Below are 221,502 nucleotides of genomic sequence, written 5' to 3'. Positions count from 1 at the left end.
ATTTTGTTTTCAACTCAAAAATTAGAGAATACAATGATGGTGGTAATGAAAGATTGTACACTGAGAGATTATCAATGCGTAAGCTGTTATGAAAAATAATCACGTCCCTCATTTCATATTAATAGTGCAATATAATCTATCTATCAGAAGGATTGGGTCGTGGCAATTCCACATCAAGAGCGAGTCCCGGGGGGTTTCACGGATGAAAATCAACTGTGCTTTATTGTTTAAATTTTTTTGTTTAAAATTCTATTTACTTTTACTAGTCCAACCCCACTTTACTTGCCTATTTTCATGCCGCTCTTACAGTTCTTCTTGTGTCCCACAGTTATACAATATCAAATTATTCTCTTCCACGAGCTTCATACAATACCGCTCAATCTCTCTAAGATGATGGAAGATGAGAGCTACAACAATTTGCCAAATGGGGTCAGCACAGGAAGCCCTGAAAGCCCTTGCTTAAAGATATCAAGCAGCAGCAGCAGCAGCAACAACAATAGCAATAACAAAGAACAAGATCGCTTTCTGCCTATAGCCAATGTGGGAAGAATCATGAAGAAAGTGATGCCTGCGAATGGAAAAATCTCAAAGGACGCTAAAGAGACAGTTCAGGAATGTGTATCAGAGTTCATCAGCTTCGTCACGGGGGAAGCCTCTGATAAATGCCAAAGAGAGAAGAGGAAGACCATCAATGGGGATGATATCATATGGGCAATCACGACCCTAGGGTTTGAGGATTACGTGGGCCCTTTAAAATGTTATCTCCAGAAGTACAGAGACATAGAAGGAGAGAAGCTTAATATTCCAAAACAACAACGTTCTGAACATAGGCTACACCACCACCATCACCACCAAGACCAAACAAATAATAGTAATAACAATAATAATTTACCTTTAAGTAGTGTATATTCTTCCGCAAATCGAATTTCTCAGCCTCCCTATGTGCCCACTGGCCAGCCATATTCCCTGCCTTTCTCTCCTAATTCTATCAAACAGGACCAGATAGATTCCGTGGGGCACTGGTAAAACCCATATAGTCCTATTTTCGAGGAAATTTTCAATCTGCTTGTTATAGATAGGTATACATGTATGAAATATTTTGTTACGTTTACGTGAATTAATACTTGAACAAAAACAAGTTTGCCTCGTTTTTCCATAATAAAGAAAAAGATTAGAAGATTTGAATTTGTCTTATGTAAATCATGGCTAGCATAACTTGGGGCAATCTATATATCTGACCAAAGTCGACATTATCAATTTTCCTTCTCCAGCGAAGCATAAATGTATATATATTATCCCATTAGATGATAGAATATATTGTAAATTCATTGACATACATGCATGTGATGATTTGATCAAGTGAATACATGCAGCTCTTTCTTGGAAATTATCTGTGAGATCTTAGTGATGACGTTAACAAGTATAGCTGCAAGAGATTATTATTACGATATTGCCTTCAGCCACAGAACAAGAACAGGTTTTATCTCTGAAGGAATATTAAAATAAATAATATATCGAATAAAAAGAGTCAAGTTAAAGTCTCACTAAATCCAGACATAGAAAAATCTACCCGATTTTCCACACGAGTTTAAACTATAAAAGTGTAGATTATAGTGCACAGCAGATGTATCAAAAAGTGAGGAAGAATGAAAGTAAACTAGATAATTGTTTACTTTGGGATGATTATACCTCTAACCTCTGATCACTATTTATAGTGAAAGGAGGCCTCCGTATACAAAAAAGATCCACTAGGCATTAATTCACTTCATTATGGTTGAAATATGCTAATTGAAATAATCATTATTATTATGATAGAAAATCATTTTTTTTAGTTATTAATCAGACATTAATGCCAAATTTTGGTCAACTTATTATGTTAGGAGTTATGACTTATCATAGGCGAAAATTAAATTCAAAATTCTAACAATTTTTTTATCAAATTAACTAGTCTCTCTATTCAGTGATAAAAAAGACCACCTTTAAATATTGTTGGTTGAGAGTAAAGACAAGTATGAAGTACTACTTGTGAACATTAAATATTGCATATATGCCATCCTTATGTGAAATGAGGTTCTTAGGATCATCATGCCATTAATTCACTAAACTGCACAAGGAGAATCACATTTAATGACTTTTTAAAAAAATTATTCATAAATAAAGACTAACAATAAATCGTCATTTTGGGAGAAAAAAAACAAGTCTTCATCATCATTGTGACAATAAACCATTTCATATTGATCCTTTTTTATGAATAATTCTTTTGGAAAGTCCTTATATATGATTCTCCATAACTTCTAGCTAATTAAATTACTGGCATTTTCGTATCGAAGCCATATTAGAGCAATTAATTAAGTGCCCTGAAAATTTCTCTTTACAATCGTTACTCTCCTTCATAGCCTGACACATAACACAAAGATTAATGCTGCCCTGACCGATCCGCACAACCTCCAAATTTTAATGCCATATTCAAAATGCATCTGTTCAAAGCCAAATAATTGCGGTGCACGTGAGAATTGCATTCTTATTTATCCTATTTCAACATGTCATCTTAAGCCGATTTGAATGGCATGTATCCTCGCTCAAAACGAAAAATATCGTTACTGCATCAATTTTGAACTAAACTCACATGAAAGAGTGGATAAATGATTGCATCAGATAGTATATGTGTATGCCGTATTCATATATAAAACTCAAAGCATGACTTTCTTTTGCGCTTGTATACATACATGGGCATGGGTGTATATTGAATTCAATCTTAAGTAAATTTATAGCTCTTTATTAGACTAGTCAGTATTTTAGAATGATCAAGCATTGTTTATTTCTTAAATGTAACAATTGACTTAAAGAATTATGGGGAAATGACATTTTGGGACCAAAAGTTGATAGAATTAATTCCAATTTAGCATAGAGTCATATTTCTCTTTTTATAATGAGGATATTTTAGTAATTTTCTTATACTCAAGTTATGAAAGAAAACCTTAATTTGGTCATGATTTGGAATTTCTAAATCCGTTGGTCCTAAAATGAAATTAATTCAATCTTCTTTTGATTCTCAAATGTTATATCCCCAAGAATTATTGAATAAAATAAGTTGGAATTTTTTAAAAAAATCTGGGTGCATCTTAATGTCCTGAACTAGTGAGGAAAAGTGGGTTATTGGCCACCGTCTGGTCAACTTCTTGGAGAGAACAAGAGCATGCATATGCATTAGCTCCTATTCTCCTCAGATTCTGCTTAAATAATTGCTGCCTTTCTGCTGTGAATGTTTGTGGCCCCTAACTTATTCGTGGTCCACCCTTTACGAGAGATTCGCCAAATATTGCACTCGGGACGATCTTATCAATTAAAATCTTTCAAATGCATAAAACATGCATTGAGTAAGAAAAAATTTAAAATGGCTCTGTATTATCCTTCCGTTTAGATGGAAAAAATAGTTAAAAAAAAACTATGAAGAAAAACTCCTAAAATAGTTTTAAAAAAATACTGTTTAATTTTTGGAAATTGATCTTCCCTTCCATTTTTTTTATTTTCTATTCTCTTCTTACTTGTTCCTTTATCCAAACCAAGTTCATAAGCATAAACTCTCGCTCCTGATTTGGGGGTGATCAATTTCATCCACATCTTTTGTCAGACGCTTAGTAATTAATAAGCCAGAATTTTATTCGTTTGAATAATTATTTAAGTGCGTCAGCGGATATTTTAGCACAGAACACTGTAAAGTATTTGCATCAAGTGGGCACTCACTTATATACAGGATAACTGCATTCGTCCGATTGTGAGCATGCCGTATCAACCGACTAAAGACGAGCCAAGACTAGCACAACGCAGTCTAGCTGGCACGTACCCCCATGACATGACACCCAGGCGACTCGAGCAAATTCTAAAGAGCAACTAGAACGAGAAGAGATCACGTAGTTTTCACAAGGAAGCTATGCCGAGTTTGGAGATTGCTGAGAAGAGCGAAGCCAGAGGATGAAGCTTTCGAGGGTGTCAACATCAGCTCTGTAATGCTTCTGAGTGAAGTCAAACAAATCTGACCATTTGAAGTCTGGGTACTTCCTTCCTTCTATCTCTGTTTCCATCAGATTTTCTGGTGCTCTCACTGTTTTGTCGCCTCTTGGGCTCACGAAGTACACCAGTGATCTCCTCTCTTTTTCTGTGTGTACCAATGCCCTGTGCAGGCAGCTCTTGTATCTTCCATTAGACAGCGCCTAACACACACACCCCAATATACTTAGATTAGCTTAAGTAATTAATAATTAAACCCCCCACCCCAGAAAAAAAAAAAAAAAAAAGCCAATCTCTGTAACTGAAAATATAACAAGTGAGTGCGAATAGTTATGTCCTTATTAATATCTAATATCTGTAGATCAACTTTTCTTTCTTTCACATAGGTCCAAATTACAGAACACGTCTCTGATAATATAATAGCCCATATCAATATCACATCAAGCCTTTTGTTTTCCTTTCAGTTAATAATCCCATCATGATCGAGGGCCATGTTGTTATACCTGAAATAAGCAAATGTTTTTGATAGAGGAACATGCCCATAAAAAGCTGATATGTCAATTCAATAGTATGAAATCATGCTATCTAATTTTGATCTGCAATTAATGTTCCGTTAATATAGTGTAATTATAATAAACATAAACGAAATTAATTATTTTAAAACAAACTAATATGTGGTTCTCGGAAATTTCTGCAGGATCAAAATCAAGACCAAATCTTGCTTTACCCCAAACAGGGGCTTAGCCGTTTGTGCTCAATTTTTTAAAATTTCAAAGACATCATTTATTACACATGATGCATTATGCTCGTTTGTTTTCATCACAGTTTCTACTTTTTCCTATCCCACCAAGGAAAATGTTGAAAGCTGCCTTCAACATGCCTTGACAAAGCTTGTCTCTTCTAGTTAGTTTCAGACAAAGGTGAATTATTTGTTTAATATCTCCTATCCTGTACTGCATGTGTTATGAGCTGCATGCTAATTGTGAATTTGTTACTTTCCTCGTACAAAAAAAACGTGACTCTGTATAGCCTCAGGCCTATGGGTCAGGCCGGCCTTGCACAGGAACTTTGTGGACACACAGCACTGTAACAGATCAAGAGACACAGGCGATATGTACCAACATAAATGAAGAAGAAAAGGCTTACTGGTTGATGCATGTACCATGAAAGTGTCGCCTATGTTTACGACGAAGGCGTCGGGTCGAGGACGAACAGCGAGCCATTTGCCTTCTGAAAGAACCTCTAAACCTCCAACTTGGTCTTGGTGAAGAATGGTCAATGAGATGGGGTCAGTGTGAGGGCCAGTTCCAAGGGTGAGGCTTGAGCTATGACAAGGTGGATAATAGTTGCACCTCATCAACGACGAACCATCTTCAAAAAATTTCCTATAATATAAACGATCCATTCCCAGACCAATGGCCAACAGTTCCATGATTATGAAAGATAGTTCCTTCATTGCTTCACAGTACTTTTGATACACCCGCCTATTATTCCAAAACAGCACAGACGTGTCATTCCAAGTTGATCAATAATGAAAATATATAGTTGTGGTATAGGGAGCGAGGACATCTTATATCGATAAAAACAAGAAAATGATTTGGTTCGCATGTTCCGTAAAGCACTTTCTGTGGGCTACGGTTGTCGTGAGTGGCAGGCCAAAGTAAATTTCATAGATCTCGGCGGAGCATGAGTGGGAACAGAAATAAGCTAGCTAGCTAGCTAGGATCCGTCTACCGTGCTCACGTGCTCATCAGTGTGACATTGTATTAACCATTCAGATTTTAATTTTGTTAGTCCAAATTTAAAATATTATTTTATATTTATTTAAATAAAATTTTATAAAAATTATTATTTTATTTTTAATTTGATTTAAATTTAATATAAAAAATATAATTTGATATTAAAATTTTTATAGTTTATTAAAATTTGAACTGTGCATCACACGTTTGAATAATCAATATATAATAATTATAAAATTTTAGTATTAAATTAAATCTTTAAAATTAAATTTATGCCAAATTAAAAATAAAATAATTTATTAAAATAATTTTATAATTTTTATAAATTTTTGTTTTAATAAATATAAAATAAAATAATATTTTAAATTTGGATAAATATAGATAGTTTAGACATCACACTGATGATCATAAGTCAGTTCCGCTAGCTAGGCTTTTAAAATTTATCTGCGAAACAGTTTTTGTCTGTTTTCCGCTTTCCCCCAGAAATTAGGGCGACTTAGTTTTAACTCGCGTCTGTACTTCGAACAGTAGAATGAATTATCGAAGTAAAAAAAAAAAAAAACAAGAAGTTGGCAAAAACTGTGATGGAAAAAAGTGGCATCATACGTGTGATGTTAATATATACTGAGATTCATTGAGCTTACCCCGTGTTTTCGAATTTTTCTCCTAAGACGGACTTAAAGTAGTCCACGATTTCGGAATCGGAACCGTCGTTTTTGTGATGATACTGAAAAGAAAACATCTCTTTCCATGGCAACTTCGATGAGTAGCGATCTGCATGAGCACCTGAGTAGCCGCATGCGCTTCCAGGTTTCCTCCTTGCACTGAGCTTCTGGTCGATGGGAAGCTTGAAAATGGAGTCGAATTCATCATGAGCAGCTCGAATGAGCTCCGGGTCGACCCCGTGGTTCGTGACTTGGAAGAACCCGTGCTTCACGCAGGCCATCTTCACAAGCTCAGCCGCACTGACTATGGTCGCCTCGTCGCCTCTCGTGAACCCACTCAAGTCTACGACGGGCTCGTTGAGCTCTTCATGTTGGGACGTTCTAACCAAGTCCCCAGAAGGCCAAACGAACTCGTCGGGCATTTTTGGTTGCTTTCGAAGCAAGTCAGAGTAGAAAATCAAAGCCCCATTAGGTTCTTCCGATGCAGGGTTTAGCAAGCTAGTGGTGGCAGCGTCAGCACTAGAAGCCATTATGAGAGACATTTGGACTTGCACAGACCCCTTAGGGGTCATGGGAGGTTATATATAGAGCTTGTTTTGAACTTACGCATCACCTATCAATGATCCTGTTTCACATGTACCGAGACCCGAGGTAGCCATGTCATTATTAGACACCAATAAAATAATACACATATTGTCATTTCTTATTTTTTTTAAGCCAAATATTGTCATTTCTTTAACAAGTTTGTATTTTATAATTATTAAAATAAAAATTATAAAAAATAATAAATTTATTTTATTATCAATTTGGACAATATAAATTTAATCTTATGATCTAATTTAATATTAAAATTTTTTATAAATTAATTATTTAGAATTGCTCTGGACAGTTCAGTTTTAAATTTTTTAACTCAATTTAATATGTCAATTTAGATATTATATTTATTTTTAATATTATTATTACTAAAATAAAAATTTTCAAAAAAATCAAAAAGTTTAATGTTAAGTTTAAACTATTTCACATACATCTGGACAATAAATTAATAAAAAAAATTTTATTAAAGTGGATAGTCATTATTTTTTTCGTATCAGAATAAAAATTAAAATGTCTACATTAAATCTGTGTTATTCATACGGTTGGTAAGATAGATTTATTAAAAAATTATATATTTTTTTATGTTAATAAATATTAAATGAAAGAAGTAAATAAAACTTGTCTGGACGGTCCAGATGAGCACCACCCAAACCAATTCCCATTATTCAGGGCCATCATCTTGTTTGTAACCATGTCAATGACAACACCGTAAAGATATTGAGTGATATCCGTCTCACCTAGCTTACAGAAAGCATGGCTCGCGTCATTTGGAAAAGGAAACCGAAAGCGAGGGTATCACATATAAAATATTTCACATACATCTGGACAATAAATTAATAAAAAAAAATTTATTAAAGTGGATAGTCATTATTTTTTTCGTATCAGAATAAAAATTAAAAATGTCTACATTAAATCTGTGTTATTCATTACGGTTGGTAAGATAGATTTATTAAAAAAATATTAATTTTTATGTTAATAAATATTAAATGAAAAAAGTAAATAAAACTTGTCTGGACGGTCCAGATGAGCACCACCCAAACCAATTCCCATTATATCAGGGCCATCATCTTGTTTGTAACCATGTCAATGACAACACCGTAAAGATATTGAGTGATATCCGTCTCACCTAGCTTACAGAAAGCATGGCTCGCGTCATTGGAAAGTGAACCGAAAGCGAGGGTATCACATATAAAATTTTTAGATATATCCATCGATTTATGATTAAATTTTTTATAAATTATAAGTACGTAATGTAATTTTTTTCAAAAATATGTCGTATTTAATTAATTATAATAATTTTGGTTTGATATGAGGGGGCGTCGTAAAAGATATATTGAGTCAATTAGGTAAAATATTACTCCCTCCATCCTAAATTATAAGATATTTTTAAAGAAATTTTTCCTTCTCAAAATATAAAATATTTTAAATAAATTAATATTTTATTAAATGCATCAATTTTAATATTTTTTTCTCTCTATAACTAATTTATGTTCATTTTATTTTCAATATATTAAATTATGAGTATTTTTAAAATTTTATATTTTTTTAAAAAAATTATTAAGTGTATCTAATAAAATTATTAATATGAAAAAAAGGTCGAAGGGAATGAATAATTAATGTCGGAGATAGGTGGAAGCCGACAGCTGAGACGAGTGGACGCCCATCCTTTAGTAGTCCCTTCCGTCACTTTGATCTCTTGTTTCATACAAAGGAAGGAAGGACATCGCCAATATGAGTATACATATCACCATGCAAATATTATATTAATTTCTTCGAGCCAACATCCTCTCGGTTTCACTTCACATGCTTTACTCGACCTCCCACGTGTTAGAATCCTTGTAAGATAGTCCTCGTCTTGATACCAGTCCCTCAAAAATCAAATATCAAGAATCTAATAAACATATTCCAAACAAAAAAAAAATTAACCTTTATGATATGTGAGAGAGTTTTTTTATACATACAAACTCAATTTTCTTGTTGAGACTCCCGATTAAATACTCGTAGCATCATCCTAATTTATTGAAGTATCTAGATGTTGTATATACTGCCAAATATTGCTTCCTGGAGTTTCTCACATCCGTGTACATTGATTGACATTGAGCATACTACTATCGTAGTTGCTTGCATGGACAGCTTTTATTACACGACGCACATCGAGGATGTATACAGCCCCTCAGTTTGTCTTCTTGGTCATCTTTAATTTTAACCCCCTCCCCCCGCTTCTTTCTTCTCACTGGCTTCTTCAAAAGTTACCGACAATAAATCCGTCATGAAAATCATGAACTTCCTCGTGACATAGAAATTAGGAAATGCGACAAACATATGAAGATTCTTCCCCGATGTCTTTTAAAAGATCATGGCAGATTTAGAAGATAATTTCGACGAGAATCAATTTCCAAATTCCAAGACACGTTGTTTTTGTCTGGCAAAAAATAAATAGACTCGTTCCTGTTCAGGGAAAAGTAAGATAGAAAAGGAGGCAGCACAAACACATAATGATTCACGTCCTCTTGGGGTCATTTAATTGACCATCTCCCTGTATAATTCAGCGAATTATCTATATCGTCACGAACTATACAGGAACAGTGATTTATTAACTTTTTATTGGTGGAAACATAAGCATCATATATGTAGTTTGGCAAATCAGCAATCATGCAATGGTTTAATTTTGGCATCACTTAAAATTATGCCATTTGTGTGGTGGTGTGCTTGTGATATTTCTGAAACCAAAACTTGAAGGTCATTAATTACTAATCTCTGATCTGTATATTTACGAGCCATGTCCCAAGTGTTGGTCTAATTCATTGATGATGGCGAAGAGCTAGTGAGCTTGCCGTCTGTTGTATGAGAGGCATGGGGCCTCTCTGGAAAATACTGATTTTTTTTAAAACTATAAGAGAGTGGTCAGGAAGCAACCATTTTGTCCATGGCCTCGGAAGCCCAGTTCCGCCTTTTTCATTTTATTTTTCAATTTCCAATTAATTTAATAATTTCTAGCTCCATTCCAGGGAGTTAACTCGTCAATTCAGTCTCTTGAAGAATTGTTAATCTGTGGGGTTTGATTTTCTGAGTTTATTACTTTTATATTTTTAACTTATAAAATTATATTAGCTCACTCATAAATTCAAATTAGATACAAACTCAATTAAATTTGTGAATTAACTCTTCAAGTTTACTATTTTTATATTTTTATTTTATAAAATTATGTCAACCCCACTAATAAACTTGAACTAGGGTGAGCTTAGTTGAACTCTTCAATTTTTTAGTAAGTTGAGTGAGTTAGGTATATACTATGTAGAGCTTAGTTTATAAAAATAGTAGGACCCAACTCAAAAAAAAAAAAAATAAACATCAAAAAGCAAAAAAAAAAAGTTGATAATAAAAAAAAAAAAAAAAAGAAATACTAACATAAGTTACCCATTTTAATTTAAATTTATAAGTTGAATATAATAAACTATATGAATTTAATTTAAATCATTTATATTTTAAATATATTTAAGTCAAATTATTATCATTTTGTATTTAAATTATTTAATTATATATTTTAATGACTATCTATCAATGAAAGTAAGCTCTTACGAGTTTATTATTCAAGTTTATGATTCCAGTTTATCTCAATATTATAAGTATAGTAGTCAAACTCTCAAGTTGACTTTTTGAATTTAACATTATATATTTTTAACTCACAAAATTGTGTCAAATCACTCATAAACTTGTGTTAGATACAGACTTAATTAAACTCACGAGTTTACTATTTTTACATTTTCAACTTACAAAATCATGTTAAATAATTCATAAACTTAAATTAGATGCAAACTTGATTAAACTTGTTAAGCTCGTTAATTTTTTACCTAGTTAAGCAAGTTAAGTATATATTCTATAAAACTCGATTCACAGAAGTGATAGAACATAGTTCGAATAGAAAAAAAAAACCTTAAAAAGCAAAAACTAATATTAATAAAAAATAAAAATAACAAAAATGAGTTTTCCTATTTTGAATTTTTTATGTTTTGTATAATAATCTATTAATGTAGATGATTTCAATTTTAATAATTTATATTTAAAATACATTTAAATCAAATTATGGTGATATTTTATATTTTAATTGTTTGATCATATATTTTTAATATCTATTTATTAATAAAAATAAATTCTTATAAGTTTGCGATTTAATTTTCTATTTCTATAATAAATTTACTTAAACTCGTGAGTTTGACGATCTTCACAAGTTTAATTGAGCTTATAAATTTAACAACTTTATTCTCAAGTTTTGGCTTTTTAACAATTTATTCTTACATTTAAAAAATTAATCTTTTTGAACAAAAAATAAATAAAATAAAAATATGAAAAAATAAAAAAAATCTATAAAAAATATTTAATCTTATAATAACAACTCCCTCATTGCCTTTTTTATAAAAGTATTTTTTGAGGAGTTAGATATTTAAAAATGTAATATATTTTCAGTCTTTGAAGTGTAATCATTGTCTTTTTTTTAAAAATGCCTATATTGATAATGATTTTATATTTATTGTAAGGTGTTTAATAGAGGTAAGTATAAAAAAATAGGGTTAGTTAAAAAGTAAGTAACAAATTTATTAAAATGTAAAATTTAATTAAAAATACTTTATATTTTTTAATAAAAGAAGTAAATCATAACAAGGTCAAAAATTAAAGTATAACTAAATATTAAGGAATCAAAAGACTAAAATTCAAGGAATTCATTTCTAACAAAAAATTAGACGAATTCAATTGTGGTCAAATCAAAACTACATTGCTAAATAATTAATTTTTAATCTATATATTTTTATATCACTTTAATTAAAATAAAAGAATTTTATGCAATTATATCTCTAGATTCTTTATTTTAAATAAAGTAAAATATAATGATTTCCTTTCAAGGTTATTAAAATTACATACTCCCCTTATTTAAAAATATAAGGTATTTTTAGTCTTTCAAGGTATAATAATTACCTTTTTTTAAGTGTCCCTATTGATAATGACTTTATATTTATTGTATGGTGTTTAATAGAGATAAATATAAAAATATAGGGTTAGTTGAAAATAGGTAACTATTTTATTAAGGGGTAAATTTGATTAAAAATACTTTATATTTTTAAATAAAAAGAGTAGATATTTTCTCTACTTTAAAACCTTACACTTCAATTTAGTTGTTAATATCGTTTGAAATATTTTGTTTAAGGCACCAAGATACTTTATTATATTTACTAAAATCCATGAAAAAATTTAAAATGATTAATTTGCCCTCATTTAAAATTATTATTATTATAAAGATTGAATTGTATCAATGATTATCTTTGAGTTTTTATTTGTTTGACTTAGCCTTAGATGTTTTGATTAAACATATTGAATAGGGCATTTTACGCTTTTCGTGAATGATATAGTTTTATTGTGGGGATATGAGAAGAGATTAATTATAAATTTAAGTTATGAAGGAGGACATTAGAGTTAAAGGTTTTTGCTGGATAGGAGTAAGACAAAATATGTACATTATAATTTTGATTAAGAGGTCAATGAGTAGTAATTGTGATAATAAAAAATTTAATGGAGATATTGCACATAAAATATAAGTTAGGTGATTTAATTGAAAAAAATTAAATAAGTTATTTACGATCGTAAGGTATCTAATAAATTTAAAAGAAAGTTTTATCAAACTATTGTAAGGCTAGTAATATTAGATGGTAGTGAATGTTAGACTTTAATAGGACAACAAAAGTATAAAGTTAGAGCAATAGAAATAAGAATATTGAGATAGATGTACGAATATACACATCAAGACAAAATTAAAAATAAGCTCACACGTGAAAAAGCGGGCGTTGCATCTGTTAAAAGAAAAATGATAAAAAATTATTTAAGATGGTTTGACTATGTACAAAAAGACCACAGGAGCACATGTGAGGAAAGTAAAACAAATGATTTTGAGTCTAGTCAAAAAAGATAGACGAAAGCCAAAAAGAACACATTTAAAAGTTGTTGATCTAAACCTCTTAATTAATAATATTTTTAAAAATTTAATAAATGATAAAATATAATGACATCGTATAACCTATATAATTAATCTCACATGATGGAATAAGGTTTATTGTTGTTATTATTGTATTAATTTACCCTCATATATAATCTAACACCTTCTCTCCCCCCAGTTTTAAAAATATTATGGTTATATTTAGTTATTTACGTTACATTTTACAAACTATTAAAATTAATAAATATAAAATTATATTAAATTAATAAAATAAATAGAAATTATATTAATTAATTTATACCACATTATATTAAATTAAAATTATTTTTGACAGTACAATTTTTAATTTATTAAAGTCAAATTATTGTAGCTAGGTTTGAAATATTTTTTTATCAACTTATATATTTAAAATTTAAAAATTTACTATAAAAATAAGTTTATTTATATTTAATATTATTTTTCTAAATTTTATATTATAATTATTGTTTGAAAATTTAAATCACTCTTAAGTAACATTTATGTTAAAGAAGGATATTTTAGTTTAAAATATATGATTTAATGATTGGGTAGATGAAATATATATATTATATAAATTTTAATTTTAAGAGAGGTTTACATAAATTTTAAAAATAAAAAATTAAAATTAAAATAAAATAGTACAGATGTTGGTGTATTTTACTCCATTAGATATAAGCGATGGGTGAGTGGGGGGTTGGAGAAATGATGATGGGGACAATTCACGTGGATGGGATATCTTTATATCTCATCGTTGGGTCATAATGCCGCATCACCCGTTCTCTTTCTTTTGGTCTCTGAATGTCAATCTGGATGCTTCGATGCGTCATCGTTCCCCTCATTGGGCCTGATCACCACGTGTCCCGCACGTGAATGCCACCACGCTTGGCTTCTCTGGCATCATTTCATTGCTCTGCTTTCATGGTCTCCCCAAATATGTCCCTCCCTCGAGGCTCGACACTGACTTCTGATTGATCCGCGATATCGTCATCCCCATGACCCGGTCCTCGTTCTCTCTTAAATTATTCATCTAATAATAATTTAATTGTATTGCATGAAATTATTTATCCACGATATATTCTTCTCAAAACGCTACGCCAAACTCATTACATAAATACCAACTTTAAAGTATACATACGCAAATGAAACTAAAAAATTTTCTCGTGGTAATGCAACTCTTTTTAAGGAAAGTGAAAGAGAGCACTTGAGAGGCGTTCTTACAGTTCGGGAAGCTGTTAAAAAAAACATAATTTCAAGTTATTATATTTTGTTAATATTTTATTATTGATCCTTATATTTTTTAATATATTCAGTTCATGTACTTTTATTTTTTATTATTCTATGTCCCTCTATGAGAGCAATATAAAATAATAAAAAATAAAATATATAAATTAAAAATATAAAAAAAGTACAGAGATTAATATCAAAATGTAAATAGAGTATATGAATTTAAAGTTATATATTTTTTTTAAAAATTATTCTAAACAACATACAATTCCAATTTAGCAAGACATCTTTAATTCCCAAACCCCCCCCCCCCAAAAAAAAAAATTTACTCAGCAATTTGGTCTTGACGAACAAAGCAAATTGGGGTCTAATCATCGGCTCAATGCATTTGTCATCCACACGGACGGTCATGCCCATGCCCCAAGACATCGATCAATCAATAAGCCTAATAAGACACTTTCCATTTAAAAAAAAAAAAAAACAATTTCTCGTCGGCTCTCCGCCTTTCCCTCGCCACCTCGATTATCATATAAATTAATTAACAAACTGCATTCACCTTTTTCTCTCAATTCTTCAGTTCCTTCGTGATCGATCAGTTGAATCAGCTCAGAAAATTTTAAACTTCAATGGCAAATCAGTTTCCATTGTACTGCCCCACCTTTTTTTTTAGCATGATAGAAATCCGAGTTTAATGTTCTTCTCAGATGTGTGTTACCGTTTGTTTTTAGGGAGAATTATTCTGAAATTCTACACAACATATATGAATACCACAAAGCCTATTGATAATTTCAAACTTGATAAATAAAAAAAAATAACAACTAAAAAATTTATCAGCATCTAACTATCAGTTTCTTTTACTCATCATTTGTCATGACAAAAAGGGCACTGATCAGTTTGAGTAGGTAATGATAATACTTCATGTTTTCTGAAATAAATACCTGGCGAGGGAATTGGAAAAAAGAAGAAGAAGAAGAAGAAGAAGAATAGCATGTTTTTGTCTTGGCCATAGTAGATAAGCAAGACTAGGGATACAGATGTCCACAACAATTTTGGAGGATATACTGTATTTGAAATTGCCTACGGCTCCAAATCTTTGTGGGATCCTCAATTATTCCTCATCCGAAAGCCATTTTAGAATTGATCGATCTGTCCTTTTCTTAATGTGATCAGTAGCTTAATTATTTGATGTCCTATTCTTATATTAGTTAAATTGAGAATACAATTGCAATCGTAGTTTATGGCTAAAGCTGGAACTTCCTTTTGAAGAATCTCCCGTATCTATTGCTAGGGAGTTTGAAGCACAATAAACTCCCAAAGTAGAAGACGTCATATTAATATATTCGCCTCCTGTGGTTCCTTGATATATAAGAAATTCTTAGAGCCTTCACGTAGCATATGTCCTATGTCGAGCATAAAAAGTTATATAATTTTGACTAATTATTTTTCCCATGTAATCCATAGGACAAATAATAAATTAATTTTGCAAGGAAATTTTCTCATTCTTAATTTTTAATATTAAAAATATGTGGAGAGACGTTAAAAGAATAATAACAATATTGATACAACACCCACTAAGTCGTGTGAGAAAATATTTAAAGAATTAAAGAGTACTACATACTAAAAGGATTTAGACCTGTAAATGATAGAGTTACTTATAGATTTCATGCGACATATTACATGAACTGACGCGTTTTCTTACATGTTGTAAGGATTCTAATGTAAGTTGCATTGTTAACGGTTGATGAATACGGTGCGATTATCTTTTCAAGAGAAAAATCGGTTACTTATATCTTTATTGGTTTTTATGAGTCGTCCGGATTTAACTTGCCCAATTTTATTATTATTATTACTTTTTTTATGTTGTTGGCCATGGTTCGATGATGTTGGTTGGAAAATGATAATAAGGGCATGTTTGGCAATATGTTATAGAAACATTTTTTTATTTTTCAAACAAAAAATTTAAAAAAAAAAAATATTATTATGGAGAATAAAAAAACGAAAATATCTTTTAAATATTTTGAGATTATTATTTTAGAGAATAAGGGAGGATGGAAAAAAAAACTTATTTTTATTATTTTTTTATTCTCAAAACATGTTTTATAAAATATTAATTTTTAAAATAATAAAATAAAAATAATTTTAAACATGCCCTAAATTTTTTCCCAATGCAAGACAATAATTCATTGAGAAGTGAAATCGACTAATTCTGGACCTGAACTTTCGGCCCATCTCCAGATATGTACCAGAAGAATAAATGTCTGTTTCCAACCCGACGAGTCCATTTTTATTTTTAGAAGCTATTGACTTCAGAGTTTAAGACCCCGAAAGAATAAAAAGAGCTTTTAACTACTTTTTCTCTGTTTATCAGTCAGATGGCTTCAAGAAAACACACACGCGGCTGGTTAAAAACAAAACAAGGCAGGCACTTCCCTATTTTTTTTTTTTTTAAAAAAGAACATACATGCAAGCAGCCAAGACAATACATAGAATGTGGGCCCAAAAAAAGACTACACATAGCATGAGGGGGAAAATCCAGTTCTGCGAAGAATTTATTTTTTTACATTCACTACAGTTTTTAATGTTTAATAATATTATATTTGTTTTGTTGAATATAAAAAATTAAATGAAAACTAATTCTATCAATGTTTAACTTTTGTCGTTGCTTTTTAATTTTTTTTTTAAAAAATTATTGCCACTCCACTTCTACCAATGCGAGTGAAATTTATTACGGCAAACAATAAAGAATTAAATGCTTGCTACTTTTCTCAAAATGCAGATGATGATTTAAAGAATTTAATTGTTGATACTTTGGGAATAAGAGGTACAGATGATCTTGGGAAGTATTTGGGATTGCCAATGGTGTGGCGTAGATTGAAATCTGAGGCTCTTGCGTTTGTGAAAAATAAGATGAGGGTGAATTTACAAGGTTGGAAACAGAGACTATTATCTTTTGCTGGCCGTGAAATATTGATAAAGGTTGTGGCTAGTGCAATTTCAATTCATCTTATGGCATGTTTTAAATTTTCAAAAAGGTTTATGTAGAATTGGATGGGATGGAATCTAATTTCTGGTAGGGTCAACAGTAAAATGAGGACAAGATTCGTTGAAAAGCCTAAAAATCTTTGAGTAGACCAAAGGAGGAAGGAAAGGAAGCATGGCATCCTGAGGGTGGTCTAGCATTTTGGAAAGTAGAGATCTTCTTAAGAAGGATCTTTGCTAGAAAATTGGCAGTGGTGTTTGTGTGAATGTATTTTTGAATAAATAGGTGCCAGAGGCTAACGGGCATAAATTGTCATAGATGAATATGCCTGTTGAGTTAAAGGAATTGAAAGTCTCTTGTGGTATTCATAATGGCAAATGGGATCTGAGTTTGTTGGAGGGATTGATTAGTATGAAAGAGAAGGAGCAAATAAGAATGATCCAAATTGCCATTAGTGAACAGTGCCGATAAATATATGTGGTTGGGAAGTAAAGATGGGACTTATTCAATGAAGTTGGGATATAAAGTTGTTGTGGAAGAGGGAAAGGGTTGTGTGGCTAAGGATTTGAGTGGATCTCATGTGATCTTTAAGGAGGTTTGGAAGGGTATTTGAAGGGTTAAATTGCCTCTAAAAATTCATCATTTTCTTTAGAGAACAATGAATGGTGCTTTGGCTACTAGAGATTATTTGTTTATGAGAAAGTGTGCAAATGATCATGGTTGTCCTATATGTTATGAGAATATTAAGACAGTGGAGCATATGCCTATTTTTGTGTCCATGGGTTAAGTTGTGTTTGTTTGGCTCCCCTTTATCATTAAAGTTTGGCAAGTCGGATGTGAGCAAATTTGATAGATGGTGAGAAGATTGGGCTGTTGGGAAGGATGGTTTAGATGATTATGCAATTGCTCTTTTTGCTTCTATGTGTTGGATGATCTAGAAAGCCAGATGTAGTTTTTTGTTTGAGAATGTTGAAGTTGATGCTGAGTTGTGTATTAGGAAGACTATTGGTTTGATTGATGAATTTTGGTCTTCAATAAAAAGACAAAAAAGGAATGTACAGGTGCCTGGGTTTATTGCTAATAGGGCATCTAAATGGATTAAACCAGATTCTTTTTATGTAAAGGTGAATGTGGATGGGGTGTACTATGCAAAGGAAGGAAAGGCAACTATTAGTTTGGTTGGAAGGGACCATAATGGGCAATATATGGGGGGTCTGGGGAAGTAAATGACTGTTACTTCTACATTTATGGCAGAATGCTTGGCTTTATTAGAAACTTTGCAAATGAAAGATTTGTTTAGTAATGGTAAGGTCTTTTTTGAAACTAATTGTTAGGAATTGTACAGAAGAATGCTGGCTAGAGATGTTAAAGGATGCGAATGATTTTGTTCTAATATTTTGTTAAAGTGTTTTGAATTGTGTGATACTGATGTGAATTGCTTCTTGTCCTTGGTTGCTCGTGCTAGTAATGATGTTGCAAATTGGATTGCAACTGATGTTATAAGGGGCATGGTACCGCAAGGATGGCTTTTTGAGCCACCATCTCCTTTGGTTAATGTGATGGTAAGGGATCTACAAGGCAAAAGCAGTAAAGCTAAGATTTTGTTTCTTTTCTTCTGGTTTTTGAGGTTTTAACTAGGTTTTAATTGCTTTGCTTTTCTTTCCTTTGTTTGTATTCCTAGGCTTTGTTGCTTTTCTTTCTTTACAGGGAATTAGTGTGTGTAATTTTTTTTGATGATATTAATAAAATGGTCTATTTTTTGCTAAAAAAAATGCTTGCTACTTAATGAATGAGGTAACAGAAAGGGCATGTATAATATATTTTTTCCATAATAATATAATGCTTTAGGGTTCTCCAGCAAAGGTATTATGAGCTTATGGCCCTCTCAAATAAGTCTATATTCATTTTGTTTTTAGGATTGAGGATTATTTTTATCTTTTAGATTACCGGACATTCGAAGTTTAATTATAGATTAATTTTTTTCCTCAACGTGATTTCCTCTCTGTTACCCCTTATGTTGTTAGCTATCTTCATTTTCATTTGTGTGTGGACCTACCATTTTTAAATTTTTTATAATAAAATATTAAAATGCATGCCCCACCTACTTCTATCCCCTCTCTTCTCCCACATTCTCTCTCCTGTTACATTCTCTCTCTCCTTCCCGCCCACCTTTTGCAAGTCGATGCTCTTCCTATTTTCACCGTTGGCCATCTCCCTCTACTCCTCAAACAAACCCCTTACAAGTTACAACTACCACAAGCTCATGTCCTCAATCAACCCATGGAAAGAAGATATTCACTATCTTCCATGGCCCCAACCTCCAATAAGCTCGTGAGTACATTACCTATTTACTTGAACATACAAATGAAACTTAGCGGTAACCACGAAGATGGCAAGGTTGATGAAATTTGTCAGAGATGAGAGATATACTAAAGAATGATTGAAAAATGTCATATTTAGTATTAAGACAAACGGTAGATTATATATATAAAGAAAATAAATAATACAATAATGATTAATAATAATTATATAATAATATCAAATAATATCTCCTAATAATGATTGAGATATATACACAATAATAATAGAAGATAGTTAGAGAATATTCTAGATAACATCCTCTCTCGAACTTAAGATGGCTTGATAGAGAGTCACTTAAGTTTGTTTACTAGAAATTGAAAGCTGCCTGGATGAAAAGATTTTGTAAACAAATCCGCTGATTGATACTTGGTTCGAATTGGAATAAGTTGAATGGTGCCTCGAACAATATGCTACCGAGTAAAGTGACAGTCAATCTCAATGTGTTTGATCTGCTCATGAAACACATCATTTTGAACAATCTTGATTGCAAGTTGACTATCACAATAAATATTTGTGAAGAAGCTCTGAGATGCTCTCAATTTATCAAGTAACTAATAAAGCCAAAGTACCTCGACGATAGTGTTTTCTAGTACATGATATTCCAATTCAGCATCAGAGTAAGAGGTTAATATTTGCTTTTTACTTCTCCAAGAAATAAGGGAATGACCAAGAAAAATACAGAAACCTATTATAGATCATCGATCAACTCGATCACCACCCCAATCGGCATTAGAGTAAGTTTGTAGCGCAAAAGAGGAGCTAGCAGAGAAGTAAAGCCCATCATATAGAGGCCTCTAATATCTCGAATGATCTGAAGAATTGCTACATAATGAGTTGTGTGAGGCTCAGATATAAACTGGTTGACAACACAAACTACATAAGCAATGTTAGGAAGGGTGGCAGCAAGATAGATAAGGCCCCCAATTAGCTAGTGATAACAGATAAGATTATCCAATAAGGTGTCATCAGTAGAAGTGTAGTGAACATTTGGTTCGATATGAGTAGTTTCAACCACATCATCCAAAAGGTGAGCTTAGGATATCAAATTAGTAGCATACTTGACTTGAAAGAGAGATATACCATCACTCTCATGATACCTCGAGCCCAAGAAAATAGTTCAATTTGTCAAAATCCTTCATTTCAAATTACTGGCAGAAGTATGTCTTGAGCTCATCAACTCCCATATCATCATTACTTATGATAATCATGTCATCAACATATAATAGCAAGTAAACAATAATTGTTCTAGTTAATTAGCAATCTTCATCATCAATTATGCATAAAATAATATCAACAAAAAGAGGCATACAGTAGGAATCACAAGTTCCTATGCCTTTGCCTCAAGTACTTTTCCAATCTCTTTTTTGGAGCTAGTGCCTGTAAAATATTAAATATGGGTGAGTATAACTATTCAATAAATAAGAAGAATCTAAATTATGCATATGCAGGTCAAACTAATTAAGCTATGCAAAGTACGCAATTACAATTCACATATGCAAATAAAACTATATCACATCACATGATATTAGATATGCATGATCAAACACCTCTTATCTCTTTCATGTATTACTGACTGAATTCTTAGATTAACAAATTCAATAGGACTAAGTTTATGTGATTAGCCTAACCCAAACTCACCAATTGTGAAAAGCTCTTTACCAAAGGTGCTGTACTTACTCTCAGACTATAAATTTTCCTATTTTCAAATTCACTGTGGTGTCTTAAGTCTTATCTATCACCCAATTCGGGAAATGGTTAAAGACTGAGAGCTTAGATAACCTATGCTTATACACATTTTCGAGCAAATTTCAAGAAGACTCGATCCAAAACCAAATCACCGAAGCTACTCATAATGTTGGTTATATTTCAAATGGAAAATAAATCACTCCTCCTCTTTTAGGACAACCTCTCACCTAATATATGATCATGCAAAACTCATAGTATCACCATGCACACTAAATCACATAACATACATGCATCATCATAATTTATCATATGTTAGTGCAATATTCAAAATCTTCTTTTCAATAAATAGCTAACATCGCAACTTTAATTCCTTTCCCATTTATATAAATCAAGCCTCACCATGCATATGAGATTATTAAACAATAATTCTAGTTTGTCAATTTATAAAACATTTTTCTCATGTTTACAAACAACCGTAATTATTCTAACAAGCAATAACACAAAATAGAATACTCTAACTACCTCAAACATTTGAAAACTTAAAGGTTATCCTTAACAACTTGCTTACCAAGCTTGTGATGAGTTCAAATGATGTGTCACAAGGTTAATAAACAATTAGTAACAATCATTCATTACTAACAACAAACATACATATCACTTCCAACTCTTAAACTCACACTTATAAACTAAAATTCCTAACTTCAAGTTCAACCTTTCATCCAATAAGTTTATTAATTTTCTTTAACTATCTATTTAGCTCCCATTAACTTAAATAACAACTAACATATCATCCATCAATTTAAAATCTTACTTAAAGTGGCTAGGGTTCTTACAAAACTCTAAACCCAAACTCCCAACCTTATAAAATCTTTAAAATTAGATTTATAAAGGTCAAACAACTCCCATTAGTCCTAATAGAACTAATGGGTTTAGATTCATAGCCCTATGTCCAAAAATGTTCATCTCCCAACCCTTAAACCCCGACTCAAATTCATGTAGCAGGAAGAGGATGGGATAAGGAAGATATACTTTGGCGAGATCAAGCTTAAATTACCTTCAAAATGTTTAGAAGATGAGGCCCTAGCAAAAACAATGCCTCTTCCTTCACTGCTTCTTTATTTCTCATTTCCTCTTCTTTTTTGTTGTTCGCAACTCATGTACTGATTATTTACAATTTTGACCATCCATCATGACGGATGACGGGGCCTAATCCATCTGCTCTTCCGTTTTACGCTTAGGTGGCTTAAAACACCTCAAGACTAAATCCAAGAGCTGTAACCAGTATAAATAGGACCGTTAGCTGTCACTGACCTTCAACAAATCATTAAATACTCAATTTCATTTATTTAACCCTGTTAATTTATTTAATCCGGAAATTAAAATCCTGAATGTTAAAACATGCATGCTAGGTTCAGCTAGCTGGTACAAGGAAGAAATGACCAGGTTAGTCGTCTGATCTTTTCATATGCACAAAGCAACCATGCTGTACGCTAGAGTCGATGCTTGTGTTGTTTGCTTTGTATATTTGCAAGAGTTTGCTCGATTTGTATTTAATGAGTCGATGCGTAGTTTTGAAAAGATTGCCCTGTGATTATTAAAAAAAAAAAAATCTACATACATAAGTGAAATCGAAGCATCTCCAATCATCTAAGTCATGCATTAAAAATTCAAAAATATGTATTATATATATATATATATAGCACCGTCTTATTTACCAACTGGATCTGCATTAAGATACATACCTGACCAATTATTTTGTGCTCGATTTGTATATTTTTAAATGCCTTGTTAATTATCTCTTGGTAATGAACGAAAAAAATGTCATGGCCATACATTGCTTCATCCGCTTCTGGCTGGGGTTCGGCATAGGTGGGGACTACCCTCTCTCGGCCTTCCTCTTCCAAAATCAGCTTCGTTTCCCATTAACTGGTTTGCAAACACTTGCAGTGTAAAGCCAAGCCACAGTAGAACTCCAGGCTCTTGGTACTAGGAACACGAAGTGCAAGGAAGCCTTCCTCACGACTCTCTGTTTATCTCTGTTTTTTGAATAAAAAAACAGAGGTGGAAAGAGGAGGAGGGGGAGAGTGATGGAGGGAAACAGGACAGATGCTAAAAAACACGACCTCCCTCACGACTGGGCTGCAGATTCAAGCTAAACCCATCATTATTGCCTCTCTTCTTCATCTCCTCCTCCTTCTACGTCATCATTCCCACACGAATTCTTCATGAGCATGCCACGGTGACCGTAACCGTCGAGTTCTGCATATGCATGTCACTGTGAACAGAGCCAATGAGTGGCAGTCGCGGCCAAGGACCTGACTGTATTATCTCCAACCTGTTCTACCCTTGGATGGAGGAGAGAGAGGAGAGACTCCATCGTTTCACTCCGGTGACCTGACTGTGTCGCCTCCGACGGTTTTAGCCTCCTCGAGTTTGCATCCCCACAAGACTCTTCATAGGTCTCCAAGATCAAGGTTGACGGAGATCACTGTCTTTGCGCTGGTTCAGGAAATCAGAGCAGGAGAGGGAGGGTGAGAGGGAGGGAGGGAGAGAGTGGGGGAGGAGAGAGGGAGCAGAGGAGACGCCGGGAGGATAACAAAATACTCCACCGTTTTTTTTTAAGTTATTTTTATCAATCTTAACCAAAATATAAAAAATAAAAATATAAAAAATTTTAAATATATTTTTATATAATATATTTTAAAAGTAATATCATTTTTTGTACGATGGATAATTTTAAAAATATTTTTTAAATATTATTTAAAAATTACACCATAATTTATAATTTATAAATGAAATTAAATATATCTTTTAAAACATGCTTTATAAATAAGACAGGAGAAAGTATTAACAAAACAAATTATGAGGTCCGCTAACACAGCAAATTGGGAAGAAAAATGGGAGAAACACTTAAGTAGATTAGATATACTATATTATTTATGATCTATTTAATTAAAATATTTTTAGTAATTTAAATAAAATTTTGTATGATATTTTTAAATTGATTTTATTTTCATAACAGAATGTTAATTTAATTTCTTGTCTTTTTTTCTCTATTATTATTAATATCAAAATTAATTGATATTTAATACTATTTAAATATCATATTTTTATTGAACAAACTACAATGACATGATACATCCAATTTATTTAATTACTTCTTTAAAAAAAATAAAATGAGAGGAGAGATAATATTTAATATTGAAAGACTGTATTCACTTACAATTGAGTTTAGGATATTTAGTTACTTTTTCACAAAACTAGTCTTAACTTTTTTAAATTGAAAAAATATATATTTTGATCCTTATATTTTGTTTGTATTTTATTATAGGTTCATACACTTTTTTTCTAGTATTTTGGGTCTTTATACATTTATTTTTAAAATTTTAATCCTTAAATGAATAAAGTGTAAAAACTTTGGATAAACGTAAAATATTAAAAAATAAAAATATAAGAATTTAAAATATAAAAAAAATACTGAAACTTATAATAAGATAAGAGCAAATTGTAAGGATTAAAAAATATATTTTTTCTTTTAAATTTTTCCATACTGGTGCACATCGTTGATACGGTGCTGTGTCATCTGGATAGAAACTCTAGTGTAGAAGAATTGTATTATTTTCCCCCGTCCCATTATCTGTTTGTTCATCAGGTCACTCCGACGTATAGCGGGAATTTTGCGGGTACGACGCAACACGCAACTGCACGCTAGCGTTAAAGATAGCATTATCAAAATAAAAGTAAATCTCTTGTCACATAAAATTCAACTCAATATTCCGCAATCCTTTACTTGATTCCGCTCTAATCATACAACTCAATCATTGTTCATTAGCCAACGGCTGCTTCCAGGTGTGCTCGCTCCGGCTTTCGTGATTCGCACGTACAGACATTGTTCTTCTCGATCCTCTGGAAAGCATACTAGTGCTCTCCTCATCGTCTAACAATCCTGCTTGAAAAATTTCAGTGGAATTCCATCCAATTAAATTAAATTAAGATTAAATAATGGAAAGGCGTGATTAGTCTTTATTTGTACTTCCTCCCGTTCTATATACTCTTAAGTTACCTAGCAGAAGAAATTCATAATCTTTTTACGAAAAAGTAAAAAATGAATAGTAAAAGAGAAAATATTTTAAAAATGATGATGCATTTGTAAAGGTAAATTATAATTTTTTAAATAATATCAATAATTTAATTATTTTTTATATTTTTAATGAAATAGTTAAGAATAACTTATAAATAGTTAATAATTTTACTCTTGAATTTCTTAGAAGGAAAGAAATTGAGCAAAGTAAACAAACTTTAATAATACAAAATGGATAATGCGCCTTTTGCGACCCAATCAACAGGGGCATGTGGACTGTACTGTATATTCACAAAAGAAAAGAGTTCGACGAGTGCACGCATCTAAAAGGCTAATTAACCGAATTATTATTATATTATTATTATTATTACTCCTGGTCGACGGCTATGACCTTTCTCCTTGTCTCTCTCTCGGAAGCTGAGCATCCTGTCTTGCTTTCTTCTCAATCGTTTTGCAGGTCGAACAAACAGCTCAACAACAAAAAGCTGTCAGAAAACCAGAAGCTCCTCAATCGTTTTGACCTTCCTTTCTTCTTTCTCTAGCTGTTGCAGCCTCCATTTGCAGGTAACTTACTCTCTCCTCTCGCTGTTCATCTGCTTTCTACTGATTGAATCGAACTCAAACATATCGCAATGATCGCCGACACGTGATTTTGCCGTCCCATTAGCTTCGATCTTGTTTTTGAAGAATTTGCTTACGATATCTTGAGTCTGAATTGACGTCAAAGTAAACTCGATGAAGTTTTGATGTTGTGATTTAGATTATCCTGAGCAGTGTTGTGACTTGTGAACTTGTGGTCTGTGCGTATTAAATACGTGATTAATTCGCGAGGAAAATTTTAGCTATTGAGAAAAGTGGTTCGGATCCTTCCGAAATTCTAGCACGAGACTTTTAACTAAATTTCCTTTTACAAATACCTGAGATCAGAGTTCAAACTAGAAATGTCAGCTTAGCTACGTTTATATAGCGTAGCAAATGACCTGTAATAAACTTCTCAAGCGCAACATTTTTCTACTTGTTTGTTCTGCCTGCTTGGGAAGTTAGCTTGAGTGATTTTCCCCCGAAAAAAATTTTGCGTTTCAATTTGAGTTCTGAAACAAATTACTTAATAGTTTGACATGTGATTTCTCTTAGCAAAATGAGTCGTCATAAAGAATTCTGACCCGAATCAGGCTCGTCTTTGTGAAAAAGATTTGTGGCATGGAATCTTTCTGTTTAAGCTAACGTGAATATTTTCAAAATATGCCAGATGATCTCACTCAAATCCTGTAACTTTTCTTTCAATTTATCCAATTTAATTTATTTATTCTTGCAACGGGCAATTCTCACAATTGAACTCTTCTATGGTCTTATTCTCCCTTTTTAAATTCGTTTTGTTTTTTCCCGACCTATTTTATTTATTTACTTTTTGATACAGGTTAAAGAAGGCTTTTGCTATTATGGGTAATGCAGAGTCAGTGCAAGAAGAATCTCAGGATTATCTTTTTCGTGGATCGCCTTCATATGCTGGGAGCTCACTGAATACTGGATACGAACATGAATATACTGCTTCTTATGCTGGGACAGGGAGCTCAGTTAATACTAGCTATGAGTTTCAACAAACTCCTTATGCAGAAACTGGGGTTTCAACAACCACTAATTATCGACACAAACAGCAACATCGACATAAGCAGCAACCCACGCACATAGCTGACAATTTCAGTTCATTAGATGAGGTGTTTGCGGTTACTTTTGCTCACTGATTTGAGGAAGATAACCTGTATTAATTTCGGGATTACTTAGAAAACTTTTTTCTGATGCATGTATGAGAAACCTGTGAATCAATGAGTTTAACTCGGTCACATGTTAGGAAATCCTTGCAGCGCTTCCAGATGACCTCATGATAAACGTAGGTATTAGAAGTTATAATTATAGGCATTAAATAGGGTGCGACAACTTGAGAAGCATAAAAGGAGATGGCTCCACACGGAGAAGTTTATCTTGGTATAAACACAGTTAAATAACTGATAATATCACTATTAGGTCAGTTTGCTATGAAAGAAAGCTATAGGTACTGTGCTACTCTATAATTTTAGATTTTTTTTGAATATACTTGGGATTTTAATTATAACTTCTGTTGCACCTTCTTCCTACTAAAGAACATGACACACGTATTTCAGGTTGTATCTGCTTTAAGAGAAGCTGGTTTGGAATCTTCAAATTTGATACTTGGTATTGACTTCACCAAAAGCAATGAGTGGACAGGTTATTCATTTTAAATAAGGACCTAGTAATGCATATCCATTTACTTAGAATGAATGTAGAGAGTCACAGCTTGATAATTGCAGGCAAGTACTCGTTTAACCGGAAAAGCCTTCATTCTATTGAAAACACTCCTAATCCATATGAGCAAGCAATTTCTATCATTGGCCGTACTCTGTATTCTTTTGATGAAGACAATCTCATACCTTGTTTTGGGTTTGGAGATGGTGAGTAGCTGATCATGACGTTAATTTTGGATAAAAAGATAGTATATTTTTCCCCCCATTGATTTCAATTAATATGCTTTTGTAGCATCTACGCATGACCAGTATGTGTTCAGCTTCTATCCTGGTAGTCGTTATTGTCATGGTTTTGAGGATGTACTTGCACGCTACAGGCAGATTGTTCCATGCTTAAAGCTGTCAGGTTTGTTTTATAATGGACTTTCCTTTCTGCATTTGTACAGTTTAATTACGTTGAGATACTTGTAGAGGGAGAGAAAGATAATTGCTGTATGACCTGAAAGCAGGTTATGAGTTCAAAAATTGGAAATCCTCTGAACTGAGGTCTGTCAATATCTGATTGTAGTTAGGAACAAAGACCAAATTTGAGAAAATAGAACCTGTTTGAAGCTATGCTAATTTGGTACTTCATGTATGTTTAAACGTGAAATTAGAAAAGCTCATTAAACTATAGACACTTTGTTGACCTCTCACTGGTAAATGTCTTTTATAATGTATAACTTTTCACCCTTCTTTTAAATCCTTAATTGGCAGTTTTCTGGAAGCCGAACTCCCTTCCCTAATCTCTGTTACGAGTCATTAGATTCCTAAAGCATATAGCTATCTCTTCAAATTTTTCGTCAGACCTTAACTATGAAAGTTCCCTCCCTTATCCATAGGTCCAACATCTTTTGCCCCAGTAATTGATGCAGCAGTTGACATCGTGGAGAAAAGCAATGGTCAATATCACGTTCTTGTCATTATTGCTGATGGACAGGTTTGCTTTTTCTTTTTCAATCACTCTTCTGTTCCCGTAATCTTTTTTCATGGTACAATTTTAATGGTCCTTTTTCTTAATTCTCTTGTTTCTGAAATGTCTTTAATAGGTTACTAAAAGTCCTGGTGCATCACGTGGAGAGCTCAGTCCACAGGAACAAGCAACTATTAGTTCCATTATTTCTGCAAGGTAAGGCAATTTCCTCCGTAGCTATTTCTTTGATGTTGTTCACGGTAGCTCTCTTTGATGAGGAGCTTTTATGATAATCAGTCACTATCCTCTCTCAATTGTTTTGATTGGAGTTGGAGACGGACCATGGGATGAGATGCAGCACTTTGATGATAACATTACTCAGCGCCTATTTGACAACTTCCAGGTTTTTCATACTTCTATGGCCATTGGCAAAATACAAGTGTGTTTCTCATGACTTTGTCATTTGAGAAGAATTCTTTGTTGTTAAGTTTGACGGTATAGAATCAAGTAACTACGTTATTTCATTTTTAACTCTAACACCTCTTAACATCACTGAAGACTGAGAATATTCTTATAATTTAGTGCGTTCAGGCTTCTACCTCATGCCCTTTCTTAATTAAGTCCACTCCATCTCTAGGTTCGGGGGCAGTATGTCTCAATCTTCATTGATGTTTCCCTCCAAGGACATATCCAGTTAAAAAATCATATTTAATAGTACAAAAAGTGATGAATGAGGTTTGAGAATTGATGTCAATGAAGGAATTGTGAGTCGTTTAATCTTTATACTTGAAAAGTGGTAGGTTTATATCTCAATAAACGCTGGAAATTTCTTTAGCGTTCAATGTTCAAGGGTACCAACTTTGGTTTTGTTCTAATGATTATATTCTGCATGTTGTTTAATGAGATAATAGTAACGAAGTCTTCCTTTATCAGTTTGTGAATTTCACAAAGATCATGTCTGAAAACAAGGAGGCATCAAAGAAGGAAGCAGCATTTGCACTTGCTGCCCTTATGGAAATTCCAATACAGTACCGGGCAACCCTAAACTTGCCACCCGCCGAGTATGACATTGATTACAGTTTTGATGTATCATTAAAAAAAGCTATAATTAAGGATGACTAAGCATCTTTTTCTCCTGTTGCAGTGAACAATCAGTAGGTTATCGACGTAAACAGCCCCGGCCCCCACCCAAAGAAGTAATAGATCATGACAATGAAATAATGGCAGCTCCACACACGACAAACTTTGAATCAGTTGAACCCACAGCTCCAGCTGCAGTCGAATCAGTATGCTTTCCCTTCATGCTCTCCTTTCGCATGCTCTGGTTCTTGTTTAGATGACATGATTGAGACTTGATAAATGCCTTTCCTGTTCAAGGTATGCCCTGTTTGCCTAACTAATCCAAAGAACATGGCATTTGGATGTGGTCACACGGTAAGTCTGTTTATTCTTACTCTTGTTTAATGCTATGCTAATTTGGGGGAACTAAACTTTTTCTGCCACTAGTGAAATTTCCTAGTATGATAGACCAGATTATCTTCCCTAAATCCTGCTCAGACGATTACGCAACATATTAACTCGGACGCATAACATGTGATATAATTGGAAGGAACATCTAAAAAGCAATTTCTTTCTACTTAAATAGTTAAATGTAATTTTTTTTTTTGATGAAGTTCTTTTTAATTACAAACAAATGGTAAGCATCTGTAACACTATAATTGACCTCTTTTTTCCGAAAGGGGGGATATTTCTCCTGCAATATTTTGATCGAAAATCTTGATATTTGACAAACTATACCTAAATTCTGGTCCGAGGAGATGGGATGCATTCCACTTTGAGCGCACATGTTAAACAGTTGCCTGTTCTTGACAATTCTGACTTGCATGTTAACAAGTCTAATATTTATACCGTTGTTTCCAAAACAAGACTTGCAAGGAGTGTGGAGCGACGTTATCTTCGTGTCCGATGTGTCGGCAGCAAATCACAACCCGCCTGAGGCTGTACACTTGAAACAGTTCGGTTCACTATTCCCGTTACAATATTTGATATTTGTTATTAATATCACAGGATTTTGTGGATGTTCAAAATCCAATCATATCTTTCAGATTTTTCAATCTTTTTAGTATTATTTTGTGTATTTTATTTGATTTAATTGGTTATATCCGTGTCTATAAGTAGAAAGCACATTAATTATATTCTATACATTGAAATATGGAAACTTTCGATTCTCATTCTAGTTCTTTTGGGGGAAAAAAAACGAGCCATGAATTATAATTAACATGACATTGCTCTTTGGTCAGCTCTACAGCGAAATTGAGATAAAATTTATAGGTAAGTGTATCATGTCATCAGATAACAAGTTATATTATTCATAAGATAGTGATTTTTCCATCTTCTATACATGCTCGCATCACATTGTGCTAATTGTTCCCCTTCCGCTCTAGTCCCAACAGCCGTAGAAGGGAAGATCCACAAGATCACATTCTGCACAGCTGGCTGATTAATTTTGTCAAGAGGATTACAAATTATGCTTTGAAGCAGATAGAACAGGGAATTTGAAAGGGTTGAGTTTATTCAAGCTGATCTAAATAAATCTGACTTGAATAAACTAAAACCCAAACGAGCCTGACTATCTAAAAAGATTGAATAGCAAAGCTCGACCCGAATTCCACCTGAATACTCAAATTTTATTTTTAAAATTTTATTCTATTTTATAAAAATATATTAATATTTAAACTATGTATGAAATTCAAATATATGATATTTTAATATAAAATAACATAAAAGTTAAAAAGTTAATTAATATTTATTATATATATATTCTAAAAAAACAAAAATTTATCTAGGTGCATTGGGCTTGGCCCAAATTTTTTGAACCTATTTATGCAGGTTCGAACATTAAAAAATATCTGTTTTCCCAAGTTTTGTCCTAAGTTTTTTGAGCGAATTTAGAGTGACCCATCAAACTTAACCCAAATTATCAACTCTAGAAGCAAATAAGGAAATCATGCAGCGCATTCAATATAATCTCAGTTGTGCATCATGCTTTAAATATCTCAATTTAGGCACACTTGGATGTAGCAACCTAATAACCACTACTTCCAAAATACATGACATCTAAAAACCATATTTAATTCATAATAGAGGGCATTTCAGTAGTTTTTTTTTTAAATAATATTTTTCACCTATTTACCTACTTTATCCTTTTTAAAAAAAATATGCATATATTCTTACAAAAAAAATATACATATGAATTTCGATTATAATTATTAAGGTACTAATATAGGATATTTAATAAAAACACAAATTAAAAGATAAAGTCCCTCAATTAAAAAAATATAAAACATTTTTTTATAGTTTTAAGATATAATTAATGTATTTTTAAAAATGCTCATAATAAATAAATCACTATACATTTATTTTAAAATAGAACATCTTATAAAATATGAAAAGAATAATATTAATTTAAAGACAATTAACTACTTTATTAAAAACAAAAACTCAATTAAAGATGCCTTACAATTTTTAAAAGATAAAGTAAATTTTTTTAAGAAGTTAAGGCTTCATCTAATTTTTTTAAAAATTGTGAAATAATTACTAATACCTTAAATTATAATCTAGAGAATATATTATTTATAAACTTGTTTATGATGCAACTATTCCTTTCAACACTTGAAAATGATACATTGAAAACCCCACTACTAAAAATTAACCAACCATTAAATGACCCAGAAAATTACAAGACTATCAAAAATTACAAATAAATATAAAGACTTGTAACTTTTAACTTTGACCATTGCTAACCTAAAAAGGGTTAAAGGTCTTTTTTTTATACTTAATTGATATTAATCTTATAATTAAATACTCCATTTGTAATTTTATGATTAACAGTTAAAATTAACATTCTTAACTATAAGATATTTAATACACCATTTTCAAATGTCAAATGAAGAAATTGCATCATGAAAAAAGTTTAAGATGTTATATACTCTTAATGAGTGAATAATTAAAATGCTTTTCAACCCTATGAATTTTATCGGTGACTAGAACTCAAGGATGACAATATCTATATGCCAATAATACAATGCAATACAAATTATTTCAATTTTATTTGCAAGTTGCTTCCAATATTTTCACCAAAACCAAAAAAACCTTGTATCTCATTAACCAAAACCAAAAATTCAACAAGTTTCCAACTTACTTTATTAAATATATATACTTTAAAAATAAAATACTCTAATATTTAATGAGCTAAACGATAAAGAAATGCACAATAATTATTGAAATACTCAATAAATAGAATCAAAATAAATATTTTTTCTTTATCCTATAAATAAAACTAAAAAAGTACGTGACAAAAACAATAATAATAAATTCAGACCTGGATATAGAATCCTAGAAATTCCACCGGTCCAATTGCAACTTTGCTTCAGCCATATCTTTCTGTGCCTTTTTCCTTCTATAAAAAATGGGGCAATCTCGACTGAAAATAATACATTAGTTATTTGGGGTGATGAGAAACTGCAGCAGATAATTATTTTAGAAATATCAAGGAACCGTAACATAACATTTAGGGCTTGTTTACTTTCTATTTTTTAAAAATAGTTGCTTGTTTTAAAAAACAAAAAAAATTGTTTGGATAGATGTTATAAATTTAATTGTTTCTAAAATTATTTTTTAAAAAACAAAAAATAGAAACATCCTAAAACTCTTTTCATTATATTTTTTACTTTCAAAATACATATATGAATTATTGAAAACTACAATCACTTGACCAATCATCATCACAAGCCACCTTCATTAACTACTGACAACCATTACTATCTGGCCGATTTTTTATTCTGAAACTAGTTTTAAATTAACACAACCAAATGGATTTTCATTGTTTTGTTTTGAAAAATAATTTTAGAAACTGTATTGCAAGAGTTTTTGAAAACAAAAACCAAACAAATGCTTAATGACTGTTGTGGCAGAGCGGAAAGAACCACCAAGGGAATGGGGGAAATAACTAATTTCAGTTCTTGAGTATGGGAATGCTTCTGAAAGTCAAATAAAACTGAACAGTTGCAGCTATGTCGACTCGTGCCAACCAAGCTTATGTGAAGGCGTATATAAATTAACAAATGCATAAACCATTTTAACAATGAAAAGTACCTTGTGCAAAGAACATCCTGATGAAGGGAACCTTGGCATTCTTGACATTGTGTCCAAAGCCTCCCAAAAAGCGTCTCTAGATCAGAAACTGCAGCCACACCATTCATTTTGTCCAATAACATTCAAGCTTAAACCATCCAGAGCAACAAAAACGCTCTGAAATCGAACACGAGGGAGTTGAAATTGATGCCTACCTTGAGCAACTGTTTTGCAGTACAACTCTGCTTCCCTTCCCCTGCAATGCGAGCAGAGAGTGCGATCTCCATTGCTAACCCAGCACAACAAAGCAAATATTTAGAGTTCATAGCTAGTCCAAAAAATAGGAATATTTAAAAATAAAAAATAAAAAAGGAAGAAAAAAAAAAGTAAAATGTGACAAGACCTAAGACAAGCTGACATTTTTAGAACACAAATAAGATACCTAAGTAAAGCTTTGCAACCGATGCAAGTAAGCTGTTTCTTAGCAAATTTCATTATGCCACTGTTTGATGGCGTAGAAATAGATATGGATCTTGTGTGGCTTCCATGGAGAAGTTCCTTGCTAGCATTCTTCAAAATAGGCTCAAAAATCCTCAGAATTGGCTGCAACATGAACAATTTGCTCAGAAGCAGAAAACAAATTTAGAGGAACTCTGAAATAGGAGAAGAACCAACCTTGCTAATTTGATTCTCGAGATAATACTGAGGGTCTATTGGTATGTTGTTCTCTAGCACATAGATGGGATCTTCTGACTTTTCATAAGCCTGAAGTTCTTACATTAGTCTAGGTGAAGCCCAGCTTCAAAAACTTGAGAATATGTGGGAGGAGGGAGCAGGGGGAATAAGATATCACCTTGGCACCTTTTGCAGCTTTAATTATGACATAAGGTACTCGATCACCAACATTTGGAGCAGTGGCAGCATCTCGCTGTCAAAAATGAAATCGAGTAGGATATATTTACGGCCCAGAAAACAAAACTTACAATCTGAAGTTCTGAGCATGCCTTAAATGAATGATATAACTTTTTGCTTTAATAAATAAAGCATGCCTCCACAAATAGTTAATCCAATACTTAAATCATATCTAGTAAGATCTGAGAAATGAGAACATACAACAGCAACCATATACAATAAATTATTGATCTAGATTTGCTTTCATTTATGACACCTAGTGCATATGACTCGTTATTTTTTCTTCATCAAATTACAAAACTACAATGCTTTGCCTTTCCCCCTTCTTTAAGATTAAAAGGGGGCAAAAAAAAAAAGAAAAGAAAATGCAACAACTGTATTCAATTATGACAGCTAACCTTGCGCATCCTTTCAGCAAGTTCAACGTGAGCTGCTTTTACTTCATAATCATCTCCCGTCTTGGTTAAACCCTGCAAGGCAAACCCCATATCGCAAGTTCAAGACATCTACAATTTTACTTGTATGACACTCAAATGGCATGTTTGGATTTTTCACAAATGCAACAACCAATATGGAAAAGCACTTCCAGGTTCCAGCACCATTTAGCAATCACCCAAAAGACTTCCCACCTTTGTAATGACCAGAAGTGACAAATCCATGCGGTTCATAAGCAGATCTGAAATTGCATTCTTTACATGCTGGACTGCCCCAGGGATGTCCCTGTCAATCAGAATTTTGTGAAGGCAGTCATTGACCAGGTTCTTTACCAATAAACAATTATCTCTTCGAACTGTTTCAATCCCTGTTAAATGTAAATTATACCAAGAGTAAGAGGCATTTCAATAAAGGGACAGGAGCGTCCTAATAAAATTCGATGTTTACCTTTAGTGTCCATCTTGTCAAATTTGTCTGGTTTTGTCCAAAATAAACCAGCATATCTCTTCTTGCTAATTAGGAGATATGGATAGTAAACCTTCTCAAACTCTAGTTTGATGGGCTTCACAACAAAATCACAAGAAGCAGGTGAGTAGAAGCAAGGTAAGCAGTAGATGAAGCAATGGATTCTTTTGGAGTATGTATTTCTGCACGATGCTGTGCTTAAAACTGTAAAGACTGAATTCCAGAACTCAATAGACAAACTAAGATCAATATCACTTCAACACCTATAAATATAAACTTTTGCTGCAAGATCATGAATTGCTATGTCTTTACTCGTCTATGTATAAAATACCACTAGCCTAAGGGCTCAACTTCATTGCAGTATTGCACAAAAATCCGACTTTCAGAATTGATAATTGGCCAATCATTGTCTAGTAAATTCATAGAAGGTTCTCCATTGAGAGCACAGGTGATTCTAAAGAGGGCAAATTGAACTTTTCAAGATAATAAATAGATCCAATTAAACTGAAAGAAAAGACATTCAAACTTACAAGGAAAAACTTGGAAATAGTTCTAAATTTTACTCCATAAAAGAGCATAAAACTTACTTTAATGAAAGTTCCACTAATATATTCAGCAGCCTCTCTCCCTAATTTCATAGCCTCTTCCACAGAGGAAACACCAAATTGCACCATGACTGAATCTGTGTCACCATATATGACCTATTGGCATAAATCGCATTTAAAAATGAGTAATCTAACAGCAAAACTAGCAGAATCATGAGGCAGTAAAATAAAGAGCCAACTTCAAGAGAACATACGTAACTAATCCAGCTTGTATCGTATTATTATGAAAGGCAATGCCAACAAATTTCCAAATGTCATACCTCAGCATTGTGCTCATAACCATTGAGCGTTGTAAATTTATCCTCCACCAGTTTTTTCGTGTGCTCAATCATTTGCCGACCTTTACAGTGCATCAAATTTATGCAATCATCAAACTCTTCAAAGCAACAAAGGATAACTTTCACACAGCATAGCATCTAAAATTAACAGGCATACATACCATAGCTTGTTACACTTGAAGATATCTCTATGCAAGGTAACTGACCAACAGTAGCCCCTGTAAACCCATATACAGAATTTGCACTGACCTGGAAAGGAAGACAACTTAAAGTTAAAACACATCATTCTTAGTATTGCATGAGGGAACTGAACTATCACTCCGTTCAGAAGACAAAAATAACCATAAGCACAGGTTACCTTTAGAGCCAGCTGTCGACCATCCAGCACAGCCTTCTCTAGAGGATCTTTTGCCTCCTAAAGTAGATAAAAGCAAGATCGTTCATAAGCAGAAATAAAATGCAGAATCCTTCATAGTATATATATTACTAGAACACTACAGCTTAACAGAAGTGTTATGAATCTATGTCAGTATTTAAAAAATGAAATCAAAAAGGATACCTTCAAATCTGCTTTAGCCCTTCGACGGGCTGCTAATAACTCTTCAAGAATTTCAGGAAGTATTCCCTAAAGTAGGCAGAAATAAATTTCATTATGTCAGCACCTTAACATCACATTAAACATAAATAATTCTAAAAGTAATTGCGTTTTGATCATGGAGGAAGGGAAGAAGTAATACAGTCAATTACAGTTTACAACTGACTGACCTTCTGTAAATTTGATTTAACAAACGTTTCACCAGATGGAGTTTTGTTCACAGACTCTGGAGGCAGGTTGAGCTTGCGAACATCTTCTGGGGTCACCTTCGATAAGAATAGTGAACACAAAAGTTAACTCCCGTCATTGAGGAATTGAATTAGATTTAAGAAAAACAACTCATGTTTATGGTAGCAACTAGAGACAGGCAAAATTTACCAGAGAGCAGTAGCATAGATTATATGCCATCATAATAGATGGATACAAGGATGCAAAATCTAAAGTAGCAATTGGCTTTTCATAGAATCCAGCTCTTGCTTCCAGTACCTGCGGTGTTGAAGTTTCAAAACCATGTAAATTCTTGTAATTGATAGGCAACAATAGGGAAACTAAGACATCAAATGCAAATCGTGCTTACACTTGCTAACAAAACTCACAAGGTAAGTGCCTTTATGGCCATGAAATACAAATTATACATGAACATATTGTCTCATGGAATATGAGAGGAACAACTAACTAATAACTCTTGAGTCATGAATCAAGATATGTACAAGACTTTGAATAAATTCTGATGTTCCTTTACAGCCATGTGTCTAAATCTTGGGAGAACCACTCCCTAAAACTAGCTAGTGTGATTGTAAAGTTCAAGGTCCTAATACACTCCCCACCAGATTCCAATACATTAATGTGAGGACTCAAGCCCCATCCCTTGTGATTGGCCCCAACAGCCTGACTTAAAAAAAAAAAATGTTTGGGGGGGGGGGGACCAACCATTGGGAGAATAATACAGCATGCACCTTCTTATTCAAGTCAAAGAAATAATCCATAGACAACTTTTAGTGCATGTATTATGCATGGATGAAAAGTAGAGAACTTGTGAATATTTGCAAATTAACACTTCAAAAGAGATGAACTTACAGTGGCACCTTCATATGTTCCTTGGTCTGACCCAGCCTGTTTGACATTAGGAATAACCAAGTTCTTCTGTTTTGCCTTCCTAAGAAGTTGAGACAGTACCTGAAAGGTAAGAAAAAAGAAGCCATTGCTTTCCCAAATCCAACTCGTGATTGTTCAGCATATTTCCCAAAATATACAAGGGGGAACATAACCTTAATGCTTTGCCCTCTAGAAAGTAAAAAAGAAATCGGAACACCAGTTACTCGAGCCATCTCCACATAGTTATAAATAAACATCAATTTATCCAACAGTCGTTGAGGGAGATATGCATCCTGAAATCGAATAGCAAAATAAGAATTAGTCTCGTAAGTTTTTGTTCCATTTACTAATTATCAACTACTATTGTCCTTTGCATGCATTATCCACAAAATACAAAGCCATGTATACTATAACCGAATAAGGATTCAGTAGGGATTGCCAAATAATATTGCGTTTACAAAGTTTCTGCAGGTCAAAGAACCATTAAGTATTAAAACTTGTCAAGAGCAAGGGATGGAACTCAAGAAAATCCTTGTGTTGTTTATGGGATAGAACTGCAATATTCCATTTCACAAAGGATTAGATTAAAAAGATTGGGGAAAATCACTGTGAAGTCCCATTTAAGCATTCTAATTATCCAGAAGTCCCACCAAATGTACAAAAGAATATGAGGTCCCTTGGGACTTGGATGTAAATAAGATTTTTTGTGAATTGACCAGAATATCCCTGGTTTGTTAAAAAAAACAGATGCCCAAAAACAAAGAAACCATGGTCTACGGGAAGCATGAATACTGGAAATTAGGATGAGTAATTTGGAAACCACAGCCGAACCATAAGCTACCCATTTTACATCAAACACCTTTCTCGTTCCAATAATGGCCTCCCATTCCTCAATATCTCCCACATCCAGTACTTCATCCATGAAATTTCCTACAACCTTGAGTCCACTCTGATGCTAGTCATCAGACGGAGCAGAGTAAGCACTGCCAACTGCCACCAGCATGTGCGGCTCCAATGTATGGGAGGAAGGAAAAGGGGAATACCGGTCTAGCGCTACTCGAGCATGATCTGGGACTCATGCTCAGGCTGTTTCTGGGGCTTAAACCCTGGAAGCTAGCAGCAGAGGAAGTGGGGGATAGAAGCAGCTTAAGAAGTTGGGGCTGGAGTGAAGCTCTTGGGGGTCACAGCAGTGGGAGTTGCAGTGGCAGCAGCATGCAGCGCATTTGAAGGAGCACAGGTCACTGGGGTTGGAGGCAGAGGAGGACATGAACTCACCACAACTGTCAAGCACGTGGCTGCCAATGCTGGCAGTGTGGTTCTTGAGGCATTCCTTGTAGGACACCACCGTAGGTGGTGGTGGATGAGGCAAAGTGTGGTGGCGCTTGAGGGAGCCGCTGGAGAAATAAAGGAGGATGAAGATTTGAGGCCCATGTCTGAGAAATGGAATGGTATTTGGTGATGATTTCCCTTTTTAAAAAAAAAAATCAGAGATATTTTGGTCAATTTACAAAAATTCTCGTTTACATCCAAGTCCCAAAAGACCTCAATCATTTATGCATTTGGTGGGACTTCTGGGTGATTAGAATGCTTATAGGGGACTTCATAGTAGGTTTCCCTAAATAAAAAATATGGCATGGGGCTTTCTCTCAATGGCTCCCACTCCCCATGTTTTTCGTCTCCTGTATTATTCTTGTTTCTGCTCTTTCAGTTATACACCCTGGTAGGCAATGGCCCAACAGATGTGGTTTCATCAGCAAGTAATAATCTAGTGGCACACCATACATGCATTGAACTATAAGGATTTTAAAGACACACAAACTCCAACAAATTATGATTTTATCCATTCACACAGCTTGAAGATAAAGTGATACAAATGCTTAAATTCCTTAAACACTAAGCATTTCAAAAGTTCACACAATGTGAAGAAGTCAGAACCTGTTTGGTGCACTGAAGTCAATTTCTGAACAAAAAGAAAAAGAAATAGGAGATCGCAGAACCATGCAATAACCCTTGGTGTTGAAAAAATCTTCTCAGATTCAGTTAACGGTGGTGATTACATGCAAGACAGTGCCGTTATGGTGGCAGCATTATTGATGGCAAGAGTAGCATGGCTTCACGATGACAAAAGTAGTAGTACACAGCCAATGCTAGAGAGATGATACGATGTGATGGTGTCAAAGGTGGCATGACATGATGACAGCAGTAATGGCTTAATGGTGATGGTGATAGGAGCAAATGGATAAATTGTGTAGAAGAGTCAAAATGAGGAAGGATGAAGAGCTATTAAATACAAATAGATAATAAGCATTAAAAAGAAAAACAGCAGAAGAGGCAAGACCAACCAAGATATTTAGATTGGAACCAACATACAGACCTTCAAACAATACACAGCAAGGCGTCTCCTAGTATCTGCATTTCCATTCTGAAGATCGGATATAATTGAATGGTGAACATCCTCTTTCTGCAGTTCATGAATATGCAGTGATGTAAGCTAACAATTCACCTACAGCAATTTTTAAGCAAATGAAATATCCAGGAAAGGAAGGCGACTTGGAAGTAGCAAATGAAGATAATCCACATGTTTCAAGGGACAAAGAAAAGCTCAAGATGGAGAAAAAAATACATTGACATACAATACAATATCACAACATAAAATAATATACCACACAACAATTAACATAACACCTTAAAATAACAACTCCCTAATCCATCTCTACACCGCTACAAGCAAAAAGCCAAAGCAAAATTAGAGACAACAACAACAACAACAAGCCTTTATCCCACTAAGTGGGGTCAGCAACATGGATTGCAAGACGCCATTGTGCTCTATCATTTATTAAGCTTTTAGAAATATTATTAATTAAGAGATCACGTTCAACAACTTCCAAGAGTGTTCTCTTAGGCCTTCCTCTACCTTTCTTAATCGGACTCAAAGTTATATGTTCCACTCTTCTCACTGGTGCCTCCCTTGGTCTTATTTGTACATGCCCAAACCATCTCAATCGATTTTCTACCATTTTTTCCTCAATAGGTGCCACCCTCACTTTTTCACGTATGTGCTCATTTCGAATTTTATCTTTACGTGTATGTCCGCACATCCATCGTAACATTCTCATCTCTGCTACTCCAACTTTATGCTCTTGCTGTCCCGTTAGAGCCCAGCATTCACTACTATATAACATTGCCGGTCTGATAGCAGTACGATAAAACTTTCCTTTAAGTTTATTAGGCACCTTACAGTCACAAATAACTCCTTTAGCTTTTCTCCAATTAAACCACCCAGCTTGAATTCTATGTGAAATATCTCCACTGATTTCGCCATCATTTTGAATAATGGCTCCCAAATATCTAAACTTTTCCACTTGAGGTATAATTTGATCTCCCAATTTCACTTCCAAATTATTTTCGAATAGTCCTTTACCAAATTTACAATATAAATATTCCGTCTTACTTCTACTCAGACGAAAACCTTTCGACTCCAATGTCCTCCTCCATAACTCAAGTTTACAATTAACCTCTTCTCTTGTCTCTGCTATAAGAACTATATCATCCGCGAAGAGCATACATTTCGGGACTTCCTCTTGAATATGTTCCGTCAAAACATTTAAAATCAAGTTGAACAAATAAGGACTCAGAGATGATCCCTGATGTAATCCAATCTTTATAGGAAAATCCTTTGTTTGACCACTAGGCGTTCTTATACTAGTTTTTACCCCCTCATACATATCTTGTATGGTTTTAATATAAGCAATCCGTACTCCCTTTTTTTCCAACGCTTTCCAAAGCACTTCTCTTGATATACGGTCATAAGCTTTTTCCAAATCAATAAAAACCATGTGTAGATCTTTATCTTTACAACGATACTTTTTCATTAATCCCCTTAGTAGATAAATCGCCTCTGTAGTTGATCTACCTGGCATAAAACCAAATTGATTCTCAGAAATAATTGTCTCCAATCTCAACCTGTGCTCAATTACTTTCTCCCACAATTAGAGACAATAGAGACACATAGGGAGACAAAAGCTTTAAAATCCACTGCATTAGGTAAACACATCAATAGCTTATGCACTAAAATCTGAAACTTAATCTATGAACAATAAAAGATGCACAAAACATGGCCAACTGAATTATGGTTTGGGCCCGTTTCACTTTGGTGCCTATGGTTCAAAAGTTGACATTCTACCTCTATGAGGTTCAATTTGTCAAATTTCTCCAAAAATCATCTCCAGAACAATATTTGGAGAAATTAAGTATGCTGAATGAACACATAGGGAGAATATGGGAAGGGTGGGAATTGGTTCGGAAAAGAAGGACTAGGGATTTTAAGAAGGAATTGGAAGAAATATGAGAAAATTGGGGATGCCAAATTGATCAATAAGGCAAGAATTTCAGGAGTACAGGAATCAATTGGAAAAAGAGGAGCCGAAGATTTTGATATGAAATATGGAGAAATCAATAAATCAAATAGGATTTGAAGAAGAACCAAAAATAGAGTTTGGGGCCTGGTAGGAAAGAAAGGGATGTTAGCAGCTAGAGGCTTCAGTCTGAGTTTTTCAATCTCATTAAACTGAACTCAAGTACGGTCTTAAAGAATGAGGGTTTCTACTAATATTTACTGAAATTTAAGTACAGATCAGTCTTGTCTAACAGAGTTGAATCATACTATAAAAAAGTGAATATGGTCCAAACCTTGAGATTTACAGGAAAGTGTGGATTGCAGCTTCCACCAACAAAATCAATTAAGTCCTTTAAACTTCATAAATTATTGACTATCAACTAAAGAAAACCAAAAATTAATTGATACAATGTCAACAGAAGAATCTCACCTGCTCTGAGAGGAAGTGTGCTGAAACAGAATTCAATGAATAAGAACTCAGTTTGTAATCTCGCTGCATAGCCTGTACATAAATAGATAATTCATAATTTTTTTATTGATAAGTTGGATAAGCCAAGTACAAAGACAAAAAGAAAAACACTGTTGTAGCAGAACCTGGAGCAAGTCAAACTGAACTCTCCCTTCTATTGTAACCTCCTTGCTTTCCCTAGTCCCAAGCTGTCTACAACATCAAGGAAAGAAAACATTCAGAGTGATATAAAATAAGACTCAGCCCAAAAAAAAAAAAAGTAAAGTATAAACAAAGTGAGTCCAAAGTTTATAATCAATATAAAAGAAACAGAAGAGATGCAACTACACCTACAGTTACATTAAGATGTTCTCACTTCCACAATAGAGTCCTTATTTACATAAAGTTTATGTACTTATGACTAAGAAATAATAATTCCTTGGTTCACCAACCACAATAGCAGAAATGCAAGTTCTTTCATACCAAAAAAGGGAGGAAACAGAATTCAAGCAGCAGCTCCATAAGTAAACAAGATATATTATACTCACTGCCCCTTAAAAATATTCAAAATGGTTGACTATTTAATATAATAGAAGGATCACTGGAGAAAAGCAGAACCTCCAATCACACAAGAAAAAATACATTTACAACACTATCTTTATTGGCAGAAAAATCCATAAAATAAATAACTAATGGCAACAACTTGACAGAAGATGTTTATATCTCTTTACCTTGATGAGAAAGTTGTATCTTTTACTCGAACTCTACTGTTCCTGATGCGTCCAAGAATTGGAAATTCTGCTATTTTCAGGGCATCAGCTCTCTGAATAAGAAAAAAGAACAAATTATAGTTTAACAAAACTGGAAGGATAACCAAATGCACTGGATGTGTCTGCTAACAACCCTTAATGCCTTTTAAAAAAATCTCCAGGACAAGGAAGTAAATCACCTCAATAAGATATGGCAGGTCAAATTTGCAAATGTTATATCCAATTATAACATCAGGGTCCACTTCACGGATAAAATCCTGCCCAAAAAAATAATAAGTGAGATAAAAAGTGTGCAATAAAGAAAGGAGAATGCTCAACAATTGCATGATATCTGTTGAAAGTCAACAAACACAGCAGGGTTTTTTTAGGTCACTTATGCCATTTATTTATTTTATTTTTATTCCCTTTTATTATTTTATCCAGCCTAGGACTTGGTCACTGCTTTCTGCTATGATTTTATAAGCTTAAATCTAGATTGGATTCTCCTAGATCCTAGGCTACGCTGGCCAGCTGTGTTGCCTAGACATTTCTCTATTTAACCTAATGAATAATCAGAAAACAGTGCAGCTGATCAATATAGAGAACATAAACTTCATGGTACTAGAGCCAATTCCTTTTATACAAGTCAAAGACAAAAAAAAGGGTATCTTCTAACAACCTACTGATGGGGTTAAAAGCATTATAAATGATGTACAATATCATATACCATACAGGTCTCTATTAATAAATTAGCATATCTATGAGACTCACACTCACTGCAGCCAAAAGTAAAGATATGGATCAAAACAACTCAACCAACATGCTTTTCTAACAATGTTCAATCAACTTCAGGGGTATTATTGCAATCAGTATTCATATCCTTACTACACAACAGTTTTGATAAAATTCACAAGAATCATGAGGTTCTGAGGTGGCAAAGGTAAGATAGGGCATGAATAGTGTTCAAAGTTCAAATCATCCACGTGTAACAAAAAATAAATAAAGCAACCAAATACAAAAACAATACCCTCCATGCTAGCAGGACTTCTCTTTCTGTATCAAATGACATCACATCAGTGCCAACTATAGATGAACATGATTTAAGAGTCATGACATTACGAATAAATGGTTGGTCTTCTCCTTGCAATGTGACCAGGTTGGCAATCTAAAAGAAGAAAACAGGGCATCAATTCAAGAACATGAAGTTCATAGAAACTAGATTTATTCTTTGCGGGAGATGGACCTGAATAACAGGATCATGAGTAGGCTCCGGAAAATGGCCTTTGCGACCAGCACACTCAATATCAAAACTCAATATGCGAAAAGGAGCCATCTTTGAAAAATCCCCTTCTGGTGCATAGCTAATCAACTCAGAATACCTAGAACATTGTTAAGGGAGCAGAGAAAAAACCAAAAGTTTCATGAACAAAATACGATAGTGCTTTTGAGGAGAAAACAAGTAATAATGTCTCATGAATAAGGATACAGGCAGTCGAACTCTAATTGGCAATAAGACAAGTTCTTTGCTGTCTTCTTGTATTTTCCAGCAGGTATTTCAATCCAATTTCCACCAACTATATTGCAATCAATCATGAAACGAAGGGCAAACAGAACATTGCTTTCATATGTCATAAAGCTCTTCATGCCAAGGCCATCAATCTGAATGCCTCTGTCAAGAATACCTGCCAAAATTTTAAATTTTCATATTAAACAAATAAACTCACAAAGAACCTGCTATTTACAAAGATGACAACAAAAAACAACATAAACCGAAGCATGAGTGTCTAGATGGAAGAAATAATACCACACTTACTCTGTTATGCAGACCACAGTCATTCCATAAAAATCATAATAATTCATGAATTTATGACCAAAGGCAATAAATAGTGCAGCATAAAGCATCTTTCACATAATAACCCATTTTAGTATGCAATGAACTCGCACAAGTGTTATATTACAAATACTATAGATAATGTCTAACTTTACCTCTACAACTGGCAACCATTGTCGGTAGTGCAACTACAATTTTCAAAAATGGCTGGGTGTTCTGCTGCTGATAGTGCATAATACTCTTTCTCTGCACCATTTCAATACGACGAACAAATTGTGGCACTTTACTGTTTCTATTGGATTCTTTCATCCTCCCCTGGTGCATCCAAATCATGAAAATAAATGAAGGCAACTTATAAACAGAGCATAATGTTTCCCTTCAAATAATAAACCGAGTACCTCAAGGATTTTATGAAAACCAGAAATATCATCTGGTCTCATTCCAGGAGGGCAGTTGATGTAGAAATATGGTTCAAATCCATGAACATTGCAGCAAACACTATGTCCTAACAAACAAACAACATAAGAATGTGTTTCCACGATACATAATTAAAGGACAAACTCATTCAGTACAATAGTTAAATTCTCAAGCCAGAATGACTTACACAGGCTTTTTTTTTTTTTTTTGAGGTCACAAATACCTGAGTGTTTAGAGAGAACAAAATGAAGCTACAAATGGTTCATGCTTTCAAGGATGATATATAGACGCATTTTTATTGATAGATGTGATTGACAGTCTTTCATATAGCTTTCACACGTTAGTCACTTTGAAAAATATTGTAAATTGTGAAAAAGATTCCGTTTCAGGTAATATATACAAAAAAAAAAAAAAACACACACACACACACACATAAATGTATTCAGGGCAAAAATGTGAAATAACCAATATTCCTTGTTTTGAGGTATTGATCGCATTATATAAACTTCAAAACTACAGATGATGAAATTAAGACGAGATGATTTTTATAGTTGTGGTTTCTAAGTCTAGATTTGGCGCCTAAACTGAGTTTATTTTCAAATGCACAAAATATGACAATGCAAGTGCCTTAACTAGAAACAATGGCAAAAGTCCCTCGAGTATAAACAGATAAATCTCCAACTGCTGCCTTCGATTCCTTGAGCAAAAATTATTCAATCTGAAGAAACTTTGATAATGATCTAACCTTCCTTCGTAACTCCAAATATTCTAATAATAGCGGCTGCTCCAGATGAATTTGGCAACAATTCTTTATGACTCTCCCCGATGACATAATCTATCTCCAGCTGCTGAAAAACTAAAATCCGAATAGAAGAAATGATGAAACTCCACTGAGATAGAACCAAAACCTAGGAACTCGGCACTGGGAAATTCTCAGAAACTGTGAAGTTGCAAATACTCACGAATGCTACAAGATTGTGAAAGGTAATCGGAGGACAGATGCGGACGAGTCCATTTGGCAAAGCGAGAAGCGAGGGCCTGGCGTTGCTCAATGTCACGGAGGATGAGGGTCTCTTCGTCTACAGGGATAAGGGTTTCGTCAAGGAAGACATCCTCATCGACGAACTCTTCTTCCTGGGAGAATGCTTGACTCTTAGGCTGGTTAGCCGGAGGGGGTTGCGACGGCGGCGGTGGGCGTTTTCGGGTGCCGTTGTTCATGGCTGTTTACAGATGCTTTTTTTTGGGGGGGGGGGGGGGGGATGGTGACAGTGGAAAGGGGGGAGCCTTGGAGAAATGAGATTCCCGCCAGTTTTTGTTGGGGGATTTGCTCGTTCCCGCCGGGTTTTCCCGCGACTGCGAGCAATTTTACTGCTCAGGCCCAATCCGTGAGGATCTGCTGTATGGGTTATTTGGGTCGCTCGGCATAAATGTTAAATTACCTTCAATACGGGATAGCTGTGAATAACTAAAAACAAAAACAAAATTTTTTATAAAAATAAGCATAATGAATTTTTAAATCTTTCATGTCTAAATTATTAATTTAGTTGTTTAAGTTTGATCTAAAAAGAATACATACATACGCCTATATATATATATATGCTTCGTGTATATGTGTGTGTAATACAAGACATTGTTTTAATTGGCGGGTTATTGTAGAGAGTGTGTTCTTGAAAAATATGAACTTTATATATTCCAAAAGCATGTAAATATCTAAATAGTTCGTTGTAGATGCTTGGGAAGATTTTTTTTTTTTTTGACCAGCTTGGGAAGAGAATTAGAGACGATGAATATAAAGCATAAACCATATAGATTATATATCATCAAGTTCATTTCTATCATCCATTAAATAGCCATGAAAATCATAGAATCCAGGAAATGTTTATTAATTATTCTATTCCTTCTCGTTTGTATAAGATCTAATACTTCAATAAGTTAATAGCTTCACTGTCTTGGACTCCCTCCCTTCTACCAGTTTTGTTAATGTTCTTAAGAGTTTTACTAACTTAGATGTGTATGATTAAGAGAAGAATTGAACACCGTGAGATAGCTTAAATGGCATGATCCCCCTTAATGCAAGGGGTTGGTCAATCCCCCAGTAACTCAAATTTGGCCAACTAGTCAAAACCATAACATTTTTTATTATATTGCCCTTATTATCCCAACATATAATCAAAATTGTCATGATAATATGGGACTAGCCCAATTGATTACCATTCAAATAGCAACATATTTTAACTATGGTTATATGAAATTAACCATAATGGACAAGAAAATACTAATTTAAAGGTTTACTATGATTAAAATATTCAAAAGTTAAAATCAACAAACTATAAATCAAATGCACACTGCTATATAATTTATAAACAAGTAATTTAAACACTTTAAAGATCTAATCAATCAAACTTGTATTGAATCATAAAAGTAACAAAGGCGAGATCTTAAGTTTAGATCATTAAACACTTCAAAACAAAGAGAAAACTATTTTAAATTAGAGTTATAATATATATGAAAGCATGCGATACTAATATACTTAAAACTTTTGAAAATAAGGTTGAAAACTTCAAAAATTCACAAAGTGGGTTGTGTGCCATAGTGCATTGCACAACAAGTGACAACAACAACTATCAATTTGATAAATTAAAGGCCAAACTTTTTACACACCCTAAATATTTGTCCGATGTCTGATTGATGACATTTAGATGTTCATAGAAAACTCTTTCAATGAACTAATTAATGGCACTAGTTTTGTGTCTAAATTAATTCATATCAAGGAGATGGATACCCAAGCACAAACCATTCATATTTTCACACTGAAATACAACTAGGGTGTCCCAAGCTTAACTAATATGCCAAAAGTTCAACCTAACACCTAAATCACATTCAATAAACTCAAGATAGCATATGTAACACACCATATCATACCAATATCACATATAACACTATTTAAATCCTCAACCCCTTGATTTTAAAAATAACAAAGGGAGAAAATCAATATCAAATATCATCATAATATATTATAGTCATGCATAGAGACACATATATATGCACCAATATTTAGGCCCTGCCAAATACCTTAAAATTATACAACTCATACATCAAGGCCCAGAATATAATTTTCCAATTAATCATATAAATAGTGTGAGTATATAACAAAATATGCTATCCTAGTTTGCAATATCAAATTAGATTACACATATATAAATCAAAATATAGAAGCATTGCAGTACAAACAAATATTCCGATGCCTTTAGTGCTTTTTCTTTATCATACCCGAAGCTAGTGCTGGTAAAATATCAAAAGAGGGGTGCACACAACTACTCAATAACAAGGCAATGCAATTAATGCACATGCAAGTCAACTAATCATAGAAAATGCAAAGTGACATACACACATGTAACACAGTGATGTTCACATCATATACCATCATAGTCATGATCTTTTCAACCATGTGACAATGATAAATGAAATGCATGATCAATGACCTTCAAATACCTCTGACTAAAACCATGAGCTATTAAAAAAATAGGGTTGCATCCACATGGATAAACTAACCCAAGCTCTTAATCATGAGGAGCTATTTGATCGAAGATTGCTACACTTGCTTTCGAATCCCAGTTTTCCCTATTATCAAACCCTAAGGTGTCATCAACCTTGAACTAGTCTCATCAGGAAACAAATGAAGATGAGTTAGGTTCGAGTCTCTCAACAAATAGTGAGATAAGTAGCTAGCCTTCAATTTTCAGAGGGCAACTATATCACATGGATTTATACCACTCCTCCCCAAGGCAACCTCCCGCCAATCGTGATTATACAGTAGACATCGTAAACACGTAGCATGCCAATATTCATCTCCTCATGCTCAAGCACAATTTAACATATTACACACCATGGTCAACAAAATCATCATCTCATTATAAGTTATCATTTAATCTCATTTTACTCAAAATCACTTCAACTAACAATTTCAATGCCACAGTTGCAATTATAATCTCTAAAGAATAACCCGTGCCAGAATAAATATGAAAGCAAGTTCACAAATTCAAAATGTATTAAAAAAAACTATAATCAATACGCACAAGTTAGATCTCTCTGAGTTACCTTAAATTTTTGTGAAGTCAGAGGTTACCCTTCAATCACAATTTGTTACCTAAGCCAGTACCAAGCTCGGATAGTGTTCCAAGTAGTTAATCTACAATTAACAACGCTATCTATCATTAACATCACTAATCGTGTACCTATAACTTCCAATTTCAATACTGTAATCACCCATCAATCATAGCCTCTTATATTTAGTTGTAATTGTTAGGTATATCAACTCTTATTAGTTCTAACTAATTTCATTATGCCCAGCAACTACTACTAGTTGCTTCCAACAAGTATAACTATCACATTTATTACACTTTATCTTCTCATTTTATTTCATAAATGAGAGCCTACTACCAAACCATTACCTCTAGGTTTATATAACTCAAATAACTTCCATTGGCTCAATCTAAGTTGATAGGTTTGGATCTAAAATTTTAAGGTTTGAAATTCACTTTCCTATGGCAAACCCTAGCGATAAATTTAGTAAGACAAGAAGGGAAAGGAAGGTTGGAACTTACAAGACTTACATGAAATGATTAAGGCTCTAAACCTTCTCCTAAAAGCCAAGAACTTGTGCCCTAATAGAGCTACACGACTGCTCTCTGTCTCTCTTTACTCCTTCTTTATGTTTTTGAATGTTGGTATATCTGATTTAATCAAAAAATTGACTATCTGCCATGGCCATGGGCCATCCACCGCTTTGAATGGTATAGAGAAGGCAAACTTGTGTTTTGTTCATTCATTGGGCCTATGCGGCCCAATTCCACTTCGACTCAGTCTAAAAATTACAATAAAAGCCCAACAAGTTCATTAATCCTTTTAACATTAATATATAAATAAATTTTAAGGATGCTATATTTTACACAACAATCCAAACTAACAAATCACAAGCATCGCGAACCAACGTGAATATAACTCCTAAGCATTCAAATTCAAAATTCGAAAGACATGAGCATCATCCAACCAAGTAAACATAATTATTGAACATTCAAGTTTAAAATCTAAAAACTAATTACCTAAAGTCATATTTATCCTATCCATGTTGCATAATGTCTCACCCTATCCACTAACAATGATTGTAAACAATAATAGCCAGCATTGGTTAGTAAGTGAGAGCAAGTGAGAGTTTTGCTACACGTGATGGAATTTGAAGCGATACACTGCATATATACAAGAAAGACAAATAGGGTGCAAAAGCATGTTACACTTTTTTTTCATCTTGATTTATTGAGTTGTGAAAAATAGGAAAAAATTGGCGGACAAGTGAATCTCTTCCCCTCCATCAGGAGGCATTTTAAAGATCTTCTCACAAAACCAGCTGCAGGTTGCAATTTTGAATGGATTTTTGTTTGAGAATCAAATCAAAACAGGAAAAAATGTTAGTTCTAAAAAGGAAAGATGGCACAAGGACAAATTTTAAGAATGGAGAGCAACTGGTTCGGAAAGGGATTAGAGGAAAAATAGGTAAGATTAGCAAAAAGATGCACATCTTAACTCAAAACTTTAACATTTAAGTTTATAGGTCTAGCGGGACTTCCCGTGTTGTTTTAAGTCCATTCATGCTTGGATAAATAACATAACAATCTCCTCTCAAATGTGAGTCCACAAGCTCCTAATGTTAAAGGTGTCTTGGACACTAAGTCCTTACTCTTGGGACAACACAATTCTTATGAATTTAAATGGTACAACGTGCACAAGTCCATGCTTAGACTTCAAACATGTGTGTAAGAAATGGGCTTTCAAGTCTTGGATAAAACCGAGCTCGAATACCATTTGTTAGGAATGGGGAGCAATTGCTCGGGAATGGGGAGAGGAGAAACGGGCAAGAATAGCAAAATGACACTATATCTTAACTTAAAATTTAAAGACATAAGTCTAAAAGTCATTATTATTTATTAGTCATTAACTCCAACTTTATTTAATGTGAGAAATCTCAGGTCGTGTCTATTCTACTTACAATGAATAACCTAACAATCTCCTATTCAGTGCAAGTCCATAATAACAAGCCTTTCATATCAAAGATACCCTAAAACACCAATCCCTACCTTAAGGTCAGCCTTTTTTTTTCAGGCATGGAGCACACAAGTCTCTACTGTAGCTATGGCTAATCCTATTTTGGGATTTAAGTGCATGCATAGTAGTAAGCTTTTAGATCTCGGATAAAACCTAACTCTAATATCACTGGTTAAAAATGGAAAGTGATTGCTAATTGTTAGGCTGTTCAAGTATAAGTGAACTTAAAATGACATAGTAAGAACCTATAAACTTGAGTTTTGAGATTTTAAATTAAGATGCGGCTTTTTTCGTTAATCTTGCCTATTCCTCATCTTTCTTATTCTCAGGCAGTTAGCCACTCTCAATTCCTAACAAGTGTTATCAATATAAAATAAATTCATTATGTTTATTCAAATCCTTGTGAGTTATATTTATTCATCATACATATATTTATAAGTTGCTTCGTTTTTAACAATTCAATTAATCAGTTCTTTAGCACTATCTTAAAAAGAGACCTTGATCAAATTCAACAAATCAAAGGCCATCTTTAATCTCTCACTTATTCTCTGAAGTATGTATATACAAGAAAGTCATGAAAAAAAAAAAATAATCATATCATATTAACAATTAAATCCTCGCCTTTCCATTATTTTCCTATGGTAATTAGGATGCTTGCAGCTATTAAAAGTAGGACTGGCGGCCGGATGATACTCCGGCGGGAGCCTTCCGGACTTGAACCTCATACCACACGCATTGCACAGTGTCTTGGGCCCCTCAGGCCCATACCTCCATTGTGGCGTCTCCTCCGTTTCGCAGTGGCTGCACCTCTTGCTGTCCATCCCCACCGACCGTGGCGTCGTCCTCTTCCTCGACCTTTTCTTCTTCTTCGTAAAGCTGCTTACTGCGTCCCCATAAATTCTGACCCAATCTTCATTCACAGCTCCATTCTCCACAAGTTCATATGTACAAGGCTGGTCACTCCCAACACAAAACGAGCCTTTTTGGTTCCAACTAATAAAATCTTCGGAGAAGCTGGGGAACCATTCCCATTCCAAGCCTTCTAACGAGTCAGGAGGCACACACAGTTGGCTCTCTGAAACTTCATGAAGACTGGGCAAAATTGACGAGTCTCCTGGGTCGTGAAGGTCAGTAAAATCGAAGCAGTCCTCACCAACTGTCATTGATTATATCTACTCTAGCTTTGGTACAGGGTGCTTACATATTAGTGTAGAGAGGAGGGTGGGATATGAACAAATTTAAAGCGGTGATGAGGTACCTCCAAGATGGGGTTATCAATATTTGCTTTGTTGAGAAGTTTGTCTTGCGATACGATGATAATATAGAATCCGCTAGCCCATAAAATAAAATAAAAAACAAATAATGAAATCCACGTAAGCACGATCCAACGAAAGACCTTTTGTCAGATTAACGTGTAGTTACGTGACAATTCAATGCTATGCAGCTTTTCGTCGGTTCAAGTGACACCATATCTCCTGGCAATCTGGCTGCTACTCCTTTATCAGTATTTGTTTTAAATTTAAATTGAAAATATTTTATAACAAAACGATCTTTCTAGAAGGTGGCACTGTTTGAATTTGGGATTCATTTCTCACATTGTTAATAAAGCGGGTGGCCTTTTACTGTATCAGGAGTGAAATCAATATCATGGACTTGCATATAAAATCTAATTATACATGCCCTTATCCACCGTGATTATATTTCAGGCCCAAAAAAATCTACCGTGATTACATGACATATATTATATTAAGTCTATTCATAGTGATAATAATTAATTACTACTCCTGATTAGCGAAAAAGGGAGTATTAGTCAATGCATATAACAATATATAAATTCAAAATAATAATAACTGTAATTATAATTAGATTTTACTGGCAAAAAATTTTGACTAGATTTTATAATCATTTCATGCTATATCTTCCTTAAACTTTAATTCCCCTCACCTTTTTTATTTGAATTGTCGTTTGGAAGGTGTAAATCGCAATTCGCACGTTGTGAAGGAAAAAATCGCATATTCTTTATGCTGGCATACTTATTTACTTGATATAAAATCAATCTTATGATTAACCTAGGTTGGCCGTGGGTAGGGTTATGCAAGAGTCTTTCAATTCTGTCTGATCTAATTTAATTTGAGATAGTCTCAGTCTTGTTCGATCCGTATAGACAATGGTCCTTCAGGATCAAAAAAACTGAAAAGACCAGACTATTTTTTCGGGTTGGACTGGAAAGACTAGACATTTGAACTGTAGTCCAATCCTATTAATTTTTTTATTATAATTATAATTAATTTATTTTTAACAAATGTTTGAAGTGTAATTGATGCTAAGAAGATAATTGTATAAAGATTTGTTGAATTTGTTTCCAAATTGTTGTTGCAATGTAATGTTATTGAATTTTATTGAGTGCCGTTTTTGTTAAAGTTATAAATTTAAATTATTTGGACTATAACATAAATATTTTTTTCTTATTATTGAAAATTATTATGAATTTATTATTATAAATGTTTTTACTATATTAATTGAGTTTATTATGTTAAAATGGATTATTGCCTCTCATAGAATAAAAAGAGAAAAAAAAAGCTAAGTGAGTACTGGACTGACATGACCAATCTCATAGTCTTATGGACCAACTCCAGTTTTGTTAATTTTTGAGTTATTACTGGATAAGATCGAACTACGGGTTGCCCAACCTAATTTTTTTTATAAAAGAGACCGAACTTCAAATTAAGGTAAAGTTTAATACCGTCCTACTTTTTATGCAGCCCTAGCCGTGGGTGCTTTTTATAGTTATTTATTATTGTCTTCTGAGGGCTGGCCGTTTCATAAAAATAAAAAAACGGTTGGTATTCCGATTTTACTTTGCCTTCCATTTGTGAATATATTTTATTTCTCACTTTAGAGTTGGTTTTCTCTCTTTTTTTGGTCGAATCACTCTAGAGCTTCGTTGCATTTTTAGTTCAGTTAGCTTATTATATTTAGACATAAAATCCTATGACTTGAAATTAGAAATGGGAATTGGTATGGAGCCTTATATGCTTATTTGTACTGACGCTCAAATTCGCTTTGTATGAGTAATATTCTCAAACTACATACCCAAAAAAGGGGGGGAAAAAGAAATCTTAGAATACCTAATCATCACAAAGAGAACTCTAATTTTAAATTTCAATCCTCATTAAATAAAATAAAGAAATACAGGACATGTTTGATTCTTTTTTTTTAATATGAAAATATATCATTTGAGTAAGTATTTTGAATTTAAATGTTTTTAAAACTATTCTATTTAAAAAAATTGAAAATAACTGAGAGCTTTTTTTTTAATATACACTATATTTTATTTTTATAGATTAGTTTTTGTCATAGTCAACTACTATTATACACATAATCATTAACAATTAATGACCATTTTTAAAATTATTTTTAAATTAATATAATCAAATGGATTTTAATTTTAAAAATTAATTTTTAAAAATTGATTTACAAAATAGTTTTTAAAAATAAAAATAGAACAAAACTAAACAAACCATATTACACCCTTTTTACTCATCCAACGACCCTCCTCGGACCTGGGCATATTATCCATGTCGATTGAATCAGGATCACGTTGTATAACAAAAAACAGAATTACTAGCACATGAGTATTATTTATTATCAAAGAGTGCATTTTTGAAATGATCTAAAACGTTTTAATTAATGCATAGATTAATCTAAAAATTTTTCATCAGCTATCAATCGAATTCAACTCAAGGCCATGGAATCGGTTATCAATTCTATATTTCTCTTTGCCCCTCGGCAATTTTAACATAGGCCACGTTTTAGGCACATAAACTGTGGTAACATTGGTAACATGTCCACCATTGAGAATCCCAATTACTTTCAGGCTTCATTGCAGCAACGCACACCAGGAAAAAAAAAAAAAAAACCTCGAACACCCACCTCTGGTACATCACGGAAGAACCTTCCTCTTGATTGATCTTAAGCTAAACATTTCTATCCCCCAGTGAACATGAAAATTCGCCTCTGATCCGTCACGGAAGAACCTTCCTCTTAATTAGTCTCAATTTCTAGCCCCCAATGTGTGAACATGAAAATCCACCTCTGATCCATCACACACGAACGTGCTCTTAGTTAGCCTTAACCTCACAATTTATAACCCCCAATGAATGATTAAAAAAATGGAAGATGAAAAAGAAATTTGATGCTTCTCGTTCGCATTCACATAGATGCCTGCATCGAATCCCAGTTCTGGGCCACATTCTATATACATTGTCGCTTGTATTTTGTCAATCTGCTTGCTCGCGGGAGGGGCGTGCCTTGCATCGTACTTGCTCCTTCCTGAATCTGAGAACTCGTCCTCGCTAGCCGTTGCAGGGGTGATATTGGTTTGCCTTCCATGGGCGTTTTGGATAGTCACATTCTTATACCGAGTCTTGTCACGTACGTTTGGGTTTAGACTTGGAGCTGGTGGGGCGGCTAACTGTGGAGGAGGAGGTGGTGGGAATTTCATCGATGTCCCTAAGAATGCCAATGCAGGATCTGGTGAAGGGAATGATCAAGGTGGCCCTAATGGGTTGAATAGGGCACTATCTGTTACTTCCCATGAGAGTGAAATGCCATTGAATAGCTAAATGGCCTCGTGATTGTATTTGGATTTTGGCTCCCACTTGCGGCACCTACTTTTGCTGCCATTCAGGGGAGGCAATAAAGCCATTGCCCATTTCTTAATTTCACATGTTTGTTGTGATGGTTGGCCCATATGGTTGTCATCTTGAAGATGGCCTGCTCTGAATTATTAGTGCCTTGCAGTTTACACCTCCAGGACCTGGTTAAAAAGACTACGGGAATGATATCTATTCTAGACTAGAAACTGGAGTCCCCTTTTATTCAAAAAAAAAAAAGTATTTGAAATCTTCCATAAAAAAGGGGGATCGATGCATGAAACTTGTTTATTTTCAGTTTTTCAAGAGTTATGATTTGGTGGCCAAAAAAAAAAAAAAAGAATTGGAATTCTTCAGAGGATATGTTGAGCTGGAGTCAGAACTTTCAGCTTTATCGTTATTGTTGCCGAGGCAACACAACTCGCAAGAAAGTTTTAGCTAGGTAGATATCAAATAGCACATTTTCTCATAATTCACATAGCACAAATTTCAAGAGCTCTTTCTTTCCTGGTCCAAAAATTTGAATAGCTCTGTTTATGTTAATGAGTTCAGTTTCATACTTTCTCCTCCCATTCTCAGATCTCGGGCCATGAGACGTTTATATTACTCATTGTTAGAACATTACTTTATTAATTAAGGGATACTTTGTTCGATTGGTCGAAATAGTCGAATCAATTTATCCTCCAGGATACTGAATGGTTGAATCAAGAAAAAAAAAAAAAATTTACTTCGAATCAATTTTCTCTGGAGAGATGCAATGCGAAATGCATATCTCTTGCGCAACTTGATCGAAAATGCATTCCAAATTGGAAAAGTGCCTACGTATGCGTTCCAACAAATAGAATATGCTTAGTGACTCACTAGTCTTACTTTAATTTTCATTAGACATGAATCACTGATGACCAGTATAGACATAAAATCTCGAGTCTTGAAACCATGATATGATTCACTATGGATTCGGCAGGGTGTCAATTCGCCAAGTTTGCCCTCGCAAACGTGCTCCTGCTGACGGACCAAATGGCCGGCTTCGCGAATGAATTTGCACCCTAAACATTGCAAAATACTAAAACCAGAGTGATACATGGCTTTCACTGAAACTATAGACACGAATCTAGGTCAATAAAATGAAATTGTTATGCCACTAATTCACAGGAACAGAGCAATAATGTGAACTTTAACTACTTCACAGGTAATCCAAGAGATAGTCCACTCCAAAATTTTAGCTTTATCGTTATCAAATGCAAGGAAAAAGGGGCACAAGAGCTCAGTAACCAAAGAACTAATGCTAAAAGCTGTATAAACTATTCAGTTTGTTGACATTTTGGGCGGGGCAACGCAATGAACAGATTATGTTAGAATTTCACTAATCAGCTTACATGCCCCACATTGGGCAAAATAAAAGATATTGGCAGTACGTTAAGTGTTGAGGCACTTTCACATAATAGATTAGAATAGCCTTACGAAATGAATTCTCCTCCTGACTCAGGTTAAAGCAACCGGTATCCTAACCTTTCCTGTGGTCCTAATTGCAGTCGTGCGATGGCTCTTGCAAGCAAAATTTATTTATTTAATTTTTTTTGTAGAACTTATGTATGCCCTAATTTCCGTTATAAATGGTACCCCCTTGATCGAAGTTGAACTATTCTGGTCGACTTGATTCATGCTTTAGGTGCTAAGATTCACAAGCAGTTTGGAGGATAGAACTACTGTAACCACTCTGACGATAAAGCGCATAAGCTTCCTCGCTAGCTGTTGTGTTAGTGAAATTCACTAGCAGTCTGCTATGTATTTCTCTTTTTTGGTTTTTCTTAATAAAGTTTTCTATCCAAGGAAAAAAGGAAAAGGCTAAATCAAATTTGAAGACACGTTTAGCTGAATGGTAGAAAGGATATCTTTTGTTTGTTTTTCTCAGCCCCCATCTTCATTTTAGACCACTAGTTTATTCCATTTCACAAGCCACATCTGTCCATGGTTATCATGTCTTGGTGTTTGTTTACTAAATTTTATTCATCAAGAGCATAAGACAACCCAACCTTCACGATGAGGGGTTTGACAAATAATTAAATCAGCTCAATGCGAAAGAATCTCCATTCTATCAATATTTTCAACCTTTTCAAGATGTTCCTTCATTGAGTTCCTGTAAAGAATTCCCCCCCCCCTTACATCTAACTCAGTATCTGGTATTTTGTTAAGTGCACTTCTGAAATGAGGTCCAATCTGAAAATGATCCTCAGTTGATATTTAATTTTACAAAATGAAAAATGTCATAAGTTCCCTCATTCAAAGATAAATGATAGCAGAAAACTAATAGCTAGCTTTGGCCTGCAAGCACGACTCTGTCAATGCAAGCTAAGCATATTTGAGTAAGCTACTTTACCATGGCTTGATCAAGCCTTGGATTATAAGGACAATGAAAAAAAAAACAAGAAAAGAAAAAGAAACGAGAGGAAGTTGTGGTGCCCAACCTGCTTTCCTCCTCACTGGATATTTTAAATCATGCAGACATCACAGCTCACGCTCCACGGTTGGGGCAGACATTAGCAAAGTGAGACGGATCCCCACACACAAAGCACCTTCTACCAGATATAGGATCACCAGTTGCTGAAACAAAAGTCGCTGTAGCAGCATGAGGTCCATTCCAGCTCCCTCTACCTCGGCCCCCATTTCTGCTAGCATTAGATGTTCCAATACTATTTGAGCTAGTCACACTTCCTCCTCCAGTGCTATTATTGAGGTTATCCTCCCATCTGTGGGAAAAAAAGTAAAGTACTAAGGGCTTGTTTGTTTTCTGTTTTTAGAAACTATTTTTTGTTTTTGAAAATATAAAAATTTGCTTGGATAAATGTTTTTCATTTAGTTGTTTTCAAAACTGTTTTCATTTTTTATTTTAAAAACAAAAAAATAGAAACAACTTCAGCCTGTTTTCATTTTTATTTTTCTTGTTTTTAAAATATGCTACATTTGATTATTAGAAATTATAATTACCTTAACTAATTTCTATTATTAATCACCATAATTAACTATTTATAACCATTATTATCAATCCATTTTTTAATTCTAATACTGTTTTTTAATTGACATAACCAAATGGATTTTTATTTTATTTTGCTTTAAAAATAATTTTAAAAACTGTATTACAAAACAGTTTTTAAAAACAAAAAATGAAAATAGAAACCAAACAAGCTCTAAATTTCTATGAATTTCTGATCATGCAACACTTAAGACAGATTTAATTCAATTGCATGTAAAGCAAAGGGAATAATGTTGAAATGTTAATCATTCCATTCCCCTGTCTAGTCACTTGTCATAAAAATTTGACCAGTAACAATGCTGTTGTTGTGAAAATAATTTTCCGTAAATAAGCATTGACAAAGCTCCCCTCCTCCCAAAAAAGAGAAAGGAACTGTTTACACTACGCACTACAGAACAAGTCCAGTAACTTCCACTGATTGAAAATCTTCAAGATTTCCAACAAAGTGATTCCATCTCAAAAAACTACAACACGATCTTTCTTTACTTTTATTTTTTTCTTTAAAAAAAAAAAACCAAAGATCACAAATTCACTTACACAAAAAAGTTGCACTCCTGAGATGGACACGTGTAGAACTTCCTTCCCCGGTTATTTGATGTATTTGCAGTTCTCAGAATACATGGTATTCCACACGTATTGCATGAAATAGAAGCTTCCCCTGCAACATTAGAAGGTTTTCAAGAAGCCATGCCTAAAAATTCGACCTTTAAGGAGGCTACATTGAAAATAGAAGTAACACAGAATCCCAAGGATTCTAAGAGTTAATAAACTTCCATTTTTGCAGAATGAGTCAGTTCTAAATGTTAACATCCCAACAAAATCTATTTAAATGCATAGATATAAATTATAACCTAGGAAGAAGCAGGAATATGATACAAAACTCAACAAAGCATTAGCAATTAATGCTTTGGGCAACATGATTATAATCTATTGGCTTATCATGGATAACGTAGGTTGATTTGGACCACACGGATTGTTTATCTGGGCAGGCAAGTTGGATAAAGTATCACCAGTAATGCGTATCTCTAAGCCATCACAAAGGGAAAAAAAAAAAAAACCGAGGAATATCTTTCAGACTGTCTATACTGGAAAGAAATTTATACAACTGCACGTATCATTACCACTCTGTTGGTTCATTCCACGATGTCGAGCATTTCTGAAGCCTGAAGTATGTGAAGGACAATCATTGGAAAAATGTCCTGTTTCTTGACAGTACATACAAACTGCATGCCTCATGTTAGTCTGGTGAGCATTGCCGGGAGGTGCAGTTGATCCTCTCCCTCTTGCTGGAGAAGATGGTAAGCTACTACAATCATAATTCTCATTTTTTTTTCATGAGAAAAATGGAAATGGCAGCACAAAAAGAATAAACGAGCAACGCATCACTCATTTGTGGCCAAGCATTTTCTTAAACTTGTTTTTTTCTTGAAGATCAAGATGAAAAAGCTCCATATACAAGAATCTTGCTCTTAGAAAATACAAATTCAAGATAAAAAAATTTCCAAATACAAGAATCTTGTTCTTAGAAAATACAAATATACAAGTCAAATTTCATGGTCTCATTTAAAAAAATTTCCAAACACAAGAATCTTGTTCTTATAAAAGGTTTGTCAAAAACACTGAAACTGGATTAAAACTGCCATATGCATATTTATTGCCTGATGAGTTTTGTGCATGAGAAACATACAAATATTATTCACACATTGGTTTGATCAGACCTAATATAAATAAGGAAAAAAAGATGCTTAGAGGGTGTTTTGTACATGGAAAGCAAAAGCTTTTGATCTCCGTAGCAAAAAAATAAGATATGTAACATACATCATACCTCGTTATCATCATTTAACAGTAATTGTTCTTTTCTATTACTACTACTGCTACTATTTATTTATTTATTTATTCAAGGGCACAAAGAACATTTCCAAACTACAAAACCACCTTTTCTCTTTCCATTTCCTTTTCCGTCACATTCTTATTTGCATACCAAATGACCTCCAAGTTCAGTATACATAATTATGTACCTGGTACACGAGGACCAGTGCCACAGATTTCTGTCAACTGCGTGAGAATCTCATCACAGCCACCAATGCAACCTATCACACGTATTTTAGAAAAGTAAATGTTTCATTTGAAAAGTCTTAATCAAATCCTTAAATATCTTCATTTACTTTTGTTCCTGACTTCCTGGAGCTAACAATTAAGAGGCCTGTTTGTTCAAAAAAGAATCAATCTCGAAAAATTAAGTAGACTAAAAAAAGAAAGGTAGTTGTTAGTGTCTTAAAACTTTTAAACTCAATTGTTTCATGCATAAATAAAAACTATTGTGAAAGGACAACTCTACAAATCTGGTAACAAGCCAATTCATCGTTAGAAATTAGAATGTAGGTGCACCTACCCAAATGGTTGACATTGTAGTTTGGTGGTATTTCCAGTTGGCGAAACTTGAATTCAATCAGGTAAACAGGGCCTATAAATGTTATATTATACCATCAGTGAAGAAAACAAATTCTGAAACAAGAATCAAAATGACTCATTACTTTACATGCCACACGGATAAACAAAAAATATTTTGTGGGCTGCCTATTCATTTTACAATTCACGAACCAGGGCTGCAAGAGTTGCAAATATTGGTGGTCACAGTTGCTTCTGATACTGATCTTGGGAGCCAGACAGCATTCCTACACTGAGCAAAAGGTCAATGTTCTTTTAGCATCAGTTAGCCAAGAGAGAGAAAGGGGGGTGGGGAGGGTGTGGCAAGGGGAGAGATAGCCAGAGTGAGCTTTCAACACTTAATTGCAGAAGGGACCAAAAAGTAAGGAGAAGGTTTAGCACTAGCATATATTGAGTGCTGATGAGTGACAAATACTTACAAATGCATTCAGAATTTTATCTGAGAAAGCAAATGTGCCAAAAAGACAAAATTCACATGAAATATTTCAAATAAAAAGAAACTAAAAAACTTTGAGGAATTAACTTCAGAGCAAACCTTCATCAATGCAATATGGAAGAAAAGAACATTTTAACATGAATCAGATCAACGAGGAATTCAGCATCCATAATTTAGGTGAGACCAAATAAAAAATAAAGTTAAAGGAATCGAACAAAATACTAGTTATGACTTATGACTAAGGGCATAGAAAATGATCAACCAAGTTGATTAGGCACTGCACACAACAATAAAGAGAAACAAACACGGAACTTGATGGAGTCCCTAAGTTATGGGAGAGGAATTCATGTTCAGAATACATGCATCATAATGAGGAGATACTTGAATCATAGGATAATATAATTCTCGTAAAAACTGACCAAAGATCATGAGAGCAAATACTAAGGCAGTCCAAATGTAATGTCATGTCTATAGTATAATTATCACCCTTCATTTCTCCGTGATAATTTCTTTCTCTAAAGGAACACCATCCCCGGTCTACAAATTTGCAAGTTACTTGTGGGAATATTTGTCATTTATTGTAAATATAGTCCCTACTGTATAGCCTTTATTTGTATTTATTACGCTTTATTAGTAATTATTTTTCCTTTGTATATATAGCCAATAATATGTATCTGATGTGACTCTACTGCTGAACAGGTAAATATGCAGAAATAATAGAGATTAATGACCAATAAATCAGGAGAAATACTGGGGTTTGATAATAATAATTCCAAAAGGCTGAATCAATGTTACAAAAGACACTTCACCGATTCAGACAAACCCTATTCTCAAGTTACAGCCGGAACTCACAACAACCACTATGGAACCCAAACACATGCAATGCTATCTAAGCATGCCCTCTGGTTTTTGAGAGCCAGTCTCTCCCTTGAACAAAACCTAAAAGTAATGACTAACTCCCCAAATGAAACTAATGGCTACTATAATCCAAAAGCAAAGTGCACAGTCTCCCACACCAAGTTCTGCTAAAGCAGACCTAAAACCACCATGAGTAAATACTAGGTTTGACTAGCTTTCTCCTTAAGAGTAAGGAGAGCAAGGTCAACGTTCTGCCCCTTAGAAAGATGCTTTCCCTTTTCTTGCATTTTTCTGAACCTCCTCTTATAGGTTTTTCCAGCAAAACAGAGTCTATCAGTATCTCAGTATTATAATCAATAAGAAATATTTTTCTCTCAATTCCACATGGTATCAAAGCCAAGAGATTAGGGTTAGGGTTCTGTTAAGTTTTCTTTTTCTTTTTTCCTTTTCCCTTTCCAAACACTAGTTCATCCATCTCTTACCTGAAGAGTGACCAGACTCTGTTGTGCACCAAGATAGAGCCTCCTAGCTCTCACTGCTGACTAGGGGAGATGACCAGTCCCTGGTCAGCGTAACCCAGGAATGACAGGGCCATAGGTGGCATGTGCAAGCCACACTTGCCCTGCTTTGTGTCTCGATCAGCAACGCCAATCAGGTGTGTGTGGGCATGCGACGATCTTCCTCTAGCAACAATCACCTTCTCCAGCAACAATGGGCTGTTTTTGGCGTGATCCATGGATCTCTCACAGGTGGATTACTTGGATTGGCATTTGAAAATTGCACAAGCAAGTTGGACATGATTAACATCTATGATCCAACTTGAAGGAGAGTGTGGGAACATTCGCCATTTATTGTAAATACTGTCCCTAGTATATAGCCTTTATTAGTATTTATTAGCCTTTATTAGACTTAATTAGTAATTATTTTCCCTTCTTGTATATATAGCCAATATGTACCTTAGTATTATAATCAATAAGAAATATTTTTCTCTCAATTCCATCTTACTTGATGTAAAATACAAGCGTTCCATACCAGCAATCACAAGCATAGAAAAGTTGAAGTTTACTAAATTATAATAAAGGAATTCACAATGATAAGAACAAGAAAACCAACCTGCGGGAATCCCAAACATCCAACCATAAAATTTCCATCCTGGTAAAACGGTAGCATGAAATTTAAATCAGATTAGAAATTACATCCAGATTCATTAAACTAAACCATAAAACCATTCATTACCAACTGCCTAACTGATTTTCCGATTTATGATTGATCACTATTTATGTTAACTTATTGGAAATATCATAGCCATCCACCATAGGTAATTAGGAAAGAACAAAACCAACCATATCATGCTTTTAAAAAATCAGGTTAGTAATCAGAGCAGACTCATGAGTTCTGCCCCATTTATATGAACAGCCAAAATGCACAAGAACTGACACCGAGCATGGTAGCACTCAGGAAGGATGAATATGACATACCATTAGATTGAAGGATGACGTGATAGATAAAATTGGATGGATAGGTATCATATTGCAAAAAAACTGACTCAGGCAAACATTTCCATGAACGCAAAGTAAGCAATTAAAAAAGCATACTCGATTTTTCTTTAGCACCATGTCTGATTCTCGACAAAGCCCACATGGCCGAACAGCTATAACTTCTCCAGCTGCATGAATCTCATTGCTGCCAGATCTATTGGATCTGCATGGGTGTTTGGAGATGAATTGACATATTGGTAAAGAGTTCATGAGAGTGAATGTACATGAGATTATCACCTCTCAAAAAATATCGCCATGGCTTCTAGAAGTTTCACTTTATTCAATCTCGCCTGCATACATTTCCAGGTTATAATCCATTTAATAATCTGAGTAATAAGAAAAATTAATTAGGTATGTTACATGCAACAAAAAATGCAGATGCTATGCCAACCCACTTTTGCAAGTGGCTAAATCTAAGTTCCAAGGAAAAAGATTACAAGATATTAAGAATTTGAATGTTGCTTCCTACAAAAGCATTGAGATGTGTTGTCGGAAAAAATGACTTTGCTGCAACAAGCTAGGGAAAGTTGGTCCACCGTCCCACTTGGTAGAGAGGGAGGAAAATAAGTCCCTTCCCTTGATCTCTTTGCAATGTCTATTATATCCTTGTAATTAGACATGTGTTTTTGTGCTTGCACCTTGCACGAAGCTTAAGGAATGAGTCATATTGTTCATCATTAGCAAATATTGCACCTTGCTATAAATTTTATTATATATATATATATATATATTGATAAACATATTACAGCTCAGCAGTGTCTATCCTATATCTTATTACTTTAAAAACTAGGGCACAAGGTCATTTTATATTCTGAAAAACACTATTTTTATCCCATTTTCCATTCTATTCCTTCCCATTCTGTGTTCATCCTATCATAACAAATGACATGCAAGTAGTATAAATGATGGAGTAGAGATATCCAAAATGGAGGAAAATCAATACTTTAAGGTTCAGGAAGGCATCAGATATCCGGTAACTAAAGTGTGAGCTAAGCTAGGGAAGAGAAATGATGGATACTACTTTAAGAATTAAGCTTGTTGAGAAAAACTTAGGAAGAATTACAGCCAAGTTTCACACAAGAAAATTAATTATTGCAGGGTCCATTCACTACTAAACTAAACTGCATTGATAACTGATTGTGTTGTTAATGCAATTTAGTTCAATTGTCAATGGATCCTGTAATAATTAATTCCTGTGTGGCACTTCAATATAATTCTCCCAAAAACTTATGACACACTTGGATGTTGGAAAAGCAAATATTTCTTCCTCCAAAGGAATGCAAAGAGTAAATGATTAGTTTGATGTGTACTTTTCTATTAGGGAAAGACCTACAAGATTAAATGCAAGACAATGTTTCATGGTTTTTTTTTTTTAAATAAAGCAATGAATATTGCATGAATCAGTGCCTTCTTTTGATTTGACTTGAGTAAGGCGCATTTTTGTTTAACTTCTAAGGGAGTTATTATGGTTAAGAAAGGCTCAGATCGTCAACTTGGAAAGTATGCTAATTTTCTTGAACTGACCATAAATTATCCAACATCCACTACCATTCTGGTCTATAGATGAGAGTATAAAATAATTATTTCCACAATTAACAATAATATGACAAATGTGTAGTTTAATTAGAGAACCATAAAATTGTCTGAAAATAACATACAATTCTCTTGTTTTAATTTGAGAATTCAATGGGAAAGAAATTAAGAACTGCATATGAAACCCCCCAAACCCAAAAAAAAAAAAAACTATAATTATCCCTCTATGATGCTCCCTACAATTCTACCATCTTATTCATGGCGCTAAAGTATTCTGGTTGTCATTGGTAAGGCTAATGACTTGCTGAGAAGCCCAACAGGCCGATATTGAGGTTTGTTCTGTTGAGGTCTCACTAGTGAAAATTCCAAACATATAAACAGAAGCATAATAAAAGACCTCAAAATTTTAGGAGATTCAGTTAGACATTCACAAGAACAGGGGTATAAATATATCTTAAAACTGAAGCAGAAACTGAGATGAAGAGTAGTTTTTATTTATCACTTTAAATGTGATTTCTTTGGTGTAAGGAAAACCACCTCCGTAAATTAGAATTTCTACAAGCAATCATCCGTCTAGATGTTTACTAGCTCAATGCTAAACTAGATTCATGCTTTAGAGTAATGAATTTAAAATTAGGTTATCAGCAGGAGACTGTGGATTCCCTTAATATCCAAATCTTGGTAACAACTAACAAAGGAGCAAGAGCCAAATAACAGCTTACATCTAGGAAGCATGCTTTCATCTGCTGCAAGCTGCTTGCCAAAACATCAGCTTTGGTTTTATTACCTTCACTGACTTCTTTCATGTCACGTTCCATAACTGCTCTGAGATATGGTTTCCAGAGCTTATACCTGAAAAATAGGTTTTCCACAAATTGTTACCTTCTCTAAATAAGACAAATGCTCAACTAAATCAGTAGTTGGGGAGCATGCTGAATAGCTAATGTAAGAAAGCAAAACTAAGATTCGAACATAAGCTAAATAGCCTTCTCCTGACAAAGTATCTGGGTAACCAGGCATTGTATGACACGTGGGAAATGATAACATTGACAGGTTTTTATTTTTGAACTTTCAATGGTTGAATGACTGCCTTTCTAGGCTCCCAAAAAGGTCCAATCTTAGCACATCACAATTTAAGAAAATTAGGGCAGGTTCTATGGTAAATTGACATGGTTTCTTACTGTGGCCCGTGGGTAAGGATCTAACCAATGAGCTATTTAAAGGATGGTGAACAATTACCAAAAAAATGGGTTCCACGATATGCATAGAAGCTAAAGTTTCATGGCTAGTATCATATGCTCAATAGCTCCCATAGGCCCCCAATTGACATCCCCCCTCCAAAGAAGACAACTTGGTTCCATGATATGTATTGAAGCTAAAATTTTTGTATAATCTCCTAACTCAAGTTTTTTACATATTTTATATTTCACATAGACACAGTATTACTAAGTCAATTCTTGCCAGCAACAGGACTTAAAAAATTTATTACACCTAAATGGTGAATTTTATCATGAAAACTTGAAATATGCTAAATTAAAACAAGATCTTGGGATTATAGATAAGAACTTAACAATTAAAAAAAATTACTTACCCCATGTCATCATAGCCCATAACAAGTGCCTCACCCTGCAAGCATAGTCAACTTATGATTCTTGACAATATATTCACAGGAAAAGATATTGACATGCTTCATTATCTAGTTTTGATTGCTTGTGCCAAAATTAAACCTATACCTTTCAGAATTAGGTACATAATGACGAAACAAACAAAATCCTGTGATAAAAACGCTTGGGAAGATAATTTTCTTTTGGTGTTGACAATGAACCTATGGATAATTCTTTTTTGTTTTTTTTTTGGGGGGGGGATGATTTTTAGAATGGGGCAACCATAACCTTCTGCATGTTCTAAGAAATGCAGCTATATTATGTCATCCAGACACTAGGCTACAAAATCAATATCTCGCAATGTAACCAACCATTCTCCAAAGATCATCGAAGAAGAGGTAATGAGTATTTGTTTCTATAGACCTTACAAGCCTACTAAATCAGTTGGATGACATGCACATGTAGTGGGTCAAACCTGATTTGTTCAGTTCAAGAATGCTTTGACAACTGAATTATCATTTTTACCATTGCATAACAAATCCCTTCAACTGAACAGAATTCTTCATGGATGGCTAATAAATATTTCTCTATAAGATGAGCAAGTCAAGAAAATTATCCTACGAAACAAAGATCAATCAAGAAGATCAAGAAAATGTCTCAAATATTGACTTGAACTTACAAGATTAGTTGGTGTGAAACGAGTATTTGCATCCTTCATTGCATAAAACCGATCTAGAAGCTTCTTGATATGATCGTGCATTGTAGCATCTGTACCAATACCCTCCTTTTGAAATGAATTTTTAAAAAGCAACAAAATCAATATTCAATATAAAGAACATATAATTCTTTTACGGGCAATGGACTGTCAAATATTTTAATCATAAGGTCCAGTCTGCATCAGCTTCTCACCTGTCCATACAACTCAGTAGATCAGCTTCACTCAGAAGCGGTGGGGGCCTGGTCACTCGTGAATCAAGGGTCAATGTTGTTGGAATAAACTGCAATATCAATAGTTCTGAATGAATACTTGCTTTTCAATCATAAATACAACCTCCAGTTCCGCATATAATGCTGATGTAAAGTTCAAATTTCAAACCTGAAATTATAAAACAAATATTATAGAAAAGTATAGAACGAAATTGGAGTTATAATTCATTTTTTCCAAAATACCAATCCCCTCTCACTCTCTAGAGCTGAAAATAACTCCAAGCTGTTCATGTGCTGGATATATGGGTGTCATTATCAATAAAATATGCCTCATCACGATTTCATCCTATATTTTGACAATCACGCTTTCTTTGGTAGCCTTCATTCAGTCAAATTGACGCTAAAAAAGGATAAAAATAAAGGAAGAAGTGTTGGAAATTCCTCTCCTACCCTTTCTAATCTAGTCGACTTTGGCATCTAGATTCATTGATCAAAAGTTTGTTAGCTTGCTCCCTCAAATTTGGAGAAGAAATTATGTCACTGGTGACCTGAATTTATCCTTCTCATCATGTCATTAACAACATGATCATACTTCCTCTCTCCATTAACACTAATATTTCATTTCCCTTTTCCCCATCTCCAACATCTCATTTCCAATTTATTTTAAAATTATTTCTGCTTTATGGCATTTTTGTCCACCAGCTGTTTTCCTTGTGAGTGCCAGGCCTGTTGCCTCCGCTTATTATATATATATATATATTTGCCACCCATGTACTCTTTTACAGATGTGAAATATTCACAATAATTTTAAGCATCTTCCTCTATTTTTCCTGGTTTTTTTCCTTCAAGAAGGTTCTAAGAATCAGCTCTGTTAAATTTATTGGCAAGGTAAAATGCTTACTAAAATTAACTGAATGCAAAATGCTGTATACAACTATGATGTTATAACTTAAAGCAAACCTGTTGACCAACAGTATAAGTTGGAATCATTGCCCCACCCCAAGATTCAAATCGATAAACATCCAGGTAGTTCTTCTGATTCAATAAAAACCAGTCAAGCAACAACAATAATAGTCAGAACACCTGTGACGTACTGTTAAAACAACCAAAGAATGAGGATTAAAATAGAAAAAGAAAATATACAGTTTCCGCTTGACATAAAATTTTTAGATTCAGGATCACATCCCGATAGGATAAAAATCATAAAAAATCTACTATGTGTTAGTTTCAAAGATGACAGAAATCTCACCGCTAGTATCACCCTCCCAGATGCAGAAAACATTTCACCAGCTATATCAATTTGAACAGTGGTTTCAGCTCCTACAGCAGGCTGGGAGACACATGCTAAAAAATGGCGAACAACTAACTCATACAATTTCTGTGGTAAGTAGGAAAGTATGTGAATATTCAGGAGAAATGCAAGGTTTGTCACTTAAAAAGAAGTAACAGGCAGTAATATTTTACGTGATGATCCTGGCTCCATCTAGATTCTCCAACAGAAAACTTTGTGGGGTGAATTGGTGGATGGGCCTTGTCATCATGCCCCCCATTACTAGGGTTTCTCCAAAGTGATGTCCCAGGATCTAACAACCGTTGTGCATATGATCCCCACTCAGGATGCCCTTGTTGTTCTTGTACAATTGTCTGCAATTAGAGATGAAATAATCAAGAAAAAAGGTCAGTCACAAAGAAAAGCATATGGGCGAAAAATATATATATATATATATATATAAAGTTTAGAGAACTATAGCACCATTAAGTTCAGCAGGACAAATAACATCTTGGATACATGACATAAAGATTTGTTGGAGTTTAATGTTGGTTATCAACAGAGGCGGAGCCAGCGTGGACTTGGAGGGGGGCCAAATTTTTTTAAAAAAATATGTACGTTGGTTTATAGTTTTTAAGTTTTTTAAAAACAATCTTGTTATCTGAAAAAATTCATAAGATAATATCTATAGTTATAAAAAAATAAAAATAAAATTATTTCAAGTAAAATAATATATTTTACATATTAATTTTAGCAATATAAAGAATATATAAAAATTATGCTTATAATGTACTCTTAGATTTCTTTAAATTTTAGTATAATTAAACAAACATTAACCAATATGATAAGGAATTGAAATAATAAAAAAATAAACTTATTCAATATTTTTTAAATAAAGTTACTTTATATTCCCTCCTACCTACAATATAATTAAGCTATAATGTAGTGTAACAACTTTATTGTTAAGAAAAAAAATAGTTGAAGACTTATAGTATTTAAAAAAATATGTACATGTTTTCAATCGTACCCTCATTAAATGTTTTATATAAACATCTTAACAATAACTTTGATATTCAAATATATCATTTTTTTCAATAAAATAAAGATACAGTTGAAAAGGAATTTTAAAACTACCCAATGTCTTATATTTTTAATTGAGGCTTTTAAAATTTTCTTATAATATAAGACAGAGGGAGTATACACTAAATGTACTAACAAAATAAGATATGATATTTATGTGTGTGTCTATATATATATATATATATTGTGCATGCATAATCTATGAACCCCATTAGCCATGGCAACCTACTCCGTTGGTATATATCAATGTCCGAAAAATTGAGGGGGCCTTGAATTACTCCTAGGTCTGCCCCTGGTTGTCAAAGGCCTAACACAGCCTTCCTTCTTTATCTAGGCTTGGGATTGGTTATGAGAGAAACATAGACGGAGTTAAGTTCAGCAAAACAAAAAAGAATAAAAGTAAAACTCTTGTTTTTGACAGAAAAAGAGTACATCAGGTTACTTTAGGGTAAAAAACAAAGAAAAAGATATTGTTAACACAGTACAAATTGACTAATTCAAGCAAGGGCCTTAGAAGTTATAAGCAGTGATTAATCAAAATCATAGAGGCTTTCAAAAGCCAGATCTCCACTTACTTAAAACCATTAATTCCATTTCGTAAATGTATTTTATATAACCAAGAAAACCCATTTTTATAATACAGATTACCAGAACATATATAGACCACAATACGCATCAACCTTATACAAAATCTGAAAATCATACTTATGAGTTCCAAGTTCCGTGCAACATTCAAGGTGATAAGCACTTCATAATTCCTTTTCTCTTCAAAGACATTTCCTTTGTTCCTTTTCTTTTGGGTATATAACTGAACTGTAAAGTTCAAACAGCTTCTCTTAATGCCCATGTAAAAGAGAATGTTCTCAATAGTAAGAAAAAGCGGGTTGCATGCTCCTTTCACCAGCTCGGTTAATTTTTCACCATTAAATGTATCCCAACACTAACTCTAGTCCTCTCGTGTATGTTGTCCAAACTCAACTTGGATCTACAACAATAGTCATACATGCTGGGACAGGAGACAAAAAGTTACCCACATGCAAATCAGTCCTCGAAGAAAAGCTATCAGTTTCTGTGCGAGGATAACTGATGAAACCAGCTTGGTATAGTTCTTCTGCCACCTAAAAATAGTTAAATGAGGTGTGAGCAGGAGATACATCTATGAAAGTATCACACAATCAAAAGCCATTCAATGAAAATGTTGAAATTTGTGGTTAAAAGTTTAAAACTTAGATGTGGGGAATAGGAAGGTTTAATCACTTGCAAGCCAATGTACACAATGGAAGCCCTCTCCCAGGATCCCCTCTTAAATTTGTACTAAATCATAAACTCTTCACTTATGGATAAGGGATAATAGAGAATTTTCAAAAATTATTGTGAATCATTTAACATGCCAATTAATTCATAATACTTATCCTCCAATAGCTGATAAATCAAATAAAATAGAGAACTATATTGCACCATATCCATCAACCAATTCAAAGCATTAAAATAACTGCACAAAAAGCTTTGCTCATTTAACAAAGTTCGAAAGACTAAGATACATCCAAATAGTTGTCCAAATAATGAAAGACGTAGAAAAGCTTTATAAATACTGATAAACTAAGTCCTGCATCATTAACCAGGCATATACGCACGGAACAGTTTTTACATAAGATAAAAGTTTATAGCACATATTAGAGAATATCCAAATTACTTCCGTGCTTTGAGCATTGTTTTCTTCTTTTTTCAGTTTTGGTAATTGGCATCATCTAGAAGCCCATTCTTTCCTTCTATGTATCTTCAAAATCAGTAGTGTAAAGATAGCAAATCACATGGAATGGAGTTAATAAATTAAAGGAGTCGCCACTCATCAGTCATCAGTACAAAGAGAACTAGATTAAATGGATTCCCGATATCTCAATCACCTTCATTGTTTGTTCAGAACTCATCCGGAAGTATCGCGAAGCACGCTTCTCAAGCTCAATGGTATTCAGAGGATGAGGAGGAAACTTCAGCTTCTCCTGTTGTCTAACTTGCATGACCTGAATAGTAATTAATATTTACAATGAAACAATACTATGGATTCCGGACATTCACGGTGACAAGCTTAAAGCATGACTTACAGTTGCAGTTGGTTCATGAACACACATCTCATATATTATAACTGCGCAAGTATAATCAAACAAATGGCCCCGCCTGCCAAACTAATTCAGATTATATCCTGAGCCTGCAGTTAGAAAAAACTGACAAGAATTATAAATGCACCAAAAGCTTCATGGCTTACATCCAACTGAAATTAGCAATGCCTTCATCTGATTTATGAGAACAATTTATGGACCAAAACTCTTCTGGCTCATGTGCTTGTATCTCCCAGTATCGCTCCACAATAAATCCAAGTGTAGGGAACTGCAACCAACACAAACACTCAGGAGTATTAATATCTGCTTGAGCGTAAAAATCACAAACCTTCATTACATGTTCAAGGTTTCAACGGTGGCAAACCTGACAAGGACCATAACTCAAGACAAGATTTCTATCATCTGTAGCAGATTCAATTATGAAAGAATCTTTCATTAACATTGTTTGGAACCTGGTGAAAGAAGCACCAATACGAAGATCTATTTCCTGAAAAAAAAAAAAAATTGATACCATTCATAAAGATACGGTATGTGAGGATGGAAAAACACATGCCCTTAAAATTAACTATCAGCTTCTTATATTGCAGGTTATGGCAAATGAAATGCCACCAGATCATGTTAGTTGATTGTAAAAAGGCATGAACATTGAACTCTAATAAAATGAAAACTCAGCATTATGATTTTAACAGGTGACTTACTTGCCTAGCATCCACGGCATCCGCAAACCACTTGTTAGGCTCAACAAGATTCTGCACAGCTTGATGTATTTCCCTGTCATCGCATAGATCAAATGTCAGTCAAGGAGGTCGAATCAAGGCAGAAAAAGATTAAGTCTAAAGAAATAATGAATCATACTTGGTGTGGTCCTATTTATACATCACTTTCAACATGCTTCACTAGAATAAAAAAAAAAAACCATTAACCCTATTTTAAAATTTAATAAGATTTCACTTCTATCTTTAATAAAAACAAATAAAATTATTTTTAATAATTTTTCCCAAGATTTAATTTTATGGGCAAAAATGTAAACATAAACATAAAAAAATAGTAAATTGCCCTGTAAATAAAACAAGAGTAATAATTTTGATTTGTAACTGGTACGCTATAAAACCTGTCAATCAGGGCAGAAAAACGAGCCCTCTTTACATTGAGATGGCGATTTACTGCAATGCAGACTTCTACTACTTCAAATGCAATGTTTTCACCCTCTCTGTCGCAATCAAGCCAGAGAACAAGCCACTGGCATCTCCTTGCTTCCTCCTCCAGCGTCCTTTTAATGTCCTTTTTATCCTGAATTAACAGAGAAGATACGTTCAGTAAACTACTCTCCACGAACGACAGGAACAACACTTGCAGTAAATTACCAAAATAGAAACAATCACTAAAAGCCACGAGAATACGAGGAATGGAGTGAGACTGTAACAATAAAATAACAGAATTGTGAACATCTAAGACCTCGGGAACAAATTTATGGACAGGAGCATGGTAAAGATCAGCGGGGTCGCATGAGAGCCACTTGCGGTAACGCTCTTCGAATTCGAGTTCCATAAGGTGGCCAGTGACGGATGTGAAGAGCATGTGGCAAGGCTGGCCCCGAATCGCGTAGTTGAACTCGAAGATCTTGTTATAGCGGGAACGACCCTCCCTTACTCGCATGCCCTGGCTCCTCGAAAGTATAGCGGCAACAGACTTGGCCACCGACGGCTTCTCCGCCACGTTGAGTACGTTGATGGTGCGCCCGCCCATCGATTCGATTAGGACCGGACTGGGATTAGAGTTAGAGGATTATGGAGTTCGACTTCGAAGCTTTGCAATTCATGATTTTGCGGGAAAGGGGTTTTTGTGGGGATTGTTTTCCCGCCCAAAATTCCGGATTCAGGACGTGGCTTTTGCTTTAGCGTTAGACGGCACGGTTTCAAAATTAAAATTAACGGAAATGGGTTGGTACTCCGCATTTTAAAAAAATGAACTGAATGAAAAAAAATTCAAATGCTGCTCGCCCAGATTATAATGTTATCGCTATCTTTAATTTTAAATTCATTGTCTTATTAGTTATGAATGAAGATGAGAGTGTGGGCGAGTTTATACAGATGAATCAAGTTGAATGAATCATCAATCAACCACTCATTGTTAAGGGGTTGTAATTTCCTCGCCCCAATGGGCTTGTGAAATAACTAGAAAAAATTTAAAAAATGAAAAAAATTAATGAAAATAAATTATTACATCTAACCTCAATTGTTTTTTGAACCAATATCCAACCTCAACTTACCAAAACGTAACATAATTTAATTTAAAACGAAAAGATATATAAAATCTTTTGACAAGCAACATTAGAAAACATACCAGACTAAAAAATAGGAGAAAAAAAACGGAGAATTATACATAGGTCTCATCAGTTTTTTTAATAATTGAATTAAGGTAATTGATAATACAATAATTTTAGTTCAATTTTTTATAAATTTTATATTAATTAATTCTCTTGTAAATATTTCAACGTTATTCACCCCAAAAAAACCAACCTTGATAAAACTTGAGAAAATCATAATCAACTATTACTAAACAAAATTAATTGTTCTATTAGATTGAAAAATCCAAATGTAATTAAATTAAAATCTGTTGCAAAAAGAACAAATTATTCCTTATATGTATATATATTTATTTGGTGTGATAAGAAAATTAATTATTATTAAAATAAAAATAAGACATGTTTTTTTAAAAAAAACTTATTCACTAGATTGCAATGCTTCACCTTAATCATCAAGTTAATTTCTTAGAGTTGTTAATAAAAAAATTTATTTTTGTTAAAATAAAAATGAGATTTTTTTAAATCAAGGTTTATTTATCAAATCATAACACTTATCTCTTTTCACTATCAATTTACTTTTTGAAATTATTAATAAAAAAATTAATTATTATTAAAATAAAAATGAAATTCGTTGCCTTCCAAATGAGATTTGTTGTTAATAGAGAGTGTGTGTGTGGAAGACAGTTTTATCTTCTCATAGTAAATTTTAATTATGTGTAGATCCTTTTTTATTTTTATTTTTTTGAGCAGCAATTATGTGCAGATCCTTTAATCCAACCAATTAATATCAAAAATATTTGGTTCCGTTGATTAAAAATTCTGTCGATCGTTGAATGTGATCATCCCATAAAAGTTTGACGGCGCAGATAAACCACGTTCTCCAGAGCTCATAGATTGTGAACGGAGGATATAGATTGGACTTCCCCAAGCATGACGCCCCCAATGGCGATGATCTTCTTACTGTTGACCTTTCTTGCGATCTCTCAAGCACAAGATGCTGCAACTTCACCGGCTCCAACCGTCTGCATCATTGGCAGCGGCATCGGTGGCTCCTCAGTCGCCCACTTCCTCCGCAAGTACTCACCTAATTCCCCCCATCCTATCAAAATTCAGATGTTCGAGCGCAATGGACTCGTTGGGGGTCGCATGGCTACTGTGAATGTTGCTGGTGACACCTTCGAAGCTGGAGCTTCAATTCTCCATCCCAAAAACTTTCACGCCTTGAATTACTCCAAGCTTCTTAATCTTGAGTTCAAGGAGAAGGACTCATCTTCTGGTTCCTTGTCTCTGGGCATTTGGGATGGGAAGAAGTTTGTTTTTAAAACGTTCATAGTTGATTCCAATGTTCCCTTGCTCGATAAGCTCGTCTCACTTGTTAATTCGCTTCTTCTGTTCATCCGCTACGGCTTTTCACTTCTTAAAATGAATACTTTTGTTGAGGTGCCTCGGTCTTTCCTTCATATCTCTGAGATTCGATATATTTGCTTTAGTGGCGGTTTTTTTCTTCTTGCTGTAAATCTTCTACTCAACGTGTATAACCATGTCGTAATGCTTTCGTCTATTTGTTATTTAGAGTACCGTGGCTCGATTCTTAAAGTACTACGAAGGTCCAGCATCGAGACCTATTTTCGAGACTCCAGACGAGATGCTGAAATGGGCTGATCTGTATAATCTGACAGCCAGGACTTTGCAAGATGAATTGGTTGATGTTGGGTTGTCTCCCTTGTTGATAAAAGAACTTGTCACTGTAAGAGCTCTAATTATGCTATTTTCATATCTCTCATCCGATCTTTCTGTTGCTTAGTTGAAGTGCTGAGCTCAATGGAAACAACTTTTTTTAGGGTTGAAGTCTATTTTTGCCCTTGAATTATTTTCTAGTCTCCTAAATTTTTTGAAGGAGCAACGTGGCCTTCATAGTAATGTTGCCCCAACATTAAATAGGTAAATGTTGACTGTTGACTTTGATAACTTAAAATAAGTTTAACTCAAATCATAACATTGTTGGCCTTGGAGTGATGAAATCATGGTTATGTTGCCTCTAACATTAAGTTTGAATCAGCAAAGTTATCAGTTAACGTTTGTCTATTTAATGTCGAGCAACATTGTTATACTTAATTGCTTCAAAGGTAGCATTACGACAAAGAGTTTAGGACATTCCTAAAAAAATAATTCAGGAATAAAAATTTACTTAATTTAAAAAACAAACAAAAGAATGAAGTAACAGTATTGATATTTCATTCATCTAACAATTGAAGTACAAGTAATGTTAATGGTGCTGGTGTTGGTGGCACTACAGCGAGTGGATTGTTTCACCATAAAGGATGAGACAGCTGTTTTCTGATTCTGTAAATGCAGTATAAAATGGTGAACAATGTATTCGCAAGAAAATTCAATCTGGGAGCGAAGACCAGTTATATAAAGTTCATGACATAGGTGGCGAAAACTGAAAAGTGACGAGTCTATCAATATGGTAGTTCAATAACTTTATCTGTGTGCGTGTGCCTCACCGTGTTTATATTCAACTGTAGTACCAGTTTAACGGTTTCTGTGAAAGTATAATGTTGCTAAAGGACCAAAAATTTGGTATGTACAAATTCTCAAAGTCTTGTGAAGGTGTTGGGTATCAGTCTGCCCTTTTAAAACGGCCTGACCCTGAAATTGGAAACTATTGCTTGTGCAGCTCATTCATGTCCCATGTAAGTGTTGGTTCATTAAATTTAGAACTAGCAATTAGGGTTGGCCCTTGAAGTATCAAGGTCTAAACAGGCTAGTACTGTTGAGCCCGACAAGATTTTAGGGCTTTATTTTGCAAAGGCCAGTCTTGGCCCTTAGAGCTAAAGAACTGGCCCCGTGAGCCTTGGTCATATTTTTTTTTCTTTTTTCAATTTAAAAACCTAAAAAAATTTATAATCCTACAACAAGTTATTACATATAAGATTAAGTTTAGGAAAATAAATTCAATTAAATCTACACCACAACAATCAACAAATATGTAAAATTTAAACATCAAAATCTAATATCAAATAGTAACATCAAAATCAACACCAATAAAAATTAGACTTTGCTAGCATAATCAACAAAATCTTGAAGATTATAATTATCATTATTATCAATATTAATATAATTTTGTTCCTCCTTCTTGTGGAGCCTCCTTGATAGCAAGGATATTAAACTTTTAGTTAGTCTTTTATATTTAAAAAAAAAACTGAATCAATTTTAAAAAAATTAATAGGGCTTAAAGGGGCCAGCCTTGGCCCTTTTATTTTTAGACCCATTAGGGCTAGCTCTTTTAAACCTAAATTATCATTTCTTATCCTAAAATAATGGTCCAGCCCTTGTTATTTTCAGGCTTAAAAGAGTTAGCCTGATGGGTTTGGCCTTAATTGCCAACTCTAATTAAATTAAAGGCAAACAACTTGTTGCAACTTGGAGGTCAATTAAAACTTTCTTGTCATGTGGCTTTTCCATGGTTTTCATTGACAAAATAGTTGATACCCCTAGCTTTTTCAGTTTTGCTTGTGAAGTGAGATGTGGATGGCACGGTGCTTCCCTTTTTTGTATACTAAGTTGTCCAAGTAAGCAGCAGGGCTTGAGATTTAGGAAGACTCATCAGAATTGCATCCTCTTTATTTATACAGGTCATCACGCGAATTAATTATGGCCAGAGTGTATGCATCAGTGGGCTTGCTGGTGCAGTTTCTTTGGCAGGATCCGGTGGAGGATTATGGTCCATTAAAGGAGGCAACTGGCAAATGGCAGCTGGACTGATTAATCAGTCAGATGTTGCATTGCACCTGCATGAAGGAATAGAATCCATTGCTGACCTTGGAGATTTTTATGAACTCAACTCCACGAAGGGCAACAGTTATACCTGTGAAGTTGCTGTGGTTGCTGCATCTTTGGATGAGTCAGATATTCAACTAATTCCTCAGATATCAATTTCTAAAAGAAAAACACAGCATACCTATACAACTTTTGTCAGGGGCCTTTTGAACCCTGTAAGTATCTCGGGAGACAAATTTACTGAAATAATTGAATAAGGATGTTTTTTCCTCAGCGTAATGCCTTTTCTCTTCAATTCTAATTGCTTCAATTCCTAATAGTGATGTTTTGTGTCACGCGACATAAGGCATACTTTGGTCTCAGTGCGGTGGTGGGGATTCCAGAGCTCGTGGGCACAGTCGAGGATCCTGACCTTCCATTTTCTAGCATTTCAGTTCTCAAGAAGTATGATGCAAGAGATGCCACTTATAAGATATTCTCTCGTCAACCAATGTCAGACACGTTACTGGATAGCATTTTTAGGTAAATTATTATCAGCTAGTTGTTTAATTAGTAAAGTCATGCTACTGATCTGTGCAACAAAATCTGTTGTCTAAACCTGCTGACTTCCGGTCACAAAAGTAGTCTGGTATGTAATTTAACAAGTAATGAGTCCGTAAATCAAACCCAATATCATCTTTTATTGTGGTCAATCCCTGAGGTGCAAAACAAACAAGATGGAACCTAATGTTCACATTTTCTTGTATTCTGTTTCTTGTGCTCTGTGGATTTGAGATCTTCCCTCTTCCCTTGCCCGCAAAATTGCAAAGATGATAATAAAGAAAAGGGCTGAAACCAAATTCTAATTGTAACTCGTGTGTGTGTGTGTGTGTGTGGAGTAATTGTAACTCCTTTAAATTTTATATATGTATATATATATATATTATTTTAATGGCCGCTACTTGCAGTGTGAGGAAAAATACTATCAAGATAAACTGGCCTGCCTACCCTCTCTACCATGCCCCTGAAGTATTTGCACCATTTCTGTTGGATGGTCGGCATTTGTACTACGTCAATGCATTTGAGAATGCAGCTAGCACCATGGAGACAAGTGCTGTAGCAGCTGAGAATGTTGCCCGACTCATAGTGTCCAGATATTTTGCCACAATGTCTGTGCATTCATCAGAGTTGTCCACTAGCTCTCATGGAGGGGAATCCCATTTAGATCTGTAAATTGCAGTGATTGTACTATATTCTTAATTACATTGACTGTCATCAACTTTGTACATGGAAAATTTTGGACACCCCCCCTTCCCTTTTTGCAACAGAGTTTGTACATTTGACTTCTAAGGAACCTGTTCCCCCCAGTCAATGGGGACTCGACTTGTTTTTTGGAGCTTGCTTCCAGGCTGCACGCTTCACGTTGAAAGGAAAATTCTGCCCCCTTGGGGATTGGTATGATAATGAAGCTGAAGTAAAATCAAGATATTTTAATCGTTACATTTTGTGGGTTTAGAAATTCAATCAGATCTGATAAAAAAATTTAATAACGTTTCTATGATTAGATCAAATTTTGAGCTTTCATTTTGGAACTGAATTCATTTTCTCGTTTTACCTCATACCAAAACACAATATTTATCATCTGGACACTAGAATGGAACCCATTCATTAAATCACCGATTCTCTTAACATTCAATCAAGCCACAAGGGAGAATGACGACTTTGATAACCAGGCGTCTAGCATGTGGGTTTAATTCATCAAAAAATACGTTCCCCGTATATGATTTAGGATGAAATGGATGTATCATATATGCATGTCTGTTTGCATTAAATGTTACTGGACAAATTAAATCCTATCAGAATTCCAGTGATTTGATTGCACAGAATTTAGAGTTGATTTTGTGATGATAATTGATGCATGCGGATATGGAAGCCATGCGCTCCACCAAAAATTGCGCACGCGTGATTGAGCGACAAGGTTCTTCAGGCTGGCAATGGCTCCTCCAAAAGTGTTGCACCATGAAATCACTAGCATGGTTCACGTGATTATTTCCTTTATCACAATCTTAATTTGGTAACTTGTAAGCTTGGACATTGAAAAACAAACGCGGACAGGACAGGACACAAGGTCCCTAGAAGATGATACACAATCACGGAACTTGGAACAATCCTGGATTGAAGATGCTCGGAGATTGGAGTTGACAAGATCACTGGACGATGATGCGGAATCACAAAACTTGAATATCCATATACCTGAGTTTCGCATTTTATTTTTTTAATAACTAACAGATGGATTTAAGAAATAAATTAAAGATTTTAAACTAATAAATAATATTTTCATCAAGCATGCGAAAATAATCGTGTCTTTATTTCATCTCCTGAATACGTCAAACCCGCAACTAAGTTTCATGCATGATGTTATTAACTATATCAATTTTCTAATTTATAATAATTACACTCACATATTTGCATTTTATTTGATATTGACCTGCATCTTCAAAATAATAACAAGGTAAAAGCATAATTAACTATTAGATTATATATATTAATTTTAAAAAACTATTAAAATAGTTAACTGAACCAGTATTTGTCCGAAAAGTTTTCTTGATGCATGCAATTATTGCGACTGGAATTGGATAATTTTCGTGAGGATTTGTCTTTTTTTTTCTTGTCAACGTAAGGATTAGTTTATATCTTACAATCTTACTAATAACATAATTTGCTGGGAATTTTATACTCTGTGCTTGCTATGTGTTTTTTTACGGAAAAAAATGATAAATTGGTCCAATAAAATTAATTAATTAAAATTAAGTTTTAAGTATCAAATGAATTTATAAATTTATTCTTCAATTTTATAATGTAGTGGTAATAAATTTATAATTTATTTTTTAAATTTTAATACTTGAAAAATAAATAAATTTGTTTTTATTATTAAAATCTAAAACTTGCAACCTCCCTGTTTTACCAGACACGTTCGCATGTCCTCTGGATAACTCAACCAGAGGCCTTCTGGCTGTTCAGGGGTTCATCCTATGAAGCTGAAGATAGGGCATCGGTGGCTTCACGGTATCTTGCAATGGCTTTAACAAGTAGTTTCACCGTTCTACAGAACAGTCTTTCCCTGCGACGTGGTGGATGGATTTATGCCTCTCCAAAAAAATTCGTCTCAAATTTATGGTTCAGACCCAAATCATCTCTGGCCGCTCAAAATTGCAATCCCAGATGCAGTAGTGGTGAGCCCTCATTAACCAAGAGGAAGCTCAACCTTACCGTTGTGGCAACGTCGATATGGGGTTTGCCTAATGTGTCTAGTGCATTATTGGCTGAAGAAATGAAGCTGGAGAGGTACACTGATTCGAAGGAGGGTTTCACCCTCCTTAAACCCTCTTCTTGGATAAAGGTACTTGCTTATATCTGAATACTTTACAATAGACCTTTCATTATCTGTATGGTTAAGTATATCTTTGTTCTAAAAGAATCATATTTGTTAATAGGGTTGATAATTAACAGGTTGATAAAGCAGGGGCAACTGTGCTGTTTCAAGAGGCAAATATGGGAAGTAACAATATTGGGGTTGTGGTAAACCCGGTTCGCCTTGAAAGTCTTGACAAGTTTGGAAGTCCTAAATTTGTGGCTGATAAGCTTATACAATCAGAAAAACGTAAGGTAACTGTTTATTCCAATGCTTCTGTAACTTTTTGTCAATTCATGCCGTGTAATACTAGCGGCTGCTGAACTTGGTTGTGACGGGAAAACTTCTTTTATTATCCCTTTTCTAAACAGTATTTTTAGAAAGAAGAAGACGAATAAGAAGTTAAGGTCTTGATGGCTCCATAAATTAGCTATGCCAGATTCAATCAGACGGCAGATCAAAAATTCTATACTGAGTTTAACCATTGATTGCAGCTTTTTTATGATAAAAAAGTCATGACAAGTGAAAATCTCAATTTAACATAAATTCTTAGGTTAATGACAACAAAGAGCAGAAAAGCAAAAAATTGATCTCTGAAACTTCACCGAAGGCGCTGAAAATGCCTATTTGAAGTTCCAAGTAGCCATTCTGTTGTTTTCTGGTTCAGGAAAGTACAAAGGAAGCAAAGGTGATTAAATTTGCAGGCAGGTCAGGGGAAGGAGGTTTACCAATTTATGAATTTGAATATATAGTTGACAGCACCCGGGGAGGAATGAAGAGGATTTTTTCTGCAGCATTTGTGGCCTCAAAGAAGCTCTATCTTCTTAATATTGTTCACTCTGATAAACCAGAGAGTCCCCTTGACTCTTATAAAAGAGTGATGTTAGAGCAAGTGCTTCATTCTTTTGATGCGGCAACTTTGGCATGACTTGCTCCCAACTCAGTTCTCCTGATTTTTTTTTTTCATTCTATAGCTGCCAAGCACCAACACAGGCTCAAATTTTATTTGACAAGTATTTACAATCAGGCAGCCTGAAAATTTAATGTACATCTTTAACTAATTTCAAGGTATTTGTTATATGGCTCGATGTTTAAACTATCATTTCATATCAAGGATGACCCAAACTTCCTTTATATTCATTCCTGCATAATTTTTGTGCATATATGTACATTCTTTTCTTAGTCCTCAAAACTCCTGATCTCTCTCTCTTATATCCTTTTCTTTTTTTTTTTTTTCTTTTTGGCCAAAAGCTATCTCTCTTATATCACACACTTACACATCACATACCCACTGTTTTTCTTTCACTGACATGTATATCTATATATCGGTATTAAATATTTTTATCTATTATGTATATTTATTGCAAGTTGCATTGTTCAAAAGTTATAAACAATGCAACTTGATCTACTTGCGTCATTATTATTTTTTTGGAATATATGGCCATGGTAAAACCATGCAAAGAGACTAAAATCAGGTTATGTTAGAGGCCATAAGGCTTCTAAAGTCAGCAGGCAGTCTGTCATATAAGGTAATATCGAAATGATCCCTTGAAGTCTTGTAGGCTAGGAGGTCGGCGCAACAATTGGCTTGTCTGTAAATATGATCCAAAGTAATTTTTCAGTCCCTCATGGTGAGATTTCAAATACTTCTTAAAATTGTTGCAAGAGGGTGGCTTTGAGCGAAGTTACTTTTGATGAGGGAGAGAGTATCTATAAAATCGAAAACAAACATTCATTTTAGTAATCTTGACATTCTAGCATATGTTTAGACCTTCCAAAATCCCTATAAGCTTGGTTGTAATGCTTAGTTAATAATCAAGATTTTTAGTAAGTCCTTTGATCTAGTTTCCCTTGGCATTCTGATAAGACCTTCCAAAATAAACTCATGTCATTATTGAAATTGCATGTTACTGAAGAAAGTGTTCATTTATTTGGGTAAAACGACCAAGAATAATTTGTCACTCACTTTTTCCCTGCTTCTTATACGCACTTAAGGACATCCTGATGGCATAAAGTCATAAAGCAGCATACAAGTTATTTTGCAGCAGAAGCTGTTCTGAGAGACTTGGACTTAAGCTTACAAGCAAAGAGTAAAGCTTACATGATCCTAATTGCATGCTAATTAAGGAACTACTGCCCCGTTCACAAAATGGGTAAACTGAGGAGGAAGGTTTGGCACCTTTGTTTACATCTCTCTCAGTTCTCTTAACTCCTCCGTCCATACACTGTAACTCGAGTTTTTAGCCAAAACGTCTTTGGATACCTCCTTATTTTCAATGAGTTGGCCAGCATAATTTTCAAACTTCTCGATGTTACCCCATAAATAAGCCTGCTTGCATGTGTCAGTTTCGCTTCTGACGCTATCTAACCAGTCCCTTGCTTCTTCTACCCTTGCCCAGAAGCATGAATCTTGGGTCAAACTTGCAAAAGTGCTCCTCATATGATTTCCTTCCGCAGCAGTAGGTGTTTTTTCCTTCCACCATCTATCAAAAATTTCATACCTTCTCTCTCTACCATGCTGTATGTAATGCCCCTTGGTTCTGTGCATCCCTTTCCTGTAATACTCTGCAATATCCAGTGGCTCAACCAAGAGTTTATAGAATTGAGAAGAATTGGTCCATTTTCTACTCCTATCGAAGTCATAAGGTAGTTGATTACTTTCCAACATCTCAATTACGTTGTTCCAGAACCTGGCAAGTTTGAGACGGTTCATGTTAATTTTCATGCCCCTTCTTGAAGACCCCCTCCCCTTGAACGAGTCATAGTACCCAAGCTGGTCATCTGCCTTATCACACAGTGCTTTATACCATTCTATTTCAGCTCTGTAAGGTACAAACTTGGATAAGGTAACTGCTAGGCTAGCATGTTTCAGAGATGGTGAACGACCTAGTCTCCTTGCCATCCGTAGGCAATCCTTGACGGGTGTGGCAGCTGATCCCTGTTTAATACATGGAGTTTAATTTGTTAGGTAATTCACCTTCCTCACATTTCGTGTGTAATGGGAAAAGAGGCTGGTATATTTATGGTTTTTCCTTTGATGTTTGAACTGGGGGAAAAATTTCCCGTGTGGCGGTTCAAGTCTCCAATAATGAGAAAAGTTTTAGAACACTTTTTTAGGATTTACTATTAGATTTTCTAATAAAATCATAATAAGTATTTATTTCTTATAGCTTAAAATTGAATGATCAGAGTTGATAAAAAAAAATTGAATGATCAGATTGTTACGGAAAGAAATTTGCTTGTGATGTTTTATAGAAAAAGTTTTAACCAAACAGCCACATTTGTTTGTCCCAAAAAACACCCACATTAAAATTTACCCATGGCTCACCTATCCAGCACTGTTAAATTACCTGGCTGTCTATTCCTGAGGATTTCATAGCCAATTCAAGCCCAGCTTCATAGCTCGAGTCAGAAATGTTTTCCTGCACGCAGTTCCTCTTAAAGGCTTGCAGGGACAGATTATTTACGTAATCACCATACTTAGATGATCATCAATACTGCAAGCTAGAGAACTAGGTGCGAACATCAAATGCATCATCTGTATTACTGTTGTTGCACTATCTACACACAGTGCACCGATTTCTGAAACAAAGACATGGCTGCCAAATGGATAAAATGAAATTTGCGAAGATCCCTCTCCATCTAGTGTTGCTGCTGCACTCAAGCAAGCCATTACAGAGGAAAACAATTCAGCAATCTCTTGTTCAGAGATTTTAGCCTCAAGGCTTCGAAGTTCAAGTGAAGTCATGGACAGGTGCCAGAACTGGAGCAGGAAGTTCAGGTGAGCAGTGAGAGGAGGTTGCAAAGGAGCAAACAAGAGCCTTGGCATTATGTCATGCTTTGAGACTAGGTGACAGAAGTTGCCACACCATCTTTCTTTGAGAATGGCTCGGGACAAGGACTTGTTTCCCAGTAACGGCGAGCCAAATGTGGTGCACAAGACTGATATTTCAGACGATATGGATCGGAGGTAAGATAAAAACCAGAGTGTGCAAAGAGACGCTATGGCTCCTCCGAGGGAATGGCCAGTGATGACGATGGACTTGGCATGTGTGCTTTTTGTTATTGCAAACACCTGAATGGTAACATTTCAACGATTAATGAAGGTTGGTGATTAGAAATGATTAGAATAAAAGTTCAATATCAAGAATAATAATAGAGAGGAAGTAAGTTGTGCGTGTGTGTGTGTTTTTTTCCCCTTCATTAGTTAGCCTTAATTATTTGTCTGTCGTTTTTTATACATTTTTTTCCTGTGAAGTAAACCTAACTTTCTAAAAGGCTTTGCAATATAGGTCCAAAGCAAAGGTGTTATGGATTAGAGATATGTCAGTGCCTCGGTGGGGTCTCGTTGGGGAACATCTTGATAACTCAAGTCTTGGAGTCTTGCTCCCGAAATGTTGAACAAGGACTAATGCAGCTTATAACCTTGTGTAACGGACAGGGACGCTGCTCTCCCTTATTTGACCTAATTAATCAACTCACTGTATTGACTACTGACTATTGAGAGAATAAGTTGTAAGTAATTGTAATAAGAAATAGATTTAAGTTTAACTTACCCGATCACTAAGACTCGTTTCGGAGATGACATTTCTCACGTGCACAAATTTAACCGTTTTAAATTATCATTTTCAAATCCCGCTAAACCAGTCGGATCATCACATCGCTTGCTTGGCTATGACATCAAGACCGCAAATGCAACACCCCACCCCCCTCCCTCCCTCCCTCCCTCTGATAAATATATTTCAATCATTCTACCTGTACCATCCAACGAAAGAAGGGAGAAGGTTCTCTTAACATCATGCAATAGTGATTTCTAATTGTCATCCAGTAACCAAAAAAGAAAAAATGTCAGCAGTGACGAGTGTGGGGGGTCACCATGAATAGATGTTGATTGGCGTGTTATAAATTTCTCATCCTACATGACGACAAAGACAATAATAAGAACGGAGAATTATAACTAAAGAGAACTCAAAAAAATTATTTACAAATAAAAACTAACAATAAATTTAATTACAAAATATAATTTATATTTTTATTTTAACACTAATTTGTTTAGTATTAATTTTTGTTTGGAAATAATTTTTTTAGGGGACTTTGGATGTCATTCTTGCTAAAGGCAAGACGGGAGGTTTTGATTTGTTAATAGTATTGACGCTGACAGTTGCTCCGAGAATCACGGGTTTGATGCAGGCATAATATTTTGTAACCGTAGTGCAATGGAGCCTGTTTAAAACCTGAGAATAATTTTTTACAACAAAAAAATAAAAAAAATATGTTCAATAATGTGTTTTTAAAAAATATTTAAAAAAATTAAATATTATTCTAAAAGATAAAAAAATAAAAACAGCTTTTAGATACTATGAGATTATTATTTTAAAAAATAAAATACTTATTTTTATTATTTTTTATTTTTAAAACATTTTATAAAATATTAATTTTTAAAATAATAAAATAAAAATAATTTTAAATAGCCTCAATATCTCTATTATCTGCCTTTTTCTGGTTGCTTCAAGGACCATCTTAAGGTCCTGTTTGGTATAAAGTATTGAATTTTGTAGGATTGAAATGAGATTAGAAATGAAATTGGATTTGAAAATAAAGATTTAAATTCATGTTAAATGATAGACAACAAAAATTCGTTAAATGACCCAACTACCCTCATCTTCCTCCTCCTTGACTTCAACTTACGTTTGCTCCATCTTACTCATCTTCCTCCTTTTTAGCTTCATTCCTCACGCCCACAGTCTCTCTCTCACACACCCATGCTTGCGCTCGGTGCCACTACAACTGTCCTTCACTCAAGTCTCTACGTCGTTGGCGGTGGCCAACGAGCAAGCCAAATTTGGGTGAATGATTCAGGCCCGCGACTCCGTATCTCTAAATTTGCTAGTTCCAATGTTGCCGTGCTTCATCTTCCTAGTTCTAGCGTCATCGTTGTGCTTGTGTGTGGCTATGGAAAGCACAATGAAGGAGCTCGATGGATGGTAGTGGTGGAGATGTGAGGGGCGAGGGGTGCAGGGCAGAGGGAAAGACGATAGAGATGGGAGAGATGGAGGGTACTTTTGTCAAAAAATAATCAATCTCAAGATTAATTTTTCAGTATCAAGGGTGGGTAATATTGGGTAATCCCACCTAAATAGATTTAAATTTGAGATTAAAATTTTTATCCCCTCATACCAAACATAAAAATTTGGGATTGGTCAATGTTAATCAATCTCACTTCCTCGTCCCTTCGTGAGGGCCTTAAAACGCGGGTTCTGTTAGGGGCTGCATATGTGATAATTTTCAAAAAGTGTAGACGCTATTATTATTTTTCCCAGGGGGTGGGGGCAGGGAACACTGATGCACATCAAGTCGTTGGTCATCGTCAATGGAATGGCGATTGATCGTGACTGCGCTCGAGGGTCCACGCCCAAAATTTTATTTGCTTTTCGTACCCACTCACACCACAAACATGACCCACCACCACCACCATATTCATTGTCCGAACAAACACGCGAAGTAACTTTCGGGATTCAACCCCATCTTCGATTAGTTTTTTTTAATCATAATTAAGTTTTTTGAAAAAAATCATAAATATCAATTAAAATAATTATACATTCAGAAATTTTTATAATAAATAAAATATTTAAAATTTTGATGTAATTGTCAGTTTATATCAAGAATTTCTGTTTATTTTTTATCAATATTTATAACTTATTCAAAATTTTACAAGATTTTAATTATTATTAATTCTTTTCTAGAATTTTCATGTCATTCTTCCTTTCTTCTTTCTTTTTTTTTTTTTGGGACACCCTTGATAGGGAAGCAAATAATCACTTTAAAGTTTATTCCTTGTTCGGATGATAAGAGAAATTGAGGGGGGGGGGGAATTGGAGAACACAAAATGGATAGATGAGAAAATTTAAAAAAAAAATATGAACACTCCTTATATTTAAGTGGATAAAAGAATGAATAAATATCATGATAACTATAATACCTTTATATCAAAAAATATATATTTAATTTAATAATCTTTATAAAAATATATTGAAAGTAAAAGTTATATGAAAATTAACATTGTCAAAATAATTTAAAATCAAATTATTTTATAAAAATTACTGTTATTATATTTTAAAACCAAATAATTTAGTAAAAGTATGCTATTTTTTAAAATTAAATATAATAATATAAAAAATAAATTTCAATTCAGCTCTTGGCTTGTTGGTGAGGCCATTTTGCTTTCATTCATGAGTTCGGCAGTGAGCATATCTTAAAATAACATAAAAAAATAAATTATATATATTATATAATAAAAATATGAATGGCACGCATTTATAAAAATATGCAGTTTGTAGAGATGATGCAGACTTGCACAATACTAAGACAGAGCAACACGTGGCCTAAGGGTTGAGGTGAAGAATGGAAGGTGGAAGATGATGAAACAAATGCTCCTATATTGAATAATATGCAAATACAAAGAAGTAGGAGAGACGAAGGTAGATATGAAAGAAACATTCCTCCCAAAAAAATCTCTCCATTTGTAGAGAGAAAATTTGGGGAAAAAATATGATAAATTTTACACCTTATTTTTCCTTTCACTTTTTCTTGCTTCTTTTATTTGTCATCCAAACAAAAAAAAAGTTGTTTTTCTTTTTATTTTCTTGCCATGTTTTCTTTTCTTTTTTTTTTTTTCAAATTTTCTCTTCATCCAAACAAAGTTTAGGGATTGTTATGTTGAGTGAATGCTTAATGTATGAAAAAAAAATGCACGCATTTAAAAAAAATAAAGTGGATGCATTTTACGCTCATTTTTCACAAAAACCATTTTTCTATTCAACAAACATTTCCTAACAATTAGGATTTTTTGGTTGCATGCCATTTTACACGTGTTAGTATAATTCCTTGTTTCTTAACAAATACCACTTCGATGTGACCACAAAGATTATAATGATAGGGGTTGCTAAATTTTTTTCTCGCAGACATCGATTAACGTTTCGTTTTGTTAAGTATAATTATTTTCTTGGAGGCTTAAGCGCCTGTAAAACAAAACCTCCCCCCCGGGGGAAATATGACAACTTCTTCATTATGTATGTATGTATATTTTCGATGGGAATATTACACACTTATTTGCAGGGAGGTGTGGGTAGCTGGAAACTTAACACAGACTCGGTTTCGGTGCCTATAAGGTGATGCTTAGTATCAAAACACTGTCACTTCAGAATTAGCTTTTTTCTTTTCTTTAAACCACAAAGTTATTGTTATAATAACAAATAAATATTATAAAAATTATTATTTTAAGATTTAAAAAATAAATAAATTTAACTTGTTAAAATTTGACCTGAACATTTTAGATATGAACTTTAACCTTAATAGCTTAGAATTATATAATGAAAAAATGAGGGAAAAAATGATGTAAACAATTAAGAATAGAGGTTGAATTTAGCTAAATGAGTTAATTCCTCAAAATGTGACAAATTTGTTTAATTTTATGATGAAAGAAATGCCTGTATTTAATACCTGATCATGTTTTGAGCAAGATTATCTCTAATAGATGAACACCTTTGCAAATGCAATAAAAAAATATTTATTAAAATATTTTTAATTACAATTCTAATTTTTCATTATAATTCTAAACTATTTAGGTCAAAATTTATATGAATTATTCAGGTTATTTATTTCATATGAAAATAATAATGTTATAATATTTATTTATTATTAAAATAATAACTTTATGGTTTTAAAAAAGAAAAAAAAATTACTAACTATGAAGTATGGCACCACGCAATATTGGAGCTGAGCACGATGAGCACCAAAACCAAATCCGAAACTCCCAGGGTGTAAATTAAAGACGCGCGCGCGTCTTTGAAAGATGAACATAAAAACTATGCAAAGTTCATGATTCTTTACTCTGCATCTCCTTCCTGGTTAACCTCAAAGCTATCTTTAAAACCTTTCATTTATATATACAAGACCCTCAACAAATATATTCAGGTTCATTTTTTCAATCTATCTCAAAATATTAACCGTTCCGGTACACAAAAACACAGAAAAAAATTGCAGAAAATAAAACGATAACACGTTGAACATATATTATTTTTCTTTTTCTTTTTATAAACATATATTATATTTCTAATTATATTGACTTGTTCTTTCTTAATTCTTACCCCAGGCTCGCCCTCGTGAACAGCAAGTACTTCATACAGGCAGAGATCTAAAGGAGATAGAAGTATATCACTATTATGTACTAATTAATGAGTGGCACTGACTAACTTTTCTTCTTTCTATTTTAAATTTTGCAGAGGGTACCAAATTAAGGTTAAAGGCTTGGAAAGTTGCAAGGAAAAAGAGAGAAAGTCAAATGAAGAAACAGGGCGATTGTTGGGTTCATGCTCACAGCAGACGAAATTACGGCTTCGCATGAATTCCACAAATACGAAGATTGCATGCAGAGTCCAAAATGTATAGAGCAAAATCGAAGTAGTTTCTGAAGGATCAAACCTGGTTTTGGAATGAGTGGAACAAGGACCAGAAGAGATTAAGCATCCCTGCGTGCACCATCACCGGCTGATCTTCGCCTTCGGTATTTCGACGCGATGAAAAGAACGCCACGTCGCCGATGCTATCTAAAGCTACAAGGCTTCCCCAACTCGGATCCGTCCCGCCGGCCATTTGGACACTGGAGAAAGCAACATAAACGACGCCGCCTATTCGCTCCGTCACGAAACTCCATGGTGCGGCGGCGTTTGCCCGGCTGCACAGCTTCCATGACTCCGATAACAATGGCGTCGAAGCCAGGAACGTTGCCAGCATCTCGGTGGTCTCAAATCTGCCACAAGAAAAATAATCTTAAACAAAAGCCACTGAATATGTGCTTTCGGCTTTCGGCAATGATTTTGCTAGTTTGACTGAGACTGAGACTCGTGAAGGAGGGTTGAGCACTTACTTCGAAGCTTCGTCGGCATCCATGGAAATCGGAATAGTCGCTTTCTCTTCGTTGGAACCTCGATCTGGAGAGGAAGAGTGAGCCGGGAATGAATCAGTGAAACGATAATTTGCCGAGTTACGGTATTGCTCCATGTAGTGCGTCTTATTGAATTCGTCTGAACAGACATGTAGTGACCAGTGAGTAAGACAAGAGTCCTGTTCTAAGAGCAAATATTTTTTTGGCTACAATTGTAAGGGTAAATGTTACAGAGACTTTAAATCTATATTAAGTATATTTAAAAATAACTTATTTTACAAAATAATTATTTAAATCATTTGATTAGATATGTTTTAAATTTTAAATATTTTTAATTTATCTTCTATCTTTTAATTTGAGATTTCTTTCTTTATCTCTAACAGACTATTTAGGCCACTGAAATTTTTTATTGATAACAAATGTAAAACAGATTGAGTCATACAACTTGAGAATCAAAATCTTCATGAATCAATCAATAATTTTTTATTAAAATACAATTGATTGATAATAAATTAATTTATTGTATATGCTGGTCAACAAAAATTAATTTATTATTTGGAAATAGATCGGGATTGTGATTTACGTACAGATGACTTTTTTACATATTTGGAACATCTACAAAATGCAGTGGGTTAGATTAATATTCACAATTTTTTTACCATCCTTGAGTAATTGAACTCAATTTTCATCAAGTTATAGATTGATTTAATTTCATGTTTTTTTGGCAAAAAAATCACGCATTTTTAAAAGCTAAGCACAGTCTTGATCATATATAATGAACGTGATGATTAGGCAAATGATATTTACTAATTCGGGGCAGTTCGTGAACCGATTGAGACGCGGTTATTATTGGACGGTATACATGCCAGTAGTGTCAATTGCAGTGGAGATTTAAAAGATCGGCATCGCATCACCACTTGAGTCGTCAAGTCATCATCTTTCTTTTTGTGTATATGTACTTTTTTTTTTTTTTTGCATGATAAAGATGATCGGTTGGATCCCAAAAGCCATCGCCTCTGTTTTTTCTAAATTCCTTTTCAATTTGGTGATAATAATTATAAAAATTATCAATAGGTCCTTTATAAGAATTTTTATAAATAAATCTAATGAATTTGAAAGAATTCCCATGAAATTTAGTTTTAATTAGTTTACCACAAAAGATATACAGTGCAGATGTTTACTAGCTGTTATTGGCTAGTGACTGATAGATGTTGACTAGTTATCACTTAATCAACCAAAAAAATAATTTTTAAAAAAATTATTTTGATTGAATTATTCACATCAAACATCACAATTTTTTGAGTAAATATTCAAAATTTACAATTCAATCTTTATAAAGTCAATTTCTTACAATATTAGTGCATTAATATTTACAAATTAACTTCACAAATTTACAAGTTATATATCTTAACTCACAAGTCTTACTAGTAAATTCACAAACTTTAATTTATGAATATTCAAATATTAACATTACAACAGATTACCTCGTAAATGTAAGGAGTTTTGCTTATAAGTCTTCAATATTTACTTATTGGCGTGTAATATTTAACTTATAAACATTAATGTATTAATATTTTCATACAAATTTTTTTAAAATATTTATTATTGTCTAGTCAATGTGGGCCAGTGACAAGTTAGCGGTTGTCAGTGACTGGTTGACACTGGTTAGATGAGTATAGATTTGAAGACATTTATATTATTTTATATGATAAAATAATTACAATCAAATCTTATAAAATTTGAGTATATTTTAGATTTATTTATAAATAAAATTTTAATACGAGGCTTGTTTGTAATTTTGTATAAAAAAAATATAATTATTAATCTTTATAGTTTCACCAAGTGTTATTTTTATTTCCTTTTTCCCAATGTTTTTAGTAGAACTATGCAACAATCAATATAGGCTTGCTCAACGGGTTATCTATAGTCCTTCTCGTTTTGGGCATACCTGTGTTTAAGCTGTTCCAAAATGAGCTAGACTAACCTAGGCGGGCTAAAACAGGATTAAATCGGCCTGTTTTTTTATGAGTGTTTTTTTTAATAATCAATAAATGAGTCATCTGGCATGCACTTTTACCTTATATTTCAATACAAAAGTCCAAATATAATTAAAAAACAAAATTTAACAAATAGAAATCCAAATTTTTTATACGAACTAGTATCCTCCCCGAAAAAAGAGCAATTTAAAAGGGAAGGAGGGGAGATGATCAATCAGTCTATCATGCATGCTGAGCTAGAGAACACACAACCGTATATCGATAAGCTTCTAACAAATTTATCTTTAGAACTAAAGCATCCAAGTTTGAACAATAGTAGGATAAATTCCCAAATAATAAAAATAAAAAAGCCACAAATTAAGCGTTCAATTACAATGTTGTGTCTTCCATTCACAAAGGAGTTGAGAACTTAACGATAGTTGCCTAATTTTGAAGTGTTTTAATGTAAGCAAAACATATTTTTTACCATGGTATGTCTTGTGTTAAGTGGTTTGAATTATTTTCTACTATAATAAATCTTTACTTACCACGGCAATATTTTTATAAAGGAAGCGTCACTCTTTATTACCACGGCAGATTCATTTCTACCATGGTAAGTGTCTAGCATTACTAAAATAATTTATTAACCATGAAATTGTGAAAGATTAGTTCTAAAATTCATAGTTACAGTGAGCTTCAAAAGTTTAGATTTGGCCTTGACTAGGAAATTTTCACACCATGAGTTAGAGAGACAAGGGAGACAAGATGAGCAAAGCTACTACTGAACTCAAATTGAAGGTTGAAATTGGAGGAGGGATGACAAACAAGAAGACGAAGACGACTAAAACACATTGACTGATTGCACTACAACTAAAGAGGAGACAAAATGAGAGTCAAGTAGAGTAGAGATTGGAGAAGAAAGCAAGCGAACGAGCTTAACTGAAGACGAGGATAAGATTTGCTTAGTTGCTCCTTATGAGATTACAGCCTAGTGAGAGTCTGAGAAGCGAGATGCAAGTGCCAATTGCCTAATATGCAACTGTAAGTGTGAGATTGTAAGGGGTGATTGATGAGGGTTAAGGCCAAGGGTTTCTCTTTTGTCTTTTCTTTTCTTTGGACAATGACACCACATAAAATGCAACGTTGAAATGGAATTGAATTGAGAACTATTTTTTTTTTAATTGCTACTTGGGGTAAATGGGATATAAAGGGCAGCTTGAAAGGTAACTCGCAACTTGTCCTTCCTGTTTACAATAATCACAAGCCAGCTTGTATTTTCAGCCTGCTCATATTTTAAATTAATTTTAACCCTCTTGTTTGGACTTGAGCAAGGGCAGGTCTGTCGAGCCATAAGTTGTCTGCTCATCTCTAATTTTTAGTTGTTGTTGTTTCAATAGAATTGAGCGACATTTGTTATTTATGTATTTATAATTTTAATATTTTTAATCATTATAAGAACTGTAAATACTAAAAAATTATAGAGATTACAAATAAAATTTAATAAAATTATATGAATTGATTATTGAATTTTTTTTTATATGGGGCTAGTGTGTAATTTTTCATTAAGACTAGCTTCCAGCTCTGGTGACAATCTTTCCAATATCTCATGCCTTTTGTCACATACCCAGGCAACAAAATTAAAGGGGAAGAAAGTAAAGTTGTTAGTGCCTTTTGTACAAACGAAAAAGACAGGTGGAGGCATTTTCATGATGTTCCCAATTCCATTATATAATTCAAGCCTGCTTGTCCTACTGGCTCTATTATTTTTGGGATGAGCCATGATTTGGCATAGCCATCTCGGTAGGGGTTAGGGTATCAGAGGCCCGCCAGCCAGCTGCCTTCCAAGCCAGATAGGAACATCAACCTACTGTGATATTTTCATATTTTTAGTCACTATAATCACCGTCGTTGTCTCAGCACTCTTTCTCAACTCGTGGACATGTTAAAAGGTTTTAATCTTTGTTGAAATGTCAAACTTAATAAAACCAATGTCTACTCCAATTTAATTACAGCTTTCATCTTCGTTCAACGCAACTTCATTGAGAATCATTCACTTTTGAATATCATCAATGAATTAAAGGGTTTGATCATGAGATATTGGACTATTACTTATGCCAATATTTTTTCAAATAAGCAAGTAGATATCAAATTGATTTGCTTATCAAGTGTTAAATGTTAATCTTGCTACTACAATTTTTGCAGAACCACTCTTAAAGTATGAAAGTTTTTTAATGCTTTGGCATGAACTGATTTTTCCCTAAATGATTTTTATGGTCTTGTATTAAATTTTTTCATACCAAAATACCTTTTCATACTAGTTGGAGAAGTTGCCTAAAATGGTACCTAGTGGCCCAAAAACATAAGGAAGAATTACATACAGCTTACATATAAGAAAATCAATTATTAAAAGATTCATTAATAATTAAGAACATTAATAGTACAGTTTTAAATTAATTATTAATAAATTTTATAATGAATCTTAAACAAAAAAAAAAATTACTGTCGTCTTCACTCTGCACCATCACTTTTTATCTCTCTCTCACACACACGGGGTTCTAGTCAAGCGGTGGGCCGTGTTTAATCAATTATTGGCCGCGCATTGCCCCCAATTCCTGACGCGCATGCTAACACTGGCAAGTCACGCATGCGCATGGATTGTGTTGTGTTATTGTATATTACATATTTTTATTTATAAGATATTTTTAAATAAAATTATATATATTAATAAGATTTATTAAATATATTTTATAATCTTATTTTTTAAAATCAAAATTAAAATGTTTAAAACTGTCTTTCATTTAATACATTATTTATAAAATAATATTAAAGGGAGATAATATATGTAAAGAATAATATTAAAAATATATCATTAATAAAATATTGCTTTATAAAAATGTCTTATATTTTAAAATGGTGTATATTCTTAAAAAATATCTATAATTTAAAATAGAAGTAGTATATATTTGTTGGCCAACAATTGTGCTGTGATGTTATGCCCTGGCAACTTTTTTTATTACGGCTTCATTTTTAAGTTCCCAACCTTACTGCACGTCCTTCCTTTTTCATGTGACTTGACCAATTTCAGGATTGTCTTCCGATGTCAAAACCGTCTGAGTCAAGAAAAATATAGACAAATTGGTGACCATTTACTTTCTTCGATCTTCACTGAGCCGTATCCCACTAGTTAAAGTTAGAATTATTAATTTGGACAGGCCAGCTTATTAGAGAGATTAATTCGAATTGAGGTTATTCGTATCGTTCTTGAAATATCTTGCACTCTTTTAAAAAACTCATATAATTAAATTTGATCATAACTTTTTTTGGCCGACTTTGGATTGACCTGTTGGGTTTGATTAAAATTGCTAACTTTATATACATATAAAACTAAAAAATTCAATAGTTAAATTTATTTGGTTCGAGTCCAATTCAAATCAAACTTATTTAAATTAAATTTAAATTATTTTATATTTTAAAAAAATACATATAGTCAAGTCAAATTTTAATTTTTTTTGGAGTTCGGGCTGGCCTGAATTGCCATCAAGTCATGCCAAGTGTACACACGTGTATATGCCAGGCGTCCTTCTTCACGCAGCTGGTTTGGTGAGGAAACCAGCATATCATCACCAATATTATTTTTTGGATAGTTCTTAAAAAAAATATGATCCACAAAAGTAGTCTATGGGCTTTTGTTTTTTAAGCATACAGATTATTAAGGCCCACAGGAACAGCCTCCATGAAATAATATACAAGCCTCTCTGGCTTCAAACAGATTAAAAACCATGAAATAATTAATCGAGGTTGCCCCTGATAAAAAAAATACACACAGATAATTAAAAAAATCATATTAAAAATAAAAGGCCTGATATTACACACACGTATATGTAAAAGACTAATCGGATCTGATCACTTGAGTAAGCCAAGGCATGTTGGTACAGCCACGGCACTATTAATTTTATTTTATTTAATATTATTAACGTAAAGGATCGGATTCTTGCTGAGCAATTTTCTTCTAGGAAAAATTACAATTGAGTCCCATGCGTGAAACTTATCGACAAATAAATACTATAAAATTCAGAAAATATAGCTAAATTGTATAAGAATTAAATGTAATTTGAATTTGGAGTATAAAGATAATATTTTCCCTTTTAATTTAATGTTAAATTACAACTGTAACTTCACAATTGTAACAAGTGAAATTTAACTTGTAAATTATGAATTTTCACTGAGTAAATTATGAAGTTGTATTTGTAAGTGAAAGATAAAGTAATATGAATATTATTGTCCTTGCATCACAATGACAAATTGCCCTCCAATTTCAAAAGATTTGGTTGTAATTTATGAATTTCATAAGACTTGTTTATAAATAAGTCTGCTATATGAAACTTATTTGTAATTCTCCATTTCTTCTATCACACTTTGCAATTCATTTTGATTTTATTTATACATTATTTGCAGCATATTCTCATCATAATAAACAAAAATTTAAGAATTTAATTAAATCTATTTAAATTATTAATTCTATTTAAAATATTTATAATTTTTTTGGCTTTAGTAATATATATTTTAATAATGTTATATATTTTCTTATTAACTTTTAATGAGAGTAATAAAAGTTTTTGGAATTATGAAAAGATTGAACATTTTAAAACTAGGTGCAAAAGATAATCAAAAGGATCGTTTTTTTTTTTAAAGTGAACCATCTGTTGTAACTCATGGTACAAATGTCATTCACCACAGCTAAAGGACCATTCTTCATGGCAACTATAACAAGGTCATCTGCCATGACCAAACTCATCGTTTGTCATGGCTAATACCCAATGTGTCATCTAAGTGGCTAACAAATGCTTTTGCTGCATCCAATAGGTCATGCTAATAATAGATATGACAACATCGAATTCTAACTTTTGAGTGCTTGCCTTTTAGCTCAGACTATCAAATGAGGCAATCCAAATTTTCACATGCGAGCAAATAAGCAATATAACTAGTAACTTCAGTTCCACAATGAACCATTATTGAAAAAGAAATGTGAACATTTGGGACTATAATCATGCAACCATAATCACTACATCAACCAAAAGTCCTTAAACTTTTAACTCTTTCTTAGCCACCAGCATCCATAATTAGACCAAACCTTCTTATCACACATAGATATATATACATAACACTTAACTCGCATTCAAGTTATGCCTCCCAATACTTACCATCAATTATAAGTTTAATATAATTGGAGATAAATAACAATTCTCACAAATTATGCAAACTATAACATGTACTCACATGCATAACTTGATTTATAAACAAAAACATATAAAAGTTCATGTCACTATCTAAGTCAACTTCATAAATTACAAGCGAAAGATAAATAAATCCATACAAGTGACCTACAACATTTGCAATAAAATATTCAAATCACACAGTAATAATAACTAATGACATTACACTCAGTCACATGTCTCTAACTTCACCTATTTCTTTTTGTTCAAAATGTGAGTACCACTTGAAAATTATTAAAACGCAAGAATGAGATCATACAATCTTGATAACCAAGCTTATAAATTTAAGCACGTGAACGAATGACACACAAAAGTGGAGTTGAGAAAAAGTGTTAAGCCTATAGGCTAGCCAATTTAACATGCCAAATTTGACAGGTTGAGTTGAACAAATTGGCTCATTTTTTAAAATGGGTTGGGCTAGCCTAATACGTAAAATTAGGAGCTAAAACGGGCTAGCATATTTTTTTTAAAATATTTTTAAAATTTTTTAATCACATTATATATTTTTACAAATTCACAATAATGATAATATTTTTCAAATATATAATTTATGACTCTCAAATATTTTTTTACTTTTAAAAAATAATGTAAATCTTTATTACAACTTGCAGATGAATTTTTTGTTATAATTTGTAAATTGATGATTTATTAATTTTTATAGAAATATTTTAAATATATATTATTTATTAATTTTATAAGATCTATTAATCGAAGTCACAAATATGAATTTATTGAGAAAAATAATATGTATTTATATTCAATTTTTTTTCTCAGTGAGAAAAATAACACACCTAGGTGAGAAGATAATTAATAGTAAAAATTTAACAAAATAAATTTACTCGGTTGAATTCTATATTTTTTTTACAAGTTCTTTAATTTTTAATTTGCCTTAAAATATAAAATAAATAAATAATATTTATATCATATAAATTTTAAATTGTTAAAAAAATTGGCAATGTTTTGCAGGCTAGCTCCTAAAAAAAGGGTTAGGTTAGATTTTTTAGTCCATTTTATCTAGAGGGTTGGCTCAACCCAACCCATAAAAATGCCTGTAACCTATTTGCCCAGTGTTACATAAAAGCATCTATAGAATGTATTCACATGTATAAATTTCATATTTATTCCATGTATATTCATATGGCATAATCATGACTACAAAACATAGAAGATAGTAATGATGGTTATTTATGTATGATCACGCTTCACTCTTATTGTTCTTTTTATATCTCCCGACTAAATTCATAGTTTATTAAATCATATAGGACTAACATGTATGATTGAACTAGTCTCACTCTCCAATTGTGAGGAGCAATTCGACCAAAGCATCTTACTTACTCTCAAACCATAGATTTCTCCATTCCATACTCATAGAATGTCATTTCGTCCAATCTAAGGTGATAATAAAGAAACAAAACGCTAAGGTCTCGAAATGCTAGTGAGTATCACGTGAATTTTTACAATGCCCTGCTCTCTTGAATAAACTCTCATTTATCTATGATCATGCAAATGAAATGACAATTTTTACTGCCATAATCATACTCATCTGTCCAACTCTCTCATTCATATATTATAGATAAATATCCACATTTAGTAAATAACATTTAACCACGGTTTCATGATCATAATATGTTATATAATTGACAAACAAGTTAAAATAAGTTTTAGGGTCTTACAGTGTGAGGATCGAGAGAGGAGAGGAGGGAGAGGTCGAAGCCGTGCCCTTGGCTTACAGATTGAAGCTTGCTTCTAACCCATCTCTAGGGCTCTGCAAGTTGACAAGAAAGCTGAGAGAGAGGGTAGAGGGGAAAAGCTAACTACATACACAAAAGGAAGTTTGAAGGGAAGACGAGGAATACAACGCACTGCTGTTCTATATGTGCCATGCAGATCGAGGAAGCTCCTGTGTCTCTATATACCCAAAGTGAATAGTCTCGCATTTAAAGCTGGACAATGATAGATTATGACGATGCCTCCTAATGCAAGTATTGCCACCACCTTTCGGTTTTCATTATATCATGTCTCTATTCATTTAGGTTTTCAAGGTGACTACAACATATGCTTATAAGCCAATTCTATGTGCTTCTCTTTATGATATATATTTATGTACCATATCGTTTACCCAATATAATCAACCATGCATGTTCGATGTAGATTAATACATTTAATTTGTAGTTTTTAAATTATTTTATCATTTGCCCTTAACATGCTTCTATTTCGTTGTTGAGAATCACAGGAAACTTAAGGAATTAAAGCTTTGATTTTTTAGCCCTTGCCTTGCTTGAAGCTGTACCCTCTTCAGCTCCGTCAATCTTAGTGACTTCCATACTGTGTTCAAGCTTAAGCTGAGGCGGTGTACACTGTAGAGTTGGAGGGAAGAGAAAGGGGACCAAGGGAGAGGAGAGAAGGGGGGAGAGGGATAAGAAAAAAATATAAAAAAATTATAACGCTGGGCCTATTAACAAAATTTGTTAGGTCAAATGATGTTTGGATGTTAAAGGTTTAGATTTTAAACGTTGAGAAATATAATTAATTTATAATTAGGTTTGGAGTGCCCAATGACTTTTTGGGCAAAGTTGATAAATAAAAATGACATTTAATCCCAAAAAAACATGATTTATTAGTATTCCTTATTCCCTTGAAACAAAATTAATTAGATCTGCATTTAGCTGCAAAAAAAAGTCATAATAAATATCCATTCATCTCTATGAAAACACATTCTCCTTGAAATTATCTAATACTATTACTATTCAATATTTTTGAAAAAATTAATAAGTAAATAAGACTCTGAACTATTACTTTAAAATTACTTTAAATCCTGAACTTTTAAAATATGTAAAATAAATCTTAAAATTTTAAATTTATAGCAAAATAAACTCTAACCGTTAACTTTTTAATATCATTACTGTCTACACTGATACTGTTCAGAATTTTTTTTATAAATTTAACCCTGACTGTTACAGTAGCTGCGTGGACAGTGATGATCAAGATACGTAAAACCGGACCGGTCATTAATCGGTCATGGCACTGGGTCACGGGTTAGTGGTTCAATCAGGGTTGAACCGGGGTTGAACCGGTGGCAAACCGGTCATGATTAAAATAATACAATTTAAATAAAAAGACATTAATTATAAAAACATTCAACCAAATCCAACCACTCAAAAGTCTAACAATAATAAAATACTATATTTTTGGACTTAGCATGCTCTATCTCTAATTTTTTATTTTTTGACTTCAATTTTACTTTTTTTTGTTATTTTTTCCGAACTCAGAGCTCTGAAAATTAAAAATGAAAAAAAAAAAAAAAACGACGTCGTTTTGGGGTAAAAGTCTGAAAAAATATTAACCCGGTTAACCCAGTCAACCCACCGGGTTATTCGGGTTATACCGGGTTGAACCCGGGTTGATCGGGTTACACCGGTTCACTCCCTCACCGGGTTAAGTGCAAACCCAGACCGGACAGGGGACCGGTTCACCGGTTTCCGGGTTGACCCGGCCGGTCCGGTCCGGTTTTCAATACCATGGTGATGATATTAAAAAAGTTAACAGTAATGATTTATTTTGCTATGAATTTAAAACTTTAAAATTTATTTTATATATTTTAAAAATTTAGGATCCAGGATAGTTTTTAAATAAAAATTTAAAATTTTATTTATTCATTAACCTTTTTTAAAATAATCAACGTGACTGCTATTCCCACCCAAAAACTAAAAAGAGACAAGTAAATTGCTGATTTAAATTAAATAAAATTCCGTGTTATGCAATAATGGGCTCACCTAAAAAGAAAAAAAGACATAATCACATTTCATCTTCAGTTAAAAGAACGTTCCTTCTTGACTTCGCAGCAAAATTCTCAAGGGGCAAGCGGGAAAAATAAAAATAAAAATAAAACGCCTCTCAGGGAGTCCCCCCACCACATGCATGCCCTGATCACCCCACAGCAAGCTCCGTCGGACTGACCGGAGGAGGATACCGCCCCCACCCGACCTCTCCTTATATCCTACACCAGCCAGATCTCTTCCTTCCTTTTCTTCTCACTCTCTTCGCAATTATTATTCTTTCTTAACTTGTCTATATTTTTCAATCTATAAAATTTAATCTTTTAGATCCTCATTACCCTTTTCATTCTCCAAATTGCGAATTGCCTCAAACCATGAACGACTTCGATGGACTCTTAGCAAATGATTTCGGGTTAAAACCGCAGGGAAAATCGGCTCCAATGGCTGCATCCAAGGGGTCTACTAATACCACCGCCAGCACCTCCGGATCCGCTCGTAATTCTATCAACTGTAGTGGGAATTTCATGGTTGACAGAGACTCGCCATTTGGGTTGTCGGATAATCAGAAGTATCGAGATACTGCTGTTTTCGATGACCTGTTTGGGTCTCCTGCGAGCCTCCCGGGCAAATCACAAAGTCTTAAAGCTGATTCGTCATTCAATTTGAATTACATGTTCAATGGTTCCGGCGATTATGGTTCCAAGTCCACGAATTCGCCAGTGTATGACAAACCCGTCTACGACGATGACATTTTCAATGGCGTTCCTGGGCTGAAGAGTTCGTCAAAAGTTAAATATGATGACATTTTTGTGGCCGCATCGTCGGCTCCGGAGGGAGGTGGTAGTGCATTTGATGATCTCCTTGGCGGGTTTGGCAAGGCAGGGCGTGACTCAAATAGTTCGGATGGGAAGCGACCGGGAAAGAATGATAGCAGTGGAGACTTCAACGGTAGAAGCGTGAATCAAAATGCATTCGATGATCTCCTTGGTGGGTTTGGGGCCAGGAGCTCCCCTAGTGCCAGGTACGGCGACAGTGTTTTTATGGAGACCGAGTTTCTTTGCAATTGGGATATAGCTAAGTGGCTGCCTAGTCGTTGCAATTGGGATGTATCATGTATGCAATAGTTCGCGTTCCAACCATCAGGTTGTCTAGAGATAAAGGGGTATATTAACTAACTTACTGGACTTATGCTTCCACTGAGGCAAGTATCGGGCCAAACATAACCCCCTCCCCCAAAAAAAAAAAAAAAAACAAAAACAAAAACAAAAACAAAACCCCTCATATAAGCCTGTGGCGTCTGATATATAGAAACATTTTCCCCCCCAAAAAGGGACAATTGTAAAAAAAGAAGGGAGTAGTAAAAAATGGCTGTTTGGTAGGAGCTAGCCATTTTAGATCATGCATTAATTTTCGGTGGATCTTTCATGCAGATATAGGATGCTTTATCCATTTGTGTAATTATGGTCTGAAGTTTTTGGTTGTATGATATCACTTTCAGTAGTCATTCATTCAATTACAATTCAAGTGAACATAATACAGTTCGGAAAATTAGGTTTAGCTATTCTTGATATTTTTTTCCTTTTTCACTTTTGGAAGGAAGTTTCATTGAAGAGAAAAGAAGACACAAGTTGTCCAAGAATAAGATTTTGTTAGTTATACTTGCTATTGTTATGTATAAAAGTAGATATTTGTACTGGAAAGTTAGTCAGTTCAGAAGAGTTAGAAGCAGCAGAAATGAGATGTTTCCCTCTTAGTAAGGTATTCTTAAAGCTTGGTCATTATAACTGGCATCCTTGATTTACATGTGGGCTTTGGAATTCAGGAAAAAAGTGAGTTTTTGTTACCCATCTTGAACCAATCTATCCGAACCAAAAAGATTACGAATCTTAAACTTGATTTGCTTGGGCATTTTGAGATTATGTTGCACCACTCAAATATTAAATTTAAGTTTTTGCTTCTAGCTCAAGGTATATTGCCTTCTTCACAGGCCAGTTCCTGATATTGGTTTGTCCTCAGAACCAACTGCCAGGGCATCTAAAACAACCCCTGGTATGACAGAGGATCCTTTTAAGGTATTTGAATCAGCTTCGGCCCCCCATGATTCATCTTCAGGCCAATTTGTGGACCCATTGGAGCAGATTAGTAAATTTAGTAGTTCTAGAAGCATGCAAAATGATAGTTCAGTAAATTCTAATGGGAGAGTATATGATGATATTGATCCCTTTGGAGGGCTTGGAAAATCTGTGCCAGCATTCTCATCAGGAATGAATAATAGGAAGGATGGCAGTCCTCCACATACAAATACAAGCTCAAATTGGTCTAGAGACAAAGAATCAATCAAGAGATCTTCTGTGAGGAGTACTGAGAGACAAGCACAAAGCAGGATACCAGTTGATCATAATCAAGAATTTCAAGAGGTTCCTTTTGACATACCTACATATCCATCTGATTATGATAAACCAGTTAACCGAAGGGCTTCTTCACTGCCAAACAATTATGTTGGTTTTAGAGAGCCTGATGTTCAAGTGAATATGCCTCCTAAATACGAAGAGAATTCAGAATTAAATGATATATGGTTAACGGTATCAGAGATTCCTCTTTTTACACAACCAACTACTGCTCCACCACCTTCAAGACCCCCTCCACCACGACCTGCTTCTGCCAATGCTAAAAAGAAGGCTAAAGAGGCGGCTTCTTTTCAAAGTTCTTCTCGGTTCTCCCAAGGTCCTAAGTCTGCTTCTGCTGCAGCAGTGGCATCATCACAGTTTGATGAACTTCAGGATTTTTCCATGGGCAGGAGTCATGGTAATGATGATGACCATGTAAATGATCATCTTAATGAAGAGTTAGAGATGAATTCTGCGGCTGCAGCTATGAAGGAGGCTATGGATAGAGCTGAAGCTAAATTCAGGCATGCAAAGGAAGTTAGAGAGAGAGAGAATATAAAGGCTTCAAGAAGCTACTTGGAAAATGATGAGAGAGTTGTGCAAGAGGATAGAGAAAAGCAAGAAAGGTTAGATCATGAAAGGCAAAGGAGGGAGAGGGAGCAAAGGAGACTTGAGGAAGAAAAGGAGAGAGAGCGGAAAGAAAGAGAGCAGCAACTTGAGAGGGAAAGGGAGAGAGCAAGGGAGATTGAAAGGGAAAGAGAAAAGGCAAGGCAGGCTGTAGAAAGAGCTACTAGAGAAGCACGTGAAAGAGCAGCTGCTGAAGCTCGACAGAGAGCTGAGAGGGCTGCTGCTGAGAAAGCTAGTGCTGAAGCTCGAGAACGAGCTGAAAGAGCTGCTGTACAGAGGGCACAGGCTGAAGCCCGTGAAAGGGCTGCTGCTGAGGCTAAGGAAAGGGCTGAAAAGGCTGTTGCAGAGGCAAGAGAAAGGGCAAATTCAGAGTCAAAGGAAAGGGAAGCATGGGATAGAGCTGCAGCTGCAAGGGCTGAAGCACGAGTTAGAGCAGAGCGTGCTGCTGTTGAAAGGGCAGCTGCAGAGGCACGAGAAAGAGCTGCTGCTCAGGCTCGAGAAAAGGCTGCAGCTGCTACCAGGGCAAACCAGCAAAAGAATGAAAATGATCTTGAATCCTTTTTTAGCATGGGTACACGAGCTAACAGTGCTCCAAGGCCTCCCAGGGCAAACTCTTCGGTGAGGACCTCTCTTTGTTGATCTTAGTCTGACTGTATAGCAGGTTTGCCTATTAATTTTGTGAATCTGTATGCTTTCAGGACTCTGTGTTTGATAACCAGTCTCAACCAGACATAACAAGGAAATCAACGGGGGGATCTTCAAGCATGAAGAAAGCATCATCATCAACTAATATTGTTGATGATCTTTCCTCAATTTTTGGAAGTAGGTTTTCATGTTTGATATGATGCTTATTATTATGGTAATGGTTTGTATTCTTTGTCTCATATCTGTGTACTTGACTATTTCCCCCATTCTCTTTCATGGTTTGAAGCTGGTCCATCCTCATTTGGGGAATTTCAAGAAGTTGAAGGGGAAAGTGAGGAGAGACGAAGAGCTAGGTTGGAACGCCACCAGAGGACTCGGGAGCGTGCGGTATGTGTTAATGTATTATGGTTTCTAATTTGACTTCTTCATTGGTCTTAAAGTGAATTGCCAAATCAAATGCCTTTCTTGAGCTAACTTTTGTTATGCTCATATACAACTTTTTTAAGAGTGCCATCAGAGCTGTTAAAATTGCACATATTTCCTTTACTACAAAAATATACACTTTAATCCTGTTTTAATTTTTACCAAAATACCTGCTGTTAACACACACACACACACACACACACACACACACACACACATCTATATATATATATATTATCCAAATATGTACAAATAAAAATAAAGAGTAGATTTTGTTTTCTAAATTTAACACGAAAAGTGTGTAATTAGTAATGGGGGGTATTTTGGTAGGATACTCATTTGGTCCATAATATAAGTCCTTTCCTCCCAGCTTTGCTTAGTCCAAAATATAAGTTTAGTTTGGTAGTATCTAGATCATTTTGTATTCCCCCCTGTTTTGCCCTTCCATATAATTAAAAATTCAGAAGTGACTAATTCATTGTAATTGATGTAGTATTGACATTTGACAAGGGTATATTTGGAATGTTTTACAAATTTTTTACTGATTCAATAATATAACTTCCCTTTAACTACTATGCTTGGTCTGCGTGCGGTAGTTAAATCGGACTTTTATTATGGATTAGAATAGTGAGCTTTTATTTGATGAGGTCTGTGTATATTTGAAAATAGAATGTTAGCCTGCGTCTTTAACAACACTTAGAAGACGTTGTTGTCATTTGCTCTTTTCCTTGTAACTGTTTCATCTATGTGTCTTTTGACGTCTTGCAATTTATTCTAGGCGAAAGCATTGGCTGAGAAGAATCAGCGGGACCTACAAACTCAGAGAGAGCAAGCTGAAAGACATGCAAGTTTTTTTGCTCATTGTTTTTTATTAATATTTTGTGCTGAAAGGACATGTTCTTTTTGTATACGTATCTACGAAAATATGCAAACTTGTCCTTGTGACATGTTTTTTATTTCACTATCTAATTTCAAATTTTCATTGATTTCAGAGGATTGCTGAAACTTTGGATGTTGAAATTAAGCGTTGGGCTGCTGGAAAAGAGGGGAACTTGCGTGCTTTGCTCTCAACCTTACAATATGTATGTATTTAGTATATAAACTTTTGCACTGGATAATCTCTCTAAAACTTCTCTTTCCCAGATCCATGCAATGCCTGTATGTTATAAAGCTCACAGCCTTACATTCTTCTTAAATTTTGAATGCATCCTAAATAGTTTTGTTATTCATAGTTTTTTAGCAGAATTATTTTTTTCCCAATTGGTCTCTGTTCTTATTGCTTGAGTACCTAATGCCCATATTCATGAACGATGAGCAGGTGCTGTGGCCTGAATCTGGTTGGCAGCCAGTTTCTTTGACTGATTTAATTACAGTGGCATCTGTTAGAAAAGTTTATAGGAAAGCTACTCTGTGCGTCCATCCTGATAAGGTGCAGCAGAAAGGTGCAACACTTCAACAGAAATATATTGCAGAGAAAGTGTTTGATTTACTCAAGGTATTGCAGACCATTGCATATAATGTATTTATGTTTTTAATCCGTGGTTTCTAAACTACGCTCTTTACAAAGCATGAGTTTGTATGCATTTCATGGTCATGGAGTCCCCATCAAGATAGGAAATTCTAACATCAATTGTTTCTTATACAGTTGTATCTGTATGAGGTCTTCCACGATATGTTACCTTTGCAGCATGTCATATTTTAGTAATTGAATTGTTAATGGTTGACTTAGTGACTGTGCTGCTTTTGGACGAATATAACCTGTTTCTTTTACTTTTGATGAACTTCAGCAAGCTCACTCAGTTTTATGCTTAAATATAGCTTCCATAGTAGTTACATATCTGGCCCTGTATAAACGGCTCAACATTTGACAAACAAGAGTTTTTTCTACTTTGATGCCTTTTAACTGATAGTAAGAAATTGTTATATATTGTATTGCTTAACCTGGAGTACTTAAAATGCTTTTGTTCTTGCCTGAAAATTTGATTGCCAATTGCAGGAAGCATGGAATAAGTTCAATTCCGAGGAGCTTTTCTAATCATTCAAGGTGGTTTTTTCATCTACTTTGTTGAGGGGCCACAACCTTGTATTAGCTGCGCCCCCTCCTGGCCGCCCCTCCTTTTGACCATGTATTTTTCTGATTGAAAGTGAAATGCATGGGTGGTGAAATACTGCTTCCTTGTGGCTTTGAGGTTGCCCCAAGGCTACGCCGTGAAGTAATTTTTTGGCGTAATTTCTGTTTTTCCAGTGGCTGCCAGGTTTTCACAGGCTATTATGAATGTAGCATTGTTTCTTTTGGGTGTAAAATCAATTTGTGAGCACCTTTCAGTATTCTTTGAGTGAAGGTTCTTGAGCGGCCCGTTTTTGTTGATCCAATTTGTTACTTGTGATATAGAACGATCTATTGAATGTATACCAGCCATCGTGGAAGCGTGGATTTGCATCAAAATCTAGGAGACCCACCAGTGTTGGGTTGAGCTAGGAATCACCCATGAGTCCTTTGCACAAGCATATTCAATTTAAAAATCAAAATTGTTTGTCATCGGTGGTGTTCAATCAAGATCATATGTGGGTGGGATGAATTCTCAAAACCATATGACTCCGTCAGTTACTGACGGAAAAATTTTGTATCCATTTGTTCTGGTTCTGACGTGTAATATCTATATTTTACTGAATCCTATCTGCCTTGGAATTATTTACTTGTTCCTTCTTTTTGAAGTAGCGACGCGACTCCCATTTAATTACCCGTATAGCACAGGAAAGTTGATTGACAGTGAGTTCATTTTTGTGTTGCAGAGCATCGTTGCATCTTTTGTAGTTTTTCTTTCTCTGTATCGTTGGTGGTTTTCCTGATTGATTCATCTTATATCAGAACGAATCAGCGGAGTTCTCATTGAGAAAATATTAATTAAACGATAATGAGAGAATTTGGTTCAACTTTTGATTCATCTTCTCAGGGCGTGTCATCATGAAGGTGCTTTAAATGATTCACTAGATTCTTCATCCCAGGAAGCAACATTACTCTGTGATTTCATAGCATGCCAAGGCACCCTGCGTCGGTGATGGTGTCATTTCATTGAAGGAAATGATTGGGTGAATGTTAACTCTAACAAAGTGGCATGCCAATTGGTTTTATACGTTTGAAGAACACAAGTATGGAATCCCTCGATTTTTTGTGCTGCATGTTTACTGGGAGGGTTTGATGCATGGGCTCGGATCCATTAGTTTGTGCGAGAGAACTTGACGCTATCGTTGAAAAACAATTTTATGTGGCCACAAAACTATCCGCACAGTTGCTGACTTGGCAGATGGGGTTCAATTATTAATTGGATCATTGGATGGTAGCCAGCGTTTAAGGAGCGTGCACAAGGTGGGGCTGGAACTGAATTTACACCTACAACTTGGGCTTCGTTTCTCTAAATAAAGTTTCGGCCATATAATTCCAGGGAAGAATGTAATAAAGACTCCTTACCACGTTTATTTAAATTCAAAAGTTTTAAATTTTAAAAATTTTACTATAGTCTAAGTATTTATTTAATATTAATTTTTTTTAAAAAAAATAATAAAATTGTTTTTTATTTAAATTAATATCAGAATTTTTCTACTTCACTTATTAATTTACTTATACAATGTTGTTAATTGTCCTATGTAACTTGTTTTCGTTTTAAGTTTTTAAATCATTTTAAATAACTTGTTGATTCTTACATTATATATTCTTCATTTACTTATGAATTATTGTTTATTATCTTACTTTACTTGTTCATTGGTACACTTTCACTTAATTCTATTTTAGGAAAATGAACAAGTGAAGTAAGATAATTAACAATATTTTGTAAATAAATAAATAAATAAAGTAGGGCAATTAACAAATGAAGTGAGGCAGTTATGATATTAATTTAAATAAAGAGTAATCTTGTCATTTTTATGAGAAATTTAATATTAAATCAGTATTCCTAAATTGGAGTTGAATTTTAAAAATTTAGAGGCTTTAAATTTAAATAAATATAGTCAAGGAGTCTTTATTGAAATTCTCCCCAATGCCATTCTTCTCACCTTTCATTCGTCCATCTTTTGAATTCTTCGCCAGAAGCAATCCGTTCATTTGTAACATGTTTATTGGTATACTACTATGCTTACGTGTTTTTGAATATAAAAGGAATACCATGTATTTCTTTGTCTTTATTTATAAACAAAATTATAAATTTCAAAAGTATTTATCATATTTTTATTAAATTATCCCTCATAAAATTCATGTTTATTTTTACTAGACAATTTATTTAATTAATTGGAGGGATAATCTAATCCAAAATTTTTAATTTCATACATAATTATTATATTTAACTGACTTTTTTAAATTATATGAATTGATTATTTTCTTTTATATTTAAAATGAATGGAGTACTAGACTATTTTCCAACATCATTTTCTATAGCAAAGTATCTTATCAACTTTTCCTTCAACCTCCAATCTACTTCTCACTTCTTTCTTTCTTAAAACAATTCTTATTCTATTCTTACTTATACATCACTTCTAACTTTTTTATTGAAATCAATAAAAATATTTAATCTTATTAACTTTATTTTAAAATTTAACAAGTTGCTACTTCCACTCCTCATAAAAATAAAAAAAATTATTTTTAATAATTTTTCAACATTTAATATGAGTATAAAAATAAAGATAAATTAAAAAATAATAAAATATATTATAAATTGAACCAAAACTAATTTTCTTCTTCTATCTTATAAATAGAATTAGAAAAATAATTGTATTTTTCTGGCATATAGAGCACATGTCTCTGACTATTGCCTTCTGTTTCATCTTACTACTTTATTCACTCTTAGTTGCAGTCTCATTCCTCTTTTGGCATTTTCTCCTTTTTACTATACTCATGGTCCCTTCAAAAATTAAAATCATCAATATATTGATACCACTTATTATTATTATTATTGAGAAAAAAAAATCTGAACAGCTAACTACAACAAAGATTATCAAATTAGGAAGGCTGGAGAGCTTAGTAACTTATCATGTTCATTCACATCTGAGGTCTACTTTGGCACCAAACTAATTTTGTGCATTAAAACTCTTACAACCAACTTCAACGAAGCAAATTAACTCCTCAAAGCATTATTTAATAAAAACACGTGTCCATCTTGGCATATTGAAGATGGTAACCTGGCAAGCAAGTGTCTTGACTCTTGAGGGACAAGCGTCATTTGCCAAATATAGATTCAGTATATATGCCGACGTTAATATTTACATCATCTAAGTTCATAAGCAAAACATTATTTCTGGCACCTAAAATTTCATTGTTGTTATTTTCAATATTTTCAATATTTACAGTTTCAAAAAAATTATATGACATTTATTTGTCATGTTCTTCTAGTTTTTATTTTTCAGTGTTTTTGATTGAAAATATTGAAAAAAAATTACATAAATTAAAAATAAAATTCAATAAAATTATGGGAATAAAAAATTATGTTTTTTCATGTTCAAATCATTTGAATCTTACTATTTTTATTGAATTTTATTTTTTATTTTAAATGAAGTAAGATATAGAATAATGTTAAAGTTGTGAATTGTGATCATCAACTTAAAAATAATAATTCAAAAGAAATTTAAATATCTGAACGCATGCCAGACAGAGTAACGTGGCAAGATAGATGAATTCGCATTTATTGAACAAAATAACTGCAAGACAAGGACATTTTGGCATTCATGGGGCATAATTTCCATCTCAAGCTCAGATGTTGACGCAGCAGAGAACGGCACGTGGAATTCCATAACTCAGTAAACGGCTATCACGTGGCAGAGATTAATTATTGGGACATTCCCATTCCCCAAAAATAAAACATAATCAAACAAAAGATATATCCTTCCCCCTCAGATTTTCCAAACAAGCTAACATATTAATGCCCACAAACCACTGCAGTTAATTTGTTCTTAAGATTAAACTCACAAATCGTCAGATTTGAACGGTCTGTATTTCTTAAGATCAAGTATGACACCAGCCACAGATCCAGTAACAGCCACAATTGACAGTAAAAGGCAGGTCAAGCTAAGCATTTGAAGACAAATCCACTTGCCAGTCCATTTTGCGATCTTCTTCTGTGAAATATACATCTTCACCGGAAAGTAAACATTCAAGGGCCAAAACCCAAAAGCCCCCATGACTCCCACAATGTCATTGAAGAACGGGAGCATCATTGATATAACATTGGTGATCATCACAAACACTGTTCTCCACACTAGCCTAAACAGGTTCAGATTGTAAGGGGAGAAACCAGGGATTGGAATTTGGAATTCCTTCTTGATGTTGGGCCATCTTTTTGATGCTACTTTCTCAATGAAAGCGAAGATAGGTTGAGAAAACACTTGGTATGCTCCTACCAGGTGGATCACAACAGCAGCATTAGCGATGTCTATGAGCCAATATGTGTTGTCGAAACCAAAACCAGTTAGCAGATTCCCAGGTGCTGTGTCTCCAAAAGCTGCATACCCCATGAAGCCACATAGCATGTAGAATGTTGTGGTCGCGACAGTACTGATCAGTGTGGCCTTCTTCATTGTCTTTGCTTCCGACGGTGGAGATTTTATGGTGTCCTGTTTCGACTTCAGTTGTTAGCCAAAAGTGGCCTAAATGTTTCTTGTTGCTCAAGTTTGGTTTTGTTTCAGTCCATATTTAGTCTTCCAAAAATGTAAGTTTTAAAAATGATGTTAATGATTTGTAATAATTGGATAAACTCATAATAACAAGTTCCAAAGTGGGTTACCTGAATTTCAATTAGGACAACAGAGAATGTGTACGAAAAGGCTATGTCACCAAGCGCTTGGGAGGTCCTCCATATTTTCTGGGCCGGAGTTACTGTTCCGATGCTTATTCCCGTGAGGCTACCCTTGAATTTACCCGTTTCTGCCACAGAAAATCTCAGCTGAATCAACTCGTAGACTGTAATACAAAATGTCATCTATACAGATTAAAAAAAGAAAAAGAATAGCCTGCTTTCACCTGCAACTTTGACGATCCCAAGAGCAAGACCAATCAAAGAATAGGTGGCCGACATGAACGCAGCAACTGTGGAAAGCCACCATATCTGATCGAAGTCTGGAATCTGAGAAAGGAAACACTGAGTTGCCCCAAAAATGATTATGAATGGGGTGCTTGACATGTGGCATGGGTTTTTTCCTCCCGAGGAATGGAAACAATTAGACCTTTTAAATGACCTTCCAAACCAAAAATCACTGATAAGCACCGTCATTGATCATCAAAAGTACATTAATAAAATTTATCTATATATCAGTATTACTCACATCATGCTCATGGCAGCTGCTATAGTGTAGCCTATAGTAATCCCGAAAAGATTCAGGTACTGAAATGTACCACACAGATTCACATTAACTCCTCCTGCAAATCCAGTCATCCAGAATTAATTAAACCACTTGAACTGCATGCGTTATAACAAGACCCTGTCTCTGTGAAAACTGAGTATTACCCAGAATGGAGCGAACTGCGTCCGTGTAACTGTAGTTTCTCTTTCCAGAATCAGGATCCCCAACACGGTAACAATCTGCTAGCAACGACGAAGTGTAGAAAGTGATGACAGAGAACAAAAGCATCACTGTGGGACCAGCAATCCAACCCAATTGAGCTACGGCCCATGCTAAGGACAGAACTCCTGATCCTATCACAGCCGTTATAATGTGCGAACTTGCAGTCCAAACAGTTCCTGCCTCATTTCATACACACTTGTATTTGTTAAATGAAACTTAGATGAATGAGGAAATGAACATTTGTTTTGGTTTCCAATGACAGAAGATTAAGGAATAGAAAGTCACTGAATTTCAGGGACTAAATGATGAAATTTGGAAGCAGGGGACTTATGTTAAAGTATGTACCAGTTCGTTTAAGACGGCCATCATCATCATAGCATTTGTATGGAGATCTTGAATTCACGTCACCTCTGGAATCTTCGATGTCAAAGGCTTGAAGTTGGCGAAGGTTGGCGGCGGCAGAGTTTTCGGCCATCCTAGATGAAAAAGACAGAGTTCAAACTTGAAAGCAGAGACAATATTTGTTTAATATCTAACAACAGGGAGAAGGAGGGAGGGAGAAGGATGATTTAATTATATGGGGTTGGGAAGGCTAAGCATTATTGATACTGAATGGTTAGGGAGAGAAGTGAGAGCATTTATAGAGGTTCTAAGAACGGAAGCTGTGCAAATTAAAAATTTAAAGAGACTGACTGTCTATTAAAAAATGCCAGAAGGTAAAAATTTCGTTGGATTTGTGGGATCCATAAGAGTCTGTGAAAGAGACGACTCGAAATGGTAGCTTCTTGCTTTGGAGCACCACCACCACATCAAGCACATGAAACTGGAAGAACGTATTAGAGAGAGTCACATTCTTTGCCTTCAATCGCCAGTAAACCGCATAGTTCTTTCAAAAACATGACGTTTGGAGACAGGTAGTATATAATGTAGACTTCATTATGAACGACGCAAGGACAAATAGATACACAATAATTCATGCATGGCCCAATTTCTTTCTCAAAACTGAAATGCTTTATATATATATATATATATATATATTTTCCTGTCTAAGAAGAAGTTGTCTTTTTGTAGTTCGCCACATTTTAAGGCGCTGTTATAGCACAATAGAACTTGATGTTTCGTAGTTCAACAAAGAAATACAATCTCCCAAGCTCGCACTAGAGTCATGTTTGCCATTTCTTTTTATAGGAGACACGGCGAAGCTTTAACATTGTATTCCTTTTCACAAGGCCATAAAGAAAAGACCATATTCTTAACGCAAGAACAACCAAATCGTTGCGACAGTCTCCTTTAATATAAGAAACAAAATGAGTAGAAACAGCTTTTTTAACATCACTAAAATCAAAAAGCGAAAGGAATGGGTTGAATCACTGTCCTCGTCACTGCGATTTTCTTGAGAACTGTAAGTGGCATTAATTTTCTTCCCTATTTTGAGCTTTTGCCCGCTCCTTTTTATTTTTCTTTTTCCTGATGAAGTGAACTTGGCCTGTATACTGCAGAATTCAGTAGGTTCAAACAAAAGATCAAAAGCCAGACTTCCATCAATTAAAAGGACGGAATATGTCCACATAATATTTTATAAATATTGAACAGTATGAAATTCATATCACTTATAACAAGGCCAAAAGCCGAAACCACTGGTTATTATTTGATGCCGAGGAAAGATAAGATGGGTTACTAAAAAAACAAAAGTACATTTCAAAATAACGATATAATTATCAATTATTAGCTGGGGATCAATTCCTTTAAATGGTGACGAGAATCCGAGAAAGAAGAGGAATATGCAGAATAAGAGGGGGAAATTTATTAGCATCCCTTTCACATATAAAACAGCAGATTTCTCAAGTCCCCCCCCCCCCTCTCTGTGATCACTCACACACAGTCCCGATGATCAAATATAGTTTACATTGAGCGTGATAGTGCAGGTTTAGCATATTCATGATGATGAAAACTAAAAGACCAAAGATGTGTGCCACAGAAAGTGGGTTTCGGCGGTTTGGCAACCAAAATGGGTGGTGGGCCACGGGACGTAGTTGGGTAGGCTAAACAGACAGTGACGAGGTGAATTTGGATGGAGAAGATGTGGATGATTGAACAAGAGAAATCTAGGTGCAAGGCATGTGGAATTGACTAAATGATTCTGGACCATACAATATGAACGAAACAAAGGGTTTTCTAGATACACAAGGTTTTCATCAGAGGCCATGGCTCTGATCCGTCGAGTTCATGCCCTTCCTCTCCAAAAAAATCAACCTTGTTGGAGGAAGTGGAGCTCTGGGTTGTCAAATCCGTTCCATCTTTGGAGAAGCTGGTTGCATATGCTTTTTTCTTTCTCTATACATAATTATTAAGGGCATTTTCACGTGGATGCGCTGAAGTTAAAGAGATAACAATATATAATGAGGATATCTGGATCGTGTAAGATTTAATTAGTGGTTGGTTCCAATGTGCTTTCAAGTTTTAAATGCTAAGCTACCTGAATGGAATTTTGCAAGCATAGCATTGAATTCTTCTTATGTGCTTGGCCCTTTTCCTTTTAAAGTCCATCTGTATGATTACTTTTCTTTCTTTTTCCCTCGACAAGAGGTATTAATGCGGATTATAAGAGAAGCAAAAAAGGAAATGTTGCTGGAATCTTGATAGTTAATAATGTTTTAAAATCTGGTCATAGTCATCAATGGAAGCAGTAAACTGAAAATGGATTGGGTACTGTTATGGCATTAATTTCTGGGAAAACTGCACTTTCTTCATTAATTCAAACAATATAGATAGAGTGCGAGTACTAGCAAAGTTGCTGAAAGATAATATTCCTTCCGTCCAAATTATAAGATACTTTTAAAAAAGATTTAACGTTCCAAAATATAAGATATTTTGATAAAAATAAGGTTTCATTAATAATACTTTTTTAATATCACTCTTCCCATATATTCTCTCTTCAATATTCTTTTATTAATAGAGTATTAAATGAAGAGCATTTTTAAAAGTTTATATTTTTATATTGAAAAAGTAAAATTGTAAAATATATTTAATAAGCTTTATTGTTATATAAAATTTGATCTAAAAGTATCTTATAATTTGGAACAGAATGGAGGAAGTATAATTAATCAAGAGAGAGTGATTCCAACTATTTTCCTAGACAGAAGAATAACATGGTATCCAATTCAAGGTTGTCGTAAGTGGTTAACTACTTGAAGAAACAAGTAAATAAATTCCTGCTTCCAACCGAAGCCTCTGCCTTCCTCTTTCTCTCCAAAAATAATTTCATGAAACCAGGGTGGGGGTGAGTGATGAGGATACCAAAACGGCCACACCTGTTTTTGCACATTTGAGGTTTTGATCTGCGCGTGCGATAGAAGCCAGAGGTCTATCCCTGTCTTTCTTTCTCTCTCTACATGCATGCATACATAAATGCATATATATATATATATATATATATCTCTAAGTATATATGTATGTATAAAATAGAAGAACAAGTATTTATATATAGATGACACATGAAATAAATCTATTTAATTAGTATAACTATCCTTAATTTAACTTCTCCCCAATTTTTAGATCTATATTTTTGCATATCCCTTCACAATATAACCTCCGTATCTTATTTTAACTTCATTGGCCCATGATCTCAATTTTCTAAATGTATCATTTCAATACCTTCTTCAACTGTCATGATGATTCCCCTTCATCCTTACTCAAGAAAAATAAAAGCATTGAGATAGTATCCACATGACAACAACTATATAAACATGAAGGAATTGTACACCAACTGTTAAATCCTTCACAATATAATCTTTGGCAACCCCACCAAAAGGTAAACTCGTATATGGGGTTTGCTATTTCATTGTAAACATATTGTGTGAAATGTGAACCATACACTCTTAATTTGCGGGGGCATTTTAAAATTTCTTGACGAAGTGGTAGATATGTACAATGATTTCCTTTGGTCTTTTTTTATTGTATAATGTTATTTTAAAATTCTTATATTATTCATTTCACTTATATATCTCTTCTCTTTTTGAGTACATTGATAAGCAATGCTGAGAATTTATGTTGTCTAGAACTACATCTGATGATATAAAGATGCCTATAGATTCTTATTTTTTTATCAATGATACAAATCTTTTACTGTATTTATGTTAAAAATCACTATTTTTATGGTACCTTTCACATATTTTTTCCACACTTAAATCTTCTCTGTCATTTTCTATCTATATGCTTGGTCTTGTTTCAATATATAATCATATTCATTATCATATTTTATAGGCAAATCTGCTATTGAGAAGGAATTAAGCTACACAGCTTCACTTTTCAAGTTGAGATTGTCTAATTAATTCTTGAAAATTATTAAAATATGTTCTATCATTTCACACGTTAATAATGATTAATTATATATAATCCCGTGCATTGCACGGGATACTTGCTCGTTATGGCAATAATATAATAAATGGAAGCTTCCACATCACGGCATCCTTTTCAAACTCTTATCTTCATAAATGCCGTGTTTATCTGAGTTTCAATGAAGCTGAAGAACGAAACGCCATACAAAGTGATATGTTTCAAGTTCATGATTCAATGTTCCCCCATCATGGTTCGATCCTTATCCGTTCGTGTCACGAGCACAATTACGTTACGTACAACAATTTGGTTTGCCCTGGGCTTCTACTATTTGAAGTATGTTGTAAAAATATGTATTTAAATTTACTTTTTGAGAACAGAAGCATATATTGTATATGATATTAGACTTCTTGTTTGAAAATAAATTCAAGGACAGACGAGTACAATGCATGTCAAATTTTTTTATAAAAATACCAACACAAGTGGGCAAATTCCAAAGTTTAATGGAATGCAGCCAAGAGCAGCCCCGTTGGTCGAATCGGATTGAAAATGGCCCAAAGGTGTAGAAACCAAAAAATTAACGGATCTCAGGCCCAAGAAATATTAAAGGAAGAGATTCATGCCAGTGCCATCATCTTGCTCAAGTTAGGGAGACACATTGCTTGGAGGGGCTGGGTTGTGGATTAAGGGTCGATTAAGGATCTTTAGTGTGTCTTTTTTTAATATTTTTTATAATGTTTCAATGTCTCAATTTTATTTTTATTTTTTATTTTTTTGAATTATTAGCTTCAACGTAAAAGATTTGGATATCTTGATGTTAAAAAACAATAAAGATTTATATTTTTTATAATTTTTTAAAAATAAAAGAATGTATTTATGATATTTTTTAAAAAATTATAAAAAATACAAATCTTCATCGATATGAAATATTAAGACATCCAAATATTTCTTATTTTATGTAAAAATTAATAATCTAAAAAGAAATGAAAAATGAAATTGGTACGTTGGAATATTAGAAGAGACATTAGAGATCCTAGCATTGATTTCTGACATTATTCGCAAAAATCTTATATATCTAAAAGCATCGCTAATGTACAACAATAAAAAGGATGCGATCTACGCGTGGTCGCTGGGAGAAAGAAAGAAAACGCTTGCAAGAAACTATAAAATATAAGCCCTCATTGGCAACAAGCTCTTCAATCTTTCTTCTTATCAGCTCGATGGGTTACGTTGATGGTAGCAGACCTCTTGTCTTCCACTGTTTTCGCGGAGATCTCTCCGTTCGCTTCGAAATACATCTTAAATGCTCTGGGAAGGAACCTGGGTATCAGAAACCCGAACAGATTGATCGAGAAATACACTAAATTGGCCACCGCCAAGCTCCTCCCGAACCAATACCACGCCACATCCTGCATATGTATTCATCACAGATCCATGTCATTAGCAATGCTATAATTAGAAATTACTCCAGTTCATATTCAAATGTAATTTTCCTCTGCGGTGTCCGAAACATACTTTATAGTGTGCATTAGCGGGCAAGCTCTTGAGGAGCCACACGTCGTTGATCCAACCAATGTCCACAAAGATCCTTCGAACTGTATAAAGTAGAGGCACCAAGGCTCTCACCGGCGGCGAAAACAGAGACAAGCCACTTATTATGTTCTCCGTGAGAATTTGACAGGACAGCAAGAACAAGTGAGGAGTGGCGGATCTCACTGCATGTTCGTCCCCTCTAGCAAAGCCACCCAGCACGTAGGCGAGGGGCAGGAAGAGGCCGACGGTGGTTCCGACAATGACGTAGAGTCTGAACATTTTGCTGCCGTGGAAGATCTGTTGCGAGGCAGAGGAACTGGTGCCGCGAGAAGGGAAGGCGAAGCGAGAGAGGACCAAGAGGTAAAGGGAAGCGAATGCTGGGAAGACTAGGTCGAGGAGGGGGACGAGACCACTCGCCGAGAACACCATTATGAAGGCTACGAGTTGAAGCTCTATCACGCGCAACGAACCCATCAGGCCTCCCGCGGCCGCTTGTTGCTGTCGGTGAGCTTTTACTGTGGCCGGATCCGTCTCCGCCGGTTCCGACTCGGGAGGCGTGGGACCCACTGCTAGAGATACACCTGACATTGCTTTTTTCTTTGAAGTTGGACGTTGTAACTAATTAGTTGTGACTTCTGGAGATTCAATCAAAACTGGGAACAATCGCATCGTATGAGTGATAAATATCCACTTTGGTGAAACAAAAGGAAACGGATCGGTTAGAGTAAATGGGAAACAGAGAGTGATTTAAAGACGAGATCTTACAAGTGGAAAGGTCAGAATGCGAGAAGAATCAGTTCAAACACGAAGCAGTGTAATTGGCATCGATGTGGTATATATGACATGGCTGTTGGTGCTTGGGAGGGAAGAGATGATATAAAGCAAGGAAGCGGCTCGCTTGGCGAGCTATTGCGACGTGTAAACAAGCATGCGCAACACATGGATGACAACGTAGTACGTCCTGCTCATCCCACGTGTCTCATCCTCCTGCAATTCCACGCCACAGTTTTTTTGTTTAGTGAATTTAATTATTTAATGATTAAATGATAGGTCATGTGAAAATAAAAATTGATATGAAAGATAGAATTGTGTATCATAGATAAATAATTTTTCAAATTTATGGATTAATATTAGTTAGGTTAAAGTATATTTTTAGTCTTCTAAATTTATAATAGATTTCATTTTAATTTCTTAATTTTATAAAGTGTATTTTTAATCTTTTAATCCTAACAAACACTGTTAGTAAAAAAAATTTACATTAAACTTTTAAATATTAATAAAATATTTTTAAATGTTGCTCTCTCCGTTAAAAAAAAAAAGACATTTTTAGTTTGTTGAGGTGTAATTATTATTATTTTTAAATGTCTCTATTGATAATAACTTTATATTTATTGTAGGATAATTAATAGGGATAAATATAAAAAATGGGGTTAGTTTAAAAGCAGATAATTACTTTATTGAGGGTGAGATTCAATTAAAAATGCCTTATATTTTTTAACGAAAGGAGTAAGATATTAAACTTAATTTTTTTAAATAACAATGATTAATACAAAAAATAATCATTTAAAACATATGATGTCAAAGTTAAAAAATTAAAAAAAAATATTTTATAAAATTAAAAAAACAAAATAAAACATTATATAAAATTACAGAACCAAAAGTATATTTTATTCTATTAACTGTTCAGCTAAAATAATATTAGTTTGGAAGAGTTAGTTTTTAATTGAACACTATAACGTTGATCAGTGATATAAATAACTGACACTTCTTAGTAAGACGAGATTATTTGTTATTATTGTGATAGAAAAGTATGTTGGCATTTTATGTGATTAACCTTAATTAAAAAATTGAAATTCGAAATTTGAAACTGAAATAATTTAAATTACAAAAAAAAAAGTTTTACAAAAGAGCTAGAAAGCCATGAAAATGCCCGATGGTTCGTTGAGAATACACCTGGAGCATGCGAAGCCCATGCGCCAAGCTTGCAAGGATACCATTTTGAAAGAATACGTCTAAAGAAATCATCACCGATTGATAATAAATTAAATAAATGTGTCGATCAAAAATGAATTACATTATCTGGGATTCTGGAGTCCACCACATGTAGACTGTAGTTTTCTCTTGCTTTCCTTCGGGAGATCAGCGCGGTGAAGGATTGCAAGTAGTTTCATTCAAATCCGTGACCCAGACAACGTCCAAGTAGATGCAAACAGGATTCCCATTTCCCACCATCGTCCTCCACAACATTTTCTTTCTTTTCGATGAAGGAAGATTGTCTTTGTAACATCTCAATTTAAATTTTAATAGTTAATTTAAATTAATAAAAATTTTAAAAAATATTTAGAGGTAAATAAATTAGTAAGAAATGATCATTAAATCTAACTTAGGATATAATTCTAAATTAAAATTTTTTAAAAAAAATTAATTAAAAAAATTATTAAACTAATTAATTAAAAATATTATTAAATTATTATTATAAAAAAAGGGAGAGAGAGAAAAGAAGAAATAATTAAAAAAAGATGTGGGACCCACTGAATTTTTATAAAAACTCACCTGTTCCTTCGTTTCTTCATTCATTCCTTCGTGCGTGCTGAGGTAGAGAGAACGCAAGTCGCCGGTGCGAAATATCTAAATTTTTAAGGTAAGAGTTTTTAATAGAATATTTAGGGTGTGATTTTAAGTTTTTCAAAACTAAGTAAGTGTTCTAAAAAATTTTCTTAATCATCCTTCTTCTTTGGTTTCTGAGTTTGTAGTGGTAGAAAATTTAAGATCTAGAAGAGGGATAAATTTATGTTGAATAAATATGGTTTTTGAGGTTATCAGTAGTATAATAAATATTCTAGAGTATAAATTTGTTGATGATCTTTGAATTTGTGGCTTATGGATCAAATTCTAAACTAGATCTGAAAATATATGTTGATTTATTGAGGTTTAGATGATTATTTGGGATAAGAAATGAATTATTATGGTTATAGGATTATGATTCTAAGCTAGAGACTCAATTTTTAATTTTTGGATATTTTAGGTACGAATTTATGAAATAAAAAGAAAATTTTGATAATAGAAATTAGTTTAGAAGTTAATTTTTAGATTATTAATGTTTATTGATAATTAAAATAGGAGTTAAAAATTTTACTTAATAGTATTAACTATAGATTTGTATTAAGATTGAGATTAGGAATTATGTTATATTTTTAATTCTATTATTAGAATTATTTTATTAGTTTCAAAAATTGAAACTAATATTTATAAATAATATGTTATTTGTAGATTGTATTACTGGTGAAGATTGTGGTGAGAGAGAAATTTTAAGGAATAATTTATTGAAAAAGCCACAAGGTAACCATGCTTTTAATTTGTGATTAGTGTTACTTCATATTAATTGGGTGATTATTGAGAAAATTATGAATTTTGTAATATTGTATAATTGTGCAATATTATTATGAATTTGTTTAATTATTGTGGGAGGTGTTGGGAGACTTGCTATTATTGTTGTATTTTTGTGCCACGTGATACGCCCCTATTGGAGCTCAATAGGTGGCTTGTAAGGGCTCGGGCTAATCTACCTTTGGCCAGGTAATTTAGCACCGAGTGAGGGCTACGGCTCGAGGTTAATGGAGGGATATAAGGATGGTTGTTTGTGTGTATTGTAATATTTCTTATATTTGTTGAAATTATATTATTTTTAATCCTCACTTAGTAAGCACATACTTAACTGTTTGTATACACTATCATAAATTGGTTTTGGTTATTGGGACTTTCGAGTCTCATTATGTGGTTAACAATTTTCAGGAGAAGAGCCACAAGTGACACGTGGAGGAGTCCTAGAGGCTCAGTGGCAGTGTTTTCAGAACCGGACCGGACATTGAACCGGAAAAGTCAGCGGTTCACGGTTCGTATGGTTCAACCGGTTGGACCAATGGTCCAACCGGTGACGTAATAATTAAATTAAAAAAAATTATATATGTATATAATAATTTAAATATAAGAAATACATATAAAATTGCTATTTAACTTAAAAAACTTAAATATTTTAAATTTATCATGACTTAACAAGCTATATGATACACTATAATATCAAATGATTAAAAAAATTAGTCATTTTTTTAAAAAAATTTGATAAAAAATAAAAAAAAGTTTTTTTTTGAACAGTCCGGTTTTTGAAAACCGGATCCGGTTCCCAGTCCGACCGCCGGTTCCCGGTCTGACCGCCGGTCCGAAACGGCTCAACACGGCTCAACTCTGAAAACGGTTTTTTCCTTTGAACCAGACCGGAAACCAGACCGGTCGACGGTCCGACCGGTCCGACCGGCCGGTCCGGTTTTCAAAACAGTGCTTAGTGGTATAAATCCAATGTCTTTTTGGATATTTAATTTATGATTTATAATGTGTTATATTGCCAATATTAGGGCTTTTTATTTATTGTCAATTATATGAATATATAAATGTAATCATGCCTTTCAAACTATTTCTATTTTTCGTACAAGTTGGATGACTGTAATTTTAATATTTGGTTTACTTTGGATTGGTTAAAATGGCATGATTATAAGATCAAATAACTGGCTTGTGTTGAAAATTGACTAAATTGCTTATTTTACTTGTTGGGAGTATAAGAATGGACAAATGTGATTTAGTTTACTTGTTGGGAGTATAAGGATGGACAAATGTGATTTAGCCTAATGGCATGTGGGAGGTAAAAATTTATCTGAAATGTTATAGTGTGTGAGTTGAAACCAATTATAAAATATTTTATATTAAAATTATTGATATAAAAAATGTGTTGAATGGCTGTAACCCAACTATAATTGAGTTAAATTATTAAAAAAAAAAATTTAATGTGTTACAGCCTTCGCTTTCTAAAAAATCAGAACGTGTAGTACCGTTTGGATTATATATATTTCCGTGCATTGCTTACCTTGTACCACACGTGAGAATGGTTGGTTTTTGTAATTTCCTTGCTGAATCCATCAAGTGTCACTTGCAATTGCTCCCCAGGTGATTCTACCTGTATTTTGGGCACCAAATGATCATAGTTATCCGAATTATAGAGTTTAATGCATAAAAGGATTAAACTTTGCCAGGGGCAGATCAGCAATAAATAATTTTTGGAGGAGGGAGCTTTATCTTAAAAAAGAAACCTTGAAGTTCCATTGGCATAATTCCTATTTCCCATATCATGTTTTCTTTTTTCGTGAGGGAGGAGAGCTATTGGGCTAGGCCCTATGTCATGTTCCCCCTTCACTTAGTATTTTTGAGCCAAGATGTATTTTTATTTTTAAAATATTCTCCCTAACATCTTAAATTATTTGTTAAAACAGTTTTACTCTTAAAGTAATTAAAACAAAATATTTTTACTTTTATAGTCAAATTTTCAACTTTAATTATTAAAAATATTAATTAGGACTCCAACATTGACTATTAGATAATTTAATGGAAATGAAAATAATATTTTATTTTAATTACTTTAAAAGCAAAATTGCTCCAACCAATAGTTTATGGTGCTGAGTGTTCTTCAAAGAATTTCACAAGGACAAAATTATAGTTTTACCCTTTTTTGTTGATGAAGTGCTCAGCATGTTTCTAATAAAATTGGATAGAATTAAGTTGAAAGCTGACAATAAAAATGGTTCACTATACATTTCAACAATGTAACAAAATGAGCCAACTATTTTTCTGTTTTTGTGTTGGGCAAAAAAGTAAAAATATCTACTAACTTTTTTTCTTTTGAGACACTCAATATACTAAAGTAAAGAAATGTGCAACAATACCCATAAACTTACTTTAACAAGTATACTTGTGTTCAAGTTGTGAAAAGTACCTAACATTCATTACTTTTTTTAAGCCGATGTCACATGATTTTTTTCTAACGTCACATTCCCACCTCCTTCCTCCCTCTCTCTCCACTCATTGCCACGTCCCTTTTTCATTTTCAAGCACGCTCTGTAATGAAATAATCTTCACTTCTATTGGCTATTGTCATTGTTTCGATCATCCTTTAATTGATTTCCCTTGGTATCTCAAGTTACAACCTCAAACACCCAATTATCTTCCTTAGACGTTCATTCTCGCAATTCCTTTTTCAATGCAAGCCTGTATTCTATTTTGAAAGAATGCTTTGCGATTCATTGTGATCTAATGTTGCTTTTGCAATGTAAAATGTGAGGAAAGCCATGATATTTTCATTTTTATACTGCTTTGGAATGGCTGGTTTATTGAATAATTAAATATTTTAGTGTTTCAAATATGCATAATTAGACTTGTTGCTTTGTAGTTTGTTCTTTGATGCAAACGGGAAATGCTATTGACAGTGGCAGAATGGTGAAGAAGAAGCTTGTGTGTACTATGATGTTGTAAGTATATTTTCTAAAAATAGAGGAGCTTCAAGCATACCTTGTCATGTTTAATTTTAGCCTCGATGCCAAGGCACCTAGTTGCGAGGATTTTATCTATTTTCTGGTTATTAAGCTTAGATTCATCTCGAAAAAAATGCCAATTTTTTTTATTAGGTAAGAAGGCTCAACTGTGTAGCGCCAATAATTAGAGAAATCGATTTAAAAAAAGAAAAGAAAAGAAAAGGGAATGAATTTGAAAATAGAAACAAACCCCTGTTACAGAGTAGTGTTTTTGCATGCGTTTTGCCAACGGAGGTGGTCTACTATCGTTAGGAAGAAAAAATGGGTTAGAATCATTAGATTTAAAGCTGGTAATATGGGTCGGGTGGGTTAGCTCGAATAAATAGTTATAAGGATTGTATTGGATTAAAACAAAAATAATTCAAATAAGAATGAGTTTTTTCTAACCCAAACCATGTAACCCGTAAACTATATGAGTTAATCTTAATGGGTTAAGGTTAGCCTGTTTAACCCATATTATTTAAGAAAAAAAAAAGAGAATTAAGAAAATTTTGTGAATATAAATCATATTAACACAATTTACTTAACTGGATCAATTTATATATTTTATACAAATATTATAAATTAATGTTTTGGTATATTTAAAATGAATAATGAAAAGATATTAAATTGAGACTTATTACTTAAGTGTATTTAAAAAAATAATAAAAAAAATAAAAACAAATAAATGGGTTGACATGTTAGCTCATTTAACCTGCCAACCCTTGAGAGTTGAGTTGGGTTGAAGTTTTTTTAACTTATACAAAAATGGATTGAACTTAATTCAATTAATATTTCTCTTAACTCATATAGATTAAGTTGGCCCATACTCTCACTTCTAATTAGATTGAATGACCATTGTACAGTGTCACTGTTAAAGCCTTTGCTTCGAATGCTTCTCTTGCTTTGATTCCACCTTCGGCTCCAGCACCTCAGCCATGGTGCGGTGCCGCCATCAAGTGTTTTCTAGGTTAGGCAACCAAAACCCTTACCTTTGCTACAGCATTTTATGGGTTTAGCAATCCCATCCCGTGGTTCATTTTGTCTGGCCTTCGTTATTGCTTCTCCACCTGCATTGCTTCTCTTCCCAACTCAATTGTTGAGCTTGTTGATGTTGCAGAGGTAGTGGAAGGTGAAGATGCTTTTGTAAGTTTTTTAATCCGCGCCAGTGAAAAACTGATCAACCGTTTGATGAGATGTCTGTTTAATGGTCAACATTAGTTATTTTTCACGGCTTAGGCACAGATGCACCCATTAAAGCAAGTTTACAATACTGCTGCACTTTTCTTCACAGAAGAACACTGGTTGCCTATGGAGAAAAAGTTAGTCGGTATTGTTGCCGCCCTTTTGTTTTTCCCAGAGGTCAGGCTTTTTTATAGCTCTATAAAGAATCAACAGATTGTTATTGCGTTGGTCTTCCCTGTGGGCCGAAGAATTTGATGCCTAAGTTAAAGCGCTCATAAGGGGCCCAACTTCAATCGAGAACACCATCGAGGCCCAAATACGAAGCCGAGGCCTAAAACTGAAGGCTCGCCCGCTCACAAACAAATGAGGTTGGCGCTCGAAGAAGGTTCACTGTTGAAAAGTCAAGGTTGACAGCTAGCGGGAAGGACGTAGAAGGTTCCCAGAAAGTGGTAATTTCACAAAGAGACAAGCAAGTTCATTTCATTTGGACCCATTGCTCCATACATCCAAGTAGATTTGGTGCTGACAGAGATGTTTCATCCCGACATTCAGATTAATATATACCTCTCATTACTATCATAATTGATAATTAATCCCTTTATAACTAAAGTATACTCCCAAACCAAATGGCGGCGAATTGGAAGGGCAGAAGCAGACTTGGCTCGATGCCCAAGTATAAAGACGAGCTTACCATAACAAGCCAACAAACCAATAAAGTCAAGGCAGTTTCAAATGGGAATTGCGATCCAAGCTGGCCAACTTGAAACCACAAAACGTCATCACATCAACTTGACCGTGGAAAGAGGTTAAAAAAAGGTTTGGATTTACCGCTGATCGCGGACCAATTAGAGGCCACGAAGTTTTGAAAAGATATTGCCCGAACAGGACCACATGGTTGGTTCCTGTTGCATGAAAAGATTCAGGACCTGTCCAGATAAGTCTTGAAATCCTTAGCCAGGTAACATCCAGGTAGCTTCCACATAGTACCGACATCCTTATCCACCACCTGCAGCTCCTGCCCACGTCACCCTAGGAGGCTCGGACGATATGTTTACTTTTCATATGTATCTTTGTTTTCCCCCTTTTTTTTTGGGGGGGGCGGGGGCTAAGTAATCTGATATTTGTGACCACGTCACATGAACAAATACAAGAGATGGGAAGAGGGGCGTGAGGTTCGGTGGATTCAACATTTATTGTCACATGAGACGAATTTACACATACATCTCCCAAAATTTTAAATTTAATTTTAAGTTTTATTTTTTTAAAATGTAAGCACTCTTAAATTACATAAAAATCTAACTTAATATACAATATGCGCAAAATTATAAAATTTATGTGCAAAAGTGAATTCAGGGATTAATACGTAAAAAGGTTCTTCAAGAGATTGCATAGTTTTTTTTTTCTTTATTCTGTTTTATCCTCTACTGCTGGGATGCTTGAGAATGTTCTCATGGGATGCCTTCTTTCCCATTTTTTCCCCCCTTTTGACTCTTCGTTTTCAAAAGCGCATTGAATGAAAGGTCAAAAAGGACTTTGGCTGAGAGCTTTGTGCCTTGTCCGGCGGAAAAAAGATAGGCAAAGCAATGAGGGGCGGGAAAGCACTAAAAATTGGCCAAACCCACATGCTAAAACTTATAAAAGGAAGCATCTTGTTTTTATAACTTTTCATCCTATGTTTCTGACTATACATATCATGTGCTGCGTCCAGTATTGGTCCTACGCACTTATTTTTGGGTACATGTTATTATCATTCTTGTTCTATGAATAAATTTTTTACACATGTTAATTTAAACATTGTTGAATATAAACTTGAGACTTCTTTTAAGTAAGGGATTGGAGGTGATGTTGCTAGTTGTTACTAAAATAACTCGTCATTAACTATTTTATTACTAGTAATTAACACGAATCCTTTTTTGAGAACTGCATGGTGTGCATATTGCATAACTTGATCCATTTTATATCAAAGGATATAGAAAATTTTTGCAAGTCAGGAGCCCCGGCCAAAAAAGAAGAAGGGTCAAATAGCGTAATATAAAATAAAAGGAGGAGAGTTTTGAGGGGAGACAAAAGGTTGGACAAAAATGGGCACAACGTTGACTTTTCACATAATAGATGCAGCAAGTGACCACGGACAATATCATCGACCCGGCCATTATAATGCATTATTGTAACGTTCTTCCACGAGAAACGCGCGGCTGTTCAATTTGTTGCCTGTTAGTTCTTCATGTTCCTGCATGACAGTATCGTATTCACAGAACCATTCAAAACATATATACGATTCTTTCCATACAACTACATGATATCAAATATATTAAAATTTCAACATTATCCACTAGATAGAACCTCTAATTGTGTGGAGGGGATAATCCTACTTTTAAAATAATTAAGAACAAACTATTTTTTAAAAATATTCTAATTTTATTTAAAACCTTTAAAATAATTTAAAATTTTTGTAACTTATCAATTATTAATAAAATTCATAACAAATAATAGTAACTATTTATAGATTTTATTCAATCTCTAGACATTGAAAATGAATGTATGGGGAGACGAGTTTTTCCATTTTTTTCTTCTTTTTTTTCATTTTTTTAAGTTTAAATTATTTTATTAAATAATTTTTTTAAATAATAAAATTAATGAATGATGAGAAAGGGAGAAATAAAATGAAATGGAAAAAAAAATGGAGGACCAAAATCTGAATGCATGTTAGGGTTGGCAGCACCAGGATAAGTATGAATGACGCTATTCTGCAAACGTATTGGCTGACAAGAAGTTGACGGTCTCCGCTGAATTTGAAAGTTCAAAACTGTGATCCTCTGCAACGCAAGCTCAGCGCTCACTCCCCACATATCCACACGGCATACAATGATTGGAAGTTTGGGAAACAAAAAGTAAAACAAGATGCCGCATATATCCATCTTCAAAATCGGAAACCCTTCTCAATAGAGCTACAAGTCAAACAGCCTGACCTGAATCATTAACTTCAGGCTCACTTAACCGGAATCTTGGAAAAATGATGTTATATATTTTCAATATTTTTATTTTACCTTTGCAAATGTAATTCCGTGATGCTTTATTTTAGGTATGAATTGGTTGAACAAGACTTTTACGGAAAGGGTTCAAGGTTGCTGAAAGAAGCGGGGCATAGAGTAGCAGGGCGCAATTGAATGAGGACCAAGGCATATAGCGGCTGCTGAGATGGTCAACGACGCCCGCAATAACTGTTGACTGCTGAGCCGACTTACTGAATAAACGGGGGAGCTGACGCAAGCCATGACAGAATTGCCAGAAGGTGGGCTCACTCACACGTGTCCGTAACCCACTCATTCACTGCCACGCGTCGCATCCTTTAGCCCAGTAAGGCGAATCCCAACCCTATTTATTCTTTCGTTCTGCTTTCACACCCATGATTATTATTCCGCTCTAGTCCTGCTCCACTTTGATAAACCCACGTGTCATAATTGTATCAAATGTTTTCGCCCGCTCTCACTATAAAAACGCGTCTCGCGCAAGCGTTCGACGGTTCAGGTCGCAGTGCACAGCAAGAACAACCGCCAGCAAGCAAGCGGTAGAGAGAGAGAGAGGAATCTGGGACTCAAGCTTAAATCTTTATTTCGGTACTCCATCCAAAGCATCGAGGTTAGTTAGCTGAAAGGAGGGAGAGAGAGAGAGAGAGAGAGAGAGAGAGAGAGAGAGAGAGAGAAGAGTCGGGAATGAAGGGTGAATTGGAGTTACCTCCAGGATTCAGATTTCACCCGACGGACGAGGAGTTGGTGAATCACTATTTGTGCAGGAAATGTGCTTCCCAGTCTATTGCTGTTCCTATTATCAAAGAGATTGATTTGTACAAGTTTGATCCTTGGCAGCTTCCAGGTACCTTTTTTCTTTCTTTTGGAACTAAATTTGTTTTCCTTAGTCAAGTAAAAAATAAAATAAAATTAAAAATCGATTGATTGAGTTTGAATCCATGTTCTTCTGGATTTTCAAATTTCGTTCCGAAGTTCTTCTTAATGTCTGCGGTTATGAAGACCAACGCAAGCAGTTTTAACACTACATTTAATCCAATGTAATCCTTAGGTTAAAAGGTTATCTTGTTTTCTAAAATAAAAAAACGGGAGTACAATTTACAAAGAAATGATGTTGAATGAACAGAAATGACGCAATACGGAGAGAAAGAATGGTACTTCTTCTCGCCCAGGGACAGAAAATATCCGAATGGATCAAGACCCAACAGGGCAGCAGGAAGCGGGTACTGGAAGGCGACCGGGGCGGATAAGGCCATAGGGAAGCCCAAGCCTCTCGGAATCAAGAAGGCCCTCGTTTTCTACGCCGGGAAAGCCCCCAAAGGCATCAAAACCAATTGGATCATGCACGAATACCGCCTCGCCAATGTTGATCGCTCTGCTCGCAAGAACAACAACTTGAGGGTACATATCCCTCTCGCTCTCTCTCTCTCTCGTTTCGACTTCTATTCTATGCACTTCCAATTTTGTGTTCCTATTCTTATTTACTTTTCGTGTTATGGCAGCTTGATGATTGGGTATTGTGCCGGATTTACAACAAGAAAGGTGTGATTGAGAAATTCAACTCCCTGTATCAGAAATCGAGCAACTTCTCCTCCGATGCCGATGAGCATGAAACCAAACCAGAAATCAACACGGCCGCCAACGACCAGTTGTACATGGACACGTCAGAATCGGTGCCGAGGTTGCATACGGACTCCAGCTGCTCCGAGCGCGCGGTGTCGCCGGGCGTCACGTGCTGCGACAAGGAGGTGCAGAGTGAGCCCAAGTGGAATGAGCTGGCACCGGGCTTGAAAGACGGTGCCTTCGATTTCGATTTCAATTACATGGACAATTTGAACAATAACCTCACAGGATTTGACGCTTTTGCCCCTCAGGTCCAGTACCAAACGAATATGAACCAGCTCTCGCCCTTGCAGGACATGTTCATGTATCTCCAGAAACCATTTTAAACACACATTCACCATAACGGCGTTCATGGATCCCACATATTATTAATTCGCTGTAGGAATGTCATAATGGAGAGAGAATGTAGGACCAGCAGACACATTTCGTTTCGATTTGTATGGGTTGCGTAGGATTACAGTGTCCATATTTGTAAGGGGTCTAGAGGGAAATTCTTGTTCCATTGGGATTGTTAGCGGAATTTTTTCATATGATTTGTAATATATTGTTCCATTTTTCAATTCACATTACACATCGACATATGTTTCAGTCTTTTTTTGAGCATTATCAATAGGATGGCATTGGACCTCTGTTTCGCAGTGCTGCCCCGTAACTTGCAGCCAGCGTTCATGTTTGACGAACCACGAACGATTAGACTAATAAATCACTCCGTTCAGAATTGCCGCTGGACATAATAATACCAGAAAAAGTATATTAAAGTAAAAGCTTTTTTCAAAAATGTAAAGAAGTACCTAACCTTAACGATTGTGATAAAAGGGGGCCAGGTTTTGGCCCTTTTGTGGTCTCTTCTTTCTTCTTGTTTAGGACTTGAAGATTTTTATCCGCAGAAGCCATGTACAAGGAACATATAATACGGATTAAGAAAAGCAGGTTTATTAATCAAGTTCATGCTCCATACTTTGAATAGTTCTGACATGCTGAGGAGGGAGAAGATGCTTGCTAGGCTAGAACTATCGCACGAGATATGTCAATTAAGAGCTCACAACAATGCAGGCAAATGAGCAAATTGTGATAGGACTAATTATTTGCCATTCAGTACCCTGTACAAATAAATTCTATGTATTGTATGTTCACATCGATAACTTGACAAGAAAATATACATACAAATAATGAAGAGATAAACAATCATCCTGTACTTTCCAGCCATTTACATGTCTTGCCTATGATCAGATGGTGACATCTCTGAATTTTGGAACCCGGTCACAGTTTGCGGGTGCCCAACCAATCAACTGCTTCTCATTGTCGAATACCATCACTTTGTCTAGCATGGATATGTCTGCATAAACAAAAAATTCAGAGCTTAAAACCCATCTGATTAGTCAGTTTTAATAAGAGAAGTGATCATCTTAACATTCATACCCCCGATTAAGTTCAAATTTCCCAGGCCCACTTCAGAGCCGTTTAAAATGCCTAAGCAAACATTTCCTTTGGTCTGCACAAACAAATTGGTATAGCCAATAACAGATAGCAACGATGCATCAACTTCAAAGAAATGGGCAAGTTAGATGTCAGGACTCACTGATATTATCAGATAGGCCTCAGGAGGGATTTCAAACATAGCTTCACCTTTCCCACCTCTGGTAAAACCCAATGCCAAAGGCTTGAAGTATTTCGTGGCTTCACTTATCCTCTTGAATGGTCTTTTAGGGTGCCAACACATAGGAACAGTCAGGTCATCAGGGGCTTCTTTAATGGGCTTCCTGTCTAATTGCTTCTTCAACTGCAGTTTAAAATTTAACAAATAGCAGTCTTAACTAATCTCACAATATAACTCTACAAAGTAGAAACTTCCTATCTTGTTTGATGAATTCTGGAAGATCTTATGATACTTAAAATTGGGGAATATAGTGAAAGTTGCTTTCAACTGACCCAAGAAATCAATGCTTGATAGGCATTAGAGTTGAAGTAAGTGTAAGAGCTGCCACTGTCAAAAGTAACAGGATCTGCGACCCCCATAGCCTTCCCTCCGAAAATGAGTTCAGCTGCTCCTGCTGAGTAATGTTTGCTGATACAAATTCCAAAGAAAGGCTTTACAACAGGAGAAGTTCAGCAACTATGAATCATTGAAATGCATGTGAGAGAATGTAGAATGGGTGTCAGAGTTCTAAAGATGTAGTTACGAATGATCTTTAGATGTCATTGGTGTCCAAATAAGCCGAGAAGAATCATAAACATCTCCGAAGAAGATGTACCCTCCACCTTGCGCACTTAAACAGTGTCCGACAAGATTTCTAGCCAAGCCCTGACCATTAAGCTGTGATATCAAGCTGGTTTTCCCCCTGCCAATCCCAAGTACTCCATCCAATGGGTGGTAAGAAGAAGCTGGAAATATCTGATCATACCCACATCTGTAATTAACAGAACAAGTAAAGAGGAACTCAGATTCAGATAGCGGCGAGAGAACACACCAAAATTTCCAGAGAACGTGCATTAATAGAAAGAAAGTGACAATGATGGAGGTAATGCTGCGATAATTCATTATAATCAATGGTCGAGTTAATTATCAAACTCGTAGAATTACTAACCCAAGTGCCATACGAACTTTAAGCTGCATTCCATTAGTGAAGTTGAGGATGAAGACATCCCTAACAAGAACACCAAGAGATGAATAATGATCTGCGTACGTGATTTCGTAGTCACATTGATCTGGGTGTTGACACTCGTACTCTTCAGATGGTTGCAACGATGCACAGAGGGGATCCTTGCAGGGGACTAAGTCATTGCTGGGTTGATACAGTGGATGCGGTGTCTGATACATTAAGCGACAAAAACTTAATGGACTTGTTCTTTATCGCAACAGTCACAAGTACCTGCAAAGACGATGCTTTTTGCCTCGTTTTGCAGATTTAAGATTTAGAATTTGTACCTCAGAACAACGGGTACAAGGAGCATCACATTGGAGCCATGTGAGATCGCTACCCGAGTCAACATCAAGAAAATAAGGCCTCGGTGGCTGGCCTATGTTCAAAGTAACATTGTAAAAACTGCAAAAGATAAAATTTTTACATCCCCTTTAGAACTATGAAGTTATGTAATCATATTGCTCAAAAAAAAAAAAGTTATTTAATCATGATTTTATCTCCTTTTCTCCATTGAGCCATGGTAGGCTTATTACCTGGCCCAGGAGGTGTGTTTTTCTTCTCTCTCTCTCTCTCTCTATATATATATATATAGAACTTACAAGGAGATTAATCATATAATACTCTTAATTATCTAATAACTAGAATGGCCAGAGGCGAGCCTAAAGGCTACAGCAGAGGACAGCACAATTAAAACTGTCGGCAAAAAGAAAACAACGAGGATGTCACGCACCCCACAGGATAAACGTTGCCGTGAACCCGGAACAGAATGGAAGACCCAGCACGATTTACGACCCATGACGACGTCGTTTCACCTGCTAGAATGGACTGACTTTCCTTTTTGTGCTTACCACCAAACCAGGCTGAAGAAGACCAGCTCAATGCCAGAACTATGAACACCAACAATCCCACTTTCCCTATCTTCATCATCTACGCCCTCCTTCCTTTCTGTGGGAGTAATTTTCAGGGTTAATTACCGTTAGAAAATATGGCAATCTCCTCGTTAATGTCAGAAACTTTATGACCATGCACGGCTTTGCTGTTTCTTAACTGGGTTGTCAATTAAGGCTTCAAGTTGAGGTAAAAAAAAAATGATTCCATGGTATTGCTTCCTGCCGCCGAGATTGTCCACAAAAAATAACCACCTTTTACTCTTTCGCTTGGGTTTGGGTTCAGAATTGAGAGAACCTCACCATTGCAAAGGTTTGGGAATTGGGATTTCTTCTGATGCATGTCATGTTAGAGGTTCTTATTCCTTTTACCAAGTGACTTCCCCCTATGATCTAAGGCTGTGGGCTGCAAATTTATTACAAGATTAATTCCTTTTACCTTGTCATGTCAGAGGTTCTTATTCCTTTTTAACTATCATTCTCCTCTAATTTACCGAGTGCTGAAAAAGTGAATACTAGAAGTTAGGTCAAATATATTTGGCAGCTTATTTAGAAAGTAATTTTTTTAAAAAAAAATTCATCGCCAAGATGTTCACCGTGTATTTTTAAGTGGATTGTGAAATGCTTCTAACTTCCAATTGTCTTTGGCCAAATATATATATATATATATATAATTTTCAATAGTCATGGAATTATATTAGAACAATAGTGAAGTCTAATGGAAGCTCTTGTGCCTATGAGGACCTTACTTCTATAAAATTTCTAAAATTTGGGATAATTGAAAATAAACACACAAAAAAGAAAAAGTAACAAGGAATAAAAAAATGCAAACAAACTTCTTAAAGAACCAAAGAAATATTTGGCATATAAAAATGATCAGCTTTTTTCTTTTAACAAATTGGTAACTAAGTTTATTCAGCTTGAACTAGAATGGGCTTGAGATTGCTTATATTTTTATATTTTATATTAATAATTATTGATCAATATAAAACATAAAAATATAAGAAATTATAATATTCCCAAATTCCTTGTAAATAAATGAGACTAGGCCTAGCGTACCTAAAAAAAAAAATGATGTGCAATCCTCTAGGTAAGGTCCAGGCCCGACCCGTCTTCATTAAAACGTGGAGACTCGTAAACATAGGCCCATCCAAGTGCAAACATAAATTAAAGAATGTTAAATATGAAAACTATAACGCGCATCAAGAAATCTAGATAGCAACCAATATATTTGATCTTGAACAATTTACAAATCTAGTAAATAGACTGATTAGGGGCCACCGTAATGAAATTCAATTAAAAATCTTCAAGTTCAGAGTCAGAAGGAAATGAGAGTAAAGAAGAGAAATAAGGCGGGGGCCAATGTAACTATGCTGAAGAGACGTGCTAAGTAATCACGTCGTATGAGCACTGTGTGTCCGTGAAGCCCAAATTCCAAACACAAGAAACCAGAAAATGAACAAAATTGCCCAGTAACGTGCAGGTCCATACTTAATTCTGGTGAGCACGAACTGCAACAATCAAAAGCAGACAATATTTAGTTTCTTATTGAACCCGAAATTGGAAACAATTGCAGCTTTGCTCCCACTGGAAATGGGAATTCCCAAATTTTAGATAACACAGAAGTTCTAGAGAAGAACAACTCTAAGGCCGAGACATCAAAAACGATCGAAGATTAAAAACAATTTTAGGCCTGACACTTGACTAGAAGGTTCATCGTGTGATGTACTCGTGAAAAGATATTTTTTGATTCTATGTTTTCAAAAGTCCCCGGAATCGGTACTCCAGAAATCCAATATTTAGTTATTAACATGTTTCAGTAATAAGTTTCGACAGAAAAATAGAAAATCATGCCACCAACATCAAGTTAATGTTTCCAATAACTAATTCACCTGTCCGCAGTCATATTTCAATTGTGCGCAAAGTATTACTATCAGGTATACCCGGTCCCTTATTCTCTTGAAGTTCTACTTTTAGAAAATAATCAAGTCTAGACCGAGCATAATTTAAAACTGATATTATTTAACAAAATGCAACAAGAGGACCAAAGAATGGTCATGGTGCACTTACAAAGCGGAAGAAAACCACAACCGTCAAAGCACAAATGCCTCCAAGTAAGATATGAAGACCACTTCTTGCAGTTTTCTGCACAATATATAAAATGGAATCACACATACGCTTCTAACATATTGCTAAAACGAACAGAGAAACAGAAGCCAATATGTACCGACACAAATCCTGAAAATAATCTCCACTGTTTCCTAAGAACCTGCCAGCTATTTGCGTCCATGAGAAGTAAAAAAGAAGACATACGAACCAGCTTAACTCATCCATCAGATTATAAGAGTGTCCTTATTACCAACAAAACGTCCTTGCTTCTGAAAATTGGATGCGGATGAATCTTCATCCTCACCATCCCTGGATCTATGTATTTTATATCTTCAATCTCTACACTCGTATAATGGTTAACAAATCTCACACAGAAAACTCCAAAGTTCCAATGTTTTGACAAGATGCCACTCATTCCAATACACTGATGAAGTTTGACGTTTCTAAGGGTGAACATGATTTTTACTTCAGCTGCATGCTTTTTTACTCTTTCCCCCCTAAGAGTGGATAAAATATTAAATCGACAAAAGAAATCTCTTTATATTATATCAAATTGATAGTAATTAACAAGTAACTAAACCAATTAATCAAACATTTGATTTACCAGATCAAGAGACACAGAATTAACTGGCAGGCTCTACAGGCTGTGTTGGGCCAATTAAGAGTTACGCATTATGCATGAATATAAGTGTGCTTCACCATTTTCATGCATAGACAGAATCGAGAATTTTCCACATGAACATGTCAACATGTTTAGGTTCTACCACCTTGGGGTAAGGTGGCATGGATAAGGGTAGTGACCAAGATTTGAACCTCTTGACGTAAAAAAGAAAGCATGCTTAGGTTCCTATGCCATGCTAATAGACCAATTCAATGTTGCATACCTTCCCAACACGAGGAGCTATGAGCCATGCAAGGATGACAGTAAGTAGCCCAGTAGCAAGCAGGATCCCAGTAATCTCTACTGCCCACTTAGTTGCAGGATTTTGGACAGGTGCTGCATCTTCAGTAACAGTATTTAAAGGTTGTTCAGAAACGACCAGAGCGACTGTGTCCACATTGTTGTTGTTACTGCTATTACGAGGACAAAACCATAGTGCAATTTCACTTAGCCGTAGCCTCCTGATAGCAGCCACAGCATCAGGATCTACACCAGTATTTGCATGAACTTGAGCAGGACTGGGTTGCCCAATGGCAGTTCTTTCCCTCAATGCTTCATACTCTTTCAAAGAAGCAACAACCTTATTAAAGTCAGCAATTCTGACATTTTTTGCCTCATTTCCACATATTTCACAGATGGTAGATCCATGATTGACAAACCATTTAAGTGCACATGCATAGTGTACTACAGCAAGGTCATTTTTACAACAACAACCAAGTTCAATAAGAGTGTCTCGATGAGAAAGACCCATTTCTAAATCAGTTTTGCAAATGAAGACCTCTCCATCAGGGCTTACAAACTCCACAACCCCAGATTTACTTCCAACAATTCTCTTAAGAGATGCGTTTTTAGAAATTTCCTCGCAATCTGACTTTTCTTCTACATTACTTACATCAGGTTCTAAAACTGGAGTGATGCCCAAAAATTCTAGAGCAGCATCTCCCCTCTTATCAGATTCAGCACACTGGCACACACGACAGTTCATCCTTGTCCAGCCTGTCTCCTTCTCAGGACTATGTTGAGAGTGAGATTCTGAATCCTCAGTCTCAACATTTGAGAAACTATCATTGCTGATTTCTTCCTTTACCATTTCTGATGAGCTTTCTCCGCCCAGTTAAATGGCTGAGTGCTTAAATTCAAACATACAATTGTGATGTAAAATTATTGGACCATTACACTTCAATAGGATTCACTTAATCAAGTTCATAAGGCCAGCTTCAGCATTAAGTACTATGACTAACAAGAGAACAGATACTGAAATTTGACGGCAGAAAAACACGCAAGAAGATTTTAGCATACTGCAAGTTGTTGCAGCATGTCCAAGAGATGAACTTATACACAATCTACATGACAACAGAAATCTCAATGCTGCTAATCCAAGCCTTCTATTAACCTGAGATGCAATGAAATCCCCCATCAAAAATCTGAATAATGAATTATTAAGGCATCTAAAAGTTCAAATTAAAGAGTCACAGAGAGCAGCATTTCCTGTTGAAAGGCTTATCAAAGATTCACTTGGCATGAAAATAAAAGTCTCAGGACTAAAAATAACTCGGGTGATTTAAGACCAACCGAAAATGAGAATAGGTGAAGCTGTGCCATGAATAATTGCGATATAGGGGTTGAAGGAATATATTCAGAACTAGACCTTTTGTGCGGTCCAGTGGAAAGAACTTGGGGTAAGTCGTGTCGTCGGTTCAAATCTCATTGCCACCGTTTATATGTAAAGAAAAATAACCCTTTCCTTAGTTGAATCATTAAATGACAAAAATCTATTGTAAGTATAGAACCTCTTTATTCCGCTATATGCCAATATTTTCTTTTGCAAAACATTACGAGATTTTTAGTTCTATCAAACATACCCTTTCTCAAAACGTAAACGTCGATCTCAACCTCCATATTCAAATAAAACAATTGTTTCAAGAAAAAAGGACGATTGTTAAATTGAAAGTGGCGAAAAGAAACTTCCCCTTCCGTAGATTAGTTGCACCCACATAACTACGAACTTAATATATAAGAATAAACTTAGAATAAATAAATTAGAATAACTACACACTGAATCAATATATGAACAACACCAAGAAGACGAAAATCTATCAAAGAAAAATGTGAAAGCTTACACCCAAAAGGAGTCCCAGAAGTGATTAACAATCCTAGATCATCATTACATAATTCAGAAAATCGACACAGTTGAACGTACAGCAGTACCAAAATTAAAAATGGGAAAAAAAAAAAACGGCAGCGAGAAAGCTTTCCATTTACCTGGAATTTTGGAAATCGGATGATGAAGCTGGGCTGGAGAAGCAGAGCAAGCTAAAAGCAATTAGATTCGTCCCTCCCAGACTCGAATCCAACGCGTTATCTCTGTGTCGCTGTAGCCGTCGGATTTGTCTGGATTGATCCACTAAGTAAATAAACGATTACTGTTGAGTCTTCCAGTGAAAAACTTTTCGGATAAAGAGGAAAACAGAAGAATAGATAGGTTAATCTGATTTTCCCCAGAAACTAACAAAAGATTCTTCATGCTTAATCTATTTTTCCTCATTTTCATATTTGTTACAAAACTAAGTTATATAATTACAACAGCCAAATTATAAATATACCCAAATAAAATTAATAATGTGAAAATTTGTTTTATTATATTCATTGCACTTTTAATTTTCTCCGCCACTTCCACTGCATAGTCAATTAGTCCTCGAGTATCCATGATGGAAGCGCGCCCCCGCGCGTTTGTGTATGTACATATAATTCGAAAGATTTTCTTCTGTGAAATGTGATAATAGTGTGGCTTTTTTTAATATAAGTTCAAATAAACTGTAATTTGATATGTAATTTATATTAAAAAGGTGATTAATTTGATCCTTATAGTGAACAAATAAGTCAAGCTTTGTAATGTTATATGTTGATTGCATCATGATGCTGATGAGAAGTTGTAAACCATATGGTATTTATAGTCAATGAGTTTCTATCCCCCAAAAAAAGGGAGAGTCAATGACCAACGCATGACAGAATAACCAATAACTTTAAAGTTTTCAAAAATAATACTAATCTTTTAATATTTAGATTTAAAATTTATTCATAATTCCACTCGTAAGCACAAAAGGGGGGACAGTCTTGCAAGTAGTTAAAGTAGCGTATATACGTTTATTCAATTCGAATTTGATGCTTCAGGTATAATTTTTTTACTAGTTGAACGAAGCATTCATTGATGGTTTATAGATTTTTGTATTTGTACATGCGCGCTCAAAACCTTTGGACTGTAAGATAGCCCCCCTGTTCTTGAGGACGAGCCTATCTTCTAGTCCTTTATTATGTCATGGAATGTGTTTAGTTAAAAGTTTGCACAATTGAAATTTGTCAACCTGAAATTTGCCAAACTAAAATTTGGGTAAAAATAAATTATAATAACGGGATTTATATCTGGGTGTGACGTGGTCATTGAATGTTAGAGGAATAGTTATAGAAAATGGATGGGGAAGAAGGAGTGGTAAACATCATTAAAGAAAAGCAATTGGGAGGCGTGGAGTAAACGATTATTAGAGAACAAGAATGGAATGTAGAGGAGAAAACCATCTTATTCGTTGCAATAAGTCCAATCATGAATCAACTGGCTAGTAGTTTGTAGAGCACGCAAAGCTTTGTTGGTTTTTTTTAATCCCTATTCAAGATCTAATTATAAATCTTGTAAATGACGAACAACTGATTTATTTTGTTTTATTTTAGAAAATGAAAATGAAAACCCTAAATTTGCATTCTTTTTTTTTTTGGAGAATGACAGTTAAATCTCTTATAGATCTTTTTAAAAAATTAATTAAAAATGTCAATTCAAATAATTATAAAATAAAAAGTTTTAATTATAAATAAATATTTAAATATTAAATGTAACTCTTAAATTATAATAAAAATTTGTGTTTACATTTCGTAACGATTTAAATTGATATTTATAATTCATTTTATAAAAAATTTTATTAAAACTTAACTATTATTAATTTACTGTTTTCAAACTTAATTGTCATTCTTCCTCTTATTTTCCAGACCAAAACCCATTTTGGGAGCCAATGAATTATTGACTGGTTGACCACTGATTAGTAATAATTCATTAAAGAAAAGAAAGGCATCACAAGACAAAATCAGAGAAACGGTCATAGAAAAGTAAGAGAACGTACATTATTAACAAGCTGACAAGAAGACAGGAAAAGATTAGTAATTGAATTAAAAAAACGAAAAAGAAAAGACATGACGAGACAAAATCATGGGAAAATTAAGAGAACACAAGGATCGTTCCTTCGTGTTCAATTCCTGAAATTGAGGAACCAAAAACAAAACAATAAAAAAAAATTTGGTGAGTGGAATGGTAACTTCAAAACTCCATCCTGATCAAGCAATGTCTCGTTACTCACCCAAAAAGAAGGCAAGTCCGGTTGCCTTACTGTAAATCTTCGTTCATTTTTAACTAATATCTCATAACACGAAATCATTTGCATTTAGCAAAACTATGTAATTGGTATTTCTATTAATATTATTGTGTTTGGCAACATTTTCATAAAAAGTATTTTCTTTCTTCCAAGTTGTTTAGAAGAACATATTTTTAGGATTACTGGTTTCAAAAAGTAAAACTAATTATAACTAATGATTTTGTATGTGTACTTTTCATCTTAAAAGAACAACATTAATTCTTTTTTTTTTGAGCAAAAAAACAACATTAATTCTTTTGTTGCTTTTTGAGGGGAAAAAAATCTCCAAACTTTTTGCACCTTCCCAGCAGAAAAAATACATCTGTCATCACATAAAAACAGCTTCTACCACATGGCCAAGACGCCATAGATTTGGCTACTTTTCTGCGTCAAGATTCTTTCACAATCAATTACAACTACAGAAAAATGTTTAATTAAAAAAAAAATCACCATGTCAATGTAGAAGATCTGTCTAAAATAATCTGATTCCACCTAATCATAAAGATCAAAGGGAACAAAATTTTAATTTTTCAACGTTAAGTCCCTCGGAAGATTGTACCAACATAAGTTCTCTACTCCGTCTGAGGAAACGCCTATTGGACGCTTTGATGAAAGATTATAGGCTTTGGGAGTCTTATTAAAATACGAGGTTGTACCGTGGAAACCAGGATATACACATGACTCCAGTAGTTTAACCAACACTACTTTTATCCCCTCCAACGGATTCCATTGGCATATTGGCCATTGTAGCTCATGCTTTAGCATCCCGATTCCAGTGCATGGCAAGAATGATCTTTTTGACTGCACTAGGCCAGGACCCAATTGAGGCAAACCATTCCAAGTGGGGTTCCTGAATGAGTTCCCAGTACTCGAATGTTCACCACAATCTATCTGTACTTGATATCTACAGGCAAAACCTAACCATGAGATACAGCAGTTCAGCTTTATTGCAAAAATACTAAGGAGTTTCCAGGTCCAATTTACAACGTAAGTTATGCCAACAGAAACAATAATATTGGCAGAAAATTATAGCATGAAGAATATTATACACCATTTATTCTCTGCCACAAGACATAGTGAATATTAAACAAGGGAACCAGGCGGTGCTTCATTGGGTCCCAAAGAAAAATAGAATCCTAGTGTAGCTATCTAAGAAAGCAGTGTTCTTTGGTATTTCACATAGAATTCTCACGACTCCTAAATACACACAAAAATTGTTCATAGAAAATCTGAGAAATAGCCTGAACTAGTATAAATTTTTATATTTCCACCAGATAGGATACTCAAAATATTACTATAAGCATATGAGTCAACATCGCCACTAAAAGTGATGGAACAAACTGCATTACCTTAGTTACGCCTCGACTTTTGCTGTGGAGGGTATCCAGGCAACATCATTCCACCGTCTTTCCTTCTCAACTGTTCAACGATGTAAACAAGAACATCATTAGAGAAAAGGAGAATGAAAATTCAGAGCCCGCCTCCCCCTTTTTTGTCCCAACAGAAACATGGGAAAACAAAACACTGAACCTGCTGCTGCGGATGAGCCTGTGCAACACCTCGTGGCAATGGGATGCCACTAGAATTCATTCCACCACCCATCCCTGCCTGGGATGCAAGGTTATAAGCTTGCATAGGAGGCATCCTTGGCATGCCAACAACATTCATTGGCCGAGGGACAGATCTATTTGATACATGACCACCAGTCATGCTGCCAGAAACAGCATTTCCAGATGAAACCTGACTCAGAGAATAGGAAAAAAGTATAAACTTCCTGTAGCAGAAGTGGAGAACGTTTTATAAATGTGCATCTATGTGAGTGCACGCATACTTGCAAATTTGCAATTATGTAAATTATTCTTTAACGTGAACGAGCACTTCTTTAGAAAGGCAAGGAAACTGTAATTTCATTCAGGACCCCAGGTATCAAATGCACCCAAGTCAAGAAGAATATGTACGATTGGCTCAAGTAATTAATATCACATATATGATGTGATCTTATTTTCTGAAGGTTGAAGCGGGACTGCAACAGTTACAGATTAGTAAAGATACTTAGTCCATCCTCTCTTTGGAAGTCACAATGAATTATGTCAAGGCCTCATGATTTCCTGTGGAGTTAGAGAAAAAAAAATGTGCCAGTTCAGGTTTTGTCACTTCAAAAAACTACTTTTACTAGAGATAGATTTGGTCATCTCTTCATGAAAATAAGGTTTTAGAAGTAGTTTAAAGAGGGAAAGTTGTAAAACTCCTTCACATTCTTTATCAACTTAAACTTGAATACTCTCAAACCTGATTGCGCGCATCAGCTAAAAATTATCTGCAATTTATACACTAAAATTTTTTGCCATTATAGTGTTAGAAGGATAAGGCTGTAAAAAGCTAAACAAAGAAGCAATTCCAAACGCACACTTCACACGAAATATGCACAGCACTTGCATATCAAAGTTCCAACATTGAAATAGTATTCGTTTTCCAGTCCAGAAGCCCTTATTTGCAACAAAAAAAAAAAAAAAGAACAAAGATGTTGTGTACCGGTTGAGGAGGTTGCAAATTGGTTGTCCCTTCGAAATCTGTTGTTGTGTCAACTGGACGAGTGGGATAATTCACAGCTTTCTCTCCAAGTTGGCAGGGCACAAGAGCACTGAGAATTGGTATTGTCTAGTTAAAGTAAATAAAATTTATGGAATACAGGCTTGGATCCATTAAGTCAAACTACTAATGCATATGTATAGAAATGAAAAGTAATCAGCGGTGATTAAAAAGGATTTACCCAATAACAAACACAACAGAAGATACAAAATTAAAAGGGAGGAAAAGAAAGGCCTTACTTTCGCCCGGGCAGTGGTTCCATTTTGAAATACCTAGTTAAGAAACATAAATGCTTAAAAGATGAACAGTGAAACTATAGACATAAAAACATTAAGAAAATAATTGAAATAATTCAGCCTTTCTTATAGTTTAGTTATTTAGATACTTAAAAATCACATAAGAATAGCCAGGTAAAAAGAGAAGACCATACTCATGTTCCAAAGCTTGGGCTGCTGTTATTCGCTTTCGAGGATCATATCTGTATGTGAAAAGGAAATAAACGAATTATTTCAATAAAACAGCAAACTGTGCATCACACATCCACAATCACTACAGACAAAATCATAGCAAAGAGGAAGCAAAAAGGGGTTCCAAAGAGAATACTTCAGGATGTATGCAACCAAAACATGCATATTGTGAAACGGGAAAGTAACTTTGTCAGAATGCTCTTAGTAAATTTGGTCCTCTTATTGCTTTAGGTAATTAGGCAACTATGAATTTAATCCTAGAAACTCTACACAAGAAAATCAAAATCATGGAAGTCAAAGGTGCACACCTTAGCGCCTCAGGCACAAAATAGCATCATATATTATATTATATATAGCTTATTCAAAATAGGAAAATTTTGATGGGAAAATTATTTTTAAATATTATACATTACATAAAATATTTACAATTTTAGTATCGCATGACAACAAGAAGAGATACATTAAACCTGATGAGCTTTGAGACTGGAACTAGAAAAGGTAAGAAGACTATTAATAGGTGCATATAATAGGGTGAGTACTAGCCCTCATGAATGAACCATGACATCGTGGAGCTTGTTTCATTAAAAATCAGAAGCACCAGTCAAGTTTTACTCCACACTCTATTGCCCTTTTTGTCACTTAATTTGGGAATGAATTTTTATGACAACTTAATTTGGGAACAATAAAAGCATCATTTAAAAGCAAATCATATAAAAATTATATCTAAAAAACTTGGTAAAAGAAAAAGAAAGCTTACTCAAGCATCTTTGACAGGAGATCATAAGCAGGACTTTTTGGAGCTAGATGTACAACATTACAAAGGCTAGTGTTGTCACTGTTGGATGCACACATCAAAGGAGAAAATTTCCATTATTTGAGGAATGAGGAGCAACAAAAGTAGGAAATAGGTTTATCCTGCATTTTTTTTTCTTTACTGAATACTGTACTTATATGCATGAGACACATAAAATAATGACAAATTGCCACCTAAAGTATTGTCAAAAGATCTTACTATTTGCGCCCTTGTATATGCTGAAGATCTTGTTGCCAATGGGGAAGATATGCTAGGGAAGGCCACTTTTCTAATGTGGGATGGCCTGGCACAATAACAATGTCCAATGATGAAAGTCTGAAATATTCATTAAGAACATGAAAAAGCGCAGCACAGAGAGAGATACAGAGAGAGATACTTAAGCAGATGAGTTACCTAAAACCTTGAATATCTTGTCAAGTTGATCAAGCTGCATAATTGGTACAAGGATTTTATGAATTAGAATCCAAAATGGACAAGGTAATACCAATACAAACATTAAGTATCGCAGCATGACAGCAACAACCACCAAAAATAGAATCAGAAAGCTAAGGGTTACTGAATAACAACCTGAAATGGATTAGGTGTGGCTTTGACTTCTGCTCCTTGAAATAGTGGCTTTAGAGTTAACAGCTCAGCAAAAATGCATCCAACAGCCCACATATCTAAATGACTGTTTAAGGACAGATGACATCATCTGGTCACTTTTTAAATTAGAATCTGTAAGCACATCGAGATATTCAAATGCCTCATGATTGTTTATCTTTCTTGTAGACCCTCAAGACTTCCTCTCGTCTAAGATTCAGTAAAATCCATTTATAATTCAAGCAGCTATCCTAAGTTGATCTAGTGGTAACAATGAAACCAGGTACCTTGTCAAAAACAATTTGAGGCGTATCCATGAGAAAATTGATAATTTTATTTTGATAAAGAGAAATTGATAATTTCATTATGGTATCACTCTAAAGTTAACCACAAGATGCAACAGTACGTCAGTTCAATAACTTGAATGACAAACATTATAAAGCATACAACTTCTCTGGTGGCTCCTTGACTGCCCAGAAAATAAGAAAACAAAAAAGTGAAACTTAAAGGATACCAACAGCACTGGTATAATGTTTTGCCCCAAGAAGCAACTCAGGTGCACGATACCAAATGGTAACAACAACCTGCACATTATTATTTTCTCAGTCTAGTAAAATGAAAAACATCACCCAAATGAAAGCTCAAAAGTAACACAAATGGACAGCTAATAATGACAGACTTAACACGGTTGGATAAAAAAGGAAAAACTACCTACTCTCCTAAACTAAGGCCTACTAACAAAATTGGTACGTGAACACAGGCCTAACTTATGTTTTCACTTTATTTCAAAATTCAAACAGTAAACTGTATTTTGACTATTTTCTCAAGGTGAAAAAGATGCCCCATACTCCATTTTCAGATAATGGCTTTAAAGGTGCCTGATATATCCTTGCAAGTCCAAAGTCAGCAATTTTAACAACTCCGTGTTCCTCTCCTTCACCCATAACCTGGTCATAGAAGGTTGAAGTACAGAAATAAGGAAGTAGGCTTAGATATCCATGCATGAACGGAAAAAAAAAAGAACAAGCATGCTAAACACAAGGGGACAAGAAGGAAGTTGAAATGAAAATAAGCATAGCCATGTATAACAGATAAAAATATATCAGTATACAATGATAAGGCAGCTAGAGGCATACCAATATATTTGATGGCTTAAGGTCTCGATGGATTATCCAATTACTACAGCATAAATGAAATATGTTGAGCCCATTTATGTAGAAAAAATTGAAAAGGAATTAGTTTCAACGTCATAAAAGAATATTCACCTATGCAGATAGTTTAGTCCATTGAGCAGCTGCCAAAGTAATGATTTAACAGTATATTGATTAATAGAATGGCTGACTTTGTCCCTGTGATGCCTAATGATTTCCTGGCAATCATAATAGCACATTTACATTCAATTTGTCCAACAAGCTAAATAGATTTCTTTCCACCTATACATTTATTCCAAGAGAGAATTAAAAAAACAAAAATCTTTGGGGTTATTGTAATAATATAAAATCCATAGTAGGGCTAGATCCTTCAACATTAGTGGAATGCACGAAAATGAGTAATGGGTTTATTTGAAGGAAAAAAAAATCCAAGTTTCATAAAACAAAGACTAGAAAGTAGAGCACATGTATTTTGAGGTAAAAGGCATCATACCAAATATCAAAGAATACATATTTCATCAGATCTTTTTTGCAGATATCCAAAAGAGATGAATTTTTAATTTAAACGAATAAATTTGAATCCAATCCAAATAATACGCATCCTTTACAATTGTACTTACATAAAGGTCATGTTCAGCGTAATCAAAAGCTAGATACAGAGACATATCTGCATGATTGATGTGAACATTCACAAGCTTCACAACATTTTCATGCGTTATCTCCCTGAGTAACTGCAGCATAAGATAAAATACTCAAAATGAACTCTCAAGGCACCAGATGTGCAAAAATGACAACAATCAGGAGAATCAAAAGATTCTTAAAGTAAGTCTTCTGATTGCATTCCAAATATTTGATTTCACATATGAGGTTGTAGAGACCAAGGCCCATATAAACCCCAAATCAAAATCTCGTACTTCCAACAGGGGACTCAAGTCCGATACCATGCAATTGGGGTCCATAACATACCAACATGCTCAATAGCCCTAGTATCCACGCAGGCTCCTGCTAACATAGCTAGCCTTAGTTTCCCATTACGGCGTTGGTGTCACCACATGCCCCACAAATTTGCAATTGGAAGGAAGTGGACGGTTCTAATGCCAACAAACTTCAGCGGAGCCATGCCCTTGTGTATGGGGTTTAAGAGCCAAAGGTTCCTCAAAACCCCATGTTAGAATCTTATAATTAAAGCATGAGAATCAAATTTCACATTTGTCAACTTTGCTATTGGAATAGTAGCATTAACTTTTCCCTATCTTGAGAGAATAATAAAAATACCCCCCATTCCATTCCTGAATCAGACGTCAACACAATATTGGTCAATTTTGTTTCCAAATGGAGTGCATGAAATAAAAGAGCAAGAGTGAAAACCCAAAAGAAAAGGACAAGTCTTGTGGAACTAGTTCGTTTTTCCAAGGTGGGATAAGTGCATTACTTACAAAATTACAACAAAACAAAAGGGTAATTTCTGCAAATTCGATATCAAAATCCCTACTTGTGTTTCATATTTCATTGAACTCACTCCCAAATGGCCCTTCATGATACAGAAACTGTAATTGCAGCAGCCAGTAAAAAAGGCAAAAATGTGAAAGACAGAAGGGAAGAGGAGGCAGACCATAATTTCACGGATAGCGGTGGGAGAGACTCCGTCGCCATCCTTGGACTGCTTGAATTTCTTGATGGCAATTGATTTTCCGCGATTCGTCGCAGACTTAATCCTTGCGAGGAACACAAGACCATAGGTACCTTCCCCAATTTTCCCTATCAGATCGTACTGTTGTAGCCACTCAGGCTTATTGTAACTGCCACTGTTATTGTTGTTGGACCGATTGGTGCCGGTGGTACTATTGCCATCTCCCATGGCTTCTCCTCCTCCTCCGTGTCGCCACCGGAACCCGAACGTAGGTTCCCGAACCTCTAAATTTCTTTCCAAGCGGCCTGCCTACTGCATAAGCTGCTTCTTAACACAAAATAAGGCGGGCCCAGTGGAAATGAACTACACCGTTAGGAATCTAACAGATGAACAGGGGAATCTTCAATTTCATGTTAATTTTATATTTTATGTTGATGATATTGAATATTAATTTTACTTGATTATGTTAATATCAACCAACGTATAAATTTTTTTTATGGGATTGAATTTAGAGTTAAATGATTAAAGTAATGAAATTAAATATTTTAGTGAAGTCTATTAATATATTATTTGGATTGGATTTAATTTTGCATTAATTTTAATTAAACTTTTATGCTGATGAAAAAATTCAAGCACTGACATAATTCATCCAATTAATTCATTATATTTATTAATATTGTGTGGCTTAAGTAAGTCTTTCATTTTTTTCAATTATATCTTGAATCTTTTTTAGATATTTTGGCACATCCTAGCCTTTCTTTTTCATTTTAAAGATTTTTAAAATCCTTGGGTTTATTAAACATTCGTGATGGTTTAAAACAGCCTCATCCCTTCTGATAAAAATGTAAATAAAACAGCCTCAAATTATGAACAAAAGGTAACATGAAGGCAAGTATTAGGAAAATAAAGGCATCACAGGATTTTTTCACTACTAGACATGGCCTTGTTAATTCACCAAACCTTAGAAGCACCTTTTTTTTTTTTCGCGCTCCATCTATTCTTGAAGCGTCATGCTTAAGATGGTGCAACAAAATTTTATAAAATTTCTCAGTGGAACAAAATTTTAGTTACACTTGTTTTTTTTATTTTTAGAACTGAAATGGCAAGCTAAGCTTGAGATACACAAACAATAGCAAAACCAACTATAAACAATTAATCATTAGACTCAAGATCTTCCAAAAATAGCTGATGACGTTAATCAGTAATTATCGTAATATTCATATCAGAATGATGAACTATTTTGACTATGTAATTTACACATTTCATGCCTTCTCCATTGCAAAACTGAGTTTCAAGTCCCAATCTCAATATATCAGTTTTTTGGTTGTCATAGTAACATCCTCAAAGAGATTATTGGCAATATCAACTCTAAATAGAAGATTAATAGCATTAAGTGTGTTAGAGAAAAGTTGTATGCATTTAAAACCATGGTGGCTGTAAATTTTCATTCGTGATCATATCACATAAACTTCAATAATAGAGACTATAATTGCTCGTAGTGTTTGTTGGAAGCCTAATATCCATTCTTTATCAGCATTCTTGACTAATCCGCCACATGCTACTTGTTCATGATAGTGGATAGAGGTATCAACATCCATGTGTATGAATCATTGGCTCGATCTGCTCCATGTGTATGCTTTATCAATAAATTCTTTAAGTATAGCATGTTTATACTTGTAGTAGTTGGAATCTTCCATGAGGAGAAAAATGCTCGAGTGAATAAGATCTTAAGCATTAATAATAGCTCCTTCAAAAATTCTCTTACATTTGTGTTTCCATAACAACCAACTAATATTTGTGAAGACTTTAATCTATGGCCACCCTGCGAAGTCTCATTTTCCTAGGATCTTTATGGAATTTTTTCACAGCCAGCCCTTAAGTTATCAACAAAAAAATGCATTAATAAAATTAGGAGAAATCACACAATCCCACGCCCATACCTTACAGGCAATTTGGTAGTATCTCAATATGTAGATAACACCCTGTCATTGTCACACTCAAAAGGACACTTAAGAACATTGGTAAGATCACAATTGGCTCTTAGAAAATTTGTTAAATTTCTCTTATGGGTGACTTGGCAAAAGAAGAATTCCAAAATGCTACAGCACAGCCCCAAAAATCAAAAAGGAGCTACCGGGAGTCGAACCCATGTCGCTAGATTCAAAATCCAGAGTGCTAACCACTACACCATATAACCCTTTTTGACTTTGTGTGCTATTTTTACTAATTCACGTCACAGCATAGATTACTGTTCAATCAATCAGATCTAGAGCTTCGACAGCAACAATGGACCTGGTTTCGGATAAGAAAAGGAAAGGAGTTTGCATTGATGAAGTTATACAAAACAACACTGCTTTTGAAGATTATTGACCACTAACTAGAGCTAACCCTTGCAATTAGCAAACAGTCCTGATAGTTGGAATGGGTGTTATTAAAATAATGATAATAATTTAACCCAATTTTAAAGCTAAGGAAGCCACAAGCAAATCAATTGTTTGCGATTTAAGGTTAAATATTTTAATTTTTATATAACAACAAACGATTAGATGAATTATATAAGATAAAAAAATTAACTATGATATCATGCAAATTGATTATTTCAATCTAATTTGAATGTCTAATTGAATGTTTTGTATATATTTTTTTGGTGAAACTTATAAACAATATAACTTTTATGAATATTACACATAGATACATAGATCAATTGTTGGTCAAATTAATTAAGTTAAAATCAGATTTAATTAGATTTTCACATCACATCCTTACTATTCGCTAAGGGAAAAAAATTTTAGACACCTAGTAAATAATTTACCAACTAGTGTTTGTTTGTGTTCCTGTTTCCGCTGCTGAATGTTCTTGTTTCTGGAATGATAGATCAAAACACAAAATGGCACGACTAAACAAAAGCTAAAAAAACCCATCAAAAGTAGGAAATTGCCTCATTTCAGTAATATTCAAAGTTGGAAATTTGAGTGAAGCGGGCTTATTCAAGCTTAACCCTAACCCAAACAGGCCTGACTTTTTAAAAAGCCCGAATAGCTAAGCCCAACCTGAATTTCTTCGGGCTTCAAACTTTGGATGGCCTAAATACCCAAAATTTATTTTTAAAATGATCTTCACTTTAAAATTAATTATTTTGTTTTATAAAAATATAAAATATATTTTTTTATACTTAAATGATGTATAGGACTCAAATATATGGTATTTTAATATAAAATAACCTAAAACTTAAAAAACTAATATTTCTCATATTTTATATATTTTGTAAAGTAAAATTTTTTTATTCGAGTATTTGGGCCAAGCCCGAACCTGATCGGACTTGGCCCAAAATTTCTAAAATCGTATTTTTTTTAAATCCAACCCTAACTTTTTTTGAGTGGGTTGTGGCTAGCCTGTCAGGCTGACTCGAATAACCGATTCTAGTACTAATATTCCTATCCAAGAAAATTATTTGCTTTCATATTAGTATATTATTATTACTTATGCAAACGCTAGCACACACCCACAGGCACACAAGTAACTTTACAGGGATGCATTTTGAATCCATAAGTTAAGAATTGGATAAACAATGATTACAGAGTAGAAACTTAGCATGTCTTTTCTCTACCCATTTTTTTAGTCACTTTATATTTATTTTTTTGGGGGGTTATCTTTTCTCCAACTTTCCCCCTATGATTTTCAGCGTCGTCCTGCTCTGCTTACGCTCTTACTTTTGAGGGATGACTTTCCAAGACCATTATGGCTTTTCTCAGAGGCAATATGCAGGTTTCTAAATATTGAGGACACAAAATCTCTTTTTTGGAAATTCAAATCACTGTGACGTAATTGTAAGAGTTGATCTACACCTTTAGGACTTTGTTTAACTTCACTAGTTAGCTCCATGGGTTTCTAAGAATCAAGTGGAAAGTCTTCCAATGTCGCAAGAGACTTTAAACGCTGATCAAGAGATGCAATGGTTCTCTGGCACTCTGCAAATCTACTAGCAGCCAATGAAAGTTCCTTCTCCTGCAATGGAAGATCTAAAAAATTAAAAAAAGATATTCATTAAAATTGTTGATGCATAAAATCAACAAATATCACTTATTTTAGCTGACTAATCAACAAATGCAATTCCAAGAAAGATTCTGGACTCCCACTAGTTATTATTTCCCCCAAATATTAACAGATCATAAAAATATGCCTGAAACTAGTAAACTAACATCAATCGACAAGCTATACTCTAGGTCAATCAAAAGACCATGATTATGCGCGTACATACATGGAGGTCATGTTTAAGCATAACATGTACTTGATAATTTTTATTATAGAAGGCTTAATATGGCAAACTGACCTGCTTTAACTTTAATTCGCTAGTAATTCCTTCCTTATCCAGTATCTCAGTTTCTCTCTGAAGCTGATCATCATGCTTTATTCTTGAAAGCTCATCCTCCAACTTCTCACACTTGGCATTATACTCAGCTGACAAAGCTCGCTCCTTCTGAATCTCTTCCTCCAGTGAACCAATTCCTATACCTTAGTTTGAAGAATTGTGAGGTTTGAACCCGCTACCTCATTCTTTGTTTTGGCTTCCTCTAGTTCTCCATATGCTTCTTTAGTTGATTTTTTTACCAGATCTAGCTGAGTTTGAAGTTCTGCTATCTTCAACTCTGTATCCTTTATTTGACTCTATGATACAAGTAGCTGCTCTCGGCACTCAGCCAATTCCATCTCAACCTTAAATCTATTAACCTCCATCTTCTTTAGGTGTTCTTCCAATTCAGAATACCTTTGAATCATAGATTCCATATCAAATTTGGTTGTGTTTTGGTCACCTTTAGGCTGATCTAGTGATGGTGCTGCCTCAAGAAAACTACTTCCTCTCTCTGGGTCTGGCAATGCAATAAGCCTTTCCATCTCAAGGAAATCATCCATGAGATTAATCTCAATGGAAGTGGCCATATGACTTTTTCTGGTAGTCTTGTCATTCTTGAATTGATCAAGTTCTTTAATCAAAGCAGATAGCCATGACCATGAGTTAGAATGACTTCACTCACATTCATTGGCATCATTTTCAATTGTATGCAGCCTCTCTCCACTTTTTGACAAGCTATCTGTGAAGGAATCTACATAAACTGAGGAAGCAGTCAAAGACATATGATCATTAGTAGAGCATGTTTTATGAGCAATGGCTTTTAGTCTCCTGCACTCAACTTTAAGCTTAGCAACCTTCATAATGCTTTCTAAATGTTGCTTGTCTGCTGCTTCTGCAGCTTGTGTACTTAAATCCCGCTTAGTGATCATGAATTCGATTTCTTCGAGTTGAGATCGTAGCTCAAGTTTAAGGCTTGCATTCTCTTTATCCACAACCTCAAGTTTCTGTCTAAGATCAAAACTAATTGATGCAATAGTTTCTGTTTTAGCTGTTTAAAACTGGGTCTCAAGCTCAACAACTTTACCCTCAAGCTCTGATTTTTTTGATTCCCAAACAAGAGAATTGTTTGCAACTGCTTCATGGATCTTTCGTTCTTGATCTTCTCTAGATTGTCGAAGCTGCCTCGCATACTCCTTGAGTTCCCTATCAAGTTGACTAACTCGGTCTTCAAGATGTGAATTGTTCTACTTTGCAGCGTCAACTTGTTGTTTAAAAGACAACACATCATCTTCAGCCTTCTCCCAACCTAAATATAACCAGAAGCCAACATCATGTAGTTCAATTCTTGAGTTCCAAAGCAAACAAAAGAAATGGCAAGTGCTAATTGTGAGGCCTTCAGAGTCGTTCACATAAATTCAACAATATCACCACAAACATTAATGTCAACAACAGCTGCCAAATCATTCCATAAATCTTCGAATGCCAAATCAGGGCAAATATATTAGTGTACGAGTAAGTATATTCTGACTTAAATTAAATGATAAAGTATTTTCAGGATTGGACACGTGCTCATCATTCTTGATAAGACGGACGTTGATGATGTAATATTTAAGGAGAAGCAAAAGGTAATGACTAATGAGTATAAAGCCAGAAGACTTAATTAATGATCTTAAATGTGATACAGCTGCAAATCCTAAACTGTTATTCTTAGAAGATAAATATGAGTTGCAGGATGCTTTATCATGAGATTTTCTTCTTAATCTCTTAATTTTCTACTTTATCTAGTTAGCAGATAAATACTTGAGATTGCTTCCTCGGTAACATTTACATACTGCTTTATCAAGTCTTCTTTGACACTAATGCCCAGGAGAGCAGCGGATAATTTTTCTTTTAGAATCTTCACATCAGTAACCTCTTCTTCATTCATGACTTCCGGAGATGTAGTAGTAGTTTGGGTTAGATATGCCTTCAAAATCATGGCAAAAACATAAGATCTGAATCTATTTCAAGACAACTTTAGAATAATCAAAACAGCCACATATCTGATACTTGACTGTGACTCAGTTACCGGTAAAGGCCTACCACCTTTAGAAAAGGAATACTTAACTTGCAAAACAAGGGATAATTGTTTGCATCTTGCCTAGACACTGCAAGCTATCATTTTCAGAAAGCGAAACAATGACCATAAGATATTGTCTGAGAAGGCTTATAAATTTGTTATTTTGCCACAAAAATAGCAAAGATAGTGATGGAAAGAAATATAATCAGACCATGAAGGATCATGAACACTGAACTCTAGCAATCTACCCTATCAAAAAGAAAGGAAAAGAAAAGGAAAGAAAGGAAAAGTAGTATTAAAAAAACAAAAGAAAGAAAGTGGAGTCAATTGCAACTGTTATACCACTGCATACCTGATCATGGAGGAATCTTTCTGAATGGGATGACATTGATCCCAAACTCTCTGTTTCGCCAGACTCTTGTCAGATAATTTCCTGCACCATAACCAACTCCGATGTTCCATCTACAATTTAAGCAAGATTAATACCTTAAATTAACTCGAAAATACTTTATCTGGAATTTCACTTCACAAACGCCATTGGCTACAGTCTTAGTCTTAGCTTAAAGTGAAAGAAACCTAGACATTGCTCTGGGGATAGACATTGCATTAGACTTTTGTCTAGCTTATGAATTTTGATCAGTACGTAAGCATGGAGTTGGAAAAATCTATAAGTAACATTTATGTAATCTGAAGAAATTTGAAAATAAAATAAGAAGGTAGTTATCAGCTTTGCTTAGAATTCACTTATCAGCTCATCTAACACCATTTTAACATCAAGTGAAACTGCCTAATATCACTGTCCACTCACATGATACTGGTACATAGACAGTCACAGTGCCCTTTTGAAGAGGGGGTGAAGTACTGCATTGAATGCCTATTACTTGAGACTCAAAATTCAAACAACTCGTTCGACAGACAGGTACCTACCAATGCCAAGTCTCCCCAATTTCACGCGACATCATAATATCTCTAAAATCAAAATCCAGAAACCCCAAATTCCAATGCAAAAATACCTTTTAAATAAACGCACAAAAACCCCCTAAAATGTTAAAATAGAAGTGAGATACCTTAACCAACTGCAAGATCATGAAGCCGGAAATGAATGCAGAATCTGAGGAATGTCAGAGGGAAAAGGAAAGAGCATGAAATAGAGACAAGAAGAGGGTAGGACCATCAAGATGAAGCAGTGGAAGGCTGTCTTAAAAAGTCCTCACTGCCAGACAAATTTAACTTTTTCTGAGGAGATCTGTGGGTAAAATTTTGTTCAAGGTTTTCAAACCAAGAGGATGTTATTCTTGCACCATTGATCGTCGAGTTTCCCTACTACTATCATACTGTTCCGACAGTACTGGGCTAATTATGAGGATATGGAGCCAACTTATGATAAATATCATAACTTAATTCTTTTCGGGCTGATTATAGCTATAATACGGTGAGTATATGAGACTAATAGAAGATTGCCATCTCATTCTCCAATGAGAATGCCTTACTTTTTTTATTACCTCCGTTGAAATAAAATTTATAGAGAGAATTTGAATATAAGATCACACTATATTTTTATTTGGGATAATAATAATAATAAAATCTTCTTAAAATATATAAATGACAATTTAATCCCTCAAAATATCATAATTCTCCTAAAGTCTTTAAAAACATTTTTGGCATTAATAAATTTATATAAATTATCAAATTATTCTTATTGAAAAATCTTTCTTAAATTTACAACAATACAACAGTAAATCACAACTTTGCATGTTAAATTTCTTATTTGTTGTTGCATTGTTATGAATATGAGAAAAGTTGCGAATATAAAAAGGAAAATTATGAATTTATTTTCAACAAGGAAAATTTAATAATTTAGATAAATTTATTAAAAAATAAAAAAAATTTCTAAAAACTTTAGGAAAATTATGGCATTTTGAAAGATCACATTGTTATTTATATATTTTAGGAAAAATTTTATTGTCATGTTCCCTTTTTATTTTTAATAACAAAAGGGAGAATGACAAATAAATCCTTTCAAAATAAAAAAATGATAAAAAGTTATGTGAAAATGTGATGATACCTTGTATATGTTCCAGAGGACCTAATTGCCATTATAGTTTATAATGAAATGACAAAAATACCCTTTAATTGTTCAAAGTTCAACAATTTTTTTGTGTTTACAACTTTAATTTTAAAATTTACAGCTCTAGTTTAGCAAATGATTAAAGTGATTATGGCATTTGTAACTTTTTTCATCATTTTTCCTCATTTAACAACAATAACAACAAGCTTTTATCTTATTGAGTGGGGTTAGCTATATAGATTGCAAGACATCATTATACTCTATCAATTTTTCTTCAATTAACATAGTATAATAAAGTTTTTTTATTCATAACTTTGATTTTAAAATTCACATGTTTGATTTAATAAATGATTAAAGTGGTTTATGCATGCATTCACAATTTTTTCACTTTTTAAATTAAACAATATTTTTATCAATTCATCAAAAGTTTTAAGGACAATTAGGTTCCAAATTATTATATTTTTATTTAGGATTTATTTGTCATTCCCCCAATTAAAATGACACTGGATGATCAAATGATTGGGTTGAAATTATATTTTGTTATGGCCCAATTACCCTTCATTCATTAAAAAAAAAAAAAAAACTTCCATCCCACCTCTTTCCTGGTGTTGATCTCGGTGCAGGAAAGGAATCTGGTTAATTAAACACCATAAATTTATGTAGAAAGATGAGTCTCACGGTCACCTGACGGGGCGGTACTCCTTACAAGGTTAGAGCGGGAATTAGCGAGCGCCAATCAACTCCCACTCTACTAAAATGTTAGTTTGCAAAATGCATTCATTGAAATCGAAGTACTTGGCATAACTTAAGTCAGTAAATCTAGTTTTAAAAAAAAATTTCAAGAACAATAATTGCAAATAATACTTCTTATTTCCAAATCCAAATAGCTAGAAGTACAATTATGAAGTGGAAAAACTAATAAAACCAAAATTACTATAAGTGATTTATTTTTTCCTAAAATTAAAATCGAAATATTAATTAAAGTTGACCCTTTCATGGGCAGGGCAAAAGAAAGATCAAAGAAATAGAAAATAGAAATCCAAGCTTTTGGCGAGAGAGGGAGAGAGAGAGAGGAAGGTGGTGGGCGCAAGGTTGGAGACAATATCTGAGGGCAATAGAAAGAGACAGGCAGAGAGAACCGGTGATCCGATTGAATATGAGCGGTCTAGTGGCTCCTCTTGGTCCGAGGAGGAACACCGCCAACCATAAGCGAGCTCCCTCCGCTTCCAGAAGGTCCCTTTCCGGCGAAAATGGCAGCGGCAATGAACCTTCCTCTCCCACTGATCAACCGTAACTCTCTCTCTTCCTCTTTCTTCTTCATTATTTACATTGTTTTCTATGCACAATTACGCTTCGAAAATAAAACTATATCCGTTGTATATGTATATCGTTTCCTGTCGTACCCGTCATTCTAAGCGTCTTTGGAGGAGTTCGTCGTCTCAAATTAAATTTTATCATTGTATGTTATCGAGCTTCATTTGGTCGTTTCATGCATGTTGAACGTCGTGGCTTCGTGTTTTAATGGGTGAATTTCCCATGTCTACGGTGGATTTATTTTGCACGTAATGCTTCAATCATGTGCTGGTTTTGCCCATGCGAGCATTATAAGAACGACAATGTCGCTTACAAATTTTTGTTTCGAGTTCTTTCCTCGAAACAACATTATGTAGAGCTTTTCACGGATGGGTTTCTCGTTGACATTTTTTGTTTAATCGGGTTGATTCGCGAATCAGGCCAGCTGGGGAAGATAGGTCGGTCAAGAAGCTTCGACTGTCAAAAGCCCTCACAATTCCCGAGGGCACCACGGTTTCTGAAGCATGTCGACGTATGGCAACTCGCCATATTGATGCTGTTTTGTTGACTGATGCTAATGCTTTGCTTTCTGGAATTGTGACTGACAAGGTGCATTCTTACTTTGTCCATAGAGTGCGCTTGTATTTTTTTTTTTTCTTTATGGAATGTTTGAAGCTTGTATGTCTTGTGGTCAGGACATCGCGGCTAGAGTTATAGCCGAAGGATTACGGCCAGAGCAGACCATAATGTCTAAGATAATGACACGTAATCCTATTTTTCTGAAATCGGATTCTATGGCCATAGAAGCTCTACAAAAGATGGTTCAAGGTTGGCTTCCCTCTCACGATCACATTCATCGTTGTTATTGTTATAGATGTTTGAGTTGGTAAATTAAAAGTGGGATATCATGTATCATTGCCATCAACTTTCTAGTTTAGTTGAGTTTGATCGAGCTCTTTCGTTGAGCAATTGGATCAGATCTTAGTAATTACTTTATCCCACACTAGTTATTACATCTTGCACTTTACTTCTCCAAAAGCGGGTTCATTTTAATGAAAATATTATGGAACACCATGATGAGAGCATTCAAACTATGTTATATGACCATTGATTATTAGCTCCACACTTCGCCATGAACATGGGATTTGTTACATGGCAGCTCAGCTCACAAATTAAATGTTGGAACGTATTTTTTAGACTTTTGTGTCTATTACATTTTTCTGTTCATTTTCTAATCCGTTTTGTGTTTTTTCTTTTAGTTGGTTACAGAGGAGGCAGAATGCCTGAGGAATGCGGAGTGGAGAAAGGGAGGGTTATAGATTTTATATATTTATATCTTAGTTACTACAACACAAGAATCATGCATTGTAAAAGCGTTGTGACCTATATGATAAACAATTATATTTGATGAATCTGTTTTCAGAAATGTCACGATCAGTGTTAATCAAGGCCCATGTTTTAGATACCTTGACATTAGCAATTCATGGGGCCTTGGAACCGGGCGATTACTTAATCATCTTTTCTTTTATCCTTTGGTCTGTATAACATGGATTAAAATACTAAGTTGTCATTTTTTGTTTGTTTATTAACCCTTCAACTCTTTCTTCCATGATGTTCCTACTGCTAACTTGGTGCTTTCAGCCTTTTTTATTTACTAATTGAATAATTTTTATGGTTTACATTGTTATGGCTTTTGTTTGTGTAATGATTTTTGCTGGCATAAGACTTCACTAGATTTGCCATATTAAAAATAGACCTTTTTTTAAACTTTGGCGTGCTTTCCCCTCTGTTTAATATTATTTTCCTTTGCCCTCTTCTCTGCGCCCAATGATGTCTAGTGAAGTTACAGTCTTTCATGTATACTTCAACCTTTATCTGATATTGTAGTGACTTGTACTATTATTTTGCAATTAGGGTCTTATTATCTGTCTTTTTCCTGTAAATAGGTTCCATTCGTTTCTTTAATTAGTTTATTTTCGGATTGCAAGACTTGAAATGCCCCTGTTATATTTTCTTTATGTTTACGTCTTATACTAATGAACCTACAGGATGTCTTACGCATAATAATTTCATCAAATGAGATATATTTTTTCCTTTTCAACTGGAAGGTAAATTCAGGCACCTCCCTGTAGTGGAAAATGGTGAAGTCATTGCCTTGCTGGATATCACCAAATGTCTTTATGATGCCATAGTTAAGATGGAGAAGGCTTCAGAGCAGGGAAGTGCCATTTCTGCTGCAGTTGGAGGGCTGGAACGTCAACGGAGTAACAGTTTAGCTGGTTGGAACAATTGTTCTTATAAGACATTAGAGTACTGAACTAATGATTTTCTTTCCCCCCCCCCCCCAAACGAACTGAACTAGTGATTGTAAGTAAATTTACTGAGCTACTTATTAGGTCTCTAATTTTGCCCAGTCCCCTGCATTATGAAATTGATCCTCCTTAAGGGTAAATTGATAGGATTAGCACCAATAACAGATAAAAAGAGAGACAAATAACAGATAAATGAAGAGAAATTCACTGGATATCCTCTATTATGAAGGGAAAATGTAGAGAATATGTCACGGTTATGATGCAGGTGATCGTGTCAGAATACACCCACTACTCAGCTTCACACACACTAATTTCCTACTTCAAACATCAAACAAGAACAAAGAACATGAAAGAACTCTCACACAACCTGGTTTTCAAGAGACCGGGCCCTCTCCACAAAGATGATACCACTGCCTACCTTTCCTTTGTCTCTCCCCACCCCTTTTATTGAGTTGGATTTTCTTCTCTGTAGAGAAGAACAGAGGAGAGACCAGTGTTGATCCGGATCATTAAATTGAATTTAAAAATTAAGATTTGAAAATTTTTAAAATTACAGATTTAATTTGAACGGTCCAGATCTACAGTAAACATAAAGGAGAGAAACCCACCCTCCTTTTACCCCCTCCACTACCCCGACAGTGTCAGACACCGTTATTTGCTGTGCCTTTCCCATTCTGCCCTTGCCTTTCCTGCTCTTGGGTGTTTCCTTTGGGCTTCCTTTGGTAAATATGGCCCCACTTGTTGGAATACCCAACATAAATGTATAAGGATTTTGGTGTAGAGTTCCTAGCAATGGGGAATCAGATGCTTTAAGGAGGACTATAAACAGATAAAAAAATCTTGGGCATTATTTATGGGTCTTTTAACTTGCAAAAACTTCTTACCTTCAATATCAATCACATGTGCATTTACTTTTTATTTGTCAATTTTTCTTCCACAAAACTTTTGGCTTCTCATGTTCCTGGTGTCTTGAATGTTTCGAATTGTTAAAAGCTACCAGCCTTAAGTAATTTTATTGATGAAAGAATGGCCAGATTGTGGTACAGCTTGCTAGATCTGTTGCCATATATTTCCAGCATATAGTAATTATTCTAATACTACGTTTCATTTGCTGTCATTTTTATCAGCTCCAAACACTTTCATTGAAACATTGAGGGACCACGTGTTCAAGCCTTCCCTGTCAACAATAATTGGTGAAAATGCAAAGTATATTCCAGATTATATTTTCGCATTTTTGCATTGAAATTGCAAAGAGACTCACCCATATTTTCAGATATTATTTGTGGTTTTACCAAGTTGTCTAGCTTTATGTATTCACAGGGTTGCTATTACATCAGTGGCAGATCCTGTCTATGTAGCTGCGAAAAGAATGCGGGAGTTGCATGTTAGTTCTGCCATTATAGCGGCGGGAAACAAAATTCTGGGGATACTCACGTAATATCTATTTCATAGGACATTCTTTTCTTTGAGAAGCCCATAATATGGATATGGCAACAACATATGTATTACATGCTTTTCCAGCAAGAATCCTCCTTGAACAATCTATGAATCGGACTTTGACTTCAGAACTTTTAATATTTAAATATCTCACGCAGTTCAAAGGACATCCTCATGCGGGTTGTGGCTCAAAATCTTTCTCCTGAATTGACTCTAGTTGAAAAGGTTAGTCCAATTTGTCGTTTTTGGAACTTTTGGATGTAATTCTAGTTTGAAAAGTGGGGTTTATAGTGAGATTCCTTTTCCTCTTATTGATGTTCATGTTTGCATGGAAATTTTGTCTGATTTGGATTTATTTTCACGTCTTCTCTTCCATACTTCTTTTCATTAGGTAATGACTCCAAATCCACAGTGTGCATCATTAGATACCACAATTCTTGAAGCACTGCATATGATGCATGAAGGGAAGTTCTTGCATCTTCCCTTGCTGGACAGAGGTGAGTTTTGCCTTCTTAATTTCATAGGTAGTTCCTGACATTGTAGATATTGAATATAATTTGTTTTGCAGATGGAAATATTGCTGCTTGTGTAGATGTTTTACAGATATCTCAAGCAGCGATTGCTATGGTAAACATCATATTTGAGATAAATATTTCTTTGCCTAGCTGGAGGGAGTATCCTTAGAATTTAAGGGATATTCCAGATTCTGACGCCTTTTTTATTATTTTTACATCTATTGTTCTCTTGCTGGACATTTAATTGAAGATTTTTAGTGGTCAAAAGAATCCATATGTTGGAGAACATTGTTGTCAGATATTCTTAATGATGATAGTATTGAGGGTATCCATTTTCAGTTGGAGATTGCCACACTTTTGATCATAGTTAATTTGAATGTTTATCTCTCGTCAGCATCAAGCGTTTTGTGGTTTTAGTCTTGTAGAAGTAATGGACCTTGTTTTTATTCCTTTCCCTGTACCTACATGACCTTCTTTTCTTCATCAGGTGTTTTAAGACAAAATCAGAGGTGTTATAATTTCCATTTATATCTAGTACTCGCATTAGAGCATATAGGTGCCTGCGTCAGATAAATAAATGGTGTATTTTGCAGGTCGAAAGTAGCACGGGAGGGGCCAATGATATCTCAAACACAGTTATGCAAAAGTTTTGGGACTCAGCTTTTTCTACAGAGTCAATGGAAGATTTTGACTCTCACAGGTACTCTGGTGGCATAGATTATGCTCAGATTTAAGATATGGTTTTTTTCTTTAAATCAGCCCTAAAGATTTTTTATTGCAGTGAATTTTCTGGGCTAGTGGCTTCAGAGGGGGGAGATACTGCCAAGTCTGTAGATCCGTCTGTTGGTTTTGAAAATTCGTTTTCCTTTAAATTTGAGGATCTCAAGGGTCATGTACATCGATTCAACTGTGGTAAGCGATTATTTTGATGAAAGCATTTTAGGAATTCTAGCCCCGTTGCTAGTAGCTACAGTCATATTGTTCTGGGTCCCTACCCCGTCTAATTTAATTGTTATAAATTGAAAGAACTTTCGCTCAAATCATCTCAGAAATATTGTTATCTTGCCTTTTTTTTTTTAGGCGTGGAACATTTTGATGATCTTTTATCTGCTGTTATGCAAAGAATTGATCATGTTAAAGATGGAGGAGGTCCTCAAATTTTGGTGTGTTTTATGCTTACTTCGATTCTCATACCTTTTTGTTTTTGCTACGTATGTATAAGTTGTCCTTCTGACTTCCCTCCCTTTCAGTATGAGGATGATGAAGGTGATAAAATTTTTCTCGCAAATGACAATGATCTTGCTGCTGCTGTCAACCATGCTAGATCCATGGGAATGAAGGTAATGATGCCAAGTTCTCTTATAAATTTTAAACAAGGTGCTTCTGGCTTCCTGGGATCTATTCATTCGGATGGGACGCATACACACGCGCGCACAAATGTATGTTCTGCTATAAAACATGTTTGTATTTCAGGCTTTAAGGTTGCATTTGGAATATGCCGATTCAACCAATATTACGACACCAGAATCCAGTACGGCAACTAGAGAGAGGGTCAATCCATTGTCTTTGCGCTTTGGTATCATTGCAGGGGCAGTTGTTCTAACAAGCATCGGTGTGATGGTCTACTTAAAGCGCTCCAAACAGTGATGTGTTGTCAATTTTGCAAAAATGTTCTATATATGCAGGCTGTATAAATTTTGAAATACTCGCAATTGGCGGATGTTAGGTCTGGGATTTTGGATTCAGAATTTTGCTCCTGGTGAAATGCACATATCACTTGTAATCTTTGGTTCAAAATCTTTTTGGGTTTTTGCGATATGTAATTATATATACACGTTGCCTCTGAAATTGATCTGAAATGCCGTGTAGTGCAATTGAGAGAGGAACCGTTTCAACTTAGCAAGTGACTTTGTTTCGGAGTGTAATTTGCTTGTTTCTTTTGGCTGCAAAAGTCTCAATTACAATTGGCAATGTTTCTTTAAATGTCTTTAAAAAGTCATGAACTTGTGTTGGGGCCAACAATGATCATGCGCAAAGATATAAATGAATTAAGTTCCAAACACACTTGTGTTATTAACACACTAATATTATGATCATGGACATCATAGGAAAAAAACGTATGCATGCAGATTAATTATATCACACGCATCTTCAATTAGGCCTTGTCAGATGAACACCTTTTTTTTTCCGGCTTTTGCCTGAACATTAGTTATCACTGTAGGATTACGATTAATGAACTTTCTTTTACATAATTGGCCTAGCTGTGGAGAATCTGTGCACATGGGCATGTTGATTTTTTTGCCCCTGTATTGAGACACTGATGTTGAGAAGGACTTCAGAAGATGAGAGCTTAGAGAGGGCATGCAGGTGCAATTATGAGGGACGTGTTGGTGGATGCAGTGTGTTTCACTGCAATGCAATGACACTATAAATGCATCTCTCTCAGATGAAAGCTCTTCTTCAGGGCATGGGCCGTCCCTCTTTCTTAAGTTCTGTGGGTCATACATATGCTTCGTAATAAATGTATCTCCATTTCTCCAAGCTGTTTTTATTAATTATTTTTTATTTCCCTTTTTTTCCTTTCATATCAGCATTTTTTGTTATTCACGCCCAGATAGGGATAGTTTCCACCATGCTAACCAGAGGAGTGAATCCGACAAGAAAAAAGTCATGGAAATCGAATCCAATTTTTCCTGTCGTTCAAGCTTCTGAGTAGTTTGTCGCCGGGTTATTCGTTTTTATTTTGTTTTATTTGCTCTATTCTCACGTGACACAATACAAAAAATTGAGCCGAAGGAAACACTCGCAAGTGACGCTGGTAATTTTTTATATGTATCTAACCCAGCCCAGTGTAGCATTTTTACGAAAAACTCAAATCCCCTCTCCATTTTTTCTGGCCCTGGGTTTGTTTCTCCTACTTTAATTTTCTAAACTATGTATATATTCAGGTTAAATTTTAATTATTTAATTTTTTATTTTATTTTTATTTAACATTTTAATTTTAATAATAATTTTATAAAATATAAAATCTCATTGGTTAAAAATTAAGTATAAGAGAAGTGAAGATAAAAGGAGAAACATGGGGGAGGGAATCCAAGTCTACACACGCACGCACGCACACACCCATGAGTCAGCGTTTGGTTTCAAATCAAAATATGAATCTATTATGTGTATGACAACAATATCCACCCTTGAACACTTCAACCATGTATGCGCTAGTTGCCTCCTTGTACTTTTTCACCTATAATGAAATTTCTTCTTTTTCATCAATAATAAAGTAATGTAATTTATACACACTCGAGTCATGAGTGAAATCCAAGGATGTGTGCACTTAGTGACTTTTTCTCACTATCGTCATCGATCAGACGTGCATACGTGCTTGATTCTACTCAATTCTGAAATTGGACTCACGTCTGAAGGAACCAAACCCATTTTAGACTTTGTCCTTAAAGCACGCAAAGGACTGCTATGGTTACTATTATCTAGAATGATAATTCCAGTTAGATTGTGAGATGCAAAGCAAAAGCGTAACTGCAATACACTGTGCCATATAAAGAGACTTGAAAAAGAAAAGCAAGGAAGCATATGTGGCAAAGAGCACAGCATCATTTGAGAAATGGATTTTTAATTTATGCAACAACTTCCGAGAGCCAGTGACCCTCCCAGTGCCCACGTTTTCTGTTTTGACCGTCTTTTTGTAGTACGTAATACTGTGCTTTCAAATGTCAACTGTTGCCATCGTTAAGATAATCAAGATATCCTTTTCCCCCCAAAACCTGTGTCATTGTGAGAGAGAGAGAGAGAGAGAGACGAAATGGGTGTGGTATGAAAAGGACAGTGTTGAACGTTAGACAAAAAGAGTAACTAACAGTAAATAGAAAAATACAGATGGGATTGATTGGATTGGATTTGGAGGCATTCAAATGGACTCCAGCTCCACACAGATTGATGCAAATGCATAGCTTTACATTGCGACATGAACTGAATTGAGAAGACAGACACAACCTCTCCTTATATTTCAAGCAATCTCTCTGTTTACTTTCCTGCATCCATCTATCGGACTGTCCACATGCATCGATCTCTCAACACTTTGTGAACCATTTGAATGTTTCATTTTGCTCACCTGAACATGCTAAGTAGTCCAATGTAACACAGTGTTAATTGCTAAGTAAGCCCCTCGTTTTATTTCAAAAAAATTTGCAACTAAAAAGCTCACCTGCCATGTCCTTTGATTGTATTTATGTATAATAAAATAACGAGTTCAATTCCTTCACAAATTGTTGGTCAAAAAAATTCCTTTCGAAATTCTTCATCGGTGTTGGCTCAAAAAAAAAAAAAAGAAATTCTTCATCGGTGATAGTGGAAAAGCAATTCACATAATAAATTCATGATGAGACGGTCAACAATAAAGGTGATTTGTTTCCCTGGTGACTCACAGTACACTTTTCACCAGACTGGGCCTGTTGAGGTACACCATTGAAAAATCATGACTCGCCTTTTTTAATATATATATATATATATGAGGTTCCCGCTGCACGATCAGACTGGGAAACTTCAATTTAAATTGCATCGTATTTTTATCTTTAAAAAAATGTGTATTAATGTTCATAAATATTATATAAAATTTAAGTCATAAAAATTAAAAGGTAATTTATCTCAAACTCCATTTTCAAGGGCTGTAAGGGATTTAAATCCTAACTAGCTATCCTGTTACGAGGCTAGCTAGTATATACTGATAAGGGTATCCTTGAGACACACTAACAAGAGGATAATTTCTTAAACACCCTAGCATTCTGCTATGGATCATGGAAATATTATGAGCTATCATCCCATCCCACTTTTACGAATTTTAATTTGTCCCACCCGAAGTTGAAGAGATAGATTGACGAGGGAGCAAGAGCAGAGTCAATGATACAGTACATAATATTGTATAAATGATATGTTTTATGGCATACTGCACTATACAGATTTGAAATAACAAGCCATGAAAAGATGAGAAATATTATATATTATATAATTAATCGGACAAGATTGCCATGCTAGCGGATAAAGCAGAATCATCCTGGGCTCTTTCACCTACCTCATGAATCATGATTGACTCAAAACTCATGAATCATAAATATTACATCCTATTTTGTTATCACAGGCACGTAAATCCTTCAAAAGATGAACAGACAAAAATTCAAGATTGGACTGAAATCCCGTGGAAGGAGAGAGTGTGACACGATGTTTGAAAATCGTAACGAAGCGATCCCCGAGAAGCAAGGTGCTGTGCTCATCTTACTTGTTCACTCCGTTCCATTTCCCGAAGACCCCGTCAGACAGAGAATCCTCATTTAATTATTATATTTATATCTCTCTAATTCAGATGTTAACTTTTGTTTTGTTTTTTCCGGATACAACGGAAAATACATGTTAACTTTTCTTCACTTATCTGAATTTTAATTCAACGACTTCGAAAGTCCCTTAAATACATTGCTTATTGTTACACTAAAGCACACCCTTTTTCTCGCTTTGTTGCCCTAATTATTCCTAGGTCTAGTTTTACATCAGCTCGTGCATGCAGATTTCTGGGTCGTCACTCATCTTCATGGAAAGCTGCTGGCTGCTGCTTGCCTGCTCCTCATGGACTAGTATGTGTTACATTATATTGCAAGTGAGAGAGAGAGAAGGAGAGAGTGAGAGAGAATGCGTAGCTACTTTCTGGTGTACTGTACACACAACTGTTTAACTTCTCGTTAAGTGTTGCAGCACATGTCGGCATCCCCATCCATTCTTTCATTCACTCTTGCGTTGATGCCTCTGCTGCGCAACCCCTGTCTTCAATTTCTGACTCTCCTCTCACTACACAACAAAACCCACATTAATTATTCTACAGTTACGTTTCCATTGATCTCTTTGTAGCTGGCATCATATTCATATTTTGAGGTTGATTATTTTCAAGTATAAATATTCTTCCACGGAAACTTACGACGTGATATTATTAATTATTAAAGCACCATTATTTACGAGGGAAAGCCCATTGACTCCACTGGGATCTGGAGGCGAGTGGTTATTACTGCCAATATCAAGTCAAGTAGTACATTCGAATTACACGAAACTGATGTTATTTTTTTTTTTTGAAAAATGATAGTTGGGTATCAGAATAATTAATTAATACCAGGTAAATTTTTAATAAAATTTTTTAAAAAGTAAGTTAAAATATTAATTTAAATTATTACAAATTCAAGAATTTCACTTATAAATAAATATTTAAATATCAAATATAATTTTTAAATTATAACAAAAATTTCTGTTTGAATTAATATTTATAATTTATTTAATTAAAAAATTTATCGAGAACTTAACTTACACTCTTTCAGTTAAAAATATAAGACATTTTTAATCGAATCTCACCCCGTAATAAAGTAATTACTTATTTTTTAATTAATCCTATATCTTTATATTTACCCCTATTAAATACCCTATAATAAATATAAAATTATTATTAATAAGGGTAGTTTTGAAAAAAATAATAATTATATCTCAAAAGATTAAAAATACTTTATATTTTTTAACATTTAACTTCTCAAAAAAATATTTATTTTTTTTTTAAGGAAGGGAGTATTAATTTTTTGTTTTAAAACTTAACTGTTATTCCCTCTCAACAAAAAAGAAGGATTGGGGCGAGTTGCGAGGCTCGATTCCCATGGTTTTTACCAGCGTGAAGGGGGTTTAGTGAAAAGACTACAGAACAGAAGATCGAACAGAGGGGCGTGTTGTTTTGAAGCCCTAGAAAAAGAACTAGCTGTGGGAGCCAGACAGGGCTGAGAAAGCAGATTATAAAAATGTACTTAGAATTTGACATTTGATAGATTTCACTCATAGACACGTTCTCAACATCAGTCTTTTGTTCGAGTAATCATTTTCAAGGATGTGATCAATGGCCTGTCAGTTTTAATCAAATATGTTGATCTAGTTGTGATAAAATCAACAAATGACGTCAGTTTTGTTACTGATCGTATTGTGCATGTAGAGGTTAACTTGATCTGGAGCGACGGAATACAAGAGCTAGGAGAGACATAATCGCAGCAGATCATAACCTAATTACATACAATCTGATGAGTTTTTCTTTTCCCGTCTTATGTAACTTTACATGCCGAAATCACAAACCGTTTTGACCGTACGAAAAACACAAGCAAACCTATCTAAAAGTTCGAGAGAAGAGCATACCTTAAATTAAAGAGCCAATTAATAGACGTGCTGTAACACTGACACCAGAAGATGCAAATCTAAAAATAGTGGAACAGACAAAGGCTGCTTGCCAGATTCAGATCCAAATGATATTCAAACTGAAAGTATAACGAAGCGAAAGGCAAACTAAACATGGATGAGGGGATGAAGCCTCTTCGAGAATCGTCTCTTTAGGTTCGAGAGTATGAAAACATTTGAATCTCTCAACGATAATATATCGTAACAGACAACATTCCTCTCGTCCTAAACGCCAAGCTTTCCGTGTGCATATATATAACAGATAATATGTAATCAAAACTGTCAAGCTTTCCGTGTGCATATATATAACGGATAACATGTAATCAAAACTGTACCTTTTGACTTGTGAGAAAGACGAGCAAGCGGTTTATAATTTGAGAGAGATCAGATGCTAAAAATTACAGTGGGTTTGAGAGGAATGAAGCCTGGTCCGAAGCCTTTTGTAATTAGCAGTTCCCAAATATATTAGAGAACCTCTTGGTGATCAAAAAGCCTTCGAGCCAGCCAACATTCCCCTCAACACACCAAACGCACCATCTGAATCCGCCCCTGGCTCTCATCTCATATCCTTAACGAGAACCAGCACGTTTGGGTTTCTTATATATAGGGACTAGCAAGCTAGGGTTTCAGAGATTGTCATACACAGGAAGATAAAGACACTCAAATCACTATGGCGTCTGTGATAAAAACGATTAACAAATCCAAAGCAAGTTACTAACCCCACCATTACCACCAAACCCAACCCCCAGGAAACAAGGCCTGAGTAAGTAATAGTACGACACAGAAAAATATAAATAAATATATAAATATAAATTTTAAATTTTGCTACACGTAGACTTGTCTCTTGACTTTGATTTCCCAAGCGAATGAATGACCTGCTGCTCCGGTGAAACAACCCAACCCTGACCTGCTACCACCAGTTGGCTGTGCCGTGCCAGTCAAACACACAGAACAAGACAAAATGAGGATTTGAATTGCGCTTCACAGTCACAGGCCCCTCTGCTTTATTGCCTTCCTTTCATCATTACCTCATAATTTTTAGCCTTTTTCACTCGCCATATTAGCACTGTGCTGAAAACACACCTACTCAATCACACGCTCATTATGCTACTTTCCGTTCTTTTCTCTTTTTTTCTTACTCATTTTCTGCCCTGTGTCTGTGTGTGTTATGAAACTATGAGAGCGCATCGGAGAGATTTTCTTGGGCATTATTAGTCTCTTGTGAATCGTAGTTTGAGATACATGTAAGTGTGTGTGTGTGTGTGTGTGAGTATTTTTTATAGCAGAAATTGTAGCTGGATTTAGACTTAATTTGACATTCTTGGAATGGCCGTGGTTTAATGCGCCCGCCCGTGAAAGGTGATCAGATTTTGACAGCTCAGCTTGGAATTGAAGACAAGCATGATGGGTTTTTGATTGAAATAGAATCATTCACACCAACTCTCCTCAACTGCTTTATCAGCAATTAAAACGTTATATACCGACAGATACTTTCATTGTTGCGGTGAGAAAGATAATTGTTTGATAATGGCAACTGATTGGAAAAATAACTTTTACATGAACCCACATATTTTTTTTGTTTAAAAATATAAAATATTTTTTAAAAGTTAATGTTAAAAAATATAAAATATTTTTTATTTTTTAAAACGTAATCATTATTTTTTTTCTAAAAGGGCTCATATTAATAACATTGTAAGGTATTTATAGAAATAAATATAAAAAGATATGTTAATTTAATTTGAAAGTAGGTAACTACTTTATTGGGGATAATTTTAGTTAAAAATATCTTATATTTTTCAATAGAGGGAGTAGGGGTGAGCATCAGTTTATTCAGTTTTAATTTCTCTAAAATCGATTGACTGAATTATATAAAAAATTTGGATCGAATCAAATCGAAATACATAACCAGACAGAATTAAAAATGAACTGAATTTTAATGATTCAGTTCGATAGGTCTATTCAATTTATGGGCTTTAATTTGGGTCTATGAAATTTAATAGTTCATATATTCTTCTATCCAATTTTTTTCTCTTGATATTGAAGGCCCAACAAAAAAAATAATATCTTATACTATAATTTATGAGAAAATTAATAAGATTCGATATTATTGCACTATAGACTATATTATAGAAATAAAAAATTAGAACATCCCATTAAACCAAAAAAATACTATTACTGCAAGTAGCAGAAAGATATTTCTTACTTACCTGGATGATAATTTATTCACATTTTTAAAAATATGAAAGGAAAAATATAGATAATTTAATCAGTTCAGTTTATTTGATTCTTGAATTCTCAGGCCGAATCAAACCGATCAACCAAAATTTTCATTAAAAAAAACTGAATTGAATTGAAAAACTGAATAGACCAAATCAAATAGATAAAATTCGATTTAATTTAATTTAATTTTTTATTTTAATTTGGTTTTGCTCACCCCTAAGAGGGAGTATATAATTTTTAGTAATTAATGATATGCTGAAAACTAGCATAATATGATATACTTCTCCAATTTTATTTATAAGGGCAAATAGAGGATTAATTTTGGTACCATATAAAGGACACTTCATATTTTATTATATCTATCTTTACCTTTTTTTAACATTAAAAATTTTAAACAAAATTGATTCTTTTTATCCTTATTAAAGGTAAAGATGAAAACTTATTAAATTTTAAGATAAAATTAATTAAGTTTAAATTTTTCTTTGATTTTGATAAAATATATTAAAAGTAACTTATAAATAAGATCAAAATATATATAATAGTAATCAATGCAGAATTAGCTGGGACCTAGGGCTAGTGAGGGCAGATTTTTTTTTTGGCCTTGCGTGCTTAAAGTAGTGGATAAAACCATATGAAATACTCTCTCTCATTAAAAAATATAATTCATTTTTAATCAAATTTTATCTCCTAATGACATAGTTACTTGCTTCTAACTAGTTATATATTTTATATTTACTACTATTTAATAGGTTGTTTTACCCTAAAATAAATATAAAGTGATTTATTTAATAGGAGTATTTAAAAAAAAAAGACAATGATTGTGCCTTGATAGACTAAAAATATTTAATATTTTTTAATATTCAATCTCTCAAAAAATACTTTACATTTTTAAATGAAAAGAGTAGGCTTTTTTACACATGCAGGAGTTGTTGAATCTCAATCACTTATTTAAATAATAATGATACCTTGTTGGAAAAATAATGATGATGATAATGATATCTTTATCACTTACTCCAGCCATCTATATATATATATAAGATATTTTTAATCAATCACACAAATTAATAGAAGTTGGTTATCTAATTAAAAGCACATCAATATTACAATTTTGCTCCTAATTATTGTAAATAAAAAATAAATCTATTTTTTTAAATTAAATTGATGAAAGTACTTGTCTTTTTTGTCTTTCTAATTTGATAAGGATATAATGGTCTGTTTATTAAAAAATTACTAATAATCTCTTATATTTAGGGATAAAAAAAGTTTTAGATGACCTCTTATATATAGAGACAGAGAGATATATATATTATCTAAATGATTTTAGCAAAAGTTTAGAAAAAATAAAATAATAAAAATAAATGAATCCACTAATGACGTGCAAACATATTCCTCTTAGACCATAATATAATGCATTGATAACTACTTTGTGATTCTAAAAAAATATTAGATGAAATCTTGATCTCTTAAAAATTTGACATTCTTTCAAACATACCATCATTAGATAACCTATAAAAACATCTTAATAATAGCAATTGAAATTACAATGCACCATCTTTTTAAAATGAGTAATAAATGAAGTAAATGTATAGTTTGAAAAATAATTATAAAAAGGATCTAATGCATTATATTTTGGACTAAACAAGCTTCTAGAAAAAGCCATATATTCTGATAGGGTTTGAAATAAAATTTTCAATAAAAAATAATAATTCATGATAATTAAATCATTGTGAATTCTTAATCATCTCTCACCACACATTATTGGAAATTTTGTCAAATTCACTCCTCCCCATAGTTTTAATCTAAAGTTTAGATCTATATTTTAAATCTTAATTATCTCTCTGACCTATTCTGCATTACAGGCCCTCACATGATCATAGGTGACTGTCATCTCTCTCTTTTTCTTCCTCTTCTCTCGTTCTTCTTTTCAATTAGTTGGTTCAAAACTAATATATCAATAGGGGCAAATTAAACCCCCAATTCATAATTACATGAAACATCATAAAATTGAAGGGGGCAATTGTCTGCCATCAAATATACACAAGTCCACCCCCTACTAATAGTGGTAGTTAATTATCACCCCAAAAAAAAATTACTATGATAGTAGTACACTCCTCCATCCAATATAACATGTCATTTTAATCAAATTATATCTTCTAAATGAAGTAATAAGGAGTTTCAATTTGTAAAGCTTGTTAGTTACACCCCTAATAACCAAGGCACTTTTGAAAAAAACTTTATTAATTACAATTTGAGAAGTCCAAAATATCTTATACTTTGGTTTGGTCCTACTTACAGGGCAAATGAAAAAAATTAATTTTGATTGTATTTATAAGATATATTAGTATTTTCTATATTCTTAAGGGGAAGAGGTAAAAATTTAGTAAATTTAGAACAAAGTCAATGAAATATAAACCCTCCATTTCTATATATAAGAAGTCTTTTAAAACTTTTTTTGTCCTGAATATAAGAAATTGTTAGCACATTTTTTAATGAATGGACCATTATACGCTTATTAAATTGGGAAGAAAAAAATATAAGTGTTTTTATGAATTTACTTTGAAAAATATATTTATTTTTTATTTATTTATAATAATTAAGGACAAAATTGAAATCTTGCTGTATTTTTAATTAAATAACTAACTTTTATTAGTTTGCGTAATTTAATTAAAAATATCTCATGTATAAGAACGGAGGGGGTAAAGTTGTTTTTAGTTCTAACGAAACATATCAGGAGTAATTTATAAATAAGATTAGAAGGAATAATTTTTAACACAATAATTTTTTAAAAAATACCCTTGTAATATAGAACAGAGGGAGTGTATAGATGAGTAGAATGAATTATACTCCAACGTTATTAAGGCATTTATTCAAAAACCATCGTAAAGATTTGATGAGGGAGCAGGGAGGTAGAAAGGAGACATGCTAGCGTGAGCGGGAGCCGAGCAAAAGCAAAGCGCCAAGATATATATCCATTTATTAACCTGTCTCTGATAATATGTAACTCACCCTTTTATTTTATGGGTTTGCTTGAAAATATTATGTAACGAACTGATTTGTACTCTTTGCACCCCTAAACACATTTTACCCTCATCATGTTCTGTTTTTTTTGCCCATTTACATTCCTTTTGGACCGAATTCCACCGTTCCACCAAAGTGCACAACTTTTTAACTAAACAAAGCATTCATTTTTTTCATTAAAATGTTATTTACTTTGATATTCTTTTTTTAAACAACTAAACAATTTCACGACTAAAACCATTATCTAGTTTGTTAATCCGATATATAAAAGGTGGGCCATTCCCTCCCCCATTCCCATTATTTGCGGGAATCCAAAGATGTTCTAGACCGCTTCAATTAATAAACCTGCTTTATTGTCTTTTTCGTTTGTCGCATAAAATGATACCAACACCACGCATTTAGATCCAACTAATATAAAGGCTGCCGCTTCGTTCCGGTTTAGAGATGAACATATTCCCTGATCTCTCTTACAAAACACCCTCTAATTACCCCACCAGAATCAATGTAAAGTGGTTAAACTATCAACTTTGTCTAAACAATACATTTCCAATTTTATTTTTTATTTAAATGAAAGAAATTTAAACTTGCATTATATTATCTCCTGTATTTAATAAATTTAAATTGAAGTAATGTTGAAAAAAATATATTGTTAGGTTATTCAAGTATAAGTAGGCATAAAACAACATAAAAAGTCTCACATTGAATAAAATTAAATTTAATAACTAATATATATAAAGAGAAATGACCCATAAATTTAAGTTTTAAGATTTTTAACTAAGATGTGACATCTTTCCGTTGCTTTTGCCCGTCTCTCCTCTTCCACCTATTCCTGAGTGGTCGCTCCCCATTCCTCACAAGTAATATCAGAGCCTAGTTTTGCCTAAGACTTCCTTAATGCTTGGGGCATTTTTGATATAGAGAGTTTGTGAACTCACTTAAAAAGAAGATTGTTAAGTTGTCTAATTGTGAGTGGACATGAGAAGATGTGAAAAATTCAACATTAAATAAAATTAAATTTAATAATTAATATATAATAAAAAATGACCCATGTGAGCACATATTTAAACCTATCAAGTGCGTTGTATTAAGTACCAACATTTTGTTTAAGAGGATGTGCTGTAACAGGGAGGGACAGAAGGGATCCGTTGACTCTGATATTGTGGTAATCATTATACAATGATTACAAGATACGTTGCCTGTGCTTGTGTATATTTGGTAATCATGATGTATATATTTTAAATAATAAATCGTGATATGTTTTAGATCTTGTAACCCAAAGTACGGATTCTTGGGTTTGCTCGGTGATGATCACGATGATAAACAGACAGACAAACTTGGGTGCGGAATTATGCAAGCTCCTTTGCTCCGGATTATATTCAAAGCAATGCTGCTGCTGACATTTCGGGCCTAGCCCAAAATCACATCACAGGTCCCCTTGATATCCAATGGGCCGAGCCCAAAACTTTGTACTTGACATTGCAGCACCGTGTTGAAAGCACTCGCTGTTTAGATAGCAGTAAGCTTTTATGCATCTAAACTAAATTGTGATACCCCGGGGGAGAAAAGAGTTGGGGGGGGGGGGTTGGAATGGAAGTGGGATCACAAACTTGTTTTCTTGATTTTGAAGTTAAAGAAGCACAGAAAATCTTACGGTTGTTCAGTTACTACAGGGAAAACGAAGGTTTTTTTTCCTCCTTCGCCGTCAACGCATGCATATAAATATAGATTAGAATTAAATCAGTACATTGATCTAACTTCTTCTCTGCATGTAATGGCATATATCGGATTGAATAATAGACACCCAATCCCTCGCGTTCATAACCTTGCACTACCTTTTGTGTAGTTAGAGAAAGAGAAAGCTTGCCAGAGCGAATATTCAATTTCAATTGTGTAAAAATATATATGTATATATATACACTAATAATTATCAGTTTCTAATTAGGACAATCTCAGAAATAAAATTTCCCACTCCTCTGACATAAAATCAATATAATTTTAGTTGAACAATGAAAAAGAAAAAGAAAAAGAGGAAGGGAAACAGATCGTATTAATTTAAAAAGACATCAAAATTGTCAAAAACTGTAGATAAAATCTGATGAATTTGGCGAGTCATTGTCTGTGTCTTTCGGGGGAATAAAGAGCCGTGGCACAGGCACGATACATGAAGATGTATAAAATTTTCGGAAAAAGTGAAAAAGGAACAGTACGTGGAGGCGTGTTTGGATAATGAGCAAACCCTTAACGATGGGATGCAATTAAATTGAACTTTAAATTGCGTTACGCTCTTGATTCTTGAATCCCTCCGATCCCAATACTCCGATCGACTTTCCATACACGCTTGTAACTCAACGCACTCAGTCTCATTCTCTAACCATTAATTTATACATTGCAGATTCAATTTCCAAATTGGATTAGACCATTCCATAGCGGACAGAATACACGAACTAACACGCTAAACAGACACTTGTTCTGCTTGTTGCAAATTGGTTTTGGAAGCAGAGAGCATCAATCACGGCTCTAATGCAGCCTTCCTAAAGTACAGAGCATCATCCCTTAAAAAAAGTCGCTCTTTTCCTGGTTAATTATTAACAAATAACAAGAAGAAGGAAGAAGGAGGGATTAACAAGAGTGGAAAGACAAAGCGTGGGAGAGGTGGTGGTGGTGGTTGTGATGGTGGTGGTGATGGAAGTGGCGGTGGGTTGGAGCGGACTCTTTCTCGATCCGCCACCGGAGATGGAGGAAGTCGTCGATGGAGCAGGGAAGCCTGAGGGGGCCGTCGGTGTGGTAGCCGTAGACCTCGTGAGCCCTGTCGAGAAGGCGGACGACGAGAGGATGATAAAGATAAGAAATAGGGATGACGAATCTCTGGGGAATGCCATCTTCGTCGGCCAGACCCACCTGAACAGCAAGCCAACCTTTCTTCACCTTCATCTTCTGTTTTACTGGCAGAACTGAATCCGACGGGGAGAGAGATTCCGATTCTGCTGGTGAGGCGAAGGATTGGTTGGTTATATAATACCAGACCCGGCAGGACGGTGACACCCTCCTCTTTTTTTTTTTTTTTTGTTTAACTTTCTGTAGTTAATGATTGGGCTCCATGCACAATTAATAAAACGATGAAAATAAAATAAAACGAGTGCCCGACACCTGCAAATTTTGAGAATTACATTTATATTTTATACGAGTAAATATCATCCTTTTCCTTTCATTTTATTTTACATTTCATAATTTTATTTCATAAGTTAAAAGAAAATGAAATAGGTCTTTTTTTTTTTTTGGGAGTGGACGGCTTGGTGGGAGTGGACGGGGACAGATATGGAATATAAGAATGAAAAAGAGAGAATAAAATGGATGGACGAGCGTGCACTGCCCCGTCTACAGTGACTTCCATGTTTTGACTGGTCAACACCAAACAACGGTCCCGAGTCTAATCTCTATCTTTCTCTGTGCGTTTTTTTCTCCTCAAAATTATCTGAATAAGTTAAATTTGAATATTGTTCCACTCCATTTAAAATATTTTGTTTCAAGAACATTTTGGTTTTTTTTTTTAATGCTGGGCTCTCGACCGAGTTTATTTGTGTTTGAGATATTCCATGACACGGTCCCAAGTTTTTTTCACCGTCACCTTTCTGGCTCAAAAATAGGCAGGCAAAAATTAAGAGGTCCATTCCTTATTGTTAGCTTAGTTTTACTATTAATTATAAATCATAAAATATTACCTATATACTAATAAATAAGGCTTCAGTCCTCTAGTCCTCTTTGACTTAGTCTGACCCCCAAAAGCCTGATTTTATCTAGTCTTGTTAAAAATTAGTTTTTTAAAATTGAAAAGATTAAAAAAATCATATTATTTTTTAAGGTTAGACTGGACAGAAGACTAAGCATTTAGACTATTTAATCCATTCTAATCCTATTAAATTTATTTAATATAATTATAATTAATTTATTAATTATTTATAATACTAAGTTAAGACTATTAATAATTTAATAAGTCTGATTTCTCGAACGATCGCACACTCAAATTAATAATTTAATAATTTGGATTGCTTGAATTGTAATTAAAATATTTTTTTTTCTTGTTGTTGTAAATCATAATAAATTTATTATGATTATAAGTATTTTTATTATTTTAATTGATTTTATTAGGTTAAAATAAATTATTGACTCTCATAGAAAAACAAAGTAAATGAGTGTGGACTAATAAAATTACTCTTTTAATTTTAAAAATCAAACCCAATCTTATTAATTGTCAGGTTATTATTGAACCAAATAGAATTATTGAGTTATTTAATCTAATTCTTTTCATAAAAAAATTAAATTTTGGAGTTCCATCTAATCCTTCGTACAGTCATAGACGCCAATCCGTTCCTGTGCGTACAGCATACATCTTCAATATGATTAGCCTTTTCGGATTGGAAAATTCATGAGTGGTGACGGGTTCCAGGTATTAATTAATTAATTAAATAGGAGTAAATTACAATCACAATTATAATCCGACAAATTGGATGATGACCGCGATAAGCACAGAACACATAATTAATGAAGGAGGAGCGGCGGGGAGTCCGAGTCAGCACCTTCTAGACTCTCCATTTTCTTGCAAAAGTGAATCAAGATGAAGATACAATTAATTAATCCTTGATTCGCGAAAATCCAAACCACAACGCTTCACCACAAAATATTCCGTTTATGCAGCGTTGTACGCGTCTAAGTTTGTACGGTTGTCCGGCCGCTTCGTCTCCATCACTGTCGCTGCGTGTCTGCCGCGGTTATTAATCACACAGTAAAGAAAGATTTATTTACATAAATAAATATGTTTAAGAGGAGAAATTCTTAGCATTTAATAAAATTATATTAATTCAATTAATAAAATCTTATTTTTCATAAAAAATTAAATAAAATTTTATGTGTCATTCTCTTTAATGATTTTATTTTTATAATAAAATATTTATTTAATTTCTTATCTTTTTTTTTACCATTAATATCATAATCAATTTATATTTAATATTATTTAAATATTATATTTTCATTTGATGAATCATAAAATGACGTGATGTATTTTCATTTGAAAGAATATATATATACGAGTGATGAAGACAAAAGAATTGAATGGAAAACTGTTGATTGGAACGGGTCGTAATTTAAGGGAGTCCAGGTGGATGGCGGAGCGAGAAGGTCGGCGGAGCGAGCAGGTCGGCGGAGAAGTGATCAAATCCTCCTCTCCTTGTATCACTACGCATGCTAATGATATGTCGCCATATTTTTTTTTTTACTTCTCTTTTTATATTTATAATGTAAATAAAATATTTATTTTAATTTTATTTATAAAATATTTTAATAATAATTATGTTCATTTTTATCATTTTGCTTTTATTAAATATTAAAGTATTTTATTTTAAAACAATTATATTTAATAAAGATGAAGTTAAAAATTTATTAAACTTTTAAATAAAGTTAATGAGGTTTAATGTTTCCCTTAACTTCAATAAAAATGTTTAAAGTGACTTACAAATAGAGTTAGATAAAATATTTATCACTAACTCCAAAATTAGTTAATTTTGTTGTCCAAATTATAATATAATAAATCATTTATAATGAGAGTTTAGCAGACAACAAACGGATCCAGATATTCTCTCTTCATTCTCTCCGTGCCTCTTTTTTCATCTGATATTTGCCGTTCACCCACTACTTACTTGATCCAATGGTTCTTGTTTTGATAAGGCAAAAGTTTAACTTCTAATGCGTTTCATTCCTGTCTGTGATGAAGATGAGTGATGCCAACACCAAGAGTTCCAAGATAGACTAGCGATTATAGAACCGCGTCCATCATCATCATCTCCAATACAAAACGGTCGCATCCATCTCCTAAAACTCAATCTTGGCTTGTGGTTGGTGAGAGGCGTCGAAAACAATGATTAAAGAAACATTAATCTCATTCTTCAACAAGGAACGACTACACCCATCTCCTCCTCCGACATGGAACAGCAACATTTATCTCCTTCTAGACACACAATTGTGGCCTCAGGTTGTGCAAGAAAGCGACAATGAGAAAGTTTTATTGTTGATAGGTATTGCGTTTTATTTAATTAATTAATCCTCAAAGGAATTTCTTCAATGCAACAAAACATCCCTTACAAAACAAATTATGCATTTCACTTAATTAATCCTCATATACAGCAAAGCAAGAACCGTAAAATCAAGTGAGTGGTGTATGGATGATAGAAATCACGTAGAGAAAAAGGCATACAGAGAATGTAGAAAGAGAATCATTACATAAGAAAACACACAAATGTTAATTCTCCCTCACTAGTGTATCGGGACGGGGGGATGATGAATGGTAGGGTAGGAGCTAGACACCGCCCATACGTTCACCGTTCAAAAGAGACGCCCGCGACAATTGAAACATGAATATGTATGGCCACGTGATCAATTCATCAAAATAGATTTTTTTTTAATATCAAAATAGATTTTTGTTATTATTGCATCGTGTAAGAATTTGACTTTTCTCAGACACACGCAACCAACACTCCAAAAACAGACTTTTTTATTTCCATCTCCATGTTATAGTCGCTGTATAAATCGGGCCCATAACCTTTACGAGCCTCGGGAACATGGGCCTGCTTCTTGGGGAGCAGAAAAGACTTGAAAGATAACTGAAGGAGGGAAAATAAAACACTCATGCAATCAAGCTTAGACCTTTCTTCTTCATTTGCTTAGAAAAGCAAACCCAAGGGTTGGTGAGAGACGTTGAGCAACCGTTTTCCAACAAGCAACACTGTAACAGTTATAGACACATATATAGACGTAGTACAAGATTTGAATCATCAACCTATCTAAAAATAAAGCATCCTTGGCTTTCAAGTCACAGATGAATCATGTCTCATGCAATCAATTATTAACACCAACAATGAAAATAATAAAAAAGTTGATAACTCAGTGAAATGACAATGTCTGCTAGACATGATCGAGGAACCATAACAGTACAGCAATGAAGACACCCATGTGTCTCACAACTGATCACATTGTGTGGGTACAAACGAAATGGTTTTCTTATCGAGATCATGATTCACCAGTATGTTCTGCTGCTGAACGTTACCGAATATGGACATTCCGCTAGAAGCTCCCATGGCCAAACACGCCAATCCCATATCCGAATCTGCAATCATGTAATTCTCAGAAGGCAGCTCCAAATCTGCACCTCTGAAATGGAATATTAGCTTTGGAACTTCCACTTGGTTTGCCCCGGACGGTAAGGAGAAACAAAGGTCCAGCCCAGCGGATCCTGATTTGTCCACCGAAAGACTCATCTGAGAAGTAAACTCTTTCTTGAGTGCGTTGAAAGCACTCTCTTCGATGTAAGTGATGGTAGTGCCAGAGTCTATGATTACCCCTCCACTTCCATCATCTCCCATCTCAAAAGTTGTTTTCTCGATGGACAATCGAGTGTCTCCCACGGTAATGCCTTCAAGAGGAAGGTAGTAAAAAGATGGCTGTGATGGGTTCGTCATCAACGGTACAGTCAGTGCCTTTTGTGTTGCATTCACACTTGCCAACGACCCCAGAAATAGAGTACTGGTTTTGGAGTCATCATCCATGGAAGTCAAACAATACGAGAACCTTGGTTGCTTTAACTGGGAAACCAAAGACAAGGGCCCACGTCCCAGCCCTACCAGGCCTGAAGCCTGCTCGAACCCATCTCCTTCATTGTCTTCTCCGCAACCAAACCCGATATTGTGAACTGAAACTTGATTACCAGAGTCACCAAATGTGAAAGTCTCAGAGGCTAAAACACCTTGTGTCATGGAATAGTCACCGTATGTGTAAATATATTGGCAACCATCACTGCAAGTAGAGGAAGGTAGCGAACTACAGAGTTTGCTGTCACAGGAGACCTTAGAGTAAGAAGATGACTTGGCGGGATCAAAGATGGGTGTGGGCTGCTTGTAACATTGTGAGCAAGGCTTGCATTGTGTCCATACGAGATCGCTGCCTGTGTCCAAAACTGCAGGGAAGGCTTCTGGGGGTGTACCTATTGATAACTGCATCAAATACTCACCATTTCCAGCATGAATTGGAGTTTCTAGTTGTGAATCAGGGGATGAAGCTGCCAAAACCATTGCTTTTAACTTCTGCAATCTCTGGTTGCCACGTTTGACTCCTTTCTGGACAAGCTCGAACTTGGTCAAGTTCTTCCCTGAATCGATGTGGTGGAGGGAGACCCGGACTGTCTGATGCTGCTTCAGAACTTTTCTGGATGTTGAACATGTTGGATCAATAAAAAGAATTGCTATTATTAGGGACACTAGAAGGAGAGATGCTAGAGACTGCAGGGTAGCCATGAGAAGAAGACTGAGAGCGGATTATGATGAGCAAGAAAAGACGAATTCTCGAGTGAATTTAAGTTTGAGGACGGATGGAGGTTGAGATGTCAGGAAACATGAGAGTGGGTTGGTGAATATAGCAACGTTATGACAACAAGGCTTCAGTTCTTGGATCTCTTTAATTAATATATAGTTCTCTCCGGTCATGGTATTGTTGAGCTAATCTAACAAGAATATACCTAAACGTGGCTGATCAATCCAAGAGAAATTGTGAAAAGTGATGATTGTAATTATTGTGGACGGTATTTTACTATGTATGCACTTGTTAAAGCTTACGAAGCTGTAATGAAGATTGCATAACAGTAACAAAAGAGATAAGACATGGATATACAGCCGAGAGTAGGCTATCTATTACTCTATCCTTTTCTTATCCCTGTTTTACTTCTCCTCCTTCGCACAGTTTCGTTCAAAACAAGGTAAATTATCCTAGAGACGAGGACATCTGAGATTGGATATATTGGCTGAACAAACTGGTTTACTCATTGGTCGTAAGTGAGGATCAAGGGTTTGAGGATCAAGGGTTTTAGTTTAATTGTTTCAATTCCACGCATCTGATAGGGAAAAAGTAGGTTGATGATCCTTTTTCTGGTTTGGTGAATGGTGAGACGGTATAAAGATTTTCGTGTCAATCTGTCTGACGAGACTTGCAATTGTCAAACTTGTGACTATGCAATGCTGTTATTATATATGTGTGATTTTGTCTGTTACATATATGCATGTGAACTTATGCTTAATTTCTATAACTTAAGCAAAAACTTGAGGAGCAGTTATGCTCAACCACGTATTAAAGAGGTTGGAAGACAAAAGATTTTTTTTGGGGATGTATTCAATAATTGACATCCATTGTACCCAAAAGAATGATCAAATTAGAATGAAATTGAGATTTGGTTGCTATTATTGAGTAATCTGAGATTGGGTCAAATTGATATATGTTTAAACATATAATTATTTCTACAGGGAAATTTTTTATTCTTTCAGAAGTCACACAATGATTTTTCATCCAAGTTTTAAGCTTTACATATATGCTTGTAGCACTAGTTCCCTCGAAGTTTTTCTTGTTTGTCAATAACAGAATCTGATTTTTCCAGACTGGGCTTGTGAATGTAGGCTTACCTAATTCACCTATAATATAATATCTAATTTAAATTATTAGAGTTTTCACCTTAAATTATATTCTTTATCTTCGTCTCGTCATGTTATTGTTCATAAAAAAACAAAAAAAACTCAAATGTTGCGTGCTCTAAAGTCAGTACTGCCATTGACAAAAACCCTAGTCTTCAGAAATGATCCAGAGTTTGTTTTTTAGTTTGTATCTGTTACACTGTCTGGGGTACAGAAAGATGAACCTGTTTAAAATTTTGGAAAAGCGTTTGAAATAACATAATAAAAAGAAAAAGGCAAAATGGCCTCAGAGGCATATGGTTTGAGTAAAGTTATGTGCTACTCGATTCCATGAAATAAGGATATGACTGATGATGTTGCCTGCCATCTCTATGTCAAGTTTGGTGGAGCATCAAACTGTAAAATGTCGGGAAAATCGCATTTAGACTTAGAAGTGAAATAAATACATTGCAAGGCCTTTCACTTATGAAATAATTATCCAGACCCGCGCTCTTTGCAAATAAAATTTTTATTGAAAAGACGAAAATACTCCTGATTTTTAAATAAATGTTCGCATGTTCAGACATCCACTCATTCGTAAGTGGAAATTCCCACATTCATAACAACAAATTCACATATTCACAATTACAAATTCACATATTCACAACTACAATTTTACATATTTACAACTATATGATCACACATTCATAAGTTTAAGTTCACAATTAACAAATATGTGAATCTATATTTATGAATTAATGAACTTCTGATAGTAAATATATGAACATATAATTGTTTTAGTGGCATTTTTGTCTTTTTGGTGAAAATCTTATTTGCAGAGAGGGCCTTGGCCTAGACAATTATTTCAAAATTAAAAAGGCTTACAGTGTAATCATTTCGCTTATGAGGATCATAAGTGCGATTCTCCCTAAAATCTATGAATTCATCATTAGGAGATTCATATTGCATCGAAAAATAGGGGGATCCTGTGGGCCAAAAAACTTCTTTGTTAAGAATTCATGATGTATTTTTTTTCTTCATTTTCTCCATTGAAGTTCCATGCTTTGTGATTTCTTTTTAAATAATTTATACAGATATCTTCAATTTTTTTTAAAAAATATTCTTCTATTCTATTTTCAAAATATTTTATTTCAATCAAAATGCACCTGCTTTAGTTTACGTTTGACCCTTTCGAATTATAATAATTTCTATCATTTTAAACATATATTTTTTAAATGAAGAACATTTCAGTTAAAATACAGAATTAGACTAAACTGAATATTTATAATTTTAACAAAACTCAAGAATTGTGTTATTTACATTTTTTTTTTTTTGGATTACGTTCGTCAACTTGTATTTGTCTGGCTGAGCCGCTGAGGCCTTTCAGTTACCGTGATGCCTAACTCCCCCCAAGTCTACTCCAGTTTAAGAAATAACCCATCTGCCCAAAGGGAAGGGGTCAGTCAAGGGGGCGAAAAACAACAATGCTAAACATCTTTTCTTAAGATCTATTTAGTTGGAAGAAAATGAAGGGGAAAGACTTTAATGAGTTTGATTATAAAAAATTAGAGAAATGATATTAAAAAAATTGAATTAATTTTTCCTGCTCTTAATTTACATATTCTCTTGATTCAAATTTCCAACCCAACAGGGGTTATACAGTAAGGGCTGGTTCTCCAGTCACAGTCGTTTTCTTTTCGGCTCTACGTTTCCATTAACTTGGCTCTTTCGTCCTCGCTGCTACTTTGCACCAGCAAATTTGGGGTGATTCTCTAACTACGCTACTCTTGTCACGTTCGCAGTTCATCGCACACCGAAAGTACCGTTTCGACCATTGCAAAACCAACATGGGGCTGTAATCTTTGAAACCAGCAACCAAAAATCCAAACCAGGACAAGTCGTCTTGTCATGTGATTCAAAATTACGCAATAAACTACAGCAGATGGATTCACTGCAGGAAAACTCATTTCTAATTTGAAGCCATTTCTTTGAGGTAATAGACCACAAGATCGAAATCTTCCATGATACAAGGTTTCTGTCAATGGTACACTGATACAAGTAGAGGTGCCAATGACACCAGACTTGTAGTTAAAAACCAAAAGACTTTGGCCTGGCCTTATTCTTACCCAAAGAATTCATGCGATTGGCATATTCTTCCTCCTCTTCAAGTTTCTTTCTCCGAGCAGCCTCTTCTTTCTGTCTCTGAATCATCTCTAATTCCCTTTGACGTTCTTCCTCCTTCCTTTGCAGCTCTATGGCTTCTCTTCTCTGAGCCTCTTCAACTCTCCTTCTATTTTCCTCAAGCATCATATCCAGTTCTTCTCTCTCTTTACGAGCTTGTTCCTGTAAAGCAACATAATGACATTATAACAGTCGAGTGGCAAGTGATTTTCCAGAGAATACAATAATCATGCCAAATTGTATTATGATCCTCTAAGGTATCCCAGGGCTCAGGCTACATTATTATGTATCATTTGTCTATGTCCGGTTTATAAAATGCAGCAATTATGACACTTGATGTTGCAAGGCTATGCAATATGCAGTATCAATAGCCTGCCTCAGCTTTCTCTTTTGAAAAAAAGTTCAAGTTAGCATACTTACTTCTTTCCTTCTAGCCTCACTGAGAGCATCTTCCTTTTCTTTTTCAAGTTGAGCTTCGACATCATCAAACAATTTTTTCACACCCTCTGCTATGCGCCTTTCTATTTCTAACTTCACTTCCTCTGAACTTAGCTTCTCCTCAACATTTTTCCGTATTGCTTCTTCCAGTCTCAGTGCAGTTTCCTCTTCCAATAATTTCAATTCTTCCTCATGTTGACGCCTGTTAGAAAAGCGCAAATGTTCAAGAAGATATGTGGTTGCCGATGAAAAATAAAGGGCTAGAAGCAAGTCATAATTACATCAGCTGCCTAATCCTAGATGACAATGGGAAAACACGATAGGAATAGATTAATACTTCATTTTCATACTTAATTTCCAGTTTCCAATCCAGGTCATTCCATTAACATGGAAAAGATGAGCTTACGCTTATAAGGCATACCTCTTAACAAGTTCCTGATCCACACATATGAAGTTTCTTATGGAACAGTAGATAAACTTCCCACCAATTGTTCATCATATATAACATACAAGTTGAACTATGCAGTAGCTTCCTTCAGAAAAGCCAGTAGAGAAGAATTTAAGCTGTTGCATTTTCAAAGTGAATCTCATATCTGGCACAAGCAAAGATGGGAGTTGATTCAGACACCTCTAGCTATAAACATGTTATCTTCAAAGTTCAACTTATAAGCCAATAATCTGATGAATCCTTACAAACGGCAAGAATTTGCCTAAGTAGTATACATAATTCCTCGCATCAATTTTTTTTTTTTTTATGTAATTGACCAGCCAGTATAGCTTTTTGTGTTAATCAGCCACATACATGATATTGATAATTAAACGCAGTTCACGCTTTATAAATTCAATGTACCAGGCTCAAGCACGGCTTCTATAAAAGATTCTTGCCTAAGATGAACATGTATGCCTTTCATTAACCAAACTTATTCTGAGTAAATAAATTAAAATCTCATAGACATGATAAGTATCCGAGTGTTCTGTGAAGAGAAATCACAAAAAATGGCGCAAGAATCAAAATCTTTACCTTTTCTTTTCTTCTTCCTCTTTTTTAAGTTTATCAGAGGTAGCTTTATTATCATTTGAAACAGGGCTAGAACTACGAGATTTAGGTAATGGAGACAATGAGGAGCTCCTACTTTTGTGTCTCCTACGATGCCTAGGAGCTGGAGACCGTGTTCTTCTACGCTTATGACTTGGGGAGCGACTTCTTCGCCTGAAATCAAACAGCAGATCCAGACCCCGCTTCAAAATTACAGCATAACCAAGAATTTCCAAAATCCATACAAATGCCAACACAGGGCAGAAGTTTCAAACACGAATCCATCTCTCCGGAATAATAAAAGTCAATTTCTTATATGATGCGAAGAACAAGGACACCACTTGAATTAAAGGAGAGTAAAAAATCCAATCAATGTAGCAAAACAAAGGTCGAGGCTTTAAAGAAAACTTGGACGAGGAGTAGACAGAGACAGAAAGAAGACCAGGTGCGGGTAGAATTGGAATAGGGTGAGCGGCTTCGATCCCTTCGGCTTCTGCGGCCGTGACGATGACCCACAGGGGACGGAGAATATCTCCTCCTGTACGACGGAGAGCGCGACTGGCTTCGAGGCATCGATTTCGCCGCCGACGATGACAAGCTACACACAACCAAAAACCCTACTGTGAGTGCCACCACCTTTGGCTGCCGAGGGCTATAGACAGACAGACACTGCTTCACAGTCTCCCAGTCTCTTTAAAAAAAAAAAAAAAAAACAGCCAAAGTAAGGAAAAATTATTGTATAATATCAATTTACAATATTAATATAATAAAAAAATTTAGGGTAAAGTATGTAACATCCCAATATAAATTTTAATAGTTAATTTAGGTTAATAGAAATTTAAAAAAAAAATAATTTTTAAAAAAAAAAATTAAAAAAAATAATATTATTAAATTATTATTATAATAAAAAAAAGTGTAAAAACAAGAAAGAAAGGAAGAAAACGTGAACGTAGCCGCCGTCTCAACAGTAAAATATAATAATAATAAAAAAAAGAAGAAGAAGAGAGAGAAAATAATTAAAAAAAATGTGAGACCCACTGAATTTTTATAAAAACTCACCTTCCTTCATTTCCTCATTCATTCCTGCGCGCGAGTTGAGGCGGAGAAAACGCGAGTCACCGGTGCAAAATATCTAAATTTTTAAGGTAAGAGTTTTTAATAGGATATTTAGGGTGTGATTTTAAGCTTTTCAAGACTAAGTAAGTGTTCTAAAATTTTTTCTTAGTCATCCTTTTTCTTTGGTTTCTGAGTTTGTAGTGGTAGAAAATTTAAGATCTAGAAGAGGGATGAATTTATGTTGAATAAATATGATTTTTGAGGTTGTCAGTAGTATAATAAATGTTCTACAGTATAAATTTATTGATGATCTTTGAATTTGTGGCTTATGGATCAAATTCTAGACTAGATCTGAAAATATATGTTGATTTATTGAGGTTTAGATGATTATTTGGGATGAGAAATGAATTATTATGGTTATAGGATTATGATTTTAAACTAGAGACTCAATTTTTAATTTTTGGGTATTTTAGGTACGAATTTATAAAATAAAAAGAAAATTTTGATAATAGAAATTAGTTTAAAATTTGATTTTTAGATTATCAATGTTTATTGATAATTAAAAGAGGAGTTAAAAATTTTACTTAATTGTATTAACTATAGATTTGTATTAAGATTGAAATTAGGAATTATATTATATTTTTAATTATATTATTAGAATTATTTTATTAGTTTCAAAAATTGAAACTAATATTTATAAATAATATGTTATTTGTAGATTGTATTACTGGTGAAGATTGTGGTGAGAGAGAAATTTTAAGGAATAATTTATTGAAAAAGCCACAAGGTAACCATGCTTTTAATTTGTGATTAGTGTTACTTCATGTTAATTGGGTGATTATTGAGAAAATTATGAATTTTGTAATATTGTATAATTGTGCAATATTATTATGAATTTGTTTGATTATTGTGGGAGGTGTTGGGAGACTTGCTATTATTATTGTATTTATGTGCCACGTGGTATGCCCCTATTGGAGCTCAATAGGTGGTTTGTAAGGGCTCGGGCTAATCTACCTTTGGCCGGGTAATTTAGCACCGAGTGAGGGCTACGGCTCGAGGTTAATGGAGGGATATAAGGATGGTTGTTTGTGTGTATTGTAATATTTCTTATATTTGTTGGAATTATATTATTTTTAATTCTCACTTAGTAAGCACACACTTAATTGTTTGTATACACTATCATAAATTGGCTTTGGTTACTGGGACTTTTGAGTCTCATTATGTGGTTAACAATTTTCAGGAGAAGAGCCACGAGTGATACGTGGAGGGGTTCCAGAGGCTTAGTGGTATAGATCCACTGTCTCTTTTGGGTATTTAATTTATGATTTATAATGTGTTATATTGCCAATACTAGGGCTTTTTGTTTATTGTCAATTATATGAATATATAAATGTAATCATGCCTTTCAAACTATTTCTATTTTTGGTACAATTTGGATGACTGTAATTTTAATATTTGGTTTACTTTGGATTGGTTAAAATGACATGATTATAAGGCCAAATAACTGGCTTGTGTTGAAAATTGACTAAATTACTTATTTTACTTGTTGGGAGTATAAGGATGGACAAATGTGATTTAGTTTACTTGTTGGGAGTATAAGGATGGACAAATGTGATTTAGCCTAATGACATTTGAGAGGTAAAAATTTATCTGAAATGTTATAGTGTGTGAGTTGAAGCCAATTATAAAATATTTTATATTGAAATTATTGATATAAAAATGTGTTGGGTGGCTGTAACCCAACTATGGTTGAGTTAAATTATTTTAAAAAAAAATTTGGTGTGTTATAAAGTACATTACTAGCAAACAATGCAATATATTAATTAAAATTTTTAATTAGATTCTATGCATTTAGCCAAGTAGTTGAGCGTTCTGTTCTGAGATTTTTAGAAGCTGTCCTAAAAGTATTTTGATTATTATTCGTTAAAATTTATATATTTTATATTTATACTTCAAATAAAATGTTATAACCTGGATTCATTTCAAAATTGTAAATATCTAAAACTCAAAAGCAGGTCAAAAATACAAAAGCGCTGGCTCCAATTTTGAAGAAGATAAGATATTTTTAAAAGAAATTTTTGTAGGTATAATCCATATTATATAATTAAAATAAAAAAATATTATAATTAATTTATTATATTTGTCAATAATATACAATTGTATATCAATGATAAGCATCTTATAAATTTTTAAATTTTTAATGATAAATATTTTATATACTAATGATAAACTTCTTACATATCAATAATAAATTTTTTGTATATCAATATGAATTGATTATATTTTTAAATTTTTCAAAATTTAATCCATATTTTTTGGATATAATTTTTTTTCGGCCAATAAGTCCATTTGTCCTTTTTAAAATTACAAAATTTTTATGTTTTAATTTAAAAAAAAACATAACTTTAGATCCTCATATTTGTTTAAATTTTATTATAGATCTTTATATCTTTTATTAATATTCTAAGTCCTTGTAATACTACACATAAAAGTACTTAAAATATTAAGAAAAAAAAGATAGGGATCTATAACAAAATTTAAACAAAGTATAAGAACTCAATATTATATTTTTTCATTTAGTTTTCACAAAATGTGAATAACCGAATATCCAATTTATATACAAATGAGTGGATTTTATTAAAAAGTTAGAGTTGTATATAAATTAAAATGAGTCAAATTGTATTTGACTTGTGAATACAATTCATGTCTTTTCCCTATGCATTTTACATTGATATTAATACAGATGATTTTAAATATGAAGATAAAAGTTATACCAAATTGAAGTATACGTAATATGTTTCGCAGCAGCGTTTTTTTTTAAATTGTGTTCAAACTAGATATCTTAGGGATATTTCAAGATAAATAGAAACCAGATTAAAATAGAAAGATTTTATCCATTCTTCAAGCGAAGACTAGCAATATTATCTCTCATGCAAAGTCCACATAAGGCACGTCCACAAAGAGTGTCGTCACTAGAAACTTGGCTTTGCCTCTAATATTCTACAACGGCTCATCTATGCCAAAAATAGAGGCTTGATACGGAAAAATCCCCCCCCTTCTATTTTTGTGGTTCATTGGATATCGAACACTGTCTATCACACCCTATTTATAAGGTACATGCGCACGTGCTTGAGTTAGAAGCACTTGTCTTTCAAAACAGTCCTGCAAGCCTTATCTATTTTTATCTTGCCCAGGAAAGCTGAATTGACTCTTGATCATGCGTGGATTCAACAGCCCAAGCAAATTGGTGAGCTAATAGTGACATTTCTCTACTGTTCATCTCTTCCATTTGCTCCCACTCAGCCCATCGCTCTGCCAAACCTTCTCCATTCAGCAAGTTCACCACCTCTGACATGCTTGGTCGATCCTCAGGTGAGCCTTGCGTGCAAAGCAATGCCACTTGAATACTCCTCTCTACTTCTTTTGCATCATAACTCTCCAAATTCTTGTCCACTATGTCCCTTATCCTCTTCTCTCTCAGCAGCTTCTTAATCTGCAGTGTTCAACACGAAAGGTTCATCGTCAGTAACAATAATAACCATTTATGTATGTCAAGATACAAGTGATGACAAGAAGCTTACATGATCTAGCAGAAGAACATCCTCCTCCTCTTCCAGTCGTGAGAAGTCAATTGCTCGCTGACCTGTCACGATTTCAAGAAGTGTTATGCCATATCCAAAGACGTCTGTTTTCCCTGATGATTTTCCTGTGGACAGGTATTCTGGGGCTATATGTCCCATTGTACCCCTTACTTGAGTGGTAACACTAGTCAGTCTTGTATCAACTAGCTTTGCTAGCCCAAAATCTCCCAGAACTGCTTCAAATTCATCGTCTAGTAGGATGTTTGCAGCCTTTAAATCACGGTGTATGATCTTAGGATTACATTGCTCGTGCAAATACTCTAATCCATGCGCTGTACCAAATGCAATACGTTTCCTCGTTGGCCAGTCCAGACCTTTCTCTTTAGGTTTCAAATCTAATGCGGCATTCAGAAAATAGTGTCAAGAATTTAACTCCAATCTTCGTTTAACATTACAGCAAGTCAAATTCCACTAGCGAAGAAAAAGTGGCTGTATTACCTCTCAAACGATATGCAACACTTAGATTTTCCATGAAAGGATATACAAGGATTCTTTCTGTTGAAGTTGTGCAGAACCCCATCAAACGCAGGAGATTTCTATGAACTGCAACGCTTATAAGTTGAACTTCTCTTTGGAATGCAGCCTCTCCGCCAGGATTATGATAATCAGCCAGGCGTTTCACTGCAATCCTTGTATTATCTGAGAGTACTCCTTTGTACACTTTTCCAAAGCCTCCTTGGCCAATCACGTTGCTTTCACTGAAATTTGTTGTTGCTAGATGAAGTTCTCGCAGAGAAAATCTTCTCAGTTGCCCAAATGAAATCTTGCTCTCATCTTCACCTGATCAAATGTTACTTTTCAAACGGGTTGTCCAGAAGTATGCAACAAGTATGACTCTGAACACTTCAAAATCATTCAAATTCCATTCAAAGCGATGGAGATAAATGAATAGAAGGAAGCAGGCATGATAGTAAAATACCTGAGACATCAACGAAAACATCATTTTTGTGTCTTTGAATGTAATGGCATACATATGAAAAGATGGCCCCTAAACACAGAATTCCAAATGCGCCACAACTTGCCAAACTTAAAGCCACAGCTACTTTTGATTTGTTAGTTGAGGCTGCAGGAAAATATAAACTTTAAGTTAAGTACCCTCCGGATGTCAAAAGCTATATGAGACAAAGGAAAAGTGAAAATAAAACCTGAAATAGCTGAATTAGAAACACAAGGCTGCTCCAAACTAGAGCCACAATGAAGGTCCGTATCTGAAAAGCTGAAAATGATAAAGTAACAAAAGACAAGCCGTTCTTTTCAGAATACAGCTATCCTAAGGAGATTCTAGAAAACTTGAGTATTTCAACTTAAAATAAATATTACCTGAAGATTGGAATTGAAAAGAGGTGCTTTGGGATGGATCCAGTTAAATTATTAAAAGAAAGATCCCTGTCAAAATAGAAATCACAGCGTATAGATGTACTATCATTCTGCGTGCAAATTCAGGGTAGGAGAAATCCCAAAAACTAGTAACCAAAAAATTTATCAGAATAGAAATTCTTACAATTCTGATAACCCACTAAGATTTTCAACAGAATCCGGTATGCGTCCAGACAAGTCATTCCCTCTCAATACCCTGAGTAACCATCGTCACTTGCAATCATATAATGGTTAACCTCTCAAAAGGCTTTCATATGATACTTAATTCTTATAAGGAGGGACAAGAGCATGCAAAAGATGGAAAGTGCATCCTTACAGAGTCCTCAGAGAGGAAAGTTGACCCCATGTCGACGGTATAGAACCATTGAAATTATTGTCAGCAAGATTTAGATATTGCAGGTGTGTGAAGCTGGCAATGTAATCAGGTAAGGAACCTGAAAGGCTATTGTTCTGCAATTCCCTGTGATAATTAATGTAGTTAATTAACCATTTAAGAAATGAGTATTTAGAAATTGAATTTTCAAGCTTGTAACAGAGGATGAGAATCTCAAGAAGTTGAAAAGGAAGTTCTTGTCAACCCATAGATCTTGATTTAAATTACTGGAAAATCTTCTTTATAGAGTTCTTATGAATTATTCTTTATACTACTAGCCTAAAAAATTACTCATGACAAACAACGTTTCTCTGATTAGCTGAACCAGCGCAGTAGCACTGTGGCAGTATAGCTGAACCTTACAAATGCCAACTTACAAGGTAATCAAGTATTTCAATTTGGTAATTGAAGGAGACAGCGTTCCAGTAAAGCCTTTTGAACCCAAGCTCCTGCATAGTTCAGTTGACAGACCAAATCACAAAAGAATTTAACAAATTAAACTTCCTACATAGGATACGTACATGGAAGAAAAACTAATATATCAGAAAAGAGGGTGGATGCAGATCTGTCCTTTCCTTTTAACATGGTTATACTTACAGAGATATGACATGTCCGTCTCTACATGTTACATGAGACCAACTAAAGCAAGGGCTCACAAGAAAACTATTCCAATCTGTCATTTGATGGTTGGAATCATTGAGAACCCTCAAAAAATCTAACAAAGCTTCACCTTCCACATCAGGACCAGTGGTTGCACAGCTGAGTCCTAAGATGGCCAAGAATACTAGCCACCTGGTCATTCGTTTTAGAGGAATATAAGCCTCTTTGATCTGGGAGGAATATTCACCTGGGAAAGTAAAAAAATATATGTATCATGCATAAAGAACCTCAAGAAATGATTTTCATCTTGGAAAGTTGATACCTGACATATTAACAAGAACGAGCTATCCACATCAATCACTGAATTGAAATATAGTTCTACTATTTCACAGAAAAAAGTAACCTTTGTGAGAAGATAAAGAGACACAAGAGGGAAGCAAGAAACTCACTGGCTGGAGACATGGGGGACTTACTGGAGCATGAACATTGATGGGAGAGAAGGAGGCGAAGGAGGAGACATTTATTATTGTCAAGAAGGAAACAGTCAAGACCAACTAAAGTGAGTGACATGGGCCCACTGGTCAATGGCCAATGCAATTAAGGACTAAAAATTGTAGAAAAAGAAAATGGCCAGTTTCTGCGTTGCCTAATGCTGAAAGAGTAGGGCAGGAGGGATGCTCGGTGGTGCTAGTGGTGGGAGACCAAAAAGAATCCCACTGAATTGAAAATGTGATTTTTTTTTTTTTTTATGTAGTTATTCGACTACATCATATTCAAGTGGTGCCGGGATTAATTAAGATGGTCTTCATAGAAAAAAATTTTATATTTAGACGGTCTCAAGATTTCGCATTGAAACAATCATATCCTTCCATTAGGATGAACACTTTTTGGCTTGGCTGAGACTCACATTTTTTATCATAAACAATGTAATAACTTTTATCTTTTTCTCAATATAATTCGATGAAAATATTCCGAAAGTGCTGAACTGTGGAAAGAAGCTTCCACTATGATCCAGTTTGGATTTATGTCTCCTTTCCTTGTGTCCCGACAACGCCTCTGCGAATTTCCCCAGATGTGCACACTTTTAAAAGGCGCCAAAAATTAGACCGCCACCACCAAAAGTATATGCCTCTTGCATATTAAAGTTTAATTTAATTATTTCATCAAAAAAGTTTAATTTAATTATAAAGTTATTATTTCATTTTTTATAAAAAAATATAAATCTCCAGTGAAAAATATACCAATATTTAATGTTTGATCATGCCTCAAATAAAATTATCTTCAATTCAAAGATACACATTGCAATAAAAAACATAAATTTACTTAGATATTTTTAATATAAGATATTTCTTCAATTTTGAAACATATGGCATTTTAAAATTGTATATACTCCTTACAATATTCAGTATAAAACACCTCCAACTAATTCATAGAAATTAAAAATAGTTAAAAATAGTTGGTATCATTAAAATTATGAAAAAGTATTACTATTTTTCAAAATTGCCTTTCAATTTAAAATTTTATTTTATTTATCTTTACTTTCTTTCTTATATCATCTTTTCCTACAATATAATTAGTAAGAGTATTTTTAGAAAAAATTAATATTATTGACTTTTTGTAAAAAAAATTTAGAATGTATGTTATGTTAAAGACAGGGATGAATATGTATAAATTAAGGGTGCTAATAAATAGTTTTAAAATCATCAAAATTCAATACTTTTTTATTAAAATATTCTTATTATTCATTCTTACTTATCTGACTATAAAAGGGTGAATTTGATTGTCCCCATCAGTGTCCTTCTCCATATTGACGATATTGTTAATCACACTCTAAAACTTTATTTGGTACGAGGGCTTGAATTTAGAGGAATTAAAATTAAAATTTTGTAATGAGATTGGTACTAGCACCGGGAGTGAGGTTGAGATTTTAAAATTATATTTAGTGTGAAGTAATAATGATATGGAATACTTATCTTATAATTAAATATAAATTATTAAAAGACAATAATACCCTCATAATTAATAAAAGAATTGTAGTCCTGAACACCCATTTTCTCTGCCGTGAGATTCCCATCCCTCCCTCCGCACCGCGATCACAGTTTTTCCTTCCTTAGCTCTCGCTCTCGTCCATCTCACTAGCATCAATCTTGACAGAGCATACGCTACAAGTCGTCCTACAACTTGGAAAGACCCAGCTCTACACCATCTCATCTGACAACTTGGAAGCGACGAAGCAAATGCTGCAAGACATGGATCTAGGTTCGACAGCCATGTGACTGGGATCTCGAAAGCAACAAACTCGAATCAGATCTGGACTCTTGAACTAAGGGAGATGATGATGGGATCTAGACTCTCGAACTCCCGCCGACGCCCCTAACCTTGGTTCGAAGATGAAGATAAGAAAATGGAGCCCGAGAAGGTTTGAACCTAGTGATGATTTGACCAAGATGGTGATCTAAACAAATGGAAGAAGAAATGAAAATGACGGGCTGTCGTGGCAGAGATAGGGCCATTTTAGTCTTACAAAAATCAATCCCATAAATGATTTTTCAATTATAGCGGTACTAAGTAAGGGGTTGGGGCTGGAATTAAAATTTTTATTTTTATGTACCAGATACAAAAACTTGGTACTGGTTAGTCCCAACACCAATTCTACTTCTTCATTCTCTCGTATTAAATAAGGCCTCGCTTGATATGATGGAAGAGTTTTTAATGGAATCAGAATTAGAATCGGAATTGGAATTGAAATCGAAATCGGAATAGAATTGAGTTTTAAAAGTGTGTTTGGTATGAAGATGAAATTTAAATATAATATTAATAAATATATGTATTTAAAATAGATAAAGACCAAAATACCCTTATAAAAAAAAACTCAGCCATCATGATGGAGTGTGTATGTGGGGCAGTTATGACAATTTCATGGAATTGTGGCAATTCCATCATGATGAAGATGGAATTGAATTTTAAGTATTTTGATAGAATTGAAATCCATAAAGAATTAGATTCATGCATACCAAACAATTAAAATCATGATTTCAATTTCAGTTCCATTTCTCTTGGATCTAAATTTAATATATCAAACATGACCTAAGGGTTCAGATGCTTTTCTACTTATACTTCGATGTGATTTTTCTTAGTTTATGCTTTGAAGTTGTTATTTCGGAACCTTATACAGTTTTTTCCTTTGAGTTAATAAATTTTCCCATTTTATTAAAAAAAGGGTGAAATTGATGAAAGATTGATAAATGATTTTTTTTTTCCATGAGTATAAGGAATGACAGGGTTTGGATTGAAATCCCACTTAATTGTTTAAGTAATAAAAATCTTACCATCTAGAACAACTTGAGTTGGTGCATTAATAAATGATTTCATTAAATTGTGAAAGTTAAAATATATTTTTTATTTTTTAATTTTATATAAGTTTTTATTTTTATCTCTTAATTTTATAAAGTGTATTTTTAATTTTTTTAATCTTAACATAATTAGTTTTATTATGAAAAAATTTTACATTGAAATTTTAAATATTAACAAAGTATTTCAATTGTTAATTTATCAAGCCTATTTTTTAAATCACAATAATTAACCTAAAAAATAATTATTTAAAATTAATGATATTAAAATTAAAGGACTAAAATATATATTAAAAAATTAAATTAAAATATTATATGAAATTAGAGAAAGAAATATACTTTAAGTAATTATAAAATATCAATTACTCGGACAAAGCTTCCAAAACGTGTTAAAACGGATTACACACATATATTTTCAAAAATATACTTCCTCCGTTTAATTAAATTTTATTTTTTAATAAAATAATTACTTATTTTTAAATTAATTTTAAATTTTTATATTTACTCTTATAAATTTTTTAAAATAAATATAAAATAACTTATTTAATATTTAATAGGAACATTTTAAAAAAATAATTATTATATTTTTAAAAATTAAAAATATTTTATATTCTTAAATATTTAATCCTTCAAAAAATATCATATAAATGGTCAATATATATATATATATATATATATTACAAACTCCTTTGAGCTGCACTTCAACACAAGGTCGTCTCCTTCCCCGTCCCCCTCGAGTCCCTTGCCAACACTTGAGCATCGTACCTCTGAAACGCCTGAACTGCAAAGGTTAGGCTTTCTCTTTCATTTTAATGGTTGATTGTGTAAATAATAATTAATTATGAAACAGTTAATTCATAAATTAAGGTTAAAGTTAAAGAAACAAACTTAGGGCATAGAGGGTGGGGTCATAATTTAGGGATGCAATGGCGGCCAACCCAGAGAAACCGGTAGCGGAATTGGACGACAAGGTCAAGTACGAGTCTTGGGATTGTCACCATGATATTTCTACTCACGTGCGCAACAAGAGCAGGAGCCTCCAATCAAGAACCGACAAACTCAGCTTCTTTACTTCTCTATCCGAAGCTTTTCACGTTCATAATCCACTGGCCGACCCGGATGTCGTGAATTTTGCTGGCGACCTCTACGACAGTGTCAAATCCCAGCTGCTCCATCTCCTGGAAGAAAACAGAGCTGTATCAACCAATGAGGACATGTATAGTTTTTTCTTGGATCACTTGAGGCTTGACGGAAATTCTTATGTGCTTGACATCCCGGAAGACGGTATCTTTGTTAAATACGAGGCAGCGGAACTAGAGGATTCTACATTACCAACGGCAACACGCTCTGAGTCTAACCTTGACGATTGGACCCACCTTATTTCTGTCGACACGAATTTGAACTCTGAGGCAGAGCAGCTTCATAATACCGCAGGTAGGAAACAAAACCAAAACCAACCTCTTCAAAAGAATGCGCGTCCAAGGGCGACGACGCGCAGGGGTAGGAAACCAAAACGACCTCTTGCCATTAGTACCGCTGTTCAACCGAACGTCGATTTCACAGTGAAAGAAGAAGAAGAAGAACAAAAAGACCATCTTCCTGACTTAAAAAGGCCCCTGATAAAACAACAAGAACCTGTACGTATCGCAAATTTGATGAATCCATCATTTTTGCTTTATTTCAACTTTTTATTCTTTGTTTTGCTTTATGTATATTGTTTTTAGCGTTTGAATCTAAAAATTTGAACATTTGGATTCCTTTGCTGCCTCCCAGGTGAATGTGGATCAGTGGTGGCACAAACATAAAGCCCGTGCACGGAAACACACAGAATTTAGAGATAAACTCATGGATGATCTTAAGAGACCTTACTCTGAGGAAGAGTACTGGATGCTTCTTAAACAACTTAGTGAAAAAAAACCAGTGCAAAGCCAAAGAGTTTTACGTTCGTGTACAAAAAGCTATGACGACGACACTCGTCCTCCAAAGTCTATTCTTGATTACCATGCTGGTAAGTAGGATTTATCGCTGTGCTTTGGTACATTCTGCCACCTGCAATGTAGCTTTTGCATGTATGACACTACCTTTGTTTGCCTGTGCATAATAAAATCTACTGACACGAGTACATTTAGTCTAGATTCCTTCATTTTAGTTTTCTTGTTGTCTCTTGGCATTCCTTGTTCAAGATCAGTAAATTTTGAGTTTCGAGCTGAATGTGCAGATCTTGCAAAGAGATTATATTCAGTTCGTGATGATCATCCCAGAGTTCTGAATCTCCTACGTGGATATTTCTATTGGATGACAGTATGTTTGGATTTTTAGCATCCTATACATTCGTTTTAACTGTTTTGATTCTTCTGGCGCTGCTCAATTCATGACGCCATCCTCTACGTGGAAATGAACATATCTTGCTTTTTACACATTTTAAGATTTAAAGTGTTCAGTATGTCTTTTGTGGGTAGATATTAACATTCATTCTAGATTGTAGTCCTTTTGTGCATTTATTCGGCTTTGTTTATGAGATTACTCAGCAACAGTTTGCTTTGAACCTTTCCTGTAGTAAGCTTTCTTATCAGTGTCTGCTTTAGCTCATTCTTCCTTGACAAGTCGGTAAGAATTATGTGCTCCTAGATCTGGGTCCACATGATGCCATGTAGCAAGTAGCAGCACTTTATGAAAGCATTCCTTCGCATGGTATGAATGAGATTATTCACGAAATAAACCCTAAATAAGCTGAATCGTTTTAATATATATGCATGCTCCTTAATCATATCCTTCTGTCTTACCGTGCTTGCATACACGTAACCTTCTTATGAATTTAAACTTCCACATCCTGATCTTTTCTATTCATTAACCCCCCCCCCACAAGAAAAAAAAAACAAGAAGAAGATAACAAGGGATATAAATATACTCAACGTCAAGTCATGAAAAGGCTTGTAAAAACATTGAATATTTCTAGATTATCGCGTGTATTCTGCAGAAAGAATGGCTTTCAAATAATGCATTGAGGATTATTGTTGGGAGTTGGGGCATGGAAAATTAGATGTTATGTGGTAGCATCACCTTTTGATTCATAATTTGTGCGATGACAGAATTTATCTCAAGAAGGATCGTTTCTACCATGGGAAGATGCATCATGTCTGGAGGTGCTGCCACAATAGGAAGGAGTCACTGCATTTGACTTTTTGGGAGATTTACCATGCTTGTTACTTGGCTGTAAAACTTTGGTCCTTAGTGGACCTACAATCATGTTAATTTTGTATATATTTGGTCCGTATATTATATATTCCTGCGCAAAATGCTGTAATTGATTTGTATTGCATTGGCATCTTTGAGTTGTACGAAGTTATTTGAATTTTGTTAATAGAAAATAGCCACAATTTATCCGTCTGAATAGGCCCAGGAAGAGACTATTATTGGACGGAGACAAAAGGATAAGGACGAGAATCAACATTCTGAAGTACAATATATAAATTATAAGCAGCCAATCTTAAAGATTAAACAATGGATCCAACTAGAGCACTCCGGCGGCACTGCATGATGCCTCTCCGCTCCGGTCTCCGGTGTGGATGGACTACTCTGTGTGCATTCATTTATCCCAAGGGGGGGAAAAGGTAGTTCGCTTATTGATTTTTTTTCCCCCAATGAACAGTTCGCTTACTGATTGAATGGCATCCGTAGGGTTCTCTTTAATCAAGTTCCCATCTGATTATGTAATTAGAAAACAGAATGATGATTCGATGATCACGCTAGTGTATGTGTAATCATAAATCACTGTTCATTACATCATTTCCGAACTAATCATCATCCAAACCAGTAAAAATATAAATATATATATATATATATTAAAAAAGGGAGATATTCTTGAGTGATAAGACGATGTACAGAGCTGAAATAAATTGTAGGGAGGTGACTGCAAGAGTAGGATGCAGAAAAACTGAACAGTGTTTGGATGCTGCAATAAAGTGTTAGCTATAGACATATTCCTTCCTTTTTTTTTTCCTTTTACTCCAGTTTATTCTCTCAAAAAAAAAAACTCAAGTGAAAAATTACAGATGCAGATTGCTTGTACTCGTTAGAATTTGAGATAAATGTAAAAACAAATTAAAGCAAATTAACTTAAAAACCCAGACATAACAAAGAGAGGAAGAGAGTTGAGTAGAGTAGGACAAGTGGCCTAGCTGGTGTTACCGCTGATACTCCGGTCAAACTGGGTTGTGTGCAACTCAAACAAATGTGATTACGAAGCCCAACAATAAATACTGTTTGGACAATTTTGGAGTGTATTTAAATTAAAAAATTTATAATTAAAATTAGGATTATATTAAAGTTAATAAATTGAGATTAAAAAAATTAGTTAATATAACGTGATTTATGTTTGAATATTTTTTTTTAAAGTCAGTTAGATAAATTGAAATTCGTTTAAATAATTTAATTTAAAAATCAATTGAGATATTTAATACCAAAAATAAGCATGAAATTTTTTTATCTTAAATAAGTATATTAATATTTTTTGACTAATTAATAAGTAAAAAATATTAAACTTAAAATCACAATTACGTTCGAAGCATTTCTGATCACTAAATACGAGTATCCCTCTTTTCAAGATAATTTAAAATTTAATTTATTATATTGTAAGGAATTAATTCCTCCCATTAAATCTAACCTAATAAGTTACATGTTCTAATGAGACTTTTTTTCATCATGTTCATGAGAAAGTAAAAGAAAAAATTTGCAATACAAAGTTAAAGAAATGAAGTATAAATATTACAAAAACAAAATCTTATAAATAAGACCAAATCCAGCATGGTGTCAATATCATTTCAACAATAGCCACCTTTTTACTGTAGTTGTCTTCATACCTCTGTTCTACTCTCAGCCATAGCCACCACCATGGGCGGAGCCTTGCCTAATTGGAGCAAGCATGTGGTAGCTTTCGCCTTCGCCTGCGGCACTCACACTGCTCCTCTACTTAACCTCGTTGTCAAGCTAGCACATGCTGCTCCTCACGTGAGCTTCTCCTTTTTCATCACCCTACAGAGCAAACATTTCCTCTTATCTTCCAAACTCAGGAAACACCATCCTCGAAAACATCAAGTTTTACACTGTCTTCGATGGAATCCCCGATGGTCTCGACCTCACCAACCACCACCCATCTTGGAGGCTAAACTTCTTTCTTGAAGCTAGTCGTCAAAACCTGAAACAGGGCCTAAGCATGGCGGTTTTAGAGAGGAATTTGAGAGTGACGTGTGTGATTTTCGATGCTTTCGTGTTCATCTCTTGTTGTTGCTCAGGAGTATGGTGTGCCTTGGATTACTCTCTAGACTTCGTATACTTGTTCTCTCTTAGCTCACCTCCACGCACAATTGATCTGCAAAAAGCATTGCGTTGGTGGTGGTGATGAAGATGGAAGCTTGGCTTTCATCAATCCTAGCTCTTCAAATATGAGAATTCAAGATTTACCAGAAATCATTGTACATACTTTCATTATTTTTGTCTTAAATTTTGGAAAATAATTTGAATCATTATAAGTAAAGCTGCGATTTGGTTCTTCAATATCAGCTTGCGAGGTCACAAGAGAAGAAAGCACAGTGAAATGAAAAGCCAAGCTCGTGCTCTTAGGTTAGATAAATGAGAGGGGAGAGAAAGCACAAAAATTTAAAAGCTAATCAAAGCTTCCCAATGGCCAAATCAACGCGACGCAAGAGAAAAAGCCAATGCTAATAGCTTCTGAATTAACGCTCATTTAGCTTTAACCAATGTTGATATATTTTATTAATCCCAACATCATTTTTTTGACTTTTTTACTTCCTAACCTCAATTTGACTCACTCTAACTGAAGTTAGGATGTAAACCAAATATGTACTTGATTTACTCATTTAGCATAAATAATAAAGAGATACTATGCATTTCAAAAATTACAATGAATGTTTATGCCATAATAATTTTTTCTTTTTACTTCTCCTTCAACCCTTTTTTCATATTCTTTCAACAATATCCCCCCCCTTATTATATCTCAATTAAATCAACGAAGTCTCAGTTTAATTGGTTATGTTATTAATTTTGCTAATAATTTTTAATTATGTTTTTCATTTCAGTATAACTTTTATTTAAAATATGATGTCTTATATTTTAAATATGCACTTCACTCAAAAATAATGATTTTTAAACTAAATTTTTTAAAAAATATTTTAAAATTTTCATTCATTAATTTAAATAATTATAAAAGTATTTTATAAAAAGTCATATTCTTTAAAATCACCTTTAAGAAAAGTTTTCAAATGAAAATGACGATTAATCTCACTTTAAAACACTAGCTACGCCGCACGCATATACGCTGCCTTCCCCCCATTCTGCTCTCCGCTTAGCTACCTGGAAAGTGAAAACGGGAAAGAAAAACTGCGTCGATTGAGGCAACGAAGAAGATAATTGAATTGGATACTCGAACTATAATTTTGGGATTGAGCGAGAATTCAAATTGCCGATTACAATTAGAATGGAAGTGCAGCTTAATAACCCAAAGAACAAGTACAGTATCATCGTTCCTACTTATAATGAACGCCTGAACATCGCTCTCATCGTCTACCTTATTTTCAAGCACCTCCAGTAAATTCCCCATCTCTTGTTTTATTATTATTTATTTTATTTCTTTGTTCTATTTGTACTTCACTCATGACCTTCTGAAAATCTAAGGTGGCATTTTTACGTTTTGGGAAATCAAAATGCGTTCCTGTGCGTTTTTGAATTGTATGTCTTTGTTTCAACCCATAATGAAAAATTTAAGAGCAAGGCTGAGCTTTTCTGTAACTGTAAGACCCTGTTATCATATATTTTTTGTTATATTGTTCCTCGATGGTGATTAACGATCTTGCATTTTTGGAATGTTCCGTTTTGATTGATCAATCCTCAATTAGGGACATCGATTTTGAAATTATAGTTGTGGATGACGGAAGCCCTGATGGCACCCAGGATATCGTAAAACAGTTGCAGAAAGTTTATGGAGAAGATCGGATTGTAAGAATTACAAAACTTGAAATTGGATCTTTATATATATACCTTTTGGGTTCTCAGTTCTTGCTAATCTTATATTAAGCGTTTTCTCTCCGTGATTCCAGCTATTAAGAGCTAGACCTAGTAAGCTGGGTTTAGGTATTTACCTCATCCTTCTACTGTTAGGCCGTTATAAAATATGAAAAACTGGTATTTGATTCAATTAAATTCCAGGAACGGCTTACATTCATGGATTGAAGCACGCATCTGGAAATTTTGTTGTCATCATGGATGCTGATCTATCACATCATGTAAGTTGTGCCCTTGAGATTTGTATCATAGTTTGCCATTCGAAATGATTGAACTAGGGAAAATAAATGGGTTGTGGTAGAAGAAAAAAGGTGAAAAGAATTCGGCAGAATTGAGTTTAAACAAAATAATGTTTGGGATTAAAATGTCACTTTAATGTTTTAGTTTTTTAATTCAACTGTCATTTGAACATGCCTGTGTCCATGAATGCAATTGGTAATCTTTGACAAATTAATAATTTATAGTCAGAGAGAATCATGCCATTCATTTGTTGTCTTCTACTCTAAGTTGAATTTGAATATCCATTTTGGAAATTTGTTAAATGAATTTTGTTCTTGTTACATCCTTTCGTTTACTGATTTGCTTAATTCTTCTGCAGCCAAAATACTTGCCCAGCTTCATCAGGTAAGAAAACCTTCTAATAATTTCTTGATTATTTCTTATCTGCCTATGTTATTTAATTTTCCATTTACGTTTTGCAGAAAGCAGTCAGAAACTAGTGCTGATATAGTCACCGGAACCCGTTATGTTAAGGGCGGCGGTGTGCATGGATGGAATCTGATGCGCAAATTAACAAGCAGAGGAGCAAATGTTCTTGCACAAACATTTTTATGGCCTGGTGTTTCTGATCTGACAGGATCTTTTAGGTATAAAACTTGATAAGTGCTATTAAGTAGTAGATTGAGAGTGTTGCTCCACTTGTTTAAGAATGATTTATCTCTTCTCTTTATAGACTTTACAGGAAATCAGTGCTTGAAGATATTATTAGTTGCTGTGTTAGTAAGGGATATGTCTTTCAAATGGAGATGATTGTCCGTGCTTCTAGAAAACGGTACAAGATTAAAGAGGTATGGTTCACCCTCCTTATGAATATGATAAACGGAGTGAGGGTATTTTTTGTGTTTTTTTCTTTTTTTCTTCTTCTTTTCCTTCTGATTATTAAGCTGCCTAAGTGGCTGTCGAAATAAGTGAGAGCATTGTTATTAAGCATCGGAAAATTCATCCATAAGTGTCCTGAATAACTTTTGTAATTTCTTTTCAATAGTAGCTTGCAATTTTTGACTTATTTTTGTCAAATTAAGTGTAGCTTGTGATTATTTTTCTTGGGAGACTTTGGCCAAGAATTATAATTTCGTACTGCTAAAGGTATTTGTTGGTGAATCAAAAGAATGTCTCGTAAATAATGCATACACACCCTAATTTTGGTATATGAAAGGATCTCAAAAGTAAATTTAGAGAAGAGTGATGACATGTATGTGGTTTTTTGGTGACCTGATGAGGCAAGCAGCAGACGTGAGCAGACGTGTATTATCTATTGTAGCTCTGTATTCTCAGTCCAAGATGAAGTTACAGCCTTCTAATTTGGCCAGCTTCGAGATTATTATTCACTTGTGGCTGGATACAAACATGACTGACTGGTTGATGATCAGGGAGAAGTGGTTGAATCTTCTGACGTAATAAGTATAAGATGCTCCAAATGTGTGCGATTATAGATATTTTATCAGGGCTTAGCTGAACTTTCTTTTTTCAAGATACCTGAACGTTCTTTATTTGATGTGCTTCAACAATTTTCTCCCGTCTTAATCGTGCTCGCTGCAATTCTCGGTAGAGAAATTATCCTATTGTTCAATTTGGGGTTGACGCGACGCAAGTTTTGATTGTGTACAGGTTCCAATTACTTTCGTTGATAGAGTATATGGGAGTTCGAAGCTTGGTGGATCAGAGATCGTTGAATATCTAAAGGGCCTTGCCTATCTATTAGTCACCACATAGAAACGATAACTCCTCGCACATTCTTTCCTGTGCTTTGCAGAATTTGGATGTAGATTTTGCAATTCTGATTTCTTTTTCCGAGAGATACAAGATTCATTGATGGAACCATTTTGACTTTTCTGTTGGATCTAGAAAAACTATTTTCGTGATTCCTTCGTTAATTATTGATCTATTGTGTTAACCTGGATGTTTCGCCAATGTTGAGTTGCGCCTTGTGCTCAATTTTTTCTCTATTATAATAAGCTTCAATTCTTAACTCAAAAATCATAATAGATATAAACACACGGCTTTTAATGGAGCATTCCAACCTCGTGCCAGCAGAATAAAAGGTTACAAGAGGGCATGCAACAACACATGAAAAGTAGAACTGATTGTGGCTGTGTTAGGATCTCCATGGCCACAATGCGAAATTCTTACCACTAAATTACAGCCGCCTGTGTTACGGTCTTGCTTAATGTATTTTAGTTTTGTGTGAGATCTCTAGGATTTTGCCCGTATTTTTTCATGTTTGATGGGATTACCACATTGTCCTACCTAATAAAGAGAAAAGGTATTCCAAAAATGAATGACAATGTGACAAATAACTCTATCCACTCTTTTTGTTTGAGTGAAACTGTATATTCATTCCATCAACGGAAACTGTAAGGCAGCTAGATTAACCGAGAAAGGCTTGCCGCATTGAATATGTACAACTCGAAAGAATAGAACAAAGTCAGGAGGAAAGAAAATTAGAATCATCATGAAGACTAATAGTATGTTGGTCTAAAATGCTATACTTAATGCATAAGCCTGCGTTCTGTGAACGAGGCATTAGCAAAGAGTCTCCTATTTCTAGCTTCCTAAAGTTTCCAGGTTAACAATCCCAAAGTGACTCTCCGTGAAAGGCTTCTATGGTCAGCATGGTAGCAATCCTTTAAGTGGCTGACCGTAGAATGCAAGATAAAAACACAAACATGCTTTATTTTTATTTTATTTTTTCACCAAATGCAAAACGGAAGTTCCAAAGCATTCAAGTTCTATCCGATTAAATCAGGCATCGTATTCATCTTTGACATTCTACACTATATACGGACTCACTTAAATATAAGCTTGTTAAAAACGGCTAAATTTTATCACAGCTACCAGGCCCAACCAAAAAAATTATGTTGGGTAGATTTAAAAAAGACATTATAAATATTTCACTTGTATGAGCAAATTTTTTCATCAAGTAGTAACCATCAAAGCACCCTTATATTTATCTATTATTAAGTAAATGAACAAATTTTTCTCTAAGTTTTAAATTTAATAACACTATAAATTTTGAACTCATTTGTTATAGTTTATTATATATATATATTCTGTCTAATTTTTGAAAACTAAAACAATCTAACCCCTATTATTAAAAAAAATTAATTTTAATCATAGGTTGATTAGAAAATCACAAAAAGACTTCAAAAATTATAGAAGAGGAAAAAATTTACAATAAAGGACCCCAAAATTACAAAAACAAAGCTAAAATTTTTTAATCAACTAATAATCAAAGTTAGCTTTTATTGATGACAAAGGCTAAATTATACTATTTTTAAAAGTTAAAAGTATAATTTACATAATAAACAAATTCATAATCTATAATTTTACTGTGCTTTAAAATTTGGAGATAATTTATTCATTTACTTTTTATTACTTAACTTGTTAAGTAACCATCATTTTAATTTAATGTAGGTACTACTTTGATTGATAAAAAACATGAGACAAAAAGATTTAATTTATAAATAACCAAACCGACAAAAGAAAAATACTTCAACATTTTTTCCCCTACTCCCTAAATAAGAAGGCCATAAAACACATGACCAGAAGATCAAACTTCCACAATACATATGGACTCGCTTTGCCGCTGCACGCGCAAAGCCAGTAGAGCGTCCGTGACTCTTCCAATTCTAACTGATCAGTACATAGACAATTCGCGCTTGAACACCACATGTCGACAACTATCAGGCCAATATTGGTGCTCTAAATAAATAATTAACATCACAGTGATACACATTACATGGGTTAGTTTCAAGCATTTGGCTGGCCCAAACCAGAATCTGGAAGCATCTTCATTGTGCAAATAAATTAGTTGTAAACCCCGGGGAAAAAGGAGGCAAACCACAAGAGAAAAAAAGGTATGGGGATACCAACTCAACTTGAAAGGGTAACATGAATGCAAACTTGTGGATGAAGAACAGAGCTCAGGCTTATGAACATCTACCAGAAATTTCAAGGGGAAAAAAAACTGAAAAAGAAGGAAATTTCTCCTCTCTGCCAACACAACGTTGATCAATCTCTTACATCTCTTGCTAAAGCAAACTGGAACAAAGCCCAACTCTATCAATAATGGCACGCTTTTGTGCTTAAACAATTGGAAGGGCTGAGACAATAAATCAGGATGCCTCATGATTCACTAGCAGGACATCAAAGGACTAATCTGATTTTCGTGTTAATCTCCTGTCACTTGAAATGGTCTTGCCGTATAATTTTGGCTAAATTGAAGGGTGGTGCATCTTCGTCCGGCCTCCAAGGTTCAGTACCGTCATGGATATACCATGACACTTTAGGAGACAATGGTGTGTATAAATCTGCATGTCCAGAATAATCAGACAAGTGTCTTCCCCCCTCTTTTTTTTTTTCAATTAAAAAAGAAGAAGAAAGAAACAGATGACTTAAAAAATTCTCAAATTGAACATCACCAGAAACTAGTGAACACCTCAATGTAGAACATATATAGATTTTTCTGAGGCGTGGCAGTTACACATCTAGGCATCCCACTAAATCCTTGTCTGATAGAATGCCAGTTGAGTGAACTCTACCACCTTTTTTGTCAAAGAGATTATTCACTTGTCTCTAACCTTTTCTTTTCAATAGCACTAAAATTTGTTTATATGTATAATTTTAGTGAACTGCAATTAGAAGTTCCAGATGCCTATTCAGGGTTCAACAATATTTATGAAGTTCTACGCCAAAGATTAAAAATTGTATCATGGATAAAATGGAAGTCTCCAATTAGAATGACATGGGTGAAGAAATAAGATTCTAGATATTAGTAGTTCAGAGTTTTTCACCAACAAACATGAAGGCTTAGTTGCAAAAGTGGTCAATACAAAGCTAACCTCAGTTTCATAATAGCCAAAGAGCAATTTGTATAGACCATCGAAACAATTATCCTTTTACTAATGGTTCTCACATAAATGATATAAATTAAGACAAAACCTATGTGCTTAGAGAAGATGCAGGAAAAATATTCTATCAACATTTCTTCTCTTGGCAAAGAAATGAGTCTAAGGCGTCTGCATCACTGAAAATGATACATTAGCAATGCGTATAAACCACTCATCCTGTTCCCTAATTTAGTGATGTGAGTATATGACAGAAAATAAATTATTCAGAATGCCTTCCACCAGTCACCTTGTGTGCTGATATAATTTTGACCATTCAGCAAATGGTACTATGGGGAAGTCCTCTAACAACTTGAGAGCCCTACTTCAGAAAGTAATTCTTAGTCAATGACAGAATATATTTCCACATTTCTTTCACAAACATTCCGATGAATGTTCAGGTCCCAGAACGTGCTGCTAAAGCTTTCCAGCATTTTCTTCCTATCTTCCTTATTATATTTGCTGTTTTTACTCTCAAACGTTTTATGAGAAAGAATCATCATTTATTCCACGGAATGTATGACCACTGACATGTCAAAATAATGCAAGTACTCTTCAACTAGAAAATAAAACAACTTCTTCAAATTATCTAAAATTTGTATTAAGTTTAACCTTAGGCTTATCCCCCACCATTTCCCAGGTGGCAAGTAATAGTAACGAAGTGCATGAGGCATTACCCGTTATTGGAGGATCTGGCTCCCTTGTACTATGTAATACTGCTGTTCCGGATAAAATAGTGATGAAACCACACAGCTCTGATACAATACTACTTGCACTTTGACCAGAATAGTCCTAAATGATAATAGTACGGAAGTCAGGATGGCAGATGGTTTAACCATAAAATGTTTCCTTGCCTAACACATTTTCTTTTCTCTCATTATAATTCTGTAAAATACCAACCTTAAACATGATTGCACTTGCTAATATTGTGAAAGATGTGAACAGGGCATAATAGATAGGAGACACAACTGATGTGTTGAAAGTATCCAATGCCTGCGACCATGCATGTGTTGTTAGCCACTCATGAGTACACATTGAAAATCAAATACAATTAACAAAACAAATAATGACAATCAAAAAGCATGGCAGCAAGTGTCAATGAAAAGTCAAGAATCAGGACGTCAAGATTATCATCTTTAGCAGGCTTCATCACAAGCATAACATGGATGCTACTTAGGCAAAGAGATTTACATGTTGAATACCAAGATTTTACATCTTGGAAACCTGTAATTCTTTGCAATGGGGTTTTGATTTAGAAATATTTGATTCGGGGTTTTCTTATATTTTGCTTTATAACGACCAAAGTCATAAGCCTACACCATGAATACAATCAAAAACTCAATAGTACAGGATTCACAGGTTGTCACTTGTCATCAGTTGCAAGTTTGAACATCACCGAATTAAACATAAGAAAAATATTGAGTGTTAACCGTAAAATGCCCATGGCAAGAATATAGCAACCAAACATGCTCCAGGAAATTTTTTGCACAGGGAATACACACCTAAAATACAGAGAAAAGACAACAATATGCTATGAAAGTATCTCAAAGAAGGAAGCAGATCCTTCACAGTTGACGTCACGATGCAAAATATATGTCCACAAGTATTTTAAGAGAGAAAAAGAGTACTATGAACTGCAAAATACTGACCATATTAAGATAATTTAATTGCACAATGATGCAAGTAATAGCGACCATTGCAAAAATCCATGTCTGGTAGTATACAGCCTGGTTTATGCCCTCTAATGTAAGTTCTATTGCAATGCCAATTGCTTTTACACTCATGACCTGTGAAATAACATATCAGAAATGACAAACGAAATGCAGTAAGCAACACATGACCAAAATCACAAAAACGCTGTCTTTCAACATTGACATGGTATCTATTGGCGGCACTTACAGTCAATGATCCAATTATAGAGCATGTTCCAATGTAAACCAAAATATTGGTTTGGCCATAGCGGGGAGCACAATATAAAATCAATACCAAAGCCACAGCTATTGCAGAGGCCGTATACAAGAGGAATGCTGGATGCCAAAATAAAATGTACGTGTCAAGATAATCCAATAAAGCATGCACGCACTTCATAGTGAATATAAATCAGGCTCAAGTAGCATACCTGGTTGAGTGGCCAAATCCCAAATTTCAAGAACAGAAGTAAGGGACTTCTCCTCAGGTGCATGGAGAACAACTACAATGGATCCGACTATGCACAGAAGACACCCCAACATGCCCATTTTCTGCAGCTTCTCGTTCAACATGAAATGTGCTAAGACCGCACTAATTCATTTCCACAACATTACACAGTTTATCATAGGGTTATGTATAAAGTGAAACTGATCAAAGAAGTAAGGAACCGTTTGTCAGAAATGAACGTTTACCTAATAATAATACTTAATGCACCAAGTGGCGTCACAAGCGCAGCAGGGGCGTAAATGTATGCCACAAAATTAGCTATCTCTCCAGCAATCACTGTAAGCAATTACCCAACGCCAAAAAAAAAAAGGAGGAACGTTAAAAAAACGAAAAAATATTTTGAGCTAGAAATCCGAACATTGTAGAGAATGCCACACCACAGAGAACTACTCACTGGTAATCATGCCGATCCACCAGAGAGACTCTCGCAGATAACCGTATCCTCCAACACCTACACGAAGTGAATGGCAAGCAATGATAAAAATAATAAAACTTAATAATCCTCGTAAAGAGAAGAAGCAGCTTCTCAGATTGGGGAACACTCACTGGCTGAAGGGCCGTGAGCCCCGGCCCGTTGGAGACCCTTCTTCTTGATAATGAAGCTGGAACCGATAAAAGCACTGGAAACGACAGCCAAAATAAACCCCTTCAAATTACTCGAGTACATCTATGTTGTGCGTCGCTCTGTAATTTCATTCGGTGAGAGAAATGAAGAAGATGACAGTAACACAAGCTCCTTGATTCCCCAGAACACTAATGATAAGCAAGGTGATCAAGTAATTTCAGCCAATATTACTAGTGAAAATGAATGAGAAATCCTTCTTGGGTCCCTGCGGCAGCTCCTGATTCCTCCCCTACGAAGTGGAGTTTACTTACAGTTACAATATCTGCCTATCGCCGTTATGGAGTTTCGTTGCGATGGGTTCGTCTCTAACCTCGACCCACCTGCCATTCTTCCCCACCCTTTTTTTCTTCAGCGTGTAAGAAGAAACCGATCGCCAATCGGGCTCTTCCCTCGTGTCAGCAAGGTCAATTGGGTAATTTAACATTTCCAGGCCATTTCTTTGGCTTCGCTCTCCTTCAATCCAATTGTTTCAGAACAGTAGCCGTAACTTTAAACAATTTGTAAGTGACAGATGGCGAAGCGAAGCCAATTTAGAAATTTTTATATTTGCTTGGGATTTGCTCCATTGAACATGGTAATGGCGAACTTCTGAACAGAATTTTTTTTAATGAAAATTATTGGGGAGGTTTTGATCAAAAATGCCATTACGAAGGAAAAATATATAATTACGATAGTTTTGAGGACATGTCAAGGATTAAAAAGGTTAATCTGCCGAACACAGAGGCCGCCCCAAATAATTTCAATAAAACTTTGGTGAAGAGTTTGATAAAATAACTTTTTTTTAATATTTAGTATGAATAAACTCAAAAACTAATACCAAGATCAATTGGGTTTGAGATTCCCTAGAATACCTCAATAAAAAAATTATATTTATAAAAATATATTAAATATTAATTATTTTTAAGTTTTAAACTATTTTATATTAAAATATTATATATTTAAGTATATTATTATAAATATTTTGTGAAAAATTAAAAATATTTATATTACATATTTTTATTATTTTTAATCTATAAAATATCTTAAAATAATATTTAAAATAAATTTTAATATTAATTTTTAAATTTAAGACCCACGTCTTTTTTTTTAAATAATTTAAGTCTCCCACATCGTTAAAGCATACCAAAAAATATGTGTTATATTTTAATAAAATAAAAATAAATACTTTTAAAGTAAAAAAATTAAAATACAAAAATTATATTTTGGGCATTAACAACAGACAAAATAACTTTTGACTATTTAGTTATTTCATAAGTTCGAGTTCATTTGAGTTAGCTTCAATTGAAGCAGCCAAAATATATTTGGCCGTCCGAATTACCCACTTATCGGACTTAAAGCCACTTTTGATTTTCTTAGATAGAAAAGGAGAGATTATGATTACCAAGCTACTTATGCACTAAACATTACGTGTTCAGCATCTAAACATTAAATTAAGCGTTTTATCTTCTTTTTAATTGGCCAACCATTGTCAGAAGAGCAGTGCATTTCAAAGAAAAAAATTATGTTCCTTTTTATGATATTTAAAGAAAAAATATATTCATGTTTACAATTTAAAGTCAATCATTCAGCGTATTCTTTTTCTCTCTTTTCAGATGTGTAAAAGCATTGACGAATTTTAGTGTTGGATTAAATATAGCAAATTAGGATTATAGTCTGACTTTAAGTATTATCATTGCATGAAAAATTATTTGGTGTTCTGAACAGGTTTTTTCAAGAGGGGATAAAAAATAATCAGCAGTCCAACCTTGAAGAGATATAAAACACAACTTGATTATAATATTTAGATAGGTATCCAAGTAATATGATGTGAAACGCATATCATTCACCAATAATCTGATCATATGTGTTATTTATTTCTTGGATCTCTCTGCACTTGAGTTCATGAGCCATTCAGTGTTGTTGTTAATGTCTTAAAATTTAGGATTAAAAGTCATTTTATCTTTAAATGTATACGGAAGGTTATTGATACTTTTAAACTCAACTATAGATCAATTATGTCTTTCAATTATAAAAAAATTTTCTATTATTATCATGACTTTAAAAATATTTAACATCTGTTAGTCATCAGTGAGTCTTGTTATTTTTTTAATATTTTTTAATAAGTTAAGGTCATTGTTTGCCTTTCAAATTCTTTTTTAATAGTCATTTTTGCCCCTCAACTCAAATATTTTACAATAAAAATATATTTAAAAATGCAATGTGGATCCATTAATGGTAAAAAAAACAAGGTGATGATGGAAGAAATCTTTAGAATATAATTGACTTATAATTAAATTTAGAAATCTTTGTGATTTTTCGTATATAATTCAAGAACAAAAACGATCTTTAACTCTAAAATTTAGATATAATTCTCTGCTAAACAACCTTTTCTTATAGTATCAGGTCTTGCACTTGGACTATAGCAAGTAATTCGGGTTAAACTTGAATCGTTCGAAAAAGATAGAGTTGAACTTGGTTACATGAGCTTTTTGAAAAAGTAAAATTCTATGAGCTTAATTTGAACAAGCACGGCTCAAATTGAACTCGATCGCAAGAAGTTCTAACTCTATACATATATGTAAAGCTAGAAATTTTAGTCAAACTCGACGGATTAATCCAAACTTAACATAAAAAAGTTAGATTTTGGATTGGTTATATAAGTTTTTTAAAAAGAATAGGATACTATAAACTCAATTCAAATAAGTTCAGCTTACTCGAATTATTAACCCTAACCTAGACCATGGTTTGTTTTTCCCAATAACTGGGGCTATCATTGGTTGACTGCACTACAGATTAGCTCATAGATCCCCCCAAAAAAAAAAAAATCAATAACAGATTAGGGTTGCATATAATTTCTTGTATTGTGGCACTGCTATGGTTTCTTAACATAAATATTGGTTAATATCGAGTACTTTACAGATGCATGTGTGCATCCTGTGACGTATTTCCAATATAAATTGCTGGATTTCAAAGGGCTGCCGAATGTCAAGTGATGTGACTATATCAGGGGAGAAAGATAGCTAAGATTATTTTTAAAAATAAGAAAAAATATAAATTTAGATCCCTTCTATATGCTTTTTTAAATATTTTTTATCTTATACTTTTTTTTATTATTTTAAAATTTTTTAGGATCTCTATACTTTATTTATAAAAGAACCTAAAAATAATAAAAAATAAAAATATATGATAAAAACATTGAAAAAAAAGTATAGAGATCAATAGCAAAACATGAATAAAATATAAAGATTTAAAATTATATTTTCTCTAAAAATATCAATTCACAAGTTCTTATAATTTTATTCATGGTTTATTTTCTTGTAATTAAATCTTTATAGTTTTATTGATTAAATACGTGAGTCCCTTATTATTGAAAATCCTTTAATTTTACTTAACACTGAAATTAAGGACTTTTATATGTTTATTAAAAAAATTATATAATTATGTTTTCTGATTAGGTTACGTATATAATTTATATAAAAAATCAATACAAATTCAAATATTTTATTAAATTAAAAAATTCGCTAAAAGTATTAAATCAGATTTTCTATAATTTCTAAGAGTGTTTTTATTTTGAAAAAGTCAAACATTAAGAATTTTAACTTTCATCAAACTATAAAAGCCTTGTCAAAAAAAAAATAAAGATATAATTGGAAATTAAAAAAATTCCGCAGATTATTTTGTTTCTTCTTTTTATGCGCTGTCTTCATCATATGCGCCTATCATGAAGAGCTGAAGGCATAGTTGAGCACAGTTTTTTTTTTTTTTTTAAAGCTTTGTGATAAATTTATAATGAAAATGCAGTAATTACTCCCTAAATATGATCGGCAAAAGTATTGGACTAAACCAGGTGAGATAAATCATAGAATTTGTTGGCATCGTTTTTGGTGGAAAAGGTTAGATTCCCTCAAGAATAATATAATTAGAGTTTTTGAGTCTGCGGATGTGATAAGTTTTTTTGAATTATTCCCATGAGCTTGAGCCCCATAAATGAGCAAGTCCAGATTAATCATAAGTTAAGGATTTGATGAACAGGTTTGTGGCCCGTAAGACATTGGTGGTCACGCATAACAAAATATAATTTTCTTGAACGAAATAAAAATACCATCACGCAACTTACAATTTCGTTTTGGTAGTATGTCATGATATAAAAAAAAAATAAAAATAAAGATACTTTTATTTAATTCTCATTCCAAGTGAAGTTTGTGCGTCTTAATTCTTTAAATGCAATTGTGATTGATTTAAATATTGGGAGAGTGATAGTTAACTTTTAAGAGATTAATTAATTTAAATTAAATTTTTATCAATTTTAAAGTACCAACAAGGTCTCTTAATCCTTCAATAGCACGATCTAACACCTTTAAATATTTGCAAGTTTGGTTTTTAATTTTGTAACTTCATTGTGATACATTTATAACTTACTTTTTAAATTTTAACAAAGAACATGTACATTCATTTTTAATGTTCAAAAACATGCATGATAGAAAGGAAGCAAAGGCTTTTTGTAAATCCCTAAAATTATTAGACTTAATATTTTTTAATATTAAAGATCAATATTTGTATTTCTTGTTAACATTTTAAAAAAAATTACAAATACATCACAATATAGTTGCAAAATTAGAAGCTAAACTTGCAAATTCATAGTGTAACATCCTAAATTTTTATACCTGTTTATTTCATCAAGTAAGACGATTACCCACACTTGCCATTGTAGAGGAAATTAAATATATATCTCAAAACTCTACCA

The 221,502-nt window shown here is 34.2% G+C and overlaps 25 protein-coding genes, 2 long non-coding RNA genes and 1 pseudogene across 42 annotated transcripts; 10 read left to right on the top strand and 18 right to left on the bottom strand.

Moving 5' to 3' along the window:
- The first annotated feature begins 393 nt into the window (after positions 1 to 393).
- Positions 394 to 1,139, top strand: LOC129320980 (nuclear transcription factor Y subunit B-3-like). Its single transcript, XM_054966690.1, has one exon. The coding sequence runs from the start codon at positions 394 to 396 to the stop codon at positions 1,024 to 1,026; it is 633 nt and encodes a 210-aa protein (XP_054822665.1). The 3' UTR covers positions 1,027 to 1,139.
- Positions 1,140 to 3,810: 2,671 nt separating this feature from the next.
- LOC129320979 (gibberellin 20 oxidase 2-like) lies at positions 3,811 to 6,954 on the bottom strand. The gene is made up of 3 exons (XM_054966689.1): positions 6,392 to 6,954; positions 5,171 to 5,492; positions 3,811 to 4,211 (listed from the first exon to the last, which is right to left on the bottom strand). Exons 1-3 carry the CDS (start codon positions 6,952 to 6,954, stop codon positions 3,930 to 3,932), a joined length of 1,167 nt encoding a protein of 388 aa, XP_054822664.1. The 3' UTR covers positions 3,811 to 3,929.
- A 12,907-nt stretch (positions 6,955 to 19,861) lies between these two features.
- On the bottom strand, positions 19,862 to 23,830 carry LOC129321031 (uncharacterized). Of its 2 annotated transcripts, XR_008595883.1 has the most exons (4): positions 23,001 to 23,830; positions 22,699 to 22,843; positions 22,313 to 22,530; positions 19,862 to 20,949 (listed from the first exon to the last, which is right to left on the bottom strand). It is a non-coding gene; the product is annotated as an uncharacterized LOC129321031 (long non-coding RNA). The 2 variants fall into 2 exon arrangements; XR_008595881.1 differs by having other exon boundaries at positions 22,313 to 22,843.
- Positions 23,831 to 25,700: 1,870 nt separating this feature from the next.
- LOC129319944 (E3 ubiquitin-protein ligase RGLG3) lies at positions 25,701 to 30,783 on the top strand. Its single transcript, XM_054965058.1, has 12 exons — positions 25,701 to 25,903; positions 26,757 to 27,054; positions 27,499 to 27,583; positions 27,667 to 27,807; positions 27,893 to 28,006; positions 28,482 to 28,579; positions 28,689 to 28,768; positions 28,850 to 28,955; positions 29,486 to 29,613; positions 29,697 to 29,838; positions 29,930 to 29,986; positions 30,479 to 30,783. Exons 2-12 carry the CDS (start codon positions 26,779 to 26,781, stop codon positions 30,560 to 30,562), a joined length of 1,311 nt encoding a protein of 436 aa, XP_054821033.1. The 5' UTR covers positions 25,701 to 25,903; positions 26,757 to 26,778; the 3' UTR covers positions 30,563 to 30,783.
- A 33-nt stretch (positions 30,784 to 30,816) lies between these two features.
- LOC129319943 (DNA polymerase delta catalytic subunit) lies at positions 30,817 to 47,172 on the bottom strand. 3 transcript variants are annotated; one of them, XM_054965055.1, is made up of 31 exons: positions 46,874 to 47,172; positions 46,657 to 46,767; positions 45,893 to 45,999; positions 45,650 to 45,809; positions 45,150 to 45,345; positions 44,907 to 45,042; positions 44,691 to 44,828; positions 43,864 to 43,941; positions 43,646 to 43,737; positions 43,061 to 43,127; positions 42,897 to 42,968; positions 40,445 to 40,531; positions 38,244 to 38,363; positions 38,053 to 38,151; positions 37,354 to 37,461; positions 37,146 to 37,241; positions 36,940 to 37,005; positions 36,739 to 36,795; positions 36,542 to 36,629; positions 36,363 to 36,442; positions 36,085 to 36,198; positions 35,480 to 35,594; positions 35,227 to 35,399; positions 34,996 to 35,067; positions 34,539 to 34,613; positions 34,361 to 34,450; positions 34,128 to 34,288; positions 33,901 to 33,974; positions 33,707 to 33,794; positions 32,934 to 33,035; positions 30,817 to 31,048 (listed from the first exon to the last, which is right to left on the bottom strand). In XM_054965055.1, the coding sequence occupies exons 1-30, from the start codon at positions 47,127 to 47,129 to the stop codon at positions 32,948 to 32,950; spliced, it is 3,264 nt and encodes a 1,087-aa protein (XP_054821030.1). In that variant the 5' UTR covers positions 47,130 to 47,172; the 3' UTR covers positions 30,817 to 31,048; positions 32,934 to 32,947. The 3 variants fall into 3 exon arrangements, with proteins under 3 accessions (XP_054821030.1, XP_054821031.1, XP_054821032.1); XM_054965056.1 differs by having other exon boundaries at positions 30,817 to 31,044; XM_054965057.1 differs by having other exon boundaries at positions 30,817 to 31,036.
- Positions 47,173 to 52,552: 5,380 nt separating this feature from the next.
- Positions 52,553 to 53,268, bottom strand: LOC129319443 (GATA transcription factor 4-like). Its single transcript, XM_054964514.1, has one exon. It carries the CDS (start codon positions 53,171 to 53,173, stop codon positions 52,613 to 52,615), a length of 561 nt encoding a protein of 186 aa, XP_054820489.1. The 5' UTR covers positions 53,174 to 53,268; the 3' UTR covers positions 52,553 to 52,612.
- Positions 53,269 to 55,929: 2,661 nt separating this feature from the next.
- LOC129319422 (uncharacterized) lies at positions 55,930 to 56,745 on the top strand. The gene has a single exon (XM_054964487.1). The coding sequence runs from the start codon at positions 56,231 to 56,233 to the stop codon at positions 56,633 to 56,635; it is 405 nt and encodes a 134-aa protein (XP_054820462.1). The 5' UTR covers positions 55,930 to 56,230; the 3' UTR covers positions 56,636 to 56,745.
- A 704-nt stretch (positions 56,746 to 57,449) lies between these two features.
- LOC129320265 (DNA topoisomerase 3-alpha) lies at positions 57,450 to 75,422 on the bottom strand. 7 transcript variants are annotated; one of them, XM_054965618.1, is made up of 25 exons: positions 74,963 to 75,415; positions 74,619 to 74,797; positions 74,206 to 74,278; positions 73,872 to 73,994; positions 73,654 to 73,775; positions 73,493 to 73,565; positions 73,295 to 73,411; positions 72,425 to 72,508; positions 70,505 to 70,684; positions 70,290 to 70,418; positions 70,001 to 70,075; positions 69,025 to 69,111; positions 68,793 to 68,900; positions 68,101 to 68,135; positions 67,232 to 67,361; positions 65,214 to 65,266; positions 65,034 to 65,139; positions 64,552 to 64,590; positions 62,298 to 62,376; positions 62,089 to 62,160; positions 61,715 to 61,786; positions 60,818 to 60,982; positions 60,234 to 60,354; positions 59,131 to 59,412; positions 57,450 to 57,728 (listed from the first exon to the last, which is right to left on the bottom strand). In XM_054965618.1, exons 1-24 carry the CDS (start codon positions 75,251 to 75,253, stop codon positions 59,178 to 59,180), a joined length of 2,748 nt encoding a protein of 915 aa, XP_054821593.1. In that variant the 5' UTR covers positions 75,254 to 75,415; the 3' UTR covers positions 57,450 to 57,728; positions 59,131 to 59,177. The 7 variants fall into 7 exon arrangements, 5 of the variants coding, with proteins under 5 accessions (XP_054821593.1, XP_054821592.1, XP_054821591.1 ...); XM_054965617.1 differs by having other exon boundaries at positions 57,450 to 57,711; XM_054965616.1 differs by lacking the exon at positions 57,450 to 57,728 and having other exon boundaries at positions 58,884 to 59,412; positions 68,793 to 68,898; positions 69,023 to 69,111.
- A 1,279-nt stretch (positions 75,423 to 76,701) lies between these two features.
- On the top strand, positions 76,702 to 80,928 carry LOC129319828 (farnesylcysteine lyase). Its single transcript, XM_054964910.1, has 5 exons — positions 76,702 to 77,252; positions 77,386 to 77,559; positions 79,451 to 79,810; positions 79,942 to 80,117; positions 80,543 to 80,928. Exons 1-5 carry the CDS (start codon positions 76,743 to 76,745, stop codon positions 80,805 to 80,807), a joined length of 1,485 nt encoding a protein of 494 aa, XP_054820885.1. The 5' UTR covers positions 76,702 to 76,742; the 3' UTR covers positions 80,808 to 80,928.
- Positions 80,929 to 82,533: 1,605 nt separating this feature from the next.
- On the top strand, positions 82,534 to 84,126 carry LOC129320136 (psbP domain-containing protein 2, chloroplastic). The gene is made up of 3 exons (XM_054965353.1): positions 82,534 to 82,974; positions 83,085 to 83,240; positions 83,654 to 84,126. The coding sequence occupies exons 1-3, from the start codon at positions 82,651 to 82,653 to the stop codon at positions 83,912 to 83,914; spliced, it is 741 nt and encodes a 246-aa protein (XP_054821328.1). The 5' UTR covers positions 82,534 to 82,650; the 3' UTR covers positions 83,915 to 84,126.
- A 767-nt stretch (positions 84,127 to 84,893) lies between these two features.
- On the bottom strand, positions 84,894 to 93,134 carry LOC129320135 (lipase-like PAD4). The gene is given in 5 exon segments (XM_054965351.1): positions 84,894 to 85,924; positions 86,337 to 86,470; positions 86,473 to 87,061; positions 92,467 to 92,794; positions 92,912 to 93,134. Coding segments are annotated over 5 exon segments (1,938 nt in total). The 5' UTR covers positions 93,046 to 93,134; the 3' UTR covers positions 84,894 to 85,171.
- Positions 93,135 to 104,020: 10,886 nt separating this feature from the next.
- Positions 104,021 to 110,754, top strand: LOC129320290 (auxilin-related protein 2-like). Its single transcript, XM_054965665.1, has 8 exons — positions 104,021 to 104,975; positions 105,942 to 107,586; positions 107,667 to 107,790; positions 107,900 to 108,000; positions 108,815 to 108,880; positions 109,029 to 109,118; positions 109,355 to 109,531; positions 110,033 to 110,754. The coding sequence occupies exons 1-8, from the start codon at positions 104,329 to 104,331 to the stop codon at positions 110,069 to 110,071; spliced, it is 2,889 nt and encodes a 962-aa protein (XP_054821640.1). The 5' UTR covers positions 104,021 to 104,328; the 3' UTR covers positions 110,072 to 110,754.
- A 2,936-nt stretch (positions 110,755 to 113,690) lies between these two features.
- LOC129320592 (amino acid permease 4) lies at positions 113,691 to 117,420 on the bottom strand. The gene is made up of 7 exons (XM_054966115.1): positions 116,275 to 117,420; positions 115,927 to 116,057; positions 115,524 to 115,757; positions 115,342 to 115,435; positions 115,040 to 115,254; positions 114,804 to 114,943; positions 113,691 to 114,633 (listed from the first exon to the last, which is right to left on the bottom strand). The coding sequence occupies exons 2-7, from the start codon at positions 116,054 to 116,056 to the stop codon at positions 113,986 to 113,988; spliced, it is 1,461 nt and encodes a 486-aa protein (XP_054822090.1). The 5' UTR covers position 116,057; positions 116,275 to 117,420; the 3' UTR covers positions 113,691 to 113,985.
- A 3,506-nt stretch (positions 117,421 to 120,926) lies between these two features.
- LOC129319236 (uncharacterized) lies at positions 120,927 to 122,568 on the bottom strand. The gene is made up of 3 exons (XM_054964236.1): positions 122,215 to 122,568; positions 121,432 to 122,102; positions 120,927 to 121,325 (listed from the first exon to the last, which is right to left on the bottom strand). Exons 2-3 carry the CDS (start codon positions 122,035 to 122,037, stop codon positions 121,113 to 121,115), a joined length of 819 nt encoding a protein of 272 aa, XP_054820211.1. The 5' UTR covers positions 122,038 to 122,102; positions 122,215 to 122,568; the 3' UTR covers positions 120,927 to 121,112.
- Positions 122,569 to 132,534: 9,966 nt separating this feature from the next.
- Positions 132,535 to 134,256, top strand: LOC129319382 (NAC domain-containing protein 2-like). Its single transcript, XM_054964431.1, has 3 exons — positions 132,535 to 132,899; positions 133,179 to 133,453; positions 133,555 to 134,256. Exons 1-3 carry the CDS (start codon positions 132,740 to 132,742, stop codon positions 133,999 to 134,001), a joined length of 882 nt encoding a protein of 293 aa, XP_054820406.1. The 5' UTR covers positions 132,535 to 132,739; the 3' UTR covers positions 134,002 to 134,256.
- Positions 134,257 to 134,643: 387 nt separating this feature from the next.
- LOC129319379 (aspartic proteinase Asp1-like) lies at positions 134,644 to 137,993 on the bottom strand. 2 transcript variants are annotated; one of them, XM_054964427.1, is made up of 8 exons: positions 137,048 to 137,991; positions 136,602 to 136,719; positions 136,261 to 136,484; positions 135,856 to 136,083; positions 135,605 to 135,740; positions 135,255 to 135,455; positions 135,095 to 135,167; positions 134,646 to 135,011 (listed from the first exon to the last, which is right to left on the bottom strand). In XM_054964427.1, exons 1-8 carry the CDS (start codon positions 137,242 to 137,244, stop codon positions 134,902 to 134,904), a joined length of 1,287 nt encoding a protein of 428 aa, XP_054820402.1. In that variant the 5' UTR covers positions 137,245 to 137,991; the 3' UTR covers positions 134,646 to 134,901. The 2 variants fall into 2 exon arrangements, with proteins under 2 accessions (XP_054820403.1, XP_054820402.1); XM_054964428.1 differs by lacking the exon at positions 135,095 to 135,167 and having other exon boundaries at positions 134,644 to 135,011; positions 137,048 to 137,993.
- Positions 137,994 to 138,416: 423 nt separating this feature from the next.
- On the bottom strand, positions 138,417 to 142,484 carry LOC129319380 (uncharacterized). 2 transcript variants are annotated; one of them, XM_054964430.1, is made up of 4 exons: positions 142,237 to 142,484; positions 140,198 to 141,103; positions 139,275 to 139,349; positions 138,417 to 138,715 (listed from the first exon to the last, which is right to left on the bottom strand). In XM_054964430.1, the coding sequence occupies exons 2-4, from the start codon at positions 141,062 to 141,064 to the stop codon at positions 138,599 to 138,601; spliced, it is 1,059 nt and encodes a 352-aa protein (XP_054820405.1). In that variant the 5' UTR covers positions 141,065 to 141,103; positions 142,237 to 142,484; the 3' UTR covers positions 138,417 to 138,598. The 2 variants fall into 2 exon arrangements, with proteins under 2 accessions (XP_054820405.1, XP_054820404.1); XM_054964429.1 differs by having other exon boundaries at positions 140,198 to 141,367; positions 142,237 to 142,483.
- Positions 142,485 to 144,710: 2,226 nt separating this feature from the next.
- On the bottom strand, positions 144,711 to 151,976 carry LOC129320276 (cyclin-dependent kinase E-1). 3 transcript variants are annotated; one of them, XM_054965641.1, is made up of 16 exons: positions 151,644 to 151,976; positions 150,652 to 150,762; positions 150,146 to 150,249; positions 150,017 to 150,059; positions 149,729 to 149,827; positions 149,395 to 149,464; positions 148,866 to 148,960; positions 148,692 to 148,725; positions 148,497 to 148,581; positions 148,242 to 148,319; positions 147,448 to 147,495; positions 147,257 to 147,289; positions 146,961 to 147,069; positions 145,959 to 146,168; positions 145,778 to 145,847; positions 144,711 to 145,345 (listed from the first exon to the last, which is right to left on the bottom strand). In XM_054965641.1, the coding sequence occupies exons 1-15, from the start codon at positions 151,887 to 151,889 to the stop codon at positions 145,779 to 145,781; spliced, it is 1,434 nt and encodes a 477-aa protein (XP_054821616.1). In that variant the 5' UTR covers positions 151,890 to 151,976; the 3' UTR covers positions 144,711 to 145,345; position 145,778. The 3 variants fall into 3 exon arrangements, with proteins under 3 accessions (XP_054821616.1, XP_054821617.1, XP_054821618.1); XM_054965642.1 differs by having other exon boundaries at positions 144,711 to 145,332; XM_054965643.1 differs by lacking the exon at positions 150,652 to 150,762.
- A 3,363-nt stretch (positions 151,977 to 155,339) lies between these two features.
- On the bottom strand, positions 155,340 to 158,533 carry LOC129319762 (filament-like plant protein; annotated as a pseudogene).
- Positions 158,534 to 161,267: 2,734 nt separating this feature from the next.
- LOC129319173 (CBS domain-containing protein CBSCBSPB3-like) lies at positions 161,268 to 167,593 on the top strand. The gene is made up of 14 exons (XM_054964162.1): positions 161,268 to 161,429; positions 161,873 to 162,041; positions 162,128 to 162,260; positions 163,541 to 163,711; positions 164,872 to 164,950; positions 165,065 to 165,178; positions 165,340 to 165,406; positions 165,573 to 165,678; positions 165,750 to 165,808; positions 166,290 to 166,396; positions 166,478 to 166,608; positions 166,777 to 166,859; positions 166,947 to 167,036; positions 167,170 to 167,593. Exons 1-14 carry the CDS (start codon positions 161,296 to 161,298, stop codon positions 167,341 to 167,343), a joined length of 1,617 nt encoding a protein of 538 aa, XP_054820137.1. The 5' UTR covers positions 161,268 to 161,295; the 3' UTR covers positions 167,344 to 167,593.
- Positions 167,594 to 170,687: 3,094 nt separating this feature from the next.
- Positions 170,688 to 173,604, bottom strand: LOC129320862 (uncharacterized). 2 transcript variants are annotated; one of them, XR_008595841.1, is made up of 2 exons: positions 172,909 to 173,604; positions 170,688 to 171,540 (listed from the first exon to the last, which is right to left on the bottom strand). It is a non-coding gene; the product is annotated as an uncharacterized LOC129320862 (long non-coding RNA). The 2 variants fall into 2 exon arrangements; XR_008595842.1 differs by having other exon boundaries at positions 173,283 to 173,604.
- Positions 173,605 to 180,409: 6,805 nt separating this feature from the next.
- LOC129320904 (auxin-responsive protein SAUR32-like) lies at positions 180,410 to 181,181 on the bottom strand. The gene has a single exon (XM_054966578.1). The coding sequence runs from the start codon at positions 181,114 to 181,116 to the stop codon at positions 180,805 to 180,807; it is 312 nt and encodes a 103-aa protein (XP_054822553.1). The 5' UTR covers positions 181,117 to 181,181; the 3' UTR covers positions 180,410 to 180,804.
- Positions 181,182 to 185,016: 3,835 nt separating this feature from the next.
- On the bottom strand, positions 185,017 to 186,659 carry LOC129319910 (aspartic proteinase nepenthesin-1-like). Its single transcript, XM_054965019.1, has one exon. The coding sequence runs from the start codon at positions 186,519 to 186,521 to the stop codon at positions 185,190 to 185,192; it is 1,332 nt and encodes a 443-aa protein (XP_054820994.1). The 5' UTR covers positions 186,522 to 186,659; the 3' UTR covers positions 185,017 to 185,189.
- A 2,952-nt stretch (positions 186,660 to 189,611) lies between these two features.
- LOC129320606 (uncharacterized protein At1g10890-like) lies at positions 189,612 to 191,971 on the bottom strand. The gene is made up of 4 exons (XM_054966133.1): positions 191,762 to 191,971; positions 191,305 to 191,493; positions 190,266 to 190,485; positions 189,612 to 190,007 (listed from the first exon to the last, which is right to left on the bottom strand). The coding sequence occupies exons 1-4, from the start codon at positions 191,890 to 191,892 to the stop codon at positions 189,753 to 189,755; spliced, it is 795 nt and encodes a 264-aa protein (XP_054822108.1). The 5' UTR covers positions 191,893 to 191,971; the 3' UTR covers positions 189,612 to 189,752.
- A 3,274-nt stretch (positions 191,972 to 195,245) lies between these two features.
- Positions 195,246 to 198,934, bottom strand: LOC129319790 (probable LRR receptor-like serine/threonine-protein kinase At5g63710). 2 transcript variants are annotated; one of them, XM_054964852.1, is made up of 11 exons: positions 198,816 to 198,934; positions 198,364 to 198,613; positions 198,144 to 198,215; positions 197,710 to 197,853; positions 197,518 to 197,589; positions 197,337 to 197,402; positions 197,162 to 197,232; positions 196,936 to 197,079; positions 196,455 to 196,796; positions 195,957 to 196,351; positions 195,246 to 195,868 (listed from the first exon to the last, which is right to left on the bottom strand). In XM_054964852.1, the coding sequence occupies exons 1-11, from the start codon at positions 198,826 to 198,828 to the stop codon at positions 195,557 to 195,559; spliced, it is 1,881 nt and encodes a 626-aa protein (XP_054820827.1). In that variant the 5' UTR covers positions 198,829 to 198,934; the 3' UTR covers positions 195,246 to 195,556. The 2 variants fall into 2 exon arrangements, with proteins under 2 accessions (XP_054820827.1, XP_054820828.1); XM_054964853.1 differs by lacking the exon at positions 198,816 to 198,934 and adding an exon at positions 198,689 to 198,724.
- A 3,482-nt stretch (positions 198,935 to 202,416) lies between these two features.
- On the top strand, positions 202,417 to 205,103 carry LOC129319407 (uncharacterized). The gene is made up of 5 exons (XM_054964465.1): positions 202,417 to 202,505; positions 202,636 to 203,353; positions 203,490 to 203,724; positions 203,935 to 204,017; positions 204,806 to 205,103. Exons 2-5 carry the CDS (start codon positions 202,643 to 202,645, stop codon positions 204,872 to 204,874), a joined length of 1,098 nt encoding a protein of 365 aa, XP_054820440.1. The 5' UTR covers positions 202,417 to 202,505; positions 202,636 to 202,642; the 3' UTR covers positions 204,875 to 205,103.
- Positions 205,104 to 208,031: 2,928 nt separating this feature from the next.
- Positions 208,032 to 210,966, top strand: LOC129320612 (dolichol-phosphate mannosyltransferase subunit 1). The gene is made up of 8 exons (XM_054966139.1): positions 208,032 to 208,319; positions 208,628 to 208,727; positions 208,829 to 208,862; positions 208,938 to 209,014; positions 209,392 to 209,417; positions 209,495 to 209,659; positions 209,746 to 209,860; positions 210,681 to 210,966. Exons 1-8 carry the CDS (start codon positions 208,210 to 208,212, stop codon positions 210,783 to 210,785), a joined length of 732 nt encoding a protein of 243 aa, XP_054822114.1. The 5' UTR covers positions 208,032 to 208,209; the 3' UTR covers positions 210,786 to 210,966.
- Positions 210,967 to 212,624: 1,658 nt separating this feature from the next.
- LOC129319338 (probable magnesium transporter NIPA6) lies at positions 212,625 to 217,236 on the bottom strand. Its single transcript, XM_054964372.1, has 9 exons — positions 216,701 to 217,236; positions 216,549 to 216,605; positions 216,340 to 216,430; positions 216,078 to 216,238; positions 215,858 to 215,985; positions 215,608 to 215,745; positions 214,859 to 214,951; positions 214,636 to 214,750; positions 212,625 to 213,382 (listed from the first exon to the last, which is right to left on the bottom strand). Exons 1-9 carry the CDS (start codon positions 216,819 to 216,821, stop codon positions 213,255 to 213,257), a joined length of 1,032 nt encoding a protein of 343 aa, XP_054820347.1. The 5' UTR covers positions 216,822 to 217,236; the 3' UTR covers positions 212,625 to 213,254.
- Between the last annotated feature and the right edge of the window lie 4,266 nt (positions 217,237 to 221,502).

This window comes from Prosopis cineraria, unplaced genomic scaffold, assembly GCF_029017545.1.
Source record: "Prosopis cineraria cultivar Desert tree isolate PC_DT_omini unplaced genomic scaffold, ASM2901754v1 PC9, whole genome shotgun sequence".
Classification (NCBI taxonomy): Eukaryota; Viridiplantae; Streptophyta; class Magnoliopsida; order Fabales; family Fabaceae; genus Prosopis; species Prosopis cineraria.
Note: the sequence above shows the minus strand (reverse complement) of the source record. Positions and strands in the feature narration are given on the sequence as shown.

Bases quoted from the DNA above. Each gene is read 5' to 3' on its own strand.
- LOC129319443 (XM_054964514.1), bottom strand. From the start codon at position 53,173: ATGACAGTTGGTGAGGACTGCTTCGATTTTACTGACCTTCACGACCCA.
- LOC129319379 (XM_054964427.1), bottom strand. From the start codon at position 137,244: ATGATGAAGATAGGGAAAGTGGGATTGTTGGTGTTCATAGTTCTGGCA. The intron at 136,084-136,260 runs GTTAGTAATTCT...TGTTAATTACAG, and splicing joins AAAGTTCGTATGGCACTTGG to ATGTGGGTATGATCAGATAT. The intron at 135,456-135,604 runs GTCAGTTGAAAG...TTTAAACTGCAG, and splicing joins ATCAAGCATTGATTTCTTGG to TTGAAGAAGCAATTAGACAG.
- LOC129319380 (XM_054964430.1), bottom strand. From the start codon at position 141,064: ATGGTAAAGGAAGAAATCAGCAATGATAGTTTCTCAAATGTTGAGACT. The intron at 139,350-140,197 runs GTATGCAACATT...TATATTGTGCAG, and splicing joins TAGCTCCTCGTGTTGGGAAG to AAAACTGCAAGAAGTGGTCT. The intron at 138,716-139,274 runs GTAAGTGCACCA...TGATTGTTGCAG, and splicing joins TTGTGGTTTTCTTCCGCTTT to TTCGTGCTCACCAGAATTAA.
- LOC129319828 (XM_054964910.1), top strand. From the start codon at position 76,743: ATGACGCCCCCAATGGCGATGATCTTCTTACTGTTGACCTTTCTTGCG. The intron at 77,253-77,385 runs GTGCCTCGGTCT...TTTGTTATTTAG, and splicing joins AAATGAATACTTTTGTTGAG to AGTACCGTGGCTCGATTCTT. The intron at 79,811-79,941 runs GTAAGTATCTCG...ACGCGACATAAG, and splicing joins TCAGGGGCCTTTTGAACCCT to GCATACTTTGGTCTCAGTGC.
- LOC129319910 (XM_054965019.1), bottom strand. From the start codon at position 186,521: ATGGCTACCCTGCAGTCTCTAGCATCTCTCCTTCTAGTGTCCCTAATA.
- LOC129319382 (XM_054964431.1), top strand. From the start codon at position 132,740: ATGAAGGGTGAATTGGAGTTACCTCCAGGATTCAGATTTCACCCGACG. The intron at 132,900-133,178 runs GTACCTTTTTTC...TTGAATGAACAG, and splicing joins TGATCCTTGGCAGCTTCCAG to AAATGACGCAATACGGAGAG. The intron at 133,454-133,554 runs GTACATATCCCT...GTGTTATGGCAG, and splicing joins GCAAGAACAACAACTTGAGG to CTTGATGATTGGGTATTGTG.
- LOC129320265 (XM_054965618.1), bottom strand. From the start codon at position 75,253: ATGGGCGGGCGCACCATCAACGTACTCAACGTGGCGGAGAAGCCGTCG. The intron at 70,076-70,289 runs GTGAGATTTCTG...TTATTGAATCAG, and splicing joins CTGGGAGGGTGATACTAGCG to AAGAACTACCTGGATGTTTA. The intron at 69,112-70,000 runs GTTTGCTTTAAG...TTGATATTGCAG, and splicing joins CTTATACTGTTGGTCAACAG to TTTATTCCAACAACATTGAC.
- LOC129319236 (XM_054964236.1), bottom strand. From the start codon at position 122,037: ATGTCAGGTGTATCTCTAGCAGTGGGTCCCACGCCTCCCGAGTCGGAA. The intron at 121,326-121,431 runs GTATGTTTCGGA...ATACATATGCAG, and splicing joins CCGCTAATGCACACTATAAA to GATGTGGCGTGGTATTGGTT.
- LOC129320136 (XM_054965353.1), top strand. From the start codon at position 82,651: ATGGCTTTAACAAGTAGTTTCACCGTTCTACAGAACAGTCTTTCCCTG. The intron at 82,975-83,084 runs GTACTTGCTTAT...GATAATTAACAG, and splicing joins AACCCTCTTCTTGGATAAAG to GTTGATAAAGCAGGGGCAAC. The intron at 83,241-83,653 runs GTAACTGTTTAT...TTTCTGGTTCAG, and splicing joins TACAATCAGAAAAACGTAAG to GAAAGTACAAAGGAAGCAAA.
- LOC129320979 (XM_054966689.1), bottom strand. From the start codon at position 6,954: ATGTCTCTCATAATGGCTTCTAGTGCTGACGCTGCCACCACTAGCTTG. The intron at 5,493-6,391 runs GTAAGCTCAATG...TTGGAATAATAG, and splicing joins GAAAAATTCGAAAACACGGG to GCGGGTGTATCAAAAGTACT. The intron at 4,212-5,170 runs GTACATGCATCA...TGTGTGTGTTAG, and splicing joins ACATAGGCGACACTTTCATG to GCGCTGTCTAATGGAAGATA.
- LOC129319944 (XM_054965058.1), top strand. From the start codon at position 26,779: ATGGGTAATGCAGAGTCAGTGCAAGAAGAATCTCAGGATTATCTTTTT. The intron at 27,584-27,666 runs GTTATTCATTTT...TGATAATTGCAG, and splicing joins CAAAAGCAATGAGTGGACAG to GCAAGTACTCGTTTAACCGG. The intron at 29,987-30,478 runs GTAAGTCTGTTT...TTCCAAAACAAG, and splicing joins CATTTGGATGTGGTCACACG to ACTTGCAAGGAGTGTGGAGC.
- LOC129319943 (XM_054965055.1), bottom strand. From the start codon at position 47,129: ATGAACAACGGCACCCGAAAACGCCCACCGCCGCCGTCGCAACCCCCT. The intron at 36,199-36,362 runs GTATGACATTTG...TTATGCCAATAG, and splicing joins GTTATGAGCACAATGCTGAG to GTCATATATGGTGACACAGA. The intron at 33,975-34,127 runs GTATCTTATTTG...GTGCTGGGTTAG, and splicing joins GGTTGCAAAGCTTTACTTAG to CAATGGAGATCGCACTCTCT.
- LOC129320980 (XM_054966690.1), top strand. From the start codon at position 394: ATGGAAGATGAGAGCTACAACAATTTGCCAAATGGGGTCAGCACAGGA.
- LOC129320612 (XM_054966139.1), top strand. From the start codon at position 208,210: ATGGAAGTGCAGCTTAATAACCCAAAGAACAAGTACAGTATCATCGTT. The intron at 209,660-209,745 runs GTATAAAACTTG...TTCTCTTTATAG, and splicing joins GATCTGACAGGATCTTTTAG to ACTTTACAGGAAATCAGTGC. The intron at 209,861-210,680 runs GTATGGTTCACC...GATTGTGTACAG, and splicing joins AACGGTACAAGATTAAAGAG to GTTCCAATTACTTTCGTTGA.
- LOC129320606 (XM_054966133.1), bottom strand. From the start codon at position 191,892: ATGCCTCGAAGCCAGTCGCGCTCTCCGTCGTACAGGAGGAGATATTCT. The intron at 191,494-191,761 runs GTCTTCTTTCTG...GTTTGATTTCAG, and splicing joins TCCAATTCTACCCGCACCTG to GCGAAGAAGTCGCTCCCCAA. The intron at 190,008-190,265 runs GTAAGTATGCTA...GTTGCTTTACAG, and splicing joins GTGAGGCTAGAAGGAAAGAA to GAACAAGCTCGTAAAGAGAG.
- LOC129320276 (XM_054965641.1), bottom strand. From the start codon at position 151,889: ATGGGAGATGGCAATAGTACCACCGGCACCAATCGGTCCAACAACAAT. The intron at 148,726-148,865 runs GTTGTTATTCAG...CCAATTATGCAG, and splicing joins CCACACCTAATCCATTTCAG to CTTGATCAACTTGACAAGAT. The intron at 147,496-148,241 runs GTAAGCTTTCTT...TTTCACATACAG, and splicing joins CTCCTGTCAAAGATGCTTGA to ATATGATCCTCGAAAGCGAA.
- LOC129320592 (XM_054966115.1), bottom strand. From the start codon at position 116,056: ATGGCCGAAAACTCTGCCGCCGCCAACCTTCGCCAACTTCAAGCCTTT. The intron at 115,255-115,341 runs GTGAGTAATACT...TTGGTTTGGAAG, and splicing joins GCAGCTGCCATGAGCATGAT to GTCATTTAAAAGGTCTAATT. The intron at 114,944-115,039 runs GTGAAAGCAGGC...TTTCTGTGGCAG, and splicing joins TGGGATCGTCAAAGTTGCAG to AAACGGGTAAATTCAAGGGT.
- LOC129320290 (XM_054965665.1), top strand. From the start codon at position 104,329: ATGAACGACTTCGATGGACTCTTAGCAAATGATTTCGGGTTAAAACCG. The intron at 107,791-107,899 runs GTAGGTTTTCAT...CATGGTTTGAAG, and splicing joins TCTTTCCTCAATTTTTGGAA to CTGGTCCATCCTCATTTGGG. The intron at 109,532-110,032 runs GTATTGCAGACC...TGCCAATTGCAG, and splicing joins AAGTGTTTGATTTACTCAAG to GAAGCATGGAATAAGTTCAA.
- LOC129319790 (XM_054964852.1), bottom strand. The intron at 197,590-197,709 runs GTAAGGATGCAC...ATGGTTACTCAG, and splicing joins CTTTCCTCTCTGAGGACTCT to GGTATTGAGAGGGAATGACT. The intron at 196,797-196,935 runs GTATTTTACTAT...ACATTTGATCAG, and splicing joins TGTTTTCGTTGATGTCTCAG to GTGAAGATGAGAGCAAGATT.
- LOC129319338 (XM_054964372.1), bottom strand. From the start codon at position 216,821: ATGTACTCGAGTAATTTGAAGGGGTTTATTTTGGCTGTCGTTTCCAGT. The intron at 216,606-216,700 runs GTGAGTGTTCCC...CACTTCGTGTAG, and splicing joins GGCTCACGGCCCTTCAGCCA to GTGTTGGAGGATACGGTTAT. The intron at 213,383-214,635 runs GTAATGCCTCAT...CTGGACATGCAG, and splicing joins GCCAGATCCTCCAATAACGG to ATTTATACACACCATTGTCT.
- LOC129319173 (XM_054964162.1), top strand. From the start codon at position 161,296: ATGAGCGGTCTAGTGGCTCCTCTTGGTCCGAGGAGGAACACCGCCAAC. The intron at 162,261-163,540 runs GTTGGCTTCCCT...TTCAACTGGAAG, and splicing joins TCTACAAAAGATGGTTCAAG to GTAAATTCAGGCACCTCCCT. The intron at 165,679-165,749 runs GTGAGTTTTGCC...TTTGTTTTGCAG, and splicing joins TCTTCCCTTGCTGGACAGAG to ATGGAAATATTGCTGCTTGT.
- LOC129319407 (XM_054964465.1), top strand. From the start codon at position 202,643: ATGGCGGCCAACCCAGAGAAACCGGTAGCGGAATTGGACGACAAGGTC. The intron at 203,725-203,934 runs GTAAGTAGGATT...CTGAATGTGCAG, and splicing joins TATTCTTGATTACCATGCTG to ATCTTGCAAAGAGATTATAT. The intron at 204,018-204,805 runs GTATGTTTGGAT...GTGCGATGACAG, and splicing joins GATATTTCTATTGGATGACA to AATTTATCTCAAGAAGGATC.
- LOC129319422 (XM_054964487.1), top strand. From the start codon at position 56,231: ATGCCTGCATCGAATCCCAGTTCTGGGCCACATTCTATATACATTGTC.
- LOC129320904 (XM_054966578.1), bottom strand. From the start codon at position 181,116: ATGAAGGTGAAGAAAGGTTGGCTTGCTGTTCAGGTGGGTCTGGCCGAC.